Below are 231,708 nucleotides of genomic sequence, written 5' to 3' on the forward strand. Positions count from 1 at the left end.
GCTATCCACCCCCATGGTATTTACTTATCACCACATTTGCATAAACCCACTTTAGAGGTCACTTTCAGGAGATCTAGGAAAGCCCTGCATCTTGGATGGGTAAGGCTTTCCACCCCACATGCATTTTCATATAATGTGAGCAACTATGTTCAGCCCACACTTGTCTGTATACCTATATGCACATTGTGTTTGTTTTCAGCATTTTGAGTGCTTTTCATCCTCAGAGACTGGAAATTATGCCTGGCACCTCATCAGCACTGAGAAAAAATTAAAGGAGGAAGGAAAGAAAGTAATGAGGGGGAAAAGCAAGGAAGAAAAGTAGATACCATTAGGCACTTTGATGAGAATGTCTCAGTCTCTAAAATAGATAACTGTGGATAAAATGTAGAGAAGCGTAACCCTAAATTTGCTTTCTTTTAGCAGTGGTGGACACAGCCCTGCTAAAGGAAACTACATAAAGTGGTTGGGTTTGAATCTCATCTTAGAAGCTTTCTACAATCTTGCTCTGACACTACCTTGGGCAATTTGCTCAACCCCTCTGTGCCTCAGTTTCCTCATATGTAAAATTGTGGCACTCATACTGCATAACTTAAGGATGATTTTGAGCATTAAATATGTTTATACCCATAAGGTACTTGGAAGAGTGTTTGGCACATGGGAAACCCTACATGGGTTTAATAAAGAAAGGTAGGCATTGATGTTGGGAAATTCACCATATAATATATAGGGTATTTCTCTAAAACTACTCATTTGTTTCATGCGTCTCTGTATATGCATGCATGTGTTGACAAGTCCACAATTAAGGACAACATTATTGGCTACAGAGAAATATATTTTAATATAGAAGTATCGAATTCTATGCCAGGCAAAATTAACACCTAAGATATTCCATATTAAAAAATGTATTAGTCTTTGGACATTTTTTATATTTACATTTTGAAGATGGAGAAATACTTGATTGTAAAGATTATGATTTGGGGCGCCTGGGTGGCTCAGTCAGTTAAGCGTCTGACTCTTGGTATCCGGCTCATATCATGACCTCACGATTTCGTGATTACGCCTTTTCCTTGGGCTCTGCGCTGACATTACACTCACAGAGGGGCACCTGGGTGGCGTAGTCGGTTAAGCTTGGACTCTTGATCGCTTTTCAAGTCCTGACCTCACTGTTCGTGAGTTTGGGCACCAAGTTAGATGCTCCGCTGATGGTGCAGAACCTGCTTGGGATTCTCTCTCTCCCTCTCTCTCTGCCCCTTCTCCACTCATACTGTTTCTGTCTCAAAATAAATAAATACATTAAAAAAAAAGGATTATGATATGACTTTGAGTAATAAAGGTCTTCTTCCCAGAGATTTATGAAGAGAATGATATTTAATACTGTTCTCTTGTGCCCTTCAAATTCTTTGCCTTATAATTATGGGTGATGCTCTACTCATCTTCTCTACTACCAACAGAATTGGCTATACATTGGATTATTCAACTTTTTTGCAAATACCGTATGATTTCACTCATATGTGGAATTTAAGAAACCAAACAAATGAGCAAAGGGCAATAAAAGAGAGAGAGGCAAACCAAGAAACAGAGTACTGACTGTAGACAACAAACTGATGGTTACCAGAGGGGACAGGGTGGGGGGATGGAGGTGACATAGGTGATGGGGATGAAGGGGTGCACTTGCTGTGATGAGCACCAGGTGTTTATGGAAGTGTTGAATCACTGTATTGTACACCTGGAACTAATACAGTGTTATGTGAACTAATTGGGATTTAAATAAAAACTTTTAAGAAAAGATTAAAAAAAAAGAATTGGCTATACAACTTATAAACTACTATGTGATATATTTGTAACTTCATTTCAGCTAAACTTAAGTGTAAGTCCAAGAGTTTTAGCAAGGTTTTATAAGCCTGAGCTCTCATTTCTATGAAGAATATGTCTCACATGGTATGCTTTTCAACTTTGTTTGATGTCATTCCCAGTTATAATTGTGCTATAACAGCTTAGACATGCCTTTAAATGTAGACCTCAAACCAGGCATGTTAGTCGGCCTAGTACTGCCACAATTACTGACGAAACTAGAAAGAAGCCTTGTACAATTTTCCTATAGGCCTTGGGAAGTGATTGCCCTTGATGTTTGAAGCACGTATTTAAATCAAAACAGTGAAAATGGAATAAACTATTCTAAGCATGTTTTTGAACTGTCACAAGTGCAGCTACATAAATCAGCTTGGGCCCACAGGCAGAGGACACAAAGGGATTTAACTTCAGATATAAATGAAAACAATCTAAAGACAGGGAAGAATTTTAATTAAATTGAAAATGTGAATCAAAGTATTAACATCGTTCTGGTACAGATTCTCATTGCCATCAGATGCATCGTGCTTTAGACAATAGTAGGGTTTCAAAAATTTAGTAAAACGTTGTGGCATAAGAAATTCTCTCTGCCCACATGCAAGGCTGATTTTTTTTTGTCATTTTGTTAACTGAACTGCTAACCGTAGTTGCAATTAGAAATGAAAACTTCAAGTAAAATGCTTTCTTTTTTGTTTGAAGAGGCCTAAAATTTAACGCATGTGGATAAAAATCACAAAATGATAGGTAACAATCAAATATGAAAAAAAGGAGGCTCGTTCCAGTTGCTTATTTTGATAATTTGTCCTGTGCACGTGCTTTTAGTTTTGATCAGATTATATGGAAAACCTGAGTATGGATTATAAATTAACATTATATGGGTAGATTATTATAATATTCAAGAGTATCATTTAATATAATTTAATTTTTGTTGTTTAATTTTAAAATCATGACTTTGTAAGTCTATTTTTCCTTAGAAAATTAATCTTTTTAAGGATGGAGAAAATATAGATTTGTTTAAATAAAAGCTAGAAAATAGATTTCTAGGGGAGTTAGCAAAGGAATGAGAGAAAGAATGAACGCTGTAAGAAAAAAGATAGTAAACTGGTGGAATAAGGAGACAGATTAAAAAATAAAGGAGAGAAAAGGGAATAAAAATTCCAAGAAAATACAAAAAAAGAAATAAAATAACTGAGTTACAACTGAAGATGATCATATGAGTGGAAACAGTGTTAAACTTGTTTTTTTCCCCTATTATGTTAGATTCTGGGGAATAATAAATACCTCCTATTACTTTCAGAATTCAATTAGTATCTTAGAAATATTTAAATTTCAGGTGCCCATTAACTGATGTCCAAAGTCCATCACCTTGTTAAGTCTCCAATCCTCTCCGTCTTGCATCATTGAAAATAGTGGACACATTTTGTTACTAGATTTGAGAGAGATTATTTAGTCAGGCTTCTGCATTTCATTAAAATTCATAGCATCTAACCTCAGCTGGGTCTTTTGTGCTAAATGGTGTTCTTTTTATTCATACATAAATAAATCCCTATACATTTCTCATTGCAGATACTGTAAGATTTTCATTTCCCTGAAGGTCCTAAGGCCATTCTGACCCTCTCACTATTAGAATGAGTTAAGTTTGCCTCCTAACTTACAAATAAAGCCATTTATTATGACTTCTTTAGTGTTGGTACCCATGTCTGTCAAAATTTCTTTGAACATTTTTCATGATTTGCTAATCATTTCTATTTTCTTTTTTTAATGTTTTATTATTTATTTATTTATTTATTTATCTACCTATTTATTTATTTTATTTTTGAGACAGAGAGAAGGAAGGAGAGAGCATGAGTGGGAGAGTGACAGAGAGATGGGGACAGAGGATCTGAATCAGGCTCCACGCTGACAGCAGTGAGCCCGATGTGGGGCTCAAACTCATGAACCATGAGATCATGACCTGAAACAAAGTCAGACACTTAACCAACTGAGCCACCCAGGCACCCTAATCCTTTCTCTTTTCAAAGGAGGAAATGCTATTTCCCTTTTCCAAATAAACATCTTCCTGTGTTCCCCAGCCATGACCCTTCTAGGCTATGCTGCTGATAACCCATCACACCTTCATTCCCTTGGTCACATTGTTCCATTGATCATTCCCTTTCTATTCTTTCATCTTCCATTTGTTCATCTTCTATTTACTTTCTCCCTTTGGGTTTTTGCCAAGTCCTTCAATCATGGTCAGTTTTGAAATATATTAAAATACATTTCTTCATTTCTGTCATGTGATCAAGCTCTCACTCTCTCCTCAAGAGGCCTAGAAAGATATTTCCATATCTTTATCTCTTCCTTATGATTCAGATAATTGAAATCTTACTTCTACAACACCTGGATTTTAATCATTATAATATCATAAACTACCATATAACCCACCAATTCCACTTCTGGGTATGTATTCAAAATAATTGAAATCAGGAATTAAATTTGTTTTTAATGTTTATTTACTTTTGAGAGAGACACAGAGTATGAGCAGGGGAGGGGCAGAGAGAGAGGAAGACACAAAATCTGAAGCAGGCTCCAGGCTCTGAGCTGTCAGCACAGAGCCCAATGCAGGGCTCGAACCCACAAACTGTGAGATTATGACCTGAGGTGAAGCTGGACACTCAACCTAATGAGCCACTCAGGCATCCCTGAAATCAGGATTAAAAAAAAATGTTTATTTACTTATTGAGAAAGAGACAGAGAGAGAGAGAGAAAGAGAGCGAGCATATGCACATGAGCTGGCAGAGAGAGAAAGGGAGAGAAAGAATCCCAAACAGGCTCCATGAACTCCAATACGGGGCTCACCCCACAGCTGTAAGATCATGACCTGAGCCAAAATCAAGAGTCGGCCATTCAACCAACTGAGCCACCCAGGTGCCCTGAAACCAGAATCTTGTAGAGATATCTACACTCCCATGTTCCCTGCAGCTTTACTCATAATAGCCAAGATATGGAAACAATCTAAGTGTCTGTCAATTGATGAATAGATAAAGAAAATGTGGTATATGTATTTATATTATGATATATAAAATACCATTAGCTATGAGAAAAAAGAAAATCCCACCAATGGGACAACTTGGATAGACTATGAGTGTATTAAGCTAAGTGACAAGTCAGACAAAAAAAGATAAATACTATATGATGTCACTTATATGTGGAATCTAAAGAAGACAAACTCAGAGAAAGAGAGCAGAGTTGTGGTTTCTGGGGTTGGAGGGTGAGAGAAATGGGGAGATACTAATCAAAGGGCAGAAACTTCCAGTTATAAGATTAATGAGGTTGGGGATCTAATGCATAGTAGGGTGTTTATAGCTAATAATACTCTATCATATACTTGAATGTTGCTAAGAGAATAGATCTTAAAGATTCTCACCACCGAAAAAGAAATAACTATATGATGTGATGGAGGTGGTAGATAATACTACAGTACTCATTGTTTTGCAGTTTATAATTGTATGAAATCAACACGTTATACACTGTAACTTACACAAGGTTATGTGTCAATTATTATAATTATATTTCAATAAAGCTAAAAATAATAAAAAATAAAACATGTATAGAAAACAAACCAATGAAGAAAAATCACATGATCATTTCAATTTCAGAAAAAAACCTTCACTGATTCATTAATTTCAATATGTACTTTTTGGGTTGACTTAGTTTTGGTCGAAAAAGGTAATTCAGAAATTTTGAAAGGCATGTTGTGGAACATTGGTATAAATTGGAGAAAAAAATACTTGAGATGATTCAACAGTGAATGATTCATCAACAGATGGTTTCAATTAAACTTTTTCAAAACACATATTCAGCAAGGGTAAACCAGGTGTCTGGATTTTTACATATTCTTTTCTTTCTTTCTCTTTCTTTCTTTCTTTCTTTCTTCCTTTTTGTAACATAAATCAGTTCATTTGTTTCAGTATTTGTGCAGAATATTATAAAACATTGTTTTCCTTTCTGTGACATGTTTCAACCATACAGTAGGGAAGTAGGTGATTGTATTCAAGGGATTGGATATATAAAACTGGTCACAGAGTAGGAATATTTAAGCCACATTTGCTTATAAAGAATTGAATATGTTTGTGAAAATCATGAGCTATCATAGAAAGCCCTGGCTAAGATTCTAAATGCTTCGTTAAGGAGAGAAGAAAATGAATAAATAAGACAATGTAAATGTTTTTAAAGTTTATTTTTGAGAGAAAGAGAGAGAGAGAGCGAGAGCATGCTTGTGTATGCATGTGCATGCATGCAGGAGTGAGTGGGGAGGGGTAAAGAGGAAGACAGAGTTTTCTGAACTGGGCTCTTCACTGACAGCAGAGGGCCGGAGGTGGGGCCCAGGCTCACTCAGGAACCATGAGACCGTGATCTGAGCCCAAGTCTGATGTTTAACCAACTGAGACACCCAGGCATCGATAATACACATTTTTAGACAGCTAATCAGCAATATATTTAATCGTTTCTGTTTTCTTTTGATCACGTATCCTTAAATAGTTTAAATTGTCTAATGTTAAGAATGACGGTAATATATTCTAACAAAACTGTTAACAGGAAGTGCCAAATATTTCCCAAGTTGATTTCATAATTCTTGTGTATCACTCAGAGTTCACCAGAGCAACAGAATGGACAAGATATATGTATATTATGTGTAATTTAAGGACTAGGCTTGCATCACTGGGGAGACTGGCACTTTTGAAACCTTTCGGCAGGCTGGCAAACTAGACAGTCAGGGTTTCCACGTCACAGCCTTACGGCGGAATTCCTATTTCTCTAAGAAACCTCAGTTTTTGCTTTTAAGGGCTTCAGCTGACTGGATGAGACCCACTCATACTATCCAGGGTAAGCTTGACTTAAAGCCAACTGGTTTTTGGTGGGAGCCGCATCTACCTAATGCCTGCACGGCAACACCTAGACCAGTTTGATTAAATAATTGGGTGCGATAACCTTGCTAAAATGGTGCGTAAACTAACCATCACGTCTGGTTATCTGGTTTTGTCGTTTGCTTATTAAAAAAAAATATTTATTTATTTTGAGAGAGAGAGAGAGGGAGAGAGAGGGAGAGAGAACGTGACGGGGAAAGCCAGAGAGAGGAGGAGAGAGAATCCCAAACAGACTCTGCCTCTGAGCTGACTGCATAGAGCCCAACACGGGGCTCGGTCACACAAACTGTGAGATCATGATGTGAGCCGGCTATCAAGAGTCGGATGCCTAACTACCAGAGCCGCCCAGGTGTCCCTTGTTTTCTTTAAAGTGAGATATATTTTATACATATTCGATGGATTTAATAGTCACTAATCCAACTATTAATATGAACGTTCAATATTAAAATTAATCACTATTCATTACTACAACCAATATATAAAATGTGTAATATTTTGTATTCACTGAGCTATTTTTCACTTAACGTTTACTAGATACTGGGCACTGTGCTTTGTTGAGACACATACAATAAATATATTACCCCCAAACACTTAAGAAATTTAAATTTCAGTGAGATGAAATGTTAAGTCTTGACTTTGCAAACATACATATATCATCCCCAATTTTCAGCCTAAAAACAGCTCTAAAATATATTGTATTCATTAAATATTACCTAGTGACTATATGTACAAGGCATTATAATATGTGCTCTGTAAATTTTAAAGGTTAAAAAAAAGTGCCCTTCCCTCAAAGAGTTTATAATCTGCTGGGAATTAATCTGACTCTTAATTTTGTTACTATGTGATATGGGAAAATTACTGTAATTTGAGGTTCAGTTTCCTTATCTATGCAGTGGGAGTTATACCAGATAACATTTCAGTTAAACTTCTTTATGGTCTTAAAATGTTATCATTTTCAAGATTCTTTGTTTAGAAAATTATTCTCCAGTGGGTAAGAATAGGATACACTATTTATAATGATTTTTTTCGAAGTAGGAAATTAGTAATTGATGGCTTGCATACAAGTATTGAGATCTAGGCATATTTTCTCTTATTTATATCGACAGCTAAATTGCCTTCATAAAACAATGAAAGTTAACCTCAAAGACTGATGGAGAAAATTACCAATAAGTAGAAAATACAGTGGACGATAGCAAAGTATGGGCTTTAACACGATGTCAACATTAAATAAAAATTACTATTTTGAGATAGTCAACTGGTTATGAACTATATCTAAAAAAGTGCTTAAAGAATTTAAAATTTGAGAATTTAAAAAGCTATATTTTGTGTTAAAGCTTATTATTTGGCAGTCATATTATATTTGGTCTGCAAGCTAAAACTTTTTTGCAAAATTTGTCTATTCAAGTTTAAAGGAGTTCCTGTATTATAAAGTACATGTTACAAGGATGTAAAGTTTTTAATTCTTGTAAGAAGTGATCCACTTTAATTGTTGGTACTCATTTCCATAAAAAACAATTGCATAGGGCAGTGATATTATCATGATGTTAGTAATATGCACACGTCTGATGCTTTATGAATCTGAAGGGAAAGGTGCACCATTTTACATATCCTTTCTTCAGGAGGAAAAAGCAAACCTTCCACTCAGTAACGGAACTGCCTGCAATTCTCTGCACCCACCAAAACGTCATTCTTCATACTTGCTTTCTATTTTCATAGCAATGGGAATGGAATGTGCTCCTCAGTACTCAGCCATTATCCTGACCCCTGCGTCCATAGCCTTTGACTCAGGCCTGAGTTCACCATAACTTATTTTTACAACAATCCTGAGATGCAGCCAGACCACTTGGCGATAGTTTCACTCCTACTCAGCTTGTTTTCAAAATGGGGATTCTCACTGTTTCTCTTTTTAGAGCATTTCTAGTTTCAGCATGAAACCTTTTAAAATAAAAAAAAAAAAACTGCTGTTATGCAAATGACTGAAGACAAAAGGCATTTTGTTCAACTCCCAGAGTCTGTCTTGATTATTAAGCTCCATAAAGCCCTCTACTTTCCAGGCTTATTCACAAAGCTATTACCCAATCTGGCAATATTTTCTCAAGAAATTTCTGGTTAGTGCACACTTTTTTCTGATGGCAAATTGGTTCCCTGTTTTCATAAGCTGCATCGTAGAGTAAATCCTCAACATGTGGATCTTGAATTCTTGCCTTGTTTGGTAGTAAATCACTGGAATTGTTTGTGATTAGCAGTGAGTCAAAGGGAACATTGCAAGGTTTGGGGTTGGGGTTCTTTCCTTTCTGACTCTTGTTATTCTCCCTTATAAGGTTTTGTTTTGCTGTTTATTATGTGCAGTTTAGCTCTTCTGTCCCCCCACACTGCTTGGTGGGTTTTTATAATAGTGTGAGTTGATGGGCTTTAAAATCGTAAGCTATTATTTTCTAGTTTTTTTTCTTCTAAAAACAGTCCACCTCTCTTAAGCTTAGCTCTAGAGTTCTTTAAATAAAACTCGAATTGAAGAAATAGTCATATTTCTGACAAGCTGTGAGACTTACCAAGGTCACTTTTGTTTGCTGTATCACTTAAAATACAATTCCACTTACAATTGCCTGGCATGGATGAGTGCATTTTTTTAATGTACATAATACTTTTTTGACATTTGGAAATGAGAAGCTATGAAAATAAGGTTGATAAACCAGTAAAGAAGTCTTTCCTTAAATGGTCACAATCTGCCAAGAGCTGATAAGAAAAAGGATCCTGTGGGGACAATGACAAGAAACTTACAGCCATCAACCCCATGTCAGCACTGGGCGAAAAAACAAATAGAATTCCAGACAATTCAGAACAAATACTACAAATCAGAGATGATCCCCAAACCTCCTTTCAATCTTACCCTTTTGAAAGACAACTAAGAAGCACAAAGGACATTGGACAACTCCACACGAATAGTTACACTGTGCCTTTTCTTTCGTCTTTCTTCTCTTGACCTCAAATTAAATTTGTTTTCAGTAAAAAGTTTTCTCTATGGAGTATATCATTTCATCTCCAACATAAAACACTCAAGAAGAGACTGAGGCAGAGCAAGGGTAAGTTAATTATTGCAATTATGTGTTAATTATGATGAATTATTTTAGAGCAATGAAATAATGCTTAGTAGATTTCTGTTGTGTCTTCATATAATCTGTTCTAGAGGGTATTGAAACTATACAGTATTATTGGAAATGATATTGTCAGATGAAGTTAACATGTGAATAATCATAGGTTTATAGATCATAGATATTGCAATATGGTTAATTATTCCTCACAAAAGTAAAGTATTTTTCACAAACTACTGTGTAAAAGTTATGTCTCAGATTTCTAATTTGTTTTATTTTGTACGGGTTGCATAACAGATTTTGATGCTACTTCTGACACAGAGTAGATAAAATAAATGGCACCCAGGTAATAAATTAATTTAAATAAATTAATCCAGGTAATGGATTAATCAGAGCTTGTGAAATATTGGATAATAGAGTTTAAAGTATTTTCAAAGTAGTTGTGCAGCAAAAGTAGATGAGGGATAAAAGCTAATAACACTAACATTCCGTAATCATTGGGAAGGTACGGGGTTCAAGACATTTTTGTAAATACATAAATTACATAATTTAGCCATCCATTTCCACCACAAAAAAGACATAATAATGAGGTATTACCAGTCACATTCAAGAGAATAACAGAAAAGTTTCTTTGGCTCACGTATATGACTTCCTGGGCTCTGAACTGCACAACAGATGGCATCTCATGAAGTCAGTGGGAACTTAGATTTAGGAAAGTCAAATAATTTGGGAAAACTCATGCAAGTACTAAATGCTGAAGCTAGAATTTGAACCCATTCTTATTCCCTGAATTTACATTAATGTAACTTTATACTAATGTGTTTAAGACCATTTATATGTCTAAACAAATCCTCCCTTGTTGATAAAAATAACTCAGTTGGCATAAGTTTGCCAAGGTGACACTTACAAAGTCACAGAGAAGGTAAATTCTATTGAAACATCGGAGATATGAGGTAAACATATATCTTTATAGTACATTTGTACAATAGGGAAGAATTCTGCTTAATTTACATGCAAAATGGTAAAAAAATGCAGCATTTTGTGTTATTATATTTTTAAATGTTGTATTTTTAACTTTATTTTTGACAGAGAATGCATGCACATGTACACACACATACACACACACACACACACACACACACACACAAGTGGGGTAAGGGCAGATAGAGAGGGAGAAAGGGAATCTCAAGTAGGTCTTGCACTGTTAGCAGGGAACCCCACGCAAGGCCAATCCTATGAACTGTGAACTCATGACCTGAGCAGAAATCAAGAGTTGGACACTTAACTGACTGAGCCATCCAGGTGCCCCATTTTGTGGAATTTTAAATGAGTAGGAGATCCAGGGTAAAACAGTTCAGTGACAGTAATTTTTTTCTGAATATTTGTGAGGAGGAAATAAAGACTCCCCAAAATAGAGCGATATTGATTTTTAATGTTTTTCTTTTTTTCTTATGTTTTTTTCTTATTCCAAATTGTGAAATAATATTTGCATTTATATTCTTCTAAATAATTGTCATCCTGAATTCACTGTTTAATGTGTCAACAGTAAAGTGAGTTTCTACAAAGACTTGGTCAAGGTAGTTGATGGTATGAGGATAAACCAATTTCTGGAGTGAAAAATTAGAGCCACGCTTCCTGAGGGGATGCTTCTCTCTTGGTGTTGCTATGGTGACTGAGCCTAGCTTTACTCACTGCTTTACAGAAACTTGGAACCAAATGGTCAGCCTCCAAATATCCTCTAGCCAAGATAGATTGAATTAAAGAAAGAATACTTAAAAGCATGTCTGCTTTTCTTTGAATTAATTGCAGTGACTCAGGGGACGAAGAGAATACAGGTACAGATAATTTATTCAGAAAAGTAGTAGAAAAATAGAATGGCTTAAAAGTCAGAATCTTTGAATCAACTTAGAGCATAAAACTAGCAGAAGGGGGAGATTGATTAAAATGACAATGACAATATAATAAAGATACATAATATCTTATATATATAAAGATATATAATAAAATGTACTATGTACCACTAACGGCTAAGAAGTGGAAAAGTAAAATAAGTTGATGATAAAGCTCAACTTTCACAATAAAAATAATAGGGCAAAACAAACTGATACTAACTTAAAATCCTGTGAAAAAGAGAGTAGAGCTATAATTTCATTACCTTGACTATCACATAGTGTTGGTCAGAAGTTGGGGAAAATCTTCTAAGTCATGACGTTGCACAAAATATTTGATTCTAAGTGTAGCTGAATTAATAAATACCTTATACTCTTTTATAATTGCAAAAAGTGGGATATTTTATTAATACAGCAAATATTATAATCATCGCATAATTTTAAAAAGATATCTATATACAGCCAAATGAAAGCATGCAGGTGCAAATAGTTTCTTTTCAAATAAACAGTATTATTACTCACTATTTAATGTAATGCCCATAACTGATTACAACATTTCTTCCTTCCTTAAGTGTCAGTTTGGTAGTAGTAATTTCCCTTTTAAAAAAGTAATGTTAGAATAAAAAACATTGACATTGGTCTAAAGCGAGCTTTTATACATCTAAGAAGTAATAATAGTAATTTGGCTGCATCTCAGTTCAGGATTACTGACAGAAGCAAGGAAGAGCGAACAGACTATTTCATAACACAAAATTTATCTGCTGCATATACAAACCATTGAACAAATATGTAAGTAGTGTCTTAACATTATCTTAGAAATATAGGAAAGATAACATTTTTGATGTACTGAATAAAAATACAGATGCCAAATATGTAAGTAAAATACACTTTTTGATTCATTAATTCATCCAATTAATATATTTGTGGAATAGCTAATATGGTCTTTGTCTCATGGAGTTTATATTAATTGAATTTTCTTAGAGTATTCAGAGGTTCATTTATTTATTCATTCATTCATTTAATTTTTTTTTTTTTTTTGAGAGAGAGAGAGAGCATGAGAGCAAGGGGGAGAGAATCTTAAGCAGGCTCTACACTGCACACAGAGCCTCATGTGGGGCCTGAACTCACGAACCTGGAGATCATGACCTGAGCTGAAATCAAGAGTCAGACGCTTAACCGACATGAATATGTGCCCCAAGAGGAAGTTTTTTATCTCCACTTTTAATACTGCAGAAAGCTTAAGGTATTTGTCAAACAGGGAAACTGTCGTTAGAGCTGTTCCTGGAATTGCACAGGTGAAAATCAGGTAGTAGCGTGCGTATTAATGTGCATATTAATAGAATGTACATATTAATGGGAAATTGGGTGCAAAAATGAGGGGATGCCAGACACAGTCTCTCAGAGGTCTTATTTCCACCTCTTGCTTAAGTGTGAACTTAAGCAAAGACTAAGTCAGGAGTGAATTCAGTGCATAAGTAGAAATTAATTGTTTCTACTCTGTCAACATTGGTGATGAGAAAAATCCCACTTTTTTTTTTTATTATGGTGAAATTCACATAACATAAAATTAACCTTCTGAGGTGCACAATTCAGTGGCATTGAGTACATTCACAATGTTGTGCGACAAAAAGCCTCACTTTTAATGATCATAGTTTTGAAACATTAAACCAAATAGCTTGAAGAAATCATATAGGAAAACTCTTTGACTCTAGAGAACATATGAGCAAAAGAAAGTAAATATGAAAATCTGAAATCAGCAAATCGGATGATTTCAATTTGCAGCAAACTGAATCATTCTAATCAGTATTGGAATGATTTCACTCTGCTGACTAATGGCTTTACGTATGGTATAAGATGTATACCAAACTGCTATTCCAGCTAATCAAGGATTGTGGCGTAACCATGGTTTTCATGATAGTTTTATGTCTCCTTACAGTTTTATGTGCATGATTTTCCAGTCCTTTCTTACCTTGGAGTTATAAATCTTATAGAGCATGTTAGGTCTTTTGTGGGCTTTTGTTGTTGTTGTTGCTTAATTTTTATGTTTATTTATTTCTGAGACAGAGACAGAGCATGAGTGGGGGAGGGGCAGAGAGAGAGGGAGACACAGCATCAGAAGCAGGTTCCAGGCTCTGAGCTGTCAGCACAGAGCCCGACGCGGGGCTCGAACTCACAAACCATGAGATCATGACCTGAGCCGAGGTTGGTCACTCAACCGACTGAGCCACCCAGGCGCCCCATGGGCTTTTTGTTTTTGTTTTTGTTTTCTCTAACAATGAGAGTGTCTTTTCTACAATATGCTATTGAAAAATCAACGTTTAAAAACTAATTTTTAAAAATAGAGTGGTAAATTGATTTTCTTAAGTCTATAATTAGAGAAATTATTCCTGGGAATTACATTTGATGAAACTGAAGTTCAGGAAAGAGTTTTGGTGTTTGGAGTGAAATGGAAGAACTGCCACATATGAGTGAGGAGATTAGGTCTCTGGTTGGGGAGTAACAACAGAGGCTAGTGAGAAATGTGCAAAAGAGAATAGGGGTCATGAGGATTAAGCACAGTAAAGGAGACACAGATGAGTCCAGCCGTCTACTGTCTTTAATAGGAAAAGTTAGTCCAGTGTTTATACTCCTTTCTTTTATTAAAAACACGATGCCCTAAGCTGACTCAGAGAATTTCCTATCTGCTATTAAGATGAGATTATATGTACAATAACACTCTAAAAAATAATATCTAGGGGCGCCTGGGTGGCGCAGTCGGTTAAGCCTCCGACTTCAGCCAGGTCACGATCTCGCGGTCCGGGAGTTCGAGCCCCGCGTCAGGCTCTGGGCTGATGGTTCAGAGCCTGGAGCCTGTTTCCGATTCTGTGTCTCCCTCTCTCTCTGCCCCTACCCCGTTCATGCTCTGTCTCTCTCTGTCCCAAAAATAAATAAACATTGAAAAAAAAAATTTTTTTTTTAAATAATAAAAAAAAAAATAATATCTAGTCTAACACAAAGGAATGAAAGGAAAGATTCAGGAGTACAAAGAATAATAAAAATTAACATGGTGTGTGTTGATGGCCCTATAGCCCATAGAGATTTTGACCGTATATTTAGGCTTTAGAGGCTGAAGCCTAGCCTTCTAATCTACACAGGAAGACAAAAAAAAAAAAAAAAAAAAATGGCCTCAGGCTGTGTAAAATACTGCTTGAAAATCTTTTCAAAGATATTCTCCATCCATTAAAAGTGAACTGGAAAAACTCTATACACAAACAAAGATGTGGCCATAAAATTTCTGTTCTGTCTACAGTCTTGAGTTAAAAGGTATAAAGGCAGCTAGGAAATATCAAAGGCTTGGGGCCAAACAGGTCTAAACCCGGCTTTCAAATTGATAATATTCACCTAAAATTTCCCCTAGAATACTGAAATCTATATAACCTTGTCAGAAACAAGGAAACTGAAAGAATATGATGAGATGTGAAAAAAAAAAGGTTGATGAAAATGAAAATTAACTCATAAAACTCAATTTTAAAACATGACAAGGGAGCCTCCATGAGGGTGTTAGTAGTTGCAAGAAATGGAAATTGAAGTTAAAAGCTAAAATAGGAGAATAATCAGGATACCATTAAATATACACTATCAAAGAGCTAATTGACTTAAAACAATCAAAGAGCTAATAAAGGAAGAAAAGAACAAATGTGAAAAAATAAAATAGAACTTGTGAATAGTACGTGTACAATAATGGAACTGAAAACTCAACAGAAAGACTAAAGAGATTAGTTGGAGCTAAACAGAGAATTTGTTAACTGGGGGATGAATCTAAGGAATTAGGTTAACATGCCACACAGAAAGCTAAGCAACTACAGATAGTGACTGGCAGGAAGCACCAAGGATTTTCTGGAATGTTTGGAATCTTTGGCTTCTTAATCTGGAGGCTGGTTATAAGGACATGTTCACTTTGTGAAAATTCATTGAGTTGTACAATGAAGAGTGATCTATTTCTAGAAAGAGGTAAAAGAGGTAAAAGAAAGAGGTGTATGTGTCAGATACACATACACAAAATTTGGAATACAAATAACAACCGAAATTATAATGGGGAAAAGAAAATAGATAAATGTGTATCAGTTTTAAAGAAGTCAAAATAAAGTAAAAAGAACAAAGAAAACAAGATGAGTAGATCTACAAAACAAAACAAATTGATTGAAATATGTCCAAATATAAATCTGCCTCTTTAAATACAGAGAATGTTAGGTCTGATAAAGTAACAAATTTTATTTAAAAGAATCATACCTAAAATATAATGACTAAGAAAGTTTAAATATTCAAGAAATGGGAAGGGATCAGCCAAGTATTACACATATAATAACGTTAATATACAATTAATATACTTTTATACAGATAAAGGGAGTCATTAATGGCAAAAAATAATTTATCAGGCAGACACTGTATACTTCTACCTGAATGTCTGTGATTCAGGACTGACTAGAAAATAAAAATATTTGCATACAGGAGCGCCTGGGTGGCTCAGTTGGTTGGGCGTCCGACTTCAGCTCAGGTCATGATCTCACACTCCGTGAGTTCGAGCCCCGCATCAGGCTCTGGGCTGATGGCTCAGAGCCTGGCGCCTGCTTCCAGTTCTGTGTCTCTCTCTCTCTGCCCCTCCCCCGTTCATGCTCTGTCTCTCTCTGTCTCAAAAATAAATAAACGTTAAAAAAAAAATTTAAAAAAAATATTTGCATACAAAAGCATAAGAGGCTTTAACACTGTTGAAGGAATTAGTGGAACATGAATCTCAACAAAAAAGACCTAAAGCTTATAAGAAAAAAGGGGCATGCAAGAAGCAAAACAAAACATAGAACTGAAAGCGTATGTAACATTCTCCACGTTATTAGTTAAAACTGAATTCAAAGAATAACTCACTGGAAATTATAAAATATTAATAACTGAATGGAGAGGATATCCATACTTGTGAAATGTAGCAAAAACCATAGAAATTTAAAATCTCAAGTGAATTTTTTTAAAAATTGAGAAAAATCAGAATAAATGACATAAGTGTTTATTCTACATCAGTGAAATAATATCCATAATAGTGCTCCCACAACGTCTAGAAATATGCAAATAAATACGATAAAATAAAAAAAATAATAAATTATCACTTCTAGGAAACAAAGAAAAAACAAAGAATATATATTAAAAAAAAAAAAAAAGCCAGGTTTTTGCAAAGGCTAATAAAAGAGAAAAAAAATTCAGAAAGGACGGGCCAGCCAAGAAAGACAGGAGGCACAATTCTAAAATCATGGCAGGCCCAGAAGAAGAAATTTGCTTGTGGAGGGCAGTTTCAGCCCATTCCAGAGACTTCCAGCCTGTCTTTCCTGATAGCCTGACCTACAGATTCCATGCTTGCCACTTCCCCACCTCCAGAGTCACGTGAGCCTGTTTCTAACAGCTTGCAGATTGGTGAGGGGCTGTGGAGAGTGGCGGGACACCAGCAGCTACAGCAGGAAGGCCATAGAGAGCCCAGCTACTTCAGCAGACAGCAGAGCAGGATGGTCGTCAAACACCGGTCGTCGTAAACAAGTCCAAGGAGGCATTGATATATATCATCCTTTGAAGGCACAGGAAGCTAAAGATCAGGAAAAATTCATTAATCTGGAAATGTTGGCCCTGAGCTAAGCTTTACCCTCTTGTCCTACCTGAATGCAACGGACTTCTGCCTAGGGTCATGCGTTTGGCAGGACCTTGCAAGTGATGAACTTCTCTGGCGAGAGCTCTGTCAATCTACTTAGGGTCACTGTTCCATGTGTAGTAAGAACCCTCCCCTAGGATTTGCTTTCAGAAAATTGTATATGCGGCTGGATGAAGGTAGCCTCACCTTTAATGCCAACCCAGAGGAGGGAATAAACTACTTTATGTCCAAGGGTATCCTAGATGAGTCACCAAGGGAAATAGCAAAGTTTACCTTCTGTACAAGAATACTAAAAAAGGAGACTCTATCTTGATGAAAAAAAGAGATGTCTTGGATGACCTTGTAATGTTGCATAATTTTAGAAATCAATTCTTGCCCAATGCACTGAGAGAATTATTTCGTCATATCAACGCCTCTGAAGAGCATGAGGAGTATCTTGAAAGTCTCATAACAAAGTTCTCACATAGATTCTGTGCTTGTAACCCCGATTTAATGTGAGAACTCGGCCTCAGTCCTGATGTTGTCTACATACTGTGCTGCTCATTGATTCTACTTTCCCTTGACCTCACTAGATCTCATGTAAAGAATAAAGTGTCAAAAAGAATTTATTTGAACTATCTGTCGTGCTGCTCAACACATTAGTGAAGATTTTGTAGGGCACCTTTATGATAACATCTACCTTTTTGGCCATGTGGCTGCAGAAAAGCACAGTTTCTAGGACTTCAGCTATTAACTTCAAGCTGAAACTACCCAAGGATTTATTTAGCAGGTATGAGGCTTACATCAGTGCTGGTCATGCTAGCCTCTGTATACAAATCAAATACTAGAATGTACTCCTTTTTTTTTTTTCTTGTACTATTTTCTTTTTAGGCAATTTCCTTGAGTAACTAAAGAATTTTGCAGAGTTTTTTCTTAATTTTGCTTATCATGTTTCGCACAAAGCAGAGCCATTGTCTCACACAGCTGTTTAAGAATGTTAAACTGGCATTTTACTCTAAAAGATGGCATATTTGTGTATTAGATTTGCTTGGAAAACTATTCATTTCCATTCCATTTATAATTATAATTATTTTATTGTAAAGATTTTGACTAAAGCCTTTCTTTTTTTCTCTAAATAGATAAATAAATAAATAAATAAATAATAAAGTAATGGACACAAAATTATAGGTGCAGTAAGATAAAAACAAAAAAATATGAAAGAGAGTTTTGCTTTTAATATTAAGAACTAGAAAAAAACTGACAACTATTAACAGGGGAATTGATAAATAATCTGGCATAGCTTTCAATGGACTACTACATGGCAGAAATTGGTGAACATATATTTATATGGATAAATGTCAAATATAAGGCTACACACAAATTCAGTTTGAAGAATACATATTGTTACCAATTGAATGATGCTTTTAAACATACAAAATAATATCAGCTTTAAATCTTATGTCATCAGAGGATTCTACCCATTTCCCTCTTTTTTGTTGTCATCTAAAACCCTAAAATCAGTTTCCAGTGTTAGTGTGATATTTGGACTTCCACATTTGCATCACTCTCTCTAATGTCACTATTGGCTTCATTTTTGATGATTTTAACATCCACAAAGATAATCCTTTCAATTCCCTGGCATCTCAGTTTCTTGAAGTTCTCTTATCCGATGATCTTCACATTCCATCTACCACTCTGCCATAGATAAGCACTCCATCCTGAGCGGTCCAGCCATCACTTCCTGTCTCCATGGCTAAATATCTCTGGTTCGGCTACAACTTTGATGTTGCTCTGACTTACTGTGTTAGTTCACCAGGGCTGCTATATAACAACGTATCATGAACTGTGCGGTTTCAAACAACAGGCATTTATTCTGTCACAATTCTGGAGACCATAATCAAGAGTTAAGAAGTCCATAATCAAGGGTCAGCAGGGCCATGCAGAGGCATCCTTCCTTGCCTTTTTTAGATTTGGTGGTTTCTAGGCTTCTTGGTGCTTTTTAGTTTGTGGCAGCATAATGCCATTCTCCACCTGTGTCTTCACATGGCTGTCTTACCTCTGTGTCTGTTTCAGATTTCCTTTTCTTATAAGGTCACCAGTTATTACATTAGGGCCACCCTAATCTAGCATGACCACATCTTAATTTGATTACATCTGCAGAGACTATTTCCAAATGTGGTCACATTCATGGATACCAGGGGTTAGGTCTTGAACGTATCTTTTGGGGGACACAGTTCAACCCAGAACATTTACAAAACATTGGTCCTAACATTTTCTCTGTACCTCACACCTAGCATGACCTCTTTCTCTTTTACTAGCTTATAATTCCAAACTTCTCAACCTTCTCTGATTTCATCATTATATTATGGAAAGACTTGCTAACCTTTTGTTATTCCACATATACACTTGTACACCACATGTGGCTAGAACACACATGCACCCATGCACCCCCCACACCTCCCACACCCATAGCCTGCTCTCAATTAAAATTCCTAATCATAAACCTTGATTATGTGCTTTCAAGTTGCTTGACAATAATATTACATTTCACTATTCTATTTATTCTCAGAAGTTTCCCCATAAGTATTTCATCCCTTCTTTTCCCTCATATTTCCAGCCCACTCCCTACTACCTCAGTTAATGACCTTGCCACCTAGTTCACTGAGAAGATAGGGACAATCAGAAGGGACTTTCCACAAGCCCCCACCACTACTTCCAATAATCCACCTGCATCTGAACTTGTATATTGTCCTTCTCTGCCACACATCTTCACCCTCTCACCTTGTGAACTAGATCACATCATCTATCACAGAAAATGTCTTTGCTCAGCAATTTTCCCTTTCTCTTGTCACCAAGTTTTCCCTCTCTACTGGAATCTTCCCTAAGTACATAGACATGAACTTCTTTCGTACAAACAAACAAATAACAACAACGATAAAAACACCTTTCTTAACTTTACATCCCTTCCAGGACTGCTCCGCTTATCTCCTTGTCTATACTCACTTTTTCCAATTTATCTTTTCCCATTCTCTACTGAACCTCCACCTACAGGCTTTCGTTGCCAACACTCAACCAAAATGGGCTCTTCTCAAGGTCACCGATGAATCCCAATAACAGATTTCCATGGTTATTTCTCTGTTTTATTTTATTTGATCTACTATCATCATTTGATGTATTTGTAGCTTTGAGGAAATTATACTCTCTGTTGTTTTTTTTTTTTTCTTTCTAAAAATATAATTCTTTCATGCACCTTAACTGCTTCCTCCTTGACTCTCAGTCACACTGTTTGGGCTTACGGGGGATCAGTATCTGGATTTCTTTTCTTTTCTATTTATGCTAATTCCTTTGGTGACCTTTAAATGTCATTTATATGTTAATGCTTCCCAATTATATACCTGCAATCTTCTTTCCCCTGCAATCCAGCTTCATATAGACAGTTACCCCTTTGACATCTTCACCTGGAATGTCTTAACACACGTATCTAATTGACTATACTCAAAACCGAGCTTCTAATATGTTTATTCCACTGCCTCCACACATGGTCCATCTACAGATGTTTTAGAAAATTTCTAAAATTAGTGGGAACTCTTTTCTAACTGTTGAGGACTAAATCTTTGACCTGAGCCACCATTATTTTTCATCTGGATTATTGCAATAGTTTCCCAAGTGACTTTTCTGTTCTTCGTCCTTGTCTCTACCCGTATTGCAGTGTATTTTTAACATACCAGAATTTTCATGTCAAAAGTGTGATTCTGTTCATGCTTCATTTCTGTATAATAGACTACCAATAGGTTTCCATCTCACCAAGAGTTGAGAATCCCTACAATGGCTTGTGAAAGGACAAAGAACACCTCTCAGCTTCTCTCATAGTTTATGTATAAACTTGTTTTTTTAAAAATCCTGACAATATCAAAGTATAAAAAATCAGTTCTGGGAGGATGAGTCAAGATGGTGAAGAAGTAGGGGGACTCTGGCCTTTCCTCGTCCCTCAGCACAGCTGTATTGAGGTCAGATCACTTTGAAGACCCAAGAAATTTGTCAACAAAAGGCAGAAAGTTCTCCACAGTTGGAAGGAGACAGCATGGCAGGTGTGAGGTGGGTGAATGTAAACTGAGGAGGGAAGGAACACCAGAGCCACTGAGAGGAGGGAACCCTTTCTGTGAACAGAAAAAAAGGAGAGAAAGAGAAAGGGACTGAAGTAGTGTGGCATCAGCTTAGCACAAGAGAAAAACCTTTCTGTACCATGGACTGGAGAGTAAAAAGTACTGAGTGTCCCAGTTCTTTTTTTGCAAACAGCTTTTTGAGCTGCAACTGAAGTTTTGGAAGCGCGATACTTTCACCAGAGCAGAGCCATGGCGTGCACTCCTGGGGAGGTGGGAGTTGGCATTGGAGTGTGTACTGTGCTGTAGCGATCACTGGGGCACACTGGGAAAGAATAATCCCCTTCCTGGAGTACTTTTGGAAGAGGGTTTATTGCCTCGTCAAGGACAAAAGACCCTGCAGGTGCCAGCCAAATGCCTTTCACCAGCAGGTTGGAGAAGGGGAGAAGATCTGTGCTGTGCTGTGTCTTTTAAGACTTCAGGTTTTGAATCCCTGCTGCGCACCAAAGAAAAAATGCAGGAGAGGTTTGGTGCAGGATGAGCTGACTCCCCCTGCTATTCTGTGAGGGCTGCCTGAACAGCAGGAGTTGTGACCCCTGGACCAGGGATTAGATATTGGGGTGGTGCTATTTTCCCCACCACCACCACCATGGTGGGACTTCAGAGAGCAACATAGCAGCCCCTGGTGAAGGCAGAACCAGCTAACACTAAACCCTGCCCTCCCCCCTCTCAACCCCCTCCCCCATGCCTGCCACTGCTGGTTTACAGGGGCAAGACTGACTCTGAGCCCACACAGCCTGCCTCTCTTCCAGAAGACCAGCACAACCAACACCCAGGAACCAAGAGAAAACTCTCTTTTTCTTTTTTTCTCCTTTTTTTTTCTTTTGGAATTGAGCTCATTGTTCTCTTTTTTGTTTTATTTTGTTTTTCATTTCCTTTTCTCTCTCTCCTTTTTTTCTTGTTGATAAGACTTTTGTATTATTTTCTTTTTCCTTCTTTTTTCTTTTCCTGGCTTTTTTTTTCCTATTTTTTTTTTCCTTTCTTAATCGTTGAAATCAGCCTTATAGTTTTGGGTTTGTTTTTGTTTTTTTAATTCTCTTTTTATTTATTTTTCCCCTTTCCTTTTCCTCTTCTTTTGGGATCAGGCTTCACTCCCTCCTCTCTTCCCCCAGGGTTACCTCAAAAAACAAATCAAAGCACACCTAGTTAAAGGCTCAAACACTCCACCACTGCAACCAAGGAGGAGCTCTGCAGTGGACTGACCAGTGGGACAGAGCAACCAAAACACAACAGCAGATTGCGACAAAGCACACACAAGAAACACTCCCTGGAGTGCCAGGCCCTGGACAGTGTATGATCACTTTTTAATATAGCAGTACTCTCAGGTGCAGGAAACATAATAAGCTTTTAAAACATGCAAAAGACAGAAACTTAACCAAAATGACAAGATGCAGGAATTCTCCCCAAAAGAAAGGTCAAGAAGATCTCTTCTTGAAATCACAGGCAAGGACTTGTTCAAAGCAGATATAAGCAATATATATGAACGAGAATTTAGAACAATAGTCATAAGGCTACCAGCTGGGCTTGAAAAAAGCACAGAAGACACCGGAGAAACCCTTGCTGTAGAGATCAAACACTGAAGAACTAGTCAGGATGAATTAAAAAATGCTATAGCTGATATGCAAAATGAACTAGATACAATGACAGTGAAGATTGAATAATCAGCAGAAAGAATAGGTGAATTAGAAGATAAAATTATGGAAAATAATGAAACTGAAAAACAAAAGAGGGAAAGGGAATTGCTAAATCCTGAAGGGATGCTTAGAGAACTAAGTGCTTCTATGAAATGAAACAATATCCACATTATAAGATTCCCAGAATAAGAAGAACAAGAAAATGGGGCAGAAGTCTTATTTGAACAAATTATAGCTAAGAATTCCCTAATTTGGCAAAGAAAACAGTCATTCAAGTCCAAGAGTCACAGAGAAATCCTTGGGGAAAACAGCCACAACAACAACAACAACAACAACAACAACAACCAGACTGACACCATAATGTATCGTAGTGAAACTTGCAAAATAAAAGGATAAAGATAGAATTCTGAAAGCAGCTAGGGACAAAAGGTACTTAACCTACAAAGTAACAAGGTAGACACATAAGGTTAGTAGCAGATCTGTTCAGTGAATCTTGTCAGGCCAGAAGGGAGTGGCAGGGAATATTCAATGTGCTGAATAGGAAAAATATGCAGCCAAGAATCCTTAATCCAGCAAGGCTATATTCAGAATAGGAGAGATAAAGATTTTCCCAGAGGGGGAAAAACAACAACAACAACAACAACAAAAACCTAACACAATTTGTGACCACTAAACCAGCCCTGTAAGAAATTTTAAGGGGGACTCTGTAGTGCAGGAAAAAAAAAAGACTAAAGCAGCAGACCAGAAAACATCACCAGAATCACCAATGCACAGATAGCACGATGGCATCTTTCAATAATCACTCTCAATATAAATGGACTAAATGCAGGGTGCCTGGGTGGCTCAGTCAGTTAAGCATCTGACTTCGGCTCAGGTCATGATCTCATGGTTCGTGGAATGGAGTCCTGCATTGGGCTCTGTGCTGACAGCTTGGAGCCTGGAGCCTGCTTCAAAATAAATAAATGTAAAAAAAAATTAATGGACTAAATGCCCCAATCAAAAGACATAAGGTATCAAAACGGATAAAAAACAAATCCGTCTATATCCTGCCTACAAGAGACTCATTTTAAATGTCAGCACACCTGAAGATTGCAAGGGGCTAGGGAACCATCTATCATGCTAATGGAGGTCAAAAGAAAGCCAGAGTAGCCATATTTATATCAGACAAACTAGATTTTAAAAGAAATACTGTAACAAGTGATGAAGAAGGGCATTATATCATAATTAAGGGATCTATCTCAAGAAAACCTAACAATTATAATTATTTTTACCCCCAACTTGGTACAAATAAATCAATTAATTAATCACATACATAAAGAAACTCATTGATAATAATACTACAATGATAGGAGACGTTATTACCCCAATTATAGTAATGGACATATCATGTATGCAGAAAATCAACAAGGAAACAATGACTTTGAATGACACAGTGGACCAGATGGACTTAACAGATATATTCAGAACATTTCATCATAAAGCAGCAGAATACACATTTTTCTAGAGTGCACATGGAACATTCTCTAGAACAAATCATACACTGGGTCACAAATCAGCCCTCAACAGGTACAAAAAGATCAAGATTATACCATATATATTTTAAGAATATAATGTTATGAAACTTGAAGTCAACCACAAGAAAAAAAATTTGGAAAGCTCTCAAATATATGGAGGTTAAAGAACATCCTATTAAAGAATGAATGGGTTATCTAGGAAATTAAAGAAGTAATAAAAATATACATGGAAGCAAATGAAAATGAACATACGACAGTGCAAACCCTTTGGGATGTAACAATGGTGTCCTAAGAGGAAAGCACATTGAAATTCAGGCCTATCTTAAGAGGCAAGAATGATCCAAATACACAATCTAACCTTACTCCTAAAGGAGCTAGAAAAGCAGAAGCCAATAAACTCTAAAGCCAGCAGAAAGGAAATAAGAAAGATTACAGCAGAAATAAGCAGTTTAGTTACAAACATAAAAATCAGCAAACAAACAAAAAATAAACAGTAGAAGATCAATGAAACTAAATGCTAGTTTTTGAAAGAACAAAAAAATTGGTAAACCCTAGCCACATTTCTCATAAAAAAAGGAAGAAGACCCAAATAGAAAAAAAAAAAAAAAAAAAAAAAAAAAAACTAAAAGAGGAGAAATTACAACCAACACCACAGAAATAGAAACAATTGTAAGAATACTATAAAATATAATAAGCCAACAAACTGGACAATCTGGAAAAAATGGGCAAATTCCTAGACACTCACACACTACCAAAACTCAATGGGAAGAAACAGAAACTTTGAACAGGCCCAAAACCAGCAAAGAAATTGAATTAGTAAAATAAAATCTCCAAACAAATAAGAGTCCTGGGCCAGATGGCTTCCCAGGGGAATTCTACCAGACATTTAAAGAAGAGTTAATACCTATTGTCAAATTATTCCAAAACAGAAATGGAAGAAAAGCTCCCAAAGCATTCAATGAAGCCAGCATTACCTGGATTCCAAAACCAGACAAATACCGTACTAAAAAGGAGAATTACAGGCCAATAAACCTGATGAATGTGGATGCAAAAATTCTCAACAAGATACTAGCAATTTGAATTCAACAGTACTTTAAAAGCATGTTTCACCATGATCAAGTGAGATTTAATTCTGGGCTGCAGGGCTGGTTCAATATTTGCAAATCAACCATTGTTATATACCACATTAATAAAAGAAAGGCTAAGACCCATATGATCCTTTCAAAGACTCAGAAAAAGGATTTGACAAAATACAGCATCCTTTCTTGATAAAAACCCTCAAGAAAGTAGGGATAGAAGTAACATCATAAAAAACATATATGAAAAGCTCAGATCTAATATCATTCTCATTGGGGAAAAACAAAAGTTCATGTTCCTGACATTACCCCTAAGGTCAGGAACATGACAGGGATGTCCACTCTCACCACTGTTGTTCATAGTACTGGAAGTCCTGGCCTCAGCGATCAAATAACATTAAAAAATAAAAGGCATATGAATTGACAAAGAAGAATTCAAACTTTCACTCTTTGCAGATGACATGATACTCTATATGAAAAACCTGGAAAGATCCCTCTAAAAACCTCCTAGAACTGATACATGAATTCAACAAAGTCAAGGGATATAAAATCAACACAAAAAATAAGTTGTATTTCTATACATCAAAAATGAAGCAGAAGAGAGAGAAATCAAGAACTGATCCCATTTGCAATTGCACCAAAAACTATAAAATACCTAGGAATAAACCTATCCAAAGAGGTAAAAGATCTGTACCCTGAAAACTATAGAAAGCTTATGAAAGAAATTGAAAAAGACATAATGAAATGGAAAAAATAACATCACATGTTCATGGATTGGAAGAACAAATATTGTCGAAATGTCTATATTATCGACAACAATATACACATTCAATGCAATCCTTATCAAAATAACACAAGCATTCTTCACAGAGCTAGAACAAACAATCCTAAAATTTGTATGGAACCAGAAAAGACCCTGAATAGCGAAAGTAACGTTGAAAAAGAAAAGCAAAGCTGGAGACATCACAATTCTGGACTTCAGGCTGAATTAAAAAGCTGTAATCAAGACACTATGGTACTGGCACAAAAACAGACATATAGATCAATGGAACAGAATAGAGGGCACAGAAATAGACCCACCAGTGTATGGCCAACTAATCTTCGACAAAGCAGGAAAAAGTATCCATTGGAAAAAGGATTGTCCATTCAGCAAATGGTGCTGGGAAACCTGGACAGTGACATGAAGAAGAATGAACCTGGACCACTTTCTTATACCACATACAAAAATAAATTTGTAATGGATGAAACAACTAAATGCGAGACAGGAAACCATCAAAATCCTAGAGGAGAAAACAAGCAGTAACCTCTTTGACATTGGTGAGAGCAACTTCTTACTAGATATGTCTCTGGAGGCTAGGGAAATAAAAGCAAAAGTGAGCTATTGGGACCTCATGAAAATAAAAAGCTTCTGCACAGTGTAGGACACAATCAGCAAAACTAAAAGGCAACCAACGCAATGGGAGGAGATATTTGCAAATGACATAGTGGATAAAGGGTTAGTATTCAAAATCTATAAAGAACTTATCAAACTCAACACCCAAAAAAAAATAATATAGTGAAGAAATGGGCAGAAAAAATGAATAGACACTATCCAAGAAGACATCCAGTTGGCTAGAGACACATGAAAAGATATTCAGCATCATGTTGGTAGGATATGGAGAAAGGGGAGCTCTTTTGCACTGTTGGGGGAATGCAAACTGGTGCAGCCACTTTGGAAAACCACTTTTGAGGTTTCTCAAAAAGTTAAAAATAGAACTACCTTACAACCCAACAATGGTACCAATAGGTATTTACCCAAGGGATACAAAAATACAGATTCAAAGGGGCACATGCACCCCAATGTTTATAGCAGTGTTATCAACATTAACCAAATTATGGAAAGAGCCCAAATATCCACTGATTGATGAATGGATAAAGAAGAAGTGATACACACACACACACACACACACACACACACACACACATACATACAATGGAATACTACTCAGTGATCAAAAAGAATGAAATTTTGCCATTTGCAACAACATGGATGGAAATAAAGTGTAGTATGCTAAGCAAAATAAGTCAGTAAGAGAAAGACAAATACATGATTGTACTCATATGTGGAATTTAAGAAACAAAACAGATGAACATAGGGGAAGGGAAGAAAAAAATAAGATGAAAACAGAGAAGGAGACAAACTCTAAGAGACTCTTAAATACAGAGATCAAACTGAGGGTTGCTGGAGGGGAAATGAGTGGGGGATGGGATAAATGGGTGATGGGTATTACGGAGGGCACTTGTTGAGATGAGCACTGGATGTTACATGTAAGTGATGAATCAATGGGTTCTTCTCCTGAAACCAATACTACATTGTATGCTAACTAACTTGAATGTAAATAAATAAATAAAAATTCAGTTCTATTTAATGATGAACAAAGAATCAAGACCATAAGTGAAATATTAATACGTTAAACTAATTGTGTTTTTTCAAAATTTATTTCAGGATAAAAGAGAGTTAAATCTCAATACTAAATGATGATTTAGTATTCACTATATTAATAGATTAAAAAAGAGAGAACATATATAGTACCCTTAAGTGAGATAAGAAAAAAATCATAATATTAAACACTTATGATAAGAATGTAAAATTTGTAATTGAAAGATCTCAATTTGCTAGAAGCTACTTACTTGTGACCTTCAGCAAACCTTATAACTATTAATAAAATAATATCAGCATCTTAATTTTTTAATATAATTTATTGTCAAATAAATTTGCACAGTGTGTAAAATGTGCTTTTGTTTTTTGGGGTAGATTCCCGGGGTTCATCGTTGACAAGTAACACCCAGTGCTCATCCCAAGTGCCCTTCTCAATGCTCATCACCCATTTTCCCCTCTCCCCAACCCCTCCAACAACCCTCAGTTTGTTCTCCCTCCGTATTTAAGAGTCTCTTATGGTTTGCCTCCCTCCCTCTCTTTTTGTAACTATATTTTTTTCCGCCTTCCCTTCCCCCAAGGTTTTCTGTTAAGTTTCTCAAGATTATCAGTATCTTCTTTGAAAACAGGAGCAAAACAAGACTTTTTCTTCTTTTCTTTAAACTTCTGGGTGTTCAATGAGTGTAGAGATGATTGTGTTGAATAGAAGTAGTAAAAGCAAATAAACATAGCCTTCGTTCTAATCTTAAGGTAAAAGCAAATATTCTTGCTTTGGTTCCATTCTTAAGGTGAAAGCATATTATCTTCAATATGAAGGTTAATGCCAACTATAGAATTTCTGTAGATAACTTTTATTTATTTGTATTTCATTTTGCATACTGTCTAATTTTTGTCTTCAAATTGACATATCTTTTCTACTACAACCTATGATATTCCATTAATCTCATTCAGTGTATTTTTTTATTATTTATTTATTTATTTATTTATTTATTTATTTATTGAGATTGTTTATTATATTTAGCGAGAGGGAGAAAGAGAGAGAGCACACAAGCAAGTGCATGTGTGGAGGAGGAGCAGAGAGAGAGGGGGAGAGAGAGAGATCCCAAGCAGGCTCTGTACCATCAGCACAGAGCCCTACATGGGGCTCAAACTCATGAACTGCGAGATCATGACCTGAGCTGAAATCAAGAGTCGGGCGCTAAACAGACTGAGCCACCCAGGCACCCCCTGTGTATATTTTCATCTCGGAAATTGTTTTTATCTCTAGAATTTGGGTTTATTTTCTTTTAACACATGTAATACAGTTATAATATAGCTTAATGTCCTTTTCCACAGATCATAACATTTGTGTCAAGCTCTGTCAGTTTGTGATAATTGTTTTTTCCCCTCATCAGAGGTCATATTTTCCTTTTTCTTATCATGCCTGGTTCTACGATTGGATGCCGAACATGTCAAATTTTATATTCAAATGGTACTATCTAGTTTTTATTTTCTGTAAACATTTTTGATCTTTGCTCCAGGAGGAAGTTTAGTTAGCTAGAATCAGTGAATCCATTTGGGTCTTGCTTTTGTGTGTTTTTTTTTTTTTTTTTTTTTTAGGTGGTTCTAGAGCAGTGCTAAGTATTGGGCTAATTATTCCCCATTCCTGAGGCAAGACTCTCCTGAGTATTTCACTCATAATCACCTGAAGTTCACAGTTTCCATTTAGGCATCACTCCTCGTGTTGTACATTCTATGGATTTGGATGAATGTATAATGCCATCTACCCATCATTATGTTTCCAGAGTACTTTCACTGCCTTAAAAAGATAGTTTTTCAGACACTGAACATTAAACAACAAAAGACAGTGAGACCTGAAAGAGGAGAAGCAAACCAGAAGAGGTTGATCCCAGCTTATTGACTTGAGAAAACTTGTATTGTTTAGTGGAGGTATTGATAATGAGGGACACTATGTATGTGTCAGGGAGCAGGATGGATGAGAAATCTCTGTACTTTCTTTTCGGTTATGTTGTCAATCTAAAACTGCTCTAAAACATAAATTCTTAATTTAAAAAACAGAAGACACACTACCAGAAAAAATAAGTAAAGAAAGACAAAAGGAGGAAAATAAATGACAAAAATATGCATATTTTTCAACTTTATTAATCAAGAAACATAAACTAAAGCAGTAAGTTCTTTCCATCAGATAAAACTTTATGAAAATGGCCAGAGGCTTTCTCACACATTTCTCACACATATTTTACTACTGGTAAAATATAATTTAATACACTGTTTCTGCAAAAAAAAAATGTAAAATACATTTTAAAATATGCTAAAACATCTTTTTATTTTCTTTCTTTCTCCCTTTCTTTCTTTCTTTCTTTCTTTCTTTCTTTCTTTCTTTCTTCCTTTCTCTCTCTCCCTCCCTCCCTCCCTCTTTTTCCTCTTTCTTTCTTTTTTTTTCTTTCCTTCTTTTTTCTTTCTTTCTCTATGCTTTTTGGTTGTTTCAGATGGGATTATAACTCTGTCCCCTGTTATTACACCTTTACCACTGCTTGTAATTTTTTATCACCTATGATTTTTAAATATGTTTACTCTTTATTTTCATTTACCTTTTAAAATGCTCTTTCCTCTCTCCCTTCTGCTTTTCTCATTTCTCAAATATTTTTATACAACTCTTTTTCCATCTTCTGTTTGTTCCTTACTCTTTTTTTCTGTGACATCTCTTTGCCACACCAGTATCTCTTTCCTAATACCTGACAGGTTTCGTTGTATACTATTGGTCACCCAGACATATATTTCTTCTTAAAAAATATTTATTGTAGGTATGCACTCATTTTATTTCATTGTTTTTATTAACTTTTATTTTCCTAAGGTTTAATTTGCCTAATGATCCTTAGCCCTGATTACAATGAAGTACACTAAAATTTCTTTGAAATCAAGGAGGGCTAAATTTAATGCTATATTTCTAGTTTAGAAAGAGACACCCTTATTAAATAGCTTTTATAATAAATCTCCCAGTGGTCTTGACCAATATCTTCTTGGTTTATTTATTTGTCTATTTATTCATTTTTATCTTTGGACCCCTTTCACTCATTTCTTTCACCTCTTACCCCTGCCTCTGGCAACCAATAATCTGTTTTCTGTACCTATGAGGTTGGTATTTTATTTGTCATTAGATTCCACATATAAGACAAATCTAAGAGAAAGACATCTGACTTACTGTAGTTAGTATAATGCCCTCAAGATCCATCCATGTTGTCACAAATGACAAGATCTCATCCTTTTTTATGGCTGAATAATAACCCTGTGTGTGTGTGTCTGTATGTGTGTGTGTGTACCTACTTCAATATAGTTTTCTTCTCATTTACCTGTTGTGTACTCATAACAGTCAGCATTTAAGAAAAAAATTATCTACGTATAGCCATTGACTAAGTAAGTCTGTTGGAAGAGGTGAGTTCAGGATCTTCCTGTGTCATCATCTTGAACTAGAACTTCTCCTACACATACATTTCTGATATTTTACAAATTGCATTTTAGTCAATCTTTCAATGATTGAATAGTTTTAAAAACATTTTCTCCACCTGCATATATTAAATTACTGGTTCATCTTTGTTGTTGTGAATTCCTGGTGTTTTTCCATTATTCATTCAAACATAAGGTTTATTTTTATCTTTTTTTCTTATAATAAATGGGATGGAGTTAGATTTTGTTCTATTTATTATTTTTAAGTATCTTATGTTTAAATCATGAGGCTTTTCCCGAAAAACAAATAGCTGGAACACATTTTCAAATTGCATGGTTTTTTCAAGCATTTGCTATCTGTGATACCTTCTTTGAACTGAAGGTCCACTGTTTTTGTCCTATTCATTTTTTAATTTTTTAAAATGTATTATTTATTTTTGAGAGAGAGAGGGAGACAAAACATGATCAGGGGAGGGACAGATAGAGAAAGGGACACAGAATCTGAAGCAAGCTCCAGGCTCTGAACTGTCAGCACAGAGCCTGACGTGGGGCTCGAACCCATGAACCATGAGATCATGACCTGAGCCAAAGGCTAATGCTTAACAGACTGAGCCACCCAGGTGCCCCCTATATTATTAATTTTCAATGTTGTAATTAATATTTGTACTCTGTGAGCCATTTTCCTTTGCAACAGAGTATGAACTTGATATCTGAAATTCTCAGGAGGATGTGCTGAAGTGGCAATATTCAATCTTGTATACCTGCTCAGAGGTTTTTGCATTGCCATTATCCTCTGTGAATAATTTCCCCAGTTTTACTAGTTATTTCTCATTGCATCTATTCAGGTTTCCACTCAAGGTAAAACACATTATATTAAGTGGTAATAATTTTTTTCTGGCTTTTGGGGAAAGGAGAAGTATTTCCATGATTTATGGTTATTTTTATATTGTATTTTCACTCTCCCAGCTGCTATTATATCGTTGCTGCTTTGGTGGTTTGGTCAACCTCATGTTTACTCTGAGATTTGTAGGGACGCTTATTGCCTACTTTTTAAAAGATGTAATGAGTATTTTTTTTCCTGTCATGTAGCTTTGCTTGAGTTTAGAAGGAGTTTGGAGATAACTTAAAAATACTCAAGTTCACTATATGTATAATTTTGACAAAATAAAGCAAAAATGAAAAGAGAATAAGGAAATTTTATTTAAAAATATCAATAACCATTGTGGCACCTTGGGGGCTCAGTCAGTTAAGTGGATGACTCTTGGTTTTGGCTCAGGTCATGATCTCACGGTCCATGAGCTGAAGCCCTACATTGGGCTCTGTGTAGACAGTGAGGAGGCTGCTTGGGATTCTCTCTCTCTCCCTGTCTGTCTGCCCCTCCTTGCACTCTCTCTCTCTAAAAATAAATAAACTTAAAAAAATATCAATAACCATAGTAAGAAATACTTTTACACAGGAATAAATTGAAAAAGGAGAATGTAATATATTTATGGGAAAAACATAAAACTACTTACAGAAATAAATAAAAGAATGCTAAATGAGGGAAGACACAGATTGTGTTTGTGGGTGGCTAACCTCAGCATTGTAAAGATGCCAGTTCTGGCCGAGAAAATCTATTCCATTCATTCTGTTTCACAGAATTTGATTAAACTCTTCCTGAATGTATACAAAAGTGAAAAAGCCAAGATAAGCTAAAACATTGATAAAGAAGAAAAATAGAAGGAAGCTTTTGAATACTTACTATACTGATGGTTTTTGTATAATTATAAAAATATATATTATACATTTGTTAATAATACACAAAAGAAAATTTATGTACACTTACATGGTAAATTTATTCAAGCAAGGGTAGAATTATCGCAAAAATAAAATATTTTTTCTTTCAGTGAAGTAAAGGTGAGAAATAAAATTGTAAAGATATTCAAGAGCTTTCAACTTCCTTTGTAATATTTTAGTTCTTTAACAAATATTAGGTCTAAATATGGCACAATGTCTATTAATTAAATCCAAGTGATTATTCCTAATGTGTTAGTTATATTTTCTCCTTCTCCTTCCCTTTCTTTTCCTTCTTCTTCTTCCCTCTTTCTCTTTCTCTGACCACCCCCCCCTTTTTCTTGTGAAGCAGGAAATGTGATTTTTTTTTTATTTTTGGTCAAATATACCTTAATTATTTTCCCCTCTCCATTGGTCAATAGGGAATGGTCCTGATTTTAGAAAATAAATAAAATGTTTATATTGTTCTATTTCCCTCCTCTAACTTATTTTTTTTTTCTTTTGGTTGGTAGTATGGATGGAACCTATGAAGAAAATTTATGAGGAGAAAATAGCTGTTAGCACCAAACTGATAGAGTCCATTAAGTGTCCTTACCATATGCATTGTGTATAATTTTTCAGGGTTCAAGATTTAATTTAGTTTTAAAGTTTTTTTAACAAAAGTATCACAGTGAATTCTGGACCACCAGGCACCAAAATCCATGATGAATAACCACTCTGGGATTACTCTGGGGTAAAGCTATTTATTCTTAAAAAGAGGCAGAATATGAAATATTGTCTAATCAGACAATGGAAACATTTTTTATACAGAGAAAAACTTGCTGGGGATTTCTATAACTATTGTTAGGAATTGTGTTTGAGGCAGAGTAATGGCAATACAAATAACATGGTGGGGAAGGAATAACTGATACACAACTGGACTAACTGAAATGGTTATCATTGAAGCAGAACTTAGTATTCAGTTACACTCGGATGAAATGGACATTTCCCAGTAGTGGGTGAGGTTAGTCTGTTGCCAATGAAATTTAATAAAATGGATTGGCTAGAAATAATGTCATTTTATACATTATCTTTCAGATCATCTGAAAGATGCTTAAAACTGAGATAACATAAACCATGACAGTTGATGCAATTTCTCATACAGCACGTTAGAAAATCTATGGAGACAGAAATGAAAAAGAAGCATGTTAAGTGCTTTTAGTGACTCAAATTTTGGTCCTGTCGCTGTAGGAGAACTCCACGTGGCACCTTGGCAAACTTGCGCGTATCCATATGGGGTACACAGGCAGAAATTTGAGCCACAGCTAATCTGAGTCCTGACAGGATGCTTTATGATACTACCAGAACACAAGAAGATAAGAAGGCATGTGGAGAGCATCCACAAGCCATCCCACTCAGGCCTTTCACCCATATTCCCTCGGAGGTTAACATGAGACAGTTTCTTATCACCTCCTGGGTTCTGATGAGATACTAGACTTCCAGAACTCCACACTCCGAATGAAACTTCAAAACATAAAGCTGCTTAGCCTCTGTTGAGAATGAGCCCTTCAGCAACAGGGTGTCTCATGCCCATTCAGCTCCTTTGGTTTCAGTGCCATTCTTTCTGGTGCTGGTACAAAGATTGTGGGGAGCTGGTTCCTTTAGCTAATCATGTTTTTCTCTATGTAAGGAATAAAGTCTCTGAATCTGAAAGTGACTCATTGTATCTTTATTGGTAAAATCAGTCAGGGATTGGTCTGGCCTTGTTTTGTGTGCCCTTGACAGAGTCAAATTAAGAAATTCATTTTGCATCATTGAAAGAAGACGATGGGTTATCTTCCAGCATTGAATCAATCAAGTTGGTTAGTCTTGTTTCATAGATCCTTATTTTGTATCCATTGTAACCAATCCCCTGCCTACCACACACACACACACACACACACAAACACACACATACACAAACACACACACACAAACACATATGCACACATGCAGACTTGCACATTGTATGTATAAGTCAGTCCCTGAAGGTTCCCTGACATCTGGGCTCTTATCCTCCTATTTAAGAGCATTATTTTGTCCAGAAATATGATGTCGCTATTCCGGGAATTGAAATAGTGTCCTTCAAATACAATTCTTGCAACTACGTCTCAATATGTATGTTAAATAGCTCTGAATATGACTACTCAACTGTAAGAAGCACCTGAAATCACCTGTTAGATTACATGATATCTAGCTGAATTAAATTAAATTAATTTAATTTCTATTGTTTTCACTGCTGTATTCTCATGCACAGAATAGTATTAGGTACAGTATAGGTGCTCAATTATAATCTTTGATTGACTAAAAGAAACAGAATAGTATGACATAACATAGGACACAAGGAGAATTTAAGCCAGGGCATGATGAAAACTTGATAGAAAGCTGCTGTCCTGTTTTCAGTCTTATGAATTAAAGTGGAAAAGAATGATACTATCAAAAGGAGTTTATATGGCATCTTCAATGCCTTGGAGTACTGTACTGGATAAGGAACAGAATGTGTACCTGAAAGGAAGTTAAAGGTTCAAAGTTTATCTAATACCTTTATCAAGAAAAAAAAGAACTAGTATCAAAACTTGTCTATGGGTAGGGAAACTAAAAATGACAGATAGAAATGGTAGGAAAGCCAACTTCTATGTTATTTAACATTTTCTGTGGGTATATATTACCCGTTCAGTTTATAAAGTGTCAAGTATGTTTATAAATAATTTGATCATCAGATGACAGGGCTGAATGAAATAAATTTTAGCTGAGAAAGGAGTATGACATTTTATTGAAAAATAGAAGAGTTATAGGAGACAATAAGCTCAGTTTGTGCAGATCATTAAAAAAGACCACTAAAACCAGCAAATAAGATAATCGAAGTCAGTGTTGCTTTGCAACCTGAGGAATTCCCCAGGTGAAATTTGAAACTAGCCTCCATCCATGGAGGCAGGGAGACGACCACACTCCAGACTGGGAAGTGGCAAGTTGAATACACACAAGAATGTACATACTAGGCTTGTCTTCAATGGTTGTAAGACAAGAAGATCTTTGCATCCATAGTCACAATTTTAAAAGTTTATATAGAGTCTTAGTGGGGTTCAGTCACCTGTACAGTCCAAATGGTCCTAACACCACCTTCTGCTCTCAAGACTACATTTTTGAAACAGTGCTAGGGGGGAAACAGTGGTGTGAATGTTTATTCCAAGAGCAGGGAAATGGGTAAAGAGTCTCTGATGGCCTGAGTCCAGCTTATGGGACAACCAGCAGTCATCTCCTGTCAAATGACCTCTTCTAACACAGATCAAAAGATCAGAGCCAATTTTAACATACCTAGAGTGTTTTTATTAGCAAAAATTACTATTTTCCACTTCTGGAAATGTTCATGTACTGGGTGACAGGTTTCAAAGTTATATATTCAAAAGTTAATTGAAAGGATTCATAACCATTGATAAAAACAAAAAAAGTAGATAAATCTTAAAGAAAAATGATATATAAAAAGTTAATAAAACTTTGAAAACTCTTATATATGATTTCAAGAATTTTAAAAATGTGAATTCTCATTTGTTAAGTTTGCTAGCAGTTCATAATAGGACACAAGTGCGAGAGGATCTTATTGAGTAAATTACTTTGCCTACAAAAAGTCCTGGAGACATTTATAAAGTGAAGAAATTAAACATCAAGAATTAAATGTGTCTTTAAATTTCAGCTTACCAACGTTGTGTGTACATATAACTGATTATAATTTCAATTTTAATCCTTGTGTTTTTTTCATGTTTTGACAAATCTGAATTTAGTTCATTCAGAGTATACTAATGTTGCACAATGCTGCACACATTATTCACATTTGTTATAGATTTCCTTGATAGAACTATTTATTTCTTTACAGATGTGAATTAGAGCTTTTGTTTTGTTCTGTTTGTGCCATTACTTTTAACCATTCAGCCTCACGACGTCTTGTATTTTTCTTCTTGAACCAGGCAGTTATTTCTCTAAAGATAAAAGAAACATTTTTTTTTCTTTTCCTTTGTTTGGAAATTAGGTCATCTTGACATTTGGCAGCCTGCTTAAATTACATTGATAATACTTCAAGGAACAAGTGCCATTAAATTTTAGTATCCTCAACAAAGCTTTGCATGTTGAGTTCCAACTCAAAGAGGAGAAAGGGACACAGTGTCTTGATTGGATGAGTCTAAGAGAGACCTCTGCTGGCTACATTTGAATAGCTACGCTGGGAATTTTTTTATCAGAATCACTAGTACTTTTTAACTACAATTTGGACAGGAAAAAAAAAAAAAAAGATATGGCAAAAATATCTGATAGTATTTCTAGAATATAACTCATTCAAATAATTTTGATACTTCAATTATCAACAAGTTCACAAAAACACAAGTATGCACATGCACTATAGAAAAATGCTTTAGTGGTACTCATTGACAATGTCTGTCTTTCTTTTCTTTTTTTTTTTAATTTTTTTTTCAACGTTTATTTATTTTATTGGGGACAGAGAGAGACAGAGCATGAACGGGGGAGGGGCAGAGAGAGAGGGAGACACAGAATGGAAAACAGGCTCCAGGCTCTGAGCCATCAGCCCAGAGCCCGACGCGGGGCTCGAACTCACGGACCGCGAGATCGTGACCTGGCTGAAGTCGGACACTTAACCGACTGCGCCACCCAGGCGCCCCAACAATGTCTGTCTTTCTTTTCAATAACAATTGTGGGGAGGGGTTCCTGGCTGACTCAGTTGGTTGAGCAACTGACTCTTGATTTCGGCTCAGGTCATGATCCCAGGGTTGTTGGATCAAGCCCCACATCGAGCTCTACAGTGAGTGTAGACCCTGCTTAAGATTCTCTCTCTCTTTCCCTCTGCTCCTCTAACTCACTTGTGCTCTGTGTCTCTAAAATGAAAAATAAAAAAATAATAACAGACAGTAGTAATGTACAATATAATCATAAAGTAATAGCAAGAAATGATTGCTCATATAGTATATTATTTATCTGGACAAAAATTATTTTTTACAAGTCAAAAATGAAAAAAATAATGCTGAATAACAAAACATTTTAGAAAATATTATTTTATATACTATTTATATATTTACATTAATAATAGTTATATTATTAATAATTATATATTTATAAAATATACATATATTATTGTTTTATATTAGATATTATAGTATATTTTATATATTATATAATTTATATTATATTTCATATTATAGTATTTTTATATAATGTATCATACAATTATATAATTAATAGTGTATAATTTATATAATATAAACATATATAATTTACATATATAATTTATATTTTTTATAAACTACTATCTTTTGGATATTAGTTTTTAAAATTTTAAAACTGTCACATTTTTATATACACCGTCTTAAGATCTTTTCTCTTTCGCCATTCAACTTTGTTCATATATTTATTCATATAAATGTACCAAAAATGCTGATAATTATTATTATGCCTTTTTTTTGCTCTAACCATCATTTCCAAAGATACCAAGAAATGGGTATAATTTCATAATTACATCTTTGTGACACCTACTTCTTTATACATACATTCTTATGAAAAATCCATATAGACAGAATACTTAATCTCAGAGAATCAAATAAAGAGTTAAAGTAATTGAATAAAAAAAGCAATGTCTCATATCTGGAATTGAAAGTCTGAAAAGGATTTAGCCACATGAAAAGTCTTTCTCTTTTAATATGAGTTCTGTAAAAACAGCCAGTGATTGCAGTTTTAGAAGTTGCTTATTCCTTGACCAGCTTTGTAAAAGATAAAAGACAGACTGAATCTCTTCCAACAAATTTTTTTGTTTCATATGCGGCTTATCTGGCCATGCCATCTAAGTCTTTCTTCCACAGGCACTGTTGCTTCTTTGCTTTTTCTTTTTTTGAAAAAAAAAAATTTAACCTTTACTTATTTTTTTGAGACAGAGAGAGACAGAGCATGAGCGGGGGAGGGTTAGAGAGAGAGGGAGACACAGAATCCGAAGCAGGCTCCAGGCTCTGAGCTGTCAGCACAGAGCCCGACTGGGGGCTGGAACTCACAGACAGTAAGATCATGACCTGAGCCAAAGTGAGACACTCAACTGAATGAGCCACCCAGGTGCCCCATCTTCATTGCTTTTTCTATCCTTTCCCTGTGGAGATGAGTTGCTCATCAGTGATTTATTTTGTTTTAAAGAATTGTGTCATTTTGGGGTGTGAGAGTAAAAAGGATTAAAGACATCTTCCTGTAACCTCAGCTACTTCCTTGAATGAACAGCAGCTTAAGTCATACTGATACTTCAGGGCTCATGCAGGAAACATCAGTTCTTGGCATCTCAAAGCCTTTGATTCCTTTTATTCTCTTACTTTTTTGGTAACAAAAATAATTCTTTGCATTTGTATAGACTATAACATAGAACATAATTTTGTGTTACAAAAAACAGTTATTCTAGTAATCCTACTCAAGTAATAACCAATTATTTTCATTTCCCAATGAGAAAATTGAGATTTAGAGAAGGTAAATGATTTTCCCAGGGGCATGTGTTTACTTAGTTTTTTGTTTATTTTTGTTTGTTTATGATATTGCCCAGGCAGGCCCTCTACATATATTTTTTTTAACATTTCTTTCGGAAGATGTTCTCTATTTATTAAAGAATAAATATGTCAGATTAAATTTAGGAACAGTGTTAAATTTCGGGGCACCTGGGTGGCTCAGTCGGTTAAGTGTCTGACTTGATTTTGGCTCAGGTCACGATCTCAAGGTTCATAAGATTGAGTCCCACGTTGGGCTCTCTGCTGATAGTAAAGAGCCTGCTTGGGATTCTCTCTCTCCACTTTCTGCCCTTCCCTACCTTCTCAAAATAAATAAATAAACGTTAAAAAAAAGATAACAGTGTTAAATTTCAATAACCATTCCATATCTCCAACTCAATTGTTCTCCAATATCCGTTACTGGCATCTGTTCTTTCACCCTTTTGGATACTAATCTCAAATCCATTGTTATTGTACAACCATGAAGATATCATGTTAGGTATTCTCAGTATATCTTTTTACATATTTATATGTGTGATAAAATAGTGCTATACAAATACATTTATACATTGTGAGACATATTCTCAACATTTCAATTAATTAAATAAACATACAAAATACACACCTAAATGATTATTGTGCTCATTCCAATTGTCTCTAGATGTATAATTTGACCTAGATACAAATTATTTATTTAGTTATAGGTGAGACAGGGCAAAATAATTGATAATATATGAAGATGATAAAATGAACAAAATGCACCTAATCATTGCCATGTAGACAGACGAAGTATAGAACTCTATGAGTATACCTTTTCAGCAACCCAACATTCTATCCTTTCACTATCTTAGCCCTATATACTGACCCTTCCTGTACATCAATACTTTCCATGTTTCCATCTGTTTCTTTTAGCATCTACAGACTACCCCACCCCAATTCCACCCCCTTTTCTTGCAAATACACTATTTAACTAATACCCACAAGTCTTGTTCTTTCTATTCTCACTACTCTTGTACTGCTTGCCTTTATTGCTGGCTCAATTTGGCCACACCTTTCTCTGATTTTAATCTTAGCTAAAACTGGAGGGCATATTAGAGAGAAACATTCAATTTGTGATGTTGTGTTTGTATGGTCTAACATTCAGCTGAAACTTCAGCACTTTTTAGCATTTACTCTTTTTGATGTATCTGATATTTTACATTACTGTAGTTGTTATCTCAAAGATTCACCACTTTCTTAAATCTTCTCTCTCCTTCACTCTCGCTCATTCCTCTGTTGAAAATCTTACCTGCTACTTCACAGGAAAAATGGAGGTCATTATATATTACCTTTAATTTAACCCATCTATTTAGCAAATATTTATTGTGTTCCTTTCTGTTTTGGATAAACAACAATGGAAAAGTGTTGTTGTGAGCCCTTAAAATTAATGAGGAAAATTGATATGACAGACTCCTAGCTGTCCTCACTATCTCCCTTTTCCAGTATAATTGAGTTTAATGGGTGCATGGCCATTTTATGGTGTTTAGGGACACAGGGTGCCATAACTGGTGTTTTAAATTTTATTTCATGTTTATTTTCAGACATTTTATATAATTGATCTGTATTTGTTGTATAATTCGTAAGTCTCTGAGAAACAGAAATTAATGACTAATGTGTAAAGTTCAATATGCTAAGTGCTACACGTGGTTTATGTTGTTTGATCCTGATTGCATACTTCTGAGAGTTTGGTGATCAATTAGGTAGACACATCTGAGTAAATACTAGTGAAAAAATGAGGTTTGCAAGGGCTAAATATGTAGCTCAAGGTCAAACATCCAGTGATGATAAGGATCTATGTTATAAATATGGGAGAATCTGGCCAAGAGACACATATAATTAATCTTACAATAGTTAATAATTTCTAAGTATCATAGAATTTCTAAGAAATAAACTTACCCTTGACTACATCTACTAAAAGCTTAATTCTAACACTTTCATGTCTTAAAAGGCACTTAAAATTTAGAGCATAAATTTGATGTGTCTTAAAAGGCTCAACAAGATATGGTCACTATTTACTCCAACCAACCTCATATTGAATCCCCATCTCCTAGACTCTGACACCCCAGCCACATTGGTTCTTTGTTCTGTTTGTTCAGTGAATACAACATGATCTCTTCTATGACAAGTTTTTTTGCATGTGATGTCTTTTCTATCTATGAAGATTTTTACAACCTTGGGTCCTTACCCTACTTTTTCTATTGTATACCATTAAATATATTGACATGATTATAAGATAAAATATTTTAATGAGGGGCTCCTGGGTGACTCAATTGGTTAAGGGTCCGACTCTTGATTTTGGCTCAGGTGATGATGTCACAGTCATGAGATCAAGGTCTACATGGGATCCGTGCTGAGCATGGAACTTGCTTGGGATTCTCTCTCTCTCTTCCTGTCTCTTTGCCCATCCCCTGTTTGTGCTGTCTCTCTTTCTCAAAATAAATAAATAAGCATTTTTTAAAAATAAACTTTTTATTTTAAGATAATTATATATTCCCATGCAGTTCTCAGAGATAATAAATACAGAAATATTTTGTCAACTTTTCACCTATTGTTCCAATGATAACATTTTACATAATTACAGTATACTATCACAACCAGAAAATCAGCATTTATTGCTCAGTTTTCATTGGTTTTATATGTGCTTATTTGTATGTGTATATTTATTTTCTTAATGTTTGTTTTGTTTATTTGTTTAGAGAGTGGGGAAGGGACAGAGAGAGAGGGAGAGAGAGAATCCCAAGCAGGCTCCATGCTGTCAATGCAGAGCCAGACCCAGAGCTCCATCCCACGAACTGGTAGATCATGACCTGAACTGAAATCCAGAGTCAGACCCTTAACCGACTAAGCCCCCCAAGTGCCCCATATCTGTGTATATTTCTACACAATCTTATCATGCATAGAATCACATGACTATAGTCATAGACCATAGCCAACATACAGAACAATTCCATCACAAGGATCACTTATTATACCCTTCTGTGGCCACAGTTACCTCTCTTCCTCCTTCCTTTATAATTTCTGACAACCACTAACTATTCTCCGTTTTTAAAATATTATCATTTGAAGGATATTACATAAGTTGAATGTGCGCAAGCTTTAAATTTTTTTCTTTATTGTTTTTTGATAATAAGCTTTTTAATTTTTTAGGATACTTGAGATTTACAGGGGAGTTATGAAGATGGTTCAGAGGGTCTTGATGTGCCTGCACCCAGTTTCCCCTATTATTAACACCTTACACCTTATATTAATATAGCACAATAATTACAATTAATGAAATAATATTGATACATTATCATTAAAGTAGAAGCTCTTTCATATTTCCTCAGTATTTACGTAAATATCATCCACCTTTTCTGTTCCAGGATTCTATCCAGAATACCACATTACATTTAGTTGTCAATTCTCCTTAATATCCTCTTGGCTGTGACAGTTTCTCAGAAATTTTTTTTGATAACCTTGGCAGTTTTGAGGAGTACTGTTCAGTATTTTGAAGAATGTCCCTCAGTTGGATTTGTCTGATTTTTTTTTTTAATGTGTATTTATTTTTGAGAGAGAGAAAGAGACACAGAGCATGAGTGGGGTGGGACAGAGAGAGAGGGAGACACAGAATCAGAGGCAGGCTCCAGGCTCTGAGCTGTCAGCACAGAGTCCGATGCGGGACTCAACCCCACGAGCTGTGAGATCATGACCTGAGCATAAGTCAGATGCTCAACTGACTGAGCCACCCAGGTGCCCCTGATGTTTTCTGGGTTTTGTTTTGTTTTGTTCTCATGATCAGACTGGATTTATGAGTTCTGGTGGGAAGATCACAAAGGTAAAGTACCATTTTCATCACATCTTATCAGGGGTTCATGCTATCAGTATGACTTATCACTGCTGATATTAACCTTAATCATTTGAGATAGTATTTGTCAGGTTTCTTCACTGAAAAGCTGTTGTTTTTTTTTTTTTTTTTTCTTTTCACTTTCCAAACAGTATTCTTGGGAAATCACTGTGTGTAGTCCACCCTTAGGAAGTGAGAAATATGCTCCACCTCCTTGATGAGAAAGTGTGTTATAAATTATACAGGCTTTTTCTTTGGAGATTTGTCTCTTCTTCCCCCTTTATTTTTTCATTTTCTTATTTGCTATAAACTCATGGGTACTTGTTTCGTGCTTTATATTCCAACAATGTTTGATTTTGTTTAAATTGTTTCAGCTTGGGTCATTGGGACCTCCTTTGGTTGGCTCTTGTGTCTTTTTCATATACCCCCATTATTGTGTGTGTGTATTTTCTTCCTTATTGTTGTTGATTCCTTATTTGCTGGCAATACAAGATATTCTAGGCTCATCTTTTATACTTACTTCATCAGTCGTAGAATTAGCCATTTATTTAAAGAGCCCTGCTTCCTCTTATTGGAGAATGGTATTAGAAACTAAAATCTAGATGCTAGGTTTACTCAGTATGTATGTAGATTTCAATAGTGTGTTTTGTCTTATTAGTGTGGAGTATCACATTGGTGTAGGCGTATCATAGTTTGCTTAATTATTCACCTGTTAAAGGACATCTGGGCTACTTCCAGTTTGGGGCTGTTAATAAAGCTGCTAGGAGAATTCATATTCTATAAACTAAATTCCCAAGAGTGCAATTTCTGGATCATATGGTTAGTGAATAGTTTTATAAGAATCTGGCTAAATGTTCTCTGGTGTGGCTGTATCATTTTACAATCCGTTCCCACTAGCAATTTATGAGTGATCCAGTTTCTTACATCATTGCCAGCATTTGATATTATTTTCTACACCATTTTGATGTGTGGAGATATTTTATTTTGGTTTTACAATAATATTTTACTTACATACTACTGAGAAATAAGGACAGATGGAAGGAAGAGCATTACAGCGAGTCTGCAACGTTAAAACCTAACAAAAACGCACCACAAAATCAGTAATTGGTAGTTACGATCTCTTCCTTATCCATATCTTAGGTAAGAGGCCATTTTCTCACAGAAGCTTTGCCTGATCCTGCAAGCTGGCTGAGGTCACCCACTCTAGGAGTAGTAGTTACGTGTTTATTTTCTCCATACTACTAATAACGCCGTGTAACTTTATCCCAGAGTATTTAATTGTTGTTTCCTTTTTCCTGTCTAAACTGGAAGCTTCACAAAGGCAGAGACTATTTCCTTCACCACACTACCTCCAATACCCATGCCAGGTTCTGGTGTATAGGTGTTTAAAACTATCGTTAAATTAATACATAGACATGTTCTTCACTAAGTAGTGCACGTTCTCAACCAAGTAATTTAATGTCCTTCAAATTGCATTTACTTAGTTACACAACAGAAACTTGATTTAAATCAATTCTAAGACTCTAGACTTCCAGTTACAGAAAAAAACGGGTGATAAACGACAAAGAGAAAAAGAGATGATTTTTATTTTCAAACTCAGTACTACTAAAAAAAAGAAATACCATTTAATTGAGTATACTATCTTCATATATTTCCAAAAACAAGGCTAAACGATTTTTTCTTTTGCAAAAATTACCTCAATCCCCATCCTCAACCTGGTTGAATATGCTGAGACACCTTTGACTAAGTTGGTCCGTCTTCTCAGGAGCCTTCAGTCTCTAATTATCTTGTGGAAGGAGGCTGGAGTTCCTGCTGTTTTAATATCAGTCTTCAAGTTAAAATGATACTAGAACACAAAAAATAAAAAAAAAAATCCTTATACCCAATAAATATTTGGTTTATAGAAACTTCCAATAAGGAAAAATTTGTCAAAACAGAGAGGTTTTGAATTTTGTTAGTTATGGATCTATAGTTATAAGATATTTCACAACTGCTCTTAAATACTGATGTCAATACAAATTAATTTCAGTATATTTATTGAAAACAGTTTCATGACACAAATATATTGCCAAACTTATGACTAGTGGAATAAAAATTAAATTATGTGCCATGGCTCAGGATAGCCAATGCATTAAAATCTGATGTGCTTGACATGTACCCAATAAAAGAGAATGTAATAAATCATACTCAATATAAAATATTAATAATAAATGACACATATGTGTTTTTTTATAGGAAAGTAAACTAAAATCATAGTAAAAGGGCATGGGTCATAATGAAAGTATTTCAGATTAAATATAGAATATTCTTCAGACAATTTGTAATGTGTTCCAGCAATTTTAAATCATTTGTCTTATATAATTGCATATTTTTCAATAAACATTAATAGAGTATAACTTAATCTTTATGTTTAGAAATAACTTGAGGGATATGGCAATACTTACTAGTTTATATGATCAATGTAAATAGTTTAACTGGATAATTCAGGCCAAAGTGTTTCATATTTAAATACAAATAAATAAATAAATAAATAAATATGAATTTAAACAATACAAAAAAATTCTACTTAACCACAATCCATATGCCTGGCTAATCTTTATATGGCTACATTATGTCCAGTTAGATACAGCTTCTATGTCACAGCCTTAAATAAAGTTGCCCTCAAATCTGTTTATTTCCACTGACTGGGAAAATAATGGTTTACACCTCAGAAGGAAAATGTGAGGATTAAATAAGATGTTGTATGTAAAAGAGTTAGAATAAAATCAATTATTATAAGTTATTGTACTATTATTATCCACATAATAGCTATTGTTTTTTTTCCCCCTGTGAAACAGCACTAAATAAAGAATGTTATGTTGCAGCTTCAAGGAAAATGTAAATGAAATGAGGGCAAATTTCCTATGCATTACAAAATGTGTTCCCCAATTTGACTTTGAATCTCCTGATAGCCAAAACAAAATAAGAAAATGTGACTAGTTGCATAATTTTCTTTGTCCATAAGAAAATGATGTGGTAAGGAGAGACAAGGATTTTAAATACCTATATTTTAAAGTATTTGTGTCATGGACTTTTATTAAAGTAATAGTAAGTCTGCATCTGCTTTTATTCCTCTATCAGTATAATTTGAGCTAAAACTTCAAAGCTTAATGAACTGAAATCCGTTCTGTAGGAGTCTGTGACAATGTACAGGCAGTATAGTAGAGTAAGGAGAGTGACCTCGTTTTGAATCCAGGTTTTACCTCACTTGTGGATGCCCAAGCAAGTAACTTAACTCAAGCATATATAAAGCCTTGGATTACCTTGCAGACTGATAATTCAAATTCATTCAGTGTCCAAAAAAGTTCATAAAATGAAATGAAATTATTTGTATTTGTTACTTATACCAGTAGGTAGCCAAGTTCTCCAGAAGAGTAACCAAGATAGATTTATTTTTATAATGGCAAGGCAAGTTTCTTATGGCTGGAAGAATCTTCCGCAGACCTATGTTCTCATAGGAAACTGAGGACTTAGAAAGATGCTGCATGGTTCCTTATTTTTATAGTTGTCTTGGTAATTTTTCAGTTACTTTTCCATTTAAGAAGATGTGTATCATTTATCTTTGTCAGTTGACATCTTTCCATCAATCTTGCCATTGACCTCAAAGGTTGGTGTCAGAATATAGATTAGCACAAAGGCTTAGAATCTGAATATTAGTTCGATTTGAAAAAATTAGGAACAACAGCAGCAACAAAACTTGGGAAAGAAAATGATACTAGATGGCTAAGATTGCACCCAGATCATTCTAAACAAAGAGCTTATAAATATTTACCAGTGATGAAAGATTGTTTCAAAAGAATATGACCATTACTTCCCGTGATTTGTGACAGAATTACATGCTGGATTAAAAATAAATTGTCACCAAAATGATAAAGTTCTCATTTCTCCTTTTAGATTCTAGACTCTATTGACTTTAACCAAAGAAGTAGAGATGCCTGAAAGTTTCCAACAGATTGAAACTGAGAAGCACTAGACCAGAAATCTAGTAGGTAAGCAAAACAACAACTGAAATTGTGGATTCTCATGTTTTTGTGCAAAAATATTTGGGGTGTTAATGTTAAAAATGTTGGTAGGTCAGAGGACCTCCTCAACCCCATCCTCTCTAAAATAGAAGTTTGGCATAAGTAAAAATATGCTAGAGTGAGAGGTTGTTTGTTTTCAACTCAAAGCACCACGCAGAGAAGAAAAGGAAGAAAATTTAAAGTATGGAAATTAGTATTAACTGTGTTCTTAAAAATTCTTTTGTTTTGGGGCGCCTGGGTGGCGCAGTCGGTTAAGCGTCCGACTTCAGCCAGGTCACGATCTCACGGTCCGTGAGTTCGAGCCCCGCGTCGGGCTCTGGGCTGATGGCTCAGAGCCTGGAGCCTGTTTCCGATTCTGTGTCTCCCTCTCTCTCTGCCCCTCCCCCGTTCATGCTCTGTCTCTCTCTGTCCCAAAAATAAATAAACGTTGAAAAAAAAAATTAAAAAAAAAATTCTTTTGTTTTGTTTCATTTTTTGTATCATAATAAGTGTTTCCTTTAATCCTCATGACCTATTTCACCCATCTCTCCCCACCATCCCTCTGGTGACAATCAGTTTATTGTTTTTCTCTCTCTATATATATATATTTTTTTCTCCTTTGCACATTTGTTTTATTTCTTAAATTCCACACATAAGTGAAATCATATGATATTTGTCTTTTCTGACTAACTTCTTTCACTTAGAATGTTAATCTCTGACTCCATTCATGTTGTTGCAAATGGCAAGATTTCATTCTTTTTTATGGCTGAATAATATTCCATTGTATTTATATCACCTCTTATTTATTTATTCATCTATCGATGGACACTTGGGCTTCTTCTATAGTATGGCTGTTGGAAATAATGTGCAATAAACATAGGGGAGCATATATTCCTTTGAATAAATGTTTTTGAATTTTGGGAGTAAATATCTACTGGTGCAATTATTGGATCATAGAGTAGTTCTATTCTTAATTTTTGAGGAACCTCCATACTATTTTCCTGAGTGGCTGCACCAGTTTCATTCCCACCAACAGTGCACAAGGGTTCCTTTTTCTCCACATCCTTGCCACCATTTATTGTTTCTTATGTTTTTGATTTAACTGTTCTGACAGGTATGACCTCATTGTAGTTTTGATTTGAATTTCCCTGATGATGAGTGATGCTGAGCACCTTTTCATGTGCCTCTTGGCCATCTAGATGTCTTCTTTGGAAAATGTCTGTTAATGTTTTCTGTCCATTTTTTAATTGGATTATTTGCTTTTTGGGTGTTGATTTGTATCTGTTTTTTTTTTTTATATATATTTTGGATACTAGACCTTTATCAGATATGCCATTTGCAAATATCATTTCTCATTTGGTAGGTTATCTTTTAGTTTTAGTGATTGTTTTCCTTCACTCTGTAGAAAATTTTTATTTTGATGTTTTCCCAATAGTTTGTTTTTGCTTTTATTTCCTTTTTCTCAGGAGACATATCTAGAAAAAAAGTTGCTATGGCCAGTGTCAAAGAAATAACTGCCTGTGCTCTCTTCAAGGATTTTTATGGTTTTAGGTTTTACATTTAGGTTGTTAACACTTTTTGAGTTTTTTAAGTATGGTGAAAGAAAATGGTCCAGTTTCATTCTTTCTCTTGTTGCTGTCTAGTTTTCCCAACAACATTTGTTACAGAGACTTCTTCCTATTGCATATTCATTCCTCACTTTTCAAAGGCTAATTAATTAACCACATAATTGTGGTTCATTTCTGGGTTTTTATTCTATTGATCTCTGTGTCTATTTTTATGCCAGTGACATATTGTTTTAATTATACTGCTTTGTAAAAAACTTGAAATTTGTATTAACTGTGTTTTAATATGCATGAGTATCTAATCTATGGTTATACTTTTTTTGAATGAAGCATGAACACTTAGTTTGATGACCTATGAAACTAATTACTATAATATAAATTATAATGATACAGGCATACTTTTTTTTTTACTTTTTAATAAAATAATCTTCAGAGTACAGGATCTCAGAAATTATTTCATATGTGGACCATATTCATTTGAGTGTAGAGTCAGAAGTGCTTAAGTGACATAAAATTTTTTTTGCTAAAATGTATATACCAGTTTTACCCTCAAATTTCTATTTGAATGATGAGTACATTCATGATACATGGCCAGTAAGGAAGATTCAGAGAATGAATGTTTGCCTAACATGTCAAAGCAGTTTCACTATTAGTGGAGTGATCCGTGATTTCAATGTATTCTACATTGGTCTAAAGACATGATGATCGAAGGGTTAACTAACTTTCTCCTTCAGGCTAGTTGTGTTTGGGGGAAGATATTTTGTTACACTGGAGCCAAAAGAGATAAGTGGGGGAGGCTGGAACTATGCCCAGCTTCTCCAATACCAAGATCCTTGGGAAAATAACTTTTTCCTGTTCTCATCCCCTTGAGGTGTTTTGTCAACTATGATTTTTACTAAGGTTTCTTAGGAAGGGAAAGCATCTGGCAAGGAGCTGGAAGTCTGTCCCTCCTTTCTCCACTACTTTTACTTCTTTTTTTAAGTAAAAAGTATGTAAGAGGTGAAGTTACATTAAAAAATATTCAATACAAATAAAATTATTGTATAGAAAAGACAAATTTTCAAGTCAGTTATGAAAATGTTAAACTGCAGGATATCTGACAGCAGTACTATTGACCAGGATCAGCAAGAGAAGCTGGTAATAAGACAGTGGAGTAAAGATCAAGGCAGTTTCTGGTTCTACATGTAAGGAGCTTAGAAGTCACCACTCTGTCCTAACAAGTAAAAATATGAACAGACTGAAAAATCAAGAACTCTTCTTTGATCCATAAGACAGTAGAGATCACAAGACAAATCACTGTTCTCCAACTGGAGAGAAAGATAAATGAATATAGGGAGGCATGGCTTACCAGAGCAGAGTTGCTCAAACAGAACCGCTACAAGAACCAGTGCTGGGGAACGTAAACCTGAACTGTAATTGACAAATTGCTGGAGGCTCCTGATTCCAAAGTTAGTATGGAGATGCAAGACCCAGAATAGCCAACGCAGTATTGAAGGAGAAGAACAGAAGTTGGAAGACTGACTCTTCCTGACTTGAAGACTTACTATTCGGCTACAGTTATCGAGATAGTATGGTATTGTCAAAAGAATAGACAAATAGATCAATGAAACAGAATAGAGAGCCCAGAAATACATGCTCATAAATATAGTCAGTTGATCTTGGACAAAGGAAAGAGGCAATACAATGGAGCAAAGACAATTCTTTCCAACAAATGGTACTTAAACAACTGAACATCCACATGCAAAACATGAATGTAGACACAGACCTTATAATACAAAATATTAACTCACAATGGGTCATAAGCCTAAATGTAAAATGTAACACTATAAAATTCCAAAAGATAACATAGATGGAAACCTGGATAATCTTTTATATGGTGATGACTTTTTATATATAACACCAAAAGCATGACCCATGAAAGAAATAATTGATAAATTGGATTTCATTAAAATTAAAAGCTTTAACTCTGCAAAAGACAATGTCAAGATAATGAAAAGACAAGCCACATACTGGGAGATCATATTTGTAAGAAACACAATTAATAAAGAACTGCTATCCAAAATACTCTTAAATCCAAAGAACTCTTAAAATTTAACAATAAGGAAACAAACGACTCTATTTAAAAATGGGCCAAAGATTTTACCAGACATATCACCAAATAAGATGCACAGGTGATAAATAAACATATGAAAAATTATATGTCATCAGGGAATACATATTAAAACAACAATGTCCACCATTACACGCCTACTAGAATGAGCAAAATCCAGAATACTAACAACACCAAATGGTAGTGAGAACGTAGAGCCACGAGAATTTTCATTCACTGATAATAGGAATGCAAGGTAGTATAGCTACCTTGGAAGATAGTTTGGTTGTTTCTTACAAAACTAAACATACCCGAGGTTCCTGGGTGTCTCAGTTGGTTAAGTGATTCTTGGTTTCGGCTCAGGTCATGATCTCACAGTTTCATGGGTGTGAGCCCCTCATTGGGCTTTGCATGGAGAGTGCAGAGCCTGCTTGGGATTCTCTGTCTCCCTCTGTCTCTCTCCCACCCCACTCCCGCTGTCTCCTTCTCAAAGTAAATAAACTTAAAAAACAAAACAAAAAACCTAAACATACTCTTGCCATATGATCCAGCTATTGTATTTATGTCCATACAAAAGCCTGCAAACAGATGTTTATGAAAGCTTTATTCATAATTGTTAAAACTAGGAAACAAAAAAAAATGTCCTTCAGTAGATGAATGGATAAATTGTTGTACATCCAAACGATGGAATACTATCTAGCACTGAAAAGAAATAAGCTGTTAAGCTGTGAAAAGACATGGAGGAAATTTAAGTGCATTTTACTAAAGGGAAGAAGCCAACGAGAGAGGCTTATATACTGTATGATTCCAACTGTATGACATTCTGGAAAAGATGAAACTATGAAGACAATAAAAACATCAATGGTTGCAGGGATTAGGGGAAGGGAGGGTTGAATAGGTGGAGTACAGAGGATTTTTAGAGCAGGGAAAATACTTTATGATATTATAAGGATATATGTATGTCATTATACATTTACACCATGTACATACACATCATAGACTAGTTAGGGGGATATTGCAGAAGAAGAATGACATGATTTCAGAACCCAGAGTATCTTTGAAAGTAGTAAACAGCGAACACATTCAAGGGAAGTTTGCAGTAGACAGATATGAAGGAAAATATAAGGAGTTTAGGTTAGGAAATGTTGATGGGATTTGTGTTAGATGTCCTATGTATGTGTTGAGTAGGCACCGGTGCTTTGGCAACATGTTGTTTACAGATAGTCATTTATTATATGGGAACTAGCTATATAAAACATGAAAGCATTACTATGTTTTCTTCTTACCTCATATAATAGTACTATTAGAGAATAAGAAAAGCTTATGTTCTATCTTAAGGTAGTGCATTTAGTACTTTGAGGCCTGGAGTAAATATTTCTCTTTAATTTCTGATTCTTTGATAATGATTTTGCCAAATCTATACTATATTAGGAAATAAGAATTTTACAACTTGGGCACCCAGGTAGCTCAGTTGGTTGAGTATTAGACTCCTGGTTTCAGCTCAGGTCATGATCTCACGGTTCATGGGTTCGAACCCCACATTAGGCTCTGTGCTGACAGCATGCAGCCTGCTTGGGATTCTCTCTCTCTCTCCCTTTCTCTGCACCTCCCCTGCTCTCTCTCTCTCTCTCTGTCTCTCTCTCTCTCAAAATAAATAAGTAAACGTCTTTTTAAATAAAAAAATTAAAACTTCATGGCCCATATTCTTTAGATTTGTGAAACATGCAGTATTTATTTTTCACTATGACAGTTTTAAGGTATACCTATCACATTAACTTTCTTTTTTTTTTAACGTTTTATTTTATTTTTGGGACAGAGAGAGACAGAGCATGAACCGGGGAGGGGCAGAAAGAGAGGGAGACACAGAATCAGAAACAGGCTCCAGGCTCTGAGCCATCAGCCCAGAGCCCGACGCGGGGCTCGAACTCACGGACCGTGAGATCGTGACCTGGCTGAAGTCGGACGCTTAACCGACTGCGCCACCCAGGCGCCCCATCACATTAACTTTCTGGAAAAGTTTCAGGTATCCTGAAAATTAGCACAACAAATGAATCAGACACACAGAGATAATGCTTTTGCCAGCCCAGAAAATATATGCAGAGCTCCTATGCCTGAGTACCCCTTTATTCTTTTCATGATTTATCATGGAAATGTGAGTTGACAGTTTTATGTATGGAATGCAAATCTGGCTCACTTTATCAATCCCATGCATATTAATATGTATATATGGTAATTTTTGTTGCTTGCAGAATGGCCCTTAGATACTGCTTCCATTCTATGCGATTTAACAGGTGAAATGTTGGAAGGTACACATTTCATGGGCTGTTTTTATTAAACCAGTAAAATGTTTGTAGAAATCTGCTTGGTGATTGTAATTCTTTTATTATATTCCTATACATGATCAAAAAAGAAGTCAGATGCATTATCATATATATGCATGCATAATATATTTACCAATATAAATGTTTCTATTTATGGAACTAATAACTTTATTGAAGCAAGAGAGTCATTGGGAAAGAGTTGTCACATAACGAAGGAGCACATTTTCATCAAGTTCCAGAAATGATCTGAATTAGAGTAATTATGATCTACCAACTAATTTTTTAGCTTTCTAATATAATTACAAGAGAAAATAAAACTTCATAATTCCTAATTATTCTTTCCACATGTCATATATCATTATCCACTAGACTTGGTTATGATGATGAAAACGTCCCTCTATCTTTCCTTCCTTTCCTTGCCACTATACTTCAAAGATTTAAAGAGTTTTGCTTTGCAGTCAAGAAGTTACATTTGAATCACAGATCCAAGCACTTACTGGCTGGGTGATGTTAGACAAATGTTTTAAACTTCTAAGAGTTGGGGCCTTTGGGTGGCTCAGTAAGTTAAGCATCTGGCTCTTGGTTTCAGCTCAGGTCATGATCTCATACTTCATGAGTTTGAATCCCACATTGGACTCTGTGCTGACAGTGTGGAGTCTGCTTGGGATTCTCCCAAGGGGGAGTCTCCCCCTCTTTCTTCCCCTCCCCCATGCTCTCTCTCTCTCTCTCACAAAATAAATAAATAAACTTAAAAAAATTCTCTAAGAGTCAATTTCTCCAACTATAAATTATATAATAATAGTAATAATAATTATTTTATATAGATTTTAAGGATACGAGTAATTAAGATAAGAGGTAAAATGTTTTCCTACAGAGTTAGCACTCAATGTGATTTCTATTAGAACTATCATTATCATTATACGTATATTACTTACACTAAAGGTATATCTTGACTTGTTTACAGGCAATAGCTCTACCTAAGAAGTACATAGATTATATATTTGCTCAGAAAACCTACGCTTAAAAGTATTTTCTCTCTTTTATGTTCTGTAATTACACTGATCCATTTCTCTGTGTGTATACATACACATATATGTAGAAGAAATGTGGCCATGCATATGTGTGTGTGTATACATGCATGGCCACATTTCTTCCATTAAAGACAGCAACAAAATACTCCTCGGATCCCTTCTGCTAACCTGCACTCCCCTCCTCCAGTTATATTCTACCTCTCTGCACTGGCACCATCCCAATTTCTTGAATTGCTATGCTTTTTTTTTTTTTTTTTGGATTCCCCACCTCACATTTGCTTCTCCATGATGGATTTGACCCTCATCCCTTCATTCAAGTCCAGCTGAGTAGTCCTTACTAATCTATAAATCTATAAATCTATATAATATATATATAATAATATATAATCTATAAATACAATGAATATTTTCTCAGTGTTTTCTTGTCCTACTTTAAGCAGCATTTCACTGAATTGGCTACTTCCTCTTTTTTAACATCACATCCAATGACATCAGTGTGGTTAGTTTCCTTCTAGCCTTTGGCCTAGTCTCTTAGTCTTCTTGCCTCATCCTTCAAAGCTTTTCATTAATTGTTCTGGTTTCTCAGCAACTCTTGATCATTCACCAAAGTTTACACGTTTTAAGTCTTTTAACTGCTCGGTAAATTATTAACAACAAAAAAATACAAACGACAGAAATGTCTGATTGTTCTGGCTCAAAAAGTAGAGCACATAGTTGATGTATTTCTTTTCTTTGCCTCTCACATCCAGTACATCAATAAGTCCTGTCACTTCTACATTTGAAGTATTATTAAATCTGATGACTGTTCTCCATTTTCAGTATATCATTGTCTTCACTGGGGTATTGGAAAATAGCCATCTTATTTTTTTCTGTGTAGCTATAAAATAAACAAAAATAATAGTACAACATACAGCAAAGTTAGGTTTGTATGTTATGTTGTAACAAGTGCTGTAGGGAAGATTAAGAAAGGAATGAACTAAGTATGATCTGGAAATAGATATGGTTTAAATTTAAATAAGAACTTGAACGTAGACCACCTTGAAAAGGTGACATATGAATGAATGTCCACAGTGTATTTATTCCAAATAAATGTACTTAAATAATTTAAGCAACCTAAAATTTTGTAAACTAAAATAAATATAGAGAGTTTACACTCTAGCACCTTACAAAAATATAATTCATTGTAAATCATAATGTGTGAAGAGGAAATATATGTAGCAAATGCTAAATGTGATTTAAACATTTTTTTTTTCCTAAGTGTTAGCAGAAACCCATGAAGGCAAATGGAATAGGAAGAAATCCTCAATGGAGTTTCTGTTTATGCAAACTCTAAGATATTGTGAAAGAATATCTGCCAACAGTAGCCCAAAAATTACCTGTGGTCTATATAAAAGTAAGGGAAAACATGTAGTATAAAGTTGAAGACATTGTATTGGAAGTTTTCTTTAGAGAAGTAGAGTTGCTGATATACTGTGGGTTTCCTCAAACCTATGATGAGGCAGTGCCTCCTCCTTATCTCAAGCAAAATAGGAATAGACTCCAAGTGAACCAAGTCTGTATTGAAGTCTGAAAAGTCTAAATACAAGAGGCCAGAGTGGTTTCCTGGGATTAACAAGGTCAAAAAGTACTACTTGGAGAGAGATCTGCACTTCTGTTAGCTGTCAAGCAGCCCTTTGTTTTTCATGCACTAGAGAAGAATACTGAACAAAAGAAGCAACAGTGAGTCATCTCTAAAGGATACTTTCCATGATCCCAGGAACCATTAGATCATGGTCTGAGCCAAAATCAAGAGCTGGACACTTAACTGACTGAGCCACCTAGGCGCCCCAGACACCCTTTCCAGGAGGACTTCCAACCAGGGGTAGGGTATCTCCCAGAGGAAAGACTGGAAGTCTAGTATGGCCGAAAGGAGATGACACTTGAATGATAGGGATATAAATGACCACATATGAGAAGGAACACATCAACCACTTTAGGAATTCTAGGAAGCTATGCAACTGTGAAGAAAGTCTCACAAGAGAAAGAGGTAGTTTTTGGCATACGATTAACCCAAATGGTACTAACATTGGATTACAACCTTCCCAGGCAAGTGAGACCTTCTGACACTTCTCTCCCTGCTTCTGTTGGCTTTGAACTTGGGGGGTTCCCTAAAGATCCACAGTGTGGGGCAGGACAAAGCAACTATCCTTTTCCTTTTCTTTGATTGCTCATCAGCTGAGGAGAGACCGTTGTAGACTTGAAGAGAAGTTAAAGATTTGATGTTAAACTGGAAGGGATTTATTTTATCTGAAAAAAACCAGAAATCTATGAGATCTTCCTGAAATTTTCTTTAGACTTAAGGAAGAGAATCAGTATAAAGAGTCTCTGAAAAAGGAAGTTAGTAGAAAGAAATTTTCTCCTTGACTACATCCTACCTACCACATCCACTTTTTCATTAAACTGAATATGTGCAATTTTACAAATTTCATTAATTTTTCATTGAACTATAATTGGTTGTGTTGGGAACTTCAGTGATTAAATTCATTTGTTCTTTATCTGAAATTAGACAGAAGTTCACTTAATATGAGCAATTTTGCAAATTATTCTCAATAATATAGTCAGGAATAATTGTGAATGACTTTGAAATTTGCAAAAAAAGATTACTGGGTGTCCTTTCTAGTTCATCCTTCAGTATCTTTGAGGTATGTTAACATTCTAAATTGTAAATAACTGACAGCAATGGATATGATTTTTCTCATAGGCATGCAAAATAATTTTCTCTAGTGGAGGTACTATTGATCTTTTCCTCCCTCCCAAAGAAGTCAGTTTTCAATATATCTATTGACCAAGGTTATTACAACAATCCTGATTACTTAATATGTGCCTCTCAATTCTCCCTCAAGCTGTTTTGCAGTATCTTACTGGTTCCCTCATTAATGTATGACTGTCATGATTTCATCCTTTAAGAAAAAATATTCTTTAAAATTGTGGAGTCCCCCTGGAGAACTCAGTTGGGTAGCCTGACAGAGTAGGCACCAGGGGAATACATTTCATGCTGCTGGTCTGCTGATTTTTTGCTTGGCCCCAGAGCGAAATCCAAGTGGCAATAGAACTTTAATTGTGTTGATTTCGTATTTCCTTCATTTTTTTCTCTTCTCCTGATTTTATGATTTATTTTGGTTTTTGTTTCACTTGTGTATTTTACCTTCCAATGTAACAATGATAATTGGGAATTTGGTTTTATGATCTGACTTTGGTGATCTTTGTAGATGGATTATAGAGATCTATTCCGTTAGGTGAGAGATGACATAGAATAAAGTTTGTTATTCTTTTTTTTATTGTTTTCCTTTTGAAAAATCTGAATTCAAGTAAATTAAGAAGTATGTACCCACAGGAAGAAAAATGGTTCTTTAATATCTGTGTTTTGATATTTACTTTTGACTGGTGGCTGAAATTATACATCTGAAGCCATAAGCATTCTATGTGTCTTTTTGTCCGTAATTCTGAAAGGTTTTTACTTTTCATTGTGTGAGTGTGAAATGTTTTACTCTGTCTAGAGGATTCCTCTAGAGGAACGAATTAAATAATAAAATATCTTAACTTATAAGAACTCTGCTCTGATTCGCTTATAGAGATAATATATAGGCATTTATGTGAGTTAAATATTCTTAAAATTTCCAGAAAGTAAGAATATTAAAATGTTAATAGTTTATACGTCCTAAATTTAAAAAAAAAAACATTTCTTCTTAAAGAAAATAACTCAGAAATGTTCTAAGACACTAGATAATTAGGATGACCTTTGACAAGACTAGTTGAATAATTTTTGTTTTAAACAAATATAGCCATGTCTTATCTCTGATTTATTACTGTTAAGTACAATAAAATTATATATTTCATTCTACTTGGGTTTGTTTTCCTAAACTCTTACAAATATACTGATAAAATAAGGTAATAGTTTGTCTCAAATAGTTTAAGATTAAAAAAAAACTTTAAATTTGTTCAACTAAATTGAGTAATTATTTTGTCTAACTTTTTATTTCCATGGTAATTGTGTTTTGTAGTATGTCAGCTCAAAGGAAATTTTCTGAGATCTTTATATAATTTAAAACCTCAGTCTTATGCTTATTAATTAATGGATACTCATTGCATACCTAAATAATTTTTAAGAAAGATAGATTATCTAAGCATGGTTACTAAGCATCATTTTTATTTTATATGCCTTTTACCTCAATACTTTATACAGAAGCTGCATATAACCTTGAGCCATAACTGTGTAAATAAGATGTGTTTGACCTTAAAAAGTTTTATTATGTGTCTATATGTAATTGCTATTCTGAAAAATTCTTGTGTAAAACAGACAGTTCTCATTAATCCAATACCTTGCTTTTACTGTGAAATAGTAGTTACTTTGGTTGAAAGCTATAAACCTATATATAGTAGGAACAATGGTGGCAAAGGAATACAGTTGTGTGTGTGCTTTTGTTGATCAAAGAAAAAGTGTAGATTTTTCCTACCATGGCAGTTCTCAGGCTTCTTAGTCTCTGATCAGACCTTATATATTTTTGTGGGCCCCAAAGAGCTTTTGCTTATGTGTGTTGACTCTCTGCATTTACTGTATTGGAACTAGAAACTGGCATTTTCAACACGTCAGTTCGTTTGAAGATAGCAATAATGAACACAGCATAAACATGAATGAAATATCAGGATTGTTATGAAATTATTTTGACCTTGCAGATTCCCTGAGAAAACCGCTGTCCTAAAGTAAAGTCTCCATTGGTTCTAGAAAATGAAGGAACATAATGAAGGATAACATTTGGAAAGTGGATTTTATTTGCCTTGGCTTATAATACCTGTGTTTGGAAAGAAAAAAAAAGCTATAAAATATATTAAGATTTTAGCAAAGTCCACTCAATTTGGATGGGCTTGCTTTCATAGTTTCTAATTAGTGCCTTTAGCTACAGTAGGAGAGGTTATTTTTCAATCTGATGCAGTCTGACTAGATGGAGATTCTGTGTTGTATCAGATTAATTTTCTGTGCCTCATGCTGAATTTATGATCTTCTAAAGAAGATTACTTAAAAGGAGGAATCTACTTTAAAATAAAAAGGAGGTGGGGGGAAAGACCAAAGTTTCTGCATTTATGGAAGAGCTATAGTTTTTTACAATTATTTTATCTTCTATTTGTCCTTAAAATGTTTTGTCATTAAATTAAATACAGAACCAGCTGTTGCTTCTCATGCACCCAACACCCTATCCTAATTGAATGCCTTAATATCTGACAACTCTTGGTTTTGCCTTGCCAAAATCTACACTACACTTGTAAAAAATCCGCTTAATTTTTTTAAAACATTTTCCAGACAGTTTCTGAAAAATCATGCATATGTCCTTTCTCTCTATATATAAAGGGAAATGCTAGAAATCATTAGGATGTTTATGTGTTACTGTTATAGGGGTCACACAGAAAATTGTCAGAGCCGAAGATATGCTTAGCCTTCCCTAAGTTTGTATAGGTTAGATGTTATTAATACAAATATTTTTTAAACTGTTACACTTTATGGGAAGACTGGGGATTTGTTAATATGCTTCTTTCCATAATACTAATTTATCCTCAGGGAAAGCACTAATCAAAACTCTTATGGTATAGTTACATACTATAATGCAATAGAGAATTTTTCTCTCTTCTGTACTGTTGGTTATAGAAATAAACTAACCACAGACAGGAATAAATCCTTACCTACAGATAGTTTTTATCTTACTATTAGGTTTTCCTGAAAGTTCTAATACTAGCTATAGTCCAAGGAATGTGTTTTTAAGAAAGAAAGACCATTTCAGAGTTTTGTGGAAAAATAACTGTGTCAGGCATTTCAGGCTATTGATGCTAAGACACACACAGAGTAAACTTGTGAGTGTAAGCTCTGTGCAGACATCACTTAGATGACTTTTAGACCTTATCAGTGAACTGAGTTAGGATTTCCAGTACTCATTTTGGTCCAGACATCAGTCATCTGCAAATGGATGGGTAACCCAGGATCCAGAAAAACAAAAATTAATTACCTAGGACTGAATGAACTGATGATAAAAATTAACTTGTGTTTATTTATTTCCAACATTGTTGATGTTGTTTTAGTGTTCTATTTTCCAGGTATAAACGGAAGTCCTTTTTCTTTATTCTTAAGCTATGCACAACTCACAACAATTCAATAACTCTGCTTTTATACATTGAAATAAGACATTTTAAAATGATATCTGATTCTCATTGATCCCTTAGAATTCATAAAATCTTACCGAGTCTCCTTACTTTTCATGACAAAAAAGGATAGATTTGTAAGAATCTGTTCTCCATTTCACCAGTACATAATTGACAAATTATATAATCACAGCCATACCTGCAGTGTCATATTTGAAAACTGATGTTCATTAACTCAGGCCTGACAAGATAGTTTTGAACAACAATGTTGGTTTTATTGACAGGCTCAGTGCCTACACAATTCTTTTAGGAAAACTTCCCTTACACCTGCTTTACAGGATTGGGCCTTTTAGATGGTAAGGGAGATAAATACCTGACAGGCCAGGACCCCTAGGAAATTTTGAGGATCTCTGGAAGAGAAGTCACTCAAATTTACAGGAACTGTGGTTGAAATCTGTGGAGAGAGTTTCATGGGTTTGTTTTCCTATCCTCCATATAGCAAATAAACAGAGACACTTAAAAGCATGATCTGAGATTCTTTATGATCTTAGATTCTTTTGGACAAAAATGAATTTTGTCCTTGTAGGTTTGTTCAATACTCTACAGCATTTAATTTGCAAAAGAACGCTAAAGAAATTCTACAGGGTTAGTTAAAACACTGAACTTAGGTAAATGACCAGACCAAACCTAATGAGACCAGTGTATTTTGTCTTGAGCAATAATGGCTTTCTTTGATATTATGATGATCATAAGAGGGGGGGAAGTGTCAGAAAAATAAATACAAATGGAAAACGGAAGTGGGCAAAAATTACTATTGGGTGCCTTGGTTAGTGCAAACATCCCACTTATCTCTGTCGTCTGTTATTTTTGAACTATGTTACAATTTTGTAAGTAGTAGATACATGATACTGATGCATATGATTCTTGTCCATATATATATATATATACAGATGCATTTTGACTAGGGAAGGTATGAATGATTTCCATAAACTGTGAAATAATCAAATTCTCTTATCTATTAAACATAATAATTTCAGCAGCCTATTTCCTTATATATGTCTCTGGTTTTAGGATAATCCATTGACCAGATACAACATTTTTCATGCTTTCTTATTATTAAGGAGTTAAACTACATATGTGAAATGGTGATCATATTATATTTAGATGACAGTCACAATTTACCTTTTAAAAATATACTTTAATATATATCATTTCAATTTGCTTTTCGAGCTTTTTCACCATCCTTTTTTCTACTTCTACTATGTAACCCGTGCTATTCAAGTAGATTTATAAGTCCTTTCAAGTCTAAGAGCCACTCTACACTGTAGGTATTATTATGTTTATTTTAAATCTACTGAACTGAACTTTCAAGATAGTAAGTGGTGAAATTATGGTTTAAACTGTTTTCAAAGCCTGTGCGCTAAGTAAAGTTTTCTTAACTTTCAAAGTGTTTATCAAAGCTCCAAAATGCAAACAATTGCTTTATCACTCACTGTCTACTTCGATATAATTGAATTTGGTTTGTTTTGATGTGAGCTATGAAAAAAAATTATTCTGGATAAGTTCTCAGTGAGATAAAGGAAATTGGCATCTGTTGCACACATTCTGTTGGCAAAACACACACACACACACACACACACACACACACACACACACACAGACACACACACAAAACCTCATAAATAACCCTGGAGAAAAAGCTGGTATATCATTAACAATATACCTCTATAAAATTGGCCAGCTTCCTAACTTCCAACCTTCCAGCAAGCCCATTAACCTTAACTGGTACTGTTTTGAACAATTTTCAGACTCATCTACTTTATCACCAAAAGCCAAGAATTGCTTGTTCATTTTTATGTTGTTTTCTTTTTCTTTCTTTCTTTCTTTTTTTTTTTTTTTTTTTTTTTTTTTGTATAAGGATAAAATCCTTGATGGAGGTGGCTTTCTCACATACCTCAGCAATATAGTTTGCCCATGCTTAGATATGAGGTAGCATTTTGAATGTCTTGCTATAAAAGTTTTTTGTCTGTCTAAATTGCAATGCCTTTGCATTTTGCTGTCGTTTCAAAGTTTTCCCTGTTCTATAACTATAGGTTTTCAGGAACTATTTTTGTGAGAACAATAAAACGTTACTTCTTCTTGTCCCAGAATTCTGTTACCAAATGTCTCTTTGTCTTCATATATTCACAAGTTTTGGTTTTCTCCGAAATTAAAAAGTCCAGAACAAAAACTTTGTTTAGGCTTGTGATAGTTCTCAATAGCTTATATGTTAATTTCTGTTAATTTCATGATTAGATTTTGATAACCCACAGAGAACCTGACTTCTGCCATCCATTTCTACATGTGCAGCAATATAAGACGACCCAGTTGTAATTGTGTGGCCATCAGTCTTTTACTTAACCTATGCTCACTTCACAAAATTGTGAGAACCAAATACATATAATAGCAAAGCCCCTTTTGAGCACATAGCAAATTCCAATTTCCTCTCTACCTTCTTTTTCCTTAGTGTTTAATTTTGTCTTTACCATTATAGCACTAATTACCTCTGACGGCCTAGACATACCCACTACACTCAGTCTCTTCTCATCAGGATTAGTTCCTCTGCACATTTGAAACTTGTCTGGCTCATCTACCTGGATATTTCTTTGGAAAAGTATGTTCATGCTTTCATGATTTATTGATCTTCTTCTTTCTCTGCCAGTTATGGGGTTTTCTGTTTGTTGTCTTACTCCGTGACCCCATAATTAATTCTTGAGGCAATGTGTTTTCCATTCTATTCTCTCCTTTATAGTCTTCCCATATTCAAATACTTCAAATATCCTCATCCTGTCTGTATCCTGGGGCTTTCAGTTGTATCGGGATATCTCTGATTTTGTATGTCAGTTCTCCCTCAAAATTAGCAAGCCAGAAATATGTCATTTGAAAATTCTTGATTCAGGATCATACTGTCTTAATAACAATCTCTATTCAAATGTGGAATGGGAGGCGTCTGGGTGGCTCAGTTGGTTAAGTGTCCAACTCTTTATTCCAACTCATGTCATGGTCTCACAGTTCATGGGACGGAGCCTGCATTGGTCTCCTTGCTGACAGAAAGAGGGCTGCTTGGGATTCTCTCTCTCTCTCTCTCTCTCTGCCTCTCCCCTGTTCACGCTCTCTCTCTCAAATAAATAAATAAATAAATAAACACTAAAAAATAAGTGGCACTGGAAGAAAGCAGCCCTGGAGTTACTGTGACTTATCCTCTCATGCACTTCCCGTGTGTTCATGCCCTCATTGACTGCTGCTTATTCTTTATCAAATAAAGATGTTAATTTATTCTTTTTTTGTACTTAAACAGGTAATATTTTCATCAAAACCCTCATAATTTATGTCTGGCTAATTGAGAACAGCTAATATTTGTGTTCCCTATTGTCACCTTGCTGTAACACAACTACACCTTAAGAATTTCTTAAACAAATTTTACTTTCCATGTATTCGTCCATTCTATCATGTTTCCTCCAAACTCTTAGCTCTTTCATTTAGAAGCTCTTCACTTTTCAATATTCATATACAGATTCATCTACTAAATTCTTTCCTTTTTTTATCACTGTCTACTTAATTTGGCTTATCAGTTATATTTTATATGCTTCACAACCATTAGAATTATATTGCTCAGACAAGTCCAGCATTTTGTTTGTTTGTTTGTTTGTTTGTTTGTTTGTTTGCCATGTAGGTAAGTGCTATAATTTACAATTCAAGTAATACAATAAAATGGGAAATAATTTTTTTTTACAGAGATATAGTCTAATATTAAAATAAGGTCTGGGAGGAATTTCTTGAGAAGTTGCCATCCATGTTTGAATTCAGAACCAGGAGAATTCTTTTTATCCATTCTGACACTGGCATTGAAGACAGAGTTTTCATTCTATTCAGTATTATAAAGATGGTGTTGATCATATTTTTCTTCTTTCAATCATTCTTTCATTCATTTACTCATTCATTAAAGACTTTTGAGGATGAACTCTACATCAAAACCTGTTGAATGTATATAAAAAACAAAATGTCACTGCATTCAAAATGCCTAAGTGTAATGGGGCAAGAAAATAAATACAAAATTAACATGCAGTGTGATAAGTATCATGACTAAGGTATGGGGGAAATGCTATGGGAGAAAAGCCTCCAGAAGTCTTGTAATGTTATAAGGGAAAATGAGAGGATTGGGTTCTGTCTGGGAGGAGAGACGGCACAAGTCTTCCAGGCAGAAAGATCACTTGTAAAATGGTAGATAAATGTGGGAAAGGAATGTTCAGAAATGAGGAGGAGTTTGGTTTGACTTTGTATGAAATAATTGTTCTCTCCTCCTTACTGTTCTTTTCTTCCAGTATTTCATTAGAACTTTCCTTTATCACCCTTAAAGCTTGCAAGAGTCTTTAGGACCAATGCTAATCTGATGCTTTGTTTTCATTAAATGATAATAATGTTAAAACTAAACTCATAAACTCCATTGTAGCCATGCAGTTGGATATGTTTTATTATTCTTTACAGACATAGCATTTGAGCTGGACTGTCAAAGTAACCTCTATTTAATAGATGGAATAGTCATGAAGTAAATTAATGAACATCTCAATATGTACATTTCTGCACCTTTATCTAGACTTTCACATGGACAGCTCTAACTGGTTTGGCTCAGATTCACTTCAGTTCATACACTCAAGAACACATTTATCAGACACCAGACAGCAAGCCTCCTTTAGACAGTCAATATACTGCAGGAGAGACACTGAAAAGTGAAATTCTAATTATTCTTGACATAGGGCATTCTAAGGGTGTTTCATGCCAAAATAATGAAAGTTATTTTTCTTCAGAAAACTGAAAGACGATGCATGAGGCATCTTCAGGTTTCCATAGAAATGGAATTAAATAAGAAACATGTGGCACCTTCTGATGGATACAGATCATCCTGAAATCACTTCACATCTGTTGGTTAAACAGAGAAATAGCTATAAATCTTTTTGAAAACAAAGGAGAGAAAAATGTAACAAATATATCAAGTAATACCTTTATGGCATAATTTAGCATGACTCCATAAAGAAGGTTATTTATAGTGGCAGAATTATTTGTCACATACCACTTTTTAAAAAGGAAATTAAAATTATAGATGGGTTATGATGTTTAATATAGTCTTGTAAACTCTAGATATTTCGCTTTGCTATTTACAAACCTTATTTTTAATCATCAGCAACATTGTGAAAATTTAGAAATGTTTGCATTATAACTTGGTGTAAGCATATATCATTAGGATATATTTTTTTTAACAGTCCTCTGTCAAAATTTAAATGAGTCTTTCTTGCTCTTACACGTGCATACGTATGAAAGGAGTTATTTTGAAGGAGTGTTAATAGTGGATCAACGTCTGTTTCAGAATAAATTGTTTATAACTATATAAATACTTAGTGGGAAATGTGTATAAAGCTCACAGGAATTCAGAAATTTCCACCTTCTAAAAATGTTTCTGGGAAATACTTTCCTCACCATGTTCCATTTCCAGTAACATACAATTTAATTATCCAACATAACTATGTAAGAATTTTTATTTTTTAAAGCCAACATGGGATTAATTTTTTTAAGTTTTTTTTTTAATTTTTTTTTAACATTTATTTATTTTTGAAACAGAGAGAGAGAGAGCATGAACAGGGGAGGGTCAGGGAAAGATAAAGACACAGAATCTGAAACAGGCTCCAGTCTCTGAGCTGTCAGCACAGGGCCCAATGCGGGGCTCGAACCCACCTACCGTGAGATCATGACCTGAGCCGAAGTCGGACACTTAACCGACTGAGCCACCCAGGCGCCCCTTTTAAAGTTTTTTTTTTAATGTTTATTTTTTAGAAAGAGAGAGACAGAGCGTGAGTAGGGGAGGGGCAAAGAGAGAGGGAGACACAGAATCCAAAGCAGGTTCCAGTCTCTGAGCTGTCAGCATGGAACCCAGAGCCTGACGTGGGGCCTGAATCCACAGACTGCCAGATCTTGACCTGAGCCAAAATCTGACTCTTAGCGTACTGAGCCATCCAGGTGCCCATGGGATTAATTTTTACTACTTTCATATCACTTATATCATAATATATGTATCCATGAGTGTTAAAATATACACATTACTGAACAATTTATCATCATATAACTAGTCTTATACTTCAATTGTATAAGGAACATTATATTATCCCTAGATAAGTGTTCTCATATGACAGATATAAAAATGAAAGATTTTCATAGATATTCACATAGCGTAAGATAAGATTACGACCTTCAAAAAGCCCTGTTATAAATATTTTTATCATAATCCACAGTCCTGTTTCCGGTAACTTTTAGAAAAGGACTATTGATTTTTTTCATAAGAATCAAGTAAGAAACAAAGGAATGAAAGTGATCTTCTGTTCCATTCAAACTCAATCACATAAACCTGGGTATTGGTGGTGTTGCTGGAGGCAGGGATGCTGTAGGAGCTCTCGTCTAGCACACGGTCTTGTATACTAATAAATACCCAATTTGCTTCTTTGTGCTCTCCTTTACTTTTTCAAATAATTTTCCAATGGCCTCAGCTACAAAAGCGAAAGTTTCAAATTCAACTGAGAAAAATGAGAAAGGACCGCACCCTGGGTGAAGCAACTGTCTGATTTGAACATTAAATTGTAGTTTTGTATGCCATGCTTTTTTTCTCATACTCGAGGTTGACCCCTATTAAATACCAGGATCTGTGATAAAATTCTGGCCTAGTATGAATTTTCAGCCAAAGAAAAGAAAACCATTTCAGGAAACTGCTATATAAGATACTGAAATTTAATGATATAATTTAAGTGGTATAATATTTTGAAGGGATATTGGAGGTCAGAGTTAAACTTCTTCATTTTCCGATGTAGGGAGACTTAACGATGAGTTTTAATGACTTGTTCAAGGTTATTGTTAGCTTTCATTAGACGTAAATTGCGTATTTTATTTAGTTTCTTTGCTCTTATATGCCTAGTGGTACTTCTTAACATTTTTTCCACTCCAATGTAAGATTATTCATGGGGATGGGGACTGCATAACAGGGACATAATCCTACCCCTCAAGAAAGAACCAAGTGGCCATTAAGAGGTGCTGTGGGAGGATGGCTTCAGTTTGGAAATTTCCTTTTTTTCTTCTCGACATTCAGGGTAAAAGGACATCACTTAATAATTGTTCTAGACTAGGGTTTTTATTAATTCCTAGAATTCTGAGTGAATTTACAAGAGTGACGTGTTATACTGCAACAAAGTCATTGGCCCTAAAACATCCTGCACCCTACACTCTTTAAGGTATTGTCTTAAAAGAGGGAGAGAGAAAGGACGAAGGAGATGGAGATATCAAGTCCCTCCTGAACATCTCTTTGGCATTACGTAGAACGAGTGTCCGTCTACTTCATAGTAAGAAGAGATGTGGAGGACATACAGCTCTTTCGTTAAACCCCGATGACCTTTTTAAGAATCACTTTAATCATTTTGATGGGAAAAGTAAAAGATTTGAAAACAAAACAAAAAAAAGCAACAGAGGGGCATCTGGGTGGTTCAGTCGGTTAGGTGTCCTCGTAACCCCTCTCCCTCAAAAATTGACGAAAAAAGCACAAAAAGATGTGTCAAAGAGTCTCAAGAGTAGTGTGGTATGTAAAGAAGAATTTCTTACCAATTTTTCATAAATATATCTGGTCTCTTATTTTATACTTATAAAATGCCTAATCACAATAGCAGTGGTGTGAGATAGAAACTCTGTCCCACCACCACATCCCACAAGGAGGTGACCTGATTACTTTTGAATGGAACAGAGAGGTAAATGGGACAGAGAAAGCAAACTATTGCAGTAGCTCTAATTCGCTGAGTGTCAAATCTTTGCCATCTGGCTAAAAGTGACAACCTCATTGTCTACTTTTCTGTACTTGTCTGGTTTCGTTCTGTCTGTGACAATTCAAATTTTGTTGCCAAAGTTACTCTATGATCTGTGGTCAAGTCAGTATCTTTTCTTGTACTTTTTGAGAATTGCCTGAGTATGGAGTATAATAATAATAAGAACCACATTTATGAAACTTTGGATGATTTGTCTGAAAATCACAGATTTTTGGCAGTGGACGGAGATTAGGTTTTAACTTTCCATTTCCATAGCCTTCAAAAGGATTTTGTCTTAAAACTCCCAGGGAAGAGAAGTTGAAATATTTTACTTCAGGACTTAATATATAAAATGCTCACTATAGCAAAGCTACTCCTTAGGTAAATATTGAGACTGTAAGAGAAAAAAGTATCAATTTTGTATGTGCTTAAAACAAAGAAACTAGATATATTCAGCATGATAAATTAGACTTGGACACTTCTAAAAAATATATATATATATACACACACATATATATGTGTGTATATATATATATACACACACATATATATATATATATATACACACACATATATATATGTATATATACACACACACACATATATGTATATATATATATATACACACACATATATATATATACATATATACACACATATATATATATATTTTAGTGTTTATTTTGAAGACAGAGACAAAGCACGAGTGGCGGAGGGGCATAGAGTGAGGGAGACACAGAATCCGAAACAGGCTCCAGGCTCTGAGCTGTCAGAACAGAGCCTGATGCAGGGCTTGGATTTACGAACTTGCCAGATCAAGACCTGAGCTGGAGTTGGATGCTTAACCGACTGAGGCACTCAGGCGCCCCGAGACTTGGACTCTTCTAAGGCAATCTGAGAAGTTATAGTTCTTTAGAGGCTCTAATCTTTGTCATTAATAACATGTTTGTGGATTACCAATATATATTTTTATATAATTGCCCCATGACACCTCTCACCTTCTGGCTGTTATCTAAGAAAGAGTCAGGATGGAAAAAAAGGAATTGGCATTTACTGAGCATAAAAGCTAAGCCAGGATTTCATGTTTCACATTTTAAAAAAATTTTAAACAGTGATTTTATGAGGAATGCATTCTTCTTCATTCTTTAGATGAAAAGAAAAACTCTGAAATTTAAGGAAATTGAACATGTATCACTTTCTAGGATGTGAAATAATCTTTGAGATGTTAAGGCTCTTTATCTTTGCCACTTGTGAGCTGTGATCACTAGATCCTACCTGATTATTTAAAGTTCTAATGGAAGAGGCATAAGTTTCTGACTCTATCTTTGACCATTATCAACAGATTGCTAACATTGGTGTCAGAGGAAAAGAGAATCATTTCACAGCCAGTCCTTCTGTGATGCTGAAGGGTGTAGGTTGAGAAGATGGTCTTTGATTTAACCAAATGTGTCAATCACTGATATCTTTGCAATCAGAGAACACAGGATGAAGAGAGGGGGCACAACTGAATTGTTCTCAATTCTGTTCACATCTTTCCAGCTCTGGGGCAACCACCTTGCTTCAGGCAGCCATCTTTTCTTTCCTGGAGTACCGTGGTAACTTCTTCACTGAGCTTCCTACAACAATATACGTGCCCTTTTGGTGCAGCCTTCATATAGCTATCCCCAATGATGTTCCCTGAACTCAATTCAGTCATGTTACTCTCCTACTTTTTAATCTTTTCCTGGCTTCTCATTTTTTGCATAGATGAAATTCAACATTCTTAAACTGTTCTAATAGCTCTTATATCATCTGGTCACTATGATCTGGAAAATTAGAATATAATTTTCAGGAGAAAAGTAAATGGGTAATAGATATCACCAGATGCAAAACAAATAATTCTATATAAATATATTGAACTTTATTTGCAATAAATATTCATAAGTTTTTACCTTATAAGAAAGTTCTCCTGTTCTTTACAGATTTTGAAGAATTTTAGGAGATGACGGAATTTTTTTCTCTCTAATCTTTTATTTTTTTTTTTTTATTTTTTTTTTTTATTTTTTTTTTTCAACGTTTATTTATTTTTGGGACAGAGAGAGACAGAGCATGAACGGGGGAGGGGCAGAGAGAGAGGGAGACACAGAATCGGAAACAGGCTCCAGGCTCTGAGCCATCAGCCCAGAGCCTGACGTGGGGCTCGAACTCATGGACCGCGAGATCGTGACCTGGCTGAAGTCGGACGCTTAACCGACTGCGCCACCCAGGCGCCCCTCTCTCTAATCTTTTAAAAAGTATCTGTGTTGAGTACAAAGCTCAGGAAACAGTATGTGTTAGTAGACCTCAGACTATTATTTTGACACCATTTTATAAAACTCTTTCTGACTAAAAAATTTTCAATTATAAAATATAAAGGATAAATAAAAGAGTAAAAAAATATATTCTGTTCTTGTGAGAAAGCTAGGTATCAGAGAGATAAAATTGTCCAGGGTCAGGCAACAGTTAGAAATGAGCCAGTCTTCAAAGTCAGTGGCACAATTCGGGTATATGATTCGTTGCTTTTTCAACCACTCCATAACCACCTGCTTTCTATTTAAAGATAGATTTCAGAAAACATTTAGAATCATTCCTTCTACTAATGCAATCCTTTCTCTCTAATGCAATATACTGCATTAGAGGTTATTTAAACAGTTTCTATTCAAATGAGCCTTGTTTTTCTGCCAGGTACTTTGGAGAAATGATGAATAGGAAAAAACTTTACAATGTGCATGGTGCCCTACATTGCCATATTGTTATTTAACAATTACATATATATGTTTGTTTTAAAATAATGAATAAAGTGGCTGAACATTGAGTGGGGTACAAGTAAGTGAAACCACTGGAAAAAAATTGTAATAGCTCATATGTTTCCTACTTAACCTGGTAAAATTTCATGAACTGTAGTAATACCAGTTCTTTTTGTATGTTTTTAAAATTCAATTTTATAGCTTCTCATCATAGAAAAATCACGAGTTCCTGTTGTTAGAATGGAAACAGGACAAACAATAATATTCACATGCTTTTCATGCTTGTGTTACATGTAGGAAGGGAAATTCAAAATCAAGGATATATAGGTAAATAACAGTACTGTGTAGGCCTAACCACTTTGACTTTTTTCAACCATTTTTCAGTTCACGGTCTGCTTGTATCTCTGCTAATACACTTTGAAGAGGCAGAATTCTTCTCAGTGATTGGCATGACTTTGATTCAGCACAGCAAGGACAAGTTAGTTGGGACAGATGGATATTTAATTTTTTTGTATGCTAAAGATCATAGAGTTGTACTTGTGTGGTTCCAATTGAAATACACTTTATTGTTTTAACATTTCTTTTCTATTTTAAGCTTATTTATTTATTTATTTATTTTTGAGAGAGAGAAAGAGTGAGGGGGGAGGGGCAGAGAGACATAGAAAGAGAGAGAGAGAGAATCTCAAGCAGTATGTACACTGTCAACGTGGAACCCAACGCGGGGCTCAAACTCCCAAACTGTGAGATCCTGACCAGAGCCCAAGGCAGATGCTTAAGCAACTGAGCCACCCAGGTGCCCCTGCTTTATTGTTTTAAATAGCATCTTGGGTAGTCTATGTGTCTGCCATCAAACACCATCAGAATGTTTAACATAATCTTACCTACTGCTTAATTATAAAAATGAGAAATTTTTTCTTGAGTCACTATATCCCCCAAACCCAAGTCACTCTTCTGTATAATTGATACAAGCATTAGGTTACCTATTTAACTGATGATGTTTTAGAAAGACTAGTCTGGAAACATTTAATGGAATCTTTGCTCTACTGCTTAACAACTGAATCGCAGTTGCTAAGTTGTTAAGTTATTTGAGCTTCAATTTCTCCAACTAATGCCTATCATTAGTTTTTGATAGTTCCCAAAGCATTAAAGTACATAATTTGTTTGAAAATATTTTATATGAGGTGAAGAGCTTTTTATGAGAAATTTAGGGAATAATTTATGCATTTTTTTTATCATGAAGTGTTTTGGTCAAAAGATCATAAGTTGTAAGTGCATTAAAATAGTTACAGAAGAACGATGTCATTTTAATTACAATAAACAACTTACATCACAGGATCAATTCATACAGAAAGATTCACCATATCTTTGCATTTCACAGTGCACTGTACATAAATGTGAAGTATCCACTGTAGCACTAAATCATCAAGGATTATTTTTATTACTGATGTATAATCTAAACTGTTTTCTAACACATTCTGTGAGAAATTTATTAAATTTTAAAATGCATACTATAAATGAAGTTATTAGTAAATATGACTATATTAAGACAAGACAGCATTGGATATAAATTCAAATGACTACTAAAAGACAATATGTATTAAACAAATATAAAGCAAAGAAGAATTTAAGCTTCAAGTATATTAGATCATATAAACTAATAAGAAAAAAAAACTAGTAGAAGAATTGGTAAAAACATATCAACAAATGCAGAAATGAAGAAACTATGGAAAACAATACATTTATAAAAAAAATTAATGGAGTACTAAATTGTACTCCATTCAAAGCAAATATCAGATATTTAGTTGTCAAATTGGAAATAAAATACTAACATTCTGAAAACACCAAGTGATTTCAAGGATGTAGAGCAGAGAATTCAGATTTTGTGCTGTTGAGAATTTAAACAATCATTTTGGAAAGTAATTGAACAAAATTTAGTAAGGTTGAAGACGTACATATCCCAAGACTCATCATTTCTATTCATAGTTAAATCGCTGAGAAAGTTTTTACATGTTTTTACATTTATTAGAGCATTGGGTATAAGGGTAAGTATCTGATATGACCTAAATGTCCATTGAAAGCAGAAGCTTACTATATTTTCAGTATATGTTTACAAATAATACTATTTAGCATTTAAAATATTGAAGTGAACTATATGTATCAACAAAGATAAATTTCACAAATATTTTTAAGTAAGAAAATTTTGGAATGGAACTTTCAGTATTGTGTCATATGTAAAAATATAAAAACATGCAAAATAATGGTATGTATTTTGTAGTGCCTCGCATACATTAACTAAAATTATAAAATGTAAGGGGAATAAAAAGCACTAAAATTCAGGATAGTGGTTTTCTGTTAAAGCAGAAAGAAGGAAAATGAGATCAGGGAGGAGAACACAAGGAATCTTAATGTATTTATAATATTTATTTATTAAAAAGTAATGATGAGACCTGAGCTTCCAGAATTGGTACACTGTTTATTTTGATCAACAGTCTTGCTAAAAACAATTAGAAAAGCTGGACAAAGCATAAATAAGCATATGTTTGAAAGAATTGACAAGTTAGCAAGACTGTGAAGAATTGGTAGACCAAGCATTGGAAAAGATGCAATTCAAGCAATTTAAATTTGGAATTTGATATTGCTTTAGCCTTGGGATATTTGTTAATTCTGGAAGAAGTGACTGAGAGATTTATGTTCCAAGAACTACTTGACAATCTTGTGGGACTAAGGATACAAAAATTGGAATCCAGGAATTTCCATGAGGAAGATGCCCCAGATAACTCCACCATATTTAGGTTGGTATCTGAAATGTTTGGAATAAAAGAGCAAGTTTAATCTAGAGGTGGACTGACTTTCTGAGAGCATCAGTTAAATATAATTACAATTACTTTATTTAGTTGATTTGGCTTTACTACCGTCTCTAGATCCCTAATAGGCATTGTCAAGATTGTGATTATTTTGGAGGGAAAAAGGAGGTGGTTAGTAATGGGAGAGAACAAGAAAAGGGCATGTTGTTGTTGGCTAATGTTTTGTTTCTTTGCTAGGGTAATGGTTACAAAGATAATATTGTGATAAATATAGGCTGTATATTTTTGTTTTATGCACTTATAGACTTGTTGAAATATTTTAACCTAAGTAAAGCCAAATATGGCTTTTAAAAAACTAGCAGGAGTTCAATAAATGTTAATTGATATTTGGCAAAAAAAAAGTCAAGCAAATAAGACAAAAGTATTAATATTTAATAAAGCTGATCCATAAGATCATGGATGTTTGCCTTATTGCCTTTTTGTAAGCATTATAAAAATGATACTCTCCACAAATAAATTTTTGTCAATGACACCTCAATAAAGCTGTAAATAATTAATAAAAGAGTTAAAAAAAAAAAAACCTGTCAACAAAATGTACATTCCAAGAAAAGACTGAGGAAAATAAATCATTTCACATTCATTCCAAGGAAACAAAATACTATAACTGGCATATAAACAACTCAGAGGTGATACTTACAATAGTCTCGAGCCATTTCTGCACATTGTTTACAGGGTTCAGATATCTCACTTCATATAGTGTAACTTTTTCTTGAGGTCTTTTTGTTTTCCAGAGAGGGGAAAAATACCACAAAGTCATTTCACAGCTTTTAGAAACAACAGTAGTTCATGCAACTGTAGCTCATTAAGCTAATTCAAGAATCCTGCAAAAAGACAGCTAGAAACCAGGATTATAGATTCTGCCCTTGAATTATCTGGAATAGTTGCCCAGTAAGTTTGGTAAAAGTAATATGAATGAAAATCACATTTTGGAATCATGCAACTTGATACCTTTTTCATTCCACTGCCAGAACATCTCATTTAGCATGCTATATATATTTTTCTTCAGTAAGAGGTCAACAAGGTTGAAACTTCCTTTCCTGTATCATTGATTTTTAAAAGTCTCCAGTTGAGTTGCTAGGGCATTTTTTTTCCATTCAAGAGGAAAATTTTTATTTTTAATGGTCAAGTATAGCTCACTCGGTCTAGTTGTCTGGGAAGGAACTGTGTCATATATTAGGAAATGTATCAACTCATTTCTAAAATAAACAAAACAGGTTATTGAGAATAACTAATTAAAAAAACACCTTAACAAAAATCACATAGATGCAAATTATACATCAACCTAAGCACACACTCTACATACAGAGCCTTAAAGATGTAACAAATATTAAACTTTATGTATGAACTTCTAGTTTCTTCACTAGGGCATTAAGATGTTTATTTTGAGAAAGACAGAACAAGCAGGAGAGAGGCAGAGAGAGAGGGAGAGAGAGAATCTCAAGCAGGCTCCACACTGCCAGCACAGGGCATGATGCAGGGCTCAAACTCACCCACCCTGAGATCATGATCTGACCCCAAGTCAAGGGTGGTGCTTATACGCATGAATCAACCAGGTGCTCCTGCTTGGGAATTTTTAAAGACAGGTGTCCTCTTGGTTTCTTCTCAGTGTTTCTAATGTTTAAAACATGTATACGTTTTATCCTCCCCTCACCCCATATTTATCTCATGTCCTGAAATACTGAGGCAACATTTACAGCCTCAATTGCTGAGCTCCTGTTTCACTTGGCATCTTCTGCTGTTGCTATTTATTCCTCTATGCAAATCTTGATGTAAAAATCTGTTTCTTTAGGGCATCTGGGTGGCTCAGTTGGTTAAGCATCCAGCTCTTGGTTTCGGCTCAGGTCATGATCTCACAGTTTCATGAGTTTGAGCCCTGTACCCAGGCTCTATGCTGACAATACAGAGCCTGCTCGGGATTGTCTCTCTTTCTCTCTCTCTGCCCCTCTCCCACTCATTCTGTCTCTGTCTCTCTCAAAATAAATAAACTTAAAATTTTTTTTTTTAATCTTTGTATCTTCTCTCACTAGTAAGGATTCAATAAACACCAGATGATTTAGTCAATGAAGACGAAATCTCATATATATTTTATGTTATCTGCGACACAATCACTGCTTCCTGGAGATTGAGTGCACTTATTGGCTCTACTTGTATTTAGTCCTAGAAATGGAGGCAACTTTCCAGAAACAAATGAACCCCCAAAAGGAAAATCAGGGTTGTCAGTAGAAGAAGTGATGCCGGGGGTGGAGGGGGGTAGAGCAATAAGGTGAAGGAAAAATGGAGATTAATTAGCAAGAAGAAAAAATTGTGAATGTAATTTCCTTTGGAAAACAGTGTTGTCTTTTGTTGCTTCTAATCACTGTTGACCAGTATGGAAATCACAGTATTATCTCATAAATTATGATTTCAACAAAAATTTCATAATAAATAAAACAAGTAAACATTTCATTATCTCCAAACTTTATTGTCATAAATATGGAAAACCTAACAGACTCTATAGACAAATTATGAAAATTAATAAATTATTACTGATTGGGTGCAATGAATGGATACTGTACCAATTCTGATGCAAAATCAATGTATAAAAATAAATTGCACTTAAATACTAGCAACACATGTATTGTAATTTTCAAAAAATGTTAAATATACAATTGTGGGAAAATCCGAGCTTTACTATAAATGTTTGATTAGAAAATTAAAAAATAAAATTGTGTCCCTATTTTATACAGTATTTAAACAATCTCTAGGGAGATGAAAGTCTTAAATTAAAATCACAATTTAACAAATTTTATCAATAAATTTGACTATTATTGGGTGTAATGAAAGGTTTCTTTTAAGAAAAAGTATAAACCACGAACAACAAAGGTAATTTTTAGGATAATATCATGTATTTAATTATTTACTTTCGTAGGAGGATAGTTGACACACAGTGTTAACACTAGTTTCAGGTGTACAACATATTTATTCAACAAGTTTATATCTTATGCTAAGCTCACCAAAGTGTAGCTATAATCTGACACTGTACTACATATAACAACATTGACTATATTCCCTACAAAGGTAGTTATTAATATATGTCATTATGACAAAGTCTACAATATCTATTCTGTACAGGACACCTCAAATACAAAAGTTGAGTCACAGAAAGAAAATCTTTGCATTGTAGTCTTGACCTGATTATTATTTACATGATAGGAAACTTTGACAAATCAATCAGGGAAGACAACAGTACCAAAATAGACAAACGAAAAGGACGTTCAAAGAGAGATCATAAATAAACACTAGCCTGTGAAAAATTATGCAATCATAAGAGTAATCATGAAAATACAAATTAAAAGCACGGTGAGGAGTGCCTGAGTGGCTTAGTCAGTTAAACGTCCAACTTCAGCTCAGGTCATGATCTCACCCTTTGTGGGTTTGAGCTTCATGTCAGACTCTGTGCTTCAACTCAGAGCCTGGAGCCTGCTTAGGATTCTGTGTCTCTCTGTCACTCTGCCCTTCCCCTACTCATGCTTTCTCTCTCCCTCTTTCTCTCTGTCTCTCAAAAATAAATAAACATTAAAAAAATTTTTAAAAATCACAGTGAGATATTATTTACTACTAATCAGATTGGGAAACCGTTAAAGTCTAACAACACTAAATGTTTTAGATGTGGTGCAACAGGGAATCCTAAGGACGTGTTGAGCATATCTGATATAATCACATTACAGAACAATATGGATATAGGGTAAATATTGAAGAGCAAATTTTAAGGTACAAGTCCGCCTCTTGGTTGCTGATCCAGAGACAGTTCTGTGTATGTATACACAATAACAAGTAAAAGCAAGATAATTTTACTGTTGTTCTTAGTGGTGAAACTTAGAACATATCTGATACCAATGTCCGGTAACATGAAAACAGAAAAATAGTGACTGTATTAGTCACCTAATATTATGACCTCACGTGACTTTATTTCTTTGAAAGCTCTATCCTCGAATAAAGTCACATTAAGTCCTTGGCTTATGAATTTTAGGGAACATAACTCAGTCCACAACAGTGACGTTTTCATATAATGGATCGTTGTAGACCAGTAAAATAAATGATCAATAAAGATGAATTTAACAAACAAAATAAATGATAAGTATACAAAGCAGTATCATATTTACTGCTTAGGAATAATAATAATGTGTAGTAAAATTGTAAACAGCTGAATAGGAATAAATAACTCAAGAAAGTCATTTCTTCCGCAGGGAGAGGATAGATGATTTGATAGCTTATGGGTATCACAACATTAGCTCAGTTGGTGCATATGTTTGTTCAGTGGCCTTTTTTTTTTTCATTTGTATTAACACTTACATTCAAAAGTATGTATTACGCAACAATTTTGTGTCGAACATTTTTGTAGAATCCTGCGATACATTGCTGAGCACACTAAGGTTACCTACTCTTGTGGAGCTTACATTCTATTGCAGTACACGAAGAGTAAACATAAGAAAAAAGCAAAACAGAGGTGCCTGGGTTGCTAGGTCAGTTAAGCAGCTGACTCTGAGTTTCAGCTTGGGCCATGATCTCATGATTTCCTGGATTTGAGCCCCGCATCGAGCTCTGCGCTGACAGTGCGAGCCTGCTTGGGATTCTTGATCTCTCTCTCTCTCTCTCTGCTCTTCCCCCACTGGCACTGTCTTTGTCTCTCTCAAAATAAATAAATAACCTTTTTTTTAAAAAAACAGAATGTATAGTCTTTAAGTAAAACAAGAAGAAAAATAGAGCATATATTTTTTCAAAAGAATATTTGTTTTCTAATATTTGTGTTCATCCACAAGAACTGTATTCTTTTTACTTTATCCAGTTTGCAAGTTTCCTACTTGATCAGACCTTCCCCCCCGCTCAATTTTACTGTCAGAGTTTAGATCCAACCTGAGTAAATATGGAAGCATTTGCTATGCTATGTGTTACGCATGTTAGACTTAGTCCTAACTTCTAATTAGATCTCTAATTTTAATGCTAATATTCTAGTAAGCTGCCTTACTTCTATATATAGAAGCCTCTGTAATATAAGCAAACATAAACAAATGAATAAGGAAAGAACAGAAATCAGGTAATCTTCACATTGTCAACAGATTAAGTACAAAAGAGCAGCTGTTAGTTATTTGTTTAGTGCATAATATATATTTTCTTTTTCAGTAATGTTAAAAATGCTGATCAAATACCAACCCCAACTTACAAAAAAACAAAAACAGAGAACAGCCAATTCAAAAAACAAGTAATCTAGTGCCAATAAGTGATAAAATGTTTTATCACATTAGTTATTCAACAAATACAAACTAAAATATAATTTAATTTATAATACAGGAATATATGTATGTCTATAGATATACATATATTATAAAATTGGAGAAGTAAGATAGCTTTTACTATGTAACATTAAATAAAGTATATCCATATAACATCAAAATTATAGTTTGGAAAAATGTTAAAGCACATAGAAAAGACACAGAATGCTTAGTGAAAAATAGAGGATACAAAATTCTATTCTGTGACAAATTCTTTGTTCCCAATTGTACAATATACACGTGTGCAAAGAAAGATATAAATAATGGTTGACATTTAATGAGTGTTTACTTTGTTTCAGACATGAGCTGAGGATTTTACCAGGATTATTTCACTAAATCCACATAAGAGCCCTATCATGTAGGTACCAATATTATCTGCATTTGACAGGTGAGATGAGTTTTAGAGAGATTAAGTTCATCAGGCTAGATATTGTGGAATCCAGGATATGAACCAAAGCAGTGAGATTCCAGCACCTTAATTACTATGCCAACTTGGAGGTAAACTGAGTTTACTCTTTATGATAAAAATATAATTAGTTAGAGATTAAAATTATAATCCTGCTTCTAATGGTAAGGACAATGCTGCCCCCAGTATTATGCAAATTTCCAGGGGCTTATATTATTTTCCTTTGATTCATAGAAGTGATATTCATCATAGCAACAGAAGCTGTGAATATGAGAAACCTCCTCCTTAACAGTCTAGGTCATCCTGACACTGGAAAAATTGTTTCCTGCCTTTTCTTCAAGCTAGAGCCTCCTAATCCTGCTTTTCTTCCCTCTCTCCCTACTCCTCTTTCCTCTTTTCTTTGCCCTACTTTATCCCGAGTCACTGTTCATTTCTTAGGCATAGTAATTTTAACAATCATTTTGTTGATTCCTTTCAAGTCATGTTGCCTGAATAACAAGACATTTTGCTAAGTGAAAACAGTGCCCAAAAACAGTGATGCTAAACTTTAATGGTTAATTGTCTGCTACATTACATAAATATGGCAATCTAAACAGAATATATATATATATATATATATATATATATATATAGCAGGCCATATCAAAATGAAATACAAATGACCAATATGCATTAGAAAAATCTTTCAAGCTTACCAGAAATTTAAAAAAATGCTAATATAGTCAGAATAAAATAGTCACCTCAAAAATTGACTTTGAAACTTTAAAAAATAACTTTAGCTTTAAAAATACATTACCCAAAATATATATTACTCAGTAATATAAAAGGTGTTTTGACAGTATTCAATGGTGTGAACTTTGCATTGCTACTTCTGGCCAAGTTCTTCGGCACTATATTAAAAGGAATCTTCATACTAAATTTATACATTTTGACCCTTTAATTATATGACTATCTTCTAAATGGAAGAATCTCCTTCTATTTTCTATATATATGGACAGTGATTCCTTTTGTCTCTTTTCACCTTTATTTTTTTTTTTTTAATTTTTTTTTTTCAACGTTTATTTATTTTTGGGACAGAGACAGACAGAGCATGAACGGGGGAGGGGCAGAGAGAGAGGGAGACAAAGAATCGGAAACAGGCTCCAGGCTCCGAGCCATCAGCCCAGAGCCGACGCGGGGCTCGAACTCACGGACCGCGAGATCGTGACCTGGCTGAAGTCGGACGCTTAACCGACTGCGCCACCCAGGCGCCCCTTTTCACCTTTATTTTTAATAGTACTTATATTCAGACAATGGAGTTAATATTCACCAGTCTCTATAGAGCATCTTTATAACGTAAAATTACATTATGCTCATTATAAAATTCTAGTGATCTATATGTGTTTCTATAAATAAGTACATAAGTATATACTAATTTTAATTCTAATTTTGTTCAAAGGAATTTGCCCCTACAGATATACACATTATTTCTTCTATATTTCATATATAGTTATACTTTCTAACTTCACCCCTGAAACCAATTATCTTCATGGGTTTGCCTACCAATTCTGCTTAGAGCCCCTTCTTTTTTTTTTTTTTAATTTACTTTGAGTGAGAGAAAAAGTACGAACAGGGCAGGGGCAGAGAGAGAGGACAGAGTGAGAATCCCAAGCAGGCTCAGCACGGCCAGCATGGAGCCCAAAGTGGGGCTCGAACTCATAAACCGTGAGATTAATAAGACCTGAGCTGAAGTGCAACACTTAACCAATTGAGCCACCCAGGTGCCCCGTTTTCAACACTAGAATCTTAGTATTTAGTGAAATTTTATTTCTCTCTCCCAATTCTCTTACCTGCAGTGTTTGGCACTGTGCTGTGTCTTGTTCGAGCTCCTCTTGCCCACATCATCTCATTTCTGCTTCTTCATGTCCATTTCCATCCCTAATACTTTATGTTAGTGGCATTTTTTCCCTGAGGTATTTCTTCATTTATTATCATTGTTACAATTCTTTTTTTTTCTTTAAGGAGCAACATAATATTTTATAATTCTATTTTTGAAAAATTTCTAGAATGTGCACATGAATCTATATTGACAGAAATTAAATCAGTGATTGGGGCTGTTGTAGGAGAAACAAAAATGGGAATCACAAAAGAACATCAGACATAAGGGGGGTAATAGGTTCATTATCTTTTTTTTCCTTCTTTTTTATTCCTCATATTTTTTAATTTCATTTTTTATATTTATATCCAAATTAGTTAGCATATAGTGCAACAATGATTTCAGGAGTAGGTTCCTTAATGCCCCTCACCCATTTAGCCCATCCTCCCTCCCACAACTCCTCCAGTAACCCTCAGTTTGTTCTCCATATTTATGAATCTTTTCTGTTTTGTCCCCCCCCCCCGTTTTATATTATTTTGCTTCCCTTCCCTTATCTTATGTTCATCTGTTCTGTGTCTTAAAGTCCTCATATGAGTTAAGTCATATGATATTTGTCTTTCCCTGACTGACTAATTTTGCTTAGCATAATATCATCTATTTCCATCCACGTAATTGCAAATTGTAAGATTTCATTATTTTTGATTGCCCAGTAATACACCATTGTATATGTATATGTATATGTATATGTATATGTATATGTATATGTATATATCATATCTTCACTATCCATTCATCCATCGATAGATATTTGAGCTCTTTCCATACTTTGGCTATTGTTGATAGTGCTGCTAAAAACATTGGAGTGATTGTGTCCCTTTGAAAGAGCATACCTGTATACCTTGGATAAATACCTAGTAGTGCAATTGCCGGGTGGTAGGGTGGTTATATTTTTAATTTTTTGAGGAACCTCCATACTGTTTTCCAGAGTGGCTACACCAGTTTGCATTCCCACCAGCAATGCAAAAGAGACCCTCTTTCTCCGCATCCTCGCCAACATCTGTTGTTGCCTGGGTTGTTAATGTTAGCCATTCTGAAAGGTGTGAGGTGGTATCTCATTGTGGTTTTGATTTGTATTTCCCTGATGATGAGTGATGTTGAGTGTTTTTTCATGTGTCGGTTGGCCATCTGGATGCCTTCTTTGGAGAAGTGTCTATTCATGTCTTTTGCCCATTTCTTCACTGTATTATTTGTGTGTTAGGTGTTGAGTTTGATAAGTTCTTTATAGATTTCGGATACTAACCCTTTATCTGATATGTCATTTGCAAATATCTTCTCCCATTCTGTTAGTTGCGTTTTAGTTTTGCTGATTGTTTTCTTCGCTGTGCAGAAGCTTTTTATTTTGATGAGGTCCCAGAGGTTCATTTTTGCTTCTGTTTCCCTTGCCTCCAGAGATGTGTTGAGTAAGAAGTTGCTGCGGCCGAGGTCAAAGAGGTTTTTTCCTGCTTTTTCTCCTTGAGGATTTTGATGGCTTCCTGTCTTGCATTGAGGTCTTTCTTCCATTTTGAGTTTACTTTTGTGTCTGGTGTAAGAAAGTGGGCCAGGTTCATTCTTCTGCATGTCACTGTCCAGTATTCCCAGCACCACTTGCTGAAGAGACTGTCTTTATTCCATTGGATATTCTTTCCTGTTTTGTCAAAGATTAGTTGGCCACACATTTGTGGGTCCATTTCTGGGTTCTCTATTCTGTTCCATTGACCTGAGTGTCTGTTCTTGTGCCAGTACCATACTGTCTTGATGATTACAGCTTTGTAGTACAGCTTGAAGTCTGGGAATGTGAGGCCTCCTGCTTTGGTTTTCTTTTTCAAGATTGCTTTGGCTATTCGGGGTCTTTTCTGGTTCCATACAAATTTTAGGATTGTTTGTTCTAGCTCTGTGAAGATTCTGGTGTTACTTTGATAGGGATTGCATTGAATATGTAGATTGCTTTGGGTAGTGTTGACATTTTAACAATATTTGTTCTTCCTATCCAGGAGCATTAAAACTTTTTTCCATTTTTTTGTGTCCTGTTCAATTTCTTTCATAAGCTTTCTATAGTTTTCAGTGTATAGATTTTTCACCTCTTTGATTAGATTTATTCCCAGGTATTTTATCATATTTTGTGCAACTATAAGTGGGATTGATTTCTTGACTTCTCTTTCTGTTGCTTCATTGTCAGTGTATAGGAATGCAAACAATTTCTGCGCATTGATTTTGCATCATGCAACTTTGCTGAATTCATGAATCAATTCTAGCAGTTTTTTTGGTGGAATCTTTTGGGTTTTCCATATAGACTATCATGTCATCTGCGAAGAGTGAAAGTTTGACCTCCTCCTGGCCGATTTGGATGCCCTTTATTTCTTTGTGTTGTCTGATTGAAGAGGCTAAACTTCCAATACTATGTAGAATAATAGTGGCGTGAGTGGACATCCCAGTCTTGTTCCTGACCTTAGGGAGAAAGCTCTCAGGTTTTCCCCATTGAGGATGATATTAGAGTTGGGTCTTTCATATATAGCTTTTATGATCTTGAGGTATGCTCCTTCTATCCCTAATTTCTAGAGGGTTTTGATCAAGAAAGGATGCTGTATTTTGTCAAATGGTTTCTCTGCATCTATTAAGAGGATCATACGGTTCTTGTCCTTTCTTTTATTGATGTGATGAATCACATTGATTGTTTTGTGGATATCGAACCAGCCCTGCATCCCAGGTATAAATCCCACTCGGTTGTGATGAATAATTTTTTTAATGTATTATTGGATCCGGTTGGCTAATATCTTGTTGAGGATTTTTGCATTCATGTTCATCAGGAAAATTGGTCTATAGTTCTCCTTTTTGATGGGGTCTCAGTCTGGTTTTGGAATCAAGATAATGCTGACTTCATAGAAAGAATTTGGAAGTTTTTCTTCCGTTTCTATTTTTTGGAACAGCTTCAAGAGAATAGGGGTTAACTCTTCTTTAAATGTGTGGTAGAATTCCCCTGGAAAGCCATCTGGCCCTGGACTCTTGTTTTTGGGGGGAGATTTTTGATTACTAATTCGATTTCCTTACTGGTTATGCGTCTGTTCAAATTTTCTATGTCTTCCTGTTTCAGTTTTGGTAGTGTATATATTTCTAGGAATTTGTCCATTTCTTCCAGATTGCCCATTTTATTGGCATATAATTGCTTATAATATTCTTTTATTATTGTTTTTATTTTTGCTGTATTGGTTGTGATCTCTCCTCTTTCATTCTTGATTTTATTTATTTGGGTCCTTTCCTTTTTATTTTTGATCAAACTGGCTAAGGGCTTATCAATTTTGTTAATTCTTTCAAAGAACCAGCTTCTGGTTTCATTGTTTTGTTCTACTGTTTTTTTTGTTTTTTGTTTGTTTGTTTGTTTGTTTGTTTGTTTTTGGTTTCAATAGCATTAATTTCTGCTCTAATCTCTATTATTTCCTGTCTTCTGTTGTTTTGGGGATTTATTTGCTGTTTTTTTTTTTTTTTTTCTAGCTCTTTAAGGTGTAAGGCTAGGTTGTGTATCTGAAATCTTTCTTCCTTCTTTAGGGAGTCCTGGATTGCTATGTACTTTCCTCTTATAACTGCCTTTCCTGCATCCTAGAGATTTTGGGTTGTGGGGTTATCATTTCCATTGGCTTCCATGAACTTTTTAATTTCCTTTTCACTTCATGGTTAGCCCATTCTTTCTTTAGTAGTATGTTCTTTAGTCTCCAAATGTTTGTTACCTTTCCAAATTTTCTTGTGGTTGATTTCGATTTCACAGATTTGTGGTTTGAAAATATGCATGGTATGATCTCAATCTTTTTGTACTTGTTGAGGGCTGATTTGTGTCCCAGTATGTGGTCTATTCTGGAGAACGTTCCATGTGCACTGGAAAAGAATGTGTATTCCACTGTTTTAGGATGAAATGTTCTGAATATATCTGTTAAGTTCATCTGGTCCAGTCTGTCATTCAAATCCATTGTTTTCTTGTTGATTTTTTATAGATGATCTGTCCACTGCTGTGAGTAGGGTGTTGAAGTCCCTTACTCTTATGATATTTTTATCAATGAGTTTCTTTATGTTTGTGATTAATTGATTTATATATTTGGGTACTGCCACATTTGGCGCAAAAATGTTTACAATTGTTAGGTCTTCTTGGTGGGTAGACCCCTTAATTATGATATAATGCCCTTCTTCATCTGTTGATACAGTCTTTATATTAAAGTCTAGATTGTCTGATATAAGTATGGCTACTCCAGCTTTCTTTTGTTGACCATAAGTGTGATAGATGGTTTTCCATCCCATTACTTTCAATCTGAAGGTGTGTTTCAGTCTAAGGTGGGTCTCTGGTAAACCACATATAGATGGATTGTTTTCTTATCCATTCTGTTACCCTATGTCTTTTGATTGGATCATTGAGTCCAATGATGTTTAGAGTGAGTGCTGACAGATATTGATTTATTGCTATGATTTTGTTTGTAGAGTTGGAGTTTCTGGTGATCTTCTCTGGTCTTTTCTTGTCTTTGTTGCTTTTGGTCTTTATTTATTTGTTTGTTTTCATTTTTTCTCCCCTCAGAGATTCCCCCTCAAAATTCCTTCAGGGCTGGTTTAGTGGTCACAAACTCCTTTAATTTTTGCTTTTCTGGGAAACTTTTTATCTTTCCTTATATTTTGAAAGACAGCTTTGCTGGATAAAAAAAATCTTGGCTGCATCTTTTTCTGATTCAGGACATTGAATATATCCCACCACTCCTTTCTGGCCTGCCAAGTTTCTGTGGCTGGGTCTGCTGCAAACCTGATCTGTCTTCCTTGTAGGTTATGGACTTTTTTCCCCTGCTGCTTTCATGATTCTCTCCTTGCCTGAGTATTTTGTGAATTTGACTATGGTATGCCTTATTGATGGTCAGTTTTTGTTTAATCTAATGGGAGTCCTCTGTGCTTCCTGGATTTTGTTATCTGTGTCTTTCCCCAGTTTAGGAAAATTTTCCACTATGGTTTGCTCACATAAACCTTCTACCCCTGTTTTTCTTTCTTCCTCTTCTGGGACCCCTATGATTCTGATGTTGTACCTTTTTAATGAGCCACTGATTTCTCTTATTCTTAAATCGTGCTCTTTTGCCTTCATCTCCCTTTTTATTCTGCTTCATTATTCTCTGTAACTTTGTCCTCTGTATTGTTGATTCTCTGTTCTGCCTCACCCATCCTTGCTGCCGTGCCTCCATTTGAGATTGCAGCTCAGTTATAACATTTTTTATTTCATCCTCACTAGCTTTTGCTTCTTTTATTTCCACAAATAGGGATTCTAATCTTTTTTCGACTCCAGCTAGTATTCTTATTATCTTGATTCTAAATTCTGATTCAGACATCTTGCTTGTTTCTGTGTTGATTAAGTCCCTGGATGTCGTGTCTTCCTGCTCTTTCTTTCCTTTGGGGTGAAGTCTTTGTTTCATCATTTTGAGGGGAGAAAATAAATTAATGAGATAAAAAATGAAATTAAAAAACAATATTTTTAAAAAATATTAAAATTAACTATTAAAAACAAACACACACACACATACAAATCAAATAAATGATGTTACCCTAAATGTTTTGGTCAGGTGTTGAAAGGGCTTGATAGATTAGAGAAAAACGGGGAAAGAACAAAAAAAGAGGAAATCATTTGAAAATTTGCAAGAATGAATACATTGAAGTAGACTAAAATGAAATGATGAAGGTAAAATAGAATTTGAAAAAAAATACAGAAAAGTAATAATTTTATTAGAAAAAAACTAAAGAAAGATATTTTAATAAGAATTGAAAATAAAAATGAATTTTTTCTCCTGTATTCAAGAAAAAGAAAAGCAATTAGGAAGAGAAAAAACAAAAGAGAAAAAAAAGAGAGAATGAAAAACTGAATAGATAGAAGGGCGAACAGACTAAAATATGACTGAAATTACTTTGTTTTCCTTAGAAGTCGAACTATGAAACGCTTTACAGTACTTAAACTAATCTGGTAGAGACACTTGTGTTCCTGAAGAGCAAGGCTGGCCCAGTTGTGCCTGGGTTAGTGTAAATGTTCCATTTTCCACTAGATGGCGCTGCTTAGTTTCCCGGGGTGGATTGTTGTGGTGCTGGTAGGTGCCTATGTGCATATGTGAGAGGGGTGAAAATCGCATCACCCAGCTACCCAGTCTCTAGTATTGGAACTCTGTTCTCCCTGATAAGCAATGACGCACTTGTCTTTTATTTTTAGCTTCTGTCCACTCTGTGCTTTTACACAATGCATGATGAAGCACCAGGCAGCACCTCCCTCCTGAGTTTTGTCTCAGATGTGACTGTTTTTCCCAACCCCTTACTTCTGAGGGACTGTGGCTTTGACCCGTTCTGCCCCTCTGCAGGAGGGTGTCACTGAACAATGGCTGGGTGCTGGCTGCATCCAGGAATGTTTGTGGGTCCATGCTGTTGCCAATATCCAGAAACTGTGGCCAGGTGCCAGCCCGCCCCAGAAAAAATTCGCAAGATAGTGTAGCAGCAGCATTTCAGGGATTATGGAAAATCACAACACACATCTGGCACGAGGCTTCACCCTTAAAGACCTTGTTCCAGCACCAGCCAATGTGGTTGTTCTCCTGGGTCCACTTGGGCCTTGCGTTTGGGAAACCCACACAGCCTCTACCAGGTGTCCTCCCAGCAGGGGAACCACCTCTCCCCATGTGGCCTGAAGACCCCTGGACTCCACTCTGCTTCTGTGGATTCGCACTTCCCACCAGAGTACCACCAAATATTGTGCTGCGGAGTTTCAGACTCTGTGCTCCCCCTGTTTATGTCTTAATGGAATTTAAACCCTCTCCTTTCTCCTTCCTCCCTTTTTAGTTCAGTCCCTGTGGCTGTTTACACTATTCTACTTTCTCTCCAGCAGCTTTTATGGGGTGTTCTTTTCCTGTAATCTCTCCCCCAAACCCCAACTCTGTCCTGTCTCTACACACAAGAGCAGCTCCCTGCCCTCTGTGGCTTCTCTCTCCCCCAGTTCACCTCTCCACGATGCGTACCTGCTGAATTCTGTGGTTCAGGTTGTACAGATTGTTGTGCTAATCCTCAGGTCAGTTTTCTAGGTGTACAGGATGGTGTAGTGTTGGTCTGGCTGTATTTTGTGGACGTGAGACACACAAAAAACTTTGATGCTGTTCTGCAATCTTGGCTCCTCATCTAAGTGGCATTTTTATTAGCTCTTTAGATAGATCTATAGCATTTATGCTCGATGTAGCAGTATTGTAATGACATTTTATTTTTATTAAATGCCCATTTATTTATTTATTTATTTATTTATTTATTTATAATGGTATTTTAAAGGTAAATATTCAATACTTTCTTTATTGTTAAAATATTCTGATTTTCAGTTTGGTAGATCTTACCAGGGAAATTAGGGCCTTCAACTGATGTTTGGGAAGTGAAGGAAGAGGGAGAGGATGTGGGAGACTTCAACTGCAACCAACTTAGGTTGGTCTTCATTCAAATAACATTTAAATTCAAATTTTAAGTTCAAACAACAAAAAGTACTCTTAGATATGAACAGGAAGGAATACCCATCTGTAAGTTAAGCATTCACTAGTTCTTCAGAATTAAGAAACAGAATACAGTAAAATCTTGGTTTGTGAGCATAATTTGTTCCAGAAACATGCTTATAATCCAAAGCACTTTTATACAAAACCAAATTTCGCATAAGAAATAATGGAAAATCAGATGATTTGTTCCAGAACCCAAAATATGCATGTAAAATGATTATAATACTGTAATATAATACAAATTAATAAATAAAATACAAAACATAAAGAAAAATAAGTAAGTTAACCTGTACTTATCTATGAAAACCTTCGTGGCTGGTGTAAGGGAGACAGAGAGTGGAAGGTTATTGTGTAGGACAACTTTTGCTATCACTAATGGAATCACTGGTATCTATTAGCTCAATGGAACCGTTTTCTGCATGGAGGCCATTGTATATGCTTGCACAGATGTTGACTATAGTATAGTATTAATAAAATCTTGTCACATACTATATTTAATGTTACTGGCAATAAGTCAGCAGACGAAAGGGTCTATAGCTGCAGGCAGTCTGACCTAGAATGAAGCAAAGCAATCCTAAGCTTACTCTTTTACGGAAAAGCAAAGGACTGTCCATAGGTGCTTTGAAGTGACAAAAAATACACTAGTACCAGTTGTGGGCATCTTCTGATGTTCTGAGAAATCGCTGATTTCTTCCAAACACTGTGGCCTAATACTGAGCATCTGAGCATGGGAGACAATCACCCACGATTCCACAATGAGAGAGAGAGAGAGAGAGAAAGAAAAAGAAGAACCGTTGGCTCAACTGTGACAACATTTGGCATCATGGACTACTCATATTGCAAGACATGACTCATTTGTTGTGTTAAAATTTATTAGAAATGTTTGCTTCTCTTAGGGAACATCGCAGAAAAAGTTACTAGCAATCCCAGGTTTTACTGTACAGTTCTACTTGGGTTGTAGAAAGAAAAATTACCCACTTGAATATTTTAATAATTATTTGTTTTTATGAATAACTTCTGCACCTCAAGTTTCATGTTCATGGATGTAAAAGAAGCTACATCTACAAAAATAATCCAAATTTATCTTTATGCTGCTATCTTCCAAGTGACTCACTGTAGGGATGCCAGCCTTAACCAGAGTCTTCTGCCTTCAAATTTCTGAAAATCTCCAAGATTGCTGCCAGTGAGACAAAGCAGTTCACCAGCTTTGAATATGGTTGGTAAGTGAGATCCTCCACAGAAACTTAAAGGCCAATGAGCCCAAGGTGCTCTCACTCTAAATGAGTACTAACTGTCCCTTGTATGTCAGCTTCCCCTGTAATGTACAACTGAATGACATTGGCCCTCCTCACTGGCAAACTCCTTACCAAGCCAGAAAACAACAAACGTTGTAGGTGTCTCAGTTAACACACACCATTGCTAGCTTTACTGTAAGAGGATGAAAAGCCATAAGTCTGTGTTTCACACAGTCAGGAAGCTTTCCACAGCAAAATTGCATAGGGACAAAATTATAGCTATTAATGATGAATTCCTTTGAATTCATAGACTGACACAAATAGAAAGACATGGATATTCACCTCAAAGCTCCACCAGCACCATCACCAAAATGATGATCCAGTGACTAGATAGCATTTAGTTCTGATACTAGATACATCACTGTTTCTCTTTGACTTCCTTATTCTTGATAGAATTTCAGTCATCACAGCAGGACTCTATATCGTAGTTTATTTAACCAAGGTCAGTTTAGTTCACATCAAAAATATTTTATATGATATAGCTTTATTGTGGGTTGAATCCAAATCTCTTTTATTTTCAAAAGACTCTATAGCTGATGATGTAAATTAGCAGATATAAATCGATATGTAGACACAAGGGAAGGAGAAATTCTTACTTGTTAACATTTTCTTAAGCATCAAATTCATGTAGATATTGGAGGTTGAATATAACCAAATCCATATATGAATAATGATAGGTCTTAGGCCCAAACAACATGTCTTGTTATATATAGGTTGTTTACAGTTTGGATGCCTCTCAATCCAGAGTTCTCTATGTTTAGGATCAAAGGTAGAAAAATCCCCATGGTTACTAAACTTCCATCACCATCTGATGGTGACTGTTTTGAATTGCATCCAAAGATCCTAGAGGGCTAGTCCTGCCCTTTTTCTGGGCTGTTACACTAAAGTTCATGAGGAATTTTTGAAATGGGAAAAGTTAGTATCATAAACTTGTTCAGTAGCATTCTCATAAAATGTAGAATTTATATATAAATCAATAATTAAGGAAGACATGAAGGAAAGTTTATACATAAACCCTTATGGTATAATTCTTCTGAATCCTGTGAGGTTCTATGATCTTGTACACTAGAGAAATTAATTACAACACATTAGTTTCTAATAGATAGTTTTTCCTCAGCATATATTTATATACCAGTACACTAAATGCAAGGAGAAGTTTGTAAGTAGTTTATGGTTTATTTTTAAGATTGCAGGTGTTCAGTTCATCTGCATATAAATATGACACCCACACATGAATGTGAGTTTATTCACCAGAGTAAATGAGGCCCCTCTAGCTACATTCCTTGTACTTTCTTCAGAGATCAATTCAGCACAAACCACATTATTTATTCAGGATGGCATTAAGATGTTCGCTCTTCACAAGAATAAACACATTGATGATGTTAATGCCAACATTTCATTTTCTGTGGAACAGTTACACTTAAATACAGCAGAGGAGTGCATGACATTTTCTTTGCATTTTTTATTTCAACATGTGATTATAGCTTTCTGTTTGTGCTAAGTCACTTCTGCAAGATTCTCCACGTTTAATTTAAACTTTAAGATATTATACATATTTCTAGGCTCTCAAATAAGTAACCTCAGCATAATTTTATCATTGCAACTCTTTGGTGGAAAGATAGAGTAAAAATTTAAAGATATGCGAGGACACCAAATTCTATTTTTTCAAAAAGGCTCAAAAGGAAAAACAGAAATGGAAAGCACTGAACAAGGGGAAAGTCACAATAGTCATATAAAACTCCAGGTAAAACAAACCTCCTAAAGAAGGAGATGGGTCTTTTTACAACGAGCTGAGCATTTTTATGGCCCACTGGAGCACATACTATAAAGTGTCAACGAAGAAGTGTAGATAAGTCTATAAACTAAGATTCTGTCTTCGTAGGGGCTAGTAAACGACTCCAGGATGTGTCCGCAAAGGCTTTTTAAGCTTCAGCTACACAAACAATAGATGTAGAAGGCAACATGTGGTGCAACAACATCCATTTTTTCCCCTAGTTTATATGAAGACTGTGTTCCTGGGCTTCCGGCTCTAGAGGTTTGTTGTTGCCTGTTTAGGGTTAATCTCATTTACACAATTAACTCTTGAGAATCTTTGCCCTGAGTTATTGCTGATCATTCAATTCTGTGTATTTCACTTTCTGAAAGACAAGAAGCAATTTCCATTTCTACTGCATAGCTTTCTTGTAAGATATACAGCCACAATTTGAAAACCACTGGACAATTTCCAAATATCAAATTTAAGTAAATTTTTAAAACGAGAGGAAAAAAATGAAATAGATGTTCCTCAGAAATCTGAAAGAAAGTCAATAAAAGTCAAAGATCTAAAACATATCCCAGATAATTTAAGGGATAACTGATACCACATTGGTCAATGTTGAAATAAAAACAAGTATGTCTCCAAAGTACATAGTCATAAAAGAAAAATTTAACAGAAAATATTTTGTTCTTCTAAGTAGAAATTATGTTAAACAGTATAATCATACTTAACTGACTGAACAAATAAAACCCAATTCGATATTTAATAAAATATTCCAAATAATTATGGGACAAATATTATATATAACATATAGTTAATTTAAGTCAACTTTAGGAAAACCTGCAAAAAAAGAAGATAAATAATGATTTTTTAAAGAGAAAGAATTCCTACTTCTTCAGGAGCCATGTAACAGTAATCCAGTAAGAATTGCACCTTTCTAATTTCGAACTGTATTACTGTTACATGGCTCCTGAAGAAGTAGGAATTCGTCTTCTTAAAAGTAGAATTGCTTAAATTAGAAGCATGTTGTTATGGATATAATAGTTTCAAATAATGTATTTTTTACATTTTTTAAATTTTTATTTATTTTTGAGAGAGAGAGAGGGAGAGAGACAGCACATGAGTGGGGGAGGGGCAGAGAGCGAGGGAAACACAGAATCAAAAGCAGGGTCCAGGCTCTGAGTTGTCAGCAAGAGCCTGACGAGGGGCTCAAACTTACCACAAATGAGATCATGACCTGAGCTGAAGTTGGACACTTAATTGACTGAGACACTCAGGCACCCCAATAGTTTTAAATAACATTTTAAAATACGTATTTGGGTACCTGAAAGGTAAAACTTGCAGCTAGAAGAACATCTCAAGCAGGCTCTGTGCTGTCAGTGCAGAGCCCAATGTGGAGCTTGATCTCACCAACTGTGAGATCACAGTCTGAGCCTAAATCAAGAGTCAGATGCCTAACTGACTGAGCCACCCAGGTGCCCCAATCATGGTATTATTTTTATACAGTGTTTTTTGATATGCTTTTCTACATATTATTAAATTTTGCATGAAATTTTAACTACTTATTATAATATATGCCATTATTTTGGGTATCATGAAGAAAGAGAAAAACACCACCATATAAATAATATACACCATCAATTATAAGATACACTTCAATTTTAGAGATCTTAAAATATACCTTATAATCAACAAAATATGGTAAGAGTATGTGCATCTTACAATCAATGAAATATTGTACTAAAAGTAACATTGCTAAGCCAAAATGCCAAATTGTTACCTATTGCAGTCTAGATAATTTAGACTCCATTGGCAATGCAGGACAATAACTGCTTCATTTTTCTGAAACAGTGCATATGAATCCTGGCCAATCTCATATGTTAAAAAATAGTATCTTTTAATATGTAGAAAAGACACTGGTATTCCTATTCTGAAGGATGCTCTAGATTTTTTTTTAAAGTTTGCAACAAAAAATAAATGTGCTGAAACCCTGACAACCTTTGAGTTTATTTAGGGACCTTTCTAAAATTGAACTTTAGTTATTCAAAATCCTGTGTGATCTGGGGCCATTGATTTCATTATTTTAACTCTCAGTTTCTCTTTTTGTAAGCTGAGGATAGTAATATATTATTCATGGATTTTTACAAGGATTAAATAAGATAATGAATGTAAAATATCTCTGGAACATAGTGGGTAATATTCATATAGTAGATATTATTATCGTTAATACTACAACTGCTATGATATCATGCTTATGGACACACAGGATAATTTTAATGTATCACGACAATTTTTTATTCAAAGAGCTAGTTTTAAGGCAATGAATGCATATATAATGACTAAGGAAAAAAAGACTCAATTTTGGGGGATGCCTTTCAATAATAGTAAGTATTATATTCAGATATCCAAAGTGATATCAGAGGTAGTTTTAATAAAACAATAATTATCACCCTGCAGTCTTATGGCTAAGATATATTTGTTCCATTAAGTTCTGATGAGTCAAATCTAATATTAGTTTTACAGATTTGTTAAATTTTAGAAAAATAATATACATTTAGTTGCCTGAAACAAAATATCTTATTTATGCTGGTGTGTATTTCATAAACCAGAATAGGAATTAAAAGCTTACCTGCTAGGAGCTTGAAACACAATTTTAGAATGGCCATGTATTGATACATATTTTTATGGCATTGTCACTTTTTTCAAAGAAGGAGAGGTTATAAGGATATGTATCTATTTATAATTTGCAAGCTCTTACATTTGGTTGGACATTTTCCTATAAAAATAGCAATAATTGTTACAATGATAACAAAGGTCATAATTTCTGTGATTTATAGATTTGGTTAATGTGCTTTTGTTCTGTACTTCTGTATGTTGTTAACATCGATAAAAAAAATTCTAGCCTAGGGGCGCCTGGGTGGCGCAGTCGGTTAAGCGTCCGACTTCAGCCAGGTCACGATCTCGCGGTCCGTGAGTTCGAGCCCCGCGTCAGGCTCTGGGCTGATGGCTCAGAGCCTGGAGCCTGTTTCCGATTCTGTGTCTCCCTCTCTCTCTGCCCCTCCCCCATTCATGCTCTGTCTCTCTCTGTCCCAAAAATAAATAAACATTGAAAAAAAAATTCTAGCCTCTTGAGAAGTATAGGTCCTGATATCGTTACATTTGTATTGTGGCTTTATAACAGACACTCTAATAAATGATTTAAAGACATTATTTTGTTTAATTCTTATGATAAAACTTTGAGGTAAAAAATATTATTATACATACTTCATACAGAAAGAAATGACTCTTAGATATTGTTTTCCCTCAGTAGTGGACCTTATCTCACTCTATATATGTCTTTTGACATACTATATATACTTTATATAAGAATATATAAATAATTACATATTCTTTACCTGTTTTGTATAGTACTACTAATCATTTCATTTATCCATTCACTCACTCATATATTCATGCCACTAAATAAGAAACTTTCATTTTCCAAAACTGTATAAAGGGTCAAGGACACACTTGTGAGTAAGGGGGGGTGCAGTTTATTTTTTTAAAAAGGAAATTAAATTTAAAACTGATAAGAAATTATAATTAATGTTATAAAGTAGAAAGGACATGGAGTTTTATGAGCTTGTCTCTTTTATAGGTCAAGATTTTAGTCATCAATTAGAAAATCCATGTTAAAGGGTTTTACCAGAAAATTTTAGAAGTTTACAGTATTATAGAAGAAAAGAAGAAAAGCCTGGATGCTACACATTTGGAAAAAAAAATGTTCTTGAGGCAAATTACCTTTAGCCTACTAATCTAGGATGTAGAATGGTGGGATTTAACACAGCTTTATCAGAAGAATACAATACTTCACCACACAATCTCATCTCCCTAATGTCATTTTCCTTTCCATGATCATTTTCCATAAGTGGTCATATGAGAACCCCAGATGAAAGGGAATCTAGAAAACTTTGTGTCCAGGAAGTTCTTTGTGATTAGGTGACTTTTGATGAATAGATATCTGAATTGAAGTAGGGGAGAAGGCATGTGGAAATTTAAGAATAGACATTGCAGACAGAGAGAACCACAAGTGCAAATGAAGGGGGGGGGGGAAGAATCTTAACAGTATTACAATGACATTGATACTTTGGAGGCTTATGGAAATGAATAGTCATTATTTATAGTAACATTGAGCACACACTAGGCAGGAAGGCAAATATGACCATCAACAGAATGTTGGAGTAAGAATGGTTTTCTAAAATGATGGATGTAAGAATTATCTCCTTGTTTAAAATTTTAAACATTTTGAAACAAAATATGTTGGTTAAAAAATGAAAGTGTCTAGGGGTGCCTGGGTGGCTCAGTCAGTTAAGTGTGGGGCTTTTGGTTTCAATTCAGGTCATGGTCTCACAGCTTCGTGGGTTCAAGCCCTGCATCATTAGGCTCTGCACTGGCAGCGTGGAGCCTGCTTCGGATTCTCTCTCTGTGCCCCTCCCCAACTCGCGCTGTCTCTGTCTCTCTAAAAATAAATACATAACCACATTTTTAAAAAAAATAGAGTGTCTATATCTTCTGGAGTCTTATTCCCTTTGTTTAGCTTGAGAGGAATAATTACCATAACAGTTTCTTACGTATGTCTTTTGAAATAGGAAAATAGCCTATATTTCTTGCATAAATTTAAAAAATTCAAGCACATTAAATATTTGTAATAAAAATGAATTTTTGAGTTCCATACCTCCAAGTATCTGAGCACATCTAAGCTGGGATTCGGAAATTGCATTTAATTTTTTTTTTAATTTTTTTTCAACGTTTATTTATTTTTGGGACAGAGAGAGACAGAGCATGAACGGGGGAGGGGCAGAGAGAGAGGGAGACACAGAATCGGAAACCGGCTCCAGGCTCTGAGCCATCAGCCCAGAGCCCGACGCGGGGCTCGAACTCACGGACCGCGAGATCGTGACCTGGCTGAAGTCGGACGCTTAACCGACTGTGCCACCCAGGCGCCCCCAGAAATTGCATTTTAAACAAGCACCATAGGTAATAATGTTGCAGGTGGTTCAGGAATTGGATTTTGAGCGACACTGGCGAAGGCAGTGGGAAGCCAACAGCTATTTGAGGTAGAAATTAGCACAGAGAGTAGGATTGATCACACTAGTAAACAATGGGCAATTGTGGTGAGAAAGGAAGTAGAGTGAACTGAAAACCAAACAGCTTTCATGGCCTTGGTAAGAAACCAGAGGAAAAAAAGTGAGTGGAGAGTCCTTCTAACCTCAAAATCTATATTCCTCCAGCCTTTTTTTTTTCAAGATTGCTTTGGCTTTTGGGTGTCTTTAGTGATTACATACAAATTTTAGGATTATTTGTGCTAGTTCTCTGAAAAATACTATTGGTATTTTGATAAGGATTACATGAATGTTAGATTGCTTTGGGAAGTATAGATATTTTAATATTTGTTCTTCCAACCTATGAGTATGAAATATCTTTCCATTTCTTTGTGTCATCTTCAATTTCTTTTGTGTTTTATAATTTCCAGAGTACAGGTCTTTCACGTCTTTGGTTAGGTTTATTCCTAGGTATCTTATTATTTTTGATGCATTTGTAGGTGGGATTTTTTTTTTTTTTCACTTTCTGCTGCTTCACTATTGGTGCATAGAGATTTCTGTACATTGGTTTTGTATCCTGTGACTTTACTGAATTCGTTTCTGGTAGTTTTTTGGTGGAGTCTTTCCGATTTTCTACATAAAGTGTAAGGTCTCCTGCAAATAGTGAAAGTTTGACTTCTTTACTGATTTGAATGCTTTTTATTTCTTTTTGTTACCTGATTGCTATAGCTAGGGCTCCCAGGACTATGTTGAATAAAGATGGTGAGACTGGGCATCTTTTCCTTGTTCCTAAACTTAGGGAAAAAGCTCTTACATTTTCACCATTAAAGATGATGTTAGCTATCATTTTTTTTTCATATTATGTGTGGGTATGTTTTCTCTAAACTTACTGTGTTGAGAGTTTTTATCATGAATGGATATTGTATTGTCAAATGCTTTTTCTGCATCTATTGAAATGATCATATGGTTCTTATTGTCTGATTGATGTGATGTATCATGCTTGTGAATATTGAACCACTCTTGCAACCCAGGAAAAATTCCACTAGGTCATGGTGAATGTTTTTTTTTTTTTAATGTATTTTTGGATTTGGTTTGCTAGTTATTGTTGAGGATTTTTGCATCTATGTTCATCAGTGTTCTCTTTTTTTGTGGCATCTATTCAGATTTGATGTCAGAGTAATGCTGGCTTTACAGAATGAATGTGAAAGTTTTCCTACAATATCTATTATTTGGAATAGTTTGGGAATAATAGGTATTAACTCTTTTTTAAATGTTTTGTAGAATTTGCCCATGAAGCCATCTGGTCATGGACTTTGGTTTATTGGGAGGTTTTGATTAGTGATTCAATTTCTTGGCTGGTAATAGGTCTGTTCAAGTTTTCTATCTCTTCCTATTTCAGTTTTGGTAGACTATATGTTTCTAGAAAAGTATCCATCCAATTTATTGGCATATAGTTTTTCATAATATTCTCTTGTAATTGTGTTTATTTTTGTGGTTTTTGTTGGTTGTTATTTCTCTTCTCTCACTTGTGATTTTATTTGTTTGAGTCCTTTCTCTCTCTCTCTCTCTCTCTCTCTGTCTCTCTCTCTGTCTCTCTCTCTGTCTCTTTTTAAGTTTGTTTATTCATTTTAGGGAAAGAGCATGAGTGAATGTGTGCACAAAGAGGGAAAGGGCAGGGAGAAAGGGAGAAAGAATCCCAAGCAGGCTCTGCCCTGTCAGTGCAGAGCCTGATATGGGGTTTGAACTCACAAACCATGAGATCATTACCTGAACTGAAATCAATAGTTGGATGCTTAACTGACTGAGCCTCCCTTCTCTCTCTCTCTCTCTCTCTTTTGATGAGCCTGGGTAGAGATTTATCAATTTTATTTATTTTTTCAAAAAAAAAAAACAGCTCCTGGTTTCAATGACCTGTTGTATTGTTTTTTAGTTTCTATATCATTTTTGATTTAATATTTATTCTTTCCTTCCTTCTGCTGGTTTTAGGTTCTGTTTGTTGTTCTTTTTCTAGCTCCTTTAGGTATAAGGTTATGTTCTTCATTTGAAAATTGTCTTGCTTCTTTTTAAAGTTTATTTATTTATTTTGAGAGAGAGAGAGAGAGAGAGAGAGAGAGAGAGTGAGGGGATGGGGATAGGAAGAGAGAGGGAGAGAGAGAGAATCCCAAGGAGGCTCTGATGTGGAGTCCAATGTATGACTCGAACTCATGAACTGCAAAATCATGACCTGAGCCAAAATCAAGATTTGGATGCTTAACCTACTGAGCCACCCAGGTGCCTCGAAATTCTTCTTTTTTCTTCAGATAGGCTTGTATTGCTATAAACTTCCCTCTTAAAAACTCTTTTGCTGCATCACAAAGGTTTTGGATGATTATGTTTCAATTTCATTTGTTTTCATGTAAATTTCAATTTATTCTTTTATTTCTTAGTTAACCCATTCATTGTTTAGTAACATGTTCTTTAACTTCCATGTATTTCTGGTCTTTCCAAATTTTTTCTTGTGGTTGACTTCTAGTTTCATAGTGTTGTGGTCAGAAAAGATGCATGCTATAACTTTGATCTTTAATTTGTTGATGTTTGTTTTATGGCCTAACATGTGATCTATTCTGGAGAATATTTCATGTGCATTTGAAAAAAAATGTGTAGGGGCCCCTGGGTGGCTAAGTCAGTTAAGTGCCTGACTCTTGATCTTGTCTCAGGTCATGATCTCATGGTTCATGAATTCGAGCCCTGCATTGGGCTCTGTGCTGTCAACACAGAGCCTGCTTCAGATCCTCTATCCCCCTCTCTCTCTGTACCTCCCCACTCAGGCTCTCTTTCTCTCTCAAAAATAAAATGAACATTAAAAAAATAAGAGTAAAGAATGCGTATTTTGCTGTTTGGGGTTAGAATGTTCTGAATATATCTGTTAAATCTTTCTGGTCTGGTGCATTATTCAAAATGCTCATTTCCTTGTTTATTTTCTGTTTTGATGATCTGTCCCTTGATGTAAGTGGAGTGTTAAAGTCCCCTACTGTTTTTGTATTATTCAAAGTGTTCCTTTTTTTCATTATTAACTATTTTATGTATTTGAGTTTTTCCATGTTGGGTGCATAAATACTTACAATTGTTATATATTCTTGTTGGATTGTCCCCTTTATTATTATCTAATGTCCTTCTTTGTCACTTATTACAGGTCTTTGTTTTAAAGTCTATTTTGTCATGTATAAGAATTGCTTCTCTGGCTTTCTTTGGACATCCATTTGCATGATGAATGTTTCTCCATCCTCTCACTTTCAATCTCCAAGTGTCTTCAGGTCTAAAATGAATCTCTTGTAAGAAGCTTATAGATGAATTGTGTTTTTTATCCATTTTGACACCCTATTCCTTTTTTAAAGTTTATTTATTTATAAATTTTTTAAATATTTATTTTTGAGAAAGAAAGAGACAGAGCATGAGTGGGGGAAAGGGTCAGAGAGAGAGCGAGACACAGAGTCTGAAGCAAACCCCAGGCTGTGAGCTATCAGCACAGAGCCCCCTGTGGGGCTCAAACCCACAAACTGTGAGATAATGACCTGAGCTGAAGTCGGACTCTTAACTGACTGAGCCACCCAGGCACCCCCCTTTTTTTCTTTTTAAGTGTATTTATTTTTGAGAGAGAGAGAGGGAGAGAGACAGAGCATGAGTAGGAGAGGGGCAGGGAGAGAGGAGACACCGACAACCTTATGTCTTTTGATTAGAGCACTTGGTCCATTTGTGTTCAAAGTAATTATTGAGAAATGTTATTTATTTTCATTTTATTAGTTGTTTTGTGGTTGTTCCTGAAGTTCTTCTCTAATTCTTTCTTGTCTTCCCATTTTCACGGTTTTCTTCAGTGATATATTTGGATTTCTTTCTCTTTATTCTTTGCATATTTATTAGAGTTTTTTGATTTGTGTTTACCATTAGATACGTGTATAATCTCCTGCATATAGCTGTCTATATTACATTGATGGTTGTTTAAGTTTGAATCCATTCTTTACTCCTCTCCTCCCCACATTTTAGTTTTGCTGTCTTATTTTACATCCTGCTTTTGTGTTTCGTACCTTCATACAGTCACTTTTGGTCTTTCCTTATTGCTAAAAGTCCCCTTTAATATTCTTACAGGGCTGGTTTAATGGTCATGCTTTCCTTTTGCTTGTGTTTGTCTCTCCTTCTTATCTGAATGATAGCCTTGCTGGATAGAATATTCTTGACTGCAGATTGTTCCCATTCAGCACTTTAAATCAATCATGCTACTCCCTTCTGGCTTAGAATGTTTCTGCTGAAAAATCTAATAGCCTTATGGGGTTTCGCTTGCGTGTAACTGTCTTATTTTGTGTTGTGGCTTTTACAATTTTTTATCTATCACTATATTTTGCCATTTAATTGTAATATGTGTTTGTGTCAGTTTGCTCTTACTGATTTTGTCGGAGGTTCTCTGTGACTCCTGGATCTGAATATGTTTCCTACCCCAGATTAGGGAAGTTATCAGCTACTATCTCTTCAGATAAATTTTCTGCCTCCTTTTCTCTCTTATTCTTCTTCTGGGACTCCTATAACGCAAATGTCATTACATTTGATGTGGTCACTGAGTTCCCTAAGTCTATTCTCGTTTTAAATAATTTTTTTTTAACTATGTGTGCTCTGTCTACTTGTGAAATGACACCTGTCACTGGCACCCCTGGGAGCAAGACCCTGCAAAACTTCCTGGTCAGGAGATGCAGTGTGTGTGGAGATTTGGACTGGTCTTCTCAGGAAGGGAACACACTGTGCTGGGACTGAGGTGAGTGTGACTGAGAAGGTCAGTTTCACCAGAGAGTGGGGTGCAGAGCTTAGTGTAAACAAGTTAGGTAGCAAGTGTCAGTGCTGCACTGGTTCCCACAGGTGTCCCCGAGGGGAGTGGGAGGGAAATGGCACTTGCTAGTTCTTTGTAACTGGAGGGGTCTTTCTGTGAATGCGTCTTCTCTGGGACATGATCTGAGATGAGCAAATAACCTCCCCACTGTGTGCTCCAGTTGCTCTTTAGATCACTGTTTCCACACTGTATGCCTGTAAGATGTTTGCTCTGCCTTTCCCCCAAGAGTAACCCTAATGCCTCAGCTAAGCCCTCTGATCTTTAGAACATCAAGGTTTAAGCCCTGCTGGTTGTAAGAACAGGAAATTCAGCCCCACTCAGTTTCTAAGCCAATTGCTATGGGGATTCATTTCCCCGGTGCACTCCCCTGTGTGCTAACCTATCTCTTGCTCTTCTCTAGGATGGTCGCTCCCTTCCCACTACCGTGGCCGTGATCCATTTCTCTCCCAAACCATGTCTCTGCATTTCCTACCTTCTTTGATGTGGCCTCTTCCTTACCTTTAGTTGTGGAGGTTGTTCTTCCAGTCTTCAGGTCAATTTCTGTGGTACTTGGAATGATATGATAGTTATCTATCTGTATTTGTGGGACAAGGTGAGCCTAAGGAGCTCGTACTCCTCCACCATCTTCCCCTCTCTCTTTTAAGACTATATTTTAGAGAAGTTTTACATTTACAACGAAACTTGAGAGGAAAGTATAGAGGTTTTCCGTATGCTCCCTGTACCTGCATAGCCTCCCCATTATCAATATCACTTACAAGTGTAGTACATTTATTATCAAAGATGAGCCTACACTGACACATCATACTCACCAGAAGTCCATAGTTTGTCTTAGGGTGCACTCTCGGAGTTATACTTTCTGTGGATTTGGACAAATATACAATGACAATTTCATACAGAGTAGTTTCAATGCTCTACAATCGTCTGTACTCTGCCTATTCATCTCTCCCCTCCCCCTACAGCAACCATTGGTATTTTTATTGTCTCTATAATTTTGTCTTTTCTAAAATGCGTTTTCTAGACTCTAGTTAGAGTCACATAGTGTTGTAGCCTTTTTTAATTGCCTTCTTTCACTTCTTAATGTGCCCTTAAAGTTTCCTCATGTCTTTTCATGGCTTGATAGCACATTTCTTTTCACTGCTGAATAATGTTCCATCATCTGGGCGTGTCACACTGTGTTTACCCATTCAGCTCCTGAAGGGCATATTGTTTGATTACAAATTTTAACAGTTATGAATCAATCTGCTATAAATATCCATGTACAGGTCTTTGTTAGGACATACATTTTCAACTTCTTTTGGTAAGTGCCAAGGATTGCAATTACTGGATCTTGTGGTAAGAGTATGTTTAATTTTGTTAGAACCTGCCAAACTGCCTTCTAAAGTGGCTGCATCATTTCGTATCCCCACCAGCAATGTGTGATATTTCCTCTTTCTTCACATCCTCACCACTGTTTGGCATTGTCAGTGTTTCAGAGTTTGGCAGCCCTAACAGGTGTATCTCACTGTTGTTTTATTTGCATTTCCCTAATGACGTACGATGTAGAGCATTTTATATGTTTATTTGGCATCTGTATATCTTCTTCGGTGAGGTATCTCTTAAGGTTTTTGGCCTATATTTTAAATAGGGTGGCTTTTCTTCTTATTGTTGAGTTTTAACTGCTCTTTGAATATTTTGGGTAATAGTCCCTTATCAGATGTGTTGTGCAATCATTTCCGTCCAGTTTGTGTCTCGTGTTCTCGTTCTCTTGATGTCATTACAGAACAGTTTTTTTTTTTTCAACGTTTATTTATTTTTGGGACAGAGAGAGACAGAGCATGAACGGGGGAGGGGCAGAGAGAGAGGGAGACACAGAATCGGAAACAGGCTCCAGGCTCTGAGCCATCAGCTCAGAGCCCGACGCGGGGCTCGAACTCATGGACCTCGAGATCGTGACCTGGCTGAAGTCGGACGCTTAACCGACTGCGCCACCCAGGCGCCCCTACAGTTTTTAATTTTAAGGCAGTTCATTCAGATTATCAATTCTTTGTTCCATTGGTAATGTCTTCAGTGTTTCTTGAAAAAGGCATCACTCTACCCAAAGTCACAAAGTCATCTGAGTCTTCTCCCTTGTGATCTTGTAGGTGTTTTATAGTTAGGTGTTTCACATTTGGCCTATGATACATTTTGAATTCATTTTTATGAAGTGTGTAAGGTCTGTGTCCAAATTCATTGTTTTTGCATATAAATGTTCAGTGCTAACACCTTTTGTTGAGAAGACTGTCTTTGATCCATTGTGTTGTTTTTGCTCCTTTGTCCAAGATCAGTTGACTCTATTTATGGTGGCCTATTTCTGAGCTCTCTAATCTTTTTTCGTTAATATATTTGATTATTCTTTTGCCTGTACCATGCTATCTTGATTACTGTAGCTTTATGGTAAGTCTAAGGCCTTAATTTTCTGCTATAAAAATAAGAAACAATATAAGTACGTTAATGTGATTTTTATTATTGTAGACGAAATTCAGAAGAGTTTTTGAAAAGAGATAAGATATTTTATTACATACAATATTTAAAAAATTGTTTTATTTGAAGACAATGTAGGATCACCTAAGATCTTTCTGACATGTCCTGGATAACTTTTTCAGAATTTGCTCAAAGTATTTAACCCAGGGGGGCGGGGAGTGTTACATTCAGTGGTCCAGGTCACATATAATTACTCCTGGAGGCATGCTAGAAGTTTGTGATTTATCATTCCATAGATACAAAATGTAAATATGAAATATTCCTCCATCCGTTACTCCTCTAGAAATGATGAAAAGACGATTAGAAGCTCTAGTCTGAGGGCCAGTGTTTGAAATCATGGCGGAGCAACTGGCATTCCATTGGAAGACTCCAAAATCTGAATTTCAAAAGATAATTCTCAAGGTGATTTAGTTTTTATTCAGAAAAATATGATCAAGTTTCCTTCCTACATGGTATAGGTTCTCAGCCCAGATACGTTTGACACTTAGGAGTCACTGTATGGTTAAGGTGATTTCTCCTTCTTCTGCTTCGGGTAAGGAGGTTCTCCTTTGTTTCATCTCTGCCCAAAGCTCCTGGAGCTGGAGACTTTCTAACGTGGTTTCCGCAGAACATACTTTCTGGAGTGGGAGAAAAGATGTTACCTAGAGAAATGCAATGGAGAACATGGCTTATCATAAATAATCCTTAAAACAATTTTCTTTTCAGTTCTGCCTTATGAACTATCTTGCTTCCTACCATCTTCCTCTTCTGTAATCAGTTGGCATTCAGCTTTCTCTGTTCCTTTCCTTGTTATTCTTAATTTAATCTCAAAAACCGTTGACATCTCATCTACTGTAGTTGTGTTCAAAAGTCCATGTTTAATCTAAAATTATATTATAAATAAAATACATATTGCCTTTGTACAGTCCCTTATTTTTGTGTGAGTATTACTAGTATCATTTCAGATTAGTTTATCAAAACTGCCTAGTGAAATTAGTTTACCAGTTATTTATTTCATTAAATTGTGTTACATTAAAATAGTTCAGAATCCTAAATGAGGCAATGTGTATTTAGCAAATGAATTTTGTGAAAAGTCTCCTGTAATCTGACTTTCGTAAAGATACTAAGCAAATTTTTACTTTTCCAGTTTACTATTCTTTTAGGTTTCTCATTTATAAAAATAATATTATTGTGTGTAAACCAGTGCCACAAATTAATTAAATTCTTTCACTGTGTGTTTCTCTTTTATGTATCAAGAACTCTACATTTCTCCAATTTATCTATGAAATTTCTGACTATCTTTAAGATAAATCTAAAACACAATTCTCTCCTTTTCTTTATGTGTTTTCTTGCTTTAAAGCACCAAGACAAGTCTTCACTTCATTAAGTATTTTCAAATACCACTATCAATACCCTATTTTGTATCCTCATTTCTATTTTCTGAATTATAATAGATTTCTAGATGGTTTTCTGCCACTAATCTCTCCCTTTAAGTCATTCTCTGTATTTGCATGAGAATTATTTTCTCCAAAATTTTCTTAAGTAATTTCTTTTCTGAAAAACTTCACTGTTTGTTCATAACCTCAGATAAAACCAAGCAGTATAATATAGATGCTTTTCCAGTCTTGCTGTCACCTGCCCCTCTGACCTCTTTTGCTCTTCTGGCTTCCATTTCTGTTTCTACAATAGGACCTACATTATGAAATATGCATGTTTAACATCAAAATAGGTAAGCTCTTATTAATAGAAGATTTAATTTTTCTTCTGGCAGTACAAAACAAATATTGAACCAATATTTAAATTAGGGGAACACCGGATTATCATTCTTGTGGTGGACTCAATAGGATTAGTTAATCAAATAAATAATGCTGACAAAGAAAAGAAAAAGTTAAACATGACTTTGATATTTGAGCCTGGGTGATTGGGAAGATAATGTTGGGGCGCCTGGGTGGCGCAGTTGGTTAAGTGTCTGACTTCAGCCAGGTCACGATCTCACGGTCCGTGAGTTCGAGCCCCGCGTCGGGCTCTGGGCTGATGGCTCAGAGCCTGGAGCCTGTTTCCGATTCTGTGTCTCCCTCTCTCTCTGCCCCTCCCCCGTTCATGCTCTGTCTCTCTCTGTCCCAAAAAAAATAAATAAACATTGAAAAAAAAAAAAAGAAGATAGTGTTGCTGGTAGCAAAATTCAGGGAATATGCTAGAATGTAAGTTTAGAGAAAGCTAGTGAGTTCAGTTTGGAAATTTATATATATATATATATATATATATGCACACACACACATGTCTATACATATAATTTTTAAAACATATTTATAGTTTATTTTTTAAGAGAGGAGAGAGAGAGAGTGCATGCGAGTGGGGGAGAGGCAAAGACAGAGGAAGAGAGAATCCAAAACAGGCTCTGCATTGTCTGCACAGAGCCTGATGCGGAGCTCGAACCCACAAACCCTGAGATCATGACTTGAGCCAAAATCAAGAATCAGACGCTTAACTGACGGAGCCACCCAGGGCCCTCCAGTTTGGAAGTACATTGATGTACTTATGAGGATACTCCAGTGGACAGAACAAAGCACAGTTGGAAATGTTCCCATGAAGATTTACAGAGGGGTTATATTTAGACATGTGCACCGAGAGAAATTTACATTAGGGAAGATATCGCAAAACTGTTTAATTCACTGAATATTATATTCATTTACATCTTTATTTTATACAAAGGAAAATCTCCTACTGTGGCATATTTATGCAAATCATAAATTTTAGAAAAATCATGGAATTCCTTAGGACATTTCATTTGTTGTATATCTGTATGCTTTTTCTTAAACCAACATTTTGTGCTAAAATGATAATAAATACATCTATTTAAAAACAAAACAAAAGACTAACTTATTAATATATAATGTAGTAGATTCTTTCTGATATTCAAATCCCATTTGAATAGTGGTGTGCAGTGTTGTGCTTCTTGGTTGTCATGGCAACTGCATCTCAAGTTTACAGCATCAAATCTTTATTTTCTATGCATTTTTAAAAGACAAGGATGTATAAAATAACAAGTTATATAATGGCTCCTTTATGTTTTATATTGATATAACAGATGGAAATGCACCTCTGGTGATATAAAATATACTTCAATTATAGAGAGAACGCACTTTAATGGTGAAAATGTAGAATTGGGCTAAGAGGCTATTATTGATAAATATACCAACATTTAACAACAGAGGCTTGAAAAAAAATGTTAGCTACCGGAAAGTCATTTCCATCTTCTGCTCAATATTAGCTATGTATGAAATAATTGGTTGAGATTTATGAAGATGCAGTAATTATGATTTCATCTAGTTCTGTTTTAGCTACAATAATGTTATATATTAAGTGAAAACTTAATAGTCTTTTATTTTCCAGCTTTCTCTTTGACACACAGATGTCTAATAGACTATAAGTAGTCTCTAAGGTTAGGGTTCTCTACATAAAATAATAATCTCTGTAATAGATAAATAAAAATGGCGTACGCCAATATTTTATTTATTAGGTCAAAAATATGGTAATTTTCCAACTCCAATAAAGTGCCCTTATTTTTAACTTATAGCAAATCAAGTGTATTTTTGCATTTAAATGAAGACACAGACCTCTTTAATGGTAAATACAGGTGAAAGAATTGAAGTATGAGGAAAGAATTAAAACGTTCAAAAGTTAGTCAAAGGGCCTGTTTGTTATATAGATAGAAATTACCTTCTTACTTGGAGCATCCATATAGAAGTTGAATTAATATATAATGGAGATAATTTCCAAGATAATTCTTTGTTTAATGCACTCATGTGGATGTTGCCCCTGGTGAACTTTAATACCCTCCTTTAACCTGAAACCTTCAATAATTTCATGCAATTATTTGCCTTGATACAGAGTTGTGAAAAGAAAAGCACAGCACAAAGCTTGATGTATTATAAAAACCAACAGTGGCTAAAATAGTATTTTTATTTTTAAGGATTATTTTATTCAGAAAACACAAATAATTTATAGGTAAGCAATTAGAATATTAAAATGTATGCCTCAAAATTGACCTTCTCCAAAATAAATTTCTATGAATATTTAAAGCAATGCTGGGCAAAAAGTGGCAGCATTGATTTCCCTCTCGGGAAGGAAATAGGTAATGCGTACAGGAAGTGACAATGTGCTGCCTTATGTTGATGGAGATAGCTCTCTCTTCTATTTGTGACTGCATGCAGCTAGGGAATGAACCATCTGGGCTGAAATGATTGGTTTTGTTGCCCTTCTGATTTTGCTGAACTCACTATTTTAAAAAATCTGAATCAATAAGCTATTCAGACAATTGTGCAGATAGGACTTTTTATTCTTAAGTTGATTTGGCATGTGGTGGAGTTTAGCATGAATCTCATCAGAGGAGAGGCCCGTTTCCAAGCAGGGAGCTTCAGGCTAAGATTTCTGTTGCAAGTAAGTCCAGAAACCCACGTATTAAATATATGACTCTGCCTTAATAAGGGAAAAAGTCATGTTGCTGGCGCCCCCAAAAGTCAAGACTTTTAAAATAAAATTTGCTTAAATTGTCCAAGTACTATAGTCCATCCTATTTTTAAACTCTGGGCCTCAAAACTTTCTAATTTCTGGGTTTTTTTAAGTTTATTTATTTATTTTGAGAAAGAGGGAGCATGTGCAAGGGAGAGGCAGAGAGAGAGAGAGGAGAGAGGAAGAGAAACCAAGCAGGCTCCTCATGGTTAGTGCAGAGCCCTACACAGGGCTCCACCTCATGAACCATGAGATCATGACCTGAGCTGAAATCATGAGTCGTATGCTTAATAGACTGGGCCACCCAGGGGCCCCTGTAATTTCTGGTTTTTTTTTTTTTTAACAAATATTTTGTCTTGAAGCCACTGATGCTTTAATTATTATTCTCTTCTATATTGGATAAAGCAGGAAGTTCGAGTCCAACTATTCAAATGTGATTCCACCACTTTGTAGTTGTGTGGTCTTATACAATGAGAAACTATATACTAAGCTACTTTTATCTGAAATATCAGAATAATTGTTGTAACTCAAAAAGCTGTTGTGAGGGGAAAAAAATAGTAAACCATCTGCCACCTGGCCTAAAACGGGCATCTGATAATTAGTAATTCCCTCCCTTTTCCCACTCTCAATTCTGGTCTTTTCAAATGGTCATTTACCTTGAACTCTGTCTGTCATTAATGTACAGGTTCCACTGGACAATAAGAAACAAATCAGTCTAAAGGATACTTTGAATAGAGAAGTAAAATTTCTTGGAGCAAGCATTCAATTAGGTTATAAATATCACAAAGAAACACATGTAATGATAGTTTTTGGAACATCTGCACAAACAAAATAACCATCTAAGTAAACAGAAGAGTAGGAAATGGTGATTTTTTTTCGGCAGATATTTGGCTCCAACAGCCACTCTGATTTATGTAATTTTATCATTATGCTGCAACTGCTTTCATTCTGAATTATTCATTCAACATAAGCTAGCAATAAAGGCAATGTCTTTCTTCAGCTAAAAATTCTCTGACATTAAGAAGGCTGTTTAAATGAACCATGGAGCTTTCCTTCCCCCCACTCCCCTCCATTTGGTCTAAATAGATGTTGCTCTTGGACAGACCACATTCGGGGGGGGGGGGGGATTTATCACAGCTTTAAGAAAAGCTACACATACACTAATAGAATAGAATTGTCTTTGAGCCATGTCCTTGAATGGCCACTAATTTCTTTTCTTGGCCTCTTGCTTGTCTGGAGAGAGTTTCGTTGAAAGGCCTATAATGAAAATAACAGCACAAATATTGGCTTCTGCTGCTAAAGATACTCCAGATGGTTACATGTTTTTGAAAACGCATGTGCTCCTATGATTAGTTTTCTCAGCTTACACTTTCAAATATGAAATCAAGAAATAATGAATCATTAGTGTAATATTTTGCATCTTTATCAATAGAGCTCATATTAATACACGTAGCACATTGAAACTCAACCAATTGTTTTTTGATTATATATGTTATACCCAAATGTTTACAGAATATGCAATACATATTCTTTGCACAAGGCAGCCCTTGGCTGTACCACATTGAAATTATGTAAGTTCTATTATTTAGTACTACTCTTTTACATTACTAAACATTTAAATATACTCTTTAAACTGGAATTTTTTGTCTGTGTGAAAGATACAGCAATTTTCTATTAGTATTCTGTATTTTGATCTTTCATCTATATTTTAAAGGTGGTCCTATCAATTTCATTTTTATTAACAGTAACTGACACAGGATTTGGAACAAAGACATGCTTACCTATTGAATCAATTAACTGTATGAGTCTCTGAGACATAAATCAAATATGTACAAAATGATGTAATGTGTTAAATAAATTAACTACTACTTGAGACAACACATACCAAGCTTCATGCTGAGTATCTAATACAATATAAGCACTCAAGTAAAAGCTCATAATTACTATTGTTTATATAAAGTTTCTAATTATCCAAACAAAACATATGCTACAATAACAAACATATTTATTTATTATCTACTATGTTCTATGCATTAGGTTATATGCTTTATATTTAATCATAATCTCATCACATGCTGAAAAAAGAATAGTTATCTCTAGTTTTCAGGTAAGGTAGCTCAGAGAGTGTAAGTAATTTGAGCAGGACACAGAGAATCAGAATTCAAATCTGATTTCACCTAACATCCACTGATATCTACTGACCAACCAATCTCTATTGACCAATTGAGTTACTATTAGCAAAGTTTCAGTTTAACATACACATTGAATGAAATTTCTTTCTAAGATTTGAATGAATACATTTAATTCATTTATAAAATTTCAAATGTTAATGGTATAAAACATCCATTTATTTTATTCACAGATTCTGTGGGTCAAGAATTCAGTCAAAGCACACTCCAAGGGACTGGACACCGAAATGTTTCAATCAGACTATAAGAAGGCTGAGCTGAAGACTAGAATTAGCTGAAGGCTGGCTCACTCACTTTTCTGGCAATTGATGTTCGCTGTTGTCCAAGGTCCACCTGGGGCCTCTCCAGTAGCCTGAACTTTACAGTAAGTGGTTGAGTTCCCAGAGTAAGAAAGAGAGAGGGTCAAACAGATGCCATGTCCTTTTACTGACCTGGTTTCGGATGTTACAGAGCAGGGGCACCTGGGTGGCTCAGTCGGTTAAGCATCTGACTTCGGCTCAGGTCAGGATCTCACAGTTTCTGAGTTCGAGCCCCGCATTGGGCTCTGTGCTGACAGCCTGAAGCCCAGAGCCTGCTTCGAATTCTGTGTCTTCCTCTCTCTTCCCCTCCCTTGCTCACATTCTGTGTCTCTATCAAAAGTAAGTAACCATTAAATTTTTTTAAAAAAAAAGTTACAGAGCATCATTTCCTCCATAGTCTATTGGTTGGAGCAGTCACAAGCACACTTAGGTTCAAAGGAAGAGGAAATAAACCGCGCCTCTTGAAAGAAAGTGGCAATGTTCTTAAATAACGTTTGGAACCAGAAATAATTCTGTAGCAAATTTTGGAAAAATACCATCTGCCACTCTTTTATAAGTAGCCATTATTTTAACCAAAGGAATGAGATATGCGTATAAACACTAAGTGAAAATGTAATGGCCTAGTATGCTGAAAATGTATGAAGTTTTCCTGAATAAAATATACGTTTAAAGCTTTGCCTTGTACAATATAGTAGACCAGTGCTGTCTAGTAGAATTTATATTATACATATCTAATGAATACACATCTAATAGAAATGTATATCTAATGAAAAATGCTGTTTAGTTGTGTACAGTAAAAGTAAAGGGTAAGCCTTAGCTTTTTTTCGTAAACTGAGCTTTCCCCAAATGATTTTTGTAGGAAGTTATACGTGGCAATAATTAAATTATTATGATTTATGGAGATCACTAAAAACTTTAAAAAGCATGATCCAAATTGGGCTACTGTTTTGCTCTTTTTCCAAATTGATAGAATGGAATACAGAAAACTAATAAATTTAATCTTTAAACAGCAGAAAAATCCACATAGGAAAATCCAAGTTGAATTTCTGTTTCAATCTTAATTCAAGTAACTCTTCTGATTTAGAGCCTGCCATTCCTTTGGAAAGACCTCATTATCTGTAATTTACTACCACAAATCCACAAAAGTGATCCCATCCGTGGATTTAGTAGGTGCAGATTTAAAGACAAATAATGTGGTTAATCTAACTATTGACTCAAATGATTAGTTTAAGTTACTATATCTGTTCATATAAGTACCAGAGACCAAATGAGAGTAGGTCATCAAGAAAGGGGTTATCATCTCTTTAACAAGCATACTGGAAGCAGAGGGTTTCCTGGGCTGGATAAAAGAAATCTAGGTGTTACAGACTATAGCTCAACTTCTCTGCTCTTCCTTTGTCCTCTCCTAATGGTCTCAAGAGGGTTGTGGTCATTGCAGATGTTATTTGTGGAATGAAAATATCCAGAATCTACGAGGAGACATGTTCTTGTTTTGCACACCTTTTTGAGACTGATGACATTTTTTTCTATAAGCTCCCCAAATGTTTTCTACAGTGCTTTTTTTAAGGTTGCATTACACGCCTGTACTTAAACAGTCAGAGAAAAAGGAAGTTAAATGATCATGTGTGGCTTAGTCTAATCAACGTTTGTTTGCCCAGGGCTAGGAAGGGATCATGGTTAACATGACCACTCAAAATGTGAACAAAATACAGGTCCTGATACCATTGAGGAAACAGAAGGAAAGTTATCGCATAGATGAGACAGTCCTCTCAAATTATAATGGTCATACAGTCATTTGGGGATCTTTGAAAATGCAAATTCTGATTTTAATACACTCCCAGGTGATGTTGATCATGCTAATTTGTGGATAACACTTTAAATAAAAAGGATACAAATTGCAAACTATATCACCTATTAATCATATAGTATTTCCTTTTTTTCTTTTATTAGTGATGTTTTCAAGTGATGCAGAATGTTGATGCTGATATAGGAAAGTAAGAATCAAAACATAATACGCTAAGTCCTTGTTAAAATAGACCCACAAATCAGACCAAATGGATATATTTCAATATGTGTAATATCATCTCATAATTAAATAGCACTTGTGTTTGTTATCCACACAGGTATATAAACTTACCCTTTACCAGCAAGCAATGGATGGAATGTATAAGCAATAGCATAACATAAGAATGAAAAATATTTATGAGCTTTTCACTCATAGAAGATTTTTCTATTGTATGTATCAAGTATAAGCCAAGACATAGTCAGAAGTGTTTTACACTTAACTTATCATGAGCTTTGTAGGAATTCTATTATCTTTCGAACTATGTCTTGCAATCACTAAAATATATTGACTCCTTATGTTACCAACTTTTTAAACATTTATGTATTTATTTATTTTAAGGTTTATTCATTTTTTGGAGACAGAGAGAGACAAAGCGTGAATGGGGGAGAGGCAGAGAGAGAGGGAGACACAGAATCTGAAATAGGCTCCAGGCTCTGAGCTGTCAGCACAGAGCCCGATGTGGGGCTTAAACTCACAAACCGTGAGATCATGACCCGAGCTGAAGTCGGAGACTTAACCGACTGAGCCACCCAGGTGCCCCTTATGTTACCAACTTTAAAAACTGACTCCTGTCCCCAGAATAGGTTTGTTAAGGGATTTGTCACTTTTAAATTGCCTAATAATTGTTAATTATGACCAAAATGTGTATAAGTCATGAATCAAAAAGCCATGGTTACTTTCCAGAAATGTAACACATGTCTTGACTAAATTCTTATCAGAAACCTGGCATCAACTTCATTAACCTCTAAATATATTACCCATCATATGCCAGAAGGTAATTTCTTCAAAGAAAAATAATTTTAGGATTATATATTTGGCCACTGGTACATTTTCATAACCAAAAGACTTACAGTGGCTTATTTTTTAATTTTTTTTAATGCTTACATATTTTCAAGGGAGAGAGAACACACAAGTGGGAGAGGGGCAGAAAGAGAGGGAGACACAGAATCTGAAGCAGGCTCTAGGCTCTGAGCTGTCAGCACAGAACCCCATGTGGGACTTGAACTCAGAAACCATGAGATCATGACCTGAGCTGCAGTCAGCCGCTTAAACGACTGAGCCACCCAGGCACTCGGTGGCTTATTTTTTTTAAAGTCTGTAAGTATTTCTCAAAGTCCTAGTGCTTGGAAACACGGTATGTTCAGGGGTATTTTCTTACAAATGTGCTTCTTCTCCTTTTGCTGGCTCTTCCTCTGTATGGTAGAGTTGGTCCTCACCATTTAGTACAATCCCTCTGTTGGAATTGCTGGCTATTGTAATTAATCTTGTCCACTTGTATTTTTACTCCACACCTAGTGAAAGTGCTGATATTCAAAGAAGGCAACCCAAGCAAATTCATTCCTCACAGGCAGCTTCCTGATTGTGTATAGTATTTCTCAATTTGTTGCTTAAAGGAAGTGTTCCAGGGGTGCCTGGGCAGCTCAGTCGGTTAAGCATCCAACTCTTGATTTTGGCTCACGTCATGATCTCAGAATCCATGGGATCAAGCCCCACGTTGGGCTCCGTGCTGACAGTGTGTAGCTTGCTTAGGATTCTTTCTCTGCCTCTCCCTCTGCCCTTCCCCTGCTTGCTGGTGCACTTTTTCAAAAAAAAAAAAAAAAAAAAAAAAAGAAAGAAAGAAAAGAAAAGAAGGAAGGGAAAGAAAAAAAGAAAGAAATAGAAAGAAAAAAGAAAGAAAGAAAAGAAAGAGTTCCAGGTTTATAAAATAAAGGAAAAGTGGGCAACTGGGGAAGTGATGTGTTTTGTCCCATTCTGTATCCACAGTATTAAGAACATCCATAACAGTGCCTGGCACCTAGTAGGTGTTCAGTTGGTGGTCGGCTGAATAAATATCTCTGTTTATATAATACAATATTCCTTCATTTATTCAATCAGGATTTTAAAACAATTTCATCTTCTTGGTAAAAATCCCACTAGATACAGTGATGAAATTTCAATAATTGACACATCAGCATGAGGGATATTTTTCCTATAGTACAGTATCTTCTTTGAGTAGCTTCATGGAGTATTTTTTGAATAACTTTGAAATACTTTATATGCAAAGAATGTAATTTTCCTGCTGCCTCAATAATTGAGTGTAGATGCAAAGGCCTTCAAATGTATACTTAGAAAAATATTTGTGCTGATTAATGAAGAACTTTGGAATAAGTTTTGCAAATACAGCTTTGAGAATTTTTAGCATCCTCCATTTCAATTGTATTCTGCACAGTTAAACACTGGTTCATGCAGCACAGGCAGTTCCCATTTTTCTACTGTTTATTCTGCAGGCAGCATAAAACAGAATAATGCTTTTTCATTATCATGATGTATGCAACCAAGGTGCCAAATTCCTAAATGAAGACTCAGCACCAAAATCATTGATCTTCTTAACAATGTCATATTTTATAATAAATCTTTAATACTAAATAATGATTTTAAAAGGAAAAATGAAGTGCTATATCCTATAATTAAATATAAATATATTGACCAACATTATTGTGTGCCTCATACAATAATGTAACATTTTCTCCTTTCACACTGTTCACAGTTTAATGAAGTCCTACCTATTGAATTACTAAATACCATTAGAACAAAGAGACACCATGAGAAAACAATAGCCATCTCAGTTGAATTCACAATTGCTGGGTATTAAGTTTCCTCATTTGTGAATGACAATATTGGATTAATGTGACTGAATTTGCTAGCTATTGACCAAAATTTATGGTCCTCTTTCCAGAACGCAGAATTTTCATTGAAAGGCAGCTAGCTTTACACATGCATGTGTAGTCATGTGAAATGTGAACAGAAATAATAAGTACCCCTTTCTGACAAGAGCATTTAAGGAGTAGATGAAGCTTTTCCACAGTTTCTACTGTCTGGTTGCAGAGGACTCTGAGGCCTGTAGGACTGGGAGGTCAACGGATGTTAGGGACCTGAGTCTCTGAGTCACTCTAGGGGGAAGTAAGCCAGCCACCCACTAACCAGGAAGATTGGGCTGCACTGGACTAGGTTAATAAGTGAAAAATAACACTGTTGGTGAGGCCACTGATATTGGAGTTTGCTTGTTCCAGCATCAAGGATTACACCAATGAAATGATTAATCACTGTATTCTACTTTATATAACTCAAACTATTAAATGAATAAATGAATATGTAAAACAAAAATAAAACCTCACCCAGTATAACACATACATAGTTAAGAGGCATCAATAACATAGCATTTGGTTTTCAAACTGTGGATAATTAGCACATAATGATAAAATACCCTATAAACATTCATTTCAACGTTACAAGGATTTTGTGAATTACTTATTATTATTCTCCAATGTATGAATGTACTAACTGAAGCTCAAGAAAGGTGATTATCCCACACTTGTAGACTTAGTAAGCATTGGAATTTGGAATTAAACAGAAATCTTCTTACCACCAAAACAGATCTAGTTCCATTATTATTTGCTCCCTTCTAAAATAGCTCTTCAAGCAATTGTCTCATTTTGCCTCTCTCTTTTACCACCACTACTTAATGGTAGTCTACCTAAGATGCCTCCACTTTCTGGTCAAACATTCAATTCCACATATCCTTGCAGTCAAACTATAATTCATTATTTGGCTAACACCAGTCAACTCAACTTTCATTTTATATGGATTTAAGAAGAATGTAAGTCAAGAACAATCTCAGAGAGAGATGTTTAAAATCACAAAGGGTAATTATATGTCTTATGCTACTATTAAAGTTAAAACAGGAATTAATGACGTATATACTTATGTACACAGAATATATTTGGAAAGCTATATAAGAACCTTGTGACTGGATTCTTTGACTTATAATATAAGGGGAAAAGTCTTACATTTCTCAGTAGGCTTTTTGTTACTTTTAATTTTTTTTAATTTAATTCAGGAAATAAGATAAAGGCACATTTTTCGCAGAAATATATCCACATTTGTTTTTTAGTTTGCACTATAATAGATATCCATGACCAAATTTCTTTCTAGACAATATCTTCTGTTCATGTTCATGCTGATTCTTCAACCTGGAATGCTTTTTCTCTGCCAAAATCTAATTCTTCTTTCAAGGTCATTTGAAGTCTTATCTAAATTTTTTTTTCCCAATTTCCCCCACAGGAACAGAAAAATAAAATCATACTCTAATGTGTAGTTCTTTCCTTGCATATCTCTTTTGATACTGAGCTATTTTGTTATAAGATTTGGATACATGAATTATCAGATCATGAACCCTTTGAAATTAAGAATTATCTTATATTCATCTTTGTTCCACAAAGTCTGGTTCTATCTGGGATAGAGTAACACAATCAATTATTGACCTTTGGTTGCGTCATTCCTTGGTGACATGTGAAATGATATCTTCCAATTTACCCAACTACATTCAGATCTCAAAGGCTTCCATACACTTACTTTTCCCTCTCAAATTAAAAAGACACACAAATAAGAAAATTGGCATGCTTTCAAACCATAATAAAATCCCTAATACATGTCTTTTTCAGTGGGATTGGCAGTGGCCTTACTACATACCAGCTACATACCAGTTCCTAGATTTATCTTAAGTCAATCTCTTTCAGCATTTAGTTTCATTAGCAGTGATGTGATAAAAGGAATCAGTTAGTAAGATGCACATTAAATATTTCTATCATTTCTGGGTATAGAAATTCTTTGGAAAATGAGAAAAATACATACAGTGTAAAAAATATTACCAGAGTTATTTTTAATAGTAACCAATAGTAATATTGTGCTTGAACCATTTATAGAAGGTAAAATCTTTAAGGCAAGATAAAGAGGTAAAGTTCTATTTTATTAAGAATATTTATTAAGTGTAACATTTTTATAAACTTACCTGCTAATTCCGAAACCAGGAAAACACTACAAACAATAATATGCCGAGTACTGAGCAGATTAATGAATGAATATAAATAAAACACTTGGAGCTTAAAGCCGTTATATAAATTTTATCAAGATAGACTTCAAAGCAGGAAGAAAAAAAACTTGTCCACAACTTGAGTGAATGATGTAATAAATGGCTAAAGCAGATGACTTAGGTCATAGCTTAAAAATTTGCTAATGATAATGGATGAGAAACTATGGTTAAAACAACTTCCCAGACAAAACTACTGAGATGTGAAAAACACTGAGAGAACTACATACAACAGCGGCACTGGAGCCATAAATCTCCTGCATCCTCCCAGATGGCTGTGTTGTCCAGTATAAAATATGTATGAGAGATTTATATGCATTCCTTTTATGCAGTGTTTATGTAGCTTTAGCTGGGAACCTATGCCACATCATTAATCTTCAGGGAGGCCTTTCTGTTAATTATTCGCCAAAGCACTTCTGGAGAAGGCAGTGTGAGTATTCAGCTCGTATTAAAGATAAACAATATAGCATAGGTGTGTGTATGGCTTGACTACAATCACAGAGATGAGGTAAGGAAGACAAAGTCTGCACATTAAGTGTTGCCTTTTCTCCATTCGCTCAAAATAATTGTGATTTTTACCTTTCACCCTAAAAGTCCATCAAAATGTAGTGTAAATCTAGTAATACTCTCTGGACTACCTGTGTGTCCACTGCCTTCAGTGTTTTTTCTCTTGTTTAATTCTTGAGATTAAAGGAGGAAAAACTAAAGTGTAACCAGCATGGTAGAATCCTGAGGCATTATCTTGCATTGTGGATGGAGGAGGAAACTACTTTAAAAGATTTTCCTGAGTTTAAAATATACCTTTTGAAAACGTTTCTGAAAAGTTCTCAATTTTTGGAGAATTCCTCTGGGTTTGTGCGTATAAATTAAACCAATATGAATAACTCTACTAATCTTGCTAGATATGGTTTGGATAATTTGTAGGGTGATTTTTGTTTTGTGTTTTCTTTTTTCTTTTTTTTCCTCATCATGTTGAGGTGATATGAGGTGATATGTTGAGGTTGAAATAAGTAGAAATGTGTGATATTAAATTCTGGCTGTTATATAGTAAACTTACTTCACAGTATATACAGTTAGCAGCTTTTAAAATTCCCTTTACCTTTTCTCTACTATGGTGTTTTCATCAGGCAAAAAAATAAGTTGAGAGTAGAATGGGTCTCAGGGGGATCTGTGGCAAGATCCAATGGCATTGTTCTGGACCCAATGACTGTTGCTATTGTTCATGTTGCTGACATGCACCTCCGTACACACCCTGCCCTCCTAGAACCAGGGCTATAGCAATTCAGGTCAACGGAAATTCAGGTCAAAGGAAATTCAGCCCTAGAACCAGGGCTATAGCAATTCAGGTCAAAGGAAAAGTATCATCCTCCTCCTTTCCTTCTGTGCAGCAAGTCATTGACTGGTGGTCTCAGTTCCTGAGACAGGCCAATAACCTGCCCACACCTATGACATTCCTGAAGAGACTTAGGCAAGGCCCAGAAGTGTTGACAAGTTCAGCCGGTTTGGGATATGTCATGAGTTTACATCACCCAAAATGTCATATAAAAATATATCCTCTAGGGCACTGGAGAGTATAGCATGCTCGCTAGTGACCAGAACACAATGGCCAAAATCTTTGCAAATGGTGTCATGAACTGCTTTATGTTGTCAAGAGCAGAGGTGCATAATTTCAGCAGTGATATCTTTACTGAATATTACCTAAAGATTATTTTGTTTATGTTGCTGGTTGGGGGGTCAGCAGCTGCATTGGGAACTAAGTTGTTGGAAATTGATGGAGTAAACAAGGGGGTGAAATCTTGGAGGAGGATTGAAAATAGCCTATATAAAGATAGAAAAGAAGCTCCTTAAAGCCTTGCCTATTGAAATTTTTTTCATATTGAGAACTCCAGAATTTAAGTTTCTCTGGAGTATGAGTTTGTTAAAAATGAAATCATAAAGAGTAGCCATACTAGGCTGCATTGGCATGGGTAGCAGTGTCAACCTTAAAAGTAAAATAGCCAGTTATTTTACCACCAAAATGGGTTTATTCAAGTATAGCAGAATAGTTGCAATTCAGGACATCTGAAGTATGGAAAACCATAGGCACGTCAGGAGATCAAAAAAGAGGAATGCTACTTTATAGAGAAAAGGAGGAGATTGGAAGGAGCTGCTTTGAACAAAGTCCATTGGAGGAAAATGAGAGGTTAGGGTGGTGATAGTTTCTCATTGGCTCAGTTGCAGTGTTTTCTTATTGGTTGAGCCTGTTGGGCAAGGAGAAATTTTACCCTCTTCCTACTGAAGTAATAAAATAGGTTTCTTCCTTTTGGAGTTGGCAATTGACCAAGAGTGGTAGGATGGGAGAGCTCCTCCTTCTGGCCTCCTGTCCACATTTTATTAAAAAAAAATTAATGTTTATTTTCTTGAGAGAGAGAGAGACAGAGACAGAGAGAGAACAAGTGAGGAAGGGGCAGAGAGAGATGGAGACATACAATCCGAAGCAGGCTCCAGGCTGTGAGCTATCGCACAGGGCCTGATGTGGATCTCGAGCTGCGAGATCATGACCTGAGCCGAAGTCTGAGGCTTAACCGACTGAACCACCCAGGTGCCCCATCCTGTCTGCATTTTAATTTTTTTTTTAATGTTTATTTATTTTTGAGACAGGGAGAGACAGAGCATGAACGGGGAAGGGTCAGAGAGAGAGGGAGACACAGAATCTGAAACAGGCTCCAGGCTCTGAGCTGTCAGCACAGAGCCCGACGCGGGGCTCGAACTCACGGACCGCAAGATCATGACCTGAGCCGAAGTCGGACGCTTAACCGACTGAGCCACCCAGGCGCCCCCTGTCTGCATTTTAAATGAGGTTTATTCAGTCTTGGAACAGATAGGTTCTGTTATAGCTGAAAAAGATTAAGGTAATATTCAAAATAATAACTTATATAACACTTAGTACCTAGGATAAATGCTAGTGCTCGTGAATAGAGTCTGAATATCATCTCTGGGAAGCATGAACAATTTCTCCCCAAATAAGTGTTTGTTGTTGTTGTTGTCTTTAATATACAATACCATTTTACAGCCTGTATAAAATGTTACGCTTGTACAATGAACATATTATAAATACCTGGCAAAGATCTATGATTTTTATGAGACATTTGTTTCCTTGATCTTGTGTTTCCTTATAAGAATATTTTGCCTTTTACATTTGGAAAATCTAATTCATAAAATAACAGTTAAGGGGAAAATAGTACAAATTTACAACCAAGTTTTTATTTCATTTTATTTTTATTGAGGTATAATTGACATACAACATTATATGAGTTTCACATGTACAAGATAATGACTTGATATTCGTCTATATTGTGAAATAATCATCACGATGAGTCTGGTTAACATCTGTCACCATACACACAGAATTTTTTTCTTATGGGAACTTTTCTGCTCTCTTAGCAACTTTCAAATATGCAATACAGTATTATTAACTATAGTCATCATGCTGTACATTACATATCCAAGGCATATTATCTTACACCTGAAAGTTTGCACCTTTTGACCCCCTTAGTCATTTTACCCATCTCCACCTCCCCCCCAGGCAACCACCAATCTGTTCTCTACATCTATGAACTTGGGTCTGTTTTTGTTTTTGTTCAAGTTACACATATAAGTGGAATCATACAGTATTTGTTCTTTCACTGTTGGACTTTTTCCACTTAGCATAATTCCCTCAAGGTTTATCCAGGTTGTCATAATACAATCAACTGTCATATCTACTAGGAATCAATGGAGGGAGAAACAAGTAATTAAGGACTGCTTGGGAAATGAGTAAACATAAGACCTTGGGAAAGAAAAAAGGACACTAATAAGTTATAACAAAAATCTTGCTGCATAGCCTTATTCAGTATATTACACCTAGAAAATAACAATAATGTGCCATATAAATAATACATTCTTTGCTTTGATAAAAATATTTTTTATTGTGAATATGGCACTGTTTCAATGGGCATCTATTGAATATTGCAGTTCTTTATAGATACCAGTTACTAAGAGTTACAATATTTTATTATTTTTTGAAAATTAGAATTCAATAGGTAATATTTCCTTTCTTTGCTTAATTGCAAAGCTTGGTACAGTATCTCTGTAAGAAATTGGTTTTAGCAAGGGCTGTATAAATTTCATAAGAATATTATCTGTTTCACTTCTGATTTAGTTGCACATACCAGAAATTGCAATTAGTAGTTTAAGCTTACAAGTACTTATTGTCACATATTAGGTCTCTTATGAAATTGTTGGAAGGCCAGAATAGTAGACTACAGCCTGTGCTTCTAGAAATAGCTTTTAGACGCCAGTGTCACTCTGCCTCTGTAAGGTGGTTAAAGCTTTCACAACCCCTGCAGGAAGGTGTGAAATCTCCTGACATGTGTTGAGAGCAAACCATGCCACTTCTACCACTATCCTTGCCAGCAAAGCAATGCTTCACATCCTGCTCTCATGCTTCACCGTGTTTCATAGCCAAATGCCCTATGAGAGTACCTGATTTGTGGAATCTGAATTATATCCAGGATCCTGGCTACATGTGAATCGGGGAAAAATAGTGACGAGCATTCCAGAATTTGCAACACAGGAAGGCATATTTACTGGGAGTTGGAGTTGTCTTTGAAGGAACCATTCCCCAGGTTCTGCCCCAATTTACCCATTAGGGAGCTCCACAAACAGACTTCAGAGGCAGCAGAAATGGCAAGAATAACTAACATACTCCTACCTAACATAGTGCAACCATCTCTCCTACAAAAGATGCATTTATCATTTGGTGATGATCATTCTTCCTCTGGTTCAGGTACAATCTCAACCTGATATCTTGTAGCTTATAAATTTAAATTTTATTGCCACCGCCATGGCATATTGAACGAAGGAAATAAGTGTGTCATTATCATAGTCCTTTTTAAAAATTTTTAATGTTTACTTATTTTTGAGAGAGAGACAGAACATGAGTGGGGGAGGAGCAGACAGAGGGAGACACAGAATCCGAAGCAGCCTCCAGACTCTGATCTGTCAGCACAGAGCCTGACGTGGGGCTCAAACACACAAACTGTGAGGTCATGACCTGAGCTGAAGTCGAACGCTCAACCGACTGAGCCACCCAGGTTCCCCATCACAGTCTTTTTAAGTTGTGAAATCATAGTTTAGGAGTTTCCTTTGACACTGTGTTCTATGACTAGTTTTGTGCTCCAAGTATGTGCCTTTTATATGAGTTCAGTGTGAGTGGTGCCTGAATAGGGCCCTGGGGCTTGTACATTGCAGAGGCTCTTCTAATCTTACCATGATTATTTATGTCTTCCTCCTTTCACTGACCATTACAATTTCCTTTATTTTCATCTAAAAGGTCAACTCAGGTATCTGTGCTTGATAGGGTAAGTCAAAAACATTATCCCTGAAAAAGTTGGGCTTCACTAATCCTGCCTGTATTACGTTGATGTAGCTTTCCACCAACTTTAACCTTGGATATAAGATCCCAAAATATACCCTAAAGAATTCTCTAGAATTCACACATGTCCTCCCCCCCCCCCATTATGTAGCAGAAACGTTAACCCCTCTTGATAGTAAGGATCGGTCACCCAAGCCAGTAGAGCAAACTCTTCTCTGACCCTTGGCTCAGAGACTCAAAGGGCCCAAATGACTAGATGGCACTCTTAACTTGCAGCTAAATGGAACAACTATTGTATACTTGGACAGAAACACCACTCCCTTAGACTGGCTCTCTAAACTAAAAGACTTTTAATTAAAAACAAGGGAAAATGAATGTGAAGGGTCTTTGAGTACAGGTTGGGAGAACTATTTTGTCTACCTCTTGGTTCCCAGACCTATGTATTCCAACTAAAGGTTAATTGATATCATGTATTGTTCTCAACTCAGAGAAATATGTGCATCCTTTAAGAAAGGTTTCAGACCCTATTAGATCTTATTATCTAACTGGTGCTATGACCAATGCTTCACTAATAAATAGTCTTGAAAGCAGTAAGTAGCCACGTGGTAAAAATAAAATAGTATACATTACTCACCAAATCTGTTGAGATAAATTTCAAATGGGTCAGGGTTTTAAAAACAAATATATAAGTATTAAAATAATAATAACAAAGTGAAAGTTTTTACAACTTTTATTAAGAGTAGGGAGAATTTTTCTACCCATAATTTTATCCCCCCTAAAGGAATTAAATAAAAGATGGATAAATTTGACAATATAGAACCTAAGAAAGGCATTACTACAGGAAATGACATTCTAAGAAAAGTACACAAAAGCAAAAGTAAAAATTGACAAACTGAAAAATATATTTCCATATTGTGCAAAAAGACTGAATATTCCTAATGTGTGAAGAGAGTCTACAAAAAGAAAACAAAATGTGACACAAAAATTTGCAAAGAAAACTCCAATTACCAAGGAAAGATAAAGAAATGCCAAATTTTATGATATTCCTGCCAGCCTAAAATGGGATAATTATAGCAAAATAAAAATGAATAATTACTGAAATGGATTTTACCCAATCATATATACAAAGTCCATGAGGGTTTTTTTTAAGAGAGAAAGTGAGAGAGCGCGAGAGAGGGAGAGGATGAGGGAGAGAGAGACATTTAAGCAGGTTCCACGTTCAAAACAGAGGTTGATGCAGAGCTCTAACTCATGATCTCCCGATGAGATCATGACCTGAGCAGATATCAAGAGTTGCATGCTTGTGCTCACTTTGGCAGCAAGTATCCAAAAAAAAAAAAAAAAAGTTGGATGCTTAACTGACTGAACCACCCAGGCACCACCAAAGTCCATGAGTTTTTAATGTTTTAATGACACAAAAGATAAAACTTTATTGGCTATCAGTGAACATTTTTGGGAAACCAAATGTGTACTTTTAACCACTATACTATATAGCCACTAATTAATAGAATATTCTCTTTTGTATGGACTTCCAGGAAATCAGAAATAAATTTGCAACTTGACCTTAGCAATTTATCTTCCCTGTGATCCAACTGACTACTTCTATTTGTTTGCATCTGTGGTTTATAAAACACTTACATTTTTTTTTTGCAAGCCACTTCCATTCCTTTATAGAAGAAGATAAGGCCCTATAAAATAATATTTTTCTCAATAAATGTGACTATATAGCCTCACTGATATAAAGAAAGAAATGAGAGGCTGAATGACAGAGATTCTGAGGAGAAACCAGAATAAAATTCTTCCTGAATATAGGATATGATTATTTGTGCCGCAGACTAAGAGATGGGCTGAAGACTGAGGAAAGACAAAATGGAAGGTCAGCTTTGGGAGTTGAAGACAAAGCTCATGTTAGCTACCAATGATGTGTTGTAGTAAGTGGCCAGGAAAAGCCAATCTTCCAAGACGAATGTAATGGAGCCATGACAGATTATATTTAACCTGAGTGTTATTAGATGCAAGCAAAGTAGGAAAGAGGAAATAAATGAATTAGTATCACATTTAGTAGAGACGTAATTCACCACATCACTCTCTGTGTAGGACAAAACTGATTAATCGGATTTATTTAGTAGTTCCGCTCTTTCTTTATCTCTCTCATTCAGTACAGTGGCAATTTATCTACAATTTTCAAAACTGTATTTAATGGAATATACATCAGAAAGGTGATAAAATACATGTTATCTTCAGAAAAGTATATGAAAAACTACTAAAAAGTATTGAAGTTAATGTTGCTAGAAGCCGATAGATATAAATAGGTGACCTATTAATAGGTGTAAGTGTTAATGAACCACAAATATTGTAGCAAGCAAAAGGTAATAAAAAAGAAAGTGTTATGGAAGGCTTTTATGAAGAAGACTGAAATTAATTTTCAGTGCAATCTAGGAAAGGAGGTGTAATTTGAATACAGAAGATCAAAGGAGAAGGTAAACATACACCCTGGACATTAGAATAAAGAAAAGAAGAAAATGGAGATGTTAATGCAAGGAGCTCATCAATCACGGAGCTATGATGATTTCTTGAGATTATTGTAGATCTGGAGACATAAAATAGACTCTTGAAAAGATGTAGAGGAGATGTGAATAAGCAGAATGGAAGGGAGAGGATAAAGTAAATGGATTCTATCATGGGATATAATCAACTGTTTAATTTAAATCCCATATGCCCCATTTGATTATGTTGACAAGTGAAAAGCACATTCATCTAAATTTTTAAAGTATTTAGACATTAACCAATATAATATGAGTCATCTAAATGGTACATTGCAAATAAAAATTAGATCAACCATTTAAATTGAAGCAATAAGAAATGACATTATATTATTCAATGACAAATAACTCTATCCAGTTAAATGTCATACACATTTTTAAGGAATTCACTTGTCAGAAAGATAGCTAACTGCTGAAATGATAAAGAGTATGGTAAATGCAGAAAAGGTCAATTAGTAATCTACTGTTTTTGAAAGCAACATCTTCTGGCATTTATTCTATTATAGTTGTGCTATTCTGTTTTATTTATAGAATGAAGATGGATAACTTTCATGACATATGCATCTCTCAAGCAGACTGAAAAGAAATTATGTTTAATATTTACATTTAATGAAATCATAATACACTGCTAATCAAATTGTTACCTTTTAAATGGTTGGATGGAAAATCAGGGCTAAAACACTTGGAAGGAAAAGAAAATAACTTCTATAATATTGGTGACACAGACCTTAAATTAGCAAATTAAAGAACTCATTGCAATAATGTATAGCCAAGTCTGTTTTGAATATTTTTAGCAATTGCCAAACTATTTTTGAATTCACTTATAGAAGTTCAGGTTGTAATCACAACTAATTCAAAAGAATCATCCAAAGATAACAAGAATAGTATGCTATGTCATCATCCAGAAGGGACTGAAAGAATCCTTTTTTTAAAATGTTTATTTTTGAGGCAGAGAGTGAGTAAGGGAGGGGGACACAGAATCTGAAGTCGGCTCCAGGCTCAGAGCTGTCAGCACAGAGCCCGACGAGGGGCTTGAACTCAAGAATCGTGAGATCATTACCTGAGCCAAAGTCAGATGCTTAACCAACTGAGCCACCCAGGTGCCCCAAGAGAGGACTGAAGTAATTCTAAATGATGGCTTTTTATTTTCAGTGTGAAAAAACCTCCCTGTTCCCACTTTATGACTTTTAGATTGTTAATGAAATTGTTTCTGTTTGACTGAATAATACCCCTTATGGACAGAACATACATTCCAAGACCCCCAGTGGATGCCTGAAACCACTGATAGTACCTGTCAGAAAACACTATGTATATACCACTGAACAATATATATATATACTATGTTTTTTCCTATACATACACACATGTGATGAAGTTTGCTTTATAAATTGGGCATAGTAAGAGATTAACAATAATAATAATAAAATAGAATAATCATAAAAATAGCACTAATAAAAGTTAAGTGAATATGGTCTCTTTCAAAGTGTCTTATGGTACTTCACTCACCCTTCTTATTCTTGTCATGATGTGTGATGATAAAATGTCTCCATGATGAGATGAAGCAGGGTAAATGATGTTGGCATTGTGTGGTAACATTAAGCTACTATTGACCTTCTGACAACACATCACAAGTATCATCTCCTTCCTGACCAGGGTTGATGGGGTAACTGAAATTGTGGAAAGGGGAGGACTACTGCATGTAATATGTCAAAAAAGGGCTTCACGGATGTGATTAAGACAATGGGATTTGAGATGGGTTGACTTATCTTAGCTATCTGGTGGCCCCAGTCTAATCACAGGAGCCCTTGAAAGTGACACACTTTCCCTGCTGAGATTAGAGAGATGCCTCAGAGGAACTGGAGGCAGAAGAGATATAACATTGTGAGAAGTTTTCCACCTGTTCTTGCTGGCTTTGAGATATACCATTACCAGGAAGGAGGCCTCTGGGAATTAAGGTGGGGCTGGGGTGACAGCCAGCAAGTAAACAGGACCTATACTGCATGCCAACAACTTGAATGAGCCTGGAAACAGATTTTCCCCTTGGATCTCCAGAGAGGAATACAGCTCTGGCGAAACCTTGATTTTGGCCTTGTCAGACATGAGCAGAGAGACCAGCTGAGGACATGGGACTTCTGATCTACAAAACTGTGAAAAATAAATTTGTGTTGTTTTAGGTGATGAAATGCTTAGTAATTTGGTACAGCAACAGAAAACGAATACAGTGTTTTCTCAGCTTTTCTTATGTGAATTTTTATATGAAAATATTTTTCCTACTAGCTGGAGTTTTAAGAGGGTATTGGTACATATGATCTTGGGTTACTTGCTCTAAAATGCCCTCTATTTAATTGTCTATATAACATGATTTTAAAGGAGTTGAAGGATAGCATGACAAAATAGAAATGAAAGCTTAAAAACTTTTCAACAACTGATACAACTTGTTAGCTCTGTTAATTGTGTTACACAAACTTCTAATCTGCTTACCCTTTTATTATTTGGTGACAATGTCTATACGGAATTGAGAGAATCTATATAAAAGTAGTATAACATAGGATTTGAAACATATGTATTTAATAAAGTCAGTTTCCTTATCATCTGCCTTTCTTGGACAAAATTGTCTGCCCTACTTTTCTATGCATAACTCCTGATGACTTATTTGGGTTAAGAGACCTTATTTATATATTTATTTATTTTGTGTATGACTTATTTGCTTCTAATAATAGGAATGTCTTTGTTTAATTAATACATAAACAACTCCACAGCCATCACATTGTCATTGTTTGCATTCTTATGGATTTATGTGATGAATATGTTTTTTTTTTTATTTTATGAATTTTTTCTGGGCATATTTTGGTGGAAGTAATGAAAGTTAACAGTGGGAGTGCCTGGGGGGCTCCATCCATTAAGTGAACGTTTCTTGGTTTCTGCTCAGGTCATAATCTCACGGTCCAAGAGTTTGAGCCCTGCATTGGGTTCCGAGCTTCCAGCACAGAGCCTGCTTCAGATCCTCAGTCTCCCTCTTTCTCCGCTCCTCCCCCACTTTCGCACTCTCTCTTCCTCTCTCAAAAATAAATAAAATTTAAAAAAAGAAAGAAAGAAAGTTAACAACAGTTTACTACAGGGAAGTAATATCTAACATTATATCTGGGACAAGCAGTCATAGTTCTGGGAAATCTAGACAGATGGGGCAGAAAGAGAGAAGAGTATTCAGCAAAGGAAAATGAGAAAAGATGTTTCAAGGATAACCTTTATTTACTTAGTGATTTTTTCCTTAAGTATAACCATACCTGAAATTACAGATTAATTACATACTTTCTATAGGTACTCCATTTTCTTAAGAAACCAAGCAGAACTTGTAATAATTTAAGGTCTTTAGAAATTTGAGAATATTATATATATTTCTCTTTTTATTCCTCTTATGAAGTCATGTTGTAATACTCCTCTATTTCCTTCATGTATGTGTAATTCCTGTGGGCATCTATATAGTATGTAATATCAAGAAATAACAGATGATCAATGTGTGGTTTTATTATCCACTGATGACAAACTTTTTAAATACATTTATTTAGTCTAAACAAAGCAGAAAAAATAGGAACAGTAAAGTTTCTACTCTGTCTTGGAAAAATGTAGGCAATTATTTTCATCTAATACTATATAAGCAACTTAAGTTTTAGATTTAGATTTCATTTTGGGAGGGAGTGATTTCAACGTTTATCTTTTATTTTATTTTTATTTTCTTATTGCTAAATCAAGCAGTGATTCTCTCCAGTATTTACTTCGTGCTGTGGGAAATAGAAAACAAATGCTGAATATGATTTATGTTTGCTCTAGGATCTAACGGTGACTTTAAAAACTGTCCTGAGTAGATCTAGTGTCCCAGATGTTACAGGTACAGAATGGCCTCTATTAGCCACAGCCCGAGAGTGTCGGAAGCTGAGACCCTTACCTCAACCACATTTTGTATATAGTAGGTGCGAGACCAAACTTTTTGTTGTTATTGTTAAGCCACCATGATTTGGGAGTTATATTATCACAGCAGAATTTAGCCTATGCTGACTGATATGAATGAACATTGGTAGGTAGAGTTATGGTCCTATTCCAACAAATTTCTAAATATGTGCTATCTCCGTAGTAGATGGAGAATGGTGCTGGCAAAATGGTGAGTGTGGTACATAGTGACAAAACATCCGGTAAAACTGTCCAGCAGTAACTCAGAGAGTAGATCACGTAACAAGTGGACATTAGTGGTGTGTGTTAGATGCTTTTGACTGCTTTTGTCAAGATTTTACATGAAAAAGATGAGCTCAGGGAAGAATTTCCTGGAATAAGAGAGAACAGAGCAAGAAAGAAAAGGCCTTGAGGGCTGGAAAGGTCAACTGCTTCAGGACTTTAAATAATAGGACATATATTTGAGAAGGTAGTTGAGATATGAGAGCCAATTAATTCTCGCCTGGCAGCAAGGATCGAATCAAGTTTATGGCTGTCACACATTGTTAAAATCTCCTTGGGGATTAATGTGGTGCTGAGTAAATTCTTTCAGTTTAATAAACGGTTGCTTAGTCTTCCAATATTCTACATAGTCCTGTTCAACTCAATTGTGCCTATTAGACCTGCCATGGACAGAATATTTGGATTCCACCAAAATTCATATGTTGAAGTCCTAACCACAATGTAAGGGTATATGGTGATGGGGTCTCTGGGAGATAATCAGGTTTAGATGGAGATCATGAGGTTGGGACCCTCATGTTGAGATCAGTGTCCTGATGAAAAGATATATCAATGCACTCTGTCCCGCTCTCTCTTGGTCTCTCTGCCACATGAAGACACATCAAGAAGGTGATCGTCTGAGAGCCAGGAAGAGCTTTCGCCAAAACCTGAGCATGTTGGCACTGATTTCAGATTTCCTGCTACTGAAACTGTGAGAAAATGCATTTCTGTTGGGTAAGCCACCCAGTCTATGGTATTTTGATACAGTAGCCCAAACAAAGACAGATCATTAAAAGATTTTCTATTTTACCATCACCAGAAAATACATGTGTAGGTTGTTTTTTGGTTTTTGGTGTTTTTTTTCATGGAATATATGGTATATACTCTAAAATTCTAAACGTCTCCTTCAGTCTGTATTAGTTTGCTATGGCTGCCTTAACAAATTACCACAAACTGGGTGGCTTGAACAATGAAAACTTATCGTCTCCCAGTTCTGGAGACTAGAAGTCCAAGGCCAAGGTGTCAGCAGAATTGTTTCTTTCTGAGGGGTGTGAAAGAGAATCTTTTCCATGCCTCTCACCTATTTTCTGGTAATTTGCTGACAGTCTTTGGGATTCATAATCTTTGGCTTCTAGAAGCATCATCCCAGTATCTGCCCTCATCTTCATATAGTATTTTGTGTGTGGGTCTTTGCGTCCACACATACGGGTGGTGTGTGTGTGTGTGTGTGCGTGTGTGTGTGTGTGTTGAATCATTTTTATTTTGAAAAGTTGAAAAAAACAGTTCGGAGAGTTCCTGTGTATTTTTTACTCAACTTCTCCAATGATAAAGATCCTACATAACCTTAGCACAATTACCAGAACCAGGAATTGACATTAGATCAATACAATCAAATAAACTTTAGACTTTGTTCAGATTTCAGTAATGTTGACATGCGCCTCTTTTTGGTGTAGGAATTCTATGAACTTTTAAAATATGTTTAGATTTATATGTTAATGTTTGTATAATAAACTTCACACCTAATATGTAGAACGGTTCTACCTCACCGAAGACACTCTGCCCCACGTATCCTCCCCCTTTATAATCATACCCCTAACCCTAGGTAGGAATCACTGCTCTGTTCTCTGTAATTTAATTTTGTTATTTTAAGAATGCTGTATAAATGTAAAAATGTTATTTTAAGAATGCTGTATAAAAATCTTAACAATATGTAACATGTTGACACTGGCTTGTTCATTCAGTGCAAGGCCATTGAGCTCCATCATAAGTGTACCATTTATTAGTAGTTGTTTCTTTTTTCACTGAGTAATATTTTATTGTATGGATGAACTGCATTTTACCCATTCGCCAATTTTTTCCATTTGGACTTATGATCCATTTGAGTTGATTAATTTCTACTCTTATTTTTCTGTTCTCAATTTTGTTGATTTATCTTATTTCCTTTCTTCTGCTTGCTATGGGTTTGCCTTGCTCTTCTTTTCCTAGCTTTTAGAGGTAGAAGCTTATATTCTCGATTTGATATCATTGTTACTTTCTAATTTAAACATTCAGTGCTATACATTTCTCAGCACTGCAGTAACTACATATCACTAATTTTGACAGGTTGTACTTTTTAAAATTTTTATTGAGTTAAATTCTTTCATTTCTACTGAGACTTTCTCTTTGATCCAAAGATTATTTAGAAGTCTATTGTTAAATTTCCAGGTGTTTGGAGATTTTTCCATTACCCTTCTATTATTGATGGCTCAGTTGATTTCATTATATTCAGATTTATAGTCTGTATGTTTTCAACTCTTTTAAGTTTTTTTGTGGTGTTTTGGAATTCATGATGCGATCTATCTTATTAGTTGTTTCAGTGGAACTTCTAGACTGAATTCTGCTATTGGTGGGCTAAGTGTTCTACAAATGTAAGTTAGATCCTCTTGGCTACCAGTGTTGTCCAATTCTTTTATATCCTTGTTGATATTCTATTAAGTAATTCCTGAGTGAGATGATTTGATATTCTTAACCATAATTGTGGATTTTAAAAATGTCTTCTATCAGTTCTTTCGCTTTTTGCTTTAAGTGCTTTGAAATTTTCTGGTTGATGTTTACATGTTTAGGATCACTATGTCTTCTTAGTTGATTGACTTATTTTTACCAGTATGTAATGCCACTTTCTGTTCCTGGCAATTCTCTATGCTCTGCAGTTTATCTGGTAATATTATGGCCGCTCATGTTTTCTTTTGGTAGTATACGTGTAATATATCTCTTTATACTTGTTTATTTTCAATTTGCCTCTACTGTTATATCTGAAATGAGTTTCTTACAAATAGTATGAAGTTGGTTAATCGTTGTTTTTTACCCACTCTGACAATCAGTCTCTTAGATGATGTATTTAGACCATTTGCATTTAATTTAATTAGTGACATATTAGGGCTGAAGTGTGCTTTTATATTTTTTGTTTCCTATTATCCTTAGTTCTCTCTGTGTTCATTTCTTATTATTTTTTTTTGCCTTAGAGTGGATTGCTTAAATGTTTTTTTTTAGAATTATATTTATCTATAGCGTGTTTGAGTGTATCACTCATTTAATATTGCTCTAGATTTTTTATTTTATATATACAAAACTTATTAGCGTCTACCAATAATGACATTTTAGTGGTTGCCATGTCTGAAGAAAGGGATGGGTTTCTGTGGTTACAAATAGTAGCATATGGGATATTTGAGGTGATGGAACAATCCTTGTCTTGATTTTCATAATAGTTACATGAGTCATGTCGTCGTGATTGACTTTAAGTCAGGAGATAATCTTATAAAATTTCAAGTAATAGAAAATGTACTAATTTAAAAAAAATGGTATCTGCCATACAATGGTCTTAACTGGACTTATTTGCAAACATGATTATCTATTGGCAATTCTTAAGCTGTTTAATAATGTAAATATCCTATGTGTAATTAGTATTATACCTTCTCTTTTTGTCCTCTGATCTAACAAGTCATTTTTGTCCATAAGACATGATTAATATCCTTTAATTATTCAATAGACATTATCTTCATTGATAATCAAACGTGCATTCTAGTTCAATGATCATGGGCAACAGTAAAACAAACTTTTTAGAAACTGAATAACTTTTAACTTTCATTTCTGTAGAAATTGACAAAAGTAGAAACAAGGAAAAAAACACCCGGTGCTTAAAATAACCATGTTATACTGTTTAAATATTATTATGTTTCATATTGAATGAAATGTTTCACAGAAAAACACTTGATACTACACTTAACTTATATGGTAAATTTTGTATCAATAACTGTATTTCCAAGGAGGGAGAATAAAGCAATATATGAGTGATATATATCTCTTTTCATTCAAAGGTTCATTTAGTATAATTTTTTGTTTTCTTTGCAAAAATAATTATTATTCGAAATTTAAGATAGGAAAATACTTTCAACACTTGAATGGTATTATCAAATAATGTCATCAGAGGGTAATTCAGCAGTCATACATTTCAAATTGGAAATAGCATTACTCTCCATTCTGAATTTATGTAAATATATGATTATCATAAAAAGTTCAACTAATAAAAAATTTATAGAGAATGAAATGAATATTATGCTACTTTCTAGACTTAAGAGTTTTTAATATTTTAGTAGTTATGCTTTCAGAAACCTTTCTTTTATAGTTTTCTTTTTTCCTTCTTTCCTTCCTTACTTCACCTTTATCTTTCTATCTGAATACAGACATTTATATACACACATAATTGTACACACTTATATTTATCTGTGTGGGACAGATAAATGGGACTCTCCCTACATCATTTTTGTGTCAATGCTATAGACATTACATCACGAAGTGAGTATAAAACACTCACTGATTTTGTCTAGTGGTTCTATCAGTTCCTGAAGGGATGTTGAAGTCCCCAACTATAATTGTGAATATGTTTACTTTCAGTTATTTCAGTTTAGTACTTCATGTGTTTTGAAACCTTGTTAGGTGCATCCAAATTTAAGATTTTCATGTTACCTTGTCTAATAGATTTATATATAAGTGTGTAATTTTCCTCTTATTCTCTTGCATTGTATAGTTTTGCTTTTAAGTCTACTTTGATATGAATAGAGCCATTCCAGCTTTTTTGATTAGTGTTTACTTAGTATATATTTTTTATACTTTAATTTTAATACATGTGTATTGTTATATTCAAAGTAACTTTCTTTTGGACCACATATAATTGAATTTTAACATTTCATCCAATTTGACAATCTTGATCTTTAAGTTGATATATTAAGACCATTTTCATTCAATGTAGTTACTGATATGTTGGATTAAATTCTTCATTTTAAAATTTTTTCACATTTTTTTCTCCCATATTTTGATCTTTTCCCTTTTCTTTACTTCTTAAAGGTAAGATAAAATTCTTTTAGTATTCAATTTTAACATATACATAGTATTTTTTGTATATAGCTGTTTACATAGTTTTATTTTTATGCAGTTGATCTAGAAATTATTATATACATGTTTAACTTAATATAATAAAATTATAGTTTATAATTTATAGTTTATAAATTGAGACCTCTGGGGATATTGGGATGGGATGGATATATCTTGCACATGGAATGGAGCCCCAGGAAATAGAATAACGGGTTGAATGATGGTCCTTAAAAGGTTATCTACTAATGCCTTGAAACTGTGATTTTACATTATTTTGGAATTAATTTTGATAGATATAATTAAATTAAGTATCTTGAGAAGATCATCCTGAATTATCCAAGTAGGCCCTAAATCCAATGATCTGTGTCTGTGTAGGAGTGAGGCAGAGGGATATTTCACTATCCTTGGGAGCCATTTTGAATAACAAAACAATCAAGAGAAAGCACAGAATATAAGGAAAAAAGGTGGCACCAAATTGACCATGAAAAAGACAATTGTTTACAATATAAGAGTTCAAACAAGAAGGGAGAGCTTCGCCTCATTTGATCTCAACTGGGAATATACCTAGCGGGAGAGACCAAGGTTTTGCTGCACTGTGAATGGCCACAAACGACCACAAATACCATAAGTATTAATTTAGGGGTTATAAGTGTTAGTGATAAGTGATTTTCCAAATACAGAATCCATGGAAAATAAGATCAGCTGTATATTCCTTGAGAGTAAGACAAGGCAGCAATGACGTTTCTTGGCACTGGCATGGCACCCATTTAGCTGTCAGTTTTGTTTAGCACCATCCTATTACAAAGTTGGCGGGGCCATCGAGGTCCTGCATTTGAATCACCAGTACCAAGAAAGATTCTGTATATAATTTATCTGACACACTTCACATAATCTTCAGTTTTGGCATCCCACCGATCCAGAGCCTAGTAATTCATGAGGAAGTATAGTCTATTTGTCAAATAGATTATTGAAATGAAATTTAATCAATAATTCATATCCATTTAAAAAGGAAAAGCAACAAATCAAACAGTCTTGGGCCAGCAGCTTTAACATTTATAATATCACTTAATCTCAACACAGCTCTGTGACATATTATATTTCCGCTTTGCCAAACATGAAGTCAAGACTCAGAATGGTTTGTCAACTTGCCCATGATTTCATATATAAATATGATGGAAAATGAGTAGTAAAACTCATATATGTCAGGCTGAAAAGTTCATGACTGTGCCTTGTATCATCGTCTGCCTTTTGCCACTTTACTTGCATCAATTTATTTGATTCAACAACAAAATACTTTAGCTCCTTATAATTGCAAGGTATTGTGCTACCTCCTGATATCACAGCTTACTCTGTCAGCTCTGAAAAGTATAAGACAAACCACCTGTTCATTCTCAAAAGTCTGATTTCCTGAACAAACTTCTGGGACATACTTCAATGGAACAGGTCTTTTGCTTGGATTGTGAAATATGAAATCACATGTGCAACATAAAACAATAGAACAGTTTTGAAATAATTAAGTATAGTCTTTTTTTTTTTTTTATCTCTGCACTGAGATCCAGCTAAGTGACATTTTTTTTAATTAGGAAAAATATAAAGAAATACTCTTAACACATCCTTAGCTTTTTTCTCTTTTCATATATATTATATCCCAAACCAGAAAGAGAAAGAACAAAGTCAATGGTCATGGCTCTGTGTTTGCTAGTGTGAAATCAGCAAGTGATTTTGTTTCAATTAAAGAGAAATTCTTCCTTTCTATAAAGATATATGTGTGTTATTTTAATCTAAGAATTATTTTTTGCTTGCAAAATATATGTAATATATTTTTAAATTATTTGAAATAATTTTGAACTTATAGAAAATTTTCAAGCACAACAGAAATGAGTATATTTCCCTGTACCATTTGAAGGTAAGTTACCAATCTGATGCTCTACAAACAATAACATTTTGTATCAAACTTCAGTATAACCATCAAAATCAAGAAGTCATTATTTTTATTTAATTATCATTTTTTCTCAAATACTGCAAATTTCACCAGTTGTCCCAACAGTGTCCTTTACAGCAAAATGGTTCAGTTTAAAATCACCTGTTGAATTTAGTTTCCATATCTTTTCAGTCTCCTTAAATTTAAAGCTGGATCTTAATTTTCCCTTGACTTTTAAGACCTTGACAATTTCAAGGATTGTTGTCTGGAAATTTTGTAATTTAGAGTTTTCTAGTGTTCTCTTTTGATTAGATTCCACAGGAATATCATAAGGAACATTCGTTCTACATGCTGCATTTGTTAAATGGTGTTCTATATCAATCTGCACCATTATGGTGATATTAATTTTGATGATCCTATGACAGTGGTATCTGTGGTTTTTATCCAATTAGTCTCCCTTGTACTCAAAAAAATTTTTGGGTGCTGGGACCTAATCATCTAATATGCTGCTTCGTATTGAGCTTTAAAATAGTTAATTTCAAAATTGATACCCATATGGACTAAACCTTCCCTATTTTGTTCAGTATGATATAATGCCACTCTCATTACTTGTTTGGGTACTGAAATATCTTTAGATTTAGACAACGAAACCCTTCAATCTGGCTTCTGAGTCCTGTGTTACATACAATCATTCTTTGAACACTCCCTCTTTTTCTGATCAAGTCATTTCAGTTTAGCGTGGAAAATTTTCCTGCAACAGCCTTGGAATCAGCCATTCCTCCAAAGACCGCTAATTCCTTTTAGTGGAAAATGGCATTTAGAATTGAGACCTGAGCAGTAGAGGTAGGGCGGTGTTACTGGTTCCAGGTCTTTTCAATAGAAAGAGCTAGAGAATATTTCTTAGACAGTTATCATGAAGATTAAGTAATGCAATAATATAAGCTAAGTCTCTTGTTTGGGGTATGGGACATTTTCTTGATGTTTGTTGTTTTTCTTCTTCAATGTATAAGCACATGCTCTTTGCTTATTTCATGCTTTCTCTGTTTCTTCCTTATATGCACTGTTTTCAATTTCTTTCTGCATCCGTTCAGTTGGGTGGGATAGCCAGTGTACTTATATATTTAAACGCTGATTCTAAACGCAAGTCCTGAAATCTTATTCTTTATTAGTAAAGCATATAGGTCAAGGATATAAGAGAAAAGGTTCCAATTAAATATTTACACCAACTGACATCTCTCCCCAACCAGAGAGAGAGAGAAAGAGAGAGAGAGAGAAAGAGATGTAATTAAGGTAAATAGGTCATTTGGAAGTCTGGAAAACTGAAACACAGCAGCCTCTGCTAAATAGGTCAGTTGCCACTCATCTCCAGCAAATTTCAGCTATACATGAATATTTGCTCCGTACTGCCAGATATGTTTCCTACTTTTAAAAAGACTTTGGAAATTAAAGTCTACCAATTTTAAATGTTGGCAATGAATTACTTTATTTGACTTAACATTTTATGTTCCAAAGTATACCTATCTGCATGACAATAATTGAAAGCCTTTTATTTAAATAAAGATCAGGAAATATTTATGACTGAGTGGGTTTATGTTAGAAGAAGAATAGCTGCTGTTTTCAGGGGCTCCTTTGTTGTTCAGTCGGTTAAGTGTCTAAGTCTTGATCTCCGCTCAGGGTATGATCTCATAGTTTGTGAGATCAAGACCGACCTTGGACTCTGCCTTCTTGGCGTTCTCTCTCTCTCTCTCTCTCTCTCTCTCTCTCAAAATAAATAAACTTAAAAAAATATAAAAAGAAATAGCTGCTGTTTTCATTCCTTTAAAAAAATAATGTTTATGTATTTTTGAGAGAGAGAAACAGAATGCGATCAGGGGAGGGGTAGAAAGAGAGTGAGAGGGAGACACAGAATCTGAAACAGGCTCCAGGCTCAGAGCTGTCTGTACACAGCCCGACACGGTGCTGGAACTTGGGAATGGTGAGATCATGAACTGAGCCAAAGTCCAACTCTCAACTGACTGAGCCACCCAGGTGCCCCTTCATTCCTTTCTTCTTACAAAGGACTATATGTCAGATCTGAGGTAACTATTCTCATTTATCTATTTGAGCAACGTTATTCAGACCTTACTATGTGCAACGAACAATGCTGGACAAGGCCATAGGCAGACAGACAAAAATGCTGGATTTCCTTTCCTTATGACGTTAGAACATTGTAAGGGGAAGTATACGTATGAAAAAAAATAGGAAAAAAAATAAAGCCCTTAAACTAAAGCAAAATATATTGCAATAATGATACAACAGAGAACTATGGAATTCTAAATTAAAGAGAGAGATTAAATTGAAAAGATTAAGCTGGGAAAGAAAAGATAATTTTCATGCGCTTAGTAATGAAGCTGATTTTTAAACATTTAATAAAATGGATGTGGAGGAGAATAGGTCAGCAAATGCAAACACACTGAGTGGGAGGTGGGGAATATGGGGAGGGTCTGTAAAATAAAGCTATTTGTGATAAGCCTGGGAGTATATAAACTAACATGAAGATCACAACTCTCAAATCTATTTCAACCTGACATAGTGGGGATTAGATGGTGTAGCACTACAGAAGTGTAAATAGATATAAGAATAATAAGATAATGAGAGAAATCGTTTAGAAATACAATTGTCTTTTTGTTTGAATGGAGGTTGAGAGATAAAAATCAGCTACAAATGACTCCAAAATTTCCATTCGAAGTGATAAGGAGAATGTCCTTAATATAGCAAGAGTGGAAAAAAGCTGATTTGTGAGGGGTGAGATGGTTAATTTGTATTTGAAGCACATTTGAAATATAGGTGTAAGTAATTCATCTATTTTTCAGAAAGTGATTGAGTAACTGCGGGGAATAAGCTTAGAAATTCCCTGGACTTACACCAATGGGTTACCAAGGTATAAAGAATTACAAAGCCTTAGGATGCTCTCACCCAAACTTGGGTAAACAAGATAAGACCCCCAGAATAAAGTAGGGAGGGGCAAGGACCCCAGATAAAGTAGGAAGGGGCCAGGGCCCCCAGAACTGAGAGGGAGGGGCAAAGTCCCCAGAATAGAGAAGGGGGAAGGCCCCCAATACAAAGGTGTATGAGGTAAGGAAGATTAGGCATGCAGGGCAAAAACTTGCCCCAATTAAATAACAATAGCAGAAATCTGCTCTTATAGGAGGGAAGGACCAAGTTGGTCCAAGCTATAGACTGCTGTGCTGCTGGTGAAGCTGTCCAGAGAGGAGCTGATTAGCAAAAGAAAAGGTGCCTTGTTAACCCTGAGGTTGCTTGCCCTCTGTCTCATTCCCTAGACTAAGATAAACAGACACATGCCTCATGTCTGCTGTAAACAACCTTCTGCCTGGCCGCCAGGTGCCAGGATTTTGTTTTGTATTAACACAAACCCCTAATCCAGAATATCTTCAAGACCCCCTTTCCCTCACATCCATGAGTTAATGTTCACAGATTTATTGTCTCTTTGTGCACATCCATTTCCATGTTTGTAAGCCTTCTGATCCTAATAAGAACGGGGCAAGGACCCTTATTCTGGGCTCATGTCTTTTCCTGGCCATTAGCCATCTCTCCCTTTTAATCCTGTGTCCTGTCTCTTGCTAGGCAAGAAAGAACTTTAGCCTCAGAGTCCATGACAAGTAACTATTATATGAGAAGTGTCAGATCTTAGCAACAAGAGGCAAATAAGCACGGGTGTTTTCCAAGAAAATTCCAGTGTAGTAAAAGCTATCTTAGAGGTATGCATAGGGTGCAGGTGGAGTACAGAGAATAAACAGGTAGGTTACAGGAAAAAGAGGTCTAGTGCTCTCTGGGGAAGTCAACCTTTAATATTTTTATTGTTTTTAATTTTTTTAATTATTTAATTTTGAGAGAGAGAGAGAGAAAGAGAATGAGCAGAGGAGGTGCAAAGAGAGAGACAGAAAACCTGAAGCTGGCTCCTGGCTCTGCGCTGTCAGCACAAAGCCCGCTCGCCATGGGGCTCAAACCCATAAACAAGGAGATCTTGACCCAGCCAAAGTCAGATGCTCAATGGACTGAGCCACCCAGGTGCCCTGGTGGGCTCAACTTTTAAAGTTGTAACATCTGACTATGAATTGTAAGTGTTGTATCCTAAGGCAAGGACTTTTCCTTTATTCTAAAACCTAGTCAAAATGTCTGAAATAGTTTTCACTGACACTGAAAAAATCAGATGTATATCTTTGGAAGATATCTCAGGTTATGTTGTAAATAATTGATTGCAAGTGCGGATATCATTTGCTAACCCCAGATGCAAATGCTCATAAAATAGAATATTTTCTTATTACTCAATATGCACTAATTATCATCACATTCAATTGATAAGTAAACAAGAATATAAATAAATGGTTATTAATTGTGAAACTATCATGAATTAAACGTATATGTGATACAAAATAATAAGAGAGTTGGACCAATGGGTCAAGCCCCTACTTGGTCTATGAGAGATCTCTGAGAAGGTAAATATATGCTTAGACCTGAAAGATAAAAAGGATCTAGTCATGCAAAGAGAGAAGTATATTCTAAGAAGTAAAGATAGCATGTGCAAAGATCCTGAGGTTCATGATATTTATACTGCATTTTGAAAATTTTGTTATTCTTCAGATAAGGCCACTTTCCAGAAATTGGCCTTATTTGAGGACCTTGGAAGTTGACACTGCTCACTTGTAGGCCTTGAAGGGTTGTTACTTTCCCAGCAGCAACCACCCTCTCTTTCCTTTATTCTTCTTCCTCTCCAACCCCAAATTTAACTACAATAAGCAATTTTTTTCCCAAAATTTTCAGCTTCCTGATAACCCTCAAATAAAAGAAACAAGCTATCTTCACATTTAGGTAGGAACATTTAATCCTTCTTCCCAAATCTTTTTGCTAATAGGATAAATTCTAGACACTCACCAAAAAGAAGAAAAAAACAAACATATATATATACAAACCCTAATTTTGCAGATAATTTCCATGGATTGATTTAAACCTGTACATGGGAATCTCAGATGACATCTTAAAATCTACCATTAAGAGTTCTATCGCTTATTATCATTATTAAAGAGTTCTATAATTATTAAAATGACAAGTTTTCATTATTCCAAAACTTGAGGTATTTTCCACACCTTACACATTTTTCTCTTAACATGTTTCTAATTTCAAACCTAAGACTTTAAATCTTGGAAGGAATATGTAAATAATTACATACAAATGTTTCATATAAGTATTCAAGCTATAAAATCAAACATCAAAATTCTTTCAGCTAACTAAAAAAAAATTATTTATTTATTTATGTATTTATTTATATGTTTATTTATTTTTGAAAGGCAGAGAGAGAGTGTGTGAGCAGGGGAGGGGCAGAGAGAGAGGGAAACACAGAATCTGAAGCAGGCTCCAGGCTCTGAGCTGTCAGCACAGAGCCTGACACGAGGATCGAACTCACAAACCACGAAATCATGACCTGAGCTAAAGTTGGAGGCTTAACTGACTGAGCCACTAGGTTCCCCGAAATTCCTCTAACTAATTCTACAGTGAAGGTGAAACAACCTCGAGGAATTCTAGAATATAAAGTTATACGAGATTCCCAGTACGGTATAACTGAAATAAACTACCTTTAACATTCTTGGTTTTTAGTTCACTCATATAAGAATTAAATAGTATAAAATATACAACTTACATATAAAACACTTTTGAAATGTCATTAAATATTTTTTTAGGTGTGGGGTCAAATAGCATGTTATAAAATGAGAATAGTTATGGAATAATCAAATAGATCCATATAACAATAGTTACAAGATCTATAATTACAATTAGTGCCAAGTAGTTTCTATAATATTCTATTATTCTTCTGAAGTACGTAAGAAATATTAAAATCATGTAACTAATCATAAAGTTAGTATTATGGACTGATTTGTGTCTCTGCAAAATTTATATTTGAAACTCCAACCTCCAATGCATCAGAATGTAGACTGTGACTAGCTTTGGAGATAGGGCCTTTAAAGTCATAATTAAGTTAAAACGAGATGATTAGGATGAGTCCTAATCCAATCTGATTGATGTATTTATAATAAGAGATTAGGACACAGAGGGAAACACGAAAATTGTGTGTACACTGAGGAAAGAACATGTGAGTATTCAGAGAAAACGTGGCCATCTGAAAGCCAAGTAAAGAGACCTCGGGAGACACCAAACCTGCTGAAACCTTGATCTTGAACGTAGCCTCCAGAACGATGAGAAAATAAATTTCTGTTCTTTAAGTTACCTTGTCAGTGGTATTTTATTAGAGTAGACCTAACAAGTCCTTTTTATAAAGGATTTGTTTCTATAAATAACAGAAACAACGTGTTTCCTACAAAATACATAAATTTTCCACTAAATAATTAAAAAGAATTTGAGATATTAGAATTTTATGTTTCAGCTTATTTCCCCTATTATTTTGACCCTAATACAATTAAATAAAGAAGTTATTTTTCATAATAATTTCAAACAAAATAATATTAAAGTACAATGATAAAAGACATGAAAGGAAGACTACTTTTCTATAAGTTAATAAACTTTATGAATAATATATATTTGTATAATATATATTATTTTGCAGGTGTCAGACTTTGACTAAATATGTAGCTCACTTAACATATTATGCAAATGAGCAAAATCCAATAGATAACTTGACCCTTATAATTGGTAATGTATACAACATTGTCAACAATCTAGAATATGCATGAGATAAGTCTGTGAAATATGTAATGTGAACAATAAAATATGTAAAATCAAGGGCTAAAGTATATAGCTTAGTCAGTAAAATTTGGCAAGCATAATAATTAAACAATTTACTGAAACAGCAAAATATGCAAAAAGGAGCAAGGAATCTTATTTATTAAACTGTAATACTGGATCATCAATAGATAGTTTCAGATGATTTAGTTGAAAAAACAAGCTGCTATAATGATCTATGCTGCTCTATCAGCAAATTATGTACCTCGGTCATCGAGCTATATGAAAAATTAATTGGCTAACGATGGAATTTTATGATTGCAATGAAGGAAATTCATTGAGATACTAAAGAGTTTATGTGCATAATTTTTAAATCTTAAATGGCATCTTAGAGGTTTTTGTAGCATGCTTCTATTAAATTCCTTTCAAACATTCCCACACACGCTTTTTCAGCAAATGTTGACTGACAGATTATTGTGGGCTACAAAATTAAATGATTAAATAAAAATAAGTAATGATGAGCTTCTTTGAGGGCTTCACATGATTATGACCTAGTAATGAGTACCAGACTATCTCTTCCACCATATAACCATAAAACTGGAGAAAAAAACATGAAGCAACTGTTTTCAGAAACTGGACTATAGGGAATCTAAGACTTATTCCTGAGAGATAGAAACTTATGCAGTGAGTTCCATGGTATCCCTGCCTCTAGGGATATGGACTGTTTTTCAACAACAGAGTATTAAACTAGGAATTAAGAAAAACACAGTGGCTTTACTGAGCTAAGGAAGTAGAAATCAGAGTTCAAATCAGTTGGATCTGAGCACGGGAGAAAAAGTAGTCATGCAGAGAGGAGACCCTAAATGCTGTGTATGGCTTTCTATGAGAATTGAGTGAGAACTGTGTTACATATTTTCAGGGTGAGACTATAGGAACCTTACAACAGAATAAATGCTACAGTTTTAAAAAGTAAACAGAAATACTAGGGATCGAGTAGTCCTGGGGGCATTAGTCCTGATAGGCAAGAGTAGAGAGACCATCTTAACTCCTCATTAACATTCCTGCATGTATCTCATATAAAAGAAAGGTCACGAGTCATAGGAGTAAAATCCAAGCCCCAGAAAAGACCTACTATATGCCACCCTTAAAAAAAAAAGCCTAAAACCAACCCTAAAACAACCTGAAGGTATTTGAAATTAAGTTCTGACAATTTTCAGGACTTTGGGGGAACATATTGGACTTTCCACAAATTTATCCAACAAACATAAAACCAAGATTATATTAGATTATTCGAAAAAAAACCCTGCATATTTTCAGGAGGAAGCAACATAATATAGATTCCTTATAATGTATCATTAACAATGTCCACTACAATTAACACATTATTAGGCATGCAGAAAACTGAAAAATGAGAGCCATAAGTTTTGTTTGTTTTGTTTGTTTTATTTCGTTTTTAAAAACAGAAAGCGGGGTGGGGTGGGGCATTCGGTTGAGCGTTTGATTTCGGATTTTGGTTCAGGTCGTGATCTCCCAGATTGTGAATTCAAGCTCTGCATGGGGCTCACTGCTGTCAGTCAGCTTGTCAGCACAAGAGTCCGCTTCAGATCCTCTGTCCCCCTCTCCCCACCCCTCCCCAACTTGCACTCTCCCAAAATTTAAATAAGTCTTTAAAAAATAATAAAAAAGCAAAGAGGGGCACCTGGGTGGCTGTCAGTTAAGCGTCAGACTTCAGCTCAGGTCATAAACTCAGGGTTTGTGAGTCGGACTCAGATGCTCACAGCTAGGAACATGAAGCCTGCTTCAGATTCTGTATCCCTTTCTCTCTGCCCCTCCCCCACTGGTTCTCTCTCTCTCTCTCTCTCTCTCTCTCTCTCTCTCAAAAATAAATAAACTTTAAAAAAATTTTAAAAAAGAAAGAAAGAACTATGAGATGGCCCAGGTTTGATATTTAGCATAAAGACATTGTAAATCAGCTGTTATAAATATGTGGTTGAATTAAAAGAATATACAATCAAAGGAATATATAGAAAAGAAATATAAATAGAGAAATTAAAATCATGGAAAAAATTAAAAATTAAAAATTAAATAATGTCATTAACTGGGCTTCATAGAAATTTCCATATGGCAGAAGAAAAGTTCAGTGAACTTGAAGACAGAGAAATAGATGGTTAATTCTCCATGAGAAGTTTTGCTACCAGTGGAACAGTCTGCATTATGTGAATGGAGGTCCCCATTCTTGGATTCCCCATGAAAAGATTTACATGAAGATATATGCTCCAGTAAAGATAGCAGTAAGGAAAGTACGAAGCACAAAACAGTTTATTTGAGGGAAAGTATACTCTCAAGGTGGGAGAGCAGATTCCACTAGGTGGAACCTGTCCCTAGGTTGTTTTGGAATTGGATGTTATTGGGTCTTTCTGGGCTGGGAGGGGCTAGGATCTACAATGGGATGGTCTCTAACTGAGGCTGTTTCCAATCATTTGGGAAACCCCTCCCAGAGGTTGGGAGGTGGAGTGTTAGACCTTGAAAGGTTTGCACTGGGACATCATGGCAGCTTTTCTCCACTGGGCCAGGGGGGAGGCTGGGGGTGGTGGTGGTGCTGTAACTGCAATGCAAATGCATTATGCTGAGTCTAGTGGTTACCCTGGGGCAGAGGTGAAGAGGAGAGCCCATTTTTTGCACCTGTGACTCTTTGTCTGTCAGCCCCAAGGTCTTGGAAGCCACAAGATCAGGATGTTGTTCTCCCTCCCCAAACCCCCCCCCCACCCCACCCTGCTTCTAATGTGTAGCTTATTTATCATTGTCCTTGCCTCCAGCTTATGTGTCTATCATTCCCCCCTCTAGAACTTGGGACTTTTCCTTGGAGCATTTCTTACACTGTTCATATCTAGTTTCTATCTAACAGTTTGATATGAGTTTTCCTACTATGTACGGATAGGAGAGGGTGGCTGGTAATAAGACTTAGATAGGAAGCTGCAGCCATTCAGTATCAGATTTGAAGGCTTACACAGTAGAGCATGGGATGACATTGGAAGTAGAGACTGAGGAAATTTGTTCACACAAAAAAACAAATGCTCAGGAGACTCCAAACATGAAGTAGAAATGGTGAAATCATTGTGAAGGATAAAATCTGTTGTTTGGGACAAAAGCAACAGAATTTCCCAATTCACTGAATATGGGACAGAAGAGATTTGAGAAGGAAGAATCCAGGAGGCAATGACTTAAATTTCTTAAATTTACTCATAGGATGTATGGGAAAATAATTTATAAGTCTGTTTAGCAAACAGATTTGAATATCTATCATGTATCAGACACTGTTTATGGTGTTGGAGATATAGCAGTAAACAACATAGTCAGAAATTGCTGACTTTATAGACACTTGATGTATATGACAGAAAACAACACATAAATGTATGAATCATCTTAAAATGTTAATTTTTTGTTGAGTGGACTGAAATTCGGTCAACTATCATGCTGAGGAAAAGTAAAAATATAACATCAGTAAAAATTCTCTGAAATATTATTTAAAAGTAACTAACATACACTTACATTTATTTTAGTCACTGAGTGTACATGGTGATTATGTAACAGAAAAAAGAAGTAATATTTAGCAATACCTAGTAAATAGTGTAAAAATTTCACTTGTAGAAATTAAGTCGGGAGAACAGCCAGTCATGTGTACAAAAGATTATAGTTTTCAGTTTTGAAAAACTGGACAGCTTAAGTGTCTGAAAATAAAAGATGTATTTAAAAACACATCAGTACCAGTATACTAGGAGTTCTCCTCAGATTCGCCCACCAAAATCAATTGAGAAGCTTGATAAAACTATAGATTTTTCTATTTCACTCAAAATAAATGAATAGCATTTCTGGAGGTGGATCTCAAAAATCTATACTTTATATTAGCAATTAATTATGCCTTGGATACACCTCATCAGCTATGATACTGCCACCTTGCAAAGCTTGAAAACCTATACTTTTTATTTATTTTTTTTTATTTTTTGAGAGAGTGAGAGAGCAAGCCTGGAAGAGTCAGAGACAGAGGGAGAGAAGGTTCTAATCAGGCTCCGCTCTGTCAGCTCAGAGCGTGACGTGGGGCTCAAACTCACAAACCATGAGATCATGACCTAAGCTGAAACCAAGAGTCAGACCCTTAACCAAGTGAGCCATCCAGGCACCCTGAAAACCTATATTTTTAAAGCAGTCTCCCAAATGATTTTTATGCAGGAGAAGCCATTGATACATACGATAAAATGCTGTGTGGGCATCAAAAAGTTTGTGGCAGAATAATAAACCACATATAAAACACCTAAAATATAATACACTGTTAAGCAAAAGAGCATATCAAAGAGTATGTGTACCATAATATAGTTTTGCATACATACTACACACACAAACGTACAGAAACACACACACAAAGTTTCACAGAGTAGTTTTGTAACACTAAGCAAAACCTTTGAGCAACACCTTTAAATAGTAATATTATTATGATTGTAAATTACAACATGACTAATATTTAACAGTTTACACTTAGAAACCTACATCAAAATATGTAGATACTTCTGTTTTTCTTGTTTTAACTTAAAAAAAAAAACTTGAGAGACAGGTCTTTGATTTTCTTTCTAAGAAATCCATATTTTGGAATTATAAACAACTGCAGGAGCACACATCCTAAAAATAGAAGACTGAACCATAATTATAATACCTTGAAAGGTCAGACTTTTCGAGTAATATGCTGGTAATTCGAGCTACTTTGTGTGGTCTAGTACCATAGCTAAATGAATGACTCTAAAGATGATTCAAATCCCTGCCCTTAGTAAACAAGCAGAACGACTACACATTTCTTTATTGTTTCTCTCAACCTTATAGCCATTAACTTATTCAGAAAGTCCTCACAGTATCAAAATCATTAAGTTCAGATTGGAAACAAGAAAATTTTAAAGAAGGTAGAAGAAAGAATTCAGATAGAGGATGCCAGCAGAGAGCTAGAGAATAACCCTCAAACCTCCTGACCAGCAATAAGTTAATTGAAAAGCATTTTTACTTATGCTTGAAAAATGACTTTGCCATTATGGAGGAAGTATTTTGTAACCTGTATAAACCGATTGATGACGAATATATGGCAAGTATAGTATTCCTGTTTAATATTTTGGTCAACATAGTTTGGCCTACAAAAGTATGTGTAAATATAATTTCAAATATTATCATACAACAAAACCTCCATAGAGGGAAAATAATGATGAATATAATTATACTTGGGATGAGTAAAACTTAGTTGGGGGTGCTGCAATGCCTCACATCATTGTTATGAGTCTTTGCTCTCCCCGCATAAGTATTGCTCCTAGAATGAAATAGAGTGTGAATGAGGACGATTAAGCACCTATTACGTATTCAGAGAAGGAATTAATAGGTTTAATTGTTGTTTACTTTTGCTCATGTATGTTTTGTTTATAGATTTATAATAATTGGGATATGATATGAATGGAATTTTCTTATATAGACAAAAATATGTTCATTGTCTACCCAAAGATATGGTTGTTGATGGTTTCCCATTATAAGTTGACCAAAATATTGACCAGTTTATTTTGTGGAGTGGAAAGACAAAACAAAACACCCAATAGGACTCATTTTCTCTGAAAAATTATTAAGGCTATGAGAAAATTCCCCAATCCACTTCTCTCTGAGCTCCTGTAAATAGTCAACAAAGGTGAATCACTGCCGTGTGCTTTGCGACTCTAAATGTTAAGGTTTTGTTAATTGATATTTGAGCATATTACCAGTATTTCCTCAATAGTGAATGCTAAATACATGATGTTGTCCTATTTGCTGAAGTAGGCATCGAGTGAGTTGAGAAGCGTATAGAATAGGGATTGAAGACAAATCTGAAGTTTTGGTTGTTTGACCTTAGGTAAAGTAATTTAACTTTTCTAGATATCACTGTCCATCTTTGAAAAGAAAAAAAAAAAAGCAAATGAAACAAAATACAGGATAAAGGACACTTAGTTCACAGAGTTTTGCGATGAGCAGTAATGATTCAGAATTGGCTGTCAATAAATAAAAGTCTTACCTTCTTATTTCTTGTAAGCAGGGTGGTGTGGTAGGATGGAGACTTCTAATTTCAGTTCTAAACCTGTATGACCTTTTGGGGAAGTCACTTAACTTCTCTGAGCCTTTATTCTCTCACATTAAAGGCAGAAGCAATACTCATACTTCAGGATCTCAGCTGTATAATTTTGCCATTCTCAACTGCAATTTTTTATGCCTAAGATGAAAAGGTTTTACTAAGTTCAGTACATATTTCTGAGAATCAAATTTGAAATTATGCATATATATTATAATTTAAATTGTGCATATATAATTTATATTTGAACATTTAAATATATACAATATTTAATGCAATATTAAGAATATACAGGTACTTAATAAATGGGATTTTTTCTTTTTTTTCTTTTTAATTTTGACTTTCACAGTGATATAAATACCTTTTGGAGTACAAAAGCTAGAAAATGTGATGACATACAATTTTCAAGTTGGGTTTCAGAAAAAAAATATGTTGAATTTCAAGAACTACCCAAAAGTTTTTCAATCTCCTAGAATTTTAGTAATATGGCATAAAATATAAAAATTCTACACTCATTTATATGCCTAAAAACATAGCCTTTGATAATATTGATATGGATGGATTTTATGTGAAAAAACGTTGGTAAGAATGAAGGATTTGAGGAATAAAGCTGGTGTAAAGTAATCTTTCTACACCAATTAGAGTTCTGACTGCAATACTGAGATGTTTCTGTTTAGAACTCTGCTTTATATGGGACGGTTCAAATCAAAATGAAACATTATTCTTCAAACCATCGTTAGCGATTAAATGAGTAATCATCTCAGAAAAAATTAGAACCACCAAACTTTGTTACATACTAGACATCCCAAAGGAAATAATTTCACACTGGCTTGCAGAATAAACATAGCTAACCATCACTCTGGTTAAAGTGTCTCCTGTTACTCTTAATATTCTTATTCCAAACTCAGGGCAACTCAACTGCAATGATATCATATTTTTCTGTTATAGCAAATTGATACATTATGCTGAATCTTGTGAGTGAAATAAAACTGGATTATTCATTCTATATGATATCATAACATTGAGTGGAAAATTCCTAGGTTGTTGAAGAATTTTATAACACCAAAAATAAAGTTTTCTAGTTCTCACTCTTAAGTGAAGGGAATAATTTGCTGTATGTATGCTATTTTAATTTGTAATCGCCTGTCATTAATTGTGTCTGCTTACTATATCCTTCCAAAACCTTCAACAAAGAAGCAAACTGAAAAGAGTGAAGTTTTTGTTTTTTTTTTAATGTTTTTTGAGAGAGAGACAGACAGACAGGGCACAAATGGGGAAGGGGCAGAGAGAGAGGGAGACACAGAATCTGAAGCAGGCTTCAGGCTCTGAGCTGTCTGCACGGAGCCTGATGCGAGGCTCGAGCCCACGAACTGTGAGATTATAACCTGAGCCAAAGCTGAAGGCTTAATCAACTTAGCCACCCAGGCACCCCAAGAGTGAAGATGTTTTGAAAAGTATTCTATCCCGAAGTTAAACAAGAATGGTGGACTAAAGTTACAAAAGTCTGATAGTGTTGCTTAATGATGATGAAATTATCCCAAATACTGTAAAAAGGCCTATATAAATGCAAAGTAGTGGCTGCAGTAGTGATGGGAGAACAAAACTGAATACACCTTTTACTTTAATTTTTTTTATTTGAGTTCTCAGTTATTGTTTTAAGTGTTTATTCATTTTTGAGAGAGAGAGAGAGAGAGCATGAGCAGGGGAGGGACAGAGAAAGAGGGAGACACAGAATCCAAAGCAGGCTCCAGACTCTGAGCTGTCAGCACAGAGCCTGATGTGGGGCTCAAACTCACATATTGTACATTCATGACCTCAGCCCAAGCCAGATGCTTAACTGACTGAGCCACCCAGGCCAGGCACCCCTTGACTTCTCAGTTTTGCAGTACCTGGCTCTCTTTAGCCCAGTTGACATCAACACCCCTGAGTATTGATGCTTACGTGGCTCACAGTTAATAAATGGCATGCCATTCTGCTCTGCTGTTAACATGGAGTTCTTCAGAGATTGCATGGCCACCTTTTAACCTTCAGCTATTTTTTTTAACAATGAAAATAGTTGGAAGGAAATATGGGATTGATGTCACTATTGTTCTTCAATGCAAGGGCTGTTATGACTTCATCCTGCAAGCTGATGAAAATGTGGTTGAGACTGAGAGGTGTAGCTTTGCCATGGATTGATGGATAAAGACCATTTAGAAAGACCTCAAAAAACCCAAGACAATTTGGAGAATGCTTAAACTGTTGGATATTAAAAATATGTCTCGGTTTTCTATAAGACAACAGCAGTAACAAATTTTATGGGTATATTCATAACCAAACTTCAATGATATTTATTTTCTTTGCACTTATTAAAATACAACACTTAAATGAAAATTGTCCAGTTATCAATGTTTATGTTCCAAAATTATGTTAAAATCCATCTAATCAAGGGGCACCTGTGTGGCCCAGTCGGTTAAGTGTCCGACTTAGGTTCAGGTCATGATCTCGCAGTTTGTGAGTTCAAACCCTGCATCGGGCTTGTGGCTGTCACTGCGGAGCCTGCTTCAGATCTTCTGTCTCCCTCTTTCTCTGCCCCTCCCCTGATTGCTCTCTCTCTAAAATAAAATAAAAATATAAATAAACCCATCTAATTGACATAGTTTGGTGCTACCAGTCCTTTAATTACCTGGCAATGATTGGCCTCCTTTTCATCCAGCCCCTCCATAGTTCTGCATAAATCTATTGTCTTTCTAATGGAGAAATAATCTTCGATTCTTGAAATAACTGAAAAAAGTCACTTTAAAAAAATCTTGGGGTTATAAATAATGTTTAAAAATGTCAACTTATAATACTGGATGTGAAGGACAAAACTGTTTCCCTTTGGCTATGCAAGTATCACTGTCTTCCCTAAATTTGAAAACTGCAAATCACAGAGCAATCCACATCCTTATTATTTCCTAAAATAAATCTGATTTTGCATAGAAGGTAGAGATTAAAATCATACCAAAGAGAGGAATATACTTCTCAAACGATTAGGTCTGCATCTCTGGTTCCACCTGGGAATATTTTGCTTATTACTAGCTTCAGTAATCACAAGAGATGTGCTGCATCCTGAGCAAAGCTGGGACCCCAGATATGTCAGGACAACACCATTAAAAAGGGTCATTTAGGACCTTGCAAAAATGAGTTCAGCAGACATTTTCACATGTCAGTCACAATTGCATGTTGCATAATCTCTGACTTTATTACACTGGATAGCAAGTAAATTCTCCCAAGATGTGCTACAAGCAAATGTGTATATAATGAGTGGCCCTATGGGCTTTCAGATTAGTTCTTACTTCTTGACTGAGAAGGGGCCTTTCAATTCACTCCAAGATTCTCAATTGTTAACTTTTAATTTTTAACAACTGCTCACCCAAAACTTACTCAAAGAAAGGAAAAAAAAACACACTATGCTCTTCCTTATTATGATCCCGGCAGGATCCATGCAGGAAGGAGTTTTTCAGGGTACTCAATGACTTTTTCCCCCCAGTGTGGCTTAAAATCGCTTAGCTGATTACAATATGTGTCAACAAAACCCTTACAAGACTAGCCCCACCAAAGCCATTGTTTGAAGCTTACTATTTTGAAGTGGCCCTGAAACATGCAGCAAGTAGCCCGGAGAAAGGGCAGGCAAAGCTGGTAGCAGGTGAATCAGGCCAAGGTATCCACCGAAGAAGAAAAGAATAATAATAACATGTGAGGGAGTAAGGCTGTCAAAGGAGTCCATCTATGCCAATACTTTTTACCTGCCATTCCTCTTTCAGTGTCTTCTAACTTCATGTCCCAAATGCTGAAATTCACCTCCCAGTGGTCCTGCTACACATGGCTTTGTGATGGAAATGCCTCCTGCAGTTCTCCTCACATTCAGAAACTTGGTTCACATTTCAATTTTTCTTTTCCTTTCTGTTATCTATTTGTCAGGAACTCAGGCAGGGATCTTTCTTTAAAATCAGCCCACCCTGATGGTCCAAGTTTCTCAGATTAGGTTTCTCATCTAAAACATATTTGTCTTCTACCTTCTGCAGTCACCAGAGATGGTTATGCTATTTTCTCTTTTCCAAACAAATGTTGAATTCCACTTCTTTAGATACCTTATCCACCGCCATGCTCTATTCACGTTACCTTTGCTGTGATTGATCCTATAAATATAATTTTGTCCATAAATATGAAAATAAAAATGAATTTCAAAGAATACTGTGCATTATGTTGATATCATACAGTTACTAATATATACGTATTAACATATTTAATATATACATATTAACATATATAACATATCCATCTAACATATTTGGACTTCTTAACCTGTAGAAAATGGTCCAAATTTGTGTGAAAGTATGTTTTACCATGTTCTTTGATATGGCCGGGGTTTTTAGACAACCTAGGAAAACGGTTAATGATACTACAGTACATTTTTAAATTTATCAGATTTAAATTTAAATTTGCCAGTACATTTTTAAATTTACCAGATTGATGTTATCCATCAGAGATTCTCCACATTTTCAACACAGAGAAAGATTCTTACCTGCAAAATTATGTGTTCTTATCCCTCATAGTCATTAAACTTTTAGTGTCTACTTGAAATTCTGATTTCAGCATTAAAACTTACATTTTATTATATAGACTTGAAAATATAAAAGATCCAAAGGCATTGTTTGTTCTATGGGTAGTTGGTGCACATATATGTAGGTTCATGGACTCTTACAATAGTTTTCACCCTACTCTATAATTCTGTGCCTCAGCAATAAAGAAAATAGCTCACTTTTGAAAACTTGCAGCTCAGGTCAACTCTTTCTCTGTCACACAACTCAAACACACTCACACACACACACACACACACACACACACGTCTTTGCTTGGCCATTTTCACCAGTACTGCAGGTCTCAACATCAGAAAACTTTCTGCTGGTCTTTCAGTTTCTACAGGAATTTGTCTCTCCATGACTGGATGTTGCACTTCCCCTAGGCAATGTTGTGGAAAACTGTGTTTTTATCTGTTTCCTACAAAAACAGATGAGCAGCTCAATGTCAAAACTTTATCAACACAATTGTGCTGTTTATCATATATATTCAATGAAACAATGAATGAATCAACTGTTCTCCCAGGTGCCACTATCCATAGGATCTGAGTCACTGCTATAACAAAACTCTAGGTTAAAATTCATAAAAATGAACTTTTTTTCCCATTACCCAAATTTCCATGTGATACATAAAATTCATTTCATTTCATTTCTTTAATTTACATCCAAATTAGTTAGCTTATAGTGCAACAATGATTTCAGGAGTAGATTCCTTACTGCTCCTTACCCATTTTAGCCCATTCTTCCTCCCACAACTCCTCCAATAACCCTCTTTTTGTTCTCCATATTTAAGAGTCTCTTATGTTTTGTCCACATCCCTGTTTTTATATTATTTTTGCTTCCCCACCCTTATGTTCATCTGTTCTGTGTCTTAAAGTCCTCATATGAACGAAGTCATATGATACTTGTCTTTCTCTGACTAATTTCGCTTAGCATAATACCATCTAGTTCCATCCATGTAGTTGCAAATGGCAAGACTTTATTATTTTTGATTGCCAAGTAATACTCCATTGTATATATATACCACATCTTCTTCATCTATTCATCCATCGATGGACATTTGGGCTCTTTCCATACTTTGGCTATTGTTGATAGTGCTGCTATAAACATGAAGTACCCCTTCTAAACAGCATACCTGTATTCCATGGATAAATGCCTAGTAGTGCAGTTGCTGAGTTGTAGAGTAGTTCTATTTTTAGTTTTTTGAGGAACCTCTGTACTGTTTTCTAGAGTGGCTGCACCAGCTTGCAATCCCAGCAGCAATGCAAAAGAGATCCTCTTTCTCCGCATCCTTGCCAACATCTGTTGTTCATGTTAGCCATTCTGAGAGATGTGAGGTGGTATCTCATTTTGGTTTGTATTGATTTGTATTTCCTTGATGATGAGTGATGTTGAGCATTTTTTTCATGTGTCTGTTGGCCATCTGGATGTCTTCTTTGGAGAAGTGTCTATTCATGTCTTTTGCCCATTTCTTCACTGGATTATTTGTTTTTTGGATGTTGAGCTTGCAAAGTTCTTTATAGATTTTGGATACTAACCCTTTATCTGATATGTCATTTGCAAATATCTTCCCCCATTCTGTCGGTTGCCTTTTAGTTTTGCTGATTGTTTCCTTCACTGTGCAGAAGCTTTTTATTTTGATGAGGTCCCAGTAGTTCATTTTTGCTTTTGTTTCCCTTGCCTACGGAGATGTGTTGAGTAAGAAATAGCTGCGGCCAAGATCAAAGAGGTTTTTGCCTACTTTCTCTTCTAGGATTTTGATGACTTCCTGTCTTCCATTTAGGTCTTTCATCCATTTTGAGTTTATTTTTGTGCATGGTGTAAGAAAGTGGTCCAGGATCATTTTTCTGCATGTCTCTGTCTGGTTTTCCCAGCACCACTTGATGAAGAGACTGTCTTTATTCCATTGGATACTCCTTCCTACTTTGTCAAGGATTAGTTGGTGACACATTTGTGGGTCCATTTCTGGGTTCTCTATTCTATTTCATTGATCTGTCTGTTTTAAGGCCAGTACCATTCTGTCTTGATGATTACAGCTTTGTAGTATAGCTTGAAGTCCAGGATTGTAATGCTCTTGCTTTGGTTTTCTTTTTCGAGATTTCTGTGGTTATTCGGGGTCTTTTCTGGTTCCATACAAATTTTAGGATTATTTTTTCTAGCTCTGTGAAGAATGCTGGTTTTATATTGATAGGGATTGCATTGAATATGTAGATTGCTTTGGGTAGTATTGACATTTTAACAATATTTGCTCTTCCTATCCAGGAGCATTAAATATTTTTACATCTTTTTGTGTCTTCTTCAATTTCTTTCATTAGATTTCTATAGTTTTCAGTGTATAGATTTTTCACCTCTTTGGTTAGATTTATTCCTAGGTATTTATCATTTTTGGTGCAACTGTAAACGGGATTGATTCCTTGATTTCTCTTTTTGTTGCTACATTGTTGATGTATAGGAATGCAACCGATTTCTGTGCATTGATTTTATATCCTGCAGCTTTGCTGAATTCATGAATCAATTCTAGCAGTTTTTTGGTGGAATCTTTTGGGTTTTCCATATAGAGTATCATGTCATCTGTGAAGAGTGAAAGTTTGACCTCCTTCTGACTCATTTGGAAGGCTTTTATTTCTTTGTGTTGTCTGATGGCAGAGGCTAAGACTTCCAATACTATGTTGAATAACAGTGGCAAGAGTGGACATCCCTGTCTTGTTCCTGACCTTAGGGTGAAAGCTCTCAGTTTTTCCCCATTGAGGATGATATTAGCGTTGGGTCACACATATATGGCTTTATTGATCTCAACATTATGCTCCTTCTATCCCTACTTTTTGAGGGTTTTTATCAAAAAAGGATGCTGTATTTTGTCAAATGGTTTCTCTGCATCTATTGAGAGGATCATATGGTTCTTGTCCTTTCTTTTATTGATGTGATGAATCACGTTAATTGTTTTGGGGATATTGAACCAGCCCTGCATCCCAGGTATAAGTCCCACTTGGTCGTGGTGAATAATTTCTTTCATGTATTGTTGGAGCCGGTTGGCTAATATCTTGTTGAGCATTTTTGCATCCATGTTCATCAGGGAAATTGGTCTATAGTTCTCCTTTTTAGTGGGGTCTCTGTCTGGTTTTGGAATCAAGGTAATGCTGGCTTCATAGAGTTTGGAAGTTTTCCTTCCATTTCTATTTTTTGGAACAGCTTCAAGAGAATAGGTGTTAACTCTTCTTTAAATGTTTGGTAGTATTGCCCTGGAAAGTCATCTGGTCCTGGACTCTTGTTTTTTGGGGGAGATTTTTGATTACTAATTCGATTTCTTTACTGGTAATAGGTCTGTTCAAATTTTCTATGTCTTCCTGTTTCAGTTTGGTAGTGTATGTGTTTACTGGAATTTGTCCATTTCTTCCAGATTGCCCATTTTATTGGTGTATAATTGTCCATAATATTCTCTTATTATTGTTTTTATTTATGCTGTATTGGTTGTGATTTCTCCTCTTTCATTCTTGATTTTATTTATTTGGGTCCTTTCCTTTTTATTTTTGATCAAACTGGCTAGGAGCTTATCAATTTTGTTAATTCTTTCAAAGAACCAGGTCCTGGTTTCATTGATTTGTTCTACTGTTTTTATTTCATTTCCATAGCATTAACTTCTGCTCTAATCTTTATTATTGCCTGTCTTCTTCTGGTTTTGGGTTTTATTTGCTGTTTTTTTTTTTCCAACTCTTTAAGGCATAAGGTTAGATTGTGTATCTGAAACCTTTCTTCCTTCTTGAGGAAGACCTGGATTGCTATGTACTTTCCTCTTACGACCACCTTTCCTGAATCCCAGAGGTTTTGGGTTGTGGTGTAATCATTTTCATTGGCCTCCATGAACTTTTTAATTTCCTTTTTAACTTGTTGGTTAGCCCATTCATTCTTTAGTCTCCAAGTATTTGTTACCTTTCCAATGTTTTTTTAAATTTTTTTTTAACGTTTATTTATTTTTGAGACAGAGAGAGACAGAGCATGAATGGTGGAGGGTCAGAGAGAGAGGGAGACACAGAATCCGAAACAGGCTCCAGGCTCTGAGCAGTCAGCACAGAGCCCAACGCGAGGCTTGAACTCACAGACGGTGAGATCATGACCTGAGCTGAAGTCGGACGCTTAACCAACTGAGCCACCCAGGAACCCCTCAAATTTTTTCTTGTAGTTGATTTTGAGTTTCATAGAGTTCTGATTTGAAAATATGCATGGTATGATCCTTTTGTACGTGTTGAGGGCTGATTTTTTTCCCAGTATGTGGTCTATTCTGGAGAACGTTACCCATGTGCACTGGAGAAGAATGGGTATTCCACTGCTTTAGGATGGAATGTTCTGAATATATCTGTTAATTCCATCTGGTCCAGTGTGTCTTTCACATCCATTGTTTCATTGTTGATTTTTTGATTGGATGATGTATCCACTGCTGTGAGTGGGGTGTTGAAGTCCTCCATTCTTATGGTATTACCATCAATGTGTTTATGTTTGTGATAAATTGATTTATATATTTGGGTGCTCTCACATTTGGTGCATAAGCGTGTATAACTGTTAGGTCTTCTTGGTGGATAGACCCCTTAATTATGATCTAATACCCTTCTTCATCTCTTGATACAGTCTTTATTTTAAAGTCTAGAGTGTCTGATATATGTATGGCTACTCCAGCTTTCTTTTGTTAACCATTAGCATAATAGATGGTTCTCCATCCCCTTATTTTCAATCTGATGGTGTCTTTAGGTCTAAAGTAGGTCTCTTGTAAACAGCATATAGATGGATATTGTTTTCTTATCCGTTCTGTTACCCTATGTCTTTTGATTGGAGCAATTAGTCCATTGATATTTAGAGTGAGTACTGAAAGATATGAATTTATTGCCATTATGATGATTGTAGAGTTGGAGTTTCTGGTGGTGTTCTCTGGTTCTTTCTTATCTTTGTTGCTTTTGGTCTTTATTTGTTGTTTGTTTGTTTTCATCTTTTCTACCCTCAGAGAGTTCCCCTTAAAATTTCTTGCAGGGCTGGCTTAGTGGTCACAAACTGCTTTAATTTTTGTTTTCCTTGGAAACTTTTTATCTCTCTTTCTCTTCTGAATGACAGCCTTGATGGGTAAAGAATTCTTGGCTGCATATTTTTCTGATCCAGCACATTGAACACATCCTGCCCTTCCTTTCTGGCCTGCCAAGTTTCTGTGGATAGGTCTACTGCAAACCTGATCTGATCTGTCTTCCCTTGTAGGTTAAGGACTTTTTTCCCTTGCTGCTTCCATGAGTCACTACTTGCCTGAGTATTTTGTGAATTTGACTATGATATGCCCTGTTGATGGTCGGTTTTTGTTGAATCTAATGGGAGTCCTCTGTGCTTCCTCGATTTTGATGTCTGTGTGTTTCCCCAGGTTAGGAAAGTTTTCTGTTATGATTTGCTCACATAACCCTTCTACCCCTATTTCTCTCTCTTCCTCTTCTGGGACTCCTATGATTCTGATGTTGTTCCTTTTTAATGAGTCAATGATTTCTCTAATTCTTAAATTGTGCTCTTTTGCCTTAATCTCCCTCTTTCTTTCTGCTTCATTATTCTCCATAAGTTGGTCCTCTGTATCACTGATTCTCTGTTCTGCCTCATCAATCCTTGCTGCCGTGGCATGCATTTGAGATTGCAGCTCAGTTATAACATTTTTTATTTTGTCCTGACTAGCTTTTACTTCTTTTATCTCTGCAGAAAGGGATGCTAAACTATTTTCTATTCCAGCTAGTGTTCTTATTATTGTGATTGTAAATTCTGGTTCAGACATCTTGCTTGTAGCTGTGTTAGTTAAGTTCCTGCCTGTTGTTTCTTCCATCTCTTTCTTTGGGGCTGAATTCCTTCGTTTTGTCATTTTGAAGGGAGAAAAGAAATTAATGAGGTAAAAAAAATAAAATTAAAAAAATTAAAAAAATATTAAAATTTAAAAATCAAAAACACACACATAAAAAAAATTAAATAAATGATCCTAGGTACTAAGTGTGTTTTGGTCTGGGTGTTGTAAGGGGCTTGATAGATTAGAGAAAAAATGGGGAAGAAAAAAAAAGAAATCATTTGAAAAAATGAATACACTGAAATAGACTAAAATGAAATAATGGAAGTAAAATAAATTTGAAAAAAAATACACAAAAGTAAAAAAGTACAATTGAAAAAAATAAGGAAAATATTTTTAATAAAAATTGAAAATAAAATGAATTTTTTCTCTGTATTCAAGAAAAAAAAATAAAATGGAAAAGAGAAAAAAGAAAAAAGAAAAAAATTGAAAAGAAAAGAAAGAAAATTGAATAGATGGACCAGCAAACAGACTGAAATACTCATGAAATTACTTCATTTACCCCTAGAATTCAAACTATGAAGTACATTGTAGTCCATAAACTAAGCAGGCGGTGAGACTTGTGTTCCTGAAGAGCAAGGTTGGCCTGGTTAGGCGGGGCTTAGTTTAGCAGCCCCATCCTCTATTAGATGGTGCTGCTTAGCTTACTGGGGGTGAATTGTTGTGGCACTCGTAGGTGCATATGCGCATGTGCAGGAGTGGAGAAAATGGCGTCACTTGGCTACCAGTCTCTAGTAATGGAAGTTTGTTCTCTCCGATCAGCAGTCATGATCAGGCACCCATCCTTTGTCTTCAGCTTCTGTCCACTCCCCGTTTTTACACAGTTTGTGACCAAGCTCCAGGCAGCACCTCCCTCCTGATTTTTGTCTCAGATGCAGCTGTTTTTCCCGACCACTTACTTCTGAGGGACTGTGGCTTTGGCCTGTTCTTCCCTTCTGCAGGAGGGTCTCACCGAGCAATGGCTAGGTGCTGGCCACACCCAGGAACTTTTGTAGGACTGTGCTGCTGCTGATGCCCAAAGACTGTGGCTAGATGCCAGTACCCCCAGAAAAAGTTTATGAGATAGTGTAGCAGCAGCATTTCAGGGATTAAGGAAAATCACAACACATATCTGGCACTATGCTTCACCCTTAATGACCTTTTTCCAGCACCAGCCAATGTAGTTGTTCTCCCATGTCCACTGGGGCCTTGATATTGGGGGACCCACACAGCTTCTACCAGGTGTCCTCCCAGCAGTGGAACTGCCTCTCCCCACGTGTCCTGAAGACTGCCGGATTCCACTCTGCTCCTGGGGATTCACCCTTCACACCAGAGCTCTGGTAGGTATGGTGCTACAGAGTTTCAGACTGTGTGCTTCCCCTATTTATAGTCTTAATGGAATTTAAACCTTCTCCTTTCTCCTTTCTCCCTTTTTAGTTCAGTCCCTACAGTTGTTTCCAATTTTTCACTTTCTCTCCAGCTGCTTTGGGGGGGGGTGCTTTTCCCATATTCTCCCCCCACCCCATCTCTGTCCTCTCTCCACACGCAAAATCAGCTCCCTGCCCTCCATGGCTCTCTCTCCCTCAGTTCACCTCTCTGTGCTGTGTACCTGATGAATTCTGTGGTTCAGGTTGTACAGATTGTTGTGTTAATCCACAGATCGGTTTTCTAGGTGTGCAGGATGCTTTCGGTCTGGCTGTATTTCAAGGACGGGAGACATACAAAAAAACTTCCATGCTGTTCTGTCATCTTGCACTATACATAAAATTTATTTTAGACATCCTTCATCTTTCAGGTCTATATGGTTCTGAGGAGGGTCATAATACACCACTCCAAAATACGCATATTGATTATTTTGAATTAAAGTTACTTAAGAAACAGCCAGTGCAAGAAGAACACTCTGAACCACCTTTGTCCCCTTGAAAAAAGGACACAAATTCTCCATGTGAAGAGTATCCTTCAGGCACCTGGAGAGTAGAAGGCACCCTTATTGCCAGAGATAGGAGTTCAAGGCTGAGAGAGCTATATAAACAAACCTTGCTGCTTCTTCACTAATTAGTTACCCAAGTCCAAACCTCTTTGTTTTATAAATGAAATTTGTCTTTTTCCTGGTAATCTGGCTTCTATCAATGTAATTATTAGGCAGGCAAAGGAACATAAGAGGGAAGAAGGGAAAGGTTTTCCTTCCCTATAGCTTCAATATGTTCTTTGAAAATATTACCCCCCCTCCTTTTTTGTAGTAATTGATTTTTCCTAGTGAAAACTGACATAGAACACACTTTCCTACTCACTTTTTCATCAATAAAAATAAAATGTTTACTAAGCTATTCACATTTGAGGATGTATTATTTGGTCTTGAAAATTAATGGGGTTAACTATTTTACTAAGCATCACACATTAATCCACTAAGCCTACCTAAAATTCAGAAATAAGTCCTTAAAGTTCGCATTATGTATTATGTTTATATTGATTCAGGAGGAGAGTACATCCACTCATTCATCTGGCTATTAAACTACATCCAATTGTGAAAATTCTAATCTAGAGAAGTCAGAGAAATCTGACAAAATAATGAGTTTTCATTCATTCCTTGTTTATTTTTTTACATATTTCACAAACCAGAGTTAATATTGAAATGGTCTATTGGTTTTCATCTTCTTTAATATTTTCTTGGAAGGAAAAATAAAACACAAATACTCACAAAGTGTATAGGGCTCATTTCGTTAAAAATTAGGATATCAGCTTAAATATACCACCAAAGTATCTGTTCTTTCAAACCTATCGTTTCATGGTTGTTCAAAGAATAATAGTCATGCTACGTAATACTAGCCATATTTACACATTTCCACATGTGTAAATTAATGATTTTTTAAGTGACTGCTTCAAAAATTCTATGTATTTATTATAGTATATATTTCATGTGTTAAAAGCTTCTTTCAAGCTAACTTCAAATTTAGTTTTCATAAGTTCTAGGTCTTGTTATTCAACACATTAGTGCACAATTAAAATTAAGTAGGTCTATGGAAAAAAATAAAAACACCTTATTAAACTTTTCCTTGTACTGATTGAACCACTCCAAAGGTTTTTAATCAGGTTAAAAAAGAAGCTTAAGCTTGCCATATTTATTATATCTTTACCTAATATTAAATTCAAAGAGATTTTAGGAAACCAAAGGAACTAAATTCTAGTACTTGTTACTTTTCTTACTCTATGTTCACATTTATGAAAGATGGAGGCAAAGTAGAATGACTGTAGGTTCTTCTCGTCCATGAACACAGCTAGATAACTATTAAATCATTCTAAATACCCCAGAAATAGGCCTGAAGACTGGCAGTACAAAGTCCACAACTAAGAAGAAAGAAGAGGTCACCTCAAAGAAGGTAGGAAGTGTGGAGACAAGATTTAAGGGAGAAGCAGATCCCAGGTGCCACGGTCCATAGGGAGCTGTGGTCTCAAGAGAAAGGCCAGAGAGAGGAGCACACAGGGGAATACATAGGGAAAACATTTCCCCAAAGCCATTGGCTTGCAAAATGAATGGGACTCCATTTCATGAGTTCTTACAGTCAGTGGGGTTTAAAGCCTGGAGTTATAAAGGTCAGTGGGCTTGACTAAGATAGAGTCCAGAGAAAACTGCTTTGCTATATGTTTCCTACAAGAGAATCATTTTAAAACTAAAGAATCAATTTTAAATCATTTTAAATCAAATTAAATCTGCAGATTGAAAGTGAGGAGACAGAGAAACATTTTCATGTAAATGGAGGTCAAAAGAAAGTTGATGTAGCAATAACTTATATGAAACAAATTAGACTTTCTTTTGTTCTTTCATTGTTTTTATACTGCTTTGTTACGGGGGTACTACTAGCCTCGTGGAATGATTTTGAATATTTTCCCTCTATTCCATTATTTGTAAGATTTTGATGAAGATTGTCATTAATTATTTTTTGTTAATGTTTGGTAGAATTCACCAGTGACACCGTGTGGTCTTAGGCATTTCCGTGCTGGGAGATTTTTGATTCTTCATTCAACTCTTATTGTTATGGTCTAAGAAGATTTCCTATCTCTTGCATTCAAGATCCATGATTAAATCATGGTAACGTGCATTTTTAGGAATTATCTGTTTTATTTTCTAAGTTATCTGATTTGTTAGTGTATATTTGTTTATAATAATCTGTTATCACACTATGTATTCTTGTGGATATCTGTTGTAATTTTCTGTCTTCCATTTCTCATTTTGGTTTTTGAGTCTCTCTCTTTTGTCCCCCTTAGTTATGTAGTTAAAGCTTTGCTAATTTTGTTTATTTCTTTTTTCTGAAAACACAGGTCATTACTTTCAAGATTATGTTATTGCTTATTCTAGTCTCTATTATATTTATGTCTGATTTTTCTTTGTTATTTTCTTCTCTACTAAATTTCAATTTTCTTTTTTTTAATAGTTTCATGAGGTGTAATGTTATTTATTGATCTTCTTTCTTAATACAAACATTTGCAGATAAATTTCTGTCTAAAACCTGCTTTCCTTGAATCCTCTAGGTTTTTGAATATTACGTTTTATTATTCTTTTGTTTTGAGATATATTATTATTTGCCATTTTTTTCTTATCGTCTTATTGCTTGTGCAGTAGTGTGTTATTTAATATTACATTGTAGATTTTCCAGCTTTATTTTATTCTTTATCTATAATTTTGCACCACTGTGGTTGAAAATATACTTGGCATGATTTCAGTCTTCTTAAATTTGTAATATTTGTTATGTCTCTTTTTATGTGATTTAACCAAGGATTCTTCTATGTGTACTTGAAGAAAATGTGTATTCTATTTTTCTTGGATGGAATGCTTTATATAAAAACTAATAACTTTCACTCAGACTACTCATTTAAAATAAAGTAAAGGAGAGGGGAAGTGGGTAAGTTTATGGGTGAAATAGGTGAAGGGGATTAAAAGTACACTTATCATAATGAGCATTGAGTAATGATGTATAAAATTGTTGAATCACTATATTGTACACCTGAAACTAATATAACACTGTACGTTAACTGTACTGGAATTAAAATAAAAAACTTAATAAAAAGTTGTGATATATAAATATATAGTGGAATATTACTCAGCTCTAGAAAAGAATGGAATCTTGCCATTTGGGACAGCACAGATGGACCTAGACAGTATTATGCAAAGTGAAATAAGTCAGGCAGAGAAAGACAAACACCATATGATTTCACTTATTTGTGAAACCTGAAAAACAGAACAAACAAATAAACATAATACCAAAGACAGATTCTTAAATACAGAAAATAAACTGATGATTGCCAGAGAGGAGGTGGGTTTGGGGAGGGTGAAATACTAGGGATTAAAAGGCACAAACTTCCCGTTATAAAATAAGTCCCAGAGATGAAAAGTACATCATAGAGAATATAGTCAATAATACTGTCATAATATTGTATGGTGACAGAGAGTGACTACTCTTATCTGGGTGAACATGATTAATATATAGAATTGCTGATTCAATATGTTGTATACCTGAAACTAATATAACATTGTATGTTAATTATACTTCAATATAAAAAAGAGAGACAGCTTAAAAAAAGAAAGATAAAAGAGAAAAATGTATCAACTCTATCAGCTACTAAGAAAATTTGTATGTTTTTATACAAAAACTTAAATTTATTATCAAATTTATAATATGAATGTTTATAATTTGATGATATATTAATATATGCAGAAATATGGTGAGCAATAAAACACAAAATTACACATTACTTTATTTTCTTTTATTATGCTTGTTTTTCTTACTTATTATAACAACTTTGTCATATTTAGTTCAGAAGTTTTTGTTAAACAAATTTAAAAAAATCCATCAAACTAAATACTCCTCTGTTTACTTTTCTCAAATTTCATTTTCTATTTCCTTTTCTCCTTCTCCAGAGCTAATCACAATTATGAATTTGATGTTTTCCCCTAACTATAGTGCATTTATATATGAAAGTAAAATATAATACTGTTTTTCCAATTCTTAAACTTTCACAAAGTATCTCAATTTTATTGTATTCTCAAGCTACTTTTCCTGTTTGTGTAACTTTAATTGATGAGGCTTGATTTATTCTCATTGATATGTAACTGGATTTCATTCATTTTAATTGTGGTATAATATTCTATTTTATAAATATACCACAGTGTTTGCTGTCTACAGTAGTAAGACATTTGGGTTGCTTCCAAGAATTATAAATAATGCTGTAATAAATTTTATTTATAAAGCTCCTATGCACATGTGAGAGAGAATTATTAAGTATTGAGTTAGAGCACATGCAAAATTTCTTGCTATTGCCAAATTGTTCTATAAAATGATTTCACCAGATACAATCCCATTGGGATGCATGAGAGCAGGCAATTTACTCAATGCAAATTTTCCTCATGTTTCCTAAGTTTTTTTTTAATTATTTTTTTCCTTCTTGGTTGGTAGGTTCTCTTTCTCTATTTCTCTTCTCTTCTCTTCTCTTCTTTTCTCTTTCTCCTCTCCTCTCCTCTCCTCTCCTCTCCTCTCCTCTCCTCTCCTCTCCTCTCCTCCTTTCTTCTCTTCTCCTCTTCTATTCTCTTCTCTCTGCCTTTCCCACTCTCCCTGTCTGTTTAACACTTTGTATACTCTGGATTCTAGCTCACTGTTAGCTACGTGCATCGCAAATATCTTCTAGTCTGTGACTGTTTTTTCATATTTTGATGTATTTTATTAATAGATTTCACATTTAGAACGGTTTTAGATTTACAGAAAAATTGAAAACATAGTATGTAGAGTTCTCATATAGCCTACACCATTTCCTCTATTATTAATATCTTATGTGACTATGGTGCATTGTTTAAAATAATGAATCAATATTGATACATTGCTATTAAATTCCATAGTTTATATACATTTACTTTAGTTTTAACCTCATGTCCTTTCTCTGTTTCAAGATTCCATCCAAGATACCGCATTACATTTTGTTTTGGTGTGGTTTTAGCCTCCTCTTGATTGTAGCAATTTCTCAGCCTTCTCCTATTTTTTGATGACCTTGACAGTTTTTTAGAGTACTGGTTAGATATTTTGTAGGAAGCCACTACTGGGATTTCTCTGATAGTTTTCTTAAGATAAAACTGGGTTATATGTTATTGGGAGGAAGACCGCAAAGTAGAGTGCCATTTTCATCACATAATATCAAGGGCACACACTATCAACATGATTTATGACTGTTGATGTCGATCTTAAACACTTGCTTGAGGCAGTTTTGTTTGTCAGGATCCTCTACTCCAAATTTACTATTTTCCCCCTTTCATACTGTACAAGTCACTATATGCAGTCCATCATTTGGAGTATAGACACCATTGTTTTTAGTCGTAATTTAGATGTGGATCAACTCAAGTAAGACATCTTTCAGTCTTAAAGATAATACTGCCTTAAAACCTTTGATGTGTCCTGCATGAATAGTATTTATTCAGAATGAAAAAGTCAAGTGAAAAAGTATAAAGTAAGACAAACTAATATATACTTAACACTCAATAGGGGTTATGGAAATGTTAAAAAAGTAAAATTGATCTCTGTCCTTGGCAGTTTGTACTCTATTTAGTGGGGAGCCTGAGAAAACATATACAACCCCAAAATTAGAATATATAGGTTTTTAAAAATGGCTTTGTTCTTGATGTGTATATTTATATAAAGGAAAAAAAAAATCCTTACATAATGACTCCTTAATTTGATATTTTTCAACAGAATTAACAGTGATTATTTTATTTAAAAACAAACAAAGCAAAACATGCCATGGTTATTTCACCAAAGATTGTGATTAGAAGGCCTGGAATTGTTCCAGACACATATGAGAATTAAATAAACAAACAGTGCATATATTTATAATAAAACACCCAATGTTGCAAGGGGCAAGTATCATCACTATTTTAAAAGAAAAAGTATGTTGGGGACACAGAGACAGAATGAAACCTAAAAGCATAACATTTATGGTATGCTCTTAGGTTAGATTTGAAAATATATACACGACTTGGATTGAAAGAGAGAAATGGAGTGAGAATTTCAAGCAAAGCAAATTACTAGAAACAGGTCTCAAATATAGGATGCCTATGTGTCTGGAGAGGGCTGTAAGTAGAGTAGTAATTAATGAGACCAAGTGTTTAGGTTTGAGTAAGATAGTTACTAAAGTAAAGCCAAACAATATACTTAATAATGTTCAGCCTCTGTTTAAAATCATGGTTATTCCCCATTCCCATAGGATAGAGATCGAAGTCTTCTGATGTGGCAAAAGGTTCATCAACACCTCACTTCTACCCAACGTTTCAGATTCATCTTCCACAGTATCCTCATTTGTATCCTACTTGTCAGCCATAGAATCCATTTGAATTTCCTCGAGCTCATCATTTGTAAGACGATTGTTTCCCACACCAACCAGAAGCCCCTACACCTACCTGCATCCAACTTTCTCTAAATATTATCACCCCTGGGAATCTTTCCTACACAGCCTCTCCCCATCTCTTTGTCCATGAGACTTCCATATGTCAGTTCCCAATTTTTTTACCTAGTACATATCTCTATTAGCATTTCTTCTTTCCATAATATATTTGTAATCTTTTCCCTATATATCTTTTTCTCTGTCCTTTTGAGTTCTCTGAGGGTGAGATATTTGTTTTTTGTTTTTATTTATTTATTTTTTATTCAGTGTATGCAGCATAGGGACTGAAGCAAAGTATTTACTCAGTGTTCATAACTGGAAGACTATGGTGGTATAAGACCATCCCCAACTTAGGTAGAAAGCACATGTGACAACAATTAGCTATGTACAATTACATTTTCTTAAAAAATAGGCCACTATGTCTTCCAGTGTATGAATGCCATGCCTCAGGTTTATAACTTATGAGAAAAAATAGGGAATGAACCAATGACACTTATCTATCAATCAGTCAGAAGCAAGGTCTTAGAATAATATCCAATATGTATGTCTTAAGTTGAAAATTGATAAAGGGACATAATCACAGCTCATGATAGAACTTGTGTTTGTAATAAATGTCCATAATCTTTAGTAGGGAGAAAATAACCAGGGTACATATGCTGTATTACAGTAATGGCAAAGTTACTCGTGTATCCTGACGGATGTTTGAATTCTCCATGAGACCTGCTGAGACATTGTCCTTTTTTTCCCTCATTCAACACTGTGTACTTAGAACATTTCATCACCTGTGTTAACCAGAGTAACTTGACCTCATTCACCTTCGTCTTGGAAGAACCAAGATAATGTTAATAAATAAATAAAATAATGTAGAAGAGTCAAAATTCCATCTTCTGAGAACAGAAAGCAGATCTAAAATTTTCACAAGATTTAATCATCAACATGGATCTATGGCCGTAATACACTCTTGCCTTATAACAATAGTTTCAACAAGTATTGCTTGGCTATTTCATTAATTTTAAAAACTACAAAATAATTGTATAGAATGTTATCCATTAATTTCCTCTTCTCTTTTAAGAAGAAACTGGATATTCCATATTAGGTCTAAAATATTTGCACATGTCCTCCACAAAAGCTTGATCATTTAAGATCAAAGCCGAGAGTAAGTCTGAAACTCTGAAAGGAATGCAATTATTTTTTCACAGCTGTTTGCTATTTCACCCATGCAAGAACCACAATACTTCAGTACAAATATTTTTAAAGCAAAGAAAAAGTTTAAATTGTGACTGAGGGCATGTGTTGGTAAGGCTGAACTACTTATGTTAGCCAGTCAAACTAATCCCCGGACTTGGATGATTGGAGGTCTCTACAGATTCTTGGGAGTTTCTGTATCATGATTTTTGTTTCTTTTAATCAAGGTTGCTATGAAAAGTAAATAATCCCTTGAATAAAACTCCAAGCAAACTCTAGTTAAATGACATGATTTTAGGCTAAGACATAGGTTCAGATGGCCAACTACACGATGTAGTGCTTTTGTCTGCTTTGTTTTCTTGATACAGATGAATATTACTCTCTAGTTACATGTAGCCAGGAAGTTAAATTTCAGGTGTTGTTCTTGAATTTCTCTGTTTGCTTTGCCTTGTTACTGTATCTTCTGTTGCCTTGTCCTGCTTGATCTCATCTTACTTTTTTTTTATTAAGTTTATTTATTTATTTTGAAAGAGACAGAAACAGTGCAAATGGGGAGGGGCAGAGAGAGAGAGAAGGAGAGAGAGAATTCCAACCGGGATCTACTCTGTCAGCACAGAACCTGACATGGGGCTCAAACTCACAAAAACCTGAGATCTCGACCTGACCGGAAACCAAGAGTTGGCTGCTCAACCAACTGAGCCACCCAGGTGCCCCTGCATCATCTCAGTTATTGTTTTAGCCTTTTAGTGAAGGTTGTGTGGATATTTCTCTCTGCCTTTACCTTGTGCTTTTTACTGAGAAACAGTGAAAATGTTGTCCTTTATTTCAGAAACCAAAACATTCCAAACAAAAGTGCAAACAAACAAATGCAAACACAAAAATCTCAAATGCTTGCTGCTTCTGGTTTCAGCTGGGACTTTGCACTCTCACTTTCTGTATCTCTTCATTGCTGTTTTACCAGCATCAAAAGAAGGCCGAATTGAAAAATAGTTGAAGTTCCTCACTTTATGAAGACTGCTCTGATTGTTTCTATGTTGACTAATTCAAATTTGGAAAGGAATTTTAGTGGAAATTTGAGATCTTATTAAGGCAAAGAGAGCTTCTAGGAGTCATTCTCTCTGCAAGATTCATCTCTAATATTCAATCACCACTGAATTAAGCTATTTACTTTCGGTCTCCCATTTGATCTTGAAATGACTTTTGGGTTAAGTAATTAAAAGTAGAAGTGACAGGTGAGGGGCTGGTGTGGCACTTGGGACATAAATACAGTTAGAGGAAACAATTGAGGTTCTCTTCAAGAAAACTATGGCCAAGCTACAAGAGCAAAAGCATGTTCTGCTTTCTATGTGCACTGGGTCCTACCCAAGCGCAATGCAATGTTATTGTCACCAATATAGGTGTGCATGTAGAGACAGGATTAGCCCAGCGGTTTTAAGGGCTCACACAGGTCATCATTCACAATCTCTGATGTTTCTTGGATTTGTAGTAATTTTTAGAAAAAAAAAACTGTGATGAAAGCTAGCTTCTTGCAGAAGACTTATTTTTCTTGTACTCAATTTTGTGAAACTTTCCTACTACATATTATTGCACCTAGGTTCTTAAAGCAATCACAGTCTCTTATTCATTCCTTTTTTTTTTTTTTTTTGTTTACTTATTTATTTTGAGACAGAGAGAGAGAACAAGCAGGGGAAGAGCAGAGAGAGGGAAAGAGATAATACCAAGCAGGCTCTGTGCTGTCAGTGTACAGCCCGATGGGGGGTTGAACTCACGAACCATGAGATCATGACCTGAGCCAAAATCAAGAGCTGGACTCTTAACTGACTGAGCCACCCAGGCATCCCTTTTCCACCATTCTTTAATAGCTACAATTTTTTTCTTTTCTTTTCTTTTTTTTTTTATTACAGAAGAGAATTTGGAGGCTGCTTATTATTTGATGTGTAAATGAGCAGATGTGTTAGAAAAAAAAAAATCTTCCTAGACTCATGCTAGAGACCCCACCATTACTACAATTACTGTAATTTCTTAATCTTGGAAAGGCATTGAATTTCAGAGTTAGGCTTCATGGTTTGAAGAAACATCCCTTGCCATATGCTACCTTCATGATTCATACACAGGAGGAGGTATTTTTTCAGTCCTCAGTGTTTTATATGAAAAATTGAGAACAGATCCTGATTAATCAGACCTTTTCTGTGTCCACATATTCATCATTCCCTTTTAGAAATCCCATTTTTTTAATGCATGCCCAAGATAGGAAATCTGAGGTATTTACTCCGAGTCTTACACACATTCACAAAGTACAGGTCGCTCCTAGGCATAGTTATTTTATTGTTATTACTGTTGCTTAATGCTGTCCTGCACATATTTTTCTGTAAAACATCTGATAAAAGATAAAGTAACAAAATTAGTGCATGAAGGCAAGTGCATTTGACTGGTAAGATCTTTCTAAAATCATGATAGCTTATTGTAGTACTATAAACTATTCTTCTTGGTAACACTAAGAAAGAAGATATCAATTCATATCTTCCAGGGTTGGAGAAGAAAATCAAGCTCTCAGTTGATACTCTAAGGCTTATTTGGCCACGTAGGTTTGACTTATGAATAAAATATATATATATTTTTGCTATCCACTCGGGAAACCTCCGCTGTAATTTCTACCTTTTGGACTCTACTTCATTTGTGAGAAAATTAGTTCTTGCAATAATTTCCTCTTTTTAGCAGACTTCATGTGATACCACATCATACTTTTTTTTTTTTTTTTTTTTTTTTTTTTGCAGGGGGAGCTTCTTTGATAAGCACATGGCCTAAACTGCATGTAGGACACAGCCTTTCATACTGAAAAGCTACGAGAACACCTTCAAGCAGCTCTAGCAGGATTGTCCACATGTACAAGACTCAAGGTTTATAGTACAATAGTAGATATCAACACCAAACATGAAGCAGACATTTTCTATATTTTTTAACGTTTATTTATTGTTGAGAAAGAGAGAGAGAGAGGGGTAGGGGCAGAGAGAGTTGGGGGGACAGAGGATCTGAAGCAGCTTTTATTCTGACAACAGACAGCCCAATGTGGAGCTTGAACTCACGAACCATGAGATCATAATCTGAGCCAAAGTTGGAGGCTTAACTGACTGAGCCACCTTGGCACCCTGAAACAGACATTTTCATATAGACCAAAAAGAAAATGGTTTAAGAACCTACAGCCAGCTCAAATATATAAAAGAGGGGTAATTGGATTAGGGAGAAGCTTTCTTTGCAGGGAAGGATTGCTTGCTCTGAGTCTCAGAGTCGTGGGAATGAGCCCCTGAGGGACTAGCCAATGGAACTATTTGGTAAATGTTGACCTACTTGTTGCATTTGGGAGAGAAGGAGAAACTTGTACCTGACGAAAGTATGAAGACTGGAGCAGACTTTGGCCCAGAGATGGATTCGAGCTGGGAAACTTATAGGGCTGGCTTGGGTAGCAGAGCCAGGGAGTGTGGGTGAATTCTGAGAGGTCTACTGTATCAGGTTGCTCTAGCAAAGGGTAGCTGAGTGTTTTATATGGGCCATATTTGAACTCCAAAGAAGAGAGTTGGTGATTTGAGGTTGCATTGCTTTCTCTTGCCTAGATCCCCTCATGAGTAAGGAGTCCTCAATTGAAAGAGCTTGCATATGCATTGCTGGACACAGAGGAGCTAAAGAAAAGGTCGTGAGTGACCACTAAAGGTAGAGATACAACCTTCCTAGCCAAGAAACTTTGGGAGAAAGGCGCCCAGCAGGTTCTATTCAGGAGAAATCTATCCTGTCAGGCCTACCTTGAGATGGCCAGCCAAGTGACTCAGCCAAGAAAGAATCCCAACACTATCATATCTCCTCCTTCTCCTGACTTGTAGTTGACTCTCAATGAATGACAATGAAAAACAATTAAGGAAATAATGAGAAAGGCGAGAATGGAAAAAAGACCATTTCTCTTCTCCTGACAAGATTAGTTTGAAGTGGGTGCAAGCTAGGGAAGAGGAAAAATATTATCTCTAAGTCAAGTTCTAAGTTTTAACTTATATTTGGCATTGTCCATTCTAATTTCAAAATTGGAATTGAAATGTGATTTACGATAGGACAAATCATTACCAAGAATGAAGGAAAAGCCATGGGTCTGCCACAACTTTCATTCAGGGACAGGTGAAAACTATCCAACTGAATATATTTTAAGGAGTTGTAGTGAGTGTGTGGCGACACAAAGATAAAATTATGTTTCAAGGCGTCTGGGTGGCTCAGTTGGTTGAACATCTGACTTCGGCTCAGGTCATGATCTCAGGCTTTGTGAATTCAAGCCCCACATCAGGCTTGCTGCTGTCAGCATAGAGCCTGCTTCAGATCTTCTGTCCCCTTCTCTCTGTCTCTCCCTCTCTGCCTCTCCCTCTCTCTCTCTCTCTGTCAAAAATAAACATTAAAAAATTGTGTTTGTTTTCTTTGCAAGATAATCTGGTTGCACATATTTCTCTTTGCTTTTTTTAAAAAAAATTCTTGGCATTGATGTTAATGGACTATGTGGTTATTGCTAGACAAATGGGGTAAAGATTTTACAGTGTCATCTCAAACATGCAGCTCCTAAAAATTACTTGTGGGTCACATTAGGTTGCTTAGAAGTAATTATGGCTATGGTAGCTCTCCCATTTTCTTTTTGTTTCTTACTTTATATCTTACAAAGCTTTATAGTTTACATATGCTGTCATAATTCTTAACTCATTTGACATCCAAAACAATCCAGTGTTGTGGCAGGACATTGTTTTGCCAATTTAAGGAAAAGGAAAACAATACCCAAGAGGCAAAATAATTGCTCAAGTTTATGTTGCTAATAAGTGGCAAAACCAACAGTCTAACTCAGTTTTCCGAATACAAGTATCACAACTCTGGATTCTATATTCAATGCCAATGCACTCTTCTGTTTTAAAACATCATCGTAATCCATAGTAGCTGACGATTTCTGAGCATTTTCTATAAGAAAGACACTTTTCTAACTGTTTCTCATTTCTTGTTTTTAATAAGAGCCCTGTTAGGTGGGGATGACTGTTCCCATTTTGCAGGTGAGAAAAAGGAGGCCTTGATAAATATTTAACCTAGATCATATATACTAGACAGTAAGTAGCATTGAGAGCATTTGAAATCCAGGCAATCTGACTTCAGAGTCTAAAAAATCAACCACTGCACTCTCTGTGTTTTTGAAACGAACATTTCATAGTAAGTATAGGTTATCATAGATACACAGGATTCTATGTGTTAGAGATCTAAAGTGTGCATAATCCTAGGAAATAATTGCTACTACTAAACTACTACTTTTCTTAGACAGATGGAAAGAGCACTAGGCCTGAATTCATTAGATTTAGTTTTCATGTGTGCTTTTGTTTTTGGAGAATTGTGATATTCATGAAGTCACATAATTTCTCAATATCTGTTTCCTTATATGTCTATCATAAAGAAACCATGTTAAATTCATTTTGCAACTGGAAAGGAATTATGCTTAGGCTCACACAGTAATAGTGAATTAATTTCTAAAGAAAAAAAAACATAGATATCATGCTATCTTTGTCGGAACTAATGTAGTAACAAAAATAACCATAGATTGGGTGACTTATAAACAATAGAAATTTACTCCTCATAGCTCTGGAGGCTAGCAAGTTCAAGATCAAGGCACTGGCTGATTCTGTGTTGGGTGAGGACCTGCTACTTGATTCATAGATGATAATCTTTTTGCTGTACCCTCACACAGCAGGGGAGCTCTCTGGCATCTTTTACATAAGGGCACTAATTCCATCCATGAAGGGACCTCCTGAAGGCTCCACTTCCAAATTCTATCACATGGGGGATTAGGTTTCAACCTATGAGTGAGACAAAAATATTAGGTCCATGGCATATGCCCTCAGTCATGTCAATGTCAGAATTAATAATAAAGCAGATATTTATTTGTCATCTGTTATCAGAGCTGATACTCAGCTGGCAGAAATGGAGCTGGCACATAGTTGGTGTCTGTGCTGTTCCATGTGGTAAATATTTTCCATGTACATGTGCCTCTAATAATCTCAAATCAAAGTGTTCCATGCATACAAAAATATTAGTAAATCATCACATGGCACTTGAACAAAGGAACTTGTCAGATAATAAAATATTCCAATCAAAATGCCAGAAAGTTTTGGGGCACCTGGGTGGCTCAGTCAATTAGGTGTCTGACTTCAGCTGAGGTTGTGATCTCACAGCTCGTGAGTTCGAGCGCCATGTCAGGCTCTGTGCTGACAGCTCAGAGCCTGGAGTCTATTTGGGATTCTGTGTCTCCCTCTCTCTCTCTCTACCCTCCTCTGCTCATGCTCTCTCTCTGTCTCAAAAATAAATAAATATTTTAAAAACTGCCAGAAAGTTTTTACCTTTTAAGTGTATATTTACCATTTAACAATGAATCTTTTAACCAATGGGCTAAAATGTTGAATTGGAATAAAATTGTATGCATTGACATTCATTTCAATATGCTAAATTCTATACAGCAGATATATTCATAAATTAAACATTGACAATCTTTATTATTTTTGCACTAAGTTTTGACTTTATATTCTAGCTGATGAATGATTATTTTGAATCATGAAATGATACTACTGCTGCTAGCTATCTTCATACAGCAGGATTTGTACAATTATTTGAATATTTCAGCGCATTTTATGTTATTACTCATAAAATGAGTGGATAATGGGATAGTGATAAGAAGCTTACATCTCATAAACTGAATTTCTTTGAGGCAAAGTTAGAAATGATTATCATGCTTCAGGTGATGAATCTTAAGATTCACTGTATTCACAGTTCTTAAGCTAGTTTGTGTTCCATTGAGAATGAAAATAATAAATTAAGTACATGTATAAAATAATAAAAATATTTCAAGATTATACTGTTTAAAAGGCAAGATTTATTTAGGGAATTTCTAATATTCTGTTTTCTAGATTTTTAAGATACCATGAATTGTAAAATGCATCATCATTTAAAAAGTATCTCATACTATAAGAAAAAAACACAAATGAGCAAAGGGGAAAAGAGAGAGAGAGAAAGAGAGACAAATCAAGAAACAGACTCTAAACTACAGAGAAAAACAGATAGGTACCAGAGGGGAAGTGGGTATGGCAATGGACGAAATAGGTGATGGGGATTAAAGGATTAAAGAGTGCACTTGTGATGAGCACTGGGTCATTAAAAACTTAAAAAAAAAAAAGTATCTCATAAAGAAGGCACTGTGCTGAATGCAAAGTAAAAAATCCAAGATGTACACTGATCTAAGAAATGCCAAAATGTGAGTCTTGGAATCAGATAAATACATTATTATTTTTAATACTGATTTTTTGTCCAACTTTTAAATTTTTGATTCTTAAATGCTTATAGAATGTATTATCTATAAAAGTTGTGATAGAAACTAGATCTGTTTTCTCTCCACATAAAAGCCTTTTATTATTTATTTATTTATTTATTTATTTATTTATTTAGAGAGTGTGAACCGGACTGTCAGGCCACATTTTTGGCTTTAGCTTGAATGGACGCAAAAACCAAAGGGCAAACATTATTTTCTTACACAGTTTGAAATGCAGACCCTTCTGAGTTAAACCTACATTCCTGCTAACAATTATTTCTATTTTTTTTACATTTTTTGTCTTTTTTCTTATTTTTTATTGAAGTATAATTGATATACAATTTTTCCTACTATTTCTGGTGCATATAATAGTGATTCAATATTTTTGAGACATTATGAATCGATCCTTATGATGTCTAGCTACCATCTGTCACCACACAAAGTTCTTATAATAATATTGATTATATTTCCTATGCTGTTCATTACATTCCCATCAGTTATTTATTTTATACTTGGATGTGTATACCTCTCAATATCCTTCACCTATTTTGTCCACCTCTCAACCTCTCTTTCTTTTGGTAACCAACTGTTTTTTTTCTTGTATCTATGGTGTCTGTTCTGTTTTGTTTTGTTCGTTCATTTGTTTTGTTTTGTTTTTAATTTCTACATATAAGCAAATTCATATGGTATTTGTCTTTCTCTATTTCACTTAGCATAATGCATTCTAGGTCCGTCCATGTTGTCACAGGTGTCAAGATTTCATTCTCTCTTTATGACCAAGTAATACTTCATTGTATGTATATACCACATCTTTATCTATTTATCAATGAACACTGAGTTTGATCTCATATCTTGGCTATTGTATATAATGCAGCAAAGAACATAGAGGTGAACACATCTCTTTGAATACGTGTTTTTGTTTTCTTTGGGTAAATACCCAGAAGTGGAATTGCTGGAACAAATGGTAGATCTATTTTTAACTATTTGAGCACCCTCTATGCTGTTTTTCACAGTGGCTGCAGCAGTATATATCCTCAGCAGCAGTGTAGGAAGTTTCCCTTTCCTGTACACCCTCATCAACACTTGTTATTTTTTGTGTTTTTGTGAATAGCCAATCTGACAGGTGTGAGGTGGTATCTCATTGTGGGTTTGATTTCCATTTCCCTGGTCATGAGTGATGTTGAGCATCTTCTCATATGCCTGTTGGCCATCCGTATGCCTTTTTTGGAAAAATTTCTAAAGTTCTCTTATCACTTTTTAATCAGGTTGCTTATTGGTTTGCTTTATAATATTAGGTTTGCCTAAGTTCTTTGTACATTTTGGATATTAATCTCTTATCAATGTATGATTTATAAATATCTTCTCCCATTCAGTAGGTTGCTTCTTTGTTTTGTTGATGACGTCCTTCACTATTATGTAGCATATATCAAATTTATATATGTTGTGTTCCTACAACAAAAATCAAAAGTAGTAGATAATTTATGGGGCAAATGCACATTTTTTCATTTGTAATTTTATTTTCATTTATACTAATAATTTTTCCTTTGCTTCTTGACTTTCATCTTTTATTGCTTGCTCATCAAAATTAGTACACTGTCTGCTAATGACTAAGAATTCAAGCAGTGTTATTCTCAATAAAGCTTAGTTTGTAATGCAAAAGTTATAAATATTTTGGACCAGGCTATCAAAAAGGAGTTAGAAATTAATCATAGTTATTTTCATTGTTTATACTTGGCTATGGAACTTACTTGGAGATGATGCATAACTATTTTTTTCTCTTTGTGAATTATTTAATTGTCTTCCTTAATTTTAACACTAATGATAATTTTTAAAGATGTGAATATGATGGAGGAGTGATTTATGATATTCAGCTTTTGATTGGATAGATAGATCATTATACAGAGAATAGGGAAATTTGTTTCTGTTTGAAGAATAAAATGCAGGTGATAGAGGAGAGGGAAAATTGTGAGAAATATGATGATGTTAAATTTTAGCCATCTGGAGGATTCTTTGGTCTATTGGACTTTTATGTAGGGCTACCCAACACACTGTTGGGCCTGGCATGGGATGGTGAGGTTTAGAAAAGATATGTAGCTTTGAGAGCCATCGGTGTTCATGTAAGGAAGGGTATCAGTGATGATTGATCAACAATTAAGTTGCATATACATACAGAAGGAGAAATATAAAAGACAAACTAGACTAATGAGAAACTCCAATTACTTTCTTCCTTCCCATACCTAATGCAGTTGCTTCAGGTTTAATCCTCATTATCTCCTGAATTAACTATACACTTTCTATTTTGTCTGTCTGCATCATTTTCCACATTGCCTCTATATTCACACATTTAAAGCAAATAACCTATAACAAACCCAAACAAATCTTCATTGTGTCCTATTGTGCACAGAAGAAAGCCTGATCATCCCATGCTTGGTATTCAAGATCTTCCACTGTTTGGCCAAAACCTGGATTGGTTGTGATTCCAGATAAAATTTTGGTAGAACCCCAGATAAAATGAATTTCTCCCTTATCCTTCAGTAATAACCTGGTTGTTTTCCTGTAGCTCTTTTTCAATCTGAATTTCATGACTTTACACATGACTGATCATTAGGGAATAAATCAAGGGCATAAACTGACTCAAAGTCACTGACTAATAAAGACTTTGCATGTAATACATTCTCAACAATTTGCTGGTTAGATTTAGGAAAAATTGTAAAACTTTGGATGTATACTGCGTGATGACACTCATTCAATTAAAATTCCAATTCAATCAGGTAGTATGAATGTTCAGAAATATCTTACTTTCAATATTTGTCCCATATTTTTAGATCTCCACCGTTGTTTAGTGTTCTATATTAATGCAGTGGTAAGTCTTTATTTTTATACTTTATATGCTTTGTTAGCCCCCTGTATAAATCTGAAATGTTGAAAAAACATGGAGCATATATTTCCTTTGCTTATGATTATGTATCTGTCACTGAAAGCAATTTGACATGATTTTTATGTAATAGACTATTGCTCTTGACTTGCTTAGAAGGCATCAATTATGATTAGGTCAAACATGAAAAGTAAAACCTTCCCTAAACTCTGAGTCTACAAGTAGCCTTATGAGCAATGCCTTTTGTAAATTTAGGTGTGTAGTTTCAAAAGCAAATAATAATAATTATAATAAACAAATAATTTTAGACAAATAATAAACAAATAATTTGGATGGATACTTGAAAAAAAAGTTTCTTACAGTTTACTTCTATTTTAACTTTAGATATTGACTTTTAAAAAATGATAGGGTTTGGCACACCGGAATGGCTCAGTTGGTTAATTGTCTGACTCTTAATTTCAGCTCAAGTCATGATATCTCATGGTTCATGAGATCGAGCCCCACATTGGCTCTGTGTTGACAGTGCGGAGCCTGCTTGGATTCTCTCTCTCCCTCTCTCTCTGCCCCTCCCCTGCTCACACTCACACACTTCCACTCTCTCTCTCAAAATAAAAATAATAAATAAATAAAATAAATAAATAGATAAATAAATAAGTAGGGTTTTGCTGACCCTTGTTGTTTCACCCAAAATGAATTTTGACACCACATATTTGCTCAAGGAAAACACATTCTCATCTTAAATTTTTATTTCAAGAAAAATAAGTCAAGGAATGGGGTGAACAATATACATTATTATGTTTTTTGCTAATCAGCACTGGGGAACAATAAATTATTCTTTGTTTATGTCTGATCCTAGTTGTCCTAACATCTGACAGTATCTGAAAAAAAGTATACGCTAATGATTCTAATCATAAAAATATAGCGAAAGATAAAGTGAAAATGAGGGGAAGAAATAATGTGGAAGACGCTTCTGATAGTTTATAAAGATTAAAGTATTTATTTCTGCCATATGTATGTATTTACTTACTGAAGAATAAAACATGTATCACTTGAATAAATAAAATGCCCAGCGAAAATAAAATATAGTGTTTGTCATTTCACTTCTCTCCCTATTCTTAAAAATCTAGGGTTTTAGGGGCACCTGTATGGCTCAGTCAGTTGAGCAGCCAACTTTGGCTCAGGTCATCATCTCACAGTTTGTGATTTCAAGCCCCACAGATTTGGGACTCTGTGCTGACAGTTCAGAGCTTGGAGCCTGCTTTGGATTCTGTGTCTCCCTCTCTCTCTGCCCATCCCCCACTCACACTCTGTCTCTAACTCTCAAAAATAAATTTCAAAAAAAATCTAGGGTTTTATAAATTTATTATATAGTTGCATTTCCAGATTTTTATAAAACGTGCAAGATCTGTTTTATGTGGAAGCTTTATGAAGTGTAATTAAGAATTCTTTGCATAAAACTCTGGGTTATTCATCACAAACCAGATTTTATTTTGATTACATAATGTCAGAATCCTTCCATCTTGAGGGAAATTAGAGCTTTTCTTAACACCTCTATTAATGTATGCTTGCATTGAGCAAGCACCCCTCTATCCCTACCTTCAATAAGCAACATGGGAATGTGAATCAGAATAATTATTCCATGTTTTATTCTGAAATTCTACCCATGAATCAGTTAATTTATATGGAGATCTGCTAAGCTTATGGTGCCATTTGTATTTCTTAATCCTTCTTTTATTAGCTATACTTATGAGAAAATTATACCATTATTTTCCTACAAGCCTCAAGCCTCAACTAATTTGCGTAGTCAAAAATATTTTCAAGTGGCCTTTCCTTCCAACCTAAGAATTATTCATACTGTGTGTCTCAGTTTGACTGAATATGTCTCATTATTCATACATATGCACTTTACTCTGCTGGTAAGAATAAGCACTCAGGAAGCATAGTATTAACAGTACTTGAGGCTTGGACTAGTCAGTTGTTCTTGGCCTTTATTTATCCGTCATTGCTATGGCCTTTCTCCGTTTGTGTGTGTGGTTTTGTTTCTTTTTTTGTTTGTTTTGTTTTGTGCTAGTCATTCATTAACATTATTTTTATAAAGACAGTGTTGATTTATGAGTAAGGGGAGACAGACACTTTCTCTTCTAAACTCTGGGATTCTGGCAACTGATCTGACAGTTGCAGAAGTTTTCCAGCATTATATGGTAACAATAGAAAGGGTATTTGGAAAACAAAATTATGCCCATCAATTATTAATCTACATGCTTTCTTTCCCCCTACACACTGAGTCTCTAACATTAAAATTTCATTTCCATCAATATTTGTGAAAGGTAAAATTTACAGAGTTTTGTTATTTCCACTTTTCTCCTTGAATTCTAATTTTATAAAACCTCAAGCTTCAAATAACACTTAAAACAGCATTTTATTATTTCATCGAAGTTGTTAAGTCATAGCTTTGAAGATATTTAAATTCTGAGTCTCAGTAAAGCTGCAGACGCATACACTTTTAAGGAGGTCTGAATGTGAAAAGTGGATATTCATGAGAGGATTGTCAAATGGAATCTGTAGATCTCCAGGGGAAAATTCCAGGCAAAGGCATGCCCATTCAGCTCAAGAAGATGTTGCCTGTGATGAGGAAGAACACAAGGAAGAAGAGAATAATAGAAATTGAAGGCAAAATGGTTAACTGGGATCCAATTTTTGAAAGCTTTTTAGAGTATTGCAGGATCATTTGGCTTTAATAAATCATACAGGAAGATGTTAACAAGTTTTTAGCATGCACTAAATTATATACTACCAGAATCCTTATAGGTTGTGAACGCTGTGATGTTGGTCGACTCTAGACCAAGCAAAATATTGCTTTAAGATATGGCAATAGTCCAGGTGAGATGATGGTGACTTTTAGTGTAGAGGTGATGAGAAGCGGTTGGGTTCTTGTTAGTTTTGAAAGATTTGCTGATAGATTTTCTGTGAAATATGAAAAAAAAAGAAGTATCAAGGATGAATTTAAGAATGTTGCCCTGATGAACCAGAAGAATGAAATTGCCATTTGTGTAACAGGAAAGGCAGTAAGAGCAGATTGGATCTGGTAAAGGTGAGAAGTTCAGTTTGGAATGTGTTAAATTTAATTGGCCTGTTACTTAACTATGAAAGTATGTAGGTATAAATGTTGGCATATATGTTTATATATATATATATATATACATATATATATATATAATCTTTCTGGAATTCAGGAAAAAAATCTGTGGTAGAGTTATAAATTTCGAAGTTATCTGCATAGATATGCCATTTAACTGGAGCTGGACGATATCACTCAAGAGACTATATATATATATATATATATACACTATATATATATACACTAAATACACATATATATAGTGTGTATATAATATATATACTATACATATATATACACTAAATATGCATATATATAGTGTGTATATATATATATAGTGTATATATATATACACTTATATGTATATATATAGTGTATATATATAGTGTGTATATATATATATATAGTGTATGTATATATGTATATGTATATATACACTATATATATGTATATATAGTGTATATATACACTATATATATATATATATATATACTTATATGTATATATACACTATATATATAGTGAGAGAGAGTATCTGTGTGTAAAAATTGAGTCCTTGAACATTCCAATATTAACTGGTCCACTATACATATATAGTGTATGTATATATGTATATGTATATATACACTATATATATGTATATATAGTGTATATATACACTATATATATATATATATATACTTATATGTATATATACACTATATATATAGTGAGAGAGAGTATCTGTGTGTAAAAATTGAGTCCTTGAACATTCCAATATTAACTGGTAGGAAAGACTAGAGACCGAAAGGAGTGGCTGGTGATGTTGGAGGAAACTGAGGACAGTAGTGTGATTGGAAGTGATCAAAAACAGTTAAGTCAAGGAAGGGTTTAAAGAATAATGCAGTAATCTCTGGGATGAAACAATGTATACACATTAAATAGGTTGGTGACAGAAAATAAATTACTATTAGACTTAGCAATATTGATAGTCCCTGATGACTTGTAAAGAAGTCTCACACACACACACACACACACACACACACACACGAATTTTGGTGAACATATGGCTAATAGAAGCTATTAGAATGGCCTCAAAAGAAAACAAGAGAAGAGCAAGTCACATAGAGACAGTATAAGTGACACTTCATAGGAAGTTGACATAAAGGGAAAGGAGAAAGTGATGTCAAGGGATTTTTTTTAATCTAGAAGAGAAATAATAAATAATAATGACATGTCTGAACATTCATGAGAATTACTCATAGAGAGGTAAAAAAGAAACATGAATCAACGTTCTTATATAACAAGATAAGGTGGAATCCAGAGGACACAAGAGTATTAGGAGCACAGAGTTCATCCATATCCACAGGATGGTGATCAGAATTTCGTGGACCCCACTTCTGGCAGATGGATATATAAAGTGACGCAATTTAGTGGCAATTTTTTTCATCTGCTTTCATTTTATCAGCACATGAAAAAGTGTGTTCCTATATACATTAGGAATATATAATGTGTACAATGTGTATAATAAGTTGAGCTCTTGCTTATATTATTATATAGGCAATAAATATCTGGAAAGACTTTAACCTCATTTAAAAATAAATATATTCAGTAAAGAAGGAGCTCTTCCATCAGCGTTGCTGACAGAAAGAACTGGTACGGGGGTGGACTCACAGTGAAGTTAATAAAGTTTGAACTTTAGGACTCTTTTCTTGTCATGGGCCCTACTGTGGGAGTGGCCCTATTAATTTTGTATTTGCAGTTTTATTTATTTTCCTTAAAGAAAAGTTTACTTACAAGAAGCTTTGAACATCCTTTTGCCCATTTATCATCCTTTAACTGACTTGGGAAAACAATCCTCTAAGCCTTTTCTGTCTTACAAATCTCAAGAAAACATCTCTTGTTGACTGATTCCAACCTGGAATCTGGAACTATACAGAGAAAGAGATTCTGGGAAATGTAGTTCTTTTGCCTTTGAAGAGTTTACGGATGATGCTGATTTGACAGGAGACTATCCAAGCATATCACGCTAAGGAAGAAAATGCAATTAATTGATTAGGAGATTAAGGAGACTTTAAGCCATTCAAGGGACTAGAGCTTAAAATAGGAGAGCATTTGTATATTAACACATCTGAAAGTGGATAACCGTGAAATATTAATCGAATCCTGGTTGATGCTAAAAGGACACAGAAGGATAACAGTTAGTTTGGAATAAAAAGGCAGAGGAAAAAAAAGAGCAAAGGATTTTCAGGATGTCTCCAGAAATGTTCAGGGAAGAGGGTACCCTGATTGTAAGACTTGTTTGGCATTCACTAATAATGTATTCAACGCATTTATTAATCATTCATATTAGATACTATCATTTAAAACAAGACATGAGTCGGGGCGCATGGGTGGCTCCGTTGGCTAAGCGTTGACTTCAGCTCAGGTCATGATCTCACAGTTTGTGAGTTAGAGCCCCACATCTGTGCTGACAGCTCAGAGCCTGGAGCCTGCTTTGGATTCTGTGTCTCCCTCTCTCTCTGCCCCTCCCCTACTCATACTCTCTCTCTAAAATGAATAAACGTTTAAAAAAAATTAAAACAAGACTGGAGTGGACCCTCTCTTTAAAGGGCATATAGTCTAGACCATCACTGTCCAGTTGAAATAGAATTCCAGCCCTAAATGTGAGCCGCATATGTAATTTCAAAATTTCTAGCAGCCATAACAATAAAGTAAAAAGAAACATAAAATTAATTGTAATAATTTTACTTGACCTGATATATCTAAAATATGTATTATCATTTCAATGTTTAATCAATATAAAATTATTAATGTTATACATTTTACATTCTATTTCTTTTTTGGTACTATCTTCAACTTCTGCTGTGTATTTTACACTTACAGAATACCCCAGTGTGGACTTGCCACATTGGAAGTGCTCAGTGTGGTTAATGGCTACAGCATTGACCTGCACAAGTCTTCTAGACAATTGGAAGTTTATCCTGAATAATACTTCAGGAGTCCGTTATGAAAATGTCCTGTACTTGCAATCTGGACCACACAACAGTCTGTGGTGATCCCTCAAGATAATGCTACCTGTTAGGCTGGCTTGAGCTTCCTTTATGACATAAGAAATTCAGAATTTCTTAATTCTGAAAACTACGACAGTGTGTCCTTTAATTCTCTAATGTATTGTGATAATTGGGGACAAGGTGCTTTTCAAAATCAGTGAACACTGGTGTGTCTTATGTTCTAACATCATCAACTAAATATGCCACAATTGGAAATAAAGTGATAACTTGAGTAGGTAAATAAGCTAACTTACAATATCCAATGCAATTTATAATTTACAATATTTACAATATTTACAATATCACCCTAAGCCGCCATTGCCTTTGCAAACGTACACTAGTTTTTAACCTTAATATATACTGGCATACCAAACTAAAAATATAAGACTCCTTCCTTTCCATTAAGGCAAATATGAGTTGGGTGGCAGATTAACTATGACTTAGCCCTTCCCTATGAGAAGCTGGATTGGGGGTTCAGAAAACGCTGCATTTCTTCACCTAAAGTTATTAAGGGTAGGGCAAAAACAATTATTGAGAAGTTTAAAAAGCAAATTTAAAAAAACTTGACTAATTCAGCAATTTGTTGATTTCATATAAAAGTTCCACCTTCTGGAAAAAAAGTAAATAAATAAAAATAATGTGAAATTGGTTCTGATGAAACAATTATTGAGATTTTGGAATGGCTAAATCTATCTTACATATTTATAAAATCAATTGCTAAAAATTCCTTTAAAATCTCAAAATATACAAAGTGTCTGGACATTATTTCATTTAATTGTCTAATTTATTGTGATAATTGAGGACAGGGTGCTTTTCAAAATCTGTGGAACACTGGTGTGTGTTGTGTTCTACCATCATCAACTAAACATGCCACAACTGGAAATAAAGTGAAAGCTAGTTTTGAAAAAACTATCTGCCATCTCAGGCACAAAAGAAAATGGGGTGAATACATAGAAAAAGAAGCTAAACTTAAATGTAATTCAATTTTATTTTATCTATAGTTGTCTATCTATCATCTACCCATTTACTGATCTCTTCCCCACCCTCTCCTGGTCTTTTGTTAGAAATTTAAAACTGCGGATATTTCAACTAGCATGATTTAGGCATGTGTGTACGTGAAGTGGTTGATGTAGCTAATTAGTCTTCTCAAATCATTTATTTTCTGTAGTAAACTGAAGAAATTATATTTAATTTCTTTGTGGGTGCATATTTATAAAGATTGCAAGGTTACAGCTAACTGCCACTTGCATTTGCTTAGTAATGCTCATGATTTAGGATAGAAACTCCATCTGTTTTAGTATGTCAAGGGCATAGACAAATGCAAGTGTTTATAAATTAAAAGAAGAAAGAGAGCCAGAAGTCTGGGAAATTGTGGAAAGATTAATAATATCATTGGAAATCCAATTTGCCTGAACAGAAAATCATATTTTCTGGGAGAAATATTAATACCAGAGATGTCTAAGTGGGTTATTTAAAGATTAGATTTCAAAGGATGGGGGAGTAAGAACATAAACAAGGTCAAACAAATAAGGACTAATATTGTAGAAACTTGAGATCTTACTGAGGATTGATTGCCACCTATTTAAATACCTTTTGATGGTGGTAAGATACAAAAATTTGAAAGCATTTGTGGAGATCATTAAGTATATTTTGTTCAAATTAGGCCAGAGATGTTTAAGATACCATATGGTGTCAGATAATGGGCAAGTATTAGAATAGAATGGTATGTGAACTTCATATACAGTTTCTCAAATCCTGGCTCTACAAGAACGACAGTGGAGGAGTTCATTGCTACAGAAAAGGCAAATGAATAAAACCATCTACCATTTCGTGGGATTTCATTCTTCTTAAAATGTTAGCGTATTTTCAGGAAAATTTATGCAGATATTAGATGAAATCTGTCTCAATGTTCCCATATATTGTAAATATATAAATACGGCATCAACATTCATGTTAAGACAACTCTGCAGCAAATTTTAAACACTGGGCAGATTATGTTTTTCTTTTTATAACTTCTAGGTTGTTAAAGAAACTCCATCTCTGCTCAAATATATATTTTCAGGAACTGTATTCATGATCAGCTTATTTTAAATGTAAGGTGGAGCTTCATTTTGTAAGTATTAGTGTGATCTTTCATTTTTTCTGATCCGTGTCATCTAAGTATATCAAAACAGTTCATGAGACCTTGTTGAAAAGTTATACAGAAGTTCCTCTGCTTTCAAATCTGCTCAAAAATAGAATGGTAAAGATACTATTCCATAGATAAACAGCATGGGGGGCTGGCTTTTCTACCATATCTTAGTACATATGGTATTCTTTTCCAGGAAAGTTTTTGATTATTATACCCATGCAACTTCTACCTATATTTTAAGGCCAATATCAAAACCTTTGCTAATTGCATCAGATTTAATTAGAATGAGCTTCCACTTAGTAGCTCTTATTTCTTATCCTTATTCACTCTTTTTGTGGTGGTGGTGGTGGTGGTGTTTTTTGAAAATTCTATTCTATTTGTAGTTTAGTATATTTGGATTTTTTTGTCTCTTTACCTAGATTTTAAACTCCTTGTATCTAAGAACTATGTTTTCACATTGTATTTTTCTTAGTTTCCAATAGCTAGAGTCAATTGATTAGCTATCAGGTTTTTATTTTTTATTTTTTTATTAAAAATTTTTTAACATTTTTATTTATTTTTGAGAGACACAGAGAGACAGAGCACAAGTGGGGGAGGGGCAGAGAGAGAGGAAGACACAGAATCCGAAGCAGGCTCCAGGCTCTGAGCTGTCAGCACAGAGCCCGATGCGGGGCTCGAACTCAGAAACTGTGAGATCATGACCTGAGCTGAAGTCGGACGCTCAACCGACTGAGCCACCCAGGCGCCCCAAGGTTTTTAATTAAGATTTGTTAAAAAATTAAGGCTTTGTATCAACAGGTATGTGTGAGGGGATAATGAACTGCATGTGATTAGTTTTGCTAGTATGGAGAAAATGAAATAAGATACTGCAATTACAAAATAACATTTTTAGTATAGTTGATGCATACATCATAGTTACATGATAGTTACATTTGTTTCAGATGTACAGCAAAATGATTAATCTACACTGCATTGATCTGTCACCAAACAAGGCTATTCCAATGCAACTGACTATATTCCTTATGCTGTGCTTTTTATTCCTATGATTTATTCGTTCCATAACTGGAAGCCTGTATTTCCCACTCCATTTCACCCATTTGGCCCACCTACCTCCCCACTCCCTTTGACAACCATCAGTTTGTTCTCTGTATTTACAAGTCCTACTCTGTTCTTTATTTGTTTATTCATTTGTTTTTTAGATTCCATATACAAGTGAAATCATACGGTATTTGTCTCTCTCTGTCTGACTTATTTCACCTAGCATAATCCTATAGGTCCATCCATATTGTTGCAAATGGCAAGATCTCATCGCTTTTCATAGCTGAATAATAGTCGTGTGTGTGTGTGTGTGTGTGTGTGTGTGTGTGATCTCTTCTTTACCCATTTATCTATTGGTGGATATTTGGATTCCTTCCATAACTTGGCTATTCTAAATAATACTGCAATAAACATGGGGGGGTGCATATATCTGTTTGAATCAATGTTTGTTTTCTTTGGGTAAATACCCAGTAGTGGAATTATTGAATCATATGGCGGTTCTATTTTAGGTTTTTGAGGAATCTCCATACTGTTTTGCACAATGGTTGCAATAATTTACATTCCTACCAGCGGAGCACAATGGTTTCTTTTTCTCCACATCCATGCCACCCCTTGTTATTTCTTGCCATTTTTATTCTGGCCATTCTTACAGGTATAAGGTGATAATTCATTGTGGTTTTGATTTGCAAAATAAAAACATAAAAAAAACAAAAGCACATTTTTATGAGGATTTAATAAATGTAGTAATTAAGGAAATGTAGTAATTAAGGAGAGTTACCAGTAAAATTATTTCCAGAGTGTTTTGGGGTTTGGAACCTGGAAGAATAGTGATATTGCTAACTTAAATGATTTGTGGATGAAAATTATTTTATTATTTTTGTCTGTTGAGTTTTTGGTGCATCAGAAGGATCAGAATTGATTTTAAGGTTAGTAATCACCAGCAAGAAGGACATGTTAAAGTTTATATTAAGTCACAGCAACATGTGGAGAGAAATGAGAGATAAAAGCTACTGGAAAGGATTATGAAGCTCGCCTATGGTATGAGGCCAGGTTCCAATCTCCTCATTTGAGATCTCATTCTTTTTATTAAAAGAGCTGTAAAGTCATCTACTGAGAATCCACAATACCATCATGAGAATAGGAAGAAATGAGAGATTATGACAATCATTTGTATTACAAATATGAAGCTTAATTATAAATACTAGATACAAAACACTACCATCATCAACACAGTATTATTAAAATTAACATTTATTGCCTGTCATTCTGCTAAGATTTATTTTATTTCGTTCTCACAGTGTAATCAAGTAGGTATTGTTGTTTTCCCCATTTTATAGATGACACGACTAGGAAACAGACTACTGGAGAAGTTGCCAAATGTCTCACAAAAAGCAAGGGATAAATTTTTTATTTGAATTTCAGTTAAGCTCATGCCTTCACTTTTAATATCCATAAAATATTGATATAACACAGTTTACAAATATTATCAGTTTTTTCCCACATTTTAACTGTTTTTTACTCTGTACCCTAAATTGTGAATGTTGATTATTATTTCCTGCAACCAAAAAAGATAAGTTAAATAAATATAGATGTTCCACCTCTCTCTCCCTCCCACCCTCTCACTCTCCCTCTTTCTTTCTCTCTCTCTCTCTCTCTCTCTTTTTCTACCTCTGTCCCTCTCCCTCACTCCATATCTCTCGAATGGCATAAAAGGAAAGGAAATTAGGTAAAAGTGTTTAAAAGCACAGTGCAAATGTCTCTTTGAGAATACCTAAACAACATTATAGGTATACTTTGATTATTTACCTTAGACATTCCATTGACCACAAGAAAATTTTATGTATATTATATGTGTTTCTGTGACATGTCTTCTTGACTAAGAAGTAAAAATGTAAGAAATAAATGAATGCTACTTTAATATTTATATCTAGGGAGAGAGAAGTCTATATTTAACAGCACAGTGTAATTTAACTGTTCTATCAGAGATGCTAGTGATGTAGGAACTTCTGAGGTTTTATTTTTATTGCTATTTTTGTTTGTTTGTTTCTTTTGTTCTGGTCTAAGCACATGAACTTGGAAAAATATTTCCTTTAGACAATACAACGGGTTGATCCATTTCTTCTTGTAACTTGTGTTAGGGTTTATGTACTTGAAAGATTGTAGTTTATAAGGGTTAAGAGTGCAGGTTTTGAAGACAAATTGAATGGGTTGGAATTTCATCAGCATCATTTACTTAGAAAACCTTAAGAAAATGTCTTAGCATCTACTACCTTAGTTTCCTCACTTTTAGTTTTTAATGTTTTATTCTATTTTTTATTTATCTTAGAGAGAGAGAGAGAGAGAGAGAGAGAGAGAGATTGAGGCAGAGGGAGAGGGAGACAGAGAATCCCAAGCAGGCTTCTCGCCGTAAGCACAGAGCCCAACTTGGGGCTCAAACTCATGAACTGTGAGATCATGACCTGAGCAGAAACCAAGAGTCAGACACTTAACCAACTGAGCTACCCAGGCACCCCATGTTCCTTATTTTCAAAATGTAGCTATTAATGATACCACTTACTCTACACATTGCTATAAGGATTAAGTGAGCTAATATAGGTGTTATACGAGTGTCTGGCAGATACTAAGCTTTAAATAATCAAAGGAATATTTGGTCATAAATAATGGATGTGATCAAAATAGAAAATAATGCTATACTAAAGGTCCTGAATAGTACGTCCCAATAAAGCAGCCCTTTATCTCAGCTTTGATAAATCTCCTATGGACTGAGATTCTTTCTTATTACTACATCAAAGTGTTCTGTTTGCTTTCTGCTGGCATACACGCCCAAGTGATAGATATGCTGTGCTTTGCAAGCCACACAAAGTGGTATAACCTTTCTCATGAACCAGATTCCTAGGGAGGAGGGGCCGGCCAACTTGACATATGTTAATGAGACGCAGCAAAATAAAATTTAGGCCTTGAAGAGGAGTCTCTATTTTTCTCAGGATTTCAGTCACAGTGGCAGATGCTAATTTATACACAAGTCTCACGTTCTGATGCCATGAGATTTTATTTCAGGAAGATAGGAGGGTGTTGAAAGGGTAGGTCATCTTTCAGTATGGGAGTCAGCACCCATGTTGCATTCTGTGATATTTATGCAAGAATATGGTATTTGTTTGTCTTTCCCATCCTAAAGCACCTAATAGGATAAACAAATAGTATTTGTTGATTTGAATTCATCTTTGTATACTGTATCTAATCTTAAAAAGAATAACGAAATGCTATTATACTTTTAGAAACACTTAAGGTAGCGGAAACAATTCCAGACTAGGGACACCTGAGATAATGACACGAAGAAGGCAAGATGTTTCTTGTATAGATTAACAAAATAATAGGTAATTTTTTTTCTTCTGGAATCTTTTTGGCTTTTCTTACATTCTTGTTATTTCTCTTCCAGTATATGAGGGTGAGGCCAAACCATGAGTGAAGAACTTGTCTGAGTTCATTGGAGAGCCGTAGTTCTGTCGACACTGTTGTGCTTGTTTTAGAAAAGTTGATGGTATGCAAGGATGGCAGTGAGTGAAAAAGTGATGTGCAGAGACCTCTAGAGACTGGAACGCTTAACTACACTTAATACTCTGCAGATATGGTTCAATGCTATACAGTAATTGAATTACTTGGGGAGCTATAACACAGCTATAAAGAGAACAAGGTACTCTTCTATTCCTAGTGATGTGGTTAAAATCATTGTTCTCCAAAGCCTTATGCTTTTGGCTATTTTCCCCTTAATGAGTTAATTAAGGTAAAATATGCTTTGCGTTTGCTCTACTGTAAAAACAATGATTAAACAACAGATGTTCATACCCCCCAAAATATAAATTATCAATGTGTGCAGAATATCTATTTTTAGAAAAACATAGTCAGCATTTACCTGCTGCCATGACATGAGGGTATTTTATTTACCTTACCGTTTATTTGTTTTGAAAAAAAAAAAAAAACTGGTGTGACTCACATTTATTTTCCTTTCCTGATGTATTGGACTGTCCCTTTTCATACCTTTGACTTTGGCTGGAAAATTTCTTTAAATGCCTATTACTAGTCCTATAAAATTTATTAAAATGAAAATTCCAGGTTACAATATTATAAACACACTTTATAATCAGTTGTGTCCTCCTGTTAACTGTTTTTCCTCTGTAGAGTAAGTTGTGAATGGTGGCTATTTCTTATTATAAAGAAATAGATCAATTAAACAAGTATAGCTTCTCCATAGTTCATTCTCATTCTGTCTCTCTCTTCCTCCCTCCCTCAATCTCTCCCCTCTCCCAGCAGATTTCTGTGTACTAGTGTATTAGTTATAGTCCAAAAAATCAGAATCAGTAGGAAAGGTATGTGTGTGTCTAAATGCATCACACACACACACACACACACACACACACGCACGTGTGTGTGTTTGTGCTCATGTGTGAGAGAATAAGTGAGAGACTGACCGATTGACTAATTAATTTTAAGGGATTGGCTTACTTTATTATGGGGCTAGCATGTCCAAAGTTTTTTGGACAGACTGACAGACTGAAGACCCAGGAAAGAGTTGATGCTTTAATCTCTAATCCAAAAGCAGTCTGGAGACAGAATTCCTTTTTCTCTTAAATCTTTAAGTCTTTTTTTCTCTAAAGGCATTCAACTGATTAGATAAGAACTGTCCGCATTATGGAAGGCAATATGCTTTATATAAAGTGTGCCAATTTCTTACATCTAAAAATATCCTTCCAGCAACATCTAGCCTAGTATTTGACAGGTATTAAGTTGACACATAAAACTGACCATCATACTGGGTAATTCTATAATTATTTTATGTAGTTTGACTACTCTAAATAAACCAAAACAAGCCAGAGTGGTCAAAACATGAACACAAACATACACACAGACACATACAATTGTGTAATGAGTAGTGATTTTTTAGTTTATTTGTATTATAAATTCTATATAATTACAATAAAATGTTTCTCACGATGAAGTGCAGAATTGAGGAAATATCTTACAGTTAAAGTTTGCCGGTACTTGATGCTCAGTCTACCCCAGTGAAAATATTCTCTTACACCTGATTTCACTAAAAATAAATCAGAATTTAAAATTCAATTATTGTTATAATTCATACACAAGTGCTGGTTTTTGAAACAAGACATTTTTCATTGGTTACCGTTTCCCCCCACCTTGTGGAAATGTAGATTGAAGTATATTTCCTCTATATTTCAAATAAGGTTTGAAAGATACCAAATGGCAAATATGTCACTTATTACTGAGTAGGTAAAATAAGAATAAGAAATTTGCTAACACGTTTTTTTTAAACCTAATTAATATAACAAGAATTTTTCTTATATTGATACTAAACATAGTGTCCTCTTAGAGATTAGATTTTAGTTGATATCAACTGTGGAAAATACTTAAACTATATAAAGAGCTGTATCCAGCCACCAACATTTATTTATTTATTTATTTATTTATTTATTTATTTAATGTTTTTTATTTACTTTTGAGACAGAGAGAAACAAACAGAGCATGAGCAGGGGAGGGGCAGAGAGAGAGGGAGACGCAGAATCCGAAGCAGGCTCCAGGTTCTGAGCTGTCAGCACAGAGCCCTACGCGGGCTCGAACTCATGGACTGTGAGATGGTGACCTGAGCTGAAGTCGGATGCTTAACCGACTGAGCCACCCAGGCGCCCCTACCAACATATATTTAAATATGAGCATAATATAGAATACTCACTGACTTTGGCTTTTAAAGTTTGTTAACACTCTTTGTAAATCAAAGTATAGCATATTTCTAGAGTACTTTCACTAGCATTCGCTTTTGGAGGGGCATTTGCATTCTCTTCATATGAAATGAATAGGATATTACTGCTGAGTCATTTGGCTAATTAAAAATTATTTTTTCATACACAGGAAGTAGTTTATACACGGTCGTAGCAATTTAATGGCACAACCAGAGATAAAATCTACTTTCACCAGTTTCCAATACAATGTTATATAATCGCTTGAAATTTACTAAATAAGGATCAGATAACTGGGGGAAAAAAGTTTATATAATTTAATTTCACAAAGACTTAAGAAAATGGCAATACAATCTTTAACTATATATTGTTGACACTAATATATTAGAATCTATATAGATATTTGATACAGCTTATTTAATATATCTAGAAAAACCCATAAGATAAACATCTGAACAACAGTTCTGTGTTTCATTTTGTTTAAAAACAATGTAGATTAGTTAAAGGGTGAATTGGATTCATGATATATGGTTAATAGTGTGAGTTTTCTTTCTTTCTGAATCTAAATGTAGTAATATCTGAATGAGAAGTACTTAAATGGAAAATAAGCAGGAAATCAGCATTAGATGGCCGGATGAATCTGAATACACAAAAATGTTAATTTAGAAACTAAAACAAAAACATACATAGAAGAGAGCACAGTGAAGATAAAAGCAATAATAAAAATTATTGAGGCACTACAATTTGTCAACGTGACAAAGTAGATGATCAGGAAGTAGACCAGTTGTGAGGGATTAGGATCCGACAAAATGACAATAACAAAGACACTTTCTCTTTCATACAAAAATAAGATGTATTAAATTAGCTTATGGAGTATATGCCCAGAGTAACTGATAACTGGAATAAAGGATCATCAGGAGAAACAGTTTGCAATAATCACATTTTTTATGATAACTTAAATCTGTTTGGCATTGCTCAGGCAAAAAATACTGAATTTGAAAGAGTTCATCTTGATATAAATTCAGACAAAGGTACAAATGATAAAGAAAAATTCATTTCTGAAATCGGACACATGAGAGAACACAAAGAGGTCTTCCAAGGAATGAGGGACCTAACAGGTGTTTCCTGATGGTAGAAATAAGAAAAACTTTCTTTACTAACCATGTTGCTTAAGCTTTCCCTTCCTCAGAGTGACATGCTGCTCCCTTTCAGGGAAGATCCTCAGATGTCTTATTTGCATTCAAACAATTTGTTTGATTTTCGTATCTGGTACAGAGGGGGGAAAATTAAAAAAAAAAGAAGTAGGAAGAAATTTATTTTGAGAGATATTAGCCAGATTCTAAGTACACACATATACATATTTTGGAGAAATCGTAACTATGGTTCTCATATGCTGACATCTCCAGAAAACTCCCATGCTGCTGGAAACACACAGAACAATTCTGACCCTCCAAAGTAAACACATTTATGTGACGCCACTGACTAGTTTTCACTCTTCTTGCATTACGAATTAAAGATGCAATGATGTTCCAGTTTCTATTCATTTATCAGCTTCAGAGGTATTCAGCAACTATAATGCATAACAACCAACCAACCAAAACAAACAAACAAAAACTAGAATAACTAAAAGGGGTGCTTCTCAAGTTATACTATCAGAAGAAAACAAGGAGGCATGATCAGGAGAATAAGGGCTATCACAAAAATAGAAAGCCATGGTTTCTTGTTGAGTTTCCAGATCTGAAGAAGTTTTGGTCCCATTATCCACTAATTTATTTATTTATTTAAAAAATTATTTTAATGTTTATTTATCTTTTTGAGAGAGATTGACAGAGTGTGAGCAGGGGAGGGGAAGAGAGATAGAGGAAGACACAGAATCTGAAGCAGGTCCAGGCTCTGAGCTGTCAGCACAGAGCCTGATGCTGGGCTCAGACCCATGAACCCATGAACCGTGAGATCATGACCTGAGCTGAAGTCGGACACTCAACCGACTGAGCCACCCAGGCGCCCCTCATTATCCACTAATTTAAAGAGAGAATAGATTCCCAGGAGAAAGAACCTACAACACCATAGCATATATGCACAATGATGATTCCCCCATTTGTTCTCCAAAGGTGCCTGTGTTAATTTACTTGAATAAATAAACACTGAATGAAAGGGACTACTCAAATATTTTGAAGACTATGGATTACAGGGTCAGAGTTGACATTGATACTCAGCTACTCCAAGAATTGTCATGACCCATTGGTTAGAGTAAGAGCATATGAGAGGCAGGTAATAAATGGAGTTCAGGTGAATTCTGGTGGCAGCATTGAATCTACAAATTACCTGACCCCTGAATGAATAATAGGTACAGACATGCTTTGATGTTGGTACAACTCTCACATTCATTCTTTGGCCTGTGGGGTAGGAGCTATCATAGTAAGCTAAGTGGTAGCCTTGGGAATCAACTTCTCTATCTCCAGCTAGAAGAGTAATTCATAAATAACATCACCTTTCATAGTAGGGTGTATTATAGAAATTAAGGCCACCTTTCAAGACATAAAAAAAGACTGGCAAGGGTGATAATCCCTATCATGTCTCCATTTAATTTCCTAGTCTGACTCCTGCCAAAACAAGAGAGATCTTGAAAGATTTTAGACTTTATGCAAACTTTGTGATTGAAAACTCTAGGTGTAGGCTCTGTGGCAGTTACCATGTTGGATGCAGCAGTATCTTTGCTAAAGCAGGTAAATAAAACCACAAGTATATAATATGCATCCATTGAAGTGGCAAATAATCTTTTAAAATTTCTGTCTGAAAAAAGACTCTGAAATAATTGGCTTTAATATGAAATAGACATGGTTTGCATTAATGTTTTTTTTTTCCAAGGTTATGTGAAATCTCCTATTTATGTCATAACATGGTTCAAAGAGGTTTGGAATCTCTGAACATCCTGTAGACTTTCACATTTGTCCACTACATTGATTACATAATATAATCAGGATGGATAAGCAGGAATTACCTAGTATTTGGAAGCCTTGAAAAGACACCATACATTTTGGTTAGTAGGAGACCCAAAGAGGATTTAGGAACCTTCCATATCAATAACTTTGTAGAGGTCTAGTTGTTAGGAGCACACTTAACTTATCATCCAAAGTAAAACTATACCATTTTCCACCAAATCATGAAGCATAACTCTTATTAAGCTTATCTGGTTTCTAGGGACAGCATATTCTATCATATTGTTCTTGATAATAAACCAGGTTAGTAAAAGGCTACAAGCTTTCAGTGGGACCCAGAGTAGGAAAATTTCTGCATCAGATTCACGTTGCAAAGTCAAGAGCCCTTCAACTAGGTCCCTAGAACTTCACAGACTCTACTGTATTAGAGAGATTAGTGGTTGATAAAGTTGCCATAGAGAATCTATGACCTGCCCCAGCACAGAAATCACAATGCTTTGGGAACAATGGAATGCCACTTGAAGTAGAGAATTATACATGTTTTGAAAACAACTTCTGTTTTTCGACTAGGCTTCTTGAAATTTAGAACACTTGGTCATGGGATACAGATTTACTATGGTTCTGGGATTGTCCATCATGAAATGGGTTCTGTCAGCTCCATCAAGTCTAGGTGGGCCCAAGAATAATACATTGAAAAGTGGGTGATCTACATCTAACTTTGAGTATGAGCAAGACCGGAAGGCCCAGGCAAACTGCATGTGTAGGAAGCCCAGACTCTGCATGTAATCTACCCCTATTTCCTTAGCTTATACCTACCTGTGGCCAAACAAAAGCCACATCATAACCAGTTGACTGAGGAGGAAAATGATCCATCTTGTTTTATACACGAATTAGCTGAAATGTGGGAGCAAGGTAAAAATAATCAGCAACTTCACTACAAGCTCATTCAGGATCGGCCTTGAAAGACAGAAGCAAGGGAAGTATATCCCAATGGGTAGAGATTTAGGCTGCACATGCAGTCATTCATTTAGTGTGGAAGAAGTGTTTAAAGGTTAGAATGAATATATACTAACTCATTATTAGTAGCAGATAGTCTGGCGGGGGCCTGGAAAGAGAGCAGTTAGGTCAGAAGCAAAGTTGTTTTGTTTTTTGTTTTTTAAATATTTATTTTGGGGAGAGAGAGAAAGAGAGAGAGTGAGCATGGGCAGGCAGAGAGAGAGGGAGACAGAGAATCCCAAGCAGGCTCCACACTGTCAGTGCAGAGCCAAACACTGGGCTCAATCTCACAGATAATGAAATCATGACCTGAGCCAAAATCAAGAGTCAGATGCTTACCTGACTGAGTCACCCCGGTGCTCCAGGGATACAGCTGTTTAAGGCAAAGTCATGTAGATGGACATATGGGGGTAGAAAATAAATGTGAAGATGCTTGTATATTATACTTAAATGGAGTCAGTCAGCTTCTGTCATCAGCAATCCTATGTCTGACCTGACATGGTAAACACATTTTAAAAAGTGGTCACAGTGGCAGATATGGAGATGATACTCAAACCTAACAGCATGGGCCCTCACCTGTCAAGACTGTTCTAGCTACTGCCACCCCAAATATTTAGCCTTTCAGCAACAGAGAGCAATACTAAAATCCTATAATAGCATCATTCTTTGAGGAGGTCAATAAGCCATTTTGTGCCAAGTTGACATTTGGGGTTACTTCCAACCTGGAAGCTCAGAAATTTATTCCAATAGGAACAGATACAGTTTCCAGATATGATTTTGCCTTCTCTATACTCAGTTTTTCAACCATCACCAGTATTTGAAGACTCATGAAGTATTTGATTCACTGGCATGGGATCCCCCATATCATTGGGTTTATCCAGAGAAGTCACTGTAGAGTGAAGAATATGGTGAATTACCCCACAATAACGGAATCCCCTGGCTTTATTATATACCACACCAGCTGAAAGTTGCCGCATTGATACAGCATTAGGAAAGCATGCTGAAGTCACAGCTGAGTTGTCACCTCTGAAATGATTATTTAAAAGGAAAGAAAGTCAGGGGCTTCTGAGTGGCTTAGTTGGTTGAGCGTCTGACTTTGGCTCAGGTCACGATCTCGTGGTCTGTGAGTTCAAGCCCCATGGCGGGCTCTGTGCTGACAGCTCAGAGCCTGGAGCCTGCTTTGGATTCTGTGTCTCCCTCTCTCTCTCTGCCCCTCCCCCACTCATGCACTGTCTCTCTCTCTCTCTCTGTCAAAAATAAATAAACATTAAAAAAATAATAAAATAAATAAAAGGACAGAGTCATTCTTCAGGATGCAATATACCTTCTCACAAAGACCTTTATATAGTTCTTAGACCAAATAGGAAGATTATACAGGCTTCCATATTAAGTAATGAAAACAGTAGTAACCCTAATTATAATCAGTATAACCAGTCCTAATAACTTTCTTAACAAATTTGTCTTCTTGTCTTCACAGCATTAAAGGTCCTAGTTTCCAAAGGAGGGACATTTTTGCCTGGAACACAACAAAATCCCATTGAGCTGTGGCTACCGCTTGAACAGAGGCTCATTTTTGTCCACAAGTCATCAGGCACCAAGAAGAATGACCATTTTCCCAGGTGTTTGATTGTGATACTTAGGAGAAGAAGAATTGCTAGAAATCAATGGAGTCAGGGAGAAGTATGTCTGTACCCAGACAATCTGCTTGTGTACTGCTTAATATCCCTTCTCTAATTTTGATAGTAAGTGTACAATTGGCATGAGGATGACATGGTGGCCAGAGTCCCAGACCCCTCAGGGATGAAGATCTGGTTCAGCCCATCAGCTAAGCCATCAGCAGTGGTAATGGAAGGTAAAGGGATGGTAGAGTAGGGAGAAAATAAGTATCACTATCCCCCTGAAATGAGCTGTCGTCATGCGGAATGTGGTTCATCCTCCTTACTTGTCTAAGTTCCCTTCAAGAAGAAAGACTCAACAGTCTTAGAGAACTGCTTCCTGAATGTATATGTAGAATTGGATCTGAGTGGAGTAAACCATGGAGGACACACAGATATACTACCCAAGATCCCCCTTCAAGGAAGGGTTTGTTGCCACAGCTTCAGGGAGTATTGGCAGCAGAAGGCAGTTAGCTACAGTCTGTTCAGGAATTACTTCAGTTGTAGAGAACGATTTTACCCTGTCATGATCGGAGGTGGTAGCCCAGATCCATCGAGTAGTGGAGGTGGGAGTATAAAGAATACCTTAATAGGGACAACTATTAAATGCTATTTCAACTTCATAACCTCTCCCCTGCCCCCATGGTACTGGCTGAAGCTGTAAGGCCTGAATCTAACTTGACTTCTTTGCCTATTTCAGCTTTTTCTTCCTTCCTTCTAGGGTCTTCCTTAACAAATATTCTAAACACGAAATTATTTCAGAATCTGCTTTGCATTGAACAAAACCTGCAACAAATCCTATTCTTTGATCCATACACTTTTGCCTCATATATTTTCAGGTTATGTTATTTAACCTCAATTTTATGAATAGTATATACTTAATGGGAATTATAAATTTTATCCTTATTAAATGGACATCTTTATTCTCTCTGGTGATTTTATCTTAAGTTGTGCTTTGGCTGAGATTAACTTTACTACCTATGCTTATTCTTGTTTATGCGTATTTATCCTTTTCTTTTTGAATACACATCTCCGTTTTTTTTGATTATTTTATTTATTTTGAGAGAGACAGAGAGAGTGCCAATGGGGGAGGGGCAAAGAGAGGGGTGGGTACAAAGAATCCAAAGTAGGCTCTGTGCTGGCAACAGAGACCCCATGTAGGGCTCAAACTCACAAACCATGAGATCATGACCTGAGTCAAAGCCAGACACTTAACCAGCTAAGCCACCCAGGAGCCCCTTACCTCCATTGTTTTAGGTGTATATTTTGTAGGCAGCATATATTTAGATCTTTACAAAATCCAATGTAATAGTGCCATTTTAAAGGGGGAGTTGATTTTTTTCTTTATTTTTACAGTTGTAATTTACATACTTGGTATTAGTGACTTTCTGATTGTGTTTCTTAGGGCACTTGGGTGGCTCAGTCAGTTAAGTGTCTGACTTGGGCTCAGGTCATGATCTCGCAGTGTGTGGGTTGGAGCTCCGCGTTGGGCTTTGTGCTGACAGCTCAGAGCCTGGAGCCTACTTTGGATTCTCTCTCTCTGCCCCTCCCCCGCTTGCACTCTGTCTCTGTCTCTCTCTCTCCAAAATAAATAAATAAATAAATAAATAAATAAATAAATAAATAATTGTGTTTCTCTTATTTATTCCTTTTTATTCTTGGATTTATTTTTTTTTTCTTCTATCTCTTGCTATGTGACTTATGTTTAAATTTTGTTCATCTTCTCCAGTGCTTTGAGAGGCATATGCCACTCTTATATTTGGCATCAGTTAACATAAAGTTTAAAGTAGGCACCTCTGCTTTTCAAAGCCTGGCAGACAATATGTGGGGAAAATAACTTCATAACCAAAAGAGCATAAGCATTATATCTCTGGTGCATTTTAATTTACACTTGATCCTAAGAAACTCATTAGAGGAAATGAGTTTTTAACAGTTCTTTCTCAGCAACATAAGGCAATGAGCAATTTAGATACACAAGAACATTTTACATTTTTGGATCCAAATTCTGTGATTTTAGAATTTTTTGTTTACATTTTAAAAATGGCTAACACTGAACTAACTCAAATGTAGTTTGATGTTGAAAGGAATTTAGTTCAGTTTGTGAGTATTTATGCAGAATCCCTCTTGAAACCAAAATAATTTCACTGAAATCAACCATAGTTTACTTAACAACACATTTAGAAAATACTGTGTATGTTTTCCCAGCAAACAAACCATTCAGAACCCACAAATTTGATGTTTCTGCTAACCTTTTCATCAAAAGCTGTTTCAAAGAAGATGTGAGAAGATTAGCAAATGATTAGTTTAAACTTTCTATTTTAGTGTAATCAAATAGTTCACATTTCTAGATTCCTTTTTTTTTTAATAGAGCAGTATTATTTTCTTACTCAGCCCAGATGTTTTTGACAGACAGAATAGTGCAATTTGGGAAGAAGTGGCAAGGGAAGTTTATAATCGGACTACAGCGATGGAAAATTACCTCCAGTACCAAATATGTGGGGAATCTACAAAATAGAGGTAAAGTGATATGCCAAAATTCCCAGCAGTGGCATGTAAGAACTGGACATGGGGAGCACCTGAGTGTTTGCTTTGACTCTATCACGTAATGCATTCTAATTCATTTTTGAATTAAGAATTTGAAGTTTGCAAGTATATTATACAATATAACATGTGTTTCTGGCATTATCAACTAAAGACTTACGTCTACCTATTCCATAAGTCTAGTCAATATCATTTCTGTTTTTATCTATTACTCTGAACATTACGATAATCATTTGATATGCTCTAGTCCAAGTCATTAATAACAAAAACGGTCAGACATGGAAATAATTGATTCAAAGCTATCATCAGTTATTATTTCTCTAAATTTTTATAGTATTTTATTAAAATGTGTCTGATTATATGTTTTGTATTTATTTTCATATGGAAGTCAAGCATAAAGTCATGCATAGAATTATATTGAAATCTATTTTTCTGTTCCATCAATAAGTAGAAATAATTGCTACTAATAATTGCTAGTAATAATGCTAATTTTAGGGTCATTATTGACAATTCTATCCAAATCTCATTTCCTGCCAAAATGTTTTTCAACAGTTAGATGTGGATTTCCATATTTATACACAAATCAATATATGATTTTTCAATTATTTTATTGTGGTGAAATACACTAACATAACATTTATGATCATACCATTTATAACTGTGTATTTCAGTGGTATGAAGTACGTTCATATCGCTCTGTGACCATCACCACCATCCATTTCCAGAACCACTTTATCTTACAAACCTAAAATGCTGTATCCATTAAGCAACTCCCCATTCTCCCAATGCCCCAGCTGATGGCCACCACCTCCACTTTCTGTCTCTGTGATTTGACTGCTCTAATTACATCATGTACGTATTTAGATCAAGCCATATTTGTCTTTTTGTGACTTGCTTATTTAACTTAGCATTTTCAAGGTTAACCCATGTTGTAGTTGAACATGAGTGCATAAATATCTTTTTTGAGACCCAGTTTTCAATCTTTTGGTATATAACCAGAAGCAGAATTGCTGGATCATATAATAATAATTCTATTTTTACCTTTTTTTTTTTTTTGAGGACCCACCACACTGTTTTCTGCAAAGGTTTTTGCCATTTTACATTCCCACTAATAGTGAACAAGGATTCCCATTTTTTCACTTCATAACCAACAGATTATGTTGAAAAGACTATCCGATCCTCAGTGAATGACCTCGGCACTCCTGTCAAAAGTTATTTGACTATATACGCAAGGGTTTATTTCTGGGATTTATTTTCTATTCCATTAGTCTATGTATCTATCTTTAGGACAGTAGTACTTGTTTTGATTATTAAAGAGAAATGTCTAAGTCCTTTGCTTATTTTTGAATAGGTTATTTGTTTTTTTGCTGTGGAGTTTTAGGTCTTCTCTATTCTGAATATTAATATCTTATCAGATATATGATTTGCAAATATTTTCTCCTATTCAATGGTTTCCTCTTCATGCTGTTGATAGTGTCCGTTGATGCACAAAAGTTTAATGATTATGAGGCCCAATTTCTCTATTCTTTCTTTCATTGAAAGTTACTTTGATATCATCTCTAAAAAATTATTGCCAAATCCAATGTTATGAGAATTTGCCTTATGTTTTCTTCTAATAATTTTATAATATTAGGTGCTACATTTAGATCATGGACTAATTTTGAGTTAGTTACTGTATATTGTGTTAAGTAATGATTCAATTTCATTGTTTTCCGTGTAGATATCCAGATTTCCCCAGATCATTTGATGAAAAGACTAATCCTATCCCCAGTGAATGGTCTTGGCATTCTTCTCAAATATCATTTGACCATATATGTGAAAGTTTATTTCTGGGCCTCCTATTCCATCCCATTGATCTATATGTCTATCTTTATAACAGTACTACGCATTGTTTTGATTATTGCAGGTTTGTAGCAAATTTTGAAATCAGGAAGTATGAAGCTTCTAGCTTTGTTCTTTTTCAGGATTGTCTGGCAATTCAAGGTCTCTTGAGATTCCATGTGAATTATAGGATGAGTTTTTCTATCTCTGAAAAATATTCCGTTGGGATTTTGATTGAGATTGTACTGATCTTTGGACAATATTGACATCTTAGCAATGTTAAGTTGTACAATTCATATACATGGCTTTTTGTTTTCATTTCTTTATGTCTTTAATTACTTTCAGTAATGTATTTTAAATTATGCATCTCTTACCTCTTTGGCTAATTCCTGTTTTATTCTCTTTAATACTATTGTAAATGGAATTGCCTTTCTAAATTCATTCACAGATTGTTCATTGTTAGTAAGTAACAATGGAACTGATTTTTATGTGTTGACTTTGTATCATGATACTTCACTGAATTTTTAGTTTTAAATTCTGTGTGTGTGTGTGTGTGTGTGTGTGTGTGTGTGTGTGTTTGTAAACCCTAGGATTTTGTGTGTATAAGATCATATCATCTGCAAACAGAAATAATTTACTGTTTCCTTTTTAATTTGGACAATTTTATTTCTCATCTTAGACTAATTGACCTGGCTAGAACTTTCAGTGCTATGATGAATAGTGGTAAAAGCTGGAATCCTTCTCTTGTTCCTGATCTTAGAGGAAAAAAATTAAATGGCTTAGCATTGAGTATCATGTTTGCTTTGGGTTTTTCATATTTGGCTTTTATTGTGTTCAGTTAGTATCCTTTTAATCCCAATTTGTTGAGTATTATTATCATGAAATAGTGTTGAATTTTATCAAATGCTTTTTCTGCGTCAGTTGAGATGATCACTTTTTTTTCTTCATTCTGTTTCATATGGTATAGTTAATTGATCAATTGTTTGATAAAGTATCCTATGAAACTTTTCTATGTACAGTAGACTAATCAATTAGCAAGAACTTATATTAGCTAATTCTATGGAGACAGTAAATAGAGTTAGAGGATTTTGAGTATATATTGTGAAAAAGCGATTCACTATTGACAGGAGAATAAGAATGAAAACAAGATAAAAGGACATTTTTGAGGGCCTTACAATTTTTAATAAGTTTTGACCCTACGAAGTATTTTTTAAAATGTTTACTTAGTTGTTTTGAGAGAGGAGAGGGGCAGAGAGAGAATCCCAAACAGGATCTGCACGTTCAGTGCGAAGCCCAATGTGAGGCTCGATGTCATGAGGTGCGAGATCACAAAACTATGAAATCAAGAGTTGGATGCTTTAACCAACTGAGCCACCCAGGTGCCCCGGCTGATATAATATTCTTAAACTTTATTCTTTTTCTTCTTTGCATTTGCCAATAACTGACATGCTAATATATTTGTTTATTTTATTCTCCCTAACTAGAACAAGAGGTCTGCAAGGAAAGGATTTTTCTCTCATTCACTATTGCATATCCATGGATTAGGTTCTGAGAAAATATTTTTAATGTGTGAGTCTAAAACAGGTACACTTACTCAATTCAGTGTGTTTATATATATACACACACACATATATATATATACATATGTGTATATATATATATATGAAATTTAACTCTTATTTTCTGTTATAAAGTTAATATTTTGTTGACAGTGGGAGAGAACCAAAATTCATAAATCATTTTTTTCTACCCTAGATTTTTTTTTTCATTTTATTATTATGTTTATTGGATATATTTTGCTTACATTTATGTTAAAAGAAACACTGTTTTCATGAACTAGGTTTAAATAAGGGAAAGGATGTACCAATAAAACAAGTGACACCGGCAGAGAACTTTCCCTATTTTTCTTATCCCATGAAGACTGAAATGTCTAACAGGCAATTTCTCATTCAATATGGAGGATTACCACAATTTGATAAATGTCATATCCTCAGAGGTTATATAAGAGTTTTTAATAGTATGAAAATTAATTATTAATTTAAAATATATTAAAGATTAAGAAAATGCAGTGTTTTATTCCACTTATAGAAGTAAGAGGTTGTATATTAGGTCTCTCATATCATGCAGAATTGAAATCATGTTTATTTCTTCATTAGGCACCAAATGCTACAATTTCTTCTTTAGAAAAAGAGAAATTAAGGGAGCCTGAGTGGCTCCATCGGTTAAGTGTCTGACTCTTGATTTCAGCTCAGGTCATGATCTCATGGTTTGTGAGTTCAAAGCCCCACATCAGGCTTTGTGCTGACAGTATGCCAAGCTTGCTTGGAATTCTCTCTCTTCTCTCTCTCTGCCCTTTCCCCCATTCATGTTTGTACATCCACTCTCTCCTCTCTCTCTCTCTCAAAATAAATAAATACATAAAAGAAAAATGAAATTGTTAGTGTTATATACAGAGGTCATATTAATAAAAGCATTTTCAGAGTATACTGGGATAATTAATATAATTACCTAGCATACTGGAAAAGATTGAGACAGATTGCACTTTGATGAACATCATTGAAAGATTCACATCCAGAAACTCAATTCAAAATCAAAGTGTGAACATGCACTGAGAATGTCCTTTGAAAAGAAATATACTAAAGAATTGTGTAAGACTCATATATGGTTATTATACTGTTTTCCACCAATTGCAAAAGAATCACTATTTTATTTCATTCTCGCCTGCTGAAGCTCTATTTAATGTCTTTCAATTAAAGAAACACATAACAGTGGAAGACTAAAGAGACAGGGTACTTTCAGATTTTACATTACCCCTTACTGAGTAACATCATATTTGAACAAGTTTTTATATCTCTCCACTTGTGGGAGCACTAGCTCATGCATGTATTAGTGACAGAAAGGAAGTTGTCATACTGAGAACAAATAATTTCGTGTGAGACTCACAAAAAATAATTTATTTAATGAAGAATTTAAAGGTCACCTGTAAGTTTGAGGTTTTTGGAAACTTAAAAGTAATTGCAGTATGTAGCATTTATATTTATTTGATTATTTGACTACGTAGAAAAACCTTTATGTTGGTTGTATAGTACAAAATCACATCTACTACAAGTCAGACTCTGCTTTAGAAAAAAAATAACTAGTATCAATGATAAAAATGATTTGGAGGTTAGCAACATAAAAATACATATACACATGGTCGATGACTTATGATGGTTCAACTTACATTTTTTTTTTTTTTACTTTATTATGGTGAAAAAATGATACACGTTCAGTAGAAATTATCCTTCAAATTTTAAATTTTGATATTTTTGTGGGCTAGTAACATTTGGTGCTTTCTCATGATGCTGGGCAGTGGCAATGAAGTTCAAAACCCAGCCAGCCATGTGATCACGATGGTAAGCAACCAGGACACTTAGAAGCTTCCATACCCACTGTGTGTTTCACTTTCAGTATGGTATTTAACAGATTACATGAGATATTCAATACTTAATTATTTTTTTTAATTTTTTTTGATGTTTATTTATTTTTGACAGAGAGAGAGAGAGAGAGAGAGAGAGAGCGAGCATGAGTGGGGGAGGGGCAGAGAGAGAGAGACAGACAGAATCTGAAGCAGGCTCCAGGCTCGGAGCTGTCAGCACAGAGCCCAGTGGGGGACTCGAACTCACCAACTACGAGATCATGACCTGAGCCGAGGTTAGATGCTCAACGACCTGAGCCACCCAGGCGCACCAATATTTGATAAAATAAGTTTTGCATTAGATTATTTTGCCTAACTATAGGTGAATGCTAACTGTTCTAAGCACAATTTAAAGTAGATTAGGCTCAGTATGGTGTTCAATAGGTAAGATATAATAAATGCATTTTTGACTTTGGGTACTTTCACTTACTATGTATGGGTTTCTTGGGATATAACCCTAATGTAAGTTGAGGAAGATCTATATACAATTTTATTTTTGGTATTTCATAGGCTCATGGAACTGAAAGGAACAATAAAGGTTACCAAATTCAAAATTCTAAATTTTCAAATAATAATCAGAAAAGTTTATATAAATACTAGAAAATGTGCTCACTGAGGCACCTGGGTGTCTCAGTCAGTTAAGTGTCTGACTCTTGATTTTGGCTCAGGTCATGATCTTTCCCAGGTTGTGAGTTCGAGCCCTGCATCAGGCTCAGCACTGACAATTCAGAGACTGCTTAAGATTCTCTCTCTCTCTCTCTCTCTCTCTCTCTGTCTCCTTCTCTCTCTGCCCCTCCTCTGCTTGTGCTGTCTCTCCCTCAAAATAAATAATTAACATTTCATAATCATATTCATAATAAAAAATTTGCTCACTGATGGAAGCCATATCCATAATAACTTAAATACAAGCAAAATTTGTGGTAAATTTGTAGTTTGTGAAGTATGCTTTAATTTGTGTGTTTTTCTACTATAGGTAATTTTTTTTTTTTATTTTAACAGAGTTGTTCATCTAGTGTTTGTTTTTAAGCCTCATGTTGTCTGCTGTGTGGAAACGTTCTTCTTCATTGCCCATGCAATTCTTATTTGTCATTGGAGGACCAACTCCTATGTGTCATTCCCGCCTACCATAGGGAATTAACTGCTTCCTGCTCTGGGTTGCCATGGAACTGTGCTTAAAACCATAGAATAATGCATGCAATTTTTTTTTAAATAGAATGAACAAAATTTCATATTTTTTTGGTTTTAGATAATACTTAAAATTATGAAAGCTAAAATTTTTAAATTTTAACTACGTTGGCTGAGTTTTTATATACATTATATTTACACAATAAAAGAAAATTAAAGGACACCTCAGTGGCTCAGTTGGTTAAGCTCCTGACTCTTGATTTCAGATTGGGTCACACTCTCATGGTTGCCAGATCAAGCCCGAGTTGGGCTCATGCTGTGTGTGGAGACTGCTTAAGATGCTCCCTGTCTCTCTCTCGCTTTGCCACTCACCTGCTCGCTCTCTCTCTTTCTCTTTCTCTCTCAAAAAAAAAAAAAAAAAAGAAAAAAAAAGAAAAAAAAGAAAAGAAAGAAGGAATTTATGACCCAAGGATTTTAAATCCTAATGTTACAGGCAAAGCCTCATTTTTATGGAAAATAAAACACTCTTTTTCTTCCACTTCTAATAGCTCATTAAGAGAAGCCACTACTAAATCCTGTTCCTGCTGCATTTCTATGTAGCAGGACGCAGCTCTCGCAATCCTTCCTAAACACCGTTCAGGAGTGATGGAGTGATGAGCTTCATGTCTTGTACTTCTACACAATAAATTATTCTAGGGATCAGGACAATCTGTAATGTGATCCCAGGATGATTATCCTGTTCTGCTGTGGTTATTTGGGACGTTGCTGTAAACTGTTCTCTTTTAGAGAAAGACAAGACTTTTCAGATTCTGTCCTATTGGCCAGCTACTCTATTGATGTTATGTTTGTTTTAGTAACTAAAGAGTCAAAGGTAACTTCTTCAGTGATTCTGTTTGGGCTTTACAAAATATTAAGAACAAATTCTCATGACTCTTGTATAGTTGTTGCCCTATTTCTAATGCCCTCTTTGTACGGCCCAATAAAATCAAAGGTATCATTATTTGCCAACAACTTGGTTTTGAAGATCTGGAATTTAGCAAATTTTTTGGCTTCAGGAATACTGGACAATATGGTAAGTATATCATTAGAAAGTACACTCCCTTCATTGAACTTCAGACATAATGTTAGAGTGTTGTTAATTTTATAGGATCATTCAAGTTGTGCTTTCTTTTCTTCATCTTCTCTTTCCATACTCTTCCAAAATGAAATATTCACTTCCTCTATTATTTCTATTTTTGTTTTAAGTTCCAAAGGATGCTATTTATAGATTTTCCCCTTAGATTTCAGACATGCTTCCAGTTGTTTCCTTTGATTCTCTGTTGTGTTCTTCTTAATAAATGGATTAATTTGGGACTTTTCTTTCATTTATGGTTTTGTCACCAGCCTGAGTTTGGGAAGGTATCATATTGAGAAAATGGTTCTGGGAAAGAGTCTTTTTCAACTTGGAGTCCAAAGTCTGTGCATTTTCTTGATAGCTGTTGCTGCATTTATTCCCATTGGTTCCATTTACTGTTATGTTAGGGTGCTTGGAATGACTGAATTCAAACCACGAAGTGTCAAGTTGGGCCTTTGGATTATGGGTTTTGCCTTTGGCAGTGCACCTGATGTCTGACGTCTAAAACAAGGTTGAGTGGATTTCTGATCTTGCTTAATGTTTGGATGTCTGTTGTTACAGCCTCCCAGAAGCACACTGGGGCATGTCCAGGGTTTGGTTTGTTCTACTTTCTGTTCAGTACCAGTGGGTGACTGTAACTTAGTTTCATTTGGTCTTTCATATTTATCCTTATTAACCCTTATAACCTTTATGTCCTTGACCACAGGTTTCTTTGATGCTTCAGTCCTACTAAGGTTCTGAACTAGTGAGAGGGAACTGCCCTTGGGAGTTTTTCTCCTGGTCTTGAAAGATTTGTTCCTCTAGAAAGTGGCTGTGACTTTACTGGTGGAATCTTAATTTGTGTTTCTCCAACAAATTGTTTATTAAGTCTGTCTTTCAGAACAGCACTATTCCCTGAACTTTTGCCCAAGGTTTCTTTAGGAGTCAAACTGCTTTAGGTTTGATTATAAGACTTAGTCTTTGACTTACCTATTGTCCACAATTCAGAATTCAGCTTCCTTTCAGAGTCTGGTAAAGTTTGGGGCAAATTTTCCTTGTTCATCAGTTTCAGAAAGCTACCCAAGTATTCATTTCAAACACGATTATTGTCTACAGGGTCGTTGCGTTTAGCATTTCCTTGATCTGCTACCTGTTGCTTTGCAGTTTTCAGTTCTTGTATATTAAGTGATCCCACAGTTTTTCTAAACAGTTCTTTGGTTATGTATGATCCAGCTTCATGCTTTTGCTGACTGTTGCTGGAAGGCTTACTCTTTGAGTTAGAAGAAATACCTCCTGAAGTCAGCCTTTTGCCTAGAAGTTTTGGTGGCTCCAACTCTGGCTTCTGGGATCCTGTGATATTGGCAGGCCTGGGCTGGAGTTTAATGCTGATGGGTCTTGTAGCTTTGATAGGCAAAGCAACGTGATTGGTAACATCCTTTCTGGGCACAATAGTAGATTTAGAAGGTCCAGGATTCAGACAATTACTCTTGACTTTTAGATAAGGCTTAGTGTTTTGACACTTCAGTTTTCGCTTGACAGTAAGTAGTCCTGGAACTTTCTATGCCACTCTTTACGGCTTCGAACCACTCTTCAGTGGTAGCACCATGAATTTTCCATGACAGTTTTTCTTCCACTATTTTTTTTTTAAAATAATTATGCAGTGTATCCTCCATGGTACCGTCAGAAGGATCTTCCCGAAAAACATTTGATCCTTACTTTAAGAACCAATTTTGTTATTTTTTTTTTTTAGACAGAATAAGTTTAAAAGGGACACTTGAACTGAACCTGTTTAAAACCTGTTTTTGGTGCCCAACATCCTACAAAACAAACTTGTAAATCTTTGTATGTTATCAAATATTCCGTATCTGTTCCATCTTGGTTTCTGATTTTTCTTGTACAGAAATCCTGTTCCTCACATTCCATCTAGTCATGTTTTGATAACTTTGACATGTTATTTCCTCTCAATTCTGCCTACATTCCTTTCTCTAGAGATTGTGGTGAATGGACTTTTACTAACACTTCCAGGCCCAGATGAAATGTGTCTTCCTTGTTGAGAGTGACCTCATACACTCAGGTAAAGTCACAGTTTTGTTCCTCATATTTCCTGTTACACTTTTAGTGAAAGTCAAAATCTTTATAATGGTCAATGGGACCCTACATTATTTGCAATTTTCCTGTCTTCTCCACACCTTTGACCTCATGATCTTATCTTAAAGCTTTTCCTCTAGTTATCCCTCCATCTTCAGTGACCTTAATGCAAATAGTCACTTGGCTATCTTCACATCCTTTGAAGGTTGTTTAAATAACACCTTCTCAATGAGGCCTGCCATGACTGCCATGTTTAAAATTGCAATTGCCCTACCAATCAGCTTTATGCTATATATATATTCTTTGTGGTATTTATCATCTTATAAAAAATTATAAACTTTATTTATTTGACTTATTTTTTTAAATTACTATACCCACTGAATGGAATGCAAGTCCCCATGATGGCAATATTTTTTATTTTGTTTTGTGTTTCCATTCATATGTACCAAACATCTAGAATAGTGCCTGCATAATAAATTTTTATTAACTCAGTGAAAAATAAATCTTGAGCGAGTCACTTTGCCTCTTTAACCTCTACTTCCTTTTTTGTAAAAAACAGAGGTCATAAGAATTCCTAAATGAGAAAGCTACTGTGATTAATAAATGAGATGATGCATGCAAAACAGTTAGCATAATGCCTTACTCATCATGCTCAATTAATAATATCAACTCCCATTATTAATTGTTTTATTTTCTGGGTTTTTAAGATTCAAAAGCTGAACTGTTATAACTATTAAATTTACAGAAGTGAAAAAAGAAAAGTTCTGGAAAAGAACCCAGGAAGAGAGGCACCAGGTGGCTCAGTCAGTTAACTGTCCGACTTCACGCAGGTCATGAGCTAGCGGTTTGTGAGTTCAAGCCCCGTGTTAGGCTCTGTGCCGACAACTGGGAGCCTGGAGCCTGCTTCCGATTCTGTTTCCCTCTTTCTCTGCCCCTCCCCTGCTCAGGCTCTGTCTCTCTCTGTCTCTCAAAAATAAATAAATGTTAAAAAAATTTTTTTAAAAGAACCCAAGAAGAATGTTTGTAGGTGGACTTTATTATATAGTTATATATTTTTTAACTTCAGAAAAATGATAAATTACATTTTATAATATAGAAATAACCTGAAATATTAAAACATTAACAAAAGTATTTTCTAGATATCTTAATTATTCTCTTCTGAAAGCAATATAATGAAATTTATCAATTTTTAAATATTCAGAACTGTTAGTTTAACACCATTTTTACCGAATCTCATCTACAATAAATAAAGTGCCATTAAAAGTTAGGTCATTTTTTCAAAAACTTATCAAAAATAGATCAAAGTGATACACATAGTTTTAAAATAAATAAATAAATAAATAAATAAATAAATAAATAAATGCAAATGGTATTGATGGAGTTAAGACAAAAACTCAGCAATATCTTACCCTGACCTTCTGCATGCCCAACTGTACTCACTAAGGCTTTAATGATTCCTGTTTAGAGCTTTTCTGGTGCTTGCCTTTAGTCATTTAACATACATGTGTGTACTGCCATTTTTTAACTCGTCAAATGTAGATTTTTTTATTGTCTTTTAGATATGATATATCAGCTATTAACTTATTTCTCCACCTCCAACTCTCTCACCCTTTTCCTTCTTCAACTCTTGGTAGTTCTAAGACTTTAAAACTTTTCAATTGATTGTTCTTGTTAGTTGTTTTAAGTATTGAAATTTCTAATTTCAATGTAAATATTATCTTTTGAATTTCCCTTTTGTAAGATGAGCATGTCATTACCTCTATACTTCCTTACCTTTACTTTCTTTCTTTTTATGTTTCAATTTTTTATTTAAATTTTAGTTAACATGTAGTGTAATATTAGTTTCAGGAGTAGAATGTAGTGATTCATCATCTCCATATAACACCCAGTGCTCATTGCAATAAGTGCCCTCCTTATTGCCCATCACCCATTTATCCATCTCCTGCCCACCTCTCCTCCAGCAAATCTTAGTTTGTTCCTCTTTTACGGTTTGACTCCTTCTCTTCCTCTTTTTTTTTTTCTTCCCCAAATGTTCACTTTTTTTTAATTGCACATATGATTGAAGTCATATGGTATTTGTCGTTCCTGGTTGATTTATTTCACTTAGAATAATACATGAGAGCTCTATCCACATTGTTGTAAATGGCAATATTTCATTCATTTTGAAGGCTGAGTAATAGCCATTATATTGTTACATATAATGATATATACTGATATATATATATATCAGTAATCATATATATATATATATATATCATATAATTTTATGGATACATATACCACCATTCATTAACCATTTATCAGTCAATGGACATTTGGGCTCTTTCCATAATTGGACTATTGTTGATAATACAGCTATAAACATTGGGGTGCACGTGCTCCTTTAAATCAGTATTTGTGTATCTTTTGGGTAAATACCTAGTAGTGCAATTGCTGGGTCATAAGGTAGTTCTATTTTTACTTTTCGAGGCACCTTCCACTGCTTTCTGGAGTGGCTGCATTCCCACCAACAGTGTAAGACAGTTCTGCTTTCTCTGCATCCTTACGAACATCTGTTGTTCTTGTTTTGCTAATTTTAGCCATTCTGACAGGTGAGAGGTGGTATCTCATCATAGTTTTGATTTGTATTTCCCTGGTGATGAGTGATGTTGTTTCATGTATTTGTTAGCCATCTGTATGTCTTCTTTGGAAAAATATATTTTCATGTCTCTTTCCCATTTATTAGTTGGATTATTTGTTTTTTGGGTGTTGAGTTTTATAAGTTCTTTATATATTTCGGATACTATCCTTTATGCAGAAATGTCATTTGCAAATATCTTCTCCCATCACAAATGTCGTTTTTTAGTTTTGTTGATTGTTTACTTCACTGTGCAGAAGGTTTTTATCTTGATGAAGTCCCAATAGTTCATTTTTGCTTTTGTTTCCTTTGCCTCAGGAGACATGTCAAGTAGAAAGTTGCTGCAGCCAAGGTCAAAGAAGTGGTGCCTGTTTTTTCCTCTAGGATTGTGATTGTTTTCTGTCTCACATTTAGGTCCTTCACCCATTTTGAATTTATTTTTGTGGACAGTGTAAGAAATAGCTCCAGGTTCATTCTTCTGCATGTTGCTGTCCAGTTTTCCTAATACCATTTGCTGTCATTTTTCCATTAGTTACTCCTTCCTGCTTTGTCAAAGATTAGTTGGCCATACATTTGTGGTTCTTTTTCTGGGTTTTCTATTCTATTCCATTGGTATATGTGTCTGTTTCTATACCAGTACTCTACTGTCTTGATGACTACAGCTTTGTAAATATGGCTTGGCGTCTGAAATTGTGATGCATCCAGGTTTGTTTTCCTTTTTCAAGATTGCTTTGGCTATGTAAGGTCTTTTGTAGGTCCCTTCAAATTTTAGGATTATTTGTTCTAGATCTGTGAAAAATGCTTGTGGTATTTTGATAGGGATTGCATTAAATGTGTAGATTGATTTAGGTAGTATACACATTTTAACAATATTTGTTGTTCCACTCCATGAGCTTAGAATGTTTTTTATTTCTTTGTGTCATCTTCAATTTATTTCATCAGTACAGCTCTTTTACCTCATGGTTAAGTTTATTCCGAGGTATTTTATGGTTTTGGGTGCAATTATAAATGGAATTGATTCCTTGATTTTTCCTTCTGCTTCTTCATTACAGGTGCACAAAAATGCAACAGATTCTGTACATTGATATTGTATCCTGAGATTTTACTGAATTTGTGTATCATTTCTAGCAACTTTTAGGTGGAGTCTTTCAGGTTTTCTAGAGTATCATGTCATCTACAAATAGTGAAATCTGACTTCTTCTTTGGTGATTTGGATGTCTTTTATTTCATCTTGTTGTCTAATTGCCGAGGCTAAGACTTCTAGTACCATGTTAAATGACAGTGATGAAAGTGGACATCGCTGCTTTGTTCCTGACCATACAGGAAAAGTTCTCAGTTTTTCCCAGTTAAGGATGATATTTGTTTATCATATATGGTCTTTATGACGCTGAGGTATGTTCTCTTTATCCCTACTTTGTTAAGGTTTATAAAGCATGGAAGCTGTATTTTGTCAAAGACTTTTTCTGCATCTACTGAGAAGATTATATGATTCTTATGCTTTTTTTTATTAATGTGGGGTATCACATTGATTTGTGTACATTGAACCACACTTTCATCCCAGAAATAAATCCCACTTGATGATGCTATATGATTTTTTTTATGTACTGCTGAATTTTATCTGCTAGTATTTCGTTGAGAACTTTTGCATCCATGTTCATCAAGGATATTGGCCTTAATCACCTTTTTAGTGGGGTCTTCATCTGGTTTTGCAATCAGGGTAATGCTGGCTTCATATAATGAGTTTGGAAGTTTTCCTTCCATTTTTAGTTTTTGGAATAGTTTGAGAAGAATAAGTATTAAATCTTCTTTAAATGTTTGGTAGAATTCCCCTGGGAAACCATCTGGCCTTGGACTTTTGTTTGTTCAGAATTTTTAGATTGCTTATTCAATTTCTTGCTAGTAATGGGTCTGTTCAAATTTTCTAATTCTTCTTATTTCAGTTTTGGTACATTATATATCTAGGAAATTATCTATTTCTTCTAGGTGGTTCAATTTGTTGTCCTATAATTTTTCATAATATTCTTTATAATTGTTTGTATTTCTTTGGTGTTGGTTGTGATCTCTCCTCTTTCATTCATGATTTTATTTATGTGGTTACTTTCTCTTTTCTTTGTGATAAGTATGGCTAAGGGATTATCAGCTTTATTAATTCGGTCAAAGAACCAGCTCATAGTTTCATTGATCTGTTCTGTGTTTCTGTTTGTTTGTTTGTTTCTATATAATTTATTTCTGCTCTAATCTTTATTATTTCCCTCTTTCTGCTGGCTTTAGGCTTCATTTACTTTTCTTTTTCTAGTTACTTTAGTATAAGTCTAGGTTGTGTATTTGAGAATTTCTTGCTTGTTGAGGTAGCATGTATTGCTATATACTTCCCTCTTATGACCACTTTTGCTGCATCTCAAAGGTTTTGAAATATCGTGTTTTCATTTTTATTTTTTCTATGTATTTTTAAATTTCTTTTTTAATTTCCAGGTTAACATATTCATTATTTTTAAATGTTTATTTATTTATTTTGAGAGATAAAGAGAAAGCATGAATGGGGATGGAAAGAGAGAGAAGGAGAGAGAAAATCCGAAGCAGGCTCCACACTGTTATCATGGATCCTGACATGAGGCTCGATCTCATGAGCCTTGAGATCATGATCTGAGCCAAAATCAAGAGTCAAAACCTTAACCAACTGAGCCACCCAGGCACTCCTAACCCATTCATTTTTTAGTTGGATGTTATTTAACTTCCACATATTTGTGGTCTTTGCAATTTTTTTTCTTGTGATTGAATTCAAATTTCATAGCATTGTGGTTATAAAATGTACATGGTGTGACATTAATCTTTTTGTATTTGTTGAGGCCTGATTCATGACCCAGTATATATGGTCTATTTTTGAGAATGCCCAATGCTTATGTGAAAATAGTACATATTCTGCTTCTTTAGGTTGAAATGGTCTGAATATATCTGTTAAGTCCATCTGGTCCAGTGTACCACTCAAAGCTATTGTTTCCTTGTTGATTTTCTGATAAGATAATCTGTCTATTGTTGTCAGTGGGATGCTAAAGTCCCCTACTATTATTGTATTATTATCAATAAGTTTATGTTTGTTATTATTGTTTTATATAGTTGGGTTAATTCAAATTGGGGGCACAAATACTGACAATTGTTAGATCTTCATGTTGGATAGACCCCTTAATTACGATATCATGTCCAATATCCTGTTATAGTCTCTTTGGTTTGAAATCTATTTTGTCTGCTATAAATATGGTTACCCCAGCTTTCTTTTGATATCCATTGGCATGATAAATGGTTCTTTATCCCCTCTCTGTCAATCTTCAGGTGTCTTTAGGTCTAAAAAGAATCTCTTGTAGGCAGAATATAGAAGGGTCTTGTTTTTTTGTCCATTTTGATACACTAAGTCTTTTGATTGGAGCTTTTAGTACATTTACATTCAGAGTGATTTTTGATAGATATGAATTTAGTGTCATTTTATATACTGTTAAGTTGTTTCTGGAGATTTTCTCTGTTCTCTTCTAGTCTTTGTCACTTTTGGTCTTTCTTTCCCCACTCAAAGAGTTTCCTATAATATTTCTTGCAGGGTTGGTTTGTGGTCATGAACTCTTTTAATTTTTGATTGTCCAGGAAAATCTTTATCTCTCCTTCTATTCTGAATGACAGCCTTGATGGATAAAGTATTTTTGGCTGCAGCTTTTTCCCATTCAGCATGTTGAATATATCATGCCATCACCTTCTGGCTTGCCATCTTTCTTTGGAGAGGCCTGCTGTTAACCTTATTTGTCTTTCCTTGCAAGTTAAGAATTTCTTTTCCTCTGCTGCTTTTAGGATTTTTTCCTTATCTCTATATTTCAAACTTTACTGTGATATGTCTTTTTGTTGGCCTTCTTTTATTGATTTTGATGGGAGTTCTCTGTGCCTCTTGGATTTGGATGTCTGTTTCCTTCCCCAGATTAGGGAAGTTTTCAGCTCTAATTTCCTAAAATAAACCATCTGCTCTTTTTTCCCTATCTTTTTTTTTATGGATTCCTATGATACAAGTATTATTATGCTTTATGGAGTCACTGAGTTCCCTAAGTCTACATTAGTGATCCAATGTTTTTCTTTTCTTCTTCTTTTCAGTTTCATTAGTTTCCATAATTTTTTTTCTATATAACTTATTCATCCTTCTGCTTCTTCCATCCTTGTCATTACATCTACACAGTTTCACATCTTGCTTATATTCAGCGTGACTAGTTTTTAGGTCTTTTATCTCTGGAAATTGATTCCCTGGTGTCTTCTATGCTTTTCTCAAGCCCAGCTAGTATTCTTATAATTGTTGTTTTAAATTATGCATCAAGTATATTACTTATATATGTTTTGATTAGATCCATGGACATATCTTTTCTTGTTCTTTCTTTTGGAATGAACTCTTCTATCTTGACATTTTGTCTAAGTCTCTGTCTTCTTTTATGTGTTAGGACAGCCTGTTATGTTTCCTGCTCCTGAGACTAATGGTTTTGTTAAGAAGAGATCACATACTTTCCAGGGCCTAGTGCTTCATTAAGTGATTCTGATGTATGCTGTGTGCACTCTGCTGCTGTGTTTGGGCTGCTCTTTCCCTCAAGTCAGTCGTGTCACAGTTTCTCCTTTCCTGCAGTAGGGGGTGTTTGGGCTTTGTCTAGAGTTGGCAAGTTTTAACTAGGTGTTCTCTGCTTGTTAATAGGCATTAGATCCCATTTCCCTTATAGCTGAAGCCTTGCAGCATTCTATAGTCAGTAGACTTGATGAGTGCAGCGTGAGGGGAATTCTGTTGGTTGGTTGAAGGAGAAGCCTGCTGCCCTGGTTCTCAGGCACATTTATGCTAGTAAAGAAGCACCTGCAGAGCACAGGGTGGGATGGTGTGGAACTTGGTGTAAGCTGTTCAGGCGTCCAGTGTGGGGGCTGTGCTGCTCACTGAAGTCAGTCTGTGCTGATGGGCAAGGGAGAAATATGGTGTCAATAGTGAAGCCTTCATGGGGAAAAAAAACAGTCTCCTCTAATGTAATCCTGGGTATCCTTCATATCCTTGCCTTCAGCCTGTCTCTTCCAGACCATCTGCCTGGCTGGCAATTCAGTGCACCTGTGTTTTATCTAAGGAACATAGGCTGAATTTTAAAACTCCAAAATTTAGGGACCCAGCATGGCATGGACTGGTGTTTGTCCCCTGAGGGAAGGTCATTAAGCTGGGGCTGGTGCAAGTTTGTCCCAGAATGGAAGTCACAGAAATGCACAAGGATTTGGAGTTTATAGTAAAGCACAGCAAAAAGGCTGAGTCTGGGTTAGCCACCCACAGCAGGTGTCTTTGCTCCTATGCTCAAGGGGAGAAGGAGTATAATGCCATCTGCCAGCTCTTTAGTCCCCTGAGAGATAATGCCACCTCTCACAGATGTATTCCAAGAACAGGGAAACCTCTCTCCCAGTATATCCCAAGGGATCTTCAGATTATGCAGCTCACTCCTGGGCCTGTGCCTTCCTTCTCCATAGTACTATGGCACCTGCTAGGGTCTATATCATCCATGACTTGGAACTCTAAAACTCCAGTCTTTGAGCTCAACTGGTTGTAAATATTCAAGATAATCAGCCCCTTTCATTTTCCTAACCAATGGCTTTGTACAAGAGATTTCCTTGTGAGATCCCTTGTGCACTGCTCTCCTCCCTCCTTCTCTCTCTTTCTCCTCTCTGAGGTCAGGACTCTCTCCTGTCTATAACACCGATGATCTTTTCCTCCCCCAAATCATGTCTGTCCATCTCCTGCTCTCTATCATGTGGCCTTTTCTCTCCTTCCAGTCATGCAGCTTGTTTTGTCAGTCCTCAGATAGATCTCTTGTGTGTTCAGAATGATGTGATATTGATCTAGCTGTGTTTGAGGGATGAGGTAAGCATAAGGTCCTCCTACTAGTCTGTCATCTTAACTCCTCTTGACTTTCATTTTAAAACTGAAAATATTGTATTCTATTGTGTCACACATAATTAAACGCTTTGTATTTTCTCTGTAGCTTGAATGATAACGTTGAAAATTGATAAATATTAATTATTATGATTCTGTAACTGTTGTTCAATGCAGAACATTAGTATGTGTAGTTGCATTTCTTCTTCAGTTACAGCAGCAATGCCATTCAAAACTGGATATTCCTAGTGTCAACAGCAAATGTATTTTTCATTTTTTAACATTGTTCTAACTTTTGAAATCATGCTGATGTTGTGTTTACATCTTTTGTGGTAATGACTATATTTTGCAACAATTATAATCAACAACCAATATTTTCGGATTGAATTTGATTTTGCTTATTGATAAAACTGTATGTTCTAATATATATTTTATATGACAAGAAAGTCATTTCCTAGAAGTCAATTTACCATATAGTTTTAATTGACAGAATTTCAATTTGTCCCCATGGCATTTTTTTTAAGTAAACTGTCCACTTCCACAGCTTCCTAGTGCTGCTGTAGGAGAACTACTGGTGAAAAAAAGTTGAAAATTAAGACCATAAGAAAATAATTCAGGGGCGTCTGGGTGGCTCAGTTGGTTAAGCATCCAACTTTGGCTCAGGTCATGATCTCACGGTTTGTGAGTTTGAGCCCATCAGGCTCTGAGCTGGCAGAACGTTGCCTGCTTCGAATCCTCTGTTTCTCTCTTTCTATGCACCTCCCCTGCTTACACCGTCTCTCAAAAATGAATAAACATTTAAAAAATTGTCAAAGAAAAAAAAGACAAAAAAACCTTTCACAGTTGTTGTTTTTTATTCTCACTTTCTGGAGCCAATATATAGATAATTTCCTTGAGAAGATATTTTCATGCAAGTAGATGTTCAGTGATTTTCCATGAATAAAAATTGTTTCACAATTTCATGTGATATAGGAATCTAGATTTTATCACATTTTTTTTCTTTCCTGCTTTTATACTTTTCACCAGACTTTCTTAACATCTGTGCTCTGGTGAAAAGTATGATGTTATTCTGATGCTTGTGTCTTGGGGATCCAATTGTCGTTGTTGTTCTATTATTTTCTGTCTGAATGGAAGGTTTAAACATTCTTCTTGCCTTTAAAGTGTAACATTCTAAATTAATTTGCCTATATGTGATTTTTTTTATTTCACTTAGTGTCCAGTGAGTTTCTTGCCCTTTTACAGAATTTGCTTCCCTTCTGTTGCAGACAGTTTTGTGTCAACCATGGTGTTTAGTTTTTCAAAAGCACTTTCTTAACTCTCCCTCATTCCCAATTCTGTGTCCTAGTGTTAGCAAGTTAGAACTTCTTCAATATTGAACATATTGAGAGTCTCTGAAGATACTTAATCACATACAAACACACACACACACACACACACACACACACACAGAAGCTGTATGTTACTAGACAGAACTTGGCAACTGATAGCCCTTTCAATAGTGTCAGGTGTTAAGGTGTTATAATAAAGAGGACTCTGATATGTGATGGGCATATGCACATTAACTGTTCTCTTTGTATCATGAGAAGGTATTTTCATTTTAAGGAAAATTTTGTGTTAGGATGGAGGGACTTAGTGGACTTTCTGTACATGTATGTAGGTGTATTGGTATGTACACATGGTTTTGGGTGACAGAATTTAATTAATCCTAAATTTTAGGACCATATTTTACCTTTGTTTTTGTTTATAGGTTCATAATGAATGTTCTAAATTGGTAATCTCTGTATTCATTTGTCCTCTTCTGTAGATCTCTAGAAGAAAGAGATTTCATTTACTTGTGAGTGTGTGTGTGTGTGTGTGTGTGTAAGAGAGAGAGAGAGAGAGAGAGCGTGAAAGAGGGAAAGAGAGAGAAAGATCTCCAGAGAAGGGCATATCTGTGTGTTATTAATAATCTCATTTCAACAGCACCATTAGTCTTCTTTTTCTGGACCTGTTAAAATAAATTTTGAATATTTGATAACACAATTAAACACAGTGGTTTCTCATTAGATGGTACAGAAAATCTACAGTGACATAGGAAGATTTTTGAAAATTTACAGACAGCTCGTATAATCACATTTAATGTGAAGAAGACATTATCTGTCACATTTTGCCTACAATTATGTTGAATTGCCAAGAGTGTTTCTAATTAAACAAAGATCATGGAAACAGCAACATCCCAATCTATTATTTATGCAAACATTTGTAGAGCAGAAAATTGTAAATTAACATATAAAGTTTTATAAATATTGTCTAACCCGTGTTTACATAGCAGCAGTAGATTGTGTGAGAATATTGTTAGCACATATAATTAAAGATCAGATTTACTACTTGGCCTGGGAAGTAAAAATAAACATACGGTAGTAAGTTATTCTTTGTAATTGCCTTTTTAAAAATTTTTCATTAGAAAAAAATTGTTCAGGTAAGTGCAATTCAAGTGTTAAAACATGGTAATTAATTTAATGACTTCTGATAAAAAATATTTGAGACTGACTACTTTGAATTGTCATATTTCCTTTTGAAATGTATGTTTCAAGTTATAGTTCAACTTTTAAATTATGGAATTATTAAACTGTTTTACATTAATTGGAAGTGTATATAGAATATTTTTCTTAGAAATTGTTTGATGAGCTAGCCTGAAAATTGTAACACAAATCTATATTTTTTACAGCTGAAATATTGCTTTCCTGATAATCAAAAGGAGTGTCATGAGTAAATATTCTATAGTACTTTAAGTATAATGTGAGTAATACCTAATCTCTGTATATCAAGGTCTAAAGAACTTTGAAAAGATACCTAATAAACTTTTTTGGTACTTGAGCTAATCTGGGTGTGGGATTTATTTGTCAAATATTAAAGGATATTAATTACTCCTCTTTCCATGTCTTAAATTAATTAAAATATTAGAAGCAATGACCCAAAGTTTTAGAACTCCAAGAGGCCAAAATAATTCATCACATTATTAAAAATAAATCGCTATTTATTTTTTCCTCAAGCTAAAAGTAAGACATTATCCAATATTACTTGCATTTTGTTTTACTTCTTCCATAGTGAGCTTTTACTCTTTCATTTCAACAATCTAAATAATAGAAGCACCCTTCTGCCATCTTAGAAAAGCTCATTAAAAGTTCAGGTAGAGTCACCTTGTTGTCTTCCAAGATGGGAGTGACCTGGTCCCAATAACGTTCATGAAATACAGATACAAAATCTTCAACAAAATTTTAGCAAATCAAATGTAACTTTTATATATTTCTATCAGCATAATTTTTCAAAACTTTTAACTTTGAAAAAAATTTAAATATGTTTATATAAATAAATTTATTTTTTTATTTAAAGTTTAGTTATTTTGAGAGAAAGAATGAAGAGTGTGTGTGAGAGACGGGGAGGGACAGAGAGAGAGGGAGAGAGAAAATCCCAAGTAGGCTTTGTGCTGTCAGTGCAGAGCCCAAAGCAGGGTTTGAACCCACAAACCATGAGATCATGACCTAAGTCAAAATCAAGAGATGGACACTTAATCAACTGATCCACCCAATCTCCTGTAAATATATATTTTTTTAAATATGACAAAACACCATTATGAGTGACACTGATTTTGGGTATAAAAAGGTGTCTCAGTATTTGAAAATCAATCAATGTAGTGCACCATATAAACAGACTGATAAGGAAATAGCATGATATCAATTGATATAGAAAAAACATTTGACAAAATTCAATATCCATTCATAATAAAAAAATAAAACTTCTAGTGCACTATGAATAGAGGAGATCCTCCTCAATATCATAAAAAAAGGAAAAAAATTACAGCTAACTTCACACTTAATGATGAAAGACTGAATGTTCCCTCTCTAAAATCAGGATCTGGGCAAGGATGTTTTCTTTCAATACTTTTATTTACATAATTCCAAAATTTCTAGTCACTGCAATAAGACAAAAAAAAAAAAAAAAAAGAAAGAAAAAGAAACACAAGGAAAAGATTGGAAAAGGAGGAAAAGGGAGGAAAAAGACTGTTTGCAGATAACATGATTGTATATGTAGAATATCCTAAAGAATATACAGAAAAACAAAAACAAAAACAAATTCCTAGGCCTAATGAGTCATTAGATTCAAGATCAGCACACAAAAGTCAATTGAATTTCTACACACTGACAATAAACAGTTGGAAAACAAAATAAAAAATGTCACATCATTTCCAATTGCACCAAAGAAAATAAAATAAGTATGTGTAAATCCAACAGAACGTGTACTGGGATTGTATGCTAAAAGCTATCAAAAGATGATGAAAGAAATGAAAGACTTAATATTTGAAGAGACTTCCATTTCCAGTCTACCATAATCAAGACTGTGTGGTATTGCTAAAAGGGAAGACATATAGACCAATGTAATCAAATAGAAAACTCAAAAATAGATCCAAATATGCTGACTTAGCCTTTGATAAAGGAACAAAAATAACTAAATGAAGGAAGAGTCCCTTATCAAAAAATGGTGCTAGAGAAATTGTACATCTATAGACAAAAAATGAATCTTCCAAAATTTGCAACCGAACTTTATTTTCTCTAAAACACTTTTGTACTTAGAATTGTTTTTGTATTTTGTTGTTCTCAAAAATGCCTCTCGTCCAGCTCTGCTCCATAATTAGAATATAAGCTCATGAAGTCTGTGTTTATGTTGATATATACATCCATATATATATATATATATATATATATATATATTTCCCTCCAAGGGGAAATACAAACATACAAATATAACATTATAAATAATTAATTATGTAAATGTATCCTTAAAATAGATTAATAAAATAACTGACATGTGAACATTGTGACTCAATTATGCCTCAAATATAAACTCTGAGTACATGCTTCTCTTCATAAAAAGAGACAATAAATGGAATCTGAATTATAGTTGCAGAGTATTACGTGTTTTATTAAGATAAAAACTAAAAACAATATAAGAAGTGAAATAGGGGACAATACTTTATTTCTTATACTGTGATTTCAAAGTTCCAGTTGTTTGCAGAGAAATGGTAATAAAAATAGATTTTATATAACAAAATGGAACTAGTCAACAAAAATGAAAGATATTTTGGTGCTTCTATCTTTATTCCCTCTCTTTTTGCTCTGCAGTCTTTGTAGTCATTTCCCCAGGCTGATAAAGTGCTGCATTTTCCCTTCAGTTTCCTCATTTTCTTGGGATCTTGAATTACCTCACTTTCGCGTAAGTTTACCCAACAGAGCCTGCAGAAATACTCTGTAAGATATTATTTTTAGAATGGTGATTATATACAATTTAATAAATCGCAATTTTAGTTTACCAGTTTTTGATTCTTATGACTTTGATATTTCCCTTAATGCCATTTTAATTTCATTATGTTTGTTATATTTTGGCTGTCTTTATTGCTTGTTTTATATCCCATGTTAATTACTTTGTTTCTCCTCTAAACTAATTTTCTCCTTCACTACTCAAGGGAATTTTCTCTTTTATACAGTACAAGGAAAATCAACAACTTCTCCAAAATATAAACTCTGGCTTCAAGGAAGAATAATTCAATTCACTACAAAAATATATGTTTGTTAATCATTATATATTTACAAAGCAACATACAAGGTACAGCACTCAGTTTCAAAAAACAGATAAGGGATAGTTATCAACCTTCTTTCTGAGGCTCAAAGTCAAGTGAAATGCATAAGAAGTGCATCTTTAATTGTATTTCAAAGTAAAATAAAGAGAATAGCAAAGTCTTAGAGGCATAATGTTCAGAAGACAGAAGGCAGATGAAGAAAGAACTAAAAAAAAATGTTTAGGTACCTATGAAGGATTTTGTATAATCTACCATTTAAATAGGTCTAAAACAAATTAAGATTCTAACAGATAGCATAGTTTTCCCAAAGACAGCCTCTGTCCTCAAACATTTTTAGTTCTTGAGAGGGTTATTCCACCTTCTTAAACTTTTGTTGAAAATGAGTCATAAAGACCACCTATCTTATAAAGCTGTTATAAAATTTAAATGAGATAAATGTAAAACATATTGAAGATTTTATACATTGTGTGTTCCAATTTGTTCTTCCTTTGTTCTTTACCATTTTTTTTTTTTTTTTTTTTTTTTTTGCAGAAAATCTGGTATGGTCATCATAAGGTTAACACCAGTATGAGAAAGGTAAACATCCTACAAATTTTAGTAAAATAAACCAAGCAATATATAGATATAATGTATTGTGATCAAGTAGGTTTCATCCCAGGCAGGCAAGGATGGATAGACTTATTAGAGAACCTACCTATACAATTTTCCTTAGTTAAATTAAAGGAGAGAAAAAGCTATGATTAGGTATGTTGTGGAAAATGCCTTTACAGACAATCAATACCCATTTATCATAAAAACATAAGGGTAGCAGAAAATTTTACTAACTTCTCAAAGTTAATAAAGAACAACGTAATATTTAATGGTAAAATCTTGGAAGTATATTCTTTATGAGCAAAGAATGAGAACAAATGTCTATTCCTACCACATTCATGCAACATTATATCTGAGGCCTTAGCCAATTCAGGAACACAAAGATAAGAAATAATATAGGGACTGGAGAGAAAGAACAATGATAATATACTAACACATTAATAGAGTAGATAAGATTTTAAGTAGGTTTCTTGGCTACAAAATCATTTTGCCATTAATTACATCCCTATTCACTGGATAAAAAAGAATAAGAAAATACTACTTTTAAAGGATAAAACAATATGATGTTTATAGAAATGCATTCAACAACAGATGTCTGAGTCCTTTATAGAGAAAAAAATTTTAAACTTTATTAATGCTATAAAAGATGGCATCAACAAATGAATATACATATACTATATATGAAAATATGTATACATAAAAAAGATTCATTATGACAAAAATGTCAATTGTCTTCAAGTTAAGGTATAAAGCCATTGTAAAAAATTTCAATTTTCTTGGTAGAACTTGACAAAGCTGATAAGAAAATATATATGAACTAGTAAAGACCCAATGACAGACAAGAGCAAAGAGTCAGTTGATGCAGTGACACATGTTAAAACATACTGTAAAGTAATGTAATTGAGACACTGGAATTTTGCTGTGGTGAAGACAATGCCACAGAAGAAAGAACCCAGATATGGAACCATGTATCTCTGAACACTTTATATATGACAGATTATAAATCAGTGAAGAAAGAAGAAGTTAACAAGTAATGCTAAAAAATAGTTTTCCATTCAAAAAAGGGAATCTTTGGGGCACCTGGGTGGCTCAGTCGATTGGGCAGCCAACTTTGGCTCTGGTCACGATCTTAAAGTTCGTGGGTTTGAGACCCACATCGGGCTCTGTGATGACAGCTCAGAGCCTGAAGCCTGTTTTGGATTCTTTGTCTCCATCTCTCTCTTTCTGTTCCTCCCCCATTTGCCCCCTGTCTCTCTCTTTCAAAGTTAAATAAAGATTAAAAATAATAATAATAATGGGGTGCTTGGGTGGCTCAGTCAGTTAAGCGTCCGACTTTGGCTCAGGTCATGATGTTGGGTTTCATGAGTTCAAGCCCCGCATCGGGCTCTGTGATGACAGCTCAGAACCTGGAGCCTGCTTCTGATTCTGTGTCTCCCCCTCTCTCTGCCCCTCCCCTGCTTGTGCTCTCTCTCTGTCTCTCAAAAAATGAATACATGTTAATTTTTTTTTTAATTTTTTTTTCAATGTTTATTTATTTTTGGGACAGAGAGAGACAGAGCATGAATGGGGGAGGGGCAGAGAGAGAGGGAGACACAGAATCGGAAACAGGCTCCAGGCTCTGAGCCATCAGCCCAGAGCCGACGCGGGGCTCGAACTCACGGACCGCGAGATCGTGACCTGGCTGAAGTCGGACGCTTAACCGACTGCGCCACCCAGGAGCCCCATAATTTTTTTTAAATAATAATAAAAATTTTAAAAAAATTAATCTTTGTTTCACATCATATACAAAATTCCTGAGTATTAAATTATCCTGTGTAAGTAAACAGAAACAATTAGTAGAAAATATGAATATTTTTCATGACTGAAGGGTACAGGTATTTATTAATATATCTGAAAACAGAAAACATTAAAAAAAGTATGATAATTTGATTATATTAAAATTACTTTTTCTGAAAAAAAAATAGCTTTAAAGATAGTTAAATTCAAGTTCTAGGCTGGAAGAGTATGTTTGAAATGCATATAATTGGCAGAGAATTAGTGCCTGGACTTCAAAATACCCTCCTACAAATAATTTAAAAAAAAGATGGAAATTGATAAATTATAAAAGTGGCAAAATATGTAAACTCATTTTCTTGAGGGGGCTGTAACTTGTAAATATATGAAAAGTATTTCAACTTCATCAGAAGATATGCAAAACTATGCCCCTAAACTAGACAGTAATTTCAACGTTTGCCAATAACAGTGTTGGTAATGCTGTAGAGAAATAGGACATCCAACATATTGCCGCTGGTGGAAGTGTAAGTTTTTATAGCTATATTGGGGAGCAATCTGGAAATCCCTATTAAGGTAAATATGTGCATACCCTTATAACCACCATACCCTACGGCTCAAAGTACAAAACATAAACTCTTTCACAAGTGTATAAGAAAAATATATAGAAATAATATTTGTATCATATTTTTTGCTAGAAGAAAACAACATTAACAATAATAAAATCCCAAAACAAGATAAATAATGAAACCAGTGCATTTGGTATAGTCATCCAGTGGAAAGCTACCTAATAGTGAAAATGGTGAACTTGATTTGCATTTATTAAATTGGGTAAATCTAAAGTATATGAAATTGAAATAAAGGAAAATTGTGCACAAGGTCATTTAGAGACAAGAATATAAGTAGCAAATTTGTAACATATATGTGAATAATAAAAATGGAATTAAGGATTATAGTTGGGTCTGGCAGGAGGGGGCAGTAAGAAGTAAAAGTGACCTAAAACTGTGCTTTTAGAGGTTTATTTCTTAGTCTGGGTGGTGGCTGCCCATTGTTTATATTGTTATAGGAGAATATATATCATAATATGTATAACATATATAATATATAATAACACATATCATGTACAACAATATTATTTATAATTCCCTTTTGCATGTCTGAAATATTTCAAAATAAATAATATACACACTTAAAGAAGGTAGGAGGCAATGATGGAGGGTATTGCCAAAGAGTAAACCACAGATTAAGGTAATTTGAAATGATGTAGCTGACAACAAAT

The 231,708-nt window shown here is 35.0% G+C and overlaps 1 long non-coding RNA gene and 2 pseudogenes across 3 annotated transcripts; 2 read left to right on the forward strand and 1 right to left on the reverse strand.

Annotated features, from left to right (window-relative positions):
* The first annotated feature begins 9,016 nt into the window (after positions 1–9,016).
* LOC123592465 lies at positions 9,017–201,773 on the forward strand. Of its 3 annotated transcripts, XR_006709792.1 has the most exons (5): positions 9,017–9,835; positions 47,723–47,817; positions 111,960–112,150; positions 173,688–173,810; positions 201,624–201,773. It is a non-coding gene; the product is annotated as an uncharacterized LOC123592465 (long non-coding RNA). The 3 variants fall into 3 exon arrangements; XR_006709791.1 differs by lacking the exon at positions 201,624–201,773 and having other exon boundaries at positions 173,688–173,901; XR_006709790.1 differs by lacking the exons at positions 173,688–173,810; positions 201,624–201,773 and adding an exon at positions 127,526–128,473.
* LOC123592458 lies at positions 16,441–18,479 on the forward strand (annotated as a pseudogene).
* Positions 201,774–211,203: 9,430 nt separating the features above from the next.
* On the reverse strand, positions 211,204–213,761 carry LOC123596403 (annotated as a pseudogene).
* Positions 213,762–231,708: the final 17,947 nt, after the last annotated feature.

The sequence above is a fragment of the Leopardus geoffroyi genome, chromosome B1 (genome assembly GCF_018350155.1).
Source record: "Leopardus geoffroyi isolate Oge1 chromosome B1, O.geoffroyi_Oge1_pat1.0, whole genome shotgun sequence".
Lineage (NCBI taxonomy): Eukaryota > Metazoa > Chordata > Mammalia > Carnivora > Felidae > Leopardus > Leopardus geoffroyi.